General features: G+C 40.5%; 3 protein-coding genes across 3 annotated transcripts; 2 read left to right on the top strand and 1 right to left on the bottom strand.

Moving 5' to 3' along the window:
- Positions 1-91,112: 91,112 nt before the first annotated feature.
- Positions 91,113-224,241, bottom strand: Oxct1 (3-oxoacid CoA-transferase 1). Its single transcript, XM_036207073.1, has 17 exons — positions 223,820-224,241; positions 214,792-214,900; positions 213,484-213,574; positions 201,951-202,086; positions 198,191-198,340; positions 193,939-194,045; positions 191,706-191,766; positions 160,844-160,951; positions 159,586-159,700; positions 156,893-156,987; positions 154,683-154,731; positions 144,180-144,252; positions 143,505-143,580; positions 114,806-114,895; positions 104,070-104,150; positions 97,466-97,567; positions 91,113-92,832 (listed from the first exon to the last, which is right to left on the bottom strand). Exons 1-17 carry the CDS (start codon positions 223,895-223,897, stop codon positions 92,791-92,793), a joined length of 1,563 nt encoding a protein of 520 aa, XP_036062966.1. The 5' UTR covers positions 223,898-224,241; the 3' UTR covers positions 91,113-92,790.
- Positions 224,242-254,593: 30,352 nt separating this feature from the next.
- C15H5orf51 (chromosome 15 C5orf51 homolog) lies at positions 254,594-269,724 on the top strand. Its single transcript, XM_036207104.1, has 6 exons — positions 254,594-254,867; positions 258,114-258,220; positions 260,461-260,607; positions 262,293-262,424; positions 263,336-263,450; positions 265,699-269,724. Exons 1-6 carry the CDS (start codon positions 254,768-254,770, stop codon positions 265,980-265,982), a joined length of 885 nt encoding a protein of 294 aa, XP_036062997.1. The 5' UTR covers positions 254,594-254,767; the 3' UTR covers positions 265,983-269,724.
- A 3,250-nt stretch (positions 269,725-272,974) lies between these two features.
- Fbxo4 (F-box protein 4) lies at positions 272,975-287,468 on the top strand. Its single transcript, XM_036207491.1, has 7 exons — positions 272,975-273,309; positions 274,291-274,526; positions 276,353-276,573; positions 279,968-280,043; positions 280,156-280,331; positions 283,131-283,306; positions 287,132-287,468. The coding sequence occupies exons 1-7, from the start codon at positions 273,127-273,129 to the stop codon at positions 287,219-287,221; spliced, it is 1,158 nt and encodes a 385-aa protein (XP_036063384.1). The 5' UTR covers positions 272,975-273,126; the 3' UTR covers positions 287,222-287,468.
- The last annotated feature ends 890 nt before the right edge of the window (positions 287,469-288,358 follow it).

Raw genomic sequence — 288,358 nt, 5'->3', positions numbered from 1 at the left:
TGTTCACGTATGGCTTCCTTTAGCTGGATATCCATATTCCTGATGTCAGCAACTCTCCCTTTGTCACTTTGTTTAGTCTTTCATGTCATTCTGCTCAGCTCTCCCCATCTTTGGCTCTCCTATATAACAGATACCTATTGAGGGCTCGGTGACAACTTTTCTAATATCACCTATTGTCACCTAAAATACTACATACATGACGTTTATGTTAATATATAACCTGTGCCTATTTTCCAGTAGGAGATCTAAGTTCCATGATGACACAGAACTTCTTTAATCTGCTTCTGTATCTCAAACCCAGACGGATGAGGATATTCAATAAATAATTGTGGAATAAATAAACAAATGACACAAGTATATTTAGAATTATAACTTACAAGTCACTCAGTTCAGTGGTCCTTAAGAATATATGGACATCATATTGATGTATATGAAAAATGTAATGTCCTACTGCAAATCTCAACTATTCTCTTTAGTTCTCTGAGCTTCTTATTAACACACACACACACACACACACACACACACACACACACACACACTACAACCCACAATTACCTCCTCACAGTAGACCACCTTGCTAACTATTTTTAAAACATGGTATTTACAGAAAAGAAATGGGTGTATCATATTATAAAACCTTCATCCAGACTTTTCTAATTCCTCAATTTAAAAAGAAAGGTTTTCAATTCAATTCCATTGGTCCACATGTTGGTTTTTATGCCAGTACCAAGTTGTTTTTATTACAGTAGCTCTATAGTAGAGCTTGAGGTCGGGAATTGTGATGCCTCCAGAGGTTGTTTTATTGTACAGGATTCTTTTGGCTATCCTGGGTTTTTTGTTTTTCCATATAAAGTTGAGTATTATTCTTTCCAGATCTGTGAAGAATTGTGTTGGTAATTTGATGGGAATTGCGTTGAATCTGTAGATTGCTTTTGGTAAGATCGCCATTTTTACTATGTTAATCCTGCCTATCCATGAGCATGGGAGATCTTTCCATTTTCTGACATCTTCTTCAACTTCTTTTTTCAGGGACTTAAAGTGACATTAACCCCTATGAACATATAATTTTTGACAAAGAAGCCAAAAATGTACAATGGAAAAAAGAGAGCATCTTCAACAAATGGTGCTGGCATAACTGATGTCAATGTGTAGAAGGCTGCAAATAGATCCATATCTGTCACTGTGCACAAAACTTAAATCCAAGTGGATCAAAGACCTCAACATAAATCCAGCTACTCTGAACCTGATAGAAGAGAAAGTAGGAAGTACTCTTGAACGCATTGGCACCAGAGATCACTTTCTAAATATAACACCAGTAGCACAGACACTGAGAGAAACAATCAATCAATGGGACCTGTTGAAACTGAGAAGCTTTTGTAGAGCAAAGGACATGGTCAACGAGACAAAGTGACAGCCTACAGAATGGGAAAAGGTCTTCACCAACCCCACATCTGACAGAGGGCTGATATCCAGAATATATAAAGAACTCAAGAAATTAGACATCAAAATGCCCAACAGTCCAATTAAGAAATGGGTTATAGAACTAAACAGAGAATTCTCCACAGAGGAAGTTCAAATGGCTGAAATACATTTAAGGAATTGCTCAACATCCCTAATTATCTAGGGAATGCAAATCAAAAAGACTCTGAGATACCACCTTATACCTGTCAGAGTGGCTAAGATCAAAAACATAGAATACAGCTTATGCTGGAGAGGATGTGGAGCAAGGGGCACTCTCCTCCACTGCTGGTGAGAATGCAAGCTTGTACAGCCACTTTGGAAATCAATATGCTGCTTCCTTAGAAAATTGGGAATCCATCTCCCCCAAGACCCAGATATAGCACTCTTGGGCATATACCCAAGGAATGTTCAATCATACCACAAGTGATATAGATATGATAGGATGAAAGGGTAGATTAATGAACTTACTTCTAAAGAGCAACAACTCATTTAAAATGTTTTACATTGGTATAGATTTTAGTCTATTGATACAAACTTAAAGTTAATTTTGTTATACTGTGTGTATATTTCTAATCGTGTTTAAGGTATTATGTTTGTATAGCTCATTTTAAATTGAAATGGATAATTAAAAATAAATTAATAATTAGTCATCTATGATAATCATACTCGTAGCCATGTTAGTTAAGTCTTCTAGGTATACATAGAGATATTTCAGATAGATAGGTAATCTTCAAATACATCAAAGACCTCAGAAGGATATAATATTACCTGAGAACCGGGAGAAGGATGCAAGCATTTTTCGGGAGTCTTGCAAGAGTAGACAGAGACAGCTGGCAGCCTGGACAGTCACCTAATGTTCCTTTGTAAAGTTGGGGCATTTGTCTTCAGCCCACAGGGATAGAGTCTCTCGGTCACTTCTCTCAGTGTCTTGTAGAATGTCTGGCAGTTTCCTCTGCGAAGCAGGAACCTGAAGGACCATTTTGTCAAGCAAAGTTCAGTGGTCACCTTTCTATGGGTCCTGCATGTCCAGTTGATGGAGCAGTCCAGGCAAGAACAGTTTCTTGCCCAAATGGCTATTTTTGCAAAGGTGAAGATAAACTCCATATGAAGTGTTTTCAATGCCCATCCTCCTCTCTGAAGTAAATCGGTGCTGCCAGGAGCAGACATGTCTCACTGTCCAGAAAGTCTAAATTTTAAAAGTATTTTAAATGCCATATTCTGTAGATCTTTGAAGTATTTGAAGATTACCTATCTATCTGAAATATGTCTATGTATATCTAGAAGACTTAACTAACATGGCTACGAGTATGATTATCATAGATGACTAATTATTAATTTATTTTTAATTATCCATTTCAATTTAAAATGAGCTATACAAACATAATACCTTAAACACGATTAGAAATATACACACAGTATAACAAAATTAACTTTAGGTTTGTATCAATAGACTAAAATCTATACCAATGTAAAACATTTTAAATGAGTTGTTGCTCTTTAGAAGTAAGTTCATTAATCTACCCTTTCATCCTATCATATATATATCATATCCCCTTTTTATTTTTAGAAAGAGATTGCATTATAATCAACCTGTTTTAAATAAAATAGTGGTTTTTCTCTGTCCCACACCAGAGGGCTCTTCTGATTTGGGACACAAGAATCTCTTAACCTTTTCTTTTAGCAATATGTCTGGGTTTAGAGAAGGAGTGAGCCAATTCCATCTCCAAAGCCAGCTGGGAATTTGGGCGTAGTTTCTCTTACTACTTCCTGCTGGAGGGAGGCGCTGTATCTTATGGGAACACAAAGAAAATTTTAGGATTATGGAGTAGTCCATTAGGGTGAACCTCTGAGCCAGTTGCCTTGATACCATTTTGGATGTCGGATCATCTGGGCCATGGTGTCACTGGAGACCTTTCAGGTGGTCTTGGCTGATCAAACCTGATGTATCTTAACCTGGAACAAATCCACAGCCTCTGGCTTTCTGTGGAAACAAAAGCAGAGACTCTTTTCCAAAGCAACATATCCTTATATCCAAATTTTGAAGTCAAGGTACCTTTAAAATTTACATATTTGTTTAACTCAACAGCTTTTACGATCAAATCGTTTTCTGCAGTTAAAAATCCCAAAGACAACATAAACCAGATTCTCTGTGTAATATCCATCTTTGTAAGACTGAAACACCACTGTGGCTGCTGGCTCCACCCACCTCAGCTTCCCCACCTCAGCTATGTTCGTATCTGCTTTGTTTGTAATAGCCAGAACCTGGAAACAACCTAGATGCCCTTCAACTGAAGAATGGATAAAAAAAAATATGGTACATATACACAATGGAGTACTACTCAGCAGAGAAAAACAATGACATCATGAGGTTTGCAGGCAAATGGATAGATCTAGAAAAAATCATCCTGAGTGAGGTAACCCAGACTCAGAAGAACAAACATGGTATGTACTCACTTATAGGAGGATACTAGATGTAAAACAAAGATGACTAGACTGCTACACAACTCCAGGGAGGCTACCTAGAAAACAGGACCTTAGGAAAGACCCAAGGATCACCCAATGACAGAGAAATGGATGAGATCTACATGAACAACCTGGACGACAGTGGGAGTAATGAAGGGCAAGATTTGAGGGAAAGAAAGCTTAGGGGAGCAGGAGATCCCAGCTGGATCAAGAACAGAAAGGGAGTATGAAGAATAACAGACCATGATAAATGAAGACCACATGAGAACAGGAATAGGCAGAGTACTGGAGAGGTCCCCAGAAATCCACAATGATATATCCACTGTAGACTGCTGGCAATGGTCGAGAGAAAGCCTGATCTGACCTAGTCTGGTGATCAGATGGCCAAACACCCTAATAGTCGTCTTGGAACTCTCATCCAATAACTGATGGAAGTGGATGCAGAGACCCTCAGCCAGGCCCCAGGTGGAGCTCCAGGTGTCCAACTGTCGAGAAAGAGGAGGGTCTACAAGAGCGTGAATTGTTGGATCCAAGATTGCAAAAAGCACAGGAACAAATAGCCAAATGAATGGAAGCACATTAATTATGAACCAAAGGCTGTGGAGCCCCCCACTGAATCAGGCCCTCTGGATAAGTGAGACCATTGAATAGCTTGATCTGTTTTGGAGGCACCCAGGCTGTGGGACCAGGATCTGTCCTTAGTGCATGAGCTGGCTGTTTGGAACCTTGGGCTTACACAGGGACACTTTGCTCAGCCTGGGAGAAGGGGACTGGACCTGCCTGTACTGAATCCACCAGGTTTAAATGAATCCCCAAGGGAGTCTTGGCCCTGGAGGACATGGGAATGAAGGGGAGGGACTGGGGGGAAGGTGGGGTGGGGGCAGGAGGGGGGAGGACAGGGGAACCCATGGATGATGTATAAAATTTAAAACACATAATAATAAAGAAAAAATATTTAAAAAAAAATAAAAATAAATAAAAATAAAGGTTTATTTCCTCTTCTTGGAGGCAATCCTTCATTTTCTTTTAGACTCTATTTCCTTCTCCCATCTAAGGACCTTTTTCTCCTTCTCAATCTTCAAAGTGTTCATGTCCATCCACCCTTAAAACAAAATGAAAATACAGCAGTATAGTCCTACAGCATAAATATTTCTAATTGAATAAGTCTGAGTAGATCTGGAGGTTAAGGTTATTTTTTTCAATGTTCCTCAGTTGGTTCTGATGTCTGACTATGTTTAGGAAGCATTGCAGAAGATGGTGCTTGCTGTCTATGTACTTTGGACCAGTTGAGTACTACTACAGTGACTGTGCCAACGTACATAAGTACAGGTGATGTGGCTTTCCAAAACAAAGTCTCTGTCAGCTAACAGCTCTGTATAGCATGTGGCAGAGCACCTGGCAATCACAGGCTTGTGGTGATGAATGCATCTAAGTAGGAAATCATTTGGGGAAATGACTCAAAGTGCATCCTTTCTGCCTACTGGCTTGGGAATGTGACTTGCTTCTGAAAGACATTACACAGATGCTCAGCCAAGGCAGCAGTGCTGTCTCTCCAATCAAGGCTTCAGCCAGCGCTGTCACTGATGAATCAGGGCCACAGACACTCTCATCCTGCAACAAGGTCAAGAATCCAGCTCTCAACCCAAAATAGCTGAGTTTTAATCCTGGCTCTGTCACTTCCTCAGTTTGTGAACTGGATCAGTCCTCTGAGTTTCTGAAGACTTGGTCTCTAGTTTTAATTCCATAGGAAAGACAAACAGATAATAAAGATGTTAGTCATAACCATTTCAAAGTTTAAGTTAGAAGGTCAGATGAAATTATGCAACTAGAGCATTGAGCACATTTGCTTGGCCCAAAGTAAGCATGAATATATATCAGTTACTATGAATTTCTCAGGTGAAAGCTGGAAATTCCACCAAAGGATGGGAACATTTTTATCTATCCTGTAAAGCTAATTTGTAAGTCAGGGAAATCAAAACTGAAATTGAAGAATGAAATAATGTCAACAAGAATTGTGCCTCTGTCTTCTAGGAGATTCTAAATCCAGATAACTTGAAATGAAGATTAATCATCACACAAAGTAACAGAAACTAGTTTAAAAAAAAAAAAAAAAAAAGCTAGGGCATACTAGGATGAAAGGCTTCCACCAATGGATTAAGTGGAAAATCATAGAATTAATTAATAAATCCAATATCAAGTTCTTAAAAATAAAAGATAAATAGAATCTTAGAAGCTGTGAGAGCATAAGAAGCAAAAAGCAAGAACTTTAGACATGGGGAGTTACTTTATATTAACATTTACTTTTTGATTATTTTAAGTTTTATATCATTGGCATAGTTTGAATAGGTAGTTTGCATTCTGTAAGTGGTCCATCTATTTTACTTTTGTTCTCAATAGTCCATTAGTGATTTGGGGCAAGCAATAGTAGCTCTTGGCATCTTTAAGTCTCTTGCAGAAAGCTGACTTGGAGGGGTTTAATTTCTGGTGCTTTGTGAACTAGTTGTTAAAGCAACCAGTGAATTATTAATTGCAGTGTTTTTGCAGCAGGTTGTAATTTAAATGAATAAGTTCATCTCTTAGTGTCTGTTACTGAGGAAATCTGCATGCCACCATCTGTAAGCATAAGCACAAATCTCTAGAGAGGCCAGATGAACTAAAGCCCACAGGGAGAAATATAATTGAAAGGCATCTTTATTGTGATGGCAGAGCCATGGAAGGCTGGAGTTCAAATCGCAGTAGGCTTAAAATACCAACAGTTAGTTAAACCACTGGGACTGGAGCCTAGAGAGAAACTTTGAGAGCACATTTCTTAGTTGAGAGTTATTACTATTAACATTTTTTTTTTTTTTATGTTAGGAAAACTTTCCATCCCCTTAAAGAGCAGGGCCTTGTTTTTTGTGGGATTAAATTCCTCAGTGGGATCTATAACTAGCCTAGGAAAGAGTGTGATGTCTTACAACTGCTCCTGTGCAGACTGGTATTATAAATATTTAGTTTCACAACATAGTCCCAGCAATAGTTGTACTACCCACCAAGAACACTGAGTTCAGGGACCTATAATGTTTAGAGAAGAGTTGAGTATTCAGAATATAGAAGTTTTACATTTTCATGCAATATGTACGTATATTCTTTATAGAATCCAGTTGAACTTTGGCTTATGCTCCTGAGTTCAGTTTTCTGATTTTTTTCTGTACTTTTAAAATCTTTATTTATTTATAAGTATTATTTTATGACAAACTGGAGACCCTGCAACCAATCACACTACTTCCCAGGACTTCATACAGACTCTGATATGCACACACAAAAACACATTTATCTGGGACTCAGTGAATTGGCTGGTAAAGCATGTCTACAGGGGTGAGGAAATCCCTGGTTTAATTTTTTCCCATGATTCAAATTTATCCAAACTGCTGACCCTGGGGCTGTATGCACCATAGCAAAATTGTGAATGCAGCTCAAAACAAGTTTGTAAACAGGCTTAAAATACCAAACAATTTATTTGTGTGTATGATTTGGCTTTTGTAACTCAATTGTGAAGTTCTTAAATGCAAACTTTGTAAATGACAAAGGCTTGTCACAAGACCAAAGGGATGGATGTGACAGAATGTGGCTGGTATTAAGGTAATAATTATAATCCACTCTTATCAAGGTCATGTTCAGAAAACCCTTTTCTGTGCCAGTAAGTTTAAATGTGTCCCCTACATTCTCCTCTACCAGATAAAGCATCTCAAGTATTATGCTGAGGTTCTTGATCCATTTGGAATTGAGTTTGTGTGGTGGGAGATAAGGATCAAACATAATTCTTTTGCCTGTAGCCATCTGGGTTTACCAGCACAATTTCTTGAAGATGCTGTCTTTTTTTCAATGTGTGTTGTTGGCCTCTTTTTTTCAAAAATCAGGTGGCTATAGAAGTGTGGATTCATATGTGGGTCCTCAGTTCTATTCCATTGATCAGTGGGTCTGTTTTGATGGCAGTCCATGCTGTTTTTATTACTGTACCTGTGTAGTAGAATTTGAAATTTGGGATAGTGTTGCCTCTAGCAATTTTTATTTTATTGTCCAGGATAGTTTTGGCTGTCCTGGCTTGTTTATATTTTCATATGAAATTTAATTTTTTTTCCAATTTATGTAAATAATTGTATTGAAATTTTGGTCAGTGCTGCATTAAATCTATAGATTGGTTTTGGTAGAATGGCCGTTTTCACATTATTAATCCTACCAATCCAAGAGCCTGGGAGGCCTGTTTATGTTCTGGTATCTTCTCCACTTTCTTTTTTCAGTGTCTTAAAATTTTCATTATGTAAATCTTTCACTTCCTTGGTTAGATTTATTCCAAGTTTCTTCTGAGGCTACCGTGAATGGTATTGCTTCCCTGTTGTCTTTCTCGGTGTGTTCATCCTTCGTATATAGGAAGCCTACTGTTATTTATGTGTTAATTTTGTACCCCACTGTTTGCTGGATGTGTTTGTCAGTGCAGAAGCTCTCAGGTGGAGTCCTTAGGGTCTTTTATGTATGCAATCGTATCATCTACAAATAAAGATACTTTAAATTCTTACTTTACTATTTTTATCCTTTTTAAAAATCTTTTACTTGTCTCATCACGTCTGGTAAAGCTATGATCCAAGCTATTCTGGAAGCTTGTGGGAACCCCTGCAAGGTCTATGGCAGACAGAGAAACAAACTTCAGGAGGCAAGAAGGAAAACTTGGTTCAGCACGGCTTAGATGATGTTAGTCAAAACTTCTGGAGTCTGACCCCAGGCCAGTTTATTTGAGACATATTTAAAGGCAGTACAGTTTGTGGGGGCAAAGCTTCCTGGTAACAATTATTCCAACCCCATGTGTACAATAGAGCTTAAGGCATGACTGTGTCAAAACTCTTTTAAAAGGATATGTGACCATGAAGATGGGTTCTATAGCTTAAGGGATCTTAACACAGTAGAATCTGGTGTGTTCTCTGACTGAGATAGCATGAAGGTCAGCAGGCTTTAAAGGACGTGTGACACCTTCCCCTAAGGATCAGTTCTATGGACTAAGAAACAAACCTAAGGGTCTAGGAAGGGAGAATCTGGGATCATCGTTCTCCGGGATTTGGGTGAAGTCTGGCTCTGCAGATAACAAAGGTCACCAGGTCATTAACAACATCCACTCCCAGTCTTCTGGGTGGAAAACAGATATTTAATTTTCTCCACTGAGGAAACAATCCTACCTAATTAACATCCCTGCTTTCCCTAATGTTTATCTGTAAGCGCTCTGTGCCTCCTACATAGGCTAATGCAGGAGGATCACAATAGAAAGATTTGCTTAGGCTACAAAACACGATCAAGGGCATCTGGGTAATTTAGTGAGATCCTTGCTCAAAATAAGTAAAACAAAAGCAAATATTCATATATATATATATATATATATATATATATATATATATATATATGTATGTATGAAGTGAGGCAGGTCTGTAGCAGGATTTTTAAAGAGTATTATTAAATAAAATAAACTCAGGGCCTGGTATTGGGGTGAATGCTGGAAGATCAGAGAAGCAGAACAAGCCACAGCTACCTCACCTCGCCAGTTCCTCAGCTAATCCTCTTTCCTCAGACTGGAAGCCTCTGTGTCCTCATCCCAATGGCTCTCAGCTGAACTGCTGCTCTGAAGCCTAAAAGCTTAACCAGCCAAATGCTGCTAGTTTCTGGTCCTCATGCCTTATATACCTTTCTGGTTTCTACCATCACTCTTTGGGATTAAAGGTGTGAGTCACCATGCTTGGCTGTTTCCTTGAACAGATGGATTTCTGCCTCTGGAATGCTAGGATTAAAGGCAAGTGCTACCACTGCCTATCTTCATGTTTAATATTGTGGCTGTTCTGTTTCTGAGCCCAGGTAAGTTTATTAGGATGCACAATATTTTGGGGAACACAATACCACCACACAGGTCTGAGAAAACAGCCCAACATCCCAGTAGGTAATTTGCTTGCTGCTCAAACATGAGAACTGAGTTTTAGTTAAGTCCTCAGTGCCCACATAAAAAAACTCAGTATGGCAGGCAGCACATACCTATAATCCCTGTGCTAGGAAGAAGAGACAAAAGGATGCCAAGGTCTTGCTAAGCAGCCTGTTTGACCAATCATTATACAGGTTCATTGGGAGAGCTTGTACCAAAAATTAAAATAGAAAGCAATAGAGGAAGACACTGATGTCAACCTCTGGATTTCACATGTGAACACACACAGGAAACAATATTTTTAAAGGAGGCTGAAAATAAATCTTATACACATATGGCCCTGGCTTCAAGTTGCCAGTACCATACACACACAGCCCAACCATACTAATTTAAAAATAATAGGCTAAAATGTAACAATATAATAAAACAGCTCTGGTGAGCCAGTATGATTGACTATGTCTTTTTCATGTTCTGATTCCCCACGCAACAACACTTAATGGCCAGCACTATATGAACTGAAAACATACACACACACATACACACACACACACACACACACACACACACACACACACACACACACACACACATACACACACACACACAATTATTCTGGGGCATCTATGCATGTGATACCATCACCTTGCTATCATATTGTTTGGTGTGGAGTTGGGATGGGGGTCCATTCAAATGGGAAATCTCATATTGGAAGCTATCCATGCCTGCCTGTTCCAGCAAGATGTGGAATAACAAAGAAGTTTAGCCGTACTACCATATTGCCTGACAAGACAGCTTTAATCTGTGAAAATCTAGGCAATACAAGCTTTCTCAGAGGTTCTGAAAACATATGGCCTCATGAAGAGCTAAAGGGTTATTAAACAGACTATATGAGCTTTCATTGGAATTGTTACATATCTCAAAAGTATAATTCACATGAGACACAGAAACGAAGAGTCAACTGTGGGCATACAGGTTGCTTTGAGTGCCCCAGAAACTTCTGGTGTCTGAAAATATCAGCAATCAATCTAATCTATAAATGGGAAGTAGGTGGCAGTTCCTAAGCAAGACAGATATAGAGGAGCTTGTTTTAGTTACAGCACTAGTGATGTCTGCAATCAAGTTGCCTGGGTCTTAGTGCATGTTCATCATGCCTCACTATGTAGTATGAGACATAATCAGCCCCATGTTAAACAAGAAGGCGAAGAGTAAGCAAAGGGTTGTAAGGCCATGTCTCTGGAACCATGTGGCTCTATTTGAGCTTTTACAGACTTCTTAATCCACAAAATACAGAGACCAACATTTGTTCCTTAATTTCCATGTTTGCTATCATGGTTCTACTATCTGACTTCCTAGTCATGCATTACTTTTAGACCTTTACAGGAGCATCACATATGACTCTAAAACTATTCCAGCTACAGCTTATCCTCTGCTATTCAAGCCTAGACATTCTTGCTTCTTTGATATAAACAACTTTCTTTGATGTTATACTCTGTGAGAGAATCTGTCAACAGAATTTCTTAAACACCAAAATGCTACAGAGTTCCAGTATGTGTGAGAGATGAATTTTCATTTTGAGCATATCCACCTACAGAATATCTGGCTAGATGGGTTAATAGCTACACCTTCTACCTAGAACCTATACACTGCCTCATTCTGAAGTTCACTTGCTAAGAATCTCTCCTCATAGAAGCCTTCCTTCCATGCAGGTGGCAGAAGGCTGGCTTTTATTATCAAACTGTCTCCCTATATAACAGTTCAGTCATATTTTTCACCTTTGAATTCTGGAAAAGCTCATGCCTAGGAGCTTTGTTGACTCCCATGGATATCAATGCATGTGAATAGATACTTGGAAAGGAATGGGTTAAAGGTCTGTTATTTTCCACATTAGACTGATTCAATCAAATCTCCACTGACTGTAGCATGTCCATTGTACACAGAAATACATACAGCTTGGTTTGGGCATTATTTTTAAATTTTCTTATTTGTTTGTTGGTTGGTTGGTTTTATGTGTATGGGTATTTTGTTTGCATACATGTATGTATGTATGTATGTATGTATGTATGTATGTATGTATGTATGTCCACTGTGTGTGCCCGGTACCTGTGGAGGTCAGAAGAAGATATTGGATCAACCTGGAACAGGAGTAAAGGATAGTTTTGAATTCCTATGTGTGTACTAGGAACCAAACTCAGGTTCTCTACAAGAACACCAAGTATTCTTAAACACAGAGTCATTGCTTTTTAATATTTTTACAGAAGCTTCTGCTGAGATAGGATTTGCCCCAACCTTGGGGTACCTAAGTAGGCATAAAAAATAAAGCTTATTCTTCACAGAGAAAAGTTTTTTTAAATCTTTCTGTGGTACAGCAGACAGATAAGCATAACAACTGAGTACATTGTACATCCCTGATGAGTGGATCCTTGGTGGTCAGCCTCTTGGCATCTCAGGCAAGTAAGTCATGCACACTCAAAACAAGAAGTATTTGTAACTAGAGCTTACAGAACAACAGCTATACAGAGGAGATGAGCTTTCTTGTCCTGAGAAACCAGGAATCAGGCTTTCTGGAGTAATTTTAAGGATCAATAGATGTTTTGCAAACTTACTGCTTGGCATATTAGTTCCTACTCTTTGCATATATTGTTTGAGGATTGGAATTCAAGGAAAGTGAATAGCGACCTTTTTCTTTAATATATATCACACAATGCAATATACATGGAGGGCATCTATGGGAAAACTGAAGAAAACTAAATGGATAATTTATGCGGGTCTATGTTCTTAATTGGATCTCATATGTCACCCTACCTGCCATTTCATTCTCTTCTACTCATTGACCTATCCACCAGCTTTGTCACACTCAGGATGAGTTTCTGTATCAAACAAGTACATACTGGATGATTCATACTTTATTGTTTCAAAACATATAGGAAAGCTTCAGTCACCAAATATGTGGTGCTAGTAGACAGACAAATAGACCAATGATAATAGAAATAAGATGTCAGAAGGCATCTCACATGTCGAGTGGATTGATCTTCCACGAAGGCAAAAATAACATTTAATGTGAAAGGAGCCGCCATCTCTTCCACAAATAACACCGGACAAACTAAATAGGGAGGAAGAATATTCTTCCTCTACCACAAATAATATTAGAAAAACTAGACATACACGTGAGATAGAATGAAGTTGGATGTATATGCTGCGCATCAAAATCAACTGAAAACAAATTAAAAACCCAAATATAAGACTTAAAATTATGAAAATCCTAGAAGAAAAGTGGAAATCTTGGTGACAGTGTTGGCAGTGATTTCTTGGTATGAAAGTAAAAGCAAAAGCAATAAAAGCAAAAATCAAACAGGTGGTAATTGTAGTATCTTTGTACGTCAAAGACACTGCTGACATCTTTTTCCAACAAAAATCTTTAGAATGAGAGAAAACCTGCTGATCAGAAACTTGATCAGGGTTAATACTGAGAGTCTATAACACTTTTAAGCACAACAACAAATCAAATGTGAGCAGATAATTAAATCCATATTTCTTCAAAGGTGATCTAAAAATTGACAAGAAATATATTCTACTCTCTAACATCACAAATAATTGGAAAAATACAAACCAAAGCCATGAGTTATATATCAACTCATTCTCATTAGAAACAGCAATGCATGTGCATCTAGGGGTGTAGGCAACCGACAACCTTTGTGCATACGCATGGAATAATATAATGACTATGGAAACGAGCATGAAGATTCTTCATATCATTGAAACTAGAACTGCTATATGGTTCTGAAAAACCATTTCTGCACGTATGTTTTTAAAAATTAAAAGCAGGATCTCAAAAATATTTGCATAGTGCATTTATATAGCATTATAATTCACAATGGTCACCAAATAGAGGAAACATAACATCCATTATGAGATGAGTAAATAAATAAAACTGTGTGTGCTGTGTACAGATAGTAAAAAAATATTCAGTCTTGCAGAAAGGGTACACATAGTACCCTTCCTGTCACATGGTACACATGAATGACCCTTGATGGTAATATGCCAAGTGAAACAAGCCAATCAGAAAAGACAGTCTGCAGGGTCCCACTTATAGGAGGTACCTGGAGTTATCAAGTTTAGGGAAATATGAGTAAAATGGTAGTTGTAAGTGTCTATTAAAGAGGAACTTGGGTTTAATGGGTACAGATTTTCAGATTTGCAAGATAAAATTTTTTTGGCAATTTCAGTTTCACAGTGTGAATATACTTAACATCCAAAATGGGAACTTAAAATAGTTAATGTGGTAAGTTTTATGTTATGACTTTTTAGCCACAATTAATCGATCAACAAAATATGAACATACTAAGAAAATGAGCAGAGGTAAGTAAGAATGGTCTCCAGACAGGTCATGGGCAACATAAAACCCCACAGAGGCACTATGAGCCTGGAAGAATTAAGAAGGTCTCTCAAGTGTCTGTAAAGGATTTGTTTTTGTTGTGTGAGAAAAAAAAAAAAAACCCTCCAATTTTCTAGTTTTGCCTCTGGCAAGCCCCAAGCCTTGTTTTGCTGCTTTGGGGAGAATCCAATACTCTTTTGTAGCGGCTTCATATATTTACAGTGCCCTCATCCATTCAGCAAACATTCCCTGAGGCTTTACTACAGCCAATATCTCCAGCCTGGAGATACAGAGACAACAAGGCCCAGATCTTACGAAGAGATACTTGGGATTAGAGATTCCCTGAGAAGTTTGTGAAATACATCTCTAGCTAAGACATGATATTGGTAACCTGAACAGCTGAGGGACTAAACAAAGGTCCCGCTCCAATATTAAAGTGATGGATACCTTGAAATTCCCAGATGCCATCCCCTCCCTTCAAATCCAAGTCTGAATGAACAAGAGTTTCTGTGTCTGTAAACTTCTCTGTAACCCTAAAAAGTTATTCCCCAGCAGAACAGGAGTCCTGTGAGCTGGCTCCAGGGTTGTGTTGCTTCACTACAAAGCCCTGGGAAATTTACAATTGAGGCAACTGGGTAAGCTGGAGTTCTTGCTGTGGCAGTGAGTCCTGTCTCTCTCCTAGGGCCTCCTGTCATCTTCTCACTGCAGGGACACCAACATTCACCTCACAAGCTATCTATCAAGCATGTTAATGCTTGTCAAAGTAAGCAAAGATCTCTGACTGTAGATTCTGCAAAGCATGTTTATCAGAAAACACTGTTTGAAAAACATTATACAGTCAGCTTTGCCCCTGACTAAGTCATCAACATACCACTAAAAAAAAATCTGTATCTACTCGCTTCTTTTAGAATTTTCATTTGTTTTTTGTTTTGTTTTGTTTTAAGTATTTTTTTTAACTGTTTGAGGATTTTATATGAATTTACGTATTATGCATTTACAACACTTCAAAGCCTTCCTCTCCCCTATCCAACTCCTTCTACGACCCCTACTCTCTTTCAGTTCCATGACTTCTGCTATTATTGTTGCACACACATAGCAAGCACGCTCATCCCATTTAGTGTACCTCTTATTTGCATGTGTTTAGGGCTGGCCAGTTGGGGCTGGATAACCTATCAAGGCAATAGATCTTCCCAGAAAAGATTGGTTCTAGGCTTAGGAAACACTCCAGAAGAGCAGAAAAAAACAATTTTAAGAGCCAAAGGAGAAGGATGCCTAATGCTAGATGGCAAATTCTAGACATGACAGTGATGCTGCATCCATGAAATCTCAACGGCACCATTGTCTACATAAGAACTGCATGATGACACCAGTCAGCATCTAAACATGCATGGGGAAATTTCACAAAGTCTCTCCCTAGAACTTTTTATTTTTCTTTTATCTATGCCATTCTTAGATTCTGTGCAAGTCCCTGGGGAAATGATCCAAGGGATCATCTTGATGACTTGGTGATTTTAAGGATTCTTTATGCTTCTAGACTACTGTTTCTTGAAGTACAGGCCATGTATCCACACTGTCTGAGAGTTTACAGATGTGGGAGCCAAAGAACCTACATTTCATCAAGCCTCTGTGGCGACTCTCTGACATCTGAATTGCACAGCCTAAAGCATGATGTCGCTGATGAGATGGCACAGTGGGATAGGATACTTGTGTGCAAGTCATAGGACCTGCATTCAATCCCAAAACCATATAAAGGCAAAAGGAGAGAACTCTCTCTACAACAATGTCCTCTAATCTCCACACATACCATGTCACACATGTCCACACACATGGATCGTGTACAAACACACACACATAATGATACATTTCTTGAAAATTAGAACAGGATAGATGGATTAATTCAAAGCATCTGCATGGATTTTAAAACTGGTGGATTTGTATTTCAAAGACACAACTTATTTCCTATATAAAGTTTTTAACGAGATAGAATTGACCAGGTCTGTCCTCATATTTACCTTGCTGTGCTGGATAGTCTTATATCAACTTGACATACAAGCTAGAGTTATCTGAAAAGAGGGAGCCACAATTGAGAAAAATGTCTCTAAAAGATCTAGCTGTGAGGTATTTCTTAGTTAGTGATTGATGTTCAGCCTATTGTGGGTGGAGCTATCCCTGGGTTGGTGGTCCAGGGTTCTCTAAGAAAGCAGGCAGAGCAAGGCAGAAGAAGCAAGCCAGTAAGCAGCACTCCTCTATGGCCTTTATATCAGCTCCTGCCTCCAGGATTCTGTCCTATTGAATCTCTCTTCTGACTGCCTTCATTGATGCTGTGGAAGTGTAAGCTAATAAACCCTTTCCTCCCCAACTTGCTTTTGGTCATGGTATTTCATCGTAACAATAGAAACCCTAACTAAGGGACTTACTATTTCCTGTATATGTATCTTAACACAATCTAGTTTTATTTTTAATAACTTATTAAATGATATTTCAATCTCCAATAGAAAGTAAGACCCTAGAAATCCAAGATTAAATATTTTTCAATTTTGTAGCTTTAAGATCTAGAATAGCCATGTGGTGGTGGCGCACGCCTTTAATCCCAGCACTCGGGAGGCAGAGGCAAGCAGATCTCTGTGAGTTCAAGGCCAGCCTGGTCTACAAAGCAAGTTCCAGGAAAGGAGCAAAGCTACACAGAGAAACCCTGTCTCTAAAAACCAAAAAAAAAAAAAAAAAAATCTAGAGTAATACCTGCAATTATTTTGTTGAAAATCGACATCTGGATGTATACATGGATACATGCGTGATTGGATACATGTATTATGTAATGATGTTGTGGAATATTAGTTTAGGATGTGTTACATTCATTGATACTGTGGAATATTTGTTAAATGATGCAAAGATGTGTTGCATTCTTTTATGTTGCATTAGTTTAACTCTGTAAAGCTGTGTTACTTTGCTTGCCTAAAACACTTGATCTAATAAAGAAATGAAAGGCCAAGAGCTAGAGAGGAGAAAGAAAGAGGTGGGACTTCTAGAGAGAGAGAATAAATAGGAGGAGAAATCTAGGCTCCAGAAGAGAAAGGGGAGGGGCAAGAAAAGGAGGAGGAGCAGAGGATGCTAGGGACCAGCTACCCAGCCACACAGAAAGCCACGGAGTAAGAAGAAAGATATATAAAATAAAGAAAGGTTAAAAAAGCCCAGAGGTAAAATGTAGTTAAAGAGAAAGGAGATAATTTAAGTTAAAAAAAAAAAAAAAGCTGGACAGAAACAAGCTAAGTTAAAGCCCCGCATTCATGAGTAAGAATAAGTCTCTGTGACCCCATCAATTTGAATGTTAGTATTGTAAGCCTGTTCTTGCTGTTCATGAGCCCAAATGTTTTTTTTTTCAACTTAAAAAAAAAAATCAGTACTGTTGAAAGTGCTGATTCTGGGCAAACAACTGAGATTTGAGCTTGAATCTTCCCCGGAAGATTGGGAAACATCAGGCGGACTTGCAGTTCTCTCACATGAGCAAGGCAGATAATGACCACCTGCCCTGTGCCTGAGTCTACTGACTAATAATGGCAATGAATTGCTTTGGAGGTTCTGGAATAAGGCTTCTATATAGACTTAGGAAATATAAATAAAAAGATCAAACACACTAGTATTTAAAATATGTCTCACCAACTTTGCCAAGGTCAGGAAGAACAGAGAGATAATCTTCTGCTGAAATAGGGACCCAAAATGATTCACATTCTCTGCCTGCTTCTTCATGTGTGCGGCTCTTAGGCGTCCTCTTTTACAAATAGAAATAGGAATATAGCATTGAGAACCTTGGAGGAATAAGAGGAAAAATTAAAAATAAACTAAATTATCAGAATGGCCTCTTCCTTTTTCTAGAATATATAATAGAGGGAAAAAATCAATTCAGATATCTCCAAATATATTGAGGGGAATCTTCAAAGATGATAACATAGAATCAATCTTAACTTATGTGTTTGCTTCCTGGTCTAAAATCTAAATAAATTTCCCAATTATGTCAGGAAGATTAAATGGTACAGAGGATTCCCTCAGTGCTGTTGCATTTGTTGACATTTTACTGTGGTGAGAAACCCCTAACCATCATACCACTGGCTCCTTGAACATGGAGAATATGAGTTTATCTAAATGATGGGAAGATAGATAGACAGATGATAACTGGAGAGATGCATGTACACATAGATATCAGAGTCTACTGAGACCTTTTTTTTCTTTTTTTCAATTTTTGTTTTTATTTTTAAATTTTTTTTATAATTTAATTTGATTTTACATATCAGCCATGGGTTCCCCCTGTCCTCCCCCATCCTGACCCCAACCCCCGCTTTACCCCCAGCCCCTCCCCTCCATTCCCATCTCTTCCAGGGCAAAGACTCCTCTGGGGATTCAGCTCAACATGTTAGATTCAGTCCAGGCAAGTCCAGTCCCCTACTCCAGGCTGAGCAAAGTGTCCCTGTATAAGCCCCATGTTCCAAACAGCCAGCTCATGCACTAAGGACAGGTCTGGGTCCCACTGCCTGGGTGCCTCCCAAAAAGTTCAAGCTATTCAACTGTCTCACTTGTCCAGAGGACCTGATCCAGTTGGGGGCTCCACAGCTTTTGGTTCATAGTTCATGTGTTTCCTTTAGTGTGGCTATTTGTCCCTGTGCTTTTTCCAATCTTGGTCTCAACAATTCTTGCTCATACAATCCCTCCTCTTTCTCGACAGTTGGACACCTGGAGCTCCACCTGGGGCCAGGCTGAGGAGCTCTGCATCCACTTCCATCAGTTATTGGACGAGAGTTCTAGCACGCTAGTTAGGGTGTTTGGCCATCTGATCACCAGACTAGGTCAGTTTGGGCTTTCTCTCAACCATTGCCAGTAATCTACAGTGAAGGTATCTTTGTGGATTTCTGGGGACCTCTCTAGTACTTTGCTTCTTCCTGTTCTCATGTGGTCTTCATTTATCATGGTCTGTTATTCCTTGTTCTCCCTCTCTGTTCTTGATCCAGCTGAGATTTCCCACTCCCCTAAGCTCTCTTTCCCTCGAACCTTGCCCTTCATTCAGTACCCTTACTTACGTCCAGGTTGTTCATGTAGATCTCATGCATTTCTCTGTCATTGGGTGATCCTTGGGTCTTTCCTAGGGTCCCATTTTCTAGGTAGCCTCCCTGGCATGTGTAGCAGTCTAGTCATCTTTGTTTTACATCTAGTATCCTCCTATAAGTGAGTACATACCATGTTTGTTCTTCTGAGTCTGGGTTACCTCATTCAGGATGATTTTTTCTAGATCTATCCATTTGCCTGCAAACCTCATGATGTCATTGTTTTTCTCTGCTGAGTAGTACTCCATTGTGTATATGTACCATATTTTCTTTATCCATTCTTCAGTTGAAGGGCATCTAGGTTGTTTCTAGGTTCTGGCTATTACAGACAGTTACAATGATAGGAACATAGCTGAGCAAATGCCCTTGTGGTATGATTGAAAATGACAATTCTGGTTAGTCTATCTAATAATCTTGAAAGGAGATGTTATCGTTTCCATTATATATAAAAAAGAGAATGTAAAGAAAAAATGTATTTACTAGCTCAGGGTCATGTGAGTGGCAAAGCTAGGATCTCCCTCAGGACTTCAGCCGCTAAAGGAACTGCTTTCCCGACTAGTAAAAAGGAGTGAGGGTGAAGAAGACAGATTGCTTAAACCTCACAAAAATATATTCACCTAGAATAATATTTTCAGATTTTTAAATGGTGCTGCTCTAAATAAAGATTGAAAATCATTTAAGTCCCTTATCTTCACCTTTGGAATAATTCAGAAGAAAAATTTTAAATAATCTTATTTTGTTAACCAAGTAACCTTACACAAAACCTTACAGAGGTTTGTTGTGGAATATTATTTTAAGGTGTGTTACTTTTGCTTATTTTGTATTATGTTGTCCCTCTGTGAAGCTGTGTTACTATGCCTGTCTAAAACACCTGATGGTCTAATAAAGAACTGAATGGCCAATAGCAAGGCAGGAGAAAGGATAGGTGGGGCTGGCAGGCAGAGAGAAGCTATAGAAGGAGAAATCTGGGAGGAGAAAGAGAAGAAGGCACAAGAGAAGGAGGAGGCCTCCAGGGACCAGCCACCCAGCTACACAGTAATTCACAGAGTAAGAGTAAGATTTACTGAAGTAAGAGAACAGAAAAACCCAAAGTCAAAAAGTAGACAGGATAATTTAAGAAAATCTGGCTAGAAACTAAGCCAAGCTAAGGACAGGCATTCATAATTAAGAATATGAATGTTCATATTAAGTATGTGATTTATTTGGGAGCTGGGTGGCAGAACCCCCAAAAGAGTAGTAAAACAACCAATAATAGAGGTTTACATGGAATCCTGACATCTGATAATTATAAATTATTTTGATAATCAACATGTCTAATTTCCTCATTTTGTAACTGCAGAGAGTGAAGTTAAACTACACCAGATATTTTGTTGTCGATTGAATGGAAAATGTCTGCCATAGGCTCATGTGTTTGGACACTTGGGCCCCAGTTGGTGAGTTTGGGAAGTCTGTAGACCCTTCTGGAGGTGGTGCCTTGCTAGAAGTGGGCCATTTGTTTTGACCCTTGAGAGAATAACACTTCCCATTCACCTTTTGCTTTCTGACTGCAGATGCACTGTGACCAGCTGGCCCCTTTCCTGCTATGATGAAATGTGTCCCCTTGTACTGTTAAACCAGAATAAATCTTCCTTAAGTTGCTTTTTGTCTATTTTGTTATAGCAATAAGAAAGGCAAGTAATATACAGTTTTTCTTAAAAGCTGTTTCAGTCCTTTGCTCAATTTCTATTCTTTTGGGTTTTGACAGAAAAAAAAAATAGATATCTCTGGGAAAGATCTGCTAAAACTAGTACCAACAAATATCCATGGTAGACCATGCTTCTGTCTCCTGCAGTACAGTTACCAATATTTATATCTACCTATGCATGGTAAGAATGGGGAGGACCATGAAAGAAATGTAACTGTAAGTGGTCCCAGAACATCAGAATCTGTGTCATATTCACAAAATGTGGTCTCTTTGAGTGAAACAAGGAAAGATTCCTCTTCCTCAGTATCTGCTGGAAATGTTTCAAACAAAATTTTTCCAAATATATAATGTATATTGCACAATAGGAAAGACATGCCCTAGAATTTATGGAATGCACTGTGCATGCAACCACACACAGAGAGAAGTGCATTTGTTCTGTTTAAAAAGTGATCTATGATGCTTTTGAGGTCATCTTGGTCAGAAGCACCTACTCATAACAGTAACACTAAATGCTCTGGTATGAATGTTTGTAGACTCACTGAAGTTCATGTAATAGAAATTAACATCCAGGGTATTAAGAAGTATGAATTCTGGGGGTTAACTATGTTATAAGGTCTCCACATAACTGCCACCCAGCTCCCAAATAAATCACATACTTTATGGATTAAACAACCATAAAGAAGTCCTGGAAGAGCTGGTTAGGCCATGTTTAAGAGGACACATTGAAATCACCATCTACGAGACTCTATAGACTTCAGAAGTGTGAAAAATAAATTACTACTGTTTATATATTACTCATCTGACTGCATCTTTTTATACAGTAACCCAAATTCAGTATAAAACAGGAAGAAATTATTGTGGTTTTGAGCTAAACAACAATTACTTGAAAACTATGCTGTGGTGGTCTGAATGAAAATGGCCCCCATAGGTTCACAGGGAGTGGCACTATCAGGAGGTGTGGCCTTGTACAAGTAGGTGTGGCCTTGTACAAGTAGGTGTGGCCTTGTTGGAGGAAGTGAGTCACTGAGGGTGGGCTTTGAGGTTTCAGAAGCTCAAGCCAGGTCCAGTAGCTCTCTCTCTCTCTTGCTACTGCATGTAGATCTAGATGTAGAAATCTCAGCTACCTCTCCAGCACCATGTCTGTCTGCATGCCACCATGCTTCTTGCTATGACAGACTAAACTTCTAAACTGTAAGCCAGCCACAATTAAATAATTTCCTAATGAGAGTTGCTGTGGTCATAGTGTCTCTTTACAGCAATAGAAACCCTATGCCAAGCATACAAACCGTAGCGGGGAACAAGATTGGTAAGTCAGACTTCAAGAATTCATGCCAGATACTATTGAGAATTAAAAAAAAATGAGACCCCAAGTTATAGAAATTGATTGTAAGTCATTCATAGACAGACCTCATATATACACGATATGAAAAGTTCTCAAAGTACAGTAATTAAAGAAAAAACAAATGCCCTTATTTTACAGAGGATCTGAACAGGTAAGAGATGATGAGATGGAGTAATCAGGAACCACATATGTTGCCAATGGGACTATAACATGGCACTATTATAGAAACATTTGAAAGAGTAAGAAAAATTTGAGTATGAAAATTCCATGACCCAGATATTTACTACCACACTTATACAGTAGGTATGAAATGAAATAATATACACATGCAAAGACTTGCTTATAAAAGTTTACAGTAGCATTAATTGTAATAGTCAGAAAATTGAAAGCATTCATCAGTAGGCAAATGGGCAAGTGAATCATGCCATATCCATGTTTTGGATGCTATTCAGCAGCAAGAGGGAAAGGAACTTGTTATGAGTCTAAATCTTTATCCTAATTAAAGAATCCAGATATAAAGGAGTACAAACTATGTGATTCCCTTATAGGAACTTTGAAAAGTAAAAAGCAAATTCATATGGCAAGTAACAGCTCCACAGTTGACACAGATGGCTTAGAGGTATTTATCTTAATTTTGATGATGGTTAACAAGTGTATGTCAAAACTTACCATATCACACAATTTAAATATATGAGTCTTATTACATGCAAATTATACCTCTAAAGTCATTAAAACTAAATGCAGACTGTATCCGTGTGCAGCTGTGCTATTGATAGCAGTGGAAGAGCTATGTTAAGATGGAGCAATGATGGGATCTAATCCTTCTAAGGTACAATGCTGGCTAGTTTTATGTCAACTTGACACACAGACCAGACATCTGAAAGGAGGGAACTTCAATATACCTCTGTAAGATCCAGCTGTAGGGCATTTTTTAGATTAATGATTGACAAGGGAGGACCCAGATAGGTAGTGCTATCCTTGGGCTGGTGGTCCTGGGTTCTATAAAAAAGCAGGCTGAGCAAGCCATTGGGGAGCAAGCCAGTAAGCAGTAACCCCCATAGTCTCTGCATCAGCTCCCACCTTCAGGTTCTTGCCCTGTTTGAGTTCCTGTCCTAACTTCCTTTGATGATGAGCAATACTGTGGAAGTGTAAGCTAAATAAATAAACCCTTTCCTCCCCAACTTGCTTTTTGGTCATGGCATTTTGCTGCAGCAATAGAAATCCTAACTAAGACAGGCACTGATCATCTCTCTTTCAAATGACCCAGTTCTCCAAGTAACCTTGTGAACAGAAGTGGTTAATTTTCAGTTATCAAGATTTGCTGCTGGATGCTGTTGGAATCGACTTATACATTAGTCAAATTAGAGAATAAATGAGCCTGATAAGATGAGAACTTCTGGTCTTCTTGCTCCAAATCATGTCACTTATCCTCTGAAATGTGTGAATCAGCACTTAGAAAGGGGAAGACCATAGGTGTCTAAGTTATGTCTGGCATCAAATCTCGATGGGCTCCTTGCCATCTTCATGGCTTCAAACAAGTACATTAAACTCCAATTTTTTTTTTCAGCATAAAGTAAGGATAATAACATTTGCCTGGTCAGGTTTTGATGAGCAGTCAAGACAGCAGACATTTGACATTTAGTACATGGTGAGCCTTCTGCCTTCCTCTCCACTCCTGTAAGATCTACCTCAATCCTTGCACTCCAGAGAAGCCAGGTTTGTTTTGTCTTTTCCCCTCACAACTGTGATTATTTGTATGCACTTTGTCTAATGGACCACAGCACACATAGCCAAAATTATACATCAGCCAAAGTAGGGAATAATGGCTTGTTCCCAAATGAGTGTTCCCTTTACCAAGAAAACCAGTTCCCAGTTTTTTCAAGATACCTAGATTCCTCAGGGTATTTGAAATGCACTTGAAAGTAAACTTTCATTTATATGTGCAGTTACGGTGGCTACTCATTATGTGGATTCTAACAATCTCTCAATTTCTCAACAAAAATAATTTCCAAAAATAAACCTAATCTCAAATATTGAAAGCAACTAACAATTTTGCATTCAAAGTATCCTTGAAAATTAACTCATCCGTGAGCCTCATTTATCAAAGATAAAATGCTGCCCAATGGGAACAACATTATAGTTGTTCTCCATCACTGAATTACAATAAGAGAGAAAAATGTACAGAGACAAAGGCTCAGACTCAAATACAGTAACAATAAAACAGTGGCACGATTCCCTGGCATTCTACATCTAGCTTGTTTTTGTTTTTAATTCTAAAGTAGAAAACAATGAAGCTGAAAAAAAAAAAAAAAAACAACCATACATCATTGTTCACCCACCACACTTAAACAGCAAAGGATAGAATGGTGCTCCCAGGCTGTGAGCAAAGGTCCTTGCAGTAAAACATCCTAGGTTTCTGGATTTAGCCCACATCTCTTGATGGTAAGTCCTGATATTTGAGAATTTTTATCAAATATTCTGTTGTTCTTCAAATTGGAAATTAAAATAACTGATGTACATTGAGGTGGGTGGACAATGGATAGTAAAGAAGAAGAAAGATTTTAAGGCATGTTCCTATTTCTGGTCAAAAGAAAACTGAAGATGTAGCCGTATGAAGGACCCTGTTATTGGGACCTGGAAAAACTGTATGCTGAGACCACTAAAAACAAGGCTATGAAACTGTCTTTATAGAAACACTCCGTCAGTACAATCTATCAAGTCTGTATATTGTTATTGTATGTGTGTTTTCAGGGCTGATTGCTTGGTATTGGATAACCAATGATGTATTCCTCTCTAAAGCAGACTATTGTTCCTGCTCTTACCTGGTTGCCAAGTAATGAAAAACAGAGGTTTTGAATTTGAAAGAGAGCATGAAGGGATATATAGGAGGGTTGGGGGCGGGGAGGAAGGGAGAAATGATATATTATAATCTCAAAAAAAAGATAAAATATTACAAGTTAAAGTCACTTTTGTTTTTGTGTTCCTTTCATTGGAAGTAGATTTTTGTTTTCACATAATATATCCTGATTATGGTTTCCCCTCCATCTACTCCTCCCAGATCCTCCCTACTTCTCCCATCCAGATCCACCCACTTTCTATCTCTCGTTAAAATTAGTCAAGCTTCTAAGAGATTATTATATTATAATATAATATCAAAAACTAACATATCAGAATAAAACAAACAAACAAAAAGAAAAGATGTGAAGAAACAGATATAGATGCAGAAATACTCGTTTGCATACTCAGGAATCTCATAAAAATATTAAACTTAAAGCCGTAATAAATACACAAAGGATCTATAGGGTTAAAAAGATAGAAAAATATATAAGTAAAAAAAGTTAAAAAAAATTTAGAGCCCTGATACAACATTAAGAGACAAGAAACAAAGATGCCGTTAAATTTGTTTTCTGCTGGCCATCTACTGCTGGGCGTGTAACCTACAAGCTTAAGAGTAGTTTGTCTCTCCGATTCCCTTGAAGAAAACCAACTTTTCATTTTAAAGTGATTATCAATTTCAGATAACTTCTAGGTTAGGGATGGGGGAAAGTATTCACTTTTCCTTTCAGCTCTAGGACCCCAACTGGTGCAGACTCATGCAGGCCTTGTGCACACTGCCTCAGTCTCTGTCAGTAAATATGTGTGACAATCCTGTCAATATAGAGGGTCTTGTTTTCTTGGTGTCCTCCATTCCCTCTGGCGCGTAGACCTTTTCTGCCTCCTCTTCTACAGGGTTCCCCATGGAGAAAAACTTGATAGAGGCCACACTGAGGGCTGAGAATTCCAAGAAGTCTCACTCTGCATAATGTCTTGATGTAAGTCCCTGTCTTTCTCCCTTCTATTGTATGAAGAAGCTGTTGTAGAATGTTATTTTGAGATGTGTTGCATTTGTTTATGCTGTGGAACATCTTTTTCATGATGCAAAGTTGTGTTGTGTTCTCATGTCACATTTGTTTAACTCTTTGAAGCTGTGTTTCTTTGCCTGCCTAAAATACCTGATTTTGAAAAATAAAGAGCTAAATGGCCAATAGCAAGGCAGGAGAAAGGATAGGAGGTGCTGGCAGGCAGAGAGAATAAATAGGAGAAAAAGAGAGGATGGAGGAGTGAGAAAAAAGGGGGGCCAGCCAGCCAGCCATGGAGTAAGAGTGAAAGTTAGATTACAGAGGTAAGAAAAGGAAAAAGCCCAGAGACAAAAGGTAGATGGGATAATTTAAGAAAAGCTGGCTAGAAATAATCCAAGCTAAGGCTGGGCAATTATAAGAAAGAATAAGCCTCTGTGTGATTTTTGGGGGAGCTGGGTGGCAGGCCCCCCAAAGAGTAAAGAGTAAAAAGCAACAACAACAGGAAGCCTCTCTGATGATGGCTGCACAAGGCACTGATCAACAAGTATAGCAGAATGTCATTTGGAATCATTGTGTTCTTACAGAAGAACAGCAGTATTTGGTTTTACCCCAGGTCCCTGGGCTATCTAGTCTTGGGTTCTCAGTCATCCAAGCAGTGTTCAGTATGGGTTCAATCTTGTGGAGTAGGCCTCAAGTCTAGTCAGATATTGGTTGGTTATTCCCACAACCTTTGTGCCACTATCACACTACCCTATCTTGCAGGTAGGACACCAGTGTGAATCAAAGAGTTTATAACTGGGTTGGCATTTATATTTTTCCTTTGGTAGCACACAGAGTACCTTCCTATATCAAAGGCAACAGCACATAGGGGTGAAAGGACAATGTAGGCACAAGCTCTATTTCTCTATGTTCAATAAGTTTGTGGGCCCTGTCTTGAGCAATGGGGTCTTGTAGTCAGTTTATGGAGAACAACCTATAGTCTTGGCAACAGCCTGGCTTTTGGGGGAGAGTTCCTATTGGGACCCTTTTGGTCAACAATTCAATTAAATGTAATCTATTCCCACCAGTACTGGAAGCTTAATGGTAACAAGAGATGTCCAGTTGGGGCTCTGTTTCCCCCATTATTTGGCAATTTCTTTTAGATCACCATGGTATTTTGAATGTAATTGGCCCTCATAATTTCATAGGGAGTGGCACTATTAGGAGGTGTGGCCTTGTTGGAGGAAGTGTGTCACTGTGGGGGTAGGCTTTGAGGTTTCCTATGCTCAGGATGCCACCCAGTGTCTCAGTCAACTTCCTGTTGCCTGCAAGATTTAGGACTCTTGGCTATTTTTCCAGCAGAATGTCAGCCTGCATGCCAACCTGTTCTCTGCCATGATGATAATGGACTGAACCTCTGAAACTGTAAGTAAGCCCCCTCAATTAAATGCTTTTCTTATGAGTTACCATAGTCATGGTGTCTCTTCACAGCAAGAGAAACCCTAACAAAGATTATCATCTTCATATATATATATATATATACGTATATATATATGAGAAACTTCTACTGTATTTAGTTTCCATATTACCCTTAAATGTCCCTTGATTTTAACTGTCCCTTCCCACATCCCCTCCTCTTCCCCACTTGATGTTTCAGAGTCTTCTTCACAGCTTTGAATACTCTGTTGTTGGATAATGAATCTACACAAGACTTAGTGTTTAATATTCTTCTGCAGAAGTAAGCCATTCGTAGGAACAGTGGAGAGGCTGGGTAAATGGGCACCTTCGTAGAGGGATTCCAGAGGATGTTGTATCCAGGCCTTCTGAATGGGATGATGAGGATGAGGGTGAGAAAAGAAATACTGCAAACTAACATACAGGCAAGCAATAATTTTCTAGATGCATGATTATCAGGAAAGGCTATAGTAATAACATAGCCATATTCCTATGTCCTAGACAGCTGGTTTTTTTTTTCTTATTAATCATTACTACCTGTTTACATCTATGAATTCTGCTGTAAGAGACCTAAATGGGAGAAGGACACATAGACACTAGAGATCAGAAGACCCTCCCACTAGACACCCCAAATGTTGTCAGCTAAAAAAAAAAATGTTTCCTCAAATCTCCAGAATTTAAATGAGCTATCTCGCTGTTCCCTTTGTCTCCTGCGCACTGTGTCTGGGTTGAGTACCCCAGGCAACTACAAGCTGGGGCATCTCTTCATGGATACCAGCCATCTACTTAGTTGATGAAGCATGAGGCAACTTTGGAGAGATAGTCCCACCACATACAGTGAGTCTGATAAATGCAAATTCCCTTATAACTCATTTCCTTCTTACCATTTGAAAGAGTGAAGATATAAGGGAGGCACATTTTAACAAATGCCTGTTTTTGTTAAAAATGCTTCCTCTGTGTGGGCAGTACTGGCGACTGGTAATTTATTCTGGAATGCCTACTGTTATGATGGTAGGAGAGGAAAAGGCAACTAAAAACTGCCTGATCGTGTGAGATGATCAGGTCTGAACATGAAGGCCTTCTCTGGGAACTAGATCACAGATGGCAAGTGATGTCCCAGTCACTGTTATGTTGCTGTGCAGAGACACTATGACCAAGGCAACTCTTTTTTTTTTTTTAAGCATCTAATCAGGGGCTTGCTTCCAGTATCAGAGATGAGTTCATTACCATCGTGGCAGGAATCATGGCAGCCTGAAGGCATGGTGCTGCAGAAGTAACCAAGAGCTATTTCTGATCCACATGTAGCAGGCAGAAAGAGACTGGGCCTATCATGGACTTTTGAAACCTCAAAGTCCCAATGACATGCTTCCTCCAACAAGGCCACACCTTCTGATCCTAATCCTTCTAATCCTTTCAAAGAGTTCCACTCCCTGGTGACTAAGCATTCAACTCTGTGAGCCTATGAGGACATTCGTACTTAAATTACCTCCCTGGAGAGGCTGGCTCAAAGAGTTCTTCCTCCTTTGTCCTGATTCATCCTCTCCCCAGTGTCAACAACATCACTAACCTAGAAAGTGCTGGAAGCATGGTCATTGTAGAACCTTCAGATTCTCTTGTGGAATGTAAATTTCAGTCTTAGATATATCCAAAAGTAGGATGACTAGATCATTTCATAGTTCCAATTTTAGCTTTTTGAGGCACCTCCTTACTGATTTTCACAGTAGCTACACTAATTTATATTCCCCCAAGCCCAACAGGAAATAAAGGTTCCTTTTCCTCACATCCTTGTCATCATTTGGGCTGTTTATTCTGGGTTGCTGTGACATCTCTCTTTCTCCTGACTTCCTTCTCACCTTCAGTCTTGTGAAGACGGAGTGAAGTCTGAGAGAAAGCAAGGAATGCTTCTACTGCTTAGCCAACCTACCCAGTTAATTCTTAATACACGGTTCCTAATTGGCTGTGTTAAACTGAGACTGTTCCTCAGTTTAGCATTGTGATTAGTCTCTAGGACTCTTGTAGACAACACTCCTAGGAACTGTCCTGTTAATGTTCCTTTGGTGAGGATATTGATCTTCATAGAAACACTACTTGCATCTCGATGCATGCAAAATTGATGGCTTTTGTTTTTATTTCTACCTTTTGATTTCAAGCCAATCAACCATTATTGCACAAACAGGACTAATACATTTCAGGCCAATGCAGAAAGCATTTTTCTTTTGTGCCTTTGTGAAGTTTTCTAGGTAACTAGTACTAATTTTCTATCCCTTAAACATGTGCCTAGATCTCAAAAAATGATAGGCACTTCTTTCACCTCCTCTGCGTTGAGAAGATTTTTAGATACTTGAAAATTCTTAACTGAGCATGCATGGAGGTCTCTAGTGCACTGAGGTGAATTCCAGAGAAGCATGAAGCCCCCTAGACAGCCATATTTACAAAAGACCACATCCATTTTTGTTTCAGTCAATGCAGGAATGGAAGAAGATAGTAACATTTTTAAAAAGTCAATTCTGACAGTTTAAACTCAAGGGGCAAGTGAAAACCTAGACTTTATTATAAATGCATAATAAAATGGCACAATTGATTTATGTAAACATTACCTATCTGGCAGTAACAAATATTCAGATATTAAAAACATTAACCTGAAGAATAGCAATAAATTACCTTCAGAGGGACATGTTGTGTTGTCTTAAAGCATTGGGAAAACCATGCCATCCGCTATCTAATCTAATAACATGCACACAGACTCTGCCCCACATACATTTAAACTAATTTTGGAGGGTATGAGAAGCTGTTCTTCCAAACAATCAGTCGATAAGATTCCACTCTGAGAATCATCAACATCCATAAAGAGCTGCTCACTTTTTTTTTTTTTTTTGACTCAAGTTCTAGATATTTATAGAGCAAAGCAAGGGCTCATTGCTTAACTAGAGAGCTGTTCTTAAATCCTGTTTTTCCTTTCTCTTTTAACTCTTTCAAGTAAAAATCAACCACCCAATCAGGATATGTTCACACATATGCATTAGGTGCTTAGATTTATGTTTATTTATCAAATACAAAAATTAAGAGCCAAGTTTTTTATGTCATCACATTATTTAATTAGCCAAGATTAAAAAAAAAAGAGGATTCAGAGCTCTGCAGAATAACACAAAGAGAGTGGCTTGTGGGTGCCTATGAAGTTCAGATGTGTTAAAAGAGTATTGGGATATGGCAAAGGGGACCACTGCAAGTGACTGACTATCTGGAACAAGTCTATGGGTGCATGGTATAGCAGGGTTAGCAAGGGGTTTTAGAAGAAAACAAGAAAGAAAAGTAAACTGGGAAACTAAAATTAACAAATAAACTAAGCATACCAAGGACAGCAACTGTGTGGGCACAGTGGTCACAAAGCAGACAAAATAAAAAGAGAGTAAATGGTTAAGATTAATACTGAAATGCTTTTGACAAAATATTTAAAGAGTTGAATAAATGAAATCTATTTGTTTTCAGTTTAACAAAATATGAAGCTTCCTTTAGTGTCTTGTTAGAGCTCAATGTTACTCTAAAAGATTCTATCCTTTGTTAAGAAGAGTCTATAGTAGCAAAATTGATCCAATAAAATATTACCAGTAAAACCCTGGGTTAGTTACTTTCCTCATACCTGAGAAAAGCGACTTAAGGAAGAGTCAGTTTTGACTCACAATTTGAGAGGAGACAGTTTATCATGGTGAAGAAGGCAGAGCACTGGGAATAGGAGGAAACAAGTCACACTGTGTCTGCTGGCAGGAAGCAGAGACATCAATGCTGGTCCTCAGCTGGCTTCTTTTTTAACCCTTTTTATTCAGTCTGGCACTGGCCTATGAACTGGTGCTGCACACAGTCAGAGTGGGCCTTTCCTCCTGGCTTAAACCTCTGTAGAAATGCACTTACCAGTGTGAATGCTGATGTTCAGCTGAATTATTTGATTAGCCCCACCCACCCTTTTTTAATTCAGCCTGGGACTTGCATAATATGATGCTACCCACATTTACAGAGTGTCTTCCTTTCTTGGTCAAACCTCTCTGGAAAAACCCTCACAGACATGGCCAAAGGTTCCTAGTTGATTCTAAGTCCAGTCAAGCTGATGGTAAAGATTAACCACCATAAACCCAACTGAACACTGCATGGATGGCGAAAGCAGACCAGAGTCTATGGTTGGAAAACATGAGACTCAATGTGTTTGTAAGAATTCATGCTCTGCTTATTAAACATGCTGGAAAAATAAAATCTAAATATGACCAAGATTTTACAAATCAATCAGTTCTGCAGAAACATCTTATGGAGGAGAGAAACATTGTTTCAGCGAGGATTTTTGTGGACTAAAAATGTAAATCTCAGGAAGATGAGAGGATGTTCTCAGATTTGCTAAAGCAATCAGGATTCTCCAGCAATAAGTGGATGACTGAAAATTATTCCAAAATCTTAGTCTAAAAGTTCATATGCTTTAATAGTGTGTAATTTCAGCATGAGTGTTTTCATAAAGCATTCTATAGTAGGGACGGTACTTCTAATATAGGCATGGCTCTGACATATAATGACATCTGGTGGCCATATACCTAAATTGAAGGTTCTATATTTTGGAGAACTGATTACATTGTTTCACAAATTTAAATAATACTAAAAACTAAAATAAAAATTTAAATAGCAGTATATTAAAATCCTAAAGACAAATTTCCCATACACGGTCCCTCAAAAGAAAAAAGTTTCCTTAAAGTCCTTTTTTGAGTGGCCTAGTTCAGAAGTAATCGAAAATCTTACTCATTATTCAGTAGGATTCCATATTAGTCAATCCAACCTTCAGAAAATGGTGTTGGCTCAAGCTGTGAGAACTAGAAAAGGAAATTTGCGCTTGGAATATGTCTTGATCACAGTGAGTCACATGGCCTTTTCAGGGAGGAAGTATGTTTTAGTCAATATGTCTTTTAGTCGGTCTTTCCATAAATGCCGTCATGTTGAAGACAGCCTTGGCTTTGCTATTGGGCAAATAGTAGTAGCAGTGTCTTGATCCGACCTGTTGAGTAAATGCCTTTGTCCTGATCCTAGTGATAACATCATTACCTTCTACCATGATAAACCTGCACAGAGTCTCTGAAAGGTTGTTTGGTGTCTCCTGAGTGACTAATGTTCTCTTGTTTGAGATAGAAAGATAGGAAGATAGGAAGGTCTTTATCCTTCATTTCTCACTCCCATGAGTCTAGCTATAGCTCCTGTCTGACTGACTTGTCCTCAATCTTCCTGACACTGTGTTTTGGGCCCTATTCAACTAGACAAGCCACTGGCACTTCTCACTTCATATGAAATAAGTCGTCTGAAGTTTTGCTCACTATCATCATTTCCCTGCTTAACAGATCTTAAGACATCCCCTGTAGTCCGCCATTTTCAGTTTTTGTCTACATACCAAGTCACTCATCGATAATCCAGGCCTGGTCTTTGCGCCTTCCTTTATTATTGCCTTCTTTTTAATGGATACTACTTGTGGTCATAGATGTGAACTAACAATAGGCATGGTAAAGTGAACAGTGGAAAGCTCACGAGGCCTCAACCCTGCACAAAGAACTATAGCAACCAAGTAGTGCTCAGAGTGGGAGAAATAGTCTTCCCCAGGGAAGAGCGCACCAACTGGTTATCCAGTACCAAACAGTCAGCCCGGAAAACACATGTACAAGTAACATTATGCAGACTGGCCAGGACGTATTTATATTTAGGAATATGTGTGTGTGTGTGTGTGTGTGTGTGTGTGTGTGTGTGTGTGTGTGTAACAACAATTAATGAAAGATGAGATCATGAATTTGAAAGAAAGCAAGAAGGGATATATAGGAAAGTTTGTTGGGGTGATATAAATAGAAAGGGGGAAATGATGTAATTATATTATAATCTCAAAAATAAAAAAAACCCTTTTTTAAAAAAAGAAGACTGGAATTAGAAGGGTTAAGTTCCTTATATTTTAGGGGTGTCACCAATTTCTACCCTTCCTTCTGAAAGATAATAGTTCTTTTTTTTACTAATTTTCAGATGGTTAAAGTGGAGGTCTACTTAGGTTTTCTCAATGTAATAATTCTTGCTATATAGGCCAAGGAATTAATGGATAATTGAGCCAACTAATAAAAATATGAAAACAAAGCACACACCAGTCAATACCTCAACCCAATCAACACACTTTGAACCAGACCTTGGCTAAGTGCCGATTTATTAAATATATTACCTGCCCTCCATATGGCTCTCCTCTAATAGGAATAGCACTATGCCACAGTTAACACAATTAGCAAAATCAACTTTAACAATGTGGATTAAAATCCAAAAGTTCTCAAAATATTTTAAGTGCTTCTTTTCCTTAGACTCTTTAAAAGTGGCTATAGGTCCCTTTGGGCACGAACTAAAAAGCTCACCTCTCTCTCTCTCTCTCTCTCTCTCTCTCTCTCTCTCTCTCTCTCTCTCTCTCGTGTGTGTGTGTGTGTGTGTGTGTGTGTGTGTGTGTGTGTGTGTGTGTGTGTCCATCCCAGTGGTGAAGGGTCTAGTCACCCAAAGAGCCTAATTCTTGCTGTCTTTGTTTCTTTGCTCTGTTTATCTTTACACAGACTAAGGTGCCCATGCCCATCTTGAACACTAAGGTTCAAATGATTCTACTACCTTAACTTCTCAAGCTCTGGACTACAGAGGAGCACCATACAACTAGTTAGTCAGCAGGTTTTGCATTTCCTTCCATCATTGTCAGCTATCTGAGATCCAAAAGCTGGACAAGGGGTCATGGCATTTTATTTGGGCAGCTGCCATCAGTTTCTTAATCACCTGTCCCTGGTTTACTGGAATTCAGTGGAAAGAATAGGTAGCTAAATACCCTTCCTTACGTGGTGCCATGCTTCATAAACAAATTCCAGGGCTCACTCTTGCCATTCATCACAATTACTTTTTCCACCTTGAATCTCATACCTAAGGGCCTAGTCCAAGCCGAGTGTCTTGGAACCTTAACACTTTTATTGGTATCATCAAACCCAGTTTGGCATCATCGTCTCTTACTGTTAACATGACAGAAAAGGGAAGCTATGTTCCTCAGTGGGGCTAATAACCATGTCAGCAACATAGCTCTCCTTGTGTTAGTAAACAGAGAATTCAACAGACCTTGCTTTGTTTATTAACTCGGTTATCAGGAGTCAGTCTGGTCACTGTTCTTCAGAGAAACAGAATCAGCAGAATACACAGACACACAGAGAGAGAGAGAGAGAGAGAGAGAGAGAGAGAGAGACAGAGAGAGAGAGAGACAGAGAGAGACAGAGAGAGACAGAGAGAGAGACAGAGAGAGAGAGAGAGACAGAGAGAGAGAGAGAGGGAGACCCTAAGCCTTATTCAAGGAAGCTAGCAAGCTCAAAACTTACAAGGTAAATCAGCAAGCAAACAACTTAGATTTGCAGTTCAAGTTCACAAACAGTTTGCTGGTAAAATTTCCCCCGGCTCAAGAAATACTAGCCGCTTCTCTCTTAAGACCTTCAATTGATGGGATGGGCACATTCTAACGCATTATGGTTATAAATCCACTCAAGTGCTTATTTCATTGAAAACAGCCATTGTAGCTACATCTAGATTTGGTACAATTAACCATTAAACAGTCTACTGTAGCATGCCATTTCTCTGAGTCCATGGATCTCATTTCCCATTATCTACCAAAGCAATTTCAACAAACCACATGGTATAGACTATAGTTTTCCATGAGCTTCTAAGTTTTATCATAGCTGTATCTCAGTACCATATCTCTTACAAGTGTATTAAATCTACTCCTTGAAGACTATTTCCATAGCAACCCTCTCTTCATTTTCTAATGTGTCCTGTCACTTTTTAAACATCACCCCTGTATGTATCCTTCTGGTTTCTTCAAGTACATTCTAGCTAGGTGTTACAGCTCTTTCTGGGTTTATTTCTTTTCCTCCCCTAACAGAACTCTAGCATAACACTGGCAAGGTCATGTTGTGTTCTAATCCTTGCTGTTTGTTTTAGAGCCACAAGGAGTTTAAAAGGTGTTTCTGCAAGTTCACAATGTGCAGAAAAATCTGGGAGTATATGTCCAAACTTCATGATTTTGGAGATTATCAACACTGGTGTCCTTATTCCACAAACCAGTATTCCATTACTTCTCAGTCAGAGTCCTGATTTTAGCTGAGCAAATGATCAACATTGAAAATATGACTTTATTATTTTTTTTGAGCTAGCCTGTTCTTCTGCTTTAATACTTGGTCTGAGTTTCATGTCTATTTTGGAGGTTCTATTTTATTTGTTTGCTAGTTATTTTTGTTTTATACTTAGTAGAAGAAATGGAAGTTCTTTTATTTGCTACCAAGGAGACCTTCTGGTTTTCACACTTAAACTTTGATGTTAATTAGTCAGTCTCTCTTTTCTCATTTTTTCCAGAACATCAGCCTCCCCAGCAGTAGCCTCCAACTCCACAGTGTTTATAATTACTCAAAAGCTTAATTCACTGTATTCAACAAAGTTCTTTCTTTTTACCTGCTTACTCTCTTGGCTCAGCGTTGATATAGGTTTCAGCACCTATACTTCCTTCTTATACTAAGAGCAACCAGTATTTACTAATACTAGGGAGTTCTCATTGCTAGGTGGCTGTAGTATCCAGTTCCAAAAATCCCATCAGACTGTGTACTTTCCTAGAATACTAATACCACTGTGGTGGTTTGAATATCTCAATGACAGAATCTGAGCTAACATGTGGGGAAGAATCTTGAGGTCAACCCCAATAATAGAAAAGAATCAAAATCAGCAAAGAGAAACTGAAACTCAATGCTGACCAGAAAAAGGCCTCAGCTATCTAGCTATCTCTACATAGCTGTTATGAACTTTCAGAATGATCCTAAGATTGGGAAAGGTGAATGGGGGTGCTTCCCCCTGACTTAGGTAAGAACAGAAAGAAGATTTACACTTATAAGTGATGGTTTCAGCCAAATCAATGGATTTTCAACTGAACCAATAGGGGAATGAACTCTTCCTTTTTTTTGTTTTGTTTTGTTTTGTTTTTTGTTTTTTTTCAAGACAGGGTTTCTCTGTGTAGCTTTGCGCCTATCCTGGAACTGACTCTAGTCCAGGCTGGCCTCAAACTCACAGAGATCCATTTGCCTCTGCCTCCTGTGTGCTGGGATTAAAGGCGTGCGCCACCACCGCCCGGCTACTCTTACTCTTAAATGGGTGTCTTAGTTAGGGTTCTATTGCTGTGAAGAGACACCATGACCATGACAACTCTTATAAGGAAAAATGAGATTGGTTTTGGCTTATTTTACAGCAGAAGGATACTGTGTGTCATACTAGGCCTAGCTTGAGCATATATGACCCACCTTCACAGTGGCACACTTCCTCTAATGAGGCCACACTTACTCTAACAAGGTCACACCTCCTAATAGTGCCACTCCCCTATGAGCTAAGCATTAAAACACCCAAATCTATGGGGTCCATATCTATTCAAACCACCACAATGGGAATCAGGACAACACATGATGGGGTCAAACACAAATAATCATGTTTACCAATAGCCTTTAGGATTTACATATCTTGACTATATTCTCCCTCCATTCTGGTGTTCTTCTACTTCAACCCAACTGAATATTAAAAGCTTCTTATATATAAGGTACTGTGTTAGAAGCCAATATAGTGTTAGAGCCTATTATCTATAAGCATAACATGAATCTGAAAATTAAAGACTACCAGAGAATTAAGTGAAGCCTCATAAAAAAGATACCATTTGATTGCGTTAAACATTTCTGACTTTTGATATTAGAATAAAATATTTCATAAATGCAGTATCGAGGAGCTAGGAGAATGGCAATGAATATTAACAGTTATTACCTGGGAACACAACTAAGTTGGGGGAATGTTTGCCTAACCTATATGAAGCCCTAGGATTGATCTCCAGCACTACATAAAACACATAATTACTATGCTTGGAAAGTTCAAGGTCATCTTCTGCTTGGCTCTCACAACATGTTCCAAGAATGGAGTCCTGTGTGGAGACTTCTGAGTAAACTCCAAGAAACCAAGACAGGAGTCTTGTGGCCTCAATTCCTTCAAAAACATAGAATTGTTGTTAGATTATGCTTTTGTGCCACTTCCAGGCATAGCATATAGAAGTGAGTTTACTTCAGACTATTCATTACACTTGGCTATTGTTATTTATTTATATGCATCTATGAAATATACATGTTTTTGCCACGCACAGCTTGGCTGAAGTGTGTGGCTTGCCCTGGTAATTGGACACTTTGTTCATCTGACTCCTCTTAACCCTCAGAGTATAAATTGTCTGATGCTTGGAGTAAAGTTGACTATTACATGAAACTTCAGTCTGTCTCATTTATCAGCTTCATTCTCCCAGGTCCCACCACCTCTAGACTGGTGACACTTGACTGCAAAGTTAGGGTCACCCTAGAAACATGCAACCCTGTCCCAAACACACAGACTCAGAAAAAGAGAAAGAGAGAGAGAGAGAGAGAGAGAGAGAGAGAGAGAGAGAACAAATGATTAGTCCTAGATTTGTTAAGTTAACCTGTATATGGCTCACTCTAAAGTTAAACTGGAAAACATATACTATAATATCTTAAGGACAGAAAATGTCACTTATTTTAATTCAAGCAACTAGCTCAAATAAGCACTTAGTAAATGCTAATGAATGCGGAGGATAGGGCTCCAGGTGATTGGGTAAGATGGCCATAGTCTCATACTTAGCAAATGTCTACCACAATTTTAATCTGTGTCTATCTGCCTCCCAAACCTTTATGAGTGCCTTAGCACCATGGTGAGTGAAAGAAGACAGCTGTTCTTTGCTTGGATGCCCTGTATGACTCACAGACAATGTACATCTCTTCTTGGAGCTCCAGGAAGCCCAGCTGCATGATGTATGTCTTTGTGGAACTGAAGTCCTTGAAATCCATAAAGATGCCTATGTCCTCCTTAACTCTCAAAAATAAAAAATAAAAAGGAAGAAATACTCCAGGGGCAAATTAAGATGGAAGCTTACCTATTCATAGTCTAGAGCAGTGGTTCTCAACCTGTGGCTCGTCACCCCTTTGGGGGTCTAATGACCCTTTCATGGGGGTTAGCTAAGACTGTCTGAATATCAGATATTTACATTATGATTCATAGTAGTAGCAAAATTCCAGTTATGAAGTAGCAACAAGAATAATTTTATGGTTGGGGGATGCCAAAACATAAGGTGTCAGAGAATTAGGAAGGTTGAAAACCACTGTTCTAGAGCTACAAATCAAATGACTATATTGGGCTTTCTGATGGTGTAGCTGGAGTTTTCTCCAGTCCTGTTTGGGCCCGCAGCTGCTCAGGCCCAAGTAAGCACACAGAGACTTATATTACTTATAAATTGTATGGCTGTGGTAGGCTTCTTGCTAGCTAGTTCTTACATCTTAAATTAACCCATTTCTACTCATCTATAAGTTGCCATGTGGCTTGTGGCTTACTGGTACTTTACATCTTACTTCTCATGGTGGCAGTGGCTGGCAGCATCTCCTGACTCAGCCTTCCACTCCCCAGAATTCTCTTCTCTGCTTATCCCGCCTATACTATACTTCCTGCCTGGCTACTGGCAAATCAGCATTTTATTTATCAATCAATCAGAGCAACACATTCACAGCCTACAGAAAGACATCCCCAGCATAATGGGACCCTTCTATAGTCATGATTTTGTTTCTCATTGAATATCAATATTTCTGACAATATCACACTTGCACCTTTGGTTCTATGTGAGCCTATACCTGAGGTATGAATTCTAGAGTAAAAGCTCTACATATAAGTTATAATCCTTGGATCTGATGCTAAGAAAGCTTGTTAATTGTATTCCAAATATCTCCGCAACATTATAATCTATACTCAGCCTCCAAATATTCTACTAAATTTTCTCTTTTTAACTTTTTAATTTTTATACTTCAGTTGTGAATACTCAGCATGCTTTGATTATTGCATGTATTGTAGTATTGAAAGGGCACATTAATTATCACTTTTTTGAGACAATGTATCATTATGTACTATTGATTTTTGTGAAAGTTTCTATGTAGACCAGGCTGGTTTCAAATGCACAGAGAAATGCCTTCCTCTGTCTCCTAAGTGCTGATATTAAAGACGTATACCACCACACCTAGTCTAAGGCATATTTTTTAATTAATTAAAAAACCATTTTATATGTATGAGTGTTTTGCCTGCATGTGTGTATGTTCACTCTGTGTGTGTGTGTGTGTGTGTGTGTGTGTGTGTGTGTGTGTGTGTGTGTATAGTGAGATCTCCTAGAACTGGAGTTACAGATGAACCACCACATGGATGCTAGAATCCCAGGTTCTCTGGAAAAGTTCTCTCAACTTTAGCAAGTTCTCTCAACTACCTAGCCATTTTCCAGTCTCAATGCATGTTCATTTAAATAAACATTTATTAATCTCTTCCTTACACCTTTTTGTTCAGGGTAATAATTCTCAGCATACATAGCCTATCTACTTCTGAGAAAATAAATCTGTGTTAACTCCAGCCAGCACCACTGGGGTTGCAGTACCTAGAACCAGATGGAATCCTGGTAGATAAGAGGAACAAAGTCAAATACCTGGAAGATAGGCTTCTGTCTGGATTTAGGATGGGTGCTGAACACACACTTCTAGGGAAGGAGAATTATAATAAGAAGATGGGAAAGAGTTATTGCAAACAAAGCTTGTGGTCTATGTTCATCTGTGTCCCAAGGCTCAGGCATGACCTTGGAAAGCCTGAGGACAGGCTGTATAGCATGGAGCAGCTCTGCATTGCTCCCTTATCTGTAGGAAGACTTCATGTTTCTCTAATGAGAAGCATTGTTTGCTACCATTTCTCTACTTGATGAACTACAAGCTCACTCCATAACTCTTTAAATTACTTTTGGGCCACTTTTCATGCCTGTGATTCAAAAGAACTTTTCTGTTGCCAAGCAAATGGAGGATGATGAAAGTGGCTAGATTCATCTGAATCCTGAAGCAAGGGGTTCTCAGTTGTCTTCAGTTCTAAATTGAAACACGGCTGGACTTAACTTCTACTTCTAAAAATGAAATTATGACAATTTTAACTAAGCATCATGTGTGAAAATACTCACAAGGCCCAGAGCTCAGTGGGAATCCATGGAAGTTTGCTGGTTTCTTAACATGTCTCCAAGATGCTAGTGGACACATATCTCATCCTCATGATCTGCAGGTAAAATCCCCTAAATTCCACAAGCGTTGAAACATCATCAGTCTATGCTGCTGCTGCTGAAGCCATCTAAAATGACACAGGAAGGACACTCACCCCAGGCACAAAATTTAAAGCTGATTCTAAAAGTTCAGTAATAAAAATTATGGTTTTGTGGAAAATCTTTGAAAGAACAATGCCACAAGTCCATGACAAAGAAAATGGAAAAAAAAAAAAACACCCTGTAATTAAATACAGCTCTAATCCCACCTGAGATTCATCTCGCCCACCCTCCATCCCAGCTGTAATACTAATAGAGGTTGGAAGAACACCTCTTGTCAATTTTAATGCTGTCCTGGCTGTATAGGATGGGTATTTGCAGAATAAAACCACATGCAGACACAGACAAAGCAACAGCCATTGACAAGAAAGTTTGGGAAGGATATTAACTGGCCTGGGGCTTCTCCAGCCCCACAGGGGATTTTTTGCTAATGGGTTCTTCAGAAGAATGCCTTTTCTCATCATGATCTCATCTCCAGAGCCATGTTGATGATGCCCACTCGTCTTCTGGGTGTGTAAGCATAACTTGGGGGGGGGGATTTCTGCACTGATAGGTCTTCATTTCAAATAAGACATCTCTTCTTCAGCTCCTCTAAGGCTCCTATAATGTTGGGCCTGAATGACAGTGGGCCCCTTGGAACCCACTCTTTCCCTAGGTCCTACCATGAGTTGTCTTGACCTTTTGCAGTTCTAACAAACCAAAAACGTATTTGAAAGTCAGGAGGAAACAGTGAGACGATTTTTCTTTCGTTGCATTTTGAAAAACAGCAAAGATCATGGGTTTTTCTCCTTTGAAAGAAATAAGCCAATGACTTTCTGATAATAGAGACCCTGTTTTCCTTTAGGTGTGGCTAGTCACCCAGGCTGAATTTGTGTTCTTTGTAAAGCTCTCATTAGTGCAAATGGCACAAGAGGTAAAAATGGAACTCCACATGCAGGCCTGTTTTAAACACATAACCATCTGTGCTCGTGAGTCATGCATTATGCTTTTAGGTAATCCTGTCAGCAACAATGCTGGATTTAGGGAGGTGTCTGACCTCCAGCATTAACTGGAAAAATACCTTATTCTTTCACTTCTGTCCCAGCAGAGTATTGCCTTTTAAAACATGGGGGAAAAGAGAAAGAATGAATGAAAAGCATCAGGTACTGTTACAGAAGCATGTTTCCTCTAAACACCCAGAGCACAGGTGGGAACAGCCCTTGTGGTCGTCCACTGTTACTTTAAATTACATAACTTGAACACCGCTACTGCCAGTGATTTAGGCAAATACAACCACCAATGATTTAGGCAAAGCCCTAAATCCTCAAACCCAAAGAGATTTCTCAGGTTGCTATTCTTTGGAATCTAAATGTTCTATCCTAACCTGAATCTGAGATGACCCTTCGCCTGTTGTTTTCTTCTCCGCCGTCATTCTGTGGAAAGTTTTAGTCTAACTCGATCACTGTCATAATTATGGGGATTTTGAACATTTTTATTCACAGAAATAAATAGTTCCAGTGCTATTAATTCCTTACCTTTTATGTGAGTGATACAATGCTTATCCATTTCTCTCATACTCTAGTCTGGTTCTGAATAATTGGGCCAATTAGAAATAAGGAGTTGCATCTAATTTAGGCTGCTCCTTTTTCTCCAGTGGTATGGATCATTACCATTCCATCATTCTGCCTCAGAGGAAGGCTGGTTCTGTATACAGTGTCCTTGTCATGCACTAGTTTGTTAGCAAAACAAACTGAGATTGTTTGTGAAAGGGTGATTCCAAACCTATCTGAAATTGGAACACTGAACCTACAGAGAAGTATCTGATCAAACAGATTTTCAACATCCTCTTGGACTGATGGAAGACTGAGAGGAAGGTACACAAGTTAAAGATGAATTTGAAAATGTACCTTGATATAACCTAATATAGCTTGAAATTCATTTTATATCACTACACAATGAGTTTCACGGTACCTTTTGTTTTAAGAATCATCATTCTATTACTTCTTGGCCTTTGGGCCAAAGAACCATCGTTTTTGTTTGTTTGTTTGTTTGTTTGTTTAATATAAGTAACAGTAGAAACAGTGGTTTGTTGTCCTGAGAAGAACTAGTTACTTTCTCATTGTCTAAGGGAGAGCAAATGAGCTATGTGGGAGTGTTGTTCTGTTTCAGAAAGAATACAAGGATGCCAATAAAGATAGAAAGTCGTTTGAAGAAGCAAAAGGATGATCATCTGAGGAAAGCCAAAAAGATGAACGATGCTAAAATAGACCTTGTCTTAAACAACATGGTGTTTAACACCTGTCATCTCAGCACTTGAGAGAGAGAAGCAGGAGGTCCAGAAGTTCAAGATTTTCCTTAGATATACAGCAAGTTTAAAGACGAGCATAACAATTAAACATCTTAAATCATTCTAATATGTAGCCAGAGTTTAGAACTTGTGTTTCAAGTAGAGAGTGATGCATCACAAAAGTATCTCCAAGTCTATACAAATAACATAAGGAGTAGAGTAAAACATGACAGAGAAGTGGCCAAAAGCAATAACTACTTGGGCCTTCAAATATGTTAGTCTATCTATTATGTCTGACAAAATCCCTATAATAAGCTAAAGGCCGTGAATTGTGATTTCACCATAGAAAATAATAGATTAGTTTAACCTAGAATAGCATGAAGGAAAGAGGAGCTCCTTCCAAGTCCTCCGTCTATGACCTTTGCTGTCAAAGGGCACTCCTCATTGTCAGCTGGCCCGTATTTTGTTTCACCAGTTTTGTTTGTTAGGAGCCTTTTATTGCTCCAGAAATGCTGTCTGGACTTGTTTGAGGGTAAGAGTCTGTGAAGCCTTGCTTTATTCTTATTCCAAATCCTAAAGAGACTCCAAAATAACCATACACTGGTGTCAGTGTGTATACATTGTCCACCGAAAGCCTGAAAAACTGTAAATGTTTCTTCACATAAAATCAACCAGAGGAAAATTCTACAAAATGCATAAGGAAAATCCGGGGGGGGGGAGGGGACTCCCATATACTAACCTCTGACGTCACACTCCTCAAGGGAACACATCGGTGAGACCTTCAGTACAGGCTATACTGCCATAAGGACTGTGCCAGAGGAAGGTTGGCTGTCGAGGGCTGAACATAGAAAAGACCTTGTTTTAATCTGGAGTTTTTGTTGGGTTGGCTGATGGGCTGGTTTCATGCTGGTTTCTCCTTTCTTCCCCTAAGTGTACGAGCCATTTCAAAGTGTGCCTCAGTTTCCATTCTTTCTGTCCCACTCTCCTCCTTTCTTCATCATCCTCCATCTTCATCTCTCTCCCCCCAGTTAAAACAAACAAGAGGACAGAAAACTATGGGTGTAATTATTAAGGCCCCTCCACGTAGTTAAAAGGGAGGTTTATTTTGTGGGGAGACTTACAAGTGAAGGAATAGGCAACAGGGTCTGGGAAAGGTGTGGTGCAGTCGGGCGGCGTTCTCTGGAGAACTCTTCTCGGTGAGACTTGCCGATCAAAGCTGGAATGGCTACCCACGACAGAAAACAGTCACCTTAGAACCTAAGTGAGAAGAAGAGGTGGGGATAAGAATGGCAGCGCTTGAGACACTCCTGTAGCTCTGTCCCCTGACTCGGACTCCGGGCTCTGTTAGGCAAGACCTTTTATTTATTTATTTTTAATAACACTCTCATCAGGAAGACTAGGTGCAGAAACTAAGCAAACATCCTGCTTCTGATAGAAGACCTGGCATAATGGCTGTCTGGAATCTCCAGCTCGGTGAATATGCTTATTGCTGATATACAGCTACTCATCCAGGTTTAGCAGAGGAAATTCTTGCACCTGGCTGCAGTTAGCCTGGCAGGGACTGATGTCTCTTAGTTAATAGGAGACTGTTTGTCCTCGTAGGGATCTGCTCCCTCCGTGACCTAGCTCAGAGATCAAGTAGTCCCTGGAGCCAGCTTCTCATTCTGTTCTCACATTCAGCCCTATTATTCCCACCAATATCAAAGGATATTCCCACAGGGCAATATGAAAAAGGTCAGGCTGGCCCCTCTAATTGAGCAAGCAGGACCACAGGAGGGTGGAAGTTCTGATCCCTTTGAAATGTGCTTGTAACACGTGTGAGCAAGGAGGCCAGAGTCCTGGGAACATTCCGTCTTCTACTCCTTGCCTTTGCCTGTTTCATTGCATACTTTCTGTTCAAAAGGAGAGACTCATTTCATAGGATTTAAAACCAAAAAGGGCACGCAGTTTACTTGCAGTGGAGTATAAAACATATCTGTCGGCATTTCCTGAGTTTCTTTGCCCTTTAATGAAAGCAGTTTAATCTATTTATTACATATGACTGTTCTCTCCATTAGATAGAACCTGATATGAATCAGATCAAAGATGTCATTGCCAGAAGGAGCATTTAGTTTGTCTCATTCTAAAGCTTCACCGCTCATGAATTCCAAACAACTTGAAAATCCAGGCACTTACATGAGAAACAAGAAGATATACAGCTTTGCACCAACCTCTTATAGGGCCTATATTCTCTCCTTCACATACCAGAGTCAATATTGATTTGTTGTTATATCTAAGCATCATAGGCCGTCTGCCATAGACAAGAAACACAATAGCCAGAAGAAAGATTCAGAGCCCTCAATCCATTGTTCTTCTGCCCATCTCTGGATGTAGAATTCAATAGGTCACTCCCCTCCTATCTTTTCTATAAAGTAAAAGTGATCAAACTTATATTACTTTCCATACAAGGTTGTTTTGAAGTTCATAAGAGGTCCTGAGCATAAAAGTGTCACAGAGTCCTCTCTGCTGTCATTGCTATTCTGCATGTTGAACTATAATCTCATATCAGTTAAGGATATAAAACCTTCTTTGTGGGATGGCAATATGGCTCAGTGGATAAAGGAAGGTGGTCTGATGATGTGGATTTGATTCCCAGAATTCACTTGAGAACTCTGAAGTACTGTCCTCTTGCATATCATGGCACATGTGTAACCACACACACACATAGACACACACACAGACACACATACACACACACCAGGGGGGGCAGAAACACACATGTACCCATGCACACTCAATAACAATAATAGTAGTGATGATAACACGTGGAAGTAAATGTGAAAAGTAAACCATTGGGGAAAACTTGAGTTAGCACACAGTCCTTCAAGTCAATGTGAAAGTCATACACTCATGGGCCTAAAGAAAGGAAAAAGCAGCCCCTCACATTATCAAGAGCTACAAGAAGACTGGAGTTCAAGAACATACTTCCTCCCAAGATGTTGAAAATAGGAAAATAACAGAACATAGAGGATCTGAGAGGAGCAACAGAAAAAGTCAATACAGAGAACTAAGGAAGAGAGACAAATAATGCCAATGTTGGTTGATCAAACCTCAGGAAATCATATTGTTTTATATTCACCTAAAACTATGAACAATATATATAAATGGATGCATGCACATACACACACACACACACACACACACACACACACACACACACACACAGAAAGAGAGAGAGAGAGAGAGAAAGAGAGAGCGCGCGCTTAAACAAATTATGCTACTTATCTCTTTATCTCTTGGGCTGGCAATGCACCCCACAAAATAACCATAGACTAACAAAACCACAATGCTACTCACAAGAATTCTGAGTGGTTGGTCAGGATAGTCCAAAGGATTCCACCAAACAACACAGGCAATTGCTGTTGTCCTTGGACGTTTCTCACAGGTAAAAAGTTAGCTCCTATTGCTGAAGACTCTTCACACTTAGGACACAGGACTTATATTGTTCAAGCTATACCTAAACTGAAAGCCTCCTCCTATGGTTTAACTTCCATATACCAGAAAGTCCTATGCAAGCTGCCAAGGAGGAGAAGCAATTAAGAGTCCTAACTAGCTGTGACATCAATGAATCAGAACAATGACTGGCACAGCAAGATATCCATAAAGATCCAATAGTGGTAGGTATTGATATATTGGTGATAACCAACAGCTGTCTAAGTAGACTTAAGGCCCACCCAACAGGAAGGAAACACGGCTGGTACCAGAAACCTGGGCACCTACTGCAGCTAGGGAAGTCATGGAACTTAGAAAAGAACCTACTACTGACACTTTGCTAGACCAGCATAACTCCTTAACTCCACATTGAATCTTATGCTTATACTCACTGCCATCCCTCTTCTGCAGAGAAAAGTTTCTCTCTACAGAAAACAGAAACTGTTAAAAAAAAAAAAAAGCCACAACTGGACACAATGCAAAGATAAATGAATTGTGAAATGCCCAGCCACAGTGGATACATCCACAACACAGGTCCTGATTCTATGGCTCGGGGAACATGGTAGAAGAGCAGGGTGGGAAGATGGTAAGAACTAGAATAGCAGGAAGCCTGCTGTGGAACTGCCTGTTTTAGAAGGAGATGCAGAAACATAACCTGAACAATGGCAATATCAATAGACATGTGAATGTAGAAGCGGAGAATCTCACAGGGATCCTGCCCCAAGGTGAAAATATAATATATTTTCCATCCGTGTGTGTGTGTGTGTGTGTGTATGTGTGTGTGTGTGTGTGTGTGTGTGTGTGTGTGTGTGTGTGTAACAATAATAATCAAAGGGCAGACGCTGTGGATTTGAGAGGGAAGGAGGACATGGGGGAGGCTAAAGGGGGAGAACATGGAGGGGACTGAAGTGGGGGGAAGGTGTCTTAGGGTTTTTATGACTGTAACAAAAACACCATGAACAAAAACGATTTGAGTGGAAAAAGTTTATTTTATCTAGGGCTTCAGCTAATTCTTTATTACTGAGGGAAGCCAGGTCAAGAACTCAAGCAGGGCCAGGAGATGGTGGCACATGCCTTTAATCCCAGCACTTGGCAGAGGCAGGCAGATCTCTGTGAGTTCGAGATATAGAGTGAGCTCCAGGACAGGCTCCAAAGCTACACAGAGAAACCCTGTCTCGAAAAACTCAAGCAGGGCATGAACTTAAAGGTAGTAATTCAAGCAGAAGCCATGACGGAATGCTGCTTACTGGCTTGCTTCCTTATACTACCCAGGACCACCTGCCCAGGGTGGCACTGCAGATATTGCTAGGCTCTTCTGCTTCAATAATTGATCAAGAAAATACACCATAGACTTGCCTACAGGCCAATCTTATGAAGGCATTTTCTCAATTAAGCTTTTGTCTTCCCATCTGTGTCCAGATTTGTGTTGAAGTTGACGAAAAACAACCAGCACAAAAGGGATGGAGAAGGATGATGTAGTTATACTCTAAATATGTTGCAAAGTGAAATGTAATTTAAAATTATCCATAAATAATAGTAAATAAATAATAAAAAGCAAACAAATAGGATTTAAGAATAAAATGATAAAAAAAAAAGGCCTCCCTCAATGAAGTCAGACTTAGAAAGAAATATTTAGAAAGAGAATTTTCCCAGATGACACCTGGCCCTCAGAATAACTGAATTAGTGTCAGGAAGATATGCAGAACATTCAGGACTAAGACAGAAAGTTATGGGCTGAGACATTTCTGAGGGAGAATATTTCACTTCCAACAGTAAGTCATTGTCACAGCACTCCTGAGGATTTCTTTGAGTGGTATTGACAGCCATGGCTGGCTGTCACGTTTACCGTAACTATAGATACATACTGCCAAGACTTTAGAAAATGTTGTCAATGACTGGGATCTCATGGTTCTTAAGAGCTTTCTATAACTCCCTCAAATTGTGATAGATGGGACACTACATGTGCTCCAACCAGTACTTCATAGCCTCTGTCATGGGATTCAAGACAGACAGGAACCTCTAAACAGTCTATGGAAAGACAGCAAGGGTCCCTTACAGGAGATTCTCAGGTGGTATCTGGGAAGCAGAGACTCTTGAGAATTTCTGACTTTACCTAAGAAAAAGTTTGCTTTGAGGATCTTTAAGCCATGGTGCTAATCCCAAGCATCTAAAGGGAATGTTTAATTTGCCAAGGTTCATTGGGTATTACAACTTTACATATAATAATTTTTACATCTTTTTACCATGATACTTGAAAACAAAACCATTATTCTGCTTTTCTTTGGGCAGTTTCAAAGCATTTATCTCCTAGAGTTCTCCAAAAGGCAGACAGACCGATAATAGGAACAAACGAAGAAATAATCCGAGTGTCTCCTGCAAAGAAGTCAGGTAAATCTGAGCAAACACATGCATCTGATTCCCTCTCTGCCTGCCAAACACAGCTCAGAGAGATGGAGAGCCGGCCTTCTCGGGACACTGAGTAAGATTTTCTTCCCTTGATTTTGGCTGATATTCCTCTGTTCTACTGAAAACATTTGCTAACTGAACTGTTTCAATCTGTTGTTGATCAGACTGCAGTTTACACAGACTGGAGAACTCATCTTCCCAAGGGGAACTACTCAGGTGGAAACATTTTATACACAAGCTAGCACTCATATTTATCATGTGAATTCCCATCCCCTCTCCCTGACCCCAGAAACATTAAAATACAGCCACAATATAGTTCTGTTACTTTTATTTGAGAAGCATCTCTTGAATATTTCAGCACATCAATGAAATCAAGATTGTATTATCTACACTCTGTAGCCACTACCATATAACACACCACTATAAAATGTTTCAAGTAAATGAGAAACTGTGATTTATCTATTAGACTGAGTCTTGCAATGTGTTTTGTTTAAACTATTTCATTTGAAAGTGTTTTGAGATACACTGAAGAATTCTCTGCCTCTTAAACAGAGGTTACTGGCCATACTTTTCTCCACTTACGTTGTTTGATATTCATGGTCAATACTTCGAACATCTTATTCCTTACCTTGCAGAGTAGTTATACAGAAATTCTTTGTAACTGAAGAGGGCCAGTTGTCCATGCACGAAAGGAACACAGGCTACTTGCTACAATGTGTATCTTGAGTCCACAACCTGTATCATAAGGTGACCATCATTTGCACCATTTTTTTTTCTAATACGCTATTGCTACCAGGAAGCATGGGATCCCTTTGACGGTTTCTTAGCCTTGTAGATAAAAGAATATAAAAGCGGAAAGTGAATGGGGAAATGATATAATTAGATGTTAATCTAAAAAATAGAAATAATTTAAAACAATATAAAACTTAGAATGGAGTGAAAGATGACATTTAAATTAATCTATTTAGAGAAAAAAGATCAGAAAGAAACCAGCCAAATGGAGATGTCAATGGCTGCCAAAAGTATAGATAAACAAAAGAGAGAACATTATACCTTGTGATTTATAGGCAATGTAGATAGGCCCAGCAATGAAAGTCTGTAAGAAGCTTGTGTATGGAGGAGAGAGAAAGGTAGAGATAGAGATAGAGATAGAGATAGAGATAGAGATAGAGATAGAGATAGAAATAGAAATAGAGACAGATAGATACATAGGTAGATGATAGATAGATAGATGATAGATTGATATATAGATAGATAGATGATAGATAGATAGATAGATAGATAGATAGATAGATAGATAGATGGTAGATAGATAGATGGATAGATAGATAGATGATAGATAGATAGATAGATAGATAGATAGATGGAGAGAAAGAGAGAGAGAGAGACCAGAAGAAGAAAAAGGCCAGAGAGATACAAAGTGAGACAGAGAACAGAGAGAGACAGAGACAGAGAGACGGAGCCCAAAGTGTTAAGCCCAAAGTATTTGCTTAGGATTTTGGCCAGAATTTTAAAAAGGAAAGTATAGGGGAGGCAGTTACTTTCTGAATAAGAACGCAGAAAGCAGGCAGATTTGGTAGTGAGGTACTATAAGCAACTGCATCCAAGGAAGGGTTTTTGAGGTTCAGTAAGGGAATAGTTACTTCTACTTTCTCATTGTGGGGCTGAAGTTTCTAGAACAGACAGCTTTCTCAAGGGAGATTTTCTTTCCAGGTGTTTGACAGGGCCCATTTACATTAACTCTTAGTAGGAAGGGACAATAGTATTTCTTCAGGATTTTATGTTCTTTGGAGACAGTTTAGAATGCCATTTCTCTACTAATGACCAGAGATATAATTTAGGTCCCATTTACTATAACCGAAACTTTACAACAGAGTAAAATTTAAAATGTAAATAAAAAATTAAAATCTACTAAATAGCTTTGCTTTGCTATTTATTTGCAGTAGGAAAGTGCCTTCCCTTGATAGGTCCATGCTGTCTCCACCTTCCTCCTTTCCACGTGGCATTTTAAGCCCACAGAAAGGACAGTTATGGCATGTTCTCATTCCTTTCGGAGGGTATTTCAAATTCTAAAAGGGACAAGGATGTTTCCCTTTTCTTAAAATTGGTGTGTTGTCAGGGTAGCAAGAAGTAGTGTCTGAAGCTATCATGAGGGAGGTTCAATCCTCATTATAATCTGGGATATCGTGAGCTGAAGTTCATAAAAAAAAAATTGTACTAAGCAAGATTATCCAAAGTGAAGATCGGAGTGTGATAGAGTAACGTTCATGATCCAACAAATCTGTTCTGTTGACTCTGGGCTTTAAAGAGTATTTTCTTCTCACTGTTTCCAGCTAGTCTCAGACACAAGAGACCAGGACAACGTCCCAGTGCTGAACTATGTGGAGTGGCTTGGAATAATCCTTGCTCAAGACATAGTTCTTGTAACACCAGAGTTCTTCAGCTAGATTGTGATTTTGAAAGTAAGGCAGATCTGGGAAGGGATTTCTGATTAGTAAAGGCCCCTTGACATTGTCAATTTGGGGCTTTTTTTTTTTTTTAACACTCAACCATTGAATGATGAATTTGACCACTTTTAGTTTGGGTACCCAAAGACTTTCATTAAGAAATCCTCATTGCTATATCATGGACCTAACAGACACCACAAACATTTCAAAGGAGACAGTCACTTTAGCCACATCAAATCTCTGATCTTCATGATCTGAGTGGGATACCATAATCTCTGGAAGCAGATGGAGGTGCCAGAGTCCTCAGTGTCTGAGCATAACTGTCACACTGTCATTAGAACGACAGAAACTCATCTAGAAATAGACCAGAAGATCTTTTCAAAGGCATCACAATGGAGTTTTCTAACTTCCTGCTAAGTGGCTGTCTCTAAAAACGGGAGCTCACATTTTTTTCTGCCAAACATCTGACACCACAGGAAACTAGAAATCAGGACAGCTAAGTATACAGGATTCTGGAGAACCTGACACAAAAGGAAGAAGCATCTTGGTTTAGTTTCCTCACTTCCAAAGTAGCTAAGATATCCATATATCTATAAATGCATTTAACTTTCAATATTGGAAATGCCTGTAGTCAATTTGAGATGTAATTCATTCTCTTCATAACATTAAGCCAAGCCTTAAACTAACAGTAAGATCTTTAGCCCACTGCAGGCTCACTTTCAGGAGTCTGAATGACTAGCTGGACCACACACTCAAGCTTTCATTTAACTGTTCCACCTCCTCCACCCACCTGATTTGGTCAAAGAACCCTGAGCTCCTTCCATCTTATATTTCTATAAGTAAGAAACAGGTTGAGGTTCTAAAGAGGGATGTAACAGGGCAGATGCCCCGGGAGAGCAGTAACTAGTCTTTTGATGCGATCTGTGGTCTGTCCCTTCCTCAGACCTCTAAATAAAAAATTAATTAATTAATTAATTGGTACATTGAAAAGAAAGAAAATAAAGGCAGTGTGTGTTAGGTGTTTTTTCTGTTGCTCTGATAAAATACCTTGACAAAAGCAACTAAAGTGGGAAGGTTTCAACAGGAATGCCTCGATAGTATGAAGAGAAAGTGCACAGAGACCTACCCCAGACAAGAAGGGTCAGGGACTGGACACCATCCCAAGACCCTTACTCCTGCCCTGTGGTGCTACCCAACCTTCTTTGGCGTTCTTCCTTCTTAGCTTCCCCCTTCATGTCCTCTTTTCCGCTTTCCCCCAGCTGGCCCACCCTTGTGTTCCGTCCATCTATCTTATCCCTGCCACCACCTCGGTCTCTGCCAGCTGGTGTGCTGCCCTGTTGCCCCTTGTCTCAGCATTCCACAGAGGACTCTGGAAAGAGGCACACAGAGACAGAACATCGGGCCATCAGGCAGCCCCAGAAGAGAAAGACCCTCAGACAACAGAAGTTTTCTCCTCATTCTTCCTTACAGATCAGGGAAACTTGTTAATCCTCCCTGACAATGATGTCAGGAAAGGCAGAAATGGGAAATTTTCCTTCCTAGTACCCCAAGAATCTGAGCCTTGCTCGTTAAATTTTTCTTAATCAAAATGTGCTTTTATCTTATAAAATCAGCAAATCAAAAACAACGTAGATAGCAACACTGGCTCTGTGAGGCTGGCATCTCTGGTTTGGCGACAGTAGGTAGGCTGGCCATGGGGCATGGAGGGCCGGCAGTCAAAGATATGGATTTCTGCTGTCTTCTGGCCTTCAGCTCCTCAGAGGGGCCTAGGAGATGAGCCAGAGGGAGACCGCAGGAATTGCAGATGGCAGACTAGCTTTGGACAATGAGCCCCTGACCTTGTGGCATTTCTTTACTTCCACGGCCACTAGTCTGTTTGGAATCATGAAGGAGGGGTGTCTTTGGAGATCATAGCTGCTACCCAAGATTTGAGTTTAGGGAGTGGGAGCAACCTTGGTAGATGGGGCATCCATGCCCTGCAGGTGTTGACAAGGCTGACCATCAGTAGTGTCCTCAGGGCAATAAAACCAAGTGTCAATTTCCCTGAAAGAAAAAGAAGGGGGAAGTGTTTTGTTTTGTTTTGTTTTGGCTGAGAGATTGAGTTTCCGATCATGGTGGAGAAGTATTTATAGCTATGAAACAGGGAGTGAGTAATGCTTATGCTCAGTTAGCATTCTCCTTTTTATGCAGTCCTGGACCCAGCCCACCTAATGACGCCATTCACATTAGGGTGGGTCCTCCCACCCCAATTAACCTAATCTAGGTAATCCTTGACAGAAATTCCTAACATCCTGTTTCCTTGGTGATTCTAAATTGATCAGGATGACAATCAAGATCAACCATCACACAGTGTTTGCAAGATATCACTTCCCCAGCAAGGAGAAACACCCTTTTCTATGCAATTAATCAATCATGAAAACATCTACCTACTGCCTACTGAAAGCATGGAAGAATTTCTGATCATGATGAAGACCAAATCAATTTACATTGAGTAATTTCTGTTTTGCATTCCAGGGGACTGCTAAGACTTAACAAAAAATATGCAAATGAATAATTCAAATGTCACTGCAAAAAATCCCTTGAAAGAAAATGTTAAGGAATTCTGTGACTAGGACCTCAAACCAACCTGGAGGTCAGGACATGTTTTCCTTAGAATGACATATTCACACTGAATTCTGAAGCTGAAGAGGGAAGTTTGAGGTGATTTCCAATAGCCAATGATGCCATCCATCATTCATAGGTAATGATGCCTTCACAAAATCACTGCAGGGTTCAGAAAGCTTCTGCACTGCCAAACACCCAGAAGTGCTAGAAAGTACTTTACCACCTAGAAAGAGTGTGGGAGTGCTGTTGAAATCAGGAATTTGATTGTAATCTTGGACAAATAAGACTAGAATTGTGGTGACTAAAATCAGGATTCAGAGAGCTTGAATTAGGTTGGTGTGCTAAAATCAGAAAGAAGGGTGATTTAAAAAGCAACGTGAGGAAGCCCATATGTCAGGGTCAGAGTCTCAAAGAGGAGAGGCCAAAGGCTCTCATCGTTAAAGATCCCTTGAGTATCTGAAACACCTATCACTATCTACCACTGTCTCCACCTCCCTTAACTCAGGTGACATTCATGACAATGACATTTACTCTTCATGTGGAAGTGGAGTACAGATTGATCACAAAGTCAAAACCAGTTTGGGAAATATCAAAAGGATTTATGTAGTCACACATTACCTATCAGGAATGACCTAGATGCTGGGAATAAAAGAGTGAACAAGAGGGACTTCTGTGGTTCCTTCCTTTAGTATATTACATTCAGGGTGGGAAGAGGGGAGTGGGAGACATCCTGGGAAGGAGAATAGAAAAGAGATAACTTAATTTGAAAAATTATATCAAGATGTGATAAATGATACCAACAAATCAAACTAGGCCAGACTGAGAATATAGATTCCGGTATTTTGGATGGCAAAAGCATGAGATGGCTTACCTCTCTAGGGTGATGGCATTTGAGCAAAAGTCTGAATAAAGGGGGAATTGGGATATAAAAGAAACCACATTTATTTTAAAATATTTGCCTATAAAGGACAACCATATGTAGATTGTTTCAGAAATGCCAGCTTTGCTCATTCACCAATCTCTCTTCCGAGGTGATAATTATCTGTAATAAATAACGAAGGACCAGGCCCCTAAGAAATTGACAAGCCCTCCAGGGAAGCAGCTTCAAGCTCCTTCTTTCTCTGAATGGCTGTGAGACCCAGGCAGGATAAAGGGGCTGTCTGGGCTATCAATCAGTCCAGTCTAGACAGTGCGGAGTTATGCAAGGCAGGGATGCTGCAGGCACCAGGTCACTCCTGCTCTCATAAACTCTTTCTCTCCTTCCCTCTAACTCATTATTACACAGTTTTCTCCTGGTGAGCCTGGCTACAGCATTGTGACAGTAATTTTTCTGCCCCAGCCTTCTTATTACACCCTTGGGTTTCCAAAAGAACCTAACCAGACTGAAGAAAGACATGAGCCTGCTTCTATTAAGGGGTCAGTCTTTTACATCTATCGATTCCATTGCAAATGTTTCTCTACCCAAAGAACCAGACCTAAAAAATTAATTTGGAAATTTCCTCAGGGAAACAATTTTCTTGGCTGTTAGTTTTGAGCACACCTGGAGCTCCCTTGGAGATTAGGCTACTAAGTTAGTTGTTTCTTCCCATCAGGCCCCAGTGAAATTCTATCACAAGAAAATTTATTCCTATTTTGTGGACTCTGAGGCCCAGGAAGGGAGTTTGATTTTCTAAATTATATACTTTTATGTTGGCTTTTTGAAAGCTATTCTTTTCCTAAATTACAGCTAATTTTGTACAAGTAACCTTCTTTATTCAGTTTATTATAAATTAGCCTCAAATTGATGCCCTTCTTAGGCATAGCTGTCTACCTTTGTACAGTAGAATTTCTGGAGGTAGATTTTTCCCCCTCTCAAACAACACCATTTTTCTGCAAAATGAAACACATTTATTCCACATTTCCTATTTAAGCAGGTAGATATTTGTCATGATGTGATACGTTGTACATTTCCTTATTGTATATCAAGATCATCTGAAAAATACATTATTTCAATTAAGTATGCCAAACCACCTCGCATCAGAAAACTCAGAGTGCCCTCTCTGGAACCTGCTGGTGGATGGCTTGTTCAGAAGGTAGCTGGAAAGTTGGCAGAGGCTCAGCTCTTCATGGAGGGGGAAGTTGCCCTAATGAGGCACGAAAACAATAACCTCACTTATGAAAACAGGGGGACGGCTAAAGGCCGTGGGAGAGAGAATGCAGCAGATGCCCTTCTTAAATTAGTTTAGTTTCCAGCGGATTGCAACTCCAGGTTGTCTTAATGTGAATGAATCTTGACATGATCCCTAGAACTTGGAAACTAATCAGTTACTGAGCAATTGCTCTGCCACAACATCTGCATATTTTGGACACAGACAATGCACAGCTCCCACAAGCTCCTCATTAGAAGTTGACCCCCCCAAAAAGGTGTCTCTGTGTATTATCTGCAGCCCTCTCTGGATGTTTGGGGTGGCAGTAGATGGGACTATGATGGGAATATGAGATCATGTCAGTTAATTGTTCTGGATTATCTCTTTTCTTAGCGCATTATCAAAAAAAAAGTAGGAGAGTGAACATTAAGTGCTTTATTTTAGAAAGTCAGTAATGAAATATGAGCAATATTAATGTAGTTCAGGAAGAGAAGGGAGATCTTGGTATTCTCAGAGCAGGAACTCTATGAATCATACTTTGGCATCATTAAATCTGACTTTTTAAAACACAGATCTGATCCAAGCTTGTGGTTCAGTCCCCATTCATCCTGCCAGCTGTTTAGCTCAAAGGCAGTTTGCTGAACCTTGAAGCTATTGACATCTTTTTCCTGATATTTTCTGGTAAGGGGAGGCTGTTCTGTGCATTTTAGCTTGTTTAGAATCATCCTTGGCCTCTAAATACTTGATACCAGTAACACTTCCCCTATCATGACATTAAAAATGTCTCGAGACATTTCCAGGTGTCTTCTGGAATTGGAAAGCTAATGGCACCTGGTGAAGAACCACTCATAAGAATTTTGGAAAAGTCTACTGTTTCTCATGGTAAGTTACACAATGAGTCCCAAACCTTTGAATCCCATTGATACCATCCAGATTATAGCTGTCTTAATCACGAAGAAACAGTATGCAGGTTTTCTTCCTGGTACTAGTGGCACTTCTAGTGAAACACAATTCTTGTCCATAAACAATATGTGACTATAATGTCATGAAAACCTTGCTTATTATTGATGTGACAGAGATAAGTATGCTATGGGCATGAGCTGAATTAAACTATCTAAAGTGATGAGACATCTCACAGTCCTTCCAACGAAGACAGGGCACATCATGAAGCCAGGACCTCCACTTCCCATTACTTAGTCAACCATAGCAAAAGCAAAGCATTGCATGGGCAAAGGACAAGGGATAATAGCTCAAGCTTCAGTTCCAAAGCCTACCTGGGGAGTAGGGAAACAATGAGATGCGTGAAAAAAAAAAAAAAAACAAGAGATAGAAAAGCTATAACACTCAAGAGAATAAGAAAGTCTGATGACCAAGTGATGTTGTAAACTGACTCAAAAAAAATGCTTTATGGCCAAACAATAGTTGTGAGCTGCATATATCTGAATTGGATTTTGGCAATATTTCTTTCTTTCTTCCCCTTTTGTTTGCATATATATACATATACACACATGTACGTGTGGTGGTATTGTGTCCCCCAAAATATTGTGCACACTAATAAACTGATCTGGGGTCAGAGAACAGAAAAGCCACAATATTAAACATAGAGGATAGGTAGTGGTAGCATACACCTTTAATCCTAGCATTCCAGAGGCAGAAATCCCTCTGGATCTCTGTGAGTTCAAGGCCACATTGGAAACAGCCAGGCCTGGTGACTCATGCCTTTAATCCCAAGAAGTGAGCCTTTCATCCCAGGGAGTGATGGCAGAAAGCAGAAAGATATATAAGGCATGAAGACCAGAAACTAGAAGCATTTGGGTGGTTAAGCTTTCAGGCTTTGTTGCAGCAGTTCAGCTGAGATTCATTTGGAGAAGGACTCAGAGATATCCAATCTGAGGAAACGGGATCAGCTAAGGAACTGGTGAGGTGAGGAAGCTGTGGCTTGTTTTGCTTCTCTGATCTTCCAGCATTCACCCCAATAACTAGCCTCAGGTTTGATATTATTAATAAGTACCTTTAAGATTCCTGCTACATGTATGCCCAACAGTTACTAGGTGACATATTTTAACTGAAATTTGGATTCCATTTTGCCCTTTGAAGATTATGACCCTAGGCCCTCATCAGTGAAGTCCATCTTCTAAAAGCCTCTTCTTTTTCATTGTGTATAAAATTGATTTAAAATGTTTTAATGTATCAGGAGATCTTTTTTTTAAATTCTGCTTTAGACTCATGAAGTATACAACCAATTTCTCTAGTAGAGAGGAGTTTCTCTCTTACATCATGCTATGACCTGGATATGGTTTGCCTTTAGTGATCGTGTCAGAGATGTGTTACTCAGCATTGCAGTGTGGGGATGATAAGGCCTCTAAGAGGTAGAGCTTGGTGGGACATCCTTAGGTAACTGTAGCTTCGGAAAAGAATACAGGTTTTCTGAAGTTGAGTTCATTTGTAAGCACTGTCATACGATTTTGAGCCTGGCCACAAAATCTTTCTCTCCTGCTTCCTATCTAGAAATGTATTTGCTTCTCCAACATACTCTCACTGTGTAACAATCCACCATGAGGTAATGCAGATAAAGGGCTGCTGTTTGGACTTTTAGCATCCAAATTTTTATAGTTACCCTCCCTCTAATATAATAACAATAAAATGCCAACTAAGACAGAGAGGCCTAAAAGATTCCCCAGTATATAGCAGCACTGCCGGATAATAACACCAAGAGCCTGCTTTTTTATAGGACTTCTCTGTCTAGGACTTTGCAGTGCATCATATCAAATGATTCTCACAGGTACAAATGTCCTCATCGAACAACTGGAAACTAAAGCTGAATTTGTTTTCAGGGCCATCTGGGAAGAAGATTAAACACGTCTCCTGATTTCCATCAGAAAACACTTCAACCACCTGCAGATCTGGGGGAATATAAAAGACATATTGGTTGCTAAAACTTTTCAGTGGTGTCAGTTTGGATGTTTGGTCTGAATGGTAGGTAGAAGCTGAGAGTTTAAATGGAACAAACTATATGTCATTGGGCACTGATGGTTTTTCTTGAAAACTTCAAGTGTTTGGTAAAGGATACCCTTTAAGAATAGTAGTATCATGGTCCACAGACTCAGAGGGGCTACGTAACAAGAGGGGCTTCAGAAGGGATGCAAGGATCTCCCTGGGAAGGGGAAATAGAATAGATTTCATGGTAGACTGGAGGCTGGTGGGGCTGGGAATAAGAGGAATCAACTGTTGGGGGAGGGAGGTAATACTGGGAGAAAAGACTGGGATTGGGGGCTTTTGGGGGGTGAGGTGAGAACATAGAGCAATGTAAACTCCATGGAATCTACAAGAGTGACACTAACAAAGGCTTCTAGTAATAGGGGCACTGAGCCTGAACCAGCCATCTTCTGTAAGCAGGGAAGGCCTCAAGTTGAAGGATTGGAATACCAACCCAGTCACAAAGCCTTTGACCTACAATGTTCTGAACCAGAGCCTAGAAGAATTGTCATCAAAGAAAAGAGTTGGAGCCAGGGACACCACAAGAACACGGCCCACAAACTCATCTGATGGGCATACATCATGTTCCCAGCAACCCATTTATCCCAAGACATATATTTAGTGCTCAGTGATATAGGAAAATTGAGACTCACAGTGTAAGCCATATTCCCTCAGGTAATGTGGATAGGTCATAACAAAACAATTTTAACTCATCCAATGATCAGCACGTGATCAAAACAGAAGACCTGGGTGACAGACACCGTAAACCTAAAACCAAATAGATTTAGGAATTAAAGCATGCAGAATCTATCAACTATCCTCCTGCACTAATATGTGGTCTGACCAAATAGAATTGCCACGGCTTGTCACACTTTTATAGTCACTGTGCACCAATTACCTCTGCATATTATCTCTTTGATCTCTGATTATAATAACAAGAATCCTGACTTTTCTGTAGTCTCAAATTAACTCCTAGAGCTGAAGAAGGAACATGAATTCTTTTGTGTCTTTAGGGTATCGTTAAACATATAGCAACAATAACACACTAAGCAACTCTCATGCCAGGAGAAAATTAATCTACCTCTTTAAGTGTCTGGCATAAAACCATGGGTTCAAAATAGACAACAACAGAGCCTAATAGTAATGATGCTACATAAAATGGTGACAGAAAAAAATGTTATCCTGGTCTATGCAGTGGGTTATAGTGAAAACAACCTTAATGTTCATGGCTTGCAGCTAAGATTTCGTTTCTATCATGAAGTTTTTGCAGCACCTAGTCAAGCTGGTGTACAGACTTGGTTTGGTATCTGCTTCTCTGTCTCTGTGAAGTTAAAAAAAAAAAAAAAAAAAAAAAAAAGACCTGAATGTCATAGAGCACATTTTTTTTTTTTTTTAAATCTTGTTGACTACTAAAACACTCTTTAAAGACTTTGGGGCTTTCAAGAAATCAACCAAAGAAAGAATAGGTATTAGAATTTAGACACCATTTAGAGAGTGCAGGAGGTCTTGCTAAAGATGGTTTCTTAGCAAAATGTTAAATAAAAACAAATGTGGAAACATATCTGCCTTCCATGGGGACCACTAGTCTTTTCTATGCAGTCCAGATTAATTCTCAGTAGCCAAGTCTACCCAAACTTACTGTATCCAAATGTTTTTCATTGTGCCCAACCTGTTAAACATAGGTGATAACATTTTCAATCTGCCTAGAAAATCCCTTTGAAGACTATTGGTTCATTGTTCTAATGTTTGTAAGTCTTCCCTGTTTGAATGGATATCACGAAGCCAGCCATACAACTATCTAGAATAAGAATGTCTATTAATTTTCTCCCAGACTAGATACCTATATATCAGATGAACAATTGAGAGATTTTTTTTTTCAATTTAGTTTCTGACCATACTATTAATGCAGAGAATTGCCAGTCATGTTTGGTTCTATCCTAAGTCTCTGGGTTATAAAATGATTCCTAATGATATTCTGCTATACTCATAGACCAGAGCCTAGCATAATTGTCATCAGAGAGACTTCATCTAGCAACTGATGGGAGCAGATGTAGAGACGCACAACCAAACATTAGGCAGAGTTCAGAGAATCCTGTGGAAAAGGACAAGGAAGGATTATAGGAGCCGGAGGGGTCAAGGACACCACAAGAAAACCTATATAATCAAATAACCAAGGTTCATAGGGGCTCACAGAGACTGATATGGGTCTGGAAGCCCCGTATGGGTCTGATCTAGGTCCTCTGCATATATGTTATGGTTGTATAGGTTGGCATTCTTGTTGGATTCCTAACAGTGGGAGTGGGGGGCTGTCTGAGTCTGACTCTTTTGCCTGTTTGGGGGGATCCTTTTCCTCTTACTGGGCTGCCTCATCCAGCCTTAATATGAGGTTATGTGCTTGGTCTTATTATAACTTGGTATACAATGTTGGGTTGATATCCCTGGGAGGCCAGCCCTTTTCTGAAGGGAAAGGAGGAGAAGTGAATCTGGAGGAGAGAGGAAGTTGAGAGGGAGACTGGAAGGAGAGGAGGGAGGGGAAACGTATTAGGAAAGAGTAAAAACAAAATGAAACAGATAATTGTATTCTTTTTTTTTTAAGTAAATAGAACATAAAGTAATATCCTCCTTACTTAGGTTTGCAATTATTATTGCAGCAATCTAAATTTATACTTCTCAGAGACTACCTATTTCAAGATGAAATGTTTACCAATCACATGTAAACAGGACAATCTCTAAGGCAACTTTAATTTTTGTACTATCTTGTTTTAAATGTCTTGTTTATATAAATGACAAGCCAAGAAAATAAAATTCATTGGAAATGTGCATTACATTGTGGTTCCTCTCTAAAAAACAAAGGAATGCTTAATGAATGCCTGGTGCTTCATTATCGTGCCGCTTTGTTCCAGTCCTCTTCAGTTTTAACCTCTGCACTCTTGACACACACGGAAAACAGGAACCAGAAGAGAAGAGATCACAGAACAAATGCTCTAAAACCTGAGCCTGTCGTCAAGGCTCTTGGATTCCATCTCTTTTATCTTACTTTATTATGGCAACTGAAGTGGCACTCTGGGGAACTTTATACACCTGACGCTGCTTCTTAACAGGTTTTTTTTTGGGGGGGGGGTCACAGGGTTATTTGAAGAATCTTTGACGGATTTCTATGGAGAAGAAAAGACTCCATGATATCTTTCATAGGACTTTGAATCTAGACATCCATGTAACAGTTACAATTTCTAGTCCAAGGTTTGCTTATGTGGAAACTTCAAGAAACAGTGCCTTCAAAGCATTTCCCCCATCCTTGCTGCCACTCATGCCTCCTGCTTGCACCCTCCACACCCTCCTGCATCCAAGCCATGAGGCAGCACACACTCTCCCAATGCTCTTGTGATGCACTTGTTCCTGTCTTCATAGGTTATCTGTGAAATTCCCATGGCCTTCTACAAGTATGGTGCAATGGCTGGAATTCATTACCCCCTTTAAAATAGCAAATCCTCTCCTGAGTGTGCACAAGAAGATTTCCTATACATGGCTTGGTGAGAGCCAAAACCACAAACACATGTGAATACAAAAAAATTAATAAAATTATATTTCTAACAGTGATAATAAATTGTATGTATGTACATGACAAACATGCATAGAGATAAAAGTTAAAAGCACATCTGTTTTACTGTACCTTCAGATCCCATGCTCAGTTGAGGTAAAGAGCATACAGGCTTCAATTCCCTTGCCTGAAACAAAGACTAATCAGGACCTAAGGTTTCTTCTCATCCCCTCCCTTTGCCCAAGTTTGGGGGGGGGGGTGTGTGTGTAGCTATGCAGCATTTAGTGTAAGCCTCTGTTGAAACACAAATGAGGCAAAATGCAGGCAGTAGATGTATAAGAAACAGAGGCAGTGGAGAAGGAAGGAATGACTATCAAATCTTCCCCTTCAAACTTGATGCATTCAATACTCTTATATAGCAAGTCTTCTGCTAGTTCTAAATATTTTTATTATGTTCTTTGTTATGGAAATTAATAAATTCTAGAGATCTTCATGAATTAGTATGATTTTCATAACAATTGTGCTTGGTTGAAAAATCTTTCCAATGGTAAACAATTCACCCTCAAGTGTATATGTCTAGGTCTGATATTCTTCTGTACATGGCTAACCAGCTGGAAAGCCCAAAACTGTAACTAATAAGACCTTTTAATAAAATTGGACTATGCTTTAAAATATTTTAAACTTCAGCTTACTTAAATGAATTTATTTATATGTTATTCATTACTTACCATTTTATTATTCTTTTAATATTAATTAGCAAGTATAACCATTATTATATAAATCTATCATATAAAAATAATTGTCTTCCACAATTTTTAAATTAGTTGTTATGGATGTAAAATCAAAGGCAGGGGATAAAATAGTTTATAAACTGACATCGTTTATGTCAGGAGCAGGCCTGTTCTTTGTCTTTAGTCAAGAAGTCTCAGTATCGGATTCAACTCTCCAGTCCAGATGAGAAATCTCAACAACTCTACTCTCCATATTACTAATTTATCATTTCCTTGGATTCAAAACAAGAACATGAATCAAGATTCTTCTTTTTGTCCAAGCTCTCACAGACAATCAAAGGCATAAGAAAATAAAAGTTAGGATTCTCACCAGTATGTTCATAAAACACTATTAAAATCTATACCAGGATATGTGTCCAAATAATAAAAGAAAATCCTTTCTTGCTCTTATGTAAATACTTTTGATCCAGTTGAAAACTCTGAAAGGTTACTCACATTGTATCATATAATGTACATTTTATAAGTTATGTAATACTGTAGTGGATAGCCATCCCAGCATTGGCCTGGAAGTTCCAACCCCCATTGAGGCTTCAGTAATGGTCACGCCCACTCGGCCGGGTGGAGGAGGAAGCTGAAGACCCAGGATCGAGAGGAGAGGTCTCTCTTGGTTCTGGGACTGCTGGACGAGGAGGTAGACAGAGCAGAGTTCTCCAGAGAACACCGCCAGACTGCGCCATATCTTTGCCAGACCCTACAACCTATCCCTTCATTTGTAACTTACCCCACAAAATAAACCTCCCTTTTAACTATGTGGAGTGGCCTTAATAATTTCACCAATATCATACTTAATGTACAATAAGTCATTTGATCCAATGGAAAAAGAATAAGGAAGAAAAGGAAAAATAAAATTTACTCACTTGGACAAAAATAACTTCTTGAAAGTTTCTGGAACGTTACTTTTTAAAAAGTATTAATTATTTGAGCATTTTATAAAATGTACATTGATTATATTTCAACTCCTTCCCTTAACTCTACCCCCACCTCCATACTGCACTCAACTTCATGCCTTTGTTTTTAATTAACACTCTATCTGCCCCATTTTTGTATTGTCAATAAACTTCTGGGTATGGGGCCATCCACTGAAGTATGGTTAACCCACTAAGAGCGACACCATTAAATGAAACTGATTTTTTCCTTCATTGGAAGCAAACAACTGTGCACAGCTCCTCAATTATGGATAGGGACTTTTGAATCCCTTCCCATTGCATGCTAGAATCTTGATTGGCTTTATCTTGACCTTTTAATATTCATGTTTTTATATCTTTGCTTCCTGGACTAAATCTACAAAGCTAAAGAGAACTTTGAACATTGTTTGAAATAAATACTGTTTTACATCACTGTTTTAAGATTCTCTGGTTTAAGCTAATGGAGAAGAAGACTCATCAATCATGTTTTATGTCTGCAAAGATCTTAATATTTACAATATATATGTAAGCTACTGCATAGTTAACATTGTCCACTTGATACAATCTAGAGTCTGAGAGAAAGGACCCTGAGAATGCTTATGGAGGGATTATCTTAATTACATTAATAGATATGAGAAGACCCACCCACTATGACATCACCATTTCCTAAGCTTGGAGTTTTGTACTAAATAAACAGGAGAAAGCAAGCTGAACATGTATGTATTAGTTCATTGCTCTCTGCTCATAACTGTGGATGTGGCTTCTTCAATTTCATGCCACCTTGATTTTCCTACAATGTGGGACTGTAACCTGGAATTATGAGCCAAATAAACCAATTCTCCCTATGTTGCTTTTGTTAGGCTATTTTACCACAGCAATGAGAAAAGAAACTAAGACATCTGCTATTAATAATAATTTGTCATGATTAAAGAAAAAATTAGATAGTCCTTTGACTGTCAGGTTGTTATCCTAATGAAAAGCTGTCAAGATAATTTTATTTTACTCTGAAGTGTCTCCATCAATTAACTTTAGCTGATTACTAGAACATTAACCTTGGTTGCCTTTCAAATCTGCTATTCCCAGCATGGCATGTAAATACAAATATGGTATCAAATATATTACTGTTTAAAGTTGATCTAGTGGTTTTTTTTCTCTCTTTTATGCCATACATATAAATAAAAGTGAATGTCTCAATCATGAAAAATGCATTAAATATTTTCTGTGATCAAATAGGTATATCAGAAAATGACCAAATAAGTCTTAAATCTTATGAAATATATAGACTATTCGAATTTTTTAACATTGCTGGATTTACTATATGATCATGTGAAACTGTAAAATAACTGATTCAAGAAAATTATAACCTTTTTGTTTGGTTTGGTTTTGACTTATTACATCATTTATGATGGAATCCACAGCTTTGTGAATATTGATGTGTGTTCTACCATTGAACTACATTTCTACCCACACCTATTGTTATTTAGTGCTAGGAATAGATAACTACAATATTGCCTCAGGAAGGTGAGCTAGACCAACATAATTCCTTCTTATATTCTCTTACTCTTATAACCACAGATAAATGTAGCTACCAGTCTTCATCCAAGAAACCTCTCGTTATAGCAAATGAAGACCATCTGAGAAAACTGCAACTGGACACAATGTAGAGATCAACAGAATATGGGTGTCCTAGCACCAACAGATACCTCTACATTACAGCTCTTGCACCTGAGGCTCAAGGAACAATGTGGAAGAGGGGACAGAAAGATCGTGAGAGCCAGAAGATCAGGAAGTCTGCAGTGAGAGGATCTCTCCTAGAAATTATTGCATGAATAAGAATGGAACAGTGGTAATAACAACTGATATGTTAACTGAGAAGAGAGAAAATCTCATGGGGTCCCACATCTAGACAAAGAACTACAGGCAACCAATGACTGCTGGGAGAAGGAGAATTAGCATCTCCTAGGGATGAGCCCCCTTATTGGCTGTTCAATGCAGAGTCATCAGCCCTGAAACCATATACACATAAACAACAAAAAATAGACTCAACATATTATTGAACACATGTACATACACATATGTAACAATAAATATCAAAGAAAGAAAGAGGCTATCTACTTGACAATGGAAGGAGCATGGGAAGGGTCCAAGGGAGTATGGTTGGGAGAGGATAGAGAGAGGAGAAGAAGGGAAATTGATGCAATTCTATTTTAATTAAAAGCATATTAATTTTTTTATAGAAGAGTATCTCTGTATGGAAATATAGAGGCAGCAGAAACCTGAAAATAAAAGAATGGGATGAGTCTTTATGGATGTTTGGCAGAAAAACAGCAAGTCTTAGGTCAAGTTACCATAGTAATATCAATGGTTGTGTTAATATAGCAGGGAAAATTTTTCATGATGACCTACCACTAGACAAAAAACTAACGACTGCTGGGAGCAGGAGAATTAGCATCTCCTAGAGATAAACAATTGTCGTTTCTGGGTTGTTGGGCTTAGGAAGGATGCAATGGCATCTATGGGGCCATGATGAGACTTTGTTATTTATTCTTTCATTGTTTTTGGTGTGACTGTTAAGTAATTAACCTCCTCCATCTCTCTTCTCCACCCTCCGGTCCTTGTAATTAAATATAAAACCCTTCAGAATTTTTCACTTTTTAATGAGAAACAAGAAGGGAGGTAAGAAAGTAACTTTGATAATCTCTAGGGATGAAGGGACTTGATGATGAGGACACTCAGAACTCATCATTTAATGAGCTAATAATCATTATATTGTTGCTTATACTTCGGGGTGTTTGCTTTATAGTCATGTTTTAAGTCACTGCTTGATGACACATGACTATAATCCTAGTGCTTAGGAAGCTAAGGCAGAAGATTTGCTGCCAATGGAAGGCCAGCCTGTGCTACATAGCAAGACCCTACCTCAAAAATAAAATAAAGCTTAATAAAATCACCATGTACACCTTATATACTGCCTTGTGGATTTCATAATGAAGAAAATAGAAAGAAGAAAGGAATAAAAGAAGAAAGAATTAATGATTGCTGGTGGTAGTTGCCTTTTTCACTGAGTTCTTTATTTAGGCTTCATGGCAGTGTTGCTTACATTTTAGAAAGTTATTTAAACTATTATCTGTCTAGTGTCTCTCTTCGAAATTTCTCAGAGACCATGTTTCTTAAACGAAAAGAAGAACTGTCATTTAAAATACAATAGCCATTCCTGGAAACTCATCCAAATACCTTTTAAACAATCACCTGCTCTTTTGAAAAACTTATCTTCAAAGTCCCCTCTGAAGCTGTGGATTTTGTTTCCCTTCTGTTTGCAAAGCTGGGTGATCTGCATAGCAACCGTCCTTTACTTGAAATATCTGCCCTTGCAGTTGCTAGAAGCTGCTTGCCCACTGTGTGTGCACGGTGTGAGTGCAGCTGAGGATTAGCTAATTGAGGTGTTAGCTTTAATTATTAAGTCTTCAATTAATGCCTATTCTTTTCTCTAGTTTATAAACAGGCTGTGGGATTAACATGAGTGTGGCCAAATTCTATTTGTCATCATACCAGTTACACAACCTTAAGCAAGTCTATTTACTTCTCCAAAATTTAACTTCACCTTGTGAAGCTGATGGAAAAATATAAAAAGACTAGTGTCTTTGCTTCTTTGCCTGTGGCTGTGAAAAATACTCTAACAAAAAGTCATTTAAGGGAGAGAAGGTTTATTTGGCTCACAGTACCAAGAACGGCCTATCATGGCAGGAGATGGAGGAAGAAAGGGGGACCAGGGAAATTATGCAATTATATTTTAATTAAAAAAGAAACAAAGATATTTAATCACTGAATAGAGGTTCTTCTATGTAAGAAAATTAAGTTTATCTATTTACAGTTTTTTTAATGACAGGAAAACAGGGAGACACGGGAGCACTCTATTGAATGGAAAAGGAGAGCACCAATTTTGTGACATATAAGAGAGCATTAAAGACAAATGTGATGAAGTAAGGAGGGCTCTAGCTTTGGGTAACCTTAACGCCAGATATGAATGCCTGATCAAATTCATGTATTTCAGAGTATTATGGGGACAATAAGATAGGCTATAGGGAAAATGGACCTGAAGCTTGGCTCTGCCCATAGCAAGGTGGATGACTTCATACAAGAGGCGAAATCTGTCCCAAGTCTTTTCTTCATTCATGCAAAGAGGTTGGTCCTACTTATTGCAGAAGCTTTAGTAGAGTCAATTAAATAATGCATGCAAAGTGTTTGCTATGCGGCCTTTGTGGTATCAAGCAATAGTACCACTAACAGTTACTGCTGCAGAGCTATCTTGACAGTAGAAGGAACAATGATTGCCAGGGTAAGCAGAGAGAAAGGGGATAAATCTATAGAACCCAGATGTTTTAGAGAAGAGAAACTATTCTATGTGACACTACGGTTGTGCATATGTGACATTAGTAAAATAAAATATAAGGTACATGAAAAACTAAAATATTTTAGGGCTAAATAGATGGCTAAGCAGTTAAGGGCACTTGTTGCTCTTCCTGACAACCCAGATTGGATTCCCAGCACCCACAAGGTACTTCACAACCATTCATGATTCCAGTTCCAGAGGATCTGAGGCCCTCTTCTGACTTCAGAACACACACATGGTACATGTATATGCACATGAACAAAACGGTCATCAATTAAAATAACTAAAGACAAAAAACTAAATGCAGCTTTGTCTTAAAGTTACCATCCTTAATACTCAGTTGCATAGTTGACTGAGACAGTTGGCAGCATCCAACTGTCATATAATGTCATCAGCAGAGATGATCATATGTACTCAAAAAGTGTTTTCCAGAGGGACAGTGCGTTTTACTTTCATTTCCAGGAATGACTTCATAATTGTCCAGTTTGGTTTTTAGTTGTACTGTAACTATTAAAATGCCTCTCCTAACTTATTTATGAAACAATATAAATTAACACAATTGAATTCTAATTTGATCACTGCCCCAATTAGATTTCACAGAAAAGAAGCCCCTGTAAAGATTTCAAGAAGTGATTTTCTCCCCACATCCTATCCATCCTCTATACCAAAGTATTATTTTTTTAATACTAGTGAAAAGCGATATGATGTATTTCAGTCTCATAGGGACCTTATCTTAACTATTTTTGGATTGATGTCATCTCCCTGAAACTCCTCCAGATCAGACTTCTATATCAGCATAGATTAGTTTAAGACTATATTATTCTGAATAAAAGAAGAGTGTCACTCAGTAAAAAAAGGGACAACGTTATACATATCTGTGAAATATTAAGAAAATTTCAACTGTTACTGGAATAAGGAATTAATACCAGTGAGGACTCGGCAGAGGGAAGTATAAAGTTCTACCTCAATGCAGCATCATCTTTCTGCTGTATCATAAGGGACAGGAATATATTCCAAATTAAATTAACAGAGAGCTCTTTCATGGGAAAGGCAATGGTCACTCCAGTGAGAAGTTAAGGACCCTGCTATCTCAGTATCTCTGCAGCAAGCAGGAACATAATGTGTTCTTCTGGAAGACTTACTTAAAATGTCCAACTCAGTACACTTGGAAATTGCATTGGTGAAAATAACAAATACTTTCTCTTCTTCAAAGAACTGAAAGAATGGCTTTTGGTTTGGGTTTTTTGTTTGTTTGTTTGTTTGTTTGTTTAGTTTTCTGGTTTTTGTTATTATTTCAACCTATTTGATCCACTACTGTTTACTCTACCTTCCTGGATGAAATGGTGAAGCAGCTTCAGTTTTCTGTGCCAGGTATTTCCAATTATCTGAGTGTTCCAGTGATTGAGACTACCAGTGCTAGCCAAGCATAGCATCCTGTCCACTGTACTTAGGAACTGGGAATGCACACAGAGGGAGGCTGCACTATTGTTTGTGACAGGGAGGTCTCAACTGTTAAGAAAATTACCAGCTTTCAGTGATTCTCAACCTTCCTAATGCTGCGACCCCTTAATACAGTTGCTCATGTTGTGGTGGCCCCCAACCATAAAATTATTTCATTGTTACTTCATAACTATAATTTTGCTACTGTTATGAGTCATAATGTAAACACCTCATATTCAGGATATCTGGTATGCGACCCTGTGGAGATCGAGACTCACAGGTTGAGAACTGCTGACTTAGAGGCCATTGAAGGTGGTCTCTCTCTCATTATCTGCTTTGGACCATATATCACAAGTGCGTTATTTTGGATTTAAGATACATAATAGAAGATGGAGGCTATCAGGACTTTTTGAGTCCCATTAAGGGAATGTTCCTTCCTCCTGATCAAATGGATAGAATCTAAGTTCTAGCTCTTGTGCTGGGTGGAGACATGGCATTCTGCAGTACCCTAGAGATTATATTAGTGGATACTAGTGTCTCCTTTAAGAATTAATCCAGCTGGGCCTGTCAATCACCTGGCAAAGACACCCTAACCCACGAAAGCTGATTGACCTGAATACATGCCAAGGAGACAGGAGAATAATTATCCCACTAATGAAACAACTCAGTGTGCATCCCTAAAGGGCCACCCCAACGCAGCTGTTGACCACGCTTTGCCATGCAGCTCCTAAGCCCGCCTGCTTTTCTGAGTTCTAACTGAAAAATGTAACTTGTCCTTTTCCTTATTTCAGTCTTATTTTTGGATACTGGCCAAAAGCCTAAATAGGCTTTCCCTGACACTCTGTAATGCATCATTCTTTTTCTGAAGCTCCTCTCCCCTCTACCATGCAGCTGTTTCCCACCCTCCACAGCTGACCGTGCCCACTTTCTTGGACCATGACTCAAAAGCATGTCTCTTTCCCTCCTTCTTCTTCATCTCCCTCTGACAGATGCCAAGATCACAATTTGCAGATTTTCTTTCAAACTGTAATAAAAATTGTCCTCAAGCTTCTTTCCAATGTTTAAAATTACTTTATTAATGAAATTAAGAACCCTAAATGGGGTGCTAGGGAGATAGCTTGAGGCATAAGAGAGCATGCTGCTCTCCCAGAGGACTAGAGTTTGGTTCCCAGACCTACATTAGGTGGCTCAAAATAGGTAACTCTAGCTCTAGGGAATCCAATACCCTGTTCTGGCCTCTGTAGGCACACACACACACACACACACACACACACACACACACACACACACAGGCATACATACCCAAACCCACACAGAAACACAAAAATAAATAATAAAATAAATCTTAAAGATAAAATAAGCCTCAAGAGAACCTAGATTTCTTGATAACACTATGTGCATGGATACTTTCTTTGGTCCAGCCCAGCAGCAGCTCCATGACACCAGGGACCAAGTTTTGCCTATTGGTTAGCTAATTTAAGTCTGATTCTTAGCACACTATCTGCTAGATTTCCTGAATACACAAATGTTTACCAGGCTGTCTCTTTCATTTCTGATCTCTATACATAGCATACAGAAACATGAAGATAATGGTAGGTATGGCTTCTCTTAATATTCTTCTAATATCATACTTTTTTCAAAGAGAGGGAGCTCGTGTGCATTATCCCACGTATACAGTGATTGCTGTGGATATCGCTCTGTATAAATACAATGCTGTTTGGCCAGTGGCCAGGCAGGAAGTATAGGCGGGACAAGAGAGAAGAGAATTCTGGGAAGTGGAAGGCTGGGTAGAGAGATACTGCCAGCCGCCGCCATGAAAAGGGAGATGTAAGGTAATGGTAAGCCACAAGCCATGTGGCAAAGTATATATTAATAGAAATGGGCTAAATATAAGAGTAAGAGCTAGACATTGGTAGGCCTGGGCTAATGGCCAAGCAGTTTAAATAAAATAAATGTCTGTGTGTTTATTTTACAAATGGGTTGTTGGACTAACAGGGCTTGGTGGCACCTGGAGAGAAGCTCTCCAACTACAAATGGCGCCCAACATGGGGCAAGAGTTTCCACCTAAAACCTGAGAAAAAAGATTCTAAAATGGAGCTAAAAACAGCTTCCTAGTTATCTCTCTCAAGTTAGCTAGTGTGTGCATCTGACCTGCAGTGTGGCGGGAATGAGGAGTCTACAAGCGGCACTTTACTCTGCTGAATTTAGTCTTTGCTAGTTAAAAAAAAAAAGTTTCTGGCCTATGCGCTGCTTTGATAGAACTGCTTCTGATAGTTGGTGGTACACATGGCTCCAGACCCAGAGCTGGTGGTAAACTGTACCACCACCATGTTGGGAAGCTGAGGTGGGTGGAGCCAGCAGCCACATCTTACAAAGATGAATATTACACAGAGAATCTGGTTTATGTTGTCTTTGGGATTTTTAGCTACAGAAAAAGATTTGATCATAAAAGCTGTTGAGTTAAACAAATATGTAAATTTTAAAGGTACCTTGACTTCAAAATTTGGATATAAGGATATGTTGCTTTGGAAAAGAGTCTCTTCTTTTGTTTCCACAGAAAAGCAGAGGCTGTGGATTTGTTCCAGATTAAGATACATCAGGTTTGATCAGCTAAGACCACCTGAAAGGTCTCCAATGACACCATGGCCCAGATGATCCAACATCCAGAATGGTTTCAAGGCAACTGGCTCAGAGGTTTACCCTCACGGACTACTCCATAATCCTAAAATTTTCTTTATGTCCCCATAAGATACAGCACCCCCCTCCAGCAGGAAGTAGTAAGAGAAACTATGCCCAATTTCCCAAAATTTTCAAGCTGGCTTTGGAGACGGAATAGGCTCACTCCTTCTCTAAACCCAGACATATTGCTCAAAGAAAAGGTTAAGAGATTTTTATGTCCCAAATCAGAAGGCTGGGTAGAGAGATACTGCCAGCCACCGCCATGACAAGGAAGATGTAAGGTAATGGTAAGCCACAGCCATGTGGCAAAGTATACATTAATAGAAATGGGCTAAATATAAGAGTAAGAGCTAGACAATGGTAGGCCTGAGCTAATGGCCAAGCAATTTAAATAATATAAATGTCTGTGTGTTTATTTTACAAATGGGTTGTTGGACTAAAAGGGCTTTGTGGCACCTGGAGAGAAGCTCTCCAACTACAAGTGATCTAACTTTTTAATTAAATACTGCAAATCTGAAAATTCATACATAAAATTCACTAGAAAAAGAAAAAGATATGGCAACACTGTGCCACACAGTCTGTCAGTCTGGAGCTTTAGCTGGCTTAGTGAAGTGGATTCTGTTCTCTCCAAAGTGTTACATTCCCTATTGCTTCCTTTTACTTTACCCATTTCTTCTAGTTTCTAAAACTCTTTGAATCTTAAAGACATTTGATTTCATGATTTCATGTATCTTCCATGAAACATAATATACTTCCTATTTAATGAGATAATTGTAAAAAAAAAAAAAAACTTAAATGTGCATCTATAGTCAAATGCCTTAAATTTTCTATTGTTGTGATAAACACCATAACCCAAATAGCTTAGGGAAGAAAGGGTTTATTTAAGTTTACAACTATGTCTCAGGACACACTCCATCCCTGAGGGAAGTCAGGGCAGTAACTCATATTGGTCAGGAACCTGGGGGCAGAGCTGATACAGAAGCCATAGATGTACTATTTACTTGCTCAGCCAGCTTTCTATATCATCTAGGACCACCTGCCCAGGGATGACATTTCTCCAGTGAGTTATACTCATCTGTCAATCATCAGTCACAAAAATACAGCATAGGCCTGCCTTTAGGTAAATCTTATGGAGGCATTTTTCTCAGTCGAGAGTTCCTCTTCCCTAATGACTCTAGCTTGCATCAAGTTGATATAGAAATAGCCCTCACATCAAGTTTTCATTAAATATCGGAACTTGAAAATAGCAGTTAAATATAGCGATAGTCATAATATACAAGCCATTATTTCCTATCACTGAATTTCTTTTCACCACCAAAGCACAGATATTTCTCATTGCCTTCTCAATGATGAGGGGTATATGTATGCATATGTCGTTGAACAACTCATTGAAATAGCACAATAATCAAAGAGCTTGAGAAATTATGGATATTTTAAAGCAAATAAAGGTGAAAATACCCTTATCAAAATATGTGTGGCATAATGAAAGCAGAGGGATATTTAGTTTTGAGTAGATATACTGGAAAATAAGAGAGACGTAAAATCAGTTATCAAAGCTTCCCCTTTAATAAATTACTAAAACAACCACAAATTAAATCCAAAGTGAACTGAAAAGAAGTAAAAATTACAACAGAAATCAAATAAATAATAAACCACCCGAGAAACAGGAACAAAACCAAAAACTGGCTCTTTGTGAAGGTGATAAAATTGATATGCTTTTAGGGCATCAGTTCTCAACCTATGGGTTGTGACCCTTTTGGGAGGTCACATATCAGATATCCTGTATATCAGATATTTACTTTATGACTCATAACAGTAGCAAAATTACAGTTATGAGGTAGCAACAAAAATAATTTTACAGTTGGGAGTCACTAAATCATGACTAACATCATGTATTAACAGGTCACAGCATTAGGAAGGTTGAGAACCTCTGCTTTAGGGTAATGAAAGACCTGGATGACACAATTACTAATATAAAAATGAGAGAAGGGACCTAACAGACCCATAAAATCTATTACCCCTAGGTTATAGAGAACTTTATCATCTTTCTTGTGTTTGTGAAGCACTATCCTTGAAATTGTATTTTATTATGGTCTTTTAATGCAGTCTTTATATTATACTTTTTAAGTCTTTTTCTGTAGTTGCCTTGGAGTTTTAAGAATACTTTCAAATAGTGTGCGTTCTTATGAAACAAAGATCTTCTTACCCCCTTCCACTCCTACATCATTTATACATAAACATGCATAAATTTTGATACATAGGTAAGAAAATTGTCTTAGTGTTCTATTGCTTTGAAGAGATACCGTGACTACAGAAACTTACTTTAAAAAAAAATTTATTGGGGCTTGCTTACAGTTTTAGAGGTTTAGTTAATCATAGTCTTGGTGGGGAGCATGGCAACACAGGGGCAGAGTAGCTGAGAGTTCTACATATGGATCTTCAGACAGCAGGAGGAGAAAGACTCTGGACTTGGAATAGGATGTTTGGAAACTCAAAGCCCACCCCTAGTGACACATTTCCACCAACAAGGTCACACCTCCAAATTTTTTCAAACAGTGCCACTCCAGGTGACCAAGGATTCAAATCTATGAGCCTATGGGGACCATTCTCATATAAACCACCATAGTCTACTCCCTGGCCCCCATAGGCTTATAGCCATATCATAATACAAAATGCATTTAGTCCAATTTCAAAAGTCCCCATATTCTATCACAGTCTCAACATTGTTTAAAAGTTTGAAGTATCATCTGAGGCTAATGCAGTCTCTTAACTGGAATGCTCTATAAAACCAAAATCAAAAAACAGATCACATACTTTCAACATACAATATCCCAGAATATATATTGCCATTCCAAAAGAGAGGAAAGAGAGCATGGGGAGGAAATACTGGACCAAAGCAAGACTGAAAACCAACTCTGCATCTCCATGTCTGATATCAAAGCACTCTTCAGATCTCCAACTCCTTTCAGCTTTGAATATAGCACACTTCTTTCTATTGGGCTGGTTCCCAGTCTGTATCTCTTTTCTTTTTTTTTTTTTTTTTTTTTTTTTTTTTAGTTTTTTGAGACAGGATTTCTCTGTGTAGCTTTGCACCTTTCCTGGAACTAACTCTGTAGCCCAGGCTGGCCTTGAACTCATAGAGATCTCGCCTGCCTCTGCCTACCAAGTGCTGGGATTAAAGGCATACACTACTGCCTGGAGGCATCTCTAACATCTTGGGGTCTCCAGTACAATCCAGGCTTCACCTTCACAGCCTTATGCAATGACCTTTCTGGGCCTCCATGCAGAAATGCCTGAAAATCCTGGCCTCAGCAGCAGCTCTCCTCAGCCATGAAGAAAAATCTCACAACCCTTTTCTTGTATCCTTGACTCTAAACCCAGAACCATGTGGCCAAACACACCAAGTTTTTTTGCTTGCTGGGGCTGGAACTTGGTCCTCTTGTTCAAATACATTTTCACCAGTTTCCTTCACTGCCTAAGCTTCTCTTTAATTTGTTTTTAAAATTTGGAAGCTTCAACAATTCACATTCTAATAGTCCCTCCTCTTTCTTGACAATTGGACTCCTGGAGCTCCACCTGGGGCCAGGCTGAGGATCTCTGCATCCACTTCCATCAGTTATTGGATGAGAGTTCCCAGCACAACAGTTAGGGTGTTTGGCCATCTGATCACCAGACTAGGTCAGATCAGGCTTTCTCTTAAGCAGTCTACAGAGGATGTATCATTGTGGATTTCTGGGAACCTCTCTAGCACTTTGCTTCTTCCTGTTCTCATGTGGTCTTCATTTATCATGGTCTGTTATTCCTTGTTTCTCCCTTTCTGTTCTTGATCCAGCTGGGATCTCCTGTTCCCCTAAGCTCTCTTTCCCTTCATTACTCCCACTGTCATCCAGATTGTTCATGTAGATCTCACCCATTTCTCTGTCATTGGGCGATCCCTGTGTCTTTTCTAGGGTCCTGTTTTGGAAAAGCACAGGGACAAATAGCCAAACTAATGGAAACACATGAATTATGAACCAAAAGCTGTGGATCCCCCCAACTGGATCAGGTCCTTTGGATAAGTGAGACAACTGAATAGCTTGAACTGTTTGGGAGGCACCCAGGCAGTGGGACCCGGACCTGTCCTTAGTGCATGAGCTGGCTGTTTGGAACCTTGAGCTTACACAGGGACACTTTGCTCAGCCTGGAAGGAGGGGACTGGACCTGCCTGTACTAAATCCACCACATTGAATTGAATCTCCAGGGGAGTCTTGGCTCTGGAGGAGATAGAAATGGAGGGAAGGGGCTGGGGGGGGGGGGGGCAGGGGTGGGAGGAGAGAGGGCAGGGCAATCCATGGCTGATGTGTAAAATTAAAACACAAATATAGTAAATTTAAAAAGGAGGAAAAAAGTTGGAAGCTTAGCCAGATGGGGTCTTTCCCTGAGGTAACCACTCCCTTTATTCCATTTAGCATCAGGCTTTTCTTTAAACTTTGTCTCTTGGAGCATTGGAATTGGCTCCCTTAAACTTTCTGGTCCTCTTTTTCTCCTCAAACTGAACATTTTATGCTTTTCCTTGCTCAGCTTCTTCTTTTTCATTACAGATCTGCATGAGTGGTCACCAAAAACCACACACAACACAGTCTCTATTAATCTCGCTGCCTGTTAGCCTCGCCTATTCTTTCTCCTGCCTTGCTATTGGCTATTCATTTCTTTATTAGACCATGAGGTATTTTAGACAGGGAAAGTAACACAGCTTCACAGAGTTAAACAAATGTAACATAAAAGAATGCAGCACATCTTTGTATCATTAAATAAATGTTCCACAGCATAAACAAAAGTAACACATCTTAAAATAATATTCTACCACAATCTTGTTTTATCTATGCTACCATTACTAGAGGTAGCAAATCCCTTGCTTGCTTTTCAAGAGTACATCTTCCCATTTTACCTTTAAAAAAGCTACACTATGCTTTATAAAAGTAATGGACCTGAGTATAGACATAATTACTGATGGCCCAATGCAGTTTTAAAAATAACATTTCATTAAAAGGCCAGAAAAAGCTTTTTGTGAGTATTATTAAATTTTAAATCCACAAGTATTCTTGATGATTAATGAAGACAAATAGGAGACCACCATGAGTATTTACATACACAGACTCTCTCTCTCTCTCTCTCTCTCTCTCTCTCTCTCTCTCTCTCTCTCTCTCATACACACACACACACACACACACACACACACACACACACACACACTGGTATTTTATTCTAAATGTTTTCCCTTAACTATGGTGATATTTTATTTGTGCTGAAATGTGATTTTATTTGTATGTTAATAAATAAAGTTGCCTGGGCATCAGAGCTAATAGCAAGCCATTTAGCAGAATTCTGGCAGTGGTAGCACATGCCTTTAATCCCGATCACATGACAGGCAGATCTCTGTGTGTTCAAGGACACAGCCAGCATGGAGACACACACCTTTAATCTCAATACCAACCATTGAGACCTGGAGGTCTGTATAGACAGGCAATGATTATTTTTCTTTTTCTTTTTCTTTTCTTTTTTTTGTTTATTATATTTGTGTTTTAATTCCATACATCAGCCATGGGTTCCCCCGTCCTCCCCCATCCTGCCCCTGCCCCCGCCCCCACCCTCCCCCCAGCCCCTCCCTCCACTGCCACCTCCCCTCCAGGGCCAAGACCCGCCTGGGGATTCATTTAAACCTGGTGGATTCAGTACACACAGCTCCAGTCCCCCAACTTCCAGGCTGAGCAAAATGTCCCTGTGTAAGCCCAAGGTTCCAAACAGCCAACTCATGCACCAAGGACAGGTCTGGGTCCCACAAAGCGACAGCCTACAGAATGGGAAAAGGTCATCACTAACCCCACATCTGTCAGAGGGCTGATATCCAGAATATATAAAGAACTCAAGAAATTAGACATCAAAATGCCCAACAGTCCAATTAAGAAATGGGCTATAGAACTAAACAGAGAATTCTCCACAGAGGAAGTTCAAATGGCTGAAAGACATTTAAGGAATTGTTCAACATCCCTAATTATCCGGGAAATGCAAATCAAAATGACTCTGAGATACCACCTTACACCTGTCAGAATGGCTAAGATCAAAAACACAGAAGACAGCTTATGCTGGAGAGGATGTGGAGCAAGGGGAACTCTCCTCCACTGCTGGTGGGAATGCAAGCTTGTACAGCCACTTTGGAAATCAATATGGCGCTTCCTTAGAAAATTGGGAATCCATCTCCCCCAAGACTCAGCTGTAGCACTCTTGGGCATATACCCAAGGGATGCTCAATAATACCACAAGGGCATTTGCTCAGCTATGTTCGTATCAGCATTGTCTGTAATAGCCAGAACCTGGAAACAACCTAGATGCCCTTCAACTGAAGAATGGATAAAGAAAATATGGTACATATACACAATGGAGTACTACTCAGCAGAGAAAAACAATGACATTATGAGGTTTGCAGGCAAATGGATGGATCTAGAAAAAATCATCCTGAGTGAGGTAACCCAGACTCAGAAGGACGAACATGGTATGTACTCACTTGTAGTAGGATACTATATATAAAACAGGCAGTGATTTTAATAAAAACCACTCAGAATAACATCTACACTTAACTATAGACTTTATTGTACCTAAACATTTACAATCATGTGGCAAAATTCCAAAGACAAAGGTAAAACAAAGGAGGAAATTCAGAGGCCCTAAAGATACCACAAAAGGGAAACACACACACACACACACACACACACACACACACACACACACACACAGAGAGAGAGAGAGAGAGAGAGAGAGAGAGAGAGAGAGAGAGAGAGAGAGAGAACACCCTGATTTCTAGTGTAAAGGGAAATCTTTAAATGGCTACTGTGTGTCATGGATATAAAATATATTTTCAGTTCTTACAGCAGCCCTCTGAGTAAGGTATCAGGTCCCTTTCCATTTCAGCAAGACTACCCAGGGGGAAATCTATTAGGAAATAGGAAATATCCAGTTAGTGGGTAGCTTCCTAGAATAACTATTTCTTTTCTTTTTCTAATTTTTTAAAAAACTTTTTCTTTCTTTTTCTTTTTTTCTTTTTTTTTCATTTCGGTTTTTCAAGACAGGGTTTCTCTGTGTAGTTTTGCCTGTCCTGGATCTTGCTCTTTAGAGATCAAACTCACAGAGATCCACCTGGCTCTGCCTCCCCAGTGCTGGGATTAAAGGTGTGTGCCACCACCACCCGGCATTTTAAAAACTTTTTATTGATTCTTTGTGGGTTTCACATCATGCATCTCAATCCCATTCTTCCCCTAATCCCTTCACACGAACTCTCTTCCCTTGCAACAGACCCCCAAAATGGAACAAAATAAGATTTAAAAGAAAAGAAAAAGAAAAATCTAATTGTGGAAGCTATAGTGTGACACAGTGAGTCACACAGTCCTTTCGTCCATCCATCTTTCCTTGCAACTGTTCATTGTAATGAGTCATTGGTCTGGTTCGAGGTCTCTGGCTTCTGCTACACTATTGACATTTAGCCCTCACTGGGACTCCTCTTGGATATCCTACTGTTGTCCTGTGTCATGTCCTTTATGTGCTCCAGCAGATCATAGATGAGGTGAATTGTAATGAGTCATTGGTCTGGTTCGAGGTCTCTGGCTTCTGCTACACTATTGACATTTAGCCTTCACTGGGACTCCTCTTGGATATCCTACCGTTGTCCTGTGTCATGTCCTTTATGTGCTCCAGCAGATCATAGAGGAGGTGAATGTTGGGATAAGCCAACTCATAGTTCTGGGCCTGGGTGGTTGCTGGGTTCATCAGCTCTCTGACTCTCCTTCATCTTCAATACTAGAACAACTATTTCTTATCATTCTTCAGAAAATTGGAAATATTTCCCTTTTATGTAAAAAGAAAAGTAAAGCAAAATAATATTTTAAAAAATCCCAAAGCATAGCCACCAAAGTTTTGAAAAAGCTCAAAAGGCAAGTTTTAGATTGTGGTTGTGGTCCATATTAGAGTGTTGGCCCAGCATACTGAAAACCATGCCTCCATCCTCAGTACTGGAAAAGAAAAGGCCAGTCACTGCATACCAAGTTGCTTTTAAACTTTACATTTGTTAGTAGCTTTGTTGAGAACATGCTCTGCCCATGTGTAGTTGTAAGATAAAACAGCAGAGATCCCTTGGGTCTCTCTATTTTTCTCCAAGGTTATCATTTTAAAAAACTATAATTCAATCTTGCAAGTGTGCTAAAGGTAGCTCACCACTTTGACTCCTACTTCTCAGTTCTACCATCGCCACCATCTTCAACGTGTGTGTGTGTGTGTGTGTGTGTGTGTGTGTGTGTGTGTGTGTGTGGTGTGTTTAGCAGTGTGTACTTCTGTTACCCATATACCACACCAACTTAGATGTCATAACAGCTAAGTTAAAATAACAGAGCAGTTCCATCACAAGGACCTCTTATGTGACTGTCAAAATCACACCCACCTCTTCCCTCTCTTGCTCAGATCCCTAACCCCTGAAAATCACTAATTTGTTCTCTGCTCCTAAAATGTTATCATTCTAAAAATGTTATGAATGAAATAACATGTAGATAGCCTTTAGGATTGTCCTTTTTTAACTCTGTAAATTCCTTATGATTCGTCCTGGTTGTTGCGTATATTAGCAGGATATTATTTTTTACTGTGGAGTAACACTCCATATATGGATTTACTAATTTGATTGAACATTCACACAGCGAAGGACATATGGAATTCTTCTGGTTTGGGGTAATGCTGACATTTGCTTATAAGGTTTTACATGGATACAAGCTTTGATTTTTGAAATGAAATATTGCATTTGCAGGGCTGTTTACTAAGTTACTTGTTAAGTTTGATTAGAAGCTGCCAAAGTGTTTTTTGAGCTGCAACACACTTTTCATTTTTGACAGCAATGCATGGGTGGGTTAGTGTCTTCACACCCTCAGCAGCATTTGGCTGTCACTGTTTCATCTGAGTCATTATTGACTGTATCATGATCTCTCATTGGGTTTCATGTTACTTATTTATGTATTTTTGCAGTATGCTTGTTGCTCTTGCAGAAAACCTGAGTTGGGTTCCCAGCACCCACATGTGGCTTACAACCTTCTAAGCTCCTCTTCCAGGGTATCTGGCACCCTCCTTCTGCCCTCTGGGGTCACTTCATGCAGGTGGGGCAGGTCAAACACTCATATACGTAAAATCAAAGTAAATAAATCCTTTAAAAAAAAACAAAAAAACAAAAAATACTCCTAGCAAAATACGATGCCTTTGACAACCTCTTGGAATACTTTAATGGATATGCTTTGACATAACTGTTCTTCATTTGGAATAGACAAAGAAGTATGGGTAATTTGATCTTCTGTGATATGGTCTTGATATAATAGAAAATTATTTCCTTATTACTTTATGGCCATGTGAAATATACATGGGCCTACTCCCTATACAAGAGGGTTAATTATTTTGCTATCTGAAATTTCTTTTCTACCAACAGGCATTTCTTTTCAGTTTATGACTTAGCTTACTTCTGTAGATATGCTCAGCTCTACCACCAGCTCAGATGTCCTTGGAACATTTCTGCTTCTCCTTGACATTACAGATAACAATGAGGTCATTTCACAATTGCTTCATTTCTACAAAGCACAGCTGGTTCCGTTTGGCTAGTGGCATTCTCGTCACTGCATTTCCTGAGTCACCAGAATATTTCAATTGACCCCTTCAGAACAGATTGTATCTATGCGATCTCCTTCAACAATAAAACATCCATAATCAAATGACTACAATAGCCATTGAATAGTGTGCTCCCCTATTCCGGGCCAGAATTTTATTTCATTTTATTTCATGTGCTTTCAACAGCCCTATTATTTCTCTGAAACTCTGAAGTTTAAATTTTCTAAAATCAAGCATATGGATATTTGATTTTTGTTCTCCAACCATTTCTTCCTCATGGGTTACCATTGTGGCAGAGTTTCTTCTGTAACTTTGAATAAATCATGAGTCACAAATTACTTGATCTCCTTATTGTTTGTAGGGTTTTTGTCTATTTAGTCACTTTTCTGCTTTTTAAATATGCTTACAAACAATTTTGTTGAAAAGAAACTATGATATATTTATGGATGTAATAACATGCATATAAAATATAATTTCAAGGCTGCTCAAATAATATTTATGGTGTTCATACCCTCCCTTCAATAAACAGGAAATTCAATCCTCCCATGTCAATGTTTGGACTGAGTTATTTCTCTCCACCAGAAGTTTAAGCTCTTAAAGGTGAAACCATATATTTTTTTTAGTACAGTATCTCTAGCATATTACACAATGTTGGTTAATAAGGTACTTATGGATGCCGGGCGGTGGTGGCTCACGCCTTTAATCCCAGCACTTGGGAGGCACTGTCCTCACTTGTATACCCCAGGTTAGCCCAGCAGACTCCAAGTGATAGTTTGAAACTTTTGGCCACACAGATGGCCCAAGTTAAACTCAGTGGGTCATCAGAGAATATACAAGGACATGGCTGTGAGAAAGGAACTTGTAAAGATCAAAAGAGTTGGCATTAGTGGGAGAGAGGCAGGAAAGAGTGGGGGTGAGAGTGGCTAGAATTATTATATATACATAGGAACTTGTCAAAGAATAAAAAAATGTAAGTTTGGCGCTGGTGGTGCACGCCTTTAATCCCAGCACTAGGGAGGCAGAGGCAGGAGGATCTCTGTGAGTTCAAGGCCAGCCTGGGCTACAGAGTGAGTTCCAGGACAGCCAGGGCTGTTACACAGAGCCTAGATAGATAGATAGATAGATAGATAGATAGATAGATAGATAGATAGATAGATAGAGACACAGAGAGAGACAGACAGACAGACAGAGACATGGAAGATAGGGAGAACGGTGGCCACCACCACCACAAACTCATAGCAGCTGCTATTACTTGCGCTGGAGCTATGCAAGATAGGCTCTCTCAACAGCCCTGGATGGAAAACAAACAGAAGGATCATGGGAATATACCCATTATTGCTGAACTCTGGGAGTCATTACTGATGGGCGAAGCCACCATCTTCAGTTGTATATTCACTAGTGTACCCACCAGACTGCAGTGGATAGTTCCATTTCCAAGACTTCAGAGATGGCTTCGGTCAAACCTAGAGGGGCACAAACATAACAGTGAAAGAGACTAGAAAAGAGATGGTCAGGGAAGAGGGGAATGGGCATACAGGAGAGAAAAGAAGGTGAGGGTGTGTTGGGGAGAGCAATCAGAATGCATTATGCACATGGATGAAATTCATCAAAGAACCAATTCACTTAAGAACAATGAAAAGAGACAGAAAGTTCTGTTCCTTAAAATCTACTTGCCAGGGAATTTCCTTAATTTCTCACCCTCTTCAATATGGGACACACTTCATGAGTTAGTCCTGGAATTCCTTAAGTTCTTTTTGCTTTTCTGAGAAATTTAAAGTTTACCTTTAGAATTTATTTTTAATTTCATTATTTCCCCCTCCTCTTCTTCCTCCGACCCCTTCCATATTTCCCTGCCCTGCTCCCAAACAAATCCACAGCCTTTTTAAAAAACGTGTGTGTGTGTGTGTTGTGTGTGTGTGTGTGTGTGAGAGAGAGAGAGGGGGGGGGAGGGAGAGAGAGCGCTGTGTGTGGAAATATGACTACAGCTGCTGAGTACATTTAGTGTTAGTTTTATTTGAATGTTTGTAGAGTTGCCCCTTAGGTGGTACTAGATAGCTGCTTAGGGGATCATCCCAAGGAAGAATAATTTTCCTTTTCTCAACAGTCGTTAACTGCCTGTAGCTCTTCATATATGGGTGGGTCCTGTTGAGATTTCCCCTACCCATGATGGCATGCCAGCAGGTACCATCATTGTTCAGATTTTGTTTAGGCAGCCATAGTGTTGAAATTTCTTAAGTGTATCTCATCCTCTTCCAGGAAGCTTGACTGGTCTTTGTTTCTTAGGCTGTTTTGTTTGTCTCTGCTTCTCCCAGGCTGCCAGCAGGCCTGAGCCTCTTCTAGGCAGCTCAGCTGGTCTGAGAGTTTCTCTCAGCAGTTCTTACTGCTTATACATACTTGGGGAGGGAGGGACCTAGCAAATATGGTCAGTTTCAGGGACTTCCTGAAGCTATTTTGAATCCTGTACTTTCTGAGTTTAAGGAGGTTCTGTGCAGGGTGGAGAGTTTCATGTCCCTTTAGAATAAAATCCTGTTGCTTCACTTCCCTGTAAACATTCATTCTTAAACTATCCTTTCCTTTCAACTCTACTTAAAATGTACCATGCCTTAATAAGCTTCCCTTCGAGATAGAAGGATTTAACTCCGGGGAAACAGCTACACAAGCTTCCCCATCATTGTAGAAGATACAATCTCATAGTCCATTCTGGGTCTTACAGTTTTTCCACCTTCTCTTCTAGGATATACCCGAACCTTTGGGGTTTAGTTTGTGTTGTAAATGGATCAACTAGAGCTGAGCACTCCACAGTCAATTGTTCTCTGCATTTTGATCAGTGTGTCTTTCTGTGATGGTCTCCATCTACTGATAAAAATGAGAGCTACACTTGTCTACCAGTCCAAGGACAAGTATTTGAAGTTAGGAATGCATTGGTTTAGGAAAGTTGCAGTTATGGGTTCACCTCTAAGATCTATGACGTCACCAGCCACGAGTATTCGGCTAGGTTTACTCACTCACCTTCTCTTCTGTAAATAAAGTATTTTACTACATTTTCACCTTCCCTCTCATTTCCTTTTGATTCTCTGTCTCTTGGGATTCCTCTACTTATCCAACAGGGCATCACTTAGTCTTTAGCAATCATGTAGGGCCTTTGACACTACTGATTCCGTGAGAGTATCTTTTTAAAATATGGTTTAACTTTGTTGTTTTTATTATTATTGTATATGTGCATGATCTGTGTTTATGAACCTGTACTCATGCCATAGTGTGCCTATAGAAATCTAAGGACAACTTTTTGTGGAGTAGGCTCTTTCCGTCCTTCTTTGTGTGGGTTCCAAAGATCAAATTCAGACAAATGCCTTTACCCTCTAAGGCAGTGGTCCTCAACCTATGGGTTGCAATCCCTTTGCATATCCTGCATATCAGATATTTACATTACAATTCCTAACAGTAGCAAAATTACAGCTGTGAAGTACTAATGAAATAATTTTATGGTTTGGGGTCACCACAACATGTGCAACTGTATTAAAGGGTCATAGCATTGGGAAGGTTGAGAACCACTGTTCTAAGGGATCTTGTTAGCCCTCTTTTAAACATTATTGTTGTTTTTGTTGTGTTGTTTGTGATTTCTGCAGTGCATATATAATGACATTCATGTAGAAGTCAGAGGACAACTTTTGGGAGTCAATTCTAGGGAACAAACTTGGGTGATACAGGTTGCAACACATGTACTTTTACCTGCTGAGGCATTTTATAAGCCCAAGGATATCCCTTCCAATGTTTTGGCTTTTCATGCTTGGTTGGTGTACTTGAGTCTATGTAATAGAGCAAACATCTTTAATGGCAATATCTAAAAAGTTTCAACTTATGTATGCTTGAGATATGTAGAAAAGATGGCATTGATGGGTTAAAGACAAGAGGACTGTGCAGTACACACTAGGAAAAGCATGATGGGAGGATGGATGAACCATTGGACTGGTGAATGGATTGGCAACTGTTTCCTAACACTTATTTACATATATATGATTAAAACTGCCAACTCTTTCTTTCCCCTTAAAGTCGATCTTAAGGACATTTTCTCGGCGGTTAGTATGGTGTAGATACATGAAAGCAGCATTTTTCTTCAAGTTATTTTTAATCTGATGTCATTCAGCAGGGCCTTAGAGGACTAACTCCAATTCATTACTTCCCCACAATTAATGTATCTGAAAATAAGATGAATCACACAACTGATGGCATCTTATAGTAGAGAGATCTCAGCTTCGTGCTGCCCCATACCCTCAGAGAAGCTGAGATGTGCATCAACAGCCACCAATATGACCTTGACCTTTTTAACTCCTTATCTCTGATCACAAAGAAGCCCCCGGGATTCCAAAGGCACAGACTTTAGATAGGCAATTTCCATGGTTCATTAACTGCCTGGGTTTCCTATCAGTCACACCAAGCATTCCTCAATGGCCCTTTTGTCAGTGAGGAAGGAATACTTGGTGAATCCATCTGGGCTGGCAAGACATTTAAAAATTCTTACTATGTACACAATACAACTTCTCACCGATTAAGAAAAGATAAACAAAAGCATGTTGTATTTTACACATGCCAATTCCTTATATTCCAAGAAATGTGACAGTAATGCTTAAATTGACATGTGCCTTGCTGAGCAGGCCTCCTTATGCATCTCAGTCTCCTATGTGTCTAGCCTTCTTCTCTACACAGGTCCTTTCTCTCTTAAAACAAGGAATGGTTGACCTCATTAGGTCAAGCCTTCTCTCAGGGAATTCATCTGAATCAGTCTGATGTATAACATTTCAGACATGAGGAATGGACAGCACCCAAGAAGTAGAATTTCAGAAATAGGTTCAGCCTGCCGGTCCTTCCTGCTGCTGTCACGTGGGCTTTTCTTACCCCTGGTTGCCCCATGAAAGCCTTTCACATGGATAGATCTGGGTGATTAGATATCAACCACAGAAACATTTTCCTGGGGGGGGGGGACATTATCAGTTTTGTCTTAAGAACTATCCATTTCACCATAAATGAGGTTATACACAAGAGTAGTGTAAACAAAGGGGACAAAATCAGAATATTTGTCCCATTAGGTTTGAAGGGCGTGGACTTGATTTTATGGCTTAACCAGAGAGCAACAAGTCTAGTTCTAGTCAGGGAATTTAATTTGCATCTCATTAACTGCCTTGGTGAAATTCAACATTAGCCTAGAAAGGCTCATTTGATTAAAGAACTAGTGGACATTACTTCTCACAGGCTAATCAAGTTCATTTTAATGGCAGTAATAATGTCTCCCTGGCAAATTACTGTGAAAATCAGATAAGCTACCTCACATATTCTACATGATTATAAATTTTAAAGTGTTTAAACAAATATAGGCATTTCAGGATGGTTTATTCCTTTGTGACAGTCCCTAGGTTCCATTTTTTCCCCTGTACATATTCCTAAGAGATATCACTATTTAACCAAGAGGAAACCAAGCCTTTTAACAATGCTTTCAACTGGTAGGTTAATTAAATACGTATATTTAGAAAACTATCACAGGCCAGCGATGGCCAGTCACAGAGTTGTTAAACAGGCATACACATTGAGAACACAGTGGGTGTGCATGCACATGTACATATACATACACACACTGACTTTGGCAGATCTGCCTGAAAAGCAGCACAACTCTAACTCCTTACCACTATTGTGTGCAAAGGTTGGGAGCTGCAGACCACATCTTGAGAGGGTACAAGGCATTCCAATTCCAGGTAAATGAAGTGGGAGATGCTACTTCTTCTCCCTCTAAATCAAAAGCAAGGGTCCACGGGAAACAGGATTTAGATGTGTTTCTGGAGTCACATTCCTCCTAAACTGAATAAGGGGTAACAAATGGAATGCATTACTGCAAAGCAGTGAGCCAGGCACAAAAAGGGCTATGTTGACCCCAGGATCCCAGTTTGTTAACGGAGATACTTCAAGTCATGCTACAGAAGAGCCAAGATACAGTAGCCTGAGGCCCTTTCCAAGAGGGTTGTCTTAGTTGGGGTTTCTATTGCTGTGAAGAGACACCATGACCATAGCAATTGGGGTGGCTCTCTTATATTTCAGAGGTTCAGTCTATTAAATTATCACCATGGTTGGGAGCATGGTGACGTGCAGACAGACATGGTGCTGGTGAAGTAGCTGAGAAACCTACATCTTGTAGGCAACAGGAAATGGTCCTGTGACACTGGGTGGTATCTTGAGCATTGGAAATCTCAAGGCCCGGCCACACAGTGACGTACTTCCTCTGACAAGGCCACACCTCCTAATAGTGCCATTCCCTATGAGCTTATGGGGGCTAATTACATCCAAACTACCACAAGGGTACTCCATTAAAGATCACAATGACCACGATCAAGCCTACTTAGCCTCCACAATAAAACATGATTGCAGAAAGGACTCATCTGTCTAGTTTTCCAGATATCTCAAAATATCTCCAGAAGATTCCACAGATAGACATGTCTAACATTTTAGATGGAAGAGACTTCAAGGATGTCACACAGATATATACCTGAAGAAATTACCATTATTGGTATTTATGCTTATCCCGATACTTGATATTAATATGGCCCCCAAAAGCCAGGCAGGGTAGACACTGAAAACTAAGAATAGGACCAATTAATTCCACACTAAGCTAATATAGTGTTTTTGAAAGATCTGTAAGACTTAATTTCCATTGGTATATAGCAGGCCTTTAGAGTGTACAACCATAAGAGGAAAGTCAACTTAAACGTACTACTCACTGGCAGCCCCCCCCCCACACACACACACGCTTGTGTCTTCTGGACTCAGTGTACAGCCTGTTCTTCCCATATTATGCACACCTGTCAGAGGCCAGGTCCCACACAGAACTCAAGAACCGCAAAAGCTGAATATATATTGTGGTGGCAGGTGACAAACAAAATGGAAGGCTTGGAAGCTGGTTTATAGATATGCTGGAAGGAAACTGCCTCGGGGCCAGGGTACAATCAGAATGTTCCCTCCACAGTTCCTGTGTGTCAGCTTTCTTTGCATTTACAAAGCAGTAGCATGCGTTCATATATATGTGTTTAGCTAATGCCAGATCACATTCTTCCGGCTTCTGGAAAGAAGAGGAAGACAACTCTTTCTCTCACTGTGTTTGAACATGGGAGAAATAAAGTGATTGGTACAACTCCTTGACATAGAATGGACAGACAGGAGCTATCGGGGTTGGGGATTTAGCTCAGTGGTAGAGCACTTGCCTAGCAAATGCAAGGCTCTGGGTTCGGTCCTCAGCTCTGGAAAAAACAAAACAAAACTATTTTAACCTATTTTAGAAACCTGTCCCCTTGCTGGGTGGTGGTATAGCATACCTTTAATCCCAGCACTTAGGAGGCAGAGGAAGGTGGATCTCTCAGGAGGCCAGCCTGGTCTACAGAGTGAGTTCCAGGAAAGGCACAAAGCTACACAGAGAAACCTTGTCTTGAAAAAACAAATCAGAAAAAACAAACAAACAAACAAAAAAAACCCATCCCCAATTCTAGGATTTGGGCCAGGAAGAAAAGACTGTTAGGAGAGAGGCAATGGATTATAAGACATTTAAAACTGCAGTAAAACTCAAAATGCCACTTGATTAATGGGAATATACCATAAAGGAAAATGTCAGATAAAGCTAAATAAAAAAAAATAAACAACATATGAAAGTTTGTGTCGGCCTAAGTTTTCTCAGATCTCTCCTGGTCCTGTGGTCCCAAGTTCCTCTGGTTCTGCCCAGCCCCAAGGTCCCTCAGCCACTTACAAAATAATCATCCAGAGGCTTAATATTAATATTACCAACTGTATGGCCTATGGCAGGCTTCTTGCTAGCTAGTTCTTTCATCTTAAATTAACCCATTTCTATTAATCTATGTTTTGCCATGTGGCTGTGGCGTTACCGGTCTGCTGGTATTTTGCTGCTCTTGGCTGGCTGGCATCTCTTCTGCCTCTGCATTTCTTCCCCTCTCTGTGTCTTGGATTTTCCCATCTGCCTCTAAGCTGCCTTGCCATACACCAATGCAGCTTTATTTATAGCCAATGGGAGCAACACATATTCACAGTATACAGAAATACATCCCACAGCAGGTTTGATAATTAATTTTCACAGACATGACTATGATAGGAAGCAAGGTACAGCAGAGTTCATTTAGGTAATATTTCTTTTGCTCTTCCTAGAATATAAATTTATCTATTTGGTAAGGCAAAAAGAAAAGTTAATGCCAGGCATGGTGGTACATGCCTTTAATCCCAGCATTCAGGAAACAGAGGCTGGTAGATCTCTCTGAGTTCAAGGCCAGCCTGTCTGCATAGTGAGTTCCAGGACTACATAGAGAGACCTTGTTTCACCAACCCCCACCTCTTGTAAAAAAAAAAAAAAATGTGTGTGTGGGGGAGAGAAACAGTAATGACTTGATGAGAAGTTAAAGCATGCTGACCTAATGTTTGGCCGTTCTACCAACCTTTCTTGTGTTTCCCTGTGTGGAACCACACCATTCCCAAGTGAAAAAAAGAAAACAAACACATTGATCTCTGTCAATTTGCAATTTTTTATTGTATCACTTAACAGATTTTTAAAAATATCATGGCACTCTGGGCAAGAATCTCAAGTCATCTATTCATGCGCTGACAATGTTTGAAACATTCTTAGAATCCCCTTGTCTTAAAGTAACAGACTGGAATGATAAGCAAGTGCATCTGAAGACATATCAATATCAACAATAATAATATTTTCAAGTGTTTACTCTAACATAGACATATTTACTCTCATGGATCTTGTGCCTTCTAAGAAGGGTTCTTCTTATCAGTACTGGCAGTGGATGCTTTCAACCATGCAGCCAGCCAGAAAAGCAGTACTACACAGAGAGTAGTCTGGGGGGAAAGCCCATCTTCTCCTCTACAAACTGTACAGGTTAGCTGTGGCTATACTTGAGGAGAAGTCACCACCTAAAACATTCATACATTCCTATAACTAGTAGCAGAAGAACAGTATATTTCACTGAGCAGACACCAGCTGTCCAGCCTGGCTTCAGGGTGCCTAGACTTTCACACATCTGATACTGAGGGAGCTTCTGAGTTGACACTTCCTGGAAGCTGTCTAGCATTGAAGCTACTTATCAGGAAGCATCCCTTATAAACCCAAGCCACCATGTTCATTCCCCAGCATAAAGAGTTTGCTAACTACTCGGATCTGAGACTCTCCCATCATTTTCCTACTCACATGAGGCTAAATAAAGTCAGCACTCTGTTAAGAGAAGAAGCTTAAGTAGAGGACATACCATTGTCCTGTAGAAAAAGTCATTCATGGTTTAGAATCTGTGCTGAGCAGAATGGAGAGTCTAAAAGAGAAATATCTTAGAAGAACATTTTTTTTGTAAGTACTGCTGCCATTGTGATTTAGGACTCGTGATAAATTGCCCACAGTTCTTCTATGCTTAGGAGATGTTGTGTAAGTAAATACCGAGCTCAATAACAGAAATAGAGTCTTCTGAATACAAAGGCATAGCATGGTACTTAAAATAGAAGAACTAGGTTAAGTATGTCAGTATGTTTCTAGGCCTCTTCCCATAGTTAGCCTCAGCTGTTAGTGCACATAGGTAGACAGTTGGTTATCTATAAAGGCAACATCTGGTGGGATAACAGCACTGGTAAATCCTGTGCCTTGTCCTTTCTTCTGCTTACTTTCCCAAAGACATCCCTGTTGGCCTTCTTGGGTATCTATTTAGATATATTTACCTATAAGAAATGTGGAGGTAATGAGGATGTTCCAAAGAGGCAAGCACAATCACCAAATCAGATGTTTCTCTCAAAAAAAGAGGAAAGTAAAAGATATATAATCATCAAAAAGTATTCTGCCTAATCACAGATTCACATGAAAATTTTCTTTCAGGACTGCTAAGTCACGGTCTAGTATATACAGCATAAAAGATGAACATACATCCAATGTGAGCACCAATAGTGAAGACAACCTTTTTAGCACTTATGAAACAAGACCACGATGAAATGTTTTCCTTTTCTTTTTCATGGAAACGTTAGGACACACTCAAGAGAACAGTCTATGGCTGCACAAATCCAGAAATACTAGAAAAAAAAAACTAGTCAAAACTTCTTATTAAATGTATAATTTTGATTAGGACATCCTTTCCATTAAATCCTATGTGTTCAAAGTGACATCTTAGCATTTTGGGACAAATGTCTACTCCGCATTTCAAGTTGAGATCTGCTGCATTGGCATGAGTTTTGGTGAAACCTGGTGAAAGAAAGAGAGAAAAAATTAAAGTTTACTCTCTATCACAGGATGTTCAAATATGGCTTCAATTTATTTATTTATTTTAAACAATAAAGACTGAATGAAGTATTAAAAGTTTCAAAAGTGATCAATAGATATAAAGAAATTCTATTTTGCATAACTTAAGTGTTCATTCAGGAAATAAGTAAGTGAATAACCAATTTAACTTAATATGCACTGCAAATAACATTTCAGAGATAATAGACTTTAAGTGGTAAGAAATCACTCCCCCCCTTCCCACTTTGGCCCATCAAGCACACAATGACTAATACAAGTATAGACAAAATTAAAAATATCAGTGCACTAGGTCAAGTCAGGCACATTTCCACATGGTTGGGAGAGAAACTCATGAAACTGTACACCTAGCTGAAAAACTACTGGCAATCGATGGCTGTTGGGGAAGGGAAGACATTTTTCTTTGGGGGTGTGGCCCTTGGTGAGTAGCCCAGGTTAATTACTATTTGATAAATATTTAGGAAAAGCCTTCTTTCAAAATGTGGGCATAAGCAGAAAAAAGTAAACATGACTCTTTAGTTAGGAAAATAATGGGTTATGGTGTCACAAAAATAAGTCTCTTATAAACTTATCCAACTTACAAACTTCTACATGCCAAAGAAAATAATCAATTAAGTCATGTATCTGAAAAGGGGTTTAATGCTCGGAATATATAAGGATAGCTTACAAGTCAGCAAAGAAAAATAACTTGATTTAAAAGTAGGCAGTTGAACAGATGATTCTTCAAAAAAGATACTCAGATGGCCAATATACAAATGATTCTGTAAGCCAGTGATTGTAAAAGAAATGCAATTGAAAGCCCTTGAAAAGGGTGGTTAGAATATAGCCTTGTGGAGAGGGCATGGAAGTTCCTCACAGAATTAAAAATGGAGTTTGCATACAACCCAGTAATCCTTCCTACTCCTGGGGACATGTCCAAAACATTTCAGAACAGGATCTCAAAGAAATACTGTATACCAGTGTCTATAACAACAATATTCACAGTAGTGAAGAGGTAGATGTAATTCAAATGTCCAAGCAGAGAAGAACACTATAATGCCCTAAAGAAACTGAATATGGTAAAAAGAAATGGGAGACTAGCTCATGCTCATGGACTGGAAGAACAAATATGGTTAAAAATGTATACACTATTGAATGTAATACATAGAGCCAAAGGGATGCTTTATAAAAAAATATGTATGAATGTTTTGCCTGCATGTATGTACATGCACCATGTATAATGCCTGTGGAGGCCAGAAGAGGGTAGTGGATCCCCTGGAATTGGAGTTGAAGCCACCATGTATATGGGTGCTAAGACTGAAGTTGTCTTTCTCAAGAGCAGCAAGTGTTCTTAACCACTGAGCCACCACTCCAGCTATGAAGTTCTTTTTCAAAATAACAGTCACTTTCTTTACAGAACCAGAAGCAACATTGTAATTTAAGTGGAACCACAAAAATCCTTGAATAGTCAAGGTCGGTTTGAACTACAGGGACAAAGTAGGAAGCATTTCAATATTTGAATTTAAAATATGCTCTAAATCTATGACAACTAAAATAGTGTGGTGTTTTTAGAAAGCAAACATAGACCTGTGCAAAAGGACAAAGCCTCGAGTACTAAGTCCAATCATCATCTAAAGTCACCTGCTTTTGACAAAGGCACTAACAATAATGGCAAACTGAAAACACTGAGGAAAGCCAGGCCTCTCAATACATGGAGCTGTGAGAGCTGGATATCCATGTGCAAAATTGAATTAGATGCCCCCTCTTCCAGTCTGTCAATTACCAATTACAAAATAAAGACTCTCAAACTATAAAGCTACCAGAAGAAAGCAAGGCAAAAGCTTCAGGACTTTGAAATTAGCAAGGATATCTTTTTTAATTGAGGAGAAACCAAGGCACAGGAGGAAAAAAAAAAAAAGCAAGACCAAATGAGATTGTAAAGTGCTCTACAGAGCAGAGGGAATAAGCCACAGAGTAATGCAGTATGCTCTCACAAAGGATTAACAGGTAACACACATACAACAAAAAGTTAATGTCCAGAATGCATATATGGAATCTGAACAACAGCAAAAGCATCTCTCAAATAATCCAATTAAAAGTGGGCAACACGGCTGGGTGTGGGGGCGACATGTCTTTAATCCTAGCACTCAGGAGGCAGAGGCAGGAGGATCACTGAATTGCAGACCAGCCTGATCTATAGAATAAATTTCAGGATAGCCAGGGCTACACAGAGAAACCCTGTCTCAAAACAAACGCATGTACAAACAAACAAACAAAAAAATGAATATCTACATAGACATGAAAAAGAAACAGAAAAAGCGAACAGGTAATATAAAAATTCTCAAAATCATTGATCATGAAAGAAATGAAAATCAAAGCCATGATGAGATGCCAGCTCATCCCAGGTAGATTAGCTATTATCAGAGACAAATATGCTGCTCTGGGTCTTTCTGCTAAGACCAAGCATAACATCGTGAAGGAACAAGTGCCGGCAAGGATATGTCAGGGGCACTTGGTAGGAACAGAATGGCAAAAACATTGGGAACATCACTATAAGATTTCCTCAAAAATTAAAAGTGGAATCTCCATATGACCTAGCCTAGCAATCTCACTATGAAGGAGCTAAGACCATTACACCCATGATACAACTACATTCCCTAGTCATAAGAACCAAGAAATCGAAACAACCTGAACGCCTACCACCTAATGAATGGATATAGAAAATGGTATTCATACACAACAGAATGCTATCTAGTAATAAAAAAAGAATCACTGAATTTTGGGGCAACATCCATGAAACTGGCAGTCAATGTTTTAAGCAAAATAAACAAGCAAGCATGTTAAAATGAGTTTTGCATGTAGAATAGAAATAAGTGTGAAGTTAGAGAAGGTGTCAGTAGAATGGTGGTTCCCAGACCTTAGGAGGAGAACAGAGAGAGGCATCAGCTGGATCAACACTGAGTACTGAGCTATTGTTAGGAGTGAGAATGTGGTGTGACTGTATATAATTATAACAGCAATGTGCTATGTACGTTCTAACATTGGAAGAAAGGATTTTAAATGTTTCTATCACAAAGACATGCCTGGGAGCAGGAATGTTTGTCCTGACTTGTATACAATGCATACACATATTAAAATGTCCAAATATACCTCTTAAAGAAGTCAACTTTCATATCAGTGTAGTAATAGTTAAAAAGAAGGGATGATACTGGAGGACAAGAAGACCATGGAGACATTTTCCTATCTATAAAGACAGGAAAACCAGCCGAGTGTGCACACTCGTCCCTCCTCCCTCACTTGTGTTGAACAGAAACAGCAACATTTTCCTTCCGATTTACCCACATGAAAAACAAATCGCTAGTTAATGAAGGTCTTGTGCTGTATATGCCTTTGAAGCAGAAACAAATTTCTGCGGATCTCTGAAGATGTTACCTGACAGAGGGTTCCTATTCCACACAGAATGAAAAAAAGAAAGAATAGCTGATTAAGAACTGTTGGCTTGTTTCACTGGAGTAAGAAATCTTAAACAGTTCAAGTATAAATAAATCCCCTTTCTTCTCCCTGAGGTTATAAGAAAGCTAATTAAAATTTGCTTTTGAAGCAAGGTATTGCTGGGAGACTGCTTCTTTTTTTTTTCCTAAGGGAAATTCAGAAAAGGTTCGTAAACAAAAGACCTTGGTACAGTACCAGGAGTGGTTACTATGTACATAATGAATTATACAACGAAGTCCTTTCAGAGAAATTTGTTATGCACTTGTAGATACAAGCCAAGCTTGTGTGCACAGGAAGTTAAGTATAAAATCTATGGCTAGCATATCAAATAATTTTTGTAAAGCATGGGCTTTCCTAACCTCATCTCATTATATTTCATTGTAATTAAAAATGGGTTCTGTCCTTCACTGTTTTAGAGACATATCTATTCCTTTTACCTTCGATTAACTTTAGGTTAACTGCATCCAGCTGTCAACCCCAACAGGAAGGTGACTGGTGATCTGCAATAAGCACTTTTATACATGCAATAAATAAATAAATAGAATTTTAAAGTATAAATAAGTAAGTGTAAGTACAAAAATTTTAACAGGAACCCTCCCTATATATTTACTGGGTTTCCAACTCTGAGTTTTCTGTGCACTATTATCTTCCTACAAGTAGAATACAACGAGTTTGCACTTCTTACATTCTAATATCTCTAACGGATGGACTATAAGGCACAGAAGTGACTCAGTCTAGGAGGATGTCATCATCAGATGAGTGCAAGTATGTACGACTTTTCCACAAGTGACTGACAGCGAGATTCGCCACACCTGACAGAGAACAGATGGCCTCCAGGACTTCACACAAGGCAGATGGGCAGGAGCTTGTCCTCCGTCCCCTGTAGTCCCTGGTGTGTCCTCCTGCTCCCATCTCACAGCTGACAGCCCCGGCCTGAGTCACACACGTACTCATCTACCAGCTCTCATAGGAGGCGCCCTTTCCTGGGCCTGCTCAGATCAGCGCCTTACACTCTCAGAAGCGAACGGTTTGCGTCCGGGAACCATTTATTCACCCAGCCTGTGGTTCGGCGCCAGGCTGGCTCTGTCCACAGCAAAGCAACACTTACCGCAAAGTCACAGCCGGTGCTCTTCTTTATGTCATCAATGGTCAGGCCTTCCCAGAGCTCGATCAGTGTCAGCCCGTTCTTCTTATCCACGTCAAACACACCCTGTGGGAAGTCAAGAAAAGGACAAGGACCATTTCCACCGTGAAAACTGTCACACACACACACACACAAAGAGACGGACTTTCAAGTTCCTAGAAGAGAGGTAAGTTCAAGTGTCAAAGACTGAAAAGCAACAATGAAAAACGCCCACTATAACTATTATAAATAATACCAACTCCTTAACCAGCCATTATAGCTGGTGCTACAGTTGGCATCTTCTAGCACTGTAATCAGTTTGTTTCTTTGTTTTTTCTCTTTCGAGACAGGGTTTCTCTGTATAGTTTTGGTTCCTATCCTGGAGCTCACTCTGTAGACCAGGGTGGCCTGGAACTCACAGAGATCCACCTGGCTCTGCCTCCCGAGTGCTGGGATTAGAGGTGTGCGCCACCACCGCCACAACTGTTTGTTTGTTTTTAAGCTGTCTTCCATCTGTTAACACACACATGGGGTGAAAGGCCAGAGAGGTGACCAATGATCTGAAGAGGGGAAGGATTAAACAAAGTGGGAACGGGGCAGGGTGGAGTTGGAAAGAGAAAGGATGGAGATGGGGAAAGGCTGCTGTGTAAACGACTGTAGGAAACAAAAGAAGATACTATAGTACCCAGGAACAATTATGAAATAAAAGTTGCCCGGGCCCTGAAAGCCCAGCCACTAAGTAGCTATTCAAATTCTCGGTGGTAAAGCGCTTTTTCAACTTCTAAATTCCCAAGAAGACACATGGGTCCCAAGAAGAGGGCATGAGAATCCACAGCCTTTTGGTGAGCAAATCAAATAGTGGTGGTAGTGTCTAAGGCAGACAGGAATGCTCACCCCTGCCTGAACAATCCATCCCAATGTCATGGCCACAGTACCAACTCATCATGGTACCACCATAGCATCACTTGACTTCAGTGGAAGGAGTCTACAAAGCATTCAATATAGCTTCCTACTTGAGAATTCTTCAGAAGTCTTCTCAGATGATTTCTAGGACCTGCTTAGTTCTGGGGTACTTACTTCTTGGGGAAGATTGTCTGCTGGTAAAAAAAAGCTTTAATTGTGAGATCCAACTGCTTCTCTAGGGCTTCAAACCCTGCTCTACAGGTCTCTGTGCAGTAACATGGTCCTCTGCCAGCTCTCGTAGCGAGTTTCCTTTCTCAGACTTAAACGTTATGGTTCCCAAGTTTTCTTCTATGGATTGAACTTAAATTTACCTATCATTTGTAGTCTTTGATCTTTATTTTTCAACTACCTTTAAAGTCTAACCCTAAACTGTCGTGTTTAAATACACTGTGAGCAAGTAGGCTGTGGGAGCCCGTTTTCGGGTTCCTCCTGGCTTTACCCAGCAGATCCACATAGAAGATGATTGGGGCCACAGACCTGATTGCAGGTGTCTGAAATGGTCTGCACTTGGCTGTGCTGGGGGAGGAGGTCTTTTGCTCTACTCCTTGGAGACTCTATAAATACCCTGGGGCAGAGACAGTCAGGGCCTGTTGGAATAGGTTCCAGGCCCTCTTGGAGGCTATCCTTTATTTTCTATCTGTTTATCTCCACAATCTAAATCCTTCTATCTAATATATCCTGCTGCTCACACTCAAGAAAACTCTGGGGAGCTGTGGGGTTGGGTGGGTAAACGCCCCGCAGTAGGCGACGTGCAGAGAAAGAGCATTGGCTTTTGAGCTGGCCTGTCACACACCTCTGCTGCGTAACAGCTAAGCAACCCGAGGATCCTGTCTTTGCAACTGTGGTCAGAGAGCACAAGAATGCCTCCCTGAGGCTGTGGTACCAGATACATACAGAAATATAATACATTCTCGGGGCCATGTCGGGGCCACAATATAGACATGTTATTATCCCTCAGCATACTACCTAAGCTAAGTCAAAGACCTAAGAGAATTACTGTCTCCAGTCGGTTTATAGTTTTCTTCCAACAGGAACATCACAGGACACAGGGATGCTTACTTTCCATGTTTGTTTGATAACATGGTTGATGTTACTGAAACGATGACTGAAATTAAGAGGAATTAGGATTCATTTGGTAGTCTAAGGGGCAAACAAAAATTTAATATAGAGTAAAGCCTAAAAGTTAAATTGTTAACTGCTAATCAAAACTGGTACTGAAACTACCTTGTCTTGCAGATAAGTAAGTTAATTACTTTATTACCACCATAAAGGCTACATTATGGATCCGACAGTTAATTATTGCCAGGTGCTGATGGGGAAGCTATCTTTTATAGCCTGAGCCATACAACAGGAAACAATTCTAATTACTTTCAAAGGGCAACCTTAATGGAATTCTCCTTGGTGCTGATTATGGAATTCTAGTTCCTTAACTGCCATTGCTTTTAATGGCACTGCATCCTCATCCCCTCATCCAGTGGCAGCATCTATGGAGCACTGCACCATCATCCTCTCATCCAGCATCATTATCTATGGAGCACTGCATCCTCATCCCCTCACCTAGCAGCAGCATCTATGGAGCACTGCATCCTCATCCCCTCATCCAGCAGCAGCATCTATGGAGGACTGCATCCTCATCCCCCCATGCAGCAGCAGCATCTATGGAGGACTGCATCCTCATCCCCTCATGCAGCAGCATCTATGGAGCACTGCATCCTCATCCCCTCATCCAACAGCAGCATCTATGGAGCACTGCATCCTCATCCTCTCATCCAGCAGCATCTATGGAGCACTGCATCCTCATCCCCTCATCCAACAGCAGCATCTATGGAGCACTGCACCCTCATCCCCTCATCCAACAGCAGCATCTATGGAGCACTGCATCCTCATCCTCTCATCCAGCAGCAGCATCTATGGAGCACTGCACCCTCATCCTCTCATCCAGCAGCAGAATCTATGGAGCACTGCACCCTCATCCCCTCATCCAACAGCAGCATCTATGGAGCACTGCACCCTCATCCCCTCATCCAACAGCAGCATCTATGGAGCACTGCATCCTCATCCTCTCATCCAGCAGCAGCATCTATGGAGCACTGCACCCTCATCCTCTCATCCAGCAGCAGAATCTATGGAGCACTGCACCCTCATCCCCTCATCCAACAGCAGCATCTATGGAGCACTGCACCCTCATCCTCTCACCTAGCAGCAGCATCTATGGAGCACTGCATCCTCATCCCCTCACCTAGCAGCAGCATCTATGGAGCACTGCACCCACTCATCCAGTATCTACAGAGCACCTGCTCTGCATGACTCACAGAGATAAACATGCACCTTCCTTCCCTGACATGCCAAAGATTCAGATTAGCTGCCTTGACTTTCCTTTCTCACTGTGTCACAAGTTCATGTTCTGATTGTGGCCACATGCTAAGGATTCTCACTAGCTTATTCCAGTACTGACTTCTCTTTTGAACCCTAGATCCAAATCTCCCGTTGTCTCTTTTCAAAAACTCAGGAATGTAAAATTAAAGGTGTCAAACTAAACCTCTTTTTCCCCTGCCTCCCACTGCTCTTCCTCCTCCTGCGTTCTCCAGCTTTGCCAAGACACAGCAGCTCAGACATTCTCTCTTGCTAGAAAATGTAGGTCTCTCCTGTCTTACCAGCTGTGCCCTACTCATCAACTTAGGCTGAGTCCCATCTCCTAAATCTCTCTAGACAATCTCTCTGGTTTGTGATTTGGGATCTTTTGTGTTTCTTACCTAGACCATTGATGGGCTCTTTTAGATTTGTCTCTTCTTCTCCTTTGTCTTTTAGAAAAAACAAAACTTATAGCACTCTGACTAATGCAAAATGGTTTTCTAATTAATAAAAATTGCTGAAGAGCTCCCCATACCCTCCTGATAAGAATAATATTTTTAGGAGAGCATCCACATCCTCCTTGACCTGATCCCTCACTGTATTTTCTGCTTGTACTCGCTCTAAGCTGTGTCCCGTTTGCAGGCTCTTGAACAGGCTGGGCTTTCCTGACCCCTCTGAGACTTTGCATGGGTTTCTCCTTTGCCTGCGATGTCTTCTTTGATTTTCTTTTCAATCATAAAACTCCCATTTGTCTTTCAAGCCTCGCTGTTCCACTTATCAGTTTTCTCAGTGGGGTAGGTATGACACCTCTACTTAGTGAGATGACTGAGTCCAGATTAGCTACCACGTGAAGTGTTGTAGGAGCAGCATTGAGGGGAACAGGCAGAGGTTTGAGGTCATTGCCATACAGCTGTCAGTGCTAAGTTAGGCTAAGCACAGGATTCAGGGAAGCACTGACAAGACATGCAGGGAGGGAGAAGAGATACTTGTCAGAGAAACAGAAGAACGCATGCCTAAGACAAAAGACAAACAGGAAGCTGGGATGGAGGGATGGAGGGATGGAGGGATGGAGGGATGGATGGATGGATGGATGGATGGATGGATGGATGGATGGGTGGGTGGGTGGGTGGATGGGTGGGTGGGTGGATGGATGGATGGGTGGATGGATGGATGGATGGATGGATGGATGGATGGATGGATGGATGGGTGGGTGGATGGGTGGATGGGTGGATGGATGGATGGGTGGATGGATGGGTGGGTGGATGGAGGGAGGGATGGATGGATGGATGGATGGATGGGTGGATGGATGGATGGGTGGATGGATGGATGGGTGGGTGGATGGATGGATGGATGGATGGATGGATGGATGGATGGACGGATGGATGGATGGATGGACGGATGGACAGACAGATGGATAGATAGAACATTCCAGGGAGGGGGAGAGGATGTGCAGGCCCAGAAGCACATGGTCCAAGGGAGAATGCAATCGAGTTCCTGGCATTTTAATACTGCTAAGGCAGGAGAGTCTTAGTCAGAGAGACTTGACTATAAAAGATGGCACTTGGGAAATGAATGCTGTGTATGATGCCATCCAAAAGCAGCCCTTAGTTACTGCTGGGTTACCATATGAGTTCCTAACATGGCATCCGGTGTGTGCCACACTGTGACTTCTCTGGAGTTTGTTATTCTGGCTGCTGGAGATGCTGGATGCCTGCCGTCTCATCCTATGGAATGGGTCTTCTGATGAGTGACTGCAACCTCTCTCTCCTTTTCGTAAGCAGTTGTTAGAAACAGTCTGGTTCAGAGAAGGTCCTCCAAAGGAAAGTTTATTGAATGAATGAAGCAACGTGCAAGAACAGAGAAAGTAAGTAGAGAAGGGGCTTACAATGTCATTCAGTTATATCACCCATAAAGGTTATATCATAGGTGTCAACATGCTAGAGTGAATGGTAGGGACAGTGGTCCACTATGAGGATGCGATCACTGCGCACTAAGAGGATGAGAAGCCCCTTTGTGATGCAGGTGGAAACTGTAGCTAGGCTTTAAGGATGGGTGGAATGCAAGAGAGGAGAATGAGGAGTAGGAGACTCTGTAGGTAGGAGACCTGGAAAGCCAAGGGCAGGGCAGCAGGGAGAGGCTTACTGGGGTGGGGGAAGATGAGGGGTGGGGATTGGGCTGGAAAACAACAGTGCTAGAAGACTCCTGGTTAGGACTAGCATTGTACGAAAGAAATCAGGATTGAGGATGACTCTGCTTAACCGCAAAGCAATGGTTCTTCTCAACAGGCCCTGACCGTAGTGTAGAGGAGACTCAAGAAATAACAATGACTTTGGTGCACTTGTTCTCCATACAGCACATCTATGGAATTCCACAGTCTCAGGAATGCCCGACCAGATGGAACCTGCCTTGAAAATGCAGCTCCTGGGAGTGTTGTGTACTTAAACTACCATAGAGCATGCTTTAGGGTGTTTCTTCCCATCCTGTAAAGAAGGCTAGTGAGACAGACACTGTGAGATACTGCTGCCATACAACTCTGGTCAAAAAAAGAAAGGCATCACTGAGAAAGGGAAAAACTCAAACAGGCAATTCTGTCCTGTGGCTTCACCATGAAAAACACCTTCCCCGATCACTTGCGGGAATCATGCCATTCCCACTTCCTAAGTTCAAATCTGGGATAGGAATTTGGCTGTGGACAGCATTCCCCAATACTTCTCTGATACCAGCAGCTTTTAACTGTATAGTTGGCTAGAGTTTTCCATTTATGAAACAAAATACAGAGGCATAGAGGCGGTGAGGGTGTTCTTCAGTCCAATTCATAAAAAGATCAGAAACAGAATGTAAGAAGCAGAGTGTTTGTAGGTCTATACTGTACCTCATACCCAAGTAACTCAAACTCAATGGTGTGTGAATTTCCTAAAATCAAAACCCAAGAGTGTATTTGTGCGATTTTGGCAGACAAGAAAGAGAAGAAAGAGAAGTACACTCTGAACTTTGTATAGACCGTATCCATCTTGACATCTGAAGAGTCCAAATTTAGGGCTCAATAAAGCTCTTCTCTGACTAAAGCAAACTGTGAAAGCTACCCAGGATAAGAGTTCCCATTTGTGTGTGTAATTCCAGAGAGTTGTACATGGGCAAGTCTACACTTAGATACATTAATTTTACCATTCCATAATTTTAGAAGATAATTTTCAAAGAGCCTCAAATGTGTCTCTAAATAAAATAAGGAAGGCAGCAGTTGATGTGAGCAGAATGAAAAGAGGAGGTACTTTACCTTTTCCGTAATAATGCGGTTGACACACTGCTTTCCCGTCAGTGGTAACGTACACTTCTCCATGATTTTATGTGCATTGCCCTGTTTTAAAGAACAACAAGGAAACATCAACAACAGTGTTTAGGGCACAGTTCTTACTTAGAATTGGTGACTACAGGAAAACCAGGAACTATCAGAGGCATCCACTTTTAAGCATAGACTGTTTCCAAACCTTTGCACAGTCAAGCTCTCCTCTTTTTCAAGGCAGCTTCCATGCCTGGAACAACTTAGGAAGGACCCCTACAACTAACCAAATGTGTAAGAGATTTATTGGGAAGCCCTGTTCCACATGTGTGTACTCTCAAGCCTCAATTCCTGAACTACCTAATGTACAGTGCCAAGTCTCATATCCTCGTTTTTTTTTTCTCTTCCAAAGAATGGCCCTCTTAAAAACATCTGTTCTTATTTGCCAAGAGTAGGAAGTATGCATAGAACATGAACCTGCAACCCAGCGTCCCTCTTCTAAAACAGACTTAATATTTGTTTAAAAAAATAGTAACAGATGCACAGAAAATAGCAATGCCTTGCTTCCCTTTTCAATAGGAAAACACCTCAATTTTCTTCTATATTTTCATGCATTTTCTCCTACATTTAAAGCATTATATTTAACATGCCATTTATTCCTTGCTGTCAATTTTAGAGATTATCTCCTGGTCTATTTTTGTGGTTCATGAGCACCTAATTCTCTTACAAGTTCCATTTGCAGCCCCCAAAGTCCCCATCATCATGTTCAGGCCTCCCAGTCACAATTTGTTGTTGATTTCAACCCCCGGAACTAATTTTATTCTTACCTAGTGCCCATGCAAAACAGACTGCCGCTCAGCCAGCTGGACTGAGCATACTACGTTCACTCTCTCTTGTGACTTTTTTCCCCAAGATTGAGCTCTAGTTTGCTCATTAATAAAACATGTGACCTGGCTTCAATGAACTTTTTCTTTTTAAGATTTCTTTTAGCCACCGTTCTCTTTCCTCAAACATAAAACAAAGGAGGGATTGTGAACAAAAACCAGGTTTTACCCATTAACTCCCTTCCCCAGCCCCAACATGACCCCAAATGTAGAAGTGGCTTCCCAGGTGCTTCTGTGGGGCCCAGCTGTAATATCAGCTCTGACCTCTCCCAGTTATGATTCAGCAGCTCCCTTTTAGCTACGGAGCACTAGGAGCATAAATGAATGGGTCGAAGGCTGGCCTAGCACACTGAGGGTCTTTTCTTAAAAACATTAAAAATATTTCAGCTTTCTTTTGGACCTAAACACAGCAAATACAATGATGTCACCACCATCCTCAGCCATCTGCCTGTTTTGCCTGCTTAAAAACATCCATGTATGAGTTAGTTTAGATATCTCCCCAGACTGGTATCAAACCAACCACATGTTAAGAGGCAATGAATTTCAGACATCAGGGTCTAATTATGATTTTACTCTTTGTAGTAACTTGTCAACTTTGCAATGCACCTGTAATTAAGAAGGCTTCAGTACATGCAAGTCAGTGCAAGGCATAGAAGGTATTCTAAAGTTTCTGAATGGATGAACATATGATTGAATGAATGAACGAACGAACGAATGAACGAACGGGGATGGACAACTTTTCTAAATCTTGAATGGGTTATTTTTTAAAAGACAAACTCTATAAGCCTAACTTAGTCAAAACTAGTGTTGACTACAGATTAAGTAACTAGATATTACACCTTCAAAACCAAGTTGTTTCTAGATCTTGCGATGTAAGAAAATTTACAGATGTAGACCAAGAACCTTGTCCTCACTTCTAATATTGCCTCCCTTGTGAGAGTTCACATTCTGCATGTCACGGAAGCTAAATTTAACAGCTGAAATTAATGCTGAACATTGAACTTCTATAGTTGTCAGGTTTTCTTACATTTAATATAGCTCAAATAAGACATGTCACAATGAATCCCAAGCCTGACTTCAAACGAGGTGAATAGTTTGTAGGCCTCTGAGGAACACGTCCTGCAGAGAGCTCTCACTTTGTTTTGAGAAAGAGCTGCATTTGGTGTGAAGGCCGCCTCGTGGATGTAATAAACAAGCAACCTTATTTTAGGGGAAATGATGAATTTTAACTGACAACATTAATGGTACCCTACCAACAGAGACCTTTTATAAACTATTTTCTGCATAAATAATATAGTGTAGATAGGAAAGGTGTGGACTTCTCACCAAAGAACTTTTGTACAAAACCTGGACCTTCTCACATTATCTGTGTGAGATCAGTGTGCCCATACTTTCTTGCCCACCTTACTGCACAGTATTATTAGATTTAAAATAAACATAGCCATCCAACAGTTAGTAAGAATAAATGTTAACTGCAATTGCTTATACAACTTGAAAATTAAAATTCATATAATCTACCAATAAATTATTTATGAGCTTCTAAGTCCCTACATGAAGTCTGACATAGAAATAAGCCCCCAACATGGCCTAAATTAATTTCCTGAGACCCACAGGAAAAACAGTACATATGTGGAGACAAACCATAAGGCTCGCCTAGGAAACCAGCCCCTGGTGTATTTGTGCAGTTAGAACAACATTAGCTCCAAGACATAGCAGAGATCAAGGAGAGAGCAAAAACAAAATGCAGAAAGATGAAAAAATGTCACAGTTGCAATGCAACAATAGGTTAGCTCTCCAGCCCAACTACGGCTGACTCCCACGTTAGCACTCTCTCCTAAGCTTGCTGGGCTGTGCATCAGTACAGCATGACACCCGCATACATTACTGATTCGCAGAGCAGAACGACTGCTGACTTTGAACGTTTAAAAGTAAGTTCTAATAAAGACTGTCAGTATAGTGTGGCAGCATCCACAACACCAGAGAAGTCTGAAGACCAGGACTCTCATTTAATAGGGACCTGAAGGCATTTATTTGGACCTTTAACCTCTCTGGGTTGTTAATCTCCTATTGCCTTGATCTGCTTTCTCGATCATGACAAGAATTAACTGAAATGTTGAAGGTGTACTGAACGAGGAGGGGTTAAATTGATGCTTAAAAATAAAAACAGGGTTTGGGCATGCATCCTCATCATTCTGCTTCTTTTTCACGTTCTCCAAAAGGCAGTTCAGAAAAGCCAGAAGCATGGATACGAAGTCTGAGAGTTAAAATGTTTTGAGCTAGATGAGTGGTCCACGCGTGCAGACCCAATGTCTCAGGAGGCTGAAGCAAGAGGGTCACTGGAGCAAGGAATTCAGCACTGACCTGAACAACTCAGCAGGCCTCCAAAAAATGGTTTTGACTAATCCTGAGGGCTCCTGATTTCACGATACTTCTTTACTAATTCCCAAACCTTATTGCTTCCAATTATTTCCCTGACAGCTTTCTCCTCTTCCATACCTTAGGTATGAAACAATGTTGTTTTTCAATGACTTGGGCCTCAGAACTTTCCAGTACTTTCCAGTACCCTGTGAGCTCTGCAGTTCTTTAGATCTCTATATGAAACCCGAGAACTACATTTTGCAGTAATGAACAACTCTGGTTAAACGATAATATCTCCTGCTATCATAACAGTACATTTCAGGGCATCAAAATGCACTTAATCTCATGGAACCAGCTCTTTTGGAATACAGCAGAATGTTCTAGGAACTGGTCATTCCCATGCCACCAGCGACCAGGAAAATGAACCAAATTACAGCCCATCACCTCAGATTCAAATGACCATAGCCTTTCTAGTTTTAAGAGCATCTTCTCCAATATCCCTTCTATAGTGTCCACTTCAGTGTCCCGGGGCATCCCCAGTACGATGGCCCACTTTGATGCTCTGTGCCTCCTTCTCCCTACTACCCATGTATGTTGTTCATCTCTTACCAATTCCTAATAACTTCTCAGTGTGCTCAAAGCTAAAACCATTCATCTCTGCATTTACAGGAATGAGAAGAACACTAAGTAAACCACAGTGACCAATATACAGTGTCTGGCTATTACAATCTGACTCAGAGAACTTGGACTGAATTGGAGCTATAAAATATCATGTGGCTCAGTACCTGGGAACTGCCTGGGGGGACTGCCTGGGGTGTCTTTCTGGCTCTCAGAAGTACACTTGCATGCACAGTCCCAGTATCTCTGAGCTCAACAGAAGTTCATCTAACAGAAGCACTTGAAAGGGGATCATAAGATTTGGGGAGAGGAGGGCAAAGGGGGAGGGGCAAAGGCACATCGGGCCTGTAGCTTGAAAGAGAACTTCAAAAGGAGAAATGGAACTAGTCTCTGTGCCTTCCACTTGCTCCTTTCTAGCCGCCAAAGCTTGTCATAATCTACCACGATACTGAACTCTGCATTCAATATTTAATATTAGAAATTAAATATCCTCCGATATTTAATTTTTAGTACACAGTATCACAGAGGCCTGTTTTCAGCATGCAGTGCCTTCTCTCTGGTCACCCCTCACCATAATGATGAAAGCAAGTAAATAATCTTCTACATGCACCTCCTTGGTCACTAGGATGAGTGATGTGGGGCATGATAAAAATGGATTGCTAAACAAGGAAAATCAGGTACACAGAGTACCACGCCAGGATGAACTTGCTCTCACCGAGTTTATCCTCATGGAGCCTTTTGGCCTTTCCCTGTACCTACTCGGTGGGTCCCAACAGTTTGCAGGGCAATGGTGGAGACTCTCTGCTGCTATGATTCCTCCTTATATACAGATGCAGTGACAGTTTGTGGCCACAGGGATACTCTCAAAGGAGAGGGTAGCCAATTGAGACAATGGATATGGCAAACCATTTCCCTATGAAGAAGTGTCAGGGTTTTGAGGTCTTGGGATAAAAGGCCCTTTTTCTTCAACCAGATCATCATTGTGGCCAGGCTTTCCTAACTCTGTAAAAGCCGGAAAAAAAAAAAAAAAAAAAAAAAACATCTGGATAGTGGAATCCAGGAATAAGTAGGAAAATTTTTCCCACTCACAAATAGGAGTGGTAATTTAGTTTTTCTTAGTATTACTTTTAGTTTCCTTAAAAAAAAAAAAATACAAGGTTTCATTGACAAACTCAAACTTATATAGTTTAATTACTAGCTTAATTAAATTCCCTAAGACATATTTTAAAGATATACTGGATGTCGGATTGTGTTGTTTTTTCCACATAAAGTTTTTTGTAAGTTTGTTTTTTTTTTCAAGGAACTCTGTCACAAGGGAGAAATAAAAGGGCAGAACAATGTAAGCATGTCTATGTTCTTAGTTTTATTTTTGATGGTACCAGGACCTTGTGGATGCTAAGTGTACATTTCACTACTGTGAGCCCCTTAGAATTTGTTTTTACGGTAGACTATTTTTCTTCCAAATTATATAGACAGTTTAGAAAAAAATGATAGAAACACAAACTATCATTAATTATGAATTAATCAAATAAAGGGGTACTTTATTTAATTGGGAGTGCTTTTCAGTGTTGCCAAAAATCACCTCAGAAATCTTTCACATTTGTTGCTTTTAGTAACACATTTGGTCTAAAATAAATGAGATTAATAAACTTCAGGGGGGAAAAAAAGTAAGGAGAAGATAAAATAGGCATCCAAATCTCTACACAAGACCTTGCTACCAGATAGATTAGACTAAATAGGAAAAATCATTCCCGAAGATTTAGTCTCAACTTCATAACAACATATTCTGATTCTTCATCATTCAGAATCCAAATATCTCACTGCAATAAAGTAAAAATATAAGCCTTCCTTAGAAGCAGAGCTCTTTTGTGTTCTAAAAAAGAAAAGAAAGAAAGAAAAGATGCTCTGTCTTTACATGTTTACAGTAAGTGTTAAGTGCGATTGAAGTATTTTGTCCCATCCCCTGCCCCCAGTAACACCCCTGGGAATAGATTTCAGCAAGCAGTACTGAGAATGGAGCACTTGGTACACGCTGCTAGCTGTGATGGCATTATCAGAAAAGTTTCTCTCAAGGGCGAAGCAGGTTTAGGAGGAGGCTACACGGATTCTGGGCTTGGTCTCATGCTCTAGCTCCATTTGACTTTTACTGACATATTCCGTGTCTATGGAATATGGTTTGTCTATCTGTGGAAGTGAAAGAATAAGGTCTTCAGTAATGAAATGGAAACAATAAACATCAGCAACAGGGAAGGCTTAAGGGAGCTCTAGGTGCTCCAAGTATCATGATCTGAAGCACCGATCCAGCAAGAATTTGTCAAGCTTGACCAATATTCTTTACATTCTAACAGAATGGCGTCATTGTGTCCCGTGCTCGTACCACACAGAGTCCTTGCTTTTATGGAGCCTCTCACCTTCTACTGCAGAGGTGCAGGAAGGTCTGTAGACAGGCGTCGAGAAAAAGCCTGGCTGGTACTTGAGCCGGAATGAAGTGTGGGAGTGAATAATGAAGGTTATCTAGGGGCAAGCATTCAAAGCACAGAGAATGCCGAGTGCAAAGACCTTGAGGCAGGATTCTGCTTGAAATGTTCCAAACTTTCCAGAAGGGAGTACAGTTGGAGTTAAGAGAGAGAGAGAAAATGGTAGCAGTGGGGGAGGGGGGTGGAGTCAAAGCATATACCGTGTACGCTCTAAGAGACCACAGTAAGAAACGGAAGTCTTGAGTCTAAGTGAGATGGAAAGTTACTGGAGGGTTTCTGGACTGAGAAAGAGGTGGCATGGCTGTGTGTGTGTGTGTGTGTGTGTGTGTGTGTGTGTGTGTTATATCACGTATATTAGATATATATCATAATATAATGTATATTTAAAGCCACTGCATGCCTGCTCCCACCTTTGCTCTCTGACAAGGACATATTTAATCCCTTGACAAACATCGTCCTAGTCTCACACTGTCCTACTAATGCTCCTTCTATTATAACACCGAGGTCCCTGTCAGACACTGCCACAGCCATCAGATGTCCCTGGGAATCTCCATGCGAATGCTCCATGGGAAGCTTATTGTTGCCTCTCAAAATGAACTTTCCACTCAGCTGTGCAACCCATCTTCTAGCCTTCTATCATAAATACGTAAGCACACTAAGCTTTCTGAAGGGAGAACCACATCTCTTCATTTTTATTTCCTCAGTCCCTATCACTAGTACCCACCACGTAGCAGTCTCTGATCAACATTTGATGCCTGCATAAACAAGTGACCCAACACATCCACATAAGGCTTTCCTACCAAATTTCAAAGCAAAACATCCTTTGGTCATTCATAGAAAATGGTAGACACTCTACCTGCAGACCCATCAAGTATTATCCCATCCACCTAGCACTCTGTACAGGCGGTTGTAAGCCAAAAGTAAGACCAAATGGGTGAGGGAGGAGAGTAGGCTCACTCAAGGACAGGAGCCACACCATGGAGCAGAACTGAAATCCTAGAAACAAGGATGAGCCAAAAAACTTCCCACTTCCCTTTCCAGTTGTAAGAAGCAGAGGAAGAACTAGGTGAAAAGGTGAAAAGAAGAAAGGTGTGCATGTAAGGAATTCTCCACAAGCTAATCTTTTAAAAATATACTTTCAAAAATGAAGAAAGATGGACGGACAACACAAAGGCACTATCTATACAATGAGATGCCATTATGTCTCAGCCTCAACTAAAACCACTTTCCAGTCTGGTGCTTGCACCCGCTGTTGGCTCCAGAAATTGCCAGAGGGCAAGGAGCCACTTGGGAGCAGCACCAGCAAGCAGCCAGTTTCGAAACGTTTCCTTTGTTCTTATGAAAACAATAGAAACATGCTTTGGAGGTCAGCCGATGCACCTGTAATCCTACAGGTGAGTAAGTAAGAGAAAAGATGAAAATCTGGTGGGCAGGTCCAGATACTTGTGGAAACACAAGTACCACTCAGGAGTACGAGATTACGTTTCTCTCTTGTGTTGGAATCCCTTTGTGAGCTCTGCACCCTGAATCGATAAACCCGTGCGTGGGGCTTAGTTCACTTGGCTGCCTGTGTGTTATGTAATACAAGTGCCAGGCAGGCCTGAAAGGACAGGTGGCTAACTGGAGGGGCTATCAGGGATGGGAAACCATTGTAGAACATTATTTTAAAGTGTGTTACTTTTGTTTATGTTGCATTTGTTTAACTTGGTGAAGCTGTGTTACTGTGCCTGTCTAAAACACTTGATGGTCTAATAACACTGAATGGCCAATAGCATGGCAGGAGAAAAAATAGGTAGATCCGGCAGGCAGAGAGAATATACAGAGGGAGAAATCTGGGAGGGAGGGAAGGAAGCAGTCAGAGGAGGAGGAGGACTCCAGGGGCCAGCCACCCAGCTCACAGCCAACCACAGAGTGAGAGTAAGATTTACAGAAGTAAGAGAATAGGAAAAGCTCAGAGGCCAAAGGTAGCCAGGATAATTTAGGGAAAGCTTGCAAGAAACAAGCCAAGCTAAGGCTGGACATTTATAATTAAGAATAAGCCTCTGTGAGTGATTTATTTGGGAGCTGGGTGGCAGGCCCCCCCAAAAGAGCAAAAACAACCAACAACAAGAAACCCTCACCTGTCCCTTTTCAGCCTTTTACCCAAGTAAAGGATTCAGGGAGAAAGTGGTGAGGTTCACATAGTGCCATTCACAGTGAGTTCAGAGTAGCAGCCCCAGTAGAATCATACACCCTAGTACCACAGGTGAAATGTGAGGACAGGTGTTCTATTGATTAGTATTTGGAAGTTGTCTAAGTGTTGGGTGTGAAGAGTCCCTTATACTTATTTTAATCACACCTGTGTATGGTGGCTCATGCCTGTAGTCCCAATACTCTGAGGCAGGAGGAACTCCACGAGTCTGAAGTTAATTTTGGCTACAGGGTGAGTTCCAGGCAAGCCTGGACTACAGAATGAAACTAACAAATCACCCCCTTCCTCCAACTGATTAGGGAAAAAAATTAATCACAAATAGATTTTTCTGTTGCTTTGTGCAAATGAAAGTATCTGTGGCAAACACTCCAATTCGAGTGTGAAATAAGCCGATGTCTCACTGAGAACAGAAGAAAGGAGGAAGGGAGAGCTTGTGATCTTCCATTTGCAGCAAGCTTTAACAGGGATTCAGTCAGCCACAAGTTTGAAGTACCATTTATTCTCTTCTCCCAGAAATCCCAGCTGAGGAGAAAAGACTTTGGTAAAGAACAAAGAGAGAGAGAGTGAATTTGTTAAACACAGGCCTAATGTTTTGAAAATGAATACACAAAAATATTCCAAAACAAGCCAGACTCCATTGCCTATGCGTCAACATGAAAGTAACAACCAAAGGGAAGCTGGGTGGAATTTCCTCCAAGCAGACATTATGTTCCAGAGGAGACTTAGAAGCTCGGTGTTCTTCCTCCTCTGGAATGAACATTTTGGATGCTGTGCAAAGGCATCTCACAGCAGTCACCTGTGTTGGCTCCATTCCTATTATAGCACATTCACGCCCCACTGCTCACTTCCCACTGTTTACCCAAACAACCTATGCAAATCCATTCTTAGGGCAGTTTCCACAAGGACAACATTCTCAGCAGCACACAGCACCAACAGAACTCCCCCGGCCAGCAAGTGAAGTGCAAATCTGGCCCCAAGCTCTTACATAGGAGTGCATCACTAAATGAAGCCAGGCATGCACGCCACCATTTCACTCAGATTAGTGAGCCTCACAGGATGAATAAAGCAAAATCTAAGGCCATCCCAAGTGAGGAACAGACTACCCGATGCTGCCTTCACAAATCATCAGAGATCAGTGGGTTCTGGACAGCAAAGACATTAAGAAGTAAGCAAGTTATAATAATGGCTCCATTTGTTAGAAGACTGGGCTCTGTGGTGAAGGACTTCAAGCAAGTGACTTTACTACTCCAAAGCTCTGTTTCCAGAACCAAAACACAAACAGGAGGGAGGGAGGGAGGGAGGGAAAAACTATTATTAGAGGTCAGTGAGATGGCTCAGTGGGTAACGATGCTTGATTTCAAGGCACTTGGCTCTCAAGGCTCACAGCCTGAACGGAATCACCAGAACCAACTCCTGCAAGTTGTCCTCTGACACATGTTGTGGCAAGTGGATGCAGGTGTGCATGCATGTATACACAGACACACAACGGATAAGAAAATAAATAAATGTAATTTAAAAAAAAAGAGCCCTTTTATCAACTTCATGGGCATGCACACACAAACACACCAAAATGGCTGGCATGCAGTGAAAGCTCAATAAATGTTAGCTGCTTTTATTATAGGATCAAAAGGGGTGGAAGATTGAAAATGAACTCCCTCAGGTCGGTGGGTTTTGCTTACTGGGGACCATTGCCAAATCCAAGCTGTGATCACCTAGCATCTAGGAGGCACTCCATAACTATGTGGCAATTTGTCAAAAATGATGCTGTTCAGAACGAGAACATTTGCTATCACCGCCTTGGTAAGGCCATCCTGTCCACTTGGAAAGAACTGCTGTTAAAAAGCGACATTCTGTTGAGCTTTTCATTTAAACACCGTGAGCCAAAAACTATAATCACCTTAAATCAGGAACCAATACATCTGCCCCAACATCTTTTCACTGACTTCGAAGACAGTAAAGCCTTTACTTCAGATGCGCATGAGACACAAATGTTCGAAAAACACCCTGATACCTGGAGTTCCTCAAAGTTGAACAAGCATCTGGCCAGGTAATAAATCACTACCTTGCTGTGTTCCTTCCCACTAAAACCTAAGTGCCGTCACCCTCAGTAAGCCAAAGAAAACTAAAAACCACAGCCAAACAACAGGGCACAGCGGGGCTCAATGGCCTGCGAGTTTTCAGAACGGTGAGGAAAGAACACGTTACCTTTGCAGAATGCTCCATGGTGACCACCACTTTGGTCTTGGAACTGGACACTAAATCCATGGCTCCTCCCATCCCTTTCACCATTTTCCCCTGTAAAATGGAAACAGAAAATGAGTAGTCACGGAACCGTTCACTTCCGTCACAAGAGGAAGTATACCGTCAACTTGCCGGAATAAGCCACTGTGGCAAGTATTTCCTGACCATCACTACTCAGGCCTTGACGCTTTGGAACCTAAAATCTGTAATTCTGTTAGCCTGTAGTTGAAGGATAAAGTTCAGAATACTTTTCAAAATATCTTTACTATTGTTGTTGAGGTTGTTATTATCGTGTGCATGTGTGTGAATGACGCAGAGGTATAAACGTGACATGGCTTGCACACTCAAGTTAAAGAACAACTCTGTTAAGCGTGTTCTCTCCCTTCCACCTTTTGCTGGGTCCTCAGGATCAAACTCAGCCCACCAGGCTTGTGCGGCAGGCACTTAACCAACTGGGCCACCTCACGAGGCCCCAGGATGGATATTATAACCTCATTTAACTACTAAGTGCTACTAATACAATTTTGTTGACAATTTATTAGTAATAAGACAATCAGTAAATGAGAAATCAATGTAAGAACCTTTGTAGAATTCTTGCAAAAATATTTGATTGAAGCCTGACACCTATGACCTCCATTTCTTTCTTTTAAACAAGCAGTTGCTATTACTGATTTTTTTCATTACAGACACTTTCTAAAGCACATCTGGGTTTCCCACAGATTCACATGAAGCACTAAAGACATTCTCTAGTAGTGACTAATCACGAAGGTGGTTCTGTCTATCTTTCTAGCTCCAGGCTTTCATCTTGAGCTTGGAAAAGAGAGAGAGAAAACAAAAGGAAAAATGCATTTCCAGTCAAGCAAAAGCAGGAACTAGAAGCTGCATTCAGAACCATCCTGCCATGGCCCATCTATCCCTCCCCGCCCCTTCAGCTCCATTCATTATTCATTTATCAACCGCCTTCTCTATGCCATGCACAGGCAAAGATTCCCCACTGCTCTGTCTCCTGGATACAGAGTTTTGGAAAACACAGGTGTTTCCAAAGATGATGAAATAAATCCTCCCACGGCTCGGTGAAGATATGACTTCTAATGTGGAAACGTTTTATTTATTTATTTTTAAGCTCAGTCTGGTTGCTCATTTGTCAGTAAATACTCTCCAATCATCTCAGAACTCTAAGGAGATTAAGAGGGACACCTGGATTTAAAATAGGACCTCAAATCCAGGACTCACATCTCCGAGGTAAACAGCACAATGCCAGCATGAGTTAGCTGAACAGCGTGTAGGAAAGAAGGAAGTGGCTGGGCGCTTTGTGGCTTAGAGCCTGCCACCAAGAGATGGGGAGCAGCTGGCAACAGTAGAGGAGCGAGGTGTGTGGAAGGTGCAGGCTCAGGTGGCTTCAGACAGGGAAGTTGGAAACAACGCAAAATAGCCATGTGGAAATGTGCAATTTTAACTTCTCCAATCAATGCTGTGACCCTTAGGCAGGTGGAACTTTAACAGACTGGCCATCAGGTCATCACGTTTCCACAGAAAACACCAATGTCCTCACAGCTCAATAAATATGGAGAAGTCACAGACAGAAAACAGGAAACCAGACATCAAGTGAATATGCTACAAATTCCTTGAATTTAAAAAAAAAAAAAAAAATCCTGGCTTAGAGTACACCACAGGCAAATTTTGAGACACGATGACTACAAAGATTTAAAAACTTATGACAGCCTCTAACAGGAAGCTTGCCCAATTTAACTAAATCTAAATGTACATATTTGAAATCACCTCAGTTAGTTAAAGACTTACAGAGAACCTCCTGAGTACAAAATACAGAGCTGGCAGACACAGCATTTTAAACGATTCTAGGAAAGCCACCCATTGGCTTCTATTAAAAAGAGCCCTTCAGGTCAGGACCCTCCCCCTGCCTCAATGCTGTGCAGCGTATCCCATCATAGGTAGTGGGCTCCAAAAAGCCCCTTCATGCACCAGGGATGGATTCTGATCCTACCACCAGGGGCCCCCCAGAGCAGATTAAGCTACACAACTGCCTCTCCATGCAGAGGGCCTAGGCCAGTCCCAGGCAGGCTCCACTGGTGCTACTGTATTGGCTTAACAAAACTTCAGTGAATTTTCATAAAAATAGCATTGTTTTTATTTTTCTAATGATTTAATGCACTTTTACGTGGAGAAGTCAAATAAACACCGTTAAAGTACCTTATAAATGTCTGAAAATATTGATGCTACAAATTTTATTTCTATTTTCCTTTAAACCAAATTAAATCATTGTCCTTTAAGCCAAATTAAATCATTATTCTGTTAATATGAAGAGAAAAAAAAAAAAGAGCCCCCTCTCTCTCTACTCACTCACTGTATATGAAGTCCTGTATCACTCAGCTAAGTGATCTGATGTTCTCCAGCCCCCAAAGCACAGGCTAGAAATTTCACAGCACCATTCATTTTTTTTTAATTAAGAAACTTTTTATTCATTTTACTTACCAATCATAAATTCCCCCTCTTCCCTCCTTCCCCCCCTCCAGCCGCCCCCCCCCCCCCAATCCACCTCCTCATTCCCTTCTATAAGAAGGTAAGGCCTCCTCCCATGAGGAGTCAGCAGATCCTGGTACACACAGCACCATTCTTAACATTGAAATGCCTACTTCCAAAAGTGAAAAAAAATGCACAAGATTGAAACAGAACACCTGCATCTATTCTGTTAACCTCTGTGTGACACTGGCAAAATATCAGACTTCTTGGAATTTCAATTAAATACTTAGATGCCTAAAATAAGACTGTTTATGTCTACCATAGAGCTGTGGTAAACCCTGCATAAGACAATGTATGGTAAATAAAATTTACAAAGGTACTCATGTAGATCTTCAGTCAAGTCAATTCAACTAGTTGAGTACCTAGTGTAAGCTCAATACTGCTCTAGAAATCTTCAAAAACAGGATTCTTTTCTTTGAAGTGCTCATTGTCTAGTTAGAGAAGAGTAACCATGAGTCATTTAAAAAAAAAAAAAAAAGCTTTAGATGGAGAGCAAGCTTTCTTTTTGTGAAAGTGGCATTCCCCACGTCTTCTTCATCTCCAAGACGCAGCTAAGTGGCCTTTCGCTTTGTCTTGTCCATGTGTGATTCTATTATTACAGAGATTTCCAGCTTTGTCCTTCCTTCCCTACTGGCTCCTTTCCGCCCAAACCATAAATAACTGGATGAGGGAACTAAATGAGCACAGACACGTTCGAGTCACCACAGAACATGGACGATGCACCTGGTAAGTGTGCCTGGAGAAGGGATGGAAAGAGGGGCAACAACATTCTTACCAAGAGGAGATTTCAGCACACGTATTCACCAGTTCAGGAAAGTGATACTGAAAATTAGCAGAGCAGTGCTCTCAAATCAAAGTGTTTCCAGTAGTAACAGTTAAGATGTTCGGGTATCTCGTTTTCTTCCCTTTTAGTATGCTCAACACATTGTAAAAAGAAAATAGAATGTTTCCTACCATCTAAACTAAGATTTCTGAAACAGAACCAATTATGGAAGGAAGACAAGCGATTCCATCTCGATTGGCATGACAGAAAGAAAAACAGTTATCTCAGGCATCCTCGTCATTCCCTTTTAACCCGGCTTATCAGCCTTCATTTAAGACCCAACCACTTGCATTTCCCAGCTCTGCTGTAGTTAAGAGTAGCAGTGAGCCTGCATTCCAGACAAAAAAAGGTGATATCGGTGACTTCTAGGTGCTGGCCCATAACAATCCCAGTATGCATTCTTCTTGATCTTTCCCCTTCTGCGGTATGGACATGGAAAGGCAACGTGACAGAATATGGATGAGCTCTCTTCATCCTGGGCCCTTGCATGACTGTGTACAACAAAGCCCACTTACTCAGAACCCCATTCCACTATTCAACAGTAATGGAAAAGCAGGTGTTTTAGGTGGCAAATCACTGGAACTTGAAGACTTATTTGACACAGCAGCTAGTTAGAATAACTAATTCAATGAAGTGGTGACCAAGTACGTTGAATGGATAGCAAAGAACTCAGGGCAGATTGAGAGTTAATTATATAATGGGGCAAATGCAAGGGGATTAGCAAGGCTCTTCCGAGGCAAGAGGAAGATGACTCTTCCAGACACTATGCTGGGTACCATAATTCACTGTCCAAAAGTCCGGCACATATTCTTAAGAAGGCACAATATTATTTCTCTGTGAATGAGGAGTGAGTGAATGAGTGAGTGAATAAGTGAACAGAATGGATTTGTTAAGAGAACAGCTGAAGTGGAATACAGGTTCCATTCCACATTCGTCTTCCTCCACCAACTCAATATCCTATTCAACATGCAAAACAAAAAGCTAAAAGAAAAAAAACCAAGGGAATTAAGGCACTAAAAATATAGCTTTAAATAACTCATGAGAAAAAGTTGGCACTTGCAGAAAAATAGGCCTGTAATGAAGAAGAGGTTTGGGGCATGAGTTGAGCACTGGGCAGAGTGACACCAAGCACAGCCTCTTTAAACTCTCATCAGCAAACGCCTGTTTCTTGAATGGTGAACTGCAGATCTGTAATGATCCCATCTAGCATAATGGGCAGATGATTGCTGGATGTTCAGCTTATAGCCATCTCATCATTTTTTCATTTAAAGGCTGACCCTGATATCAAGCATGAAAAGAATGCAATAAAATGAGCTAGAAATGTGGTATTCTCCATTATGACAGAGTCACACAACACTTCTAAAATGATAATGTTCCCACTATGATCCTTAATCCCTAACTGTTCACCCAGGGTCTGTTATACAAGTACCATGGCAGAAATCAGAAATAAAAGACCATTAGTTGCCTCTGTGTGTTTACTTTGGTCTGAGTGGCTGCAGACGGGGTGGGACACAGGAAAACTTTCAGCTATGATTATTATTTTCAATAAAAATTCAGGAGATAGACTTTAATTATAAATCAGTATTTTCAATGTATTTCATCTGCTTTGTTTCTATTTACTAATTCCAGAATTTTTTTAAAAAGTAAAACTATAAAGGTATTAACATTAAAAATGTTAATTCATCAAACTACAAATACTCAGCTATACACAAAAAGAAAAATAATGAACCAAGCTCTAAACATGATCATATAAATTTTGAATTTTAAAAGGAGTTTGAATATTTTGGAGAGTACTGCAAAATATGCTTTAAATAAAATTATTAAAAAACATGCTGAAAATTATTCATGACACCATCTTTTTCATTAGGCCATAAATAGCAACGGATGAGTTCTAGATTTGTTACTTTTCAGTATTCTGGTCTGAAGTGAGAAACCATTGAATCATATATAGAAACAATTTATAGCATTTTTAAGTGGTGGCATGTGCCGCAGTAGGAAATGTGAACTCTCTGAAAAGTGCAAGGGAAGGATGGCTGTGGGGTGATTTATTAATAAAACTGGCACTTGCTGCTCAGTATTAAGCACCAGAACATGAAGTACCCACCTCAATCCAAATATAAGCCTCTTTATTTAGGTCTTCCCCATTATTCAATAATGCTCAAGGGAAGAAAAGTTCTCCTTAGCATGCTCCCAGCTAAAGAGTAGGAGAGAGGCAAACTAAGATGATTAAATGATAACATTTGTTGAAACACCAAGAAAACAGGCTCTAACTGCTTTTCTTTATGGACGATGAGGATTTTCAGTTTGCCTTAGTTTACAACAAAGTTATGCAGAGTGCTTTCCTCCTTGCATCAGAGTTTTTAAAACCTGAGAAAGACAGCAACTCTCCTTTCAGAGATTTCATTCTATTTCCCAGGACAGGTGAATTGATCATGTAAATGAACTAGTGTGGGACTGGAAATATAATTATATTCTCTATTGCTAGGTAGGTAAAATTGCTTATGTACCATAAATATCAGTTATCCATCATAAAATGGCCTTTCCAAAAGCAAAATGTAATAAACTTGACATTTCATTTTAATAAGCACTTTTATTCTTGTTCTTGCAACGACCTGTTTCATCAGTTACAACCCACCCTGGGGCTCCTCTGGATTTTACTCCTCAGAGTTGAAACTTGGGTCCTTTCTGGCCTGTGCCTTTACAAGTGAGAACTGGACTCACTGAGCTCTCTGGCAGTTGTCCGATTTGGGAGGCAGCTTTGGAGTTTACATCCCCCAGGCATTTTATAGTGTATTCCACCAACTGCTTGAAACTATTCACTCAAAAGTTCCCATGGCACAAGCCTGGCCTGGTTCTTCAGGCCCCTTTGGGAGCTCCGAGGTTCCTTAGCATTCTTTCCCCAAACCATCTCAGTAGGATGGTCAGATTTAAGAGTTCTTTCCTTGGCCAATAGCTCTTGCCTCTACTTTTTCTCCAAGAGTGACTTCATAAGCTCTCCCGAACTAAATTGCCTTTGCCTCTGCTGCCATTTCCAGTTCAGGTCCTCTGAGCTTCAGACTTCAGTGTCTAAAATGCTTCAGAGGTCTCTGTGGCAGCCTGATGGCTGATCCTCCAGTTTTCTCCCTAATTTCTTGGCTCACGTGATAGATTTTTCCAGCCTTCATTAAAGTCATACAAATAAGTTCTGGCCAATGAAAGTGATGTACAATATTTCAGGGTTGGACAATAAGATTTCCCAAGAATGAGCCATGTTCCTGAACCTTCCACAGAGTACAAGTTGGAAATGGCCAAACCTGAATAGAGGGAATCCCAATCCTTGAATCACTGTGCATATGCCAGTAGTTGCAAGTCACAGATACTCATTTTAATTCTACATGCATGAGAACTAGAACATGATTTTTTTATAGTGTGTGAATTAATATATGCCTCAGCTCAGTGTGTTCCTAATGAAATTAGGTGTTTTGGTTGAGGCAAATCTTGTTTACCTATTAACTTCCTAGGTCATTGACCTCAGGATCCAAATCAGAAATGTTTTTATCTCCTGCCTCTCCTTTATATCCCAACCAAATCAGTCACTCAGTCACTAAGAACTCAAGCTTCTCCAACACTTCTTGAACTTGTCCTTTTCTTGTCCAAGCCAATCTTCTCACAATTTCTCCCTGTCATCTGTGTCCAGCCTTGTGCCTCCCAAACATCTCTAGCCAGTGAAAATGGGAACTGCTCTTAGTAGCTGATTACACTCACTCTCTACTTTAACCCTCTAAGTGGTCCTTCAGTATACCTGTGTGAAGTATAAGCAACTCGACCTGGAATGCAAGCCAATGAAATCCTGACCCATGCCCTCCTCACTTCCTGATTTCCACATTCTTATCACCATGGCAGGAACCGTAAAGTGATCAGACATTACATATGGCTGTTCAGTGTACTTTCACAGTCAATCCTCAGGCAAGTGAACTCCAGCATGTCTTATATAGTCAGCCATGATTATTCCTCCAGAAAGTCTTCTCCAATTCCCATCTTACCTTACTAACAAGAAGAGATGAGGGACTGACCATTCATGAGTACCCTTGCAGAATCCATGAATACTGACATTTTAGAATTTATCACATTATCTGTAATAATATGGAGCTGGTAGTCCCTGGTGGGTAGTGACAAGGCCATAGAGACACTTAAAATTTAAGTCTTTCTTATGAGAGGGGCACTGTCTGGTCAGTAATCATACTCTTACAATTCAGCCACCTAAATGGAAAGCCTCCAAGTCCCCATTCAGCTAATATTATATGCTAACTGCATCAGGGGTCCTGACACCTCAGATAGAGAGGGTATCATCAGCCACAGATGGAAAGCCTTATCTTGTTAGCTGGAACATAAGCCCCTCATCTTCTTGTTCAGCTCCAGCCCAACAGTGACTGATACATAATGGGTTTCATAGTCCGTGTTTAAGTAAAATTGCATTTGTATTTTAAAGTAAGCTCTGTTTATAAAATACAGAATTTGAGAAGGAAAGCCAAAGTATAACAAATTAAAATTTGGGGTTTTACCTACAGAGAAAAGAACAGCAAGGAGAAAAAACAAAATCCAGAAGCAAGATATGATAGCTTATGCCTGTAATCCCGGCAATTGTGAGGCTGGGGCAGGAGGATCATTGTAGTTCAAGGACAGCCTCAAACATATAGTGAGCTCTAGACTAGCATGGACTACAGTAAGAGATCCTATCTCAAAGAAACAAAACCAGCTAATAAAAAGCCCAAAGTATTAAAGATATGATAGGAGCCAGAGGAAGGACAGAGAAAGACAGGTACAGGAAAGGTAGAGCACCCACAGCTAGCTCAGTACCTAGCTGTTGGACTCCTCCTGCTTCCTACTCAGAACAACCACAACAGCAAAGAGGAAAGGGAAATACATGCCCAGGGATAGGTAAAAACAATAACACCTCAGGATATGTGCTCCTTAATGCATTACAGAGGTGATTCAAATTAAACACACACACACACACACACACACACACACACACACACACACACACACACACACACACCAAGCCATCTGACCACCTGAATTCCCATCACTGTTATCTTACAGGTTTTAGTTTTCCTCAGACACAGCCACATTGGCTGGATCTGATGAAGACATCCAGGGTGTTTCTCATTGCTCCCTAGAGCATGGAGAGTAATAGGTAAAAACATGGATTAAGGGAAAAAACTGGACCCACAGAAGGTGATGAAAACAAGATGTGAAACTGACCTCTCACTTCAGGCACAACAAAGTTGATGTTCAACAGATCCTTCGGTGAAAATGGAGGCAGAGACCAAGGCATATCAGAGAATATGGTACTCTGAAATTGATCCCAATAAGGGACCATAACTCTTTTATATAATAACTCTTATATCCTCCTCAGAGTGAAGTGCTAAGTAAATGTTATTTCATAAACATATATATATATATATATATATATATATATATATATATATATATATATATATATATATATATATACTGAATTTGTTGTTTATGTTTCAAAGGGGAAAAATGTCATTTATAAGTTAACCACAGAAAAAGAACTTAAGAAACTTGATAACCCAAGCCATGGTCATGAATTCAGTCTCTACTTCACATTTATTGGGCACTCTCTCCTATGTCTGGCCATACAGAATTCTTTGCTTTGAATGCCCCAGAGTTCCTAAATGTCCTCCTTTGTTCCTGGGGTGGATTAAGACCAAAAATGTAAATTCTAAAGCCTTAACACTCATTATTTCCTTTCAAATATTCACAAAGAATAACCTTTATGTCCCCTCAAAGTACAAGGAATAAATTCTGCTATAATTGATAGAATTATAGAACAAGTACCATGTATCAACATTAAAGCATTCTTGATACTTACACAGAAAATTTTCAGCCACATGTATTTTCTAGTTCTGGTCCAAATTTCTGAAAATGTATTCTCTATAGAAACTGTTTATGTCACTTTAAAACAGAAACCATGGCGGTAAAACTACATGCTTAAGATACTGTTTATGTCAAGTGAACCTGAATAAACAATTCCTACTGTAAATGAAAGATGTCTTTTAAAACCATGATCAGAATCTTCATTGATTTACTATGGGGGTAATCCATAACAACCAGTTATGTAGGCTAGAACATGTCCAAAATGTAATAGGCTTGATTCCTAAAGAAATCAATTCACTTCATGTATGAAAAGTGAGTTTTTCTCCTGCTATTAACCACAATGAATCTCTCACATCATAAAAGAGTAAATACCATTCAAGAGTGCTTCTAGAGAGTCCTCATGAAACATCACTCCCACAAACAAAATCCCAAAACATCTAACATTGACGGTCATCAATTATATCAAGGCCATTAAACATACCTGGCTATAGGGAGTTAATAAGTACTTCTTAAGTGAACTAAGAAACAACATATCGTCCTTTCCTAGGGTACAAGGGATGTGAGACCATGTCCCTTTGGTTGATGCCATTACAAAGAAAGCGCATTGTAGAGGTTAACTTCTTAGTCACGAAGTCAAAGATGAGTTGTCTGATCTGTTTTCTGGAACAATAAAATGGGCAGCAGAGAAAAGCCTATTCCTCCTGGCTACGCTCAAAGCTGGACCTTCAGTTTTCACTGAGTCTAATTACAACATGGCAGAGATGAAAGCACACGTCACTGGAGCTGCCTTATGTTCACCGTCTTTGCCTGGCCACCTTCAAAGGCATTGGTGGGAGGAATCTGAGCAAGTGTTTCAGAACAGATGTATGAGGTGTTTCTATTTAGAATGATTACGTGCTGGGATAATAGTCTTCATTAAACAGAAACAAAAAATAGGTGCCAGCACCACATTCAAAATCTCAGGGATTAATTTTTCTTTCCATTGGATCACCAAGGAGGAATGTGCTAGAATCATGGGAAATCATCCATACATGACCAAGTATGACGTACAAACACACAGATTCTGTGTGTTGGGTTCAACTATACATTCCAATAGTTTGAGGGTATAGGAGTTAAAAGGCCTCATTCACCACCATACAGCTATTTCAAAGCTTATGTCACTTTTAGGAAGTTCCTGGATAATCCATATGAAATAAGAGCTAAAACAAAAACATTTCTATGGATATGCGTGTATGAGGATACACCAACTTTAACAATCCATTGCCATGGAATATTAAATCATTGCTGTCTTTGCCATCTGAAATAGCCAGTCTCGGAAATTGTCTTTTCTGATCCCTCAAAGAGGATGTCAGAGCCTGAACCATGGCAGAGGCACACTTGCCTCACCATCACCTCCCACCATCTGCAGAGCTCTGAAGAGCACATTACAGAATTATTGTAATTACACTGCCATTTCTGACAGCTGGATGGGGCTTTTACAGCGAGAGGCATGGTGACTGAAAGAACATTACCGGGGAATACAGTGACGCTAGCAACAGCGGTTTTATCCACAGCAGAAAGGATAAAACATAGGGTAGAAGATAATTTACAAGCTTTTTTTTTTTAAAGCCCACTAAGAGAAATTATGAAAGAGCATTTGTAGACTCTAAATGGCGTTTCTCTACTTAAGCAAGTAAAAGTTTGGATGAAAGAGGACAACATTATTTTGAATCTATTTTAATTATAAGTACTCTGTTTGCACCTCAACTAATGCCCAGTCTGAGGATGGTGAAGCAAGAGCTGGGAGTGAGTGGTTGGTTATGAACATTAGTGGCAAAGTGGTCTCACTCTGGCTTAGTTAGAAAGCCTTGTTTTTGTTTTATATTTCAGGTGCAACTCTTATTCTGTGAAGAGCACCTCTGACATGAGAGGCGGGTCTAACTCTGGGGACTGAGAAAGCCCCATTTTTGACACATGGGGATCCACGGGCTTCCTATGTACCACTGCGAACAGACTCACAGTGTGAAGCCTGAGCTCCTGGAGCTCCACAGAAGAACCATGACCCTGTCTGGAATACTAGGAATATGAGAGACCTGAGTTGATGTAGGAAGAGCCAGGGATCCTGACATCACAGGCAATGGCCACTTTCAGAAATCAAGGGTTCACGTTCTCGTTTGTAGACTTTGGCACCAAGAGTGCTGCTATAAACTAAAAACGGCTCTTCTTCAAACCACACAGAACCAGGCGGCAATAAGGATCTCTTCAAATACCAAGACTGATTCAAGGGATTGCTTTGAAATTAGAGACAAGAACCTTCAAGAAGGAGCTGTGTCTTGTTTTTCTTTTCCTTTTTTATTTCCTCAGTGACTAACTAGGTGGAAAATGGAAAGATGTTTCCATTCTTGAAAACTCTTTAAGTGACGCAGTGGGGACCCATCCAGGTCTGCGACCTGAGGGGCCAGGAACAGTGACAACCTAATAGCAACAGGCACAGCCAGCACCCACGTCTTGGTATCCAAATGCCACCATTTCAATAGGAGAAACCAGACCCCCTGAAGGAAGAATTACTCTGCAGTGAGATGAGCACCTTTTGTAAGGCCAGCTCCTGAGGAAGCACTCGATGAAAACTGATAAACCTGGGAGTGTCCCAACGAGAGTGTGAGCCAGCCAAAGATCTCCCAGTGAAGATAGGTAGACCATTTAGAGCAAGATAATAAGTAGCACCATGTTGTACCAAAGGAATCAAACCATGAATACATAGGAAAGAAGAAACATTTTCTCCCTAGAACAACTGTATATATATATATATATATATATATACACACACACACAATGTATACACACACACACACACACACACACACACACACACACATATATATATACACAGCACCTCCTGTTTACTCTCAATACTTCTGACAATTGTGTAAAAATTTTCCTCACAGGAAAAACCCCTCAATTCTCCTAACACCTGCTGTGTGCTTACCAATTCAATACAGTTCTGACTTTAAACATCTGGTGTTCCTGTAGACCCACAGGGAAAGGACTTCGTCCCACAAGAATGACCTTATCATACCTCAAAAGACAATTGTAAATGTTACCACTCAACATTTCTGATCATCTATCTATGAAGTCAGCAGCTCCCACAACTCCCTTTTGGGTTTAGCAATTGGCTAAAGCAGGTCACTGAATCCCTGGAAGGCATCTGACTTCCCCCTATTTGTTTTACAAAGGACACACCCAAAGACCAATCAAGTCAAAGACAGCTAGAGCAAGGCACTGTGGACACATGGAGTGCAGACCCTCTGTGTTGGCTATATCACCTTTGTGACTGTATTCTATATCCGTAAGCCTCAGACCCCATCACCTAGGGCTTTTGTAAAAGTCTCACTATGTAGGCATTGATTAAATCATCAGCATTGGTAACTGAACTGGATCTCCAGCCCTAGCCTTCTCTCTACAGGGAATATAATGACAGTTCCATTGAACTGGTGTCCATCTAATCATGGCTCTGGAGACTCTGAGTCACCTAACTCCGGCATAGATAGAAAGGACTTGCCATCCACAAGTGATGCTCCCATCAGGAAATTTCAAGCAATTTAGAGAGTCAGGGTAGATGCGTGCTTTTCTTACTGTTACAGCTTCCCTTCCAAAGGCAGCAACTCATTTCCCGACTTTTGTAGGGGGCTAACTGCACTGTACTACCTTCAGTGAATAAGGTAGTATTCTAAGGAAAAGGGAAAAGGAAAATTAATATTTAATTGTGAACAAACCTGGGAAACCAAGTGACAAGGAATAGATTGTGCCATGTGATGCCATTCGCTTCTAAGTCCAAGAAGGACACTGTTACCTATCCAGTATTGTCTCTTCTACCAGTTAAACTTATTTTTAGCTAGTTAAAACCATCCAATATGGGCGTGGTGGCACATGACTATAGTGTCAGCACTTGGGAGACAGGCAGCACATGACTACAAGTCTGAGGTCAGCCTCGTCTATAGACTGAGTTCCAGACAAGCGAGGACTGTGTAGCAGGACCCTGTCACCAAACAAAACTTGTTGGAGAACATTATTTTAAGGTGTGTTACTTTAGTTTATGTTGTATTTGTTGAACTCTGTGAGGCTGCGTTACTGTGCCTGTCTAAAACACCTGACGATCTAATAAAGAACTGAACAGCCAATAGCAAGGCAGGAGAGAGGAGAGGTGGGGCTGGCAGGCAGAGAGAAGATTCAGAAGGAGAAATCTGGGTGGAAGGAGTAGCCAGATGAGGAGGAGACCATCAGGGGTCAGATACCCAGCTCCACAGCAAGCCACGGAATAAGAAATAATGAAAGGTATAGAGAAACAAAGGAAGGGAAACGCCAGAAGGCAAAAGTTAGACAGAATAATTTTAAGTTAAGTAAAGCTGGCTAGCAACAAACCAAGCAAAGGCTGGACATTCATAATTAAGAATAAGCCTGTGTGTGTAATTTATCTGGGAGCTGGGTGGTGGGCCCCCCAAAAGAGCAGAAACAAACAACAACAAAACTAAACACAATAAAGTTATACATATCAATGGAGGAACACAATATTTTAAAACATGTACATATCATACAATGTTTAAGCCAGTTTGTGGTAGAATATTGTTTGTAATCTAGGAAATAAAGCTTGCCTGAAGATCAGATGACAGAGCAAGCCACAGAGTTAGCCATAGAGATCAGGCAGTGGTGGCACACACCTTTAATCCTAACACTCAGAGGCAGAGATTTGTCTGGATTTCTGTAAGTTCAAGGCCACACTAGGTTACATGAGATTAATCCAGTAGAAAAAAGAAACAGAGCCAGGCAGTGGTGGCACACACCAGCATTTGGAAGCTTAAAACAGGAAGTGATGTGGCTGGGCAGAGAAAAGAATATAAGGCTGTAGAAGACAAAATTCGTGCTCTTTCAGGCTGAGGAGTTGATGAGGTAAGAGGTAGTGGCCATGGCTCGCTCTGCATCTCTGATCTTTCAGCTTTCACCCTGACATCTGGCTCCTGATTTTTATTGTAAGACCAATTAGGATTCATGCAACACCAGCTTAAGCATATCTGTCTCCTCAAACATGTATCTTTTTTGGACAAAACCTTTAAAAATCCTTTCTGTGTACATCGTATAATACTGCTGTACAGAGTGGTGGTTCCATGAATAGCATAAGAACTTCTCACTCCAATCTAACTATAATTTAGCACTCATTAATCAAACTTTCCCTATCCCACCCCCTAAGAGAAAATCATCAGACAAAGCCTTACTGGGGGACATTCTACAGGCACCGGGTCAATACTTCTCAAGACAGGCAAAGTCATGAAAAATGAGGAATGACAGGAACTGTCACAAATCAGATAACACTCGAGAATAATCAATGAAAATTCTGGGGCATTTACGCTCCTAATTAGTCTATTAAAATTGTATAAGAAAAAATATGACATACAACCCTGAACTGGATTTTGAACAGAAAGAAGACATTAATGGAGAGGGAAAACATGGACTCCACACATAGATTACATTTATGTAACAGAAATGTGTCCATGTGTATTTCTCAGTGCTGACAAATATGGCACAAGCCATGGTAGCACAGGACTATAATAGTGGGAGAAACTCAACTCTGTCTCTGATACTTCCCTGTAAATCTAGAGCTATTCTAATTTTTTTAATTTCTTAAAAAATAAAGTTCCACTCATTTTTTGCTCCTGTGGCTGTTTGTTTTTCCGTCAAACTGAAAATAAAAACTGAGATTGGATGCTCAAATTTCCCCCTCTGGGAGGCTGTTTGTTTTTTCCATCAAACTGAAAATAAAACAGAGATTCCCACTCAAAGTTCCCACTCTGATGACTCCTCTGATGGCTTTAGAAAATCTGACTGCAAGAATAAGTAAATTTATGACCATCTATGCTTTCTATTAAGATACAGTTTGTTCTCTGCCAATAATTAGACTTTATTCCTTTGCAGAACCCAACATTTAACAATAGAGTGGCTACCACTATTTAAAAATAAACAGATAATTATGAGAACTGCATATATGGGCTCTAGGTTTGGGTTTTTTTTTTTCTTTTCATTTTTTTAAAAATAAATTTTGCCATCTAAACATTCTCCTTTTGATCAGCCTATCCCAATGCTAGGCATTTTCAATTTCTAAGAAAGCCTTTGTGGAACCAAACATAGAAAGTAATCAAGACCTTCTAACAAAAACCACAATAGGATCAGTATTAAAAAATTATGAATTGGACATTTGCTGTACAATGAACTGTAGCTGGAAGTTTTCCTGCTTCTCTCTTTTGTTATGATTTCTTTTTACTGTTGTGATTTATTTTGTTTGTATTGTCCATCATTCAATAAACTTCATTTTATGAAGGTAATTCCTTATTAGAGGAGGAAATGTTGTAATTATATTATAATCATAAAAATAATAAATAATAGAACTTGTGGTACTTACATCCTTTATTAAAAACAAAACATGGAAAAGTTAACTAAATTACCTAAAGTTATAAAACAAGTCAGAGAAAAAAGAATGGGATGAAACCTCTTTCCATTTCCAGGGAGAAGTAATTGACTCCCCACAGAAGATGTTTCCTATCTTAAAGCACCCATTTGGTTGAACTTACTGCATTATTCTTCTTTCTTACTGTTTCTAATCTGTTGGACGGTGTTAATTAATTTAGTTAGGAGGCAGACAGTGAGCCTGGACATGTCCTATATAGCTTCAGTTTAGACAACTTCTAAAAATACAGATTCTTTGGGATGCAAATTATAAAACTTTCCAATATCCTTATAAACAAACCAACCTGAAATCTGTGACTTAAGGAAATTAAGTTTCCTCTGAAACAATCCTCATGAGCAGCAGTTATGTTCAGGGTGGTAACCTGTTAGTTGACAACACCTGTCAGCCCCCGAGTCCACTTCCAATAAAGTTTTGTTGAAAAGGAGAAAAAAAAAAAAAAGACAAATGTTGTCTTTTTCAAGGTAGCTCCTTCTGTTTTATTTATGGATTCAGTTTTCAGTTTCTGATACTTAGAAATGTTCTACATTGCAATAAGCCAAATGGACAAAGGAGAGTTAACTAAACTAGTATGGCTCCTATGCTCTATGTAGACACAATTGTAAAAAAATTAAGAATCAGGTATTTCACCCAAAACCTTCTTTGGAAATTGGTGCTCAGAATTTCCCTTAGTCACTAATTTGGATAATCTAATATACATGATCTTATTCACTAATAGTTCCCAATAGTTGAAGGGTTGTTAAAATATTTTGAAGACTGGTTTGAGTCAAGTGATAATATGATCAATACTGACATTATTGGACACAACAGTATTTTTAAAAAAAACTGTATGCAGAAAATCCCTGCCACACTGGCATAGTGTCTAAGGGAGACAAATAGAGAAAGATATGTTAAAAAAAAATGGTTATTTTGCAGCCTATAAAAGGTCTGAGAGAGGATGAATGAGAGATGCTTTAAAAACTCCTGCTCACTCTGCTTGTCTTACACACTTAATGTAATGTCAAAGGGAAATCTTGATGCTTTAAATTTTTTATGTCATCATAGCATATGCTCAAATGAAGCAAGTGCTATCTCCAATCCTGAAAAATAGCTGTGATCTGACCCAGCACTGCTCCTGGGGCCCATGCAGTGATCTGTGACCCAGCACTGCTCCTGGGGGCTAGGATCTGACCCAGCACTGCTCCTGGGGGCCATGCAGTGATCTGACCCAGCACTGCTCCTGGGGCCCATGCAGTGATCTGACCCAGCACTGCTCCTGGGGGCTGTGATCTGACCCAGCACTGCTCCTGGGGCCCATGCAGTGATATGACCCAGCACTGCTCCTGGGGGCCTACTCATCACATTGCAGTGTGTGTATGACTATGTGCTAGAAGCCCTTTAACAGCGATTTGAACACAGCAGTATAAAATGATAAGCACAAACATGTTGGAAGCAACCAATGAACCCTTTCTATAAATAATGCCTCATCTTTTCTGGTGTGTAATCTTTATTGTATTCCACAAATTTGAATGTGAAGCTATTTTCATGAGTTTTAGGTAATTTGCAATTTTAGTTTGTTAACAAAATGACTGTTTGTTAACCAAAAGCGCATGAGGAAGGAATGTGTGATAGATGTTAGTGTTTTCCTAACCTTTGATAGAAAAGAAAACAATAATTATAACATGAAGAGTGTGATTTTCACCTCTGGGTTTACTTTTAGAGACCGGCTTATATCAAAATGATTCCATATTGCCAAATCCTTGAATTACCTTAGGTTCAGCTATGGAATTTGAATAATGTCTGATTCTCAAAATATTAGAAGTTTGAGCAGAACACCAAGGTTCTGTGTAGCTGGAGAGTTTTCTCTGGGTCCCACGAAGCCCTGTCAGTCCGACAGCCCACGTATAAAATAAACACACAGACGCTTATATTATTTAAACTGCTTGGCCATTAGCTCAGGCCTACCATTGTCCAGCTCTTACTCTTATATTCAGCCCATTTCCAGCAGTTCTGACATTTTACCACATCTTAATGATGGTTTCTCCTATCCATTCTGATTTTCTATTATATCAGAACCCCTTCAACTTAAATATATAAACAGGTTGATAAAGTTAAGATTTTAGAGTTAAGGTCTCTTAGGATTTATGAAATCTGAGACTTAATTTCACAGATCAGATTTGCCTATCTGATTGGGTACAATTGCCATTTGTAGTTGTATAAATCTGGATTATATAATACTAAAAATTCAGTTCTTCAGGTACATAGTCAAATTGCAAGTGCTCAGCAGCCCTGTTGCTAGTAACTACCATATTGGACAAAGTGCATGATGCATTCTCTCCACCACAGTTAGGGGTTTGCACCATGCCACACTGGTATAAAGTCACAGTTTGTTTGCAGCAGGTCATAATTTCAGTCATAAATTTCTATTTTGATCTGCTCTATACTAAGCCACAGTCTATGAGAACTAATGAGGGATCTGAAATGTAGAAAAGGTCAGGCTAAGTCAAATGTGAGCTTATCTAACTTTCCTGCAGTTATTTTTAAAATTCTAGTCATGGATTTGACTATAAAGGCAATATACTAAATTCCAAGAGATGATAAGAATAAGTCCCCAAATATTTGAAATTAGGAAGAAAACTTTTCTAAAAGAAAGCAAAACACATTAAAAATCACCCAGAAAGTAACCAAAATGGAAAGTTTATGTCAAGGCTTATGGAATATACTTAGTCAACAAAAGAACCTTAAATGTATTTATAATTTATAATTAAAAACATGATAGATAAAACAAAATTCAGTTTCCAAATCTAGAGCTAGTAAGTTTCACACGAGAGGCGGGAATTAACAATAATAAAAAACAAATTAACAATTCAGGTATTTCCTAGTTTAAAAGACAGAAGAGTTATACAATCTAAAGAAAAACCAAAGTATAATTATGAGTTATAAACAATTTTACAAGCTTAATTAAAAGAGATACGATGAAAAACTAAAAGATAAAGAATGACAGATATAATTGTTTTTGAGAAAGTTAAATTATGCAAGAATACCACATACTCTTTCAGAAAACTGAAAATCCAAAAGAAGTGGATGATTTCTGAAACATGCTTTAAGAAAATTATCCCAACAGAGGTATTAAAATGTGAGGTCATCAAGCATAAAAGTACCTTATATAGTTTGAAAATCTGACTGTTGGAAGAGAAAAAAATGCTTTAACATTGATCAACTTAAATTATATTATCAAATCAAAGGTGAAAAAGTATGATCAAAAGATTAAAATGCAGGATAAAATCCAACTGCTATGCAGTTTTTAAACTGTCCGACAAAAAGACTAGACATAAACTTTTAAAATAGTATGAAAGATATTTGCTTCAAAAATTAGGAATAAGCCGGGTGGTGGTGGTGGCGGCGGCGCACGCCTTTAATCCCAGCACCTGGGAGGCAGAGGCAGGCGGATCTCTGTGAATTCAAGGCTAGCCTGGGCTACCAAGTGAGTTCCAGGAAAGCACAAAGCTACACAGAGAAACCCTGTCTTGAAAAAAAAAATTAGGAACAAGACAAGGATATCCACTCTCTCCACACTTATTCAATATAGTACTTGAAATCTTAGCTAGAGCAATAAGACAACTGAAGGAGATCAAGGAGATACAAACAGGAAAGGAAAAAGACAGTGTTCTTATTTGCAGATGATAGGATTTTATATATAAAAGACCCTAGACATGCCAGCATGGAACTTCACACAGCTGATAAACACTTTCAGCAAAGTAGCTGGATATAAAATTAAAACACAAAAATCAGTAGCCTTCCTATACACAAATGAAAAAGGGACTGAGAACGAAGTCATGGAAACAGTACCTTGCACAATAGCCTCAAATATATATATAGGAATAACTCTAACCAAGCAAGTAAAAGACTTGTATAATAAAAAATTTAAGACATGGAAGAAAGAAATTCAAGAAGACATGGTAGAAAGATCTCCTGTGCTCATAGATTGGTAGGATTAATATTGTGAAAATGGCCAGCCCACTGAAACGAGTCTACAGCCTCGATGCACAGAAACTGAAAAATCAATCATTAATTTCACATGGAAACACACACACCCACACTAACAAACAAACAAATAAAAACTAAGCAAACAAAACAAAATAGAATAACTTAAGAAAACCCTGAATAGGGGCTGGAGAGATGGCTCAGAGGTTAAGAGCACCATTTGTTCTTCCAAAGGCCCTGAGTTCAATTCCCAGCAACCACATGGTGGCTCACAACCATCTGTAATGAGATCTGGTGCCCTCTTCTGGCCTGCAGGGATATGTGCAGACAGAACACTGTGTATATAATAAATAAATCTTTAAAAAAAAAAGAAAAGAAAAGAAAACCCTGAATAATAAAAGAACTGCTGGAGGTCCTGCCATCCCAGATTTTAAGTTGTTTTATAGAGACATTGTAATAAAAATAACACAGTATTAACACAAAAACAGACATGCTGACCAATGGAATCAAATTGAAGACCCAGCATATGTCCATACAGCTATGGACACTTGATGTTTGTGAAGCCAAAAGTATACAGTGGAGAAAAGATGGCATTTTCAACAGATGGTGCTGGTCAAACAGAATAGAAGAATCAATCACCCTGCACAAAACTCAACTTCAAATGGATCAAGAACCTCAATGTAAGTGAAGGCATTAAGACCAACGATTAATAAATGAGACTTCATGAAGCTATAAAGGCCTCTCTATACAGCAAAGAACACTATCATTCTTTGAGCAAACTATCAGCCTACAGAAGGGAAAAAGAACTTTATCAATTATACACCTGATAAAGGGCTAGTGACTAGAATACATGAACTAAAAGAAAAACCCCGAAAATCAAGGAAAGAAATAACCCAATTAAAACTTGGGTATAGAATTAAACTAAGAATTCCCAAAAGACAAAACACAAATGACTGAGAAATACTTTTTAAAATTCTCAACATGCTTAGCCATCATGGAATTGCTGTGGGATGTCTTTCTGTATACTGTGAATATGTGTTGCTCAGATTGGATGATACATCAAGCTGCTTTGGCCTATGAAAAGGCAGCTTAGAGGCAGGTAGGAAATCCAAGGAGAGAAAAAGAGGAAAGAGAAAGGGGAAGTCTAGGAAGTCTAGAGGGAAACACTAGCCACCACCAAAGGAGAAGCAAGATGCCAGCACACTGGTAATGCCATGGAACACATGGCAAAACATAGATTAATAGAAATGGGTTAAGTTATAAGAGCTAGATAGCAAGAAGCTTGAGCCATAGGCCATGGCCATACAGTTCGTAATTAATATAAGCCTCTGTGTGTGTACTTGTGGCCAAGCAGCTGCAGGACCAGGGGTGGGTGAGATTTGTCCTGATTGCAAGGCAGCTACAAGAAACTTCCAGCTACAAACCCTGCAACGTACAATATCCACCTGCCTACAAGATACACCAGGACGATAGTGGCCCAAATGTTATGGAAGTATAACCAGCCACTCTGACATTGGATTTAAGGCCCATACCATGAGACAGAACCCATATCTGACACTGCTAAAGTGGTCAGGAGCCTGAGACCAGATAGGTCATGGGCCCTAAAGGAAAACCTACTACTATTATTCCACCAAAGGAACAAAGCTCCTAATACATATTGCTACACCTAAAAATCAGAGCATTACTCAGCCATCATAAAAGCTTATTCTTATATTAGAGAGTACTTAACACAGAGATACTATACCACAATGAGACATTAGAACAGAGAGTGAGGCAATTAGGAGCACTCAGTCTTAAACAGAACGTGTTTACCAAACTCCTTCTCTAAGAGGATTGGAAAAATTGTAAGTGCCAGATGCCGTAGATGACATCAAGGAAACAGCATCTTCCGGACACAAGAGAACTGATACATATATGAACTCAGAGGGACAAGGATGGCACCCAGATCTGCACAGGTTCAAAGCAGACAAAATTCCAGCACAGATAGAGGAAATGAACACAAAGTCCTACTGCTAACATAGAAGTTATTTCCCATCCATAACCTGCTGGGAAAGGGAAAATCGGTATTCTCCAATGGAGCAACACTGGGTACATCAACCACACTCAGGGCAGCCTCCATGCCCAGGAGGAGTTTTTTGTCTACTTTCTGTTTTGTTTTTAGTATTTTTTGTCTTATTGGAATTTTTGTTTGATTTTGTTTTGTTTTGTTTTTTGTTTGTTTGGTTTTTTTTTGGTGAAAGAAAGAGAGAAAGATTGAAGTTAGGTGAGTAAGGGGATGAGGAGGATCTGAGAGGAGTTGGGGGAGGGGAAAGACTATGATCAAAATACATTGCATGAAAAAAATCTTTTAAAAATTATTTTTTAAAATATTAAAAAGAAAAATATCAATTATAATACTAAAAGTTAAAATTCTGAATTATTTCATTAAAATAAAATCTTTAAACATTATGAATCACTCATAATATCTTAGAAATTATATGAAGTAAAGACAAGAAAATAACTGGCATGAGAAAATTCTACTTGAAGACTACATTGTAGACGAGTACAAAAAATGTGCATTTTAAGTGAAGTGTAAGATCAATGGTAAATAATTTCCTTCCATATTATCAAACCATTTTGAAATTTAAATGCAATAACTGGCTCAGAATATTGACAAAATCTACAAAATAATGCAATGCCATGAAATGAAAGTGTAATGAAAATGAAAGAATACATGAATAGATTGAACAGCCCTAGGTAATCTCTTATATGTGACAATGGGGCCAGGCTCTGGTCAAGGAGACTATCACAAACTGTTCCTAGTGAACACGTGTAATACTTAGTGCTCTGGAGGCACATGGACAGCGCTATCCACCCCCCCTTTCTTATCTTCATCCTAGAAACAACACTCTGTAAGGTAGAAGGCCATATTGGTGCTGCTCACCACTCTCTCATTACTACTACTAGAATGCATAATTCAAAGAGGGAACTGTTCCAGGCCTGGAGATGGCTCAGAGGTTAAGAGCACTGGCTGCCTTTGAGTGGATCCAGATTTGATTTCCAGCACCTACGTGGCTACTAGCAACTCCCTATAACCACAGTTAGAGGGGACCTGATGCTCTCTTTTGCCTCTGCCAGCACCAGACACACACATGGTGCAGAGACAACATCCAGGACCATACTCATAAAATAAATATAAGATAATTTTTTTTTAGAATGCTCTAATGAAATCTACTGGATAAATGTTATTCTTTGCATCACACGTTAAAAATCAGAGTTACAGTCTAGAAAGGTTAAGTGACCTCAGAGATGGAAAGATACTTCCCAAATGCTTAAAAGAAGATGGAGGCTTCTGTGCAGAGGGAGAACACATTGAATTCTCCCTCCCATAATGCTAAGTGCACCAGCATCAGACTCAGTCTGGAGAATGCGCTCAGGTACTAGAATAGCTAAGAAGTAGCTTTCCAATGTGAGTTCAGACACTTCATTTCTCTACATTCAGGTTTTTCTGTTGTTCTGCAACTGCATATTAGAGAATTAATCTCTTAATTCCTTACTGGCAGGTGGGATAATAGGACTGTGATCTATAAAACAATCCTTCCATTAAAAAAAGAAATCTAAAAGGATTATTTCAGAGACAATGTGGAAATTTTATAGCTATGTGTTTCCACATATAAATACCACTGTATCTAAACTTAAAAGTGTTAATCAAAATGGTCTCTAAACCAAAAGAATAAAGTAGGAAGTGACAATTTCCTGAAGTGGAAATGTCAAATCCAGTGATTTAACAAAATTTCGTGTTCACCAATCGCTAGCCTTTAGCTGCAGGGTCGCACTGCCATCAGCCCTGTGGTTTCATTCCCGAAGTCATCTCAGCTGCACCATTAGTTGTCATATTACAAATACTGGGCGTCTAGAAGGTCTCATCTATCATTTCTAATGTTTCTTCTCTTTTTAAGTGGGTTGTTTAATGAGAAGGGGCTGCTGCAGTCATGGAGATGCATCATTACCCAAACATATTATTGCAAACATCACATCCATTGCTCAGCTTCTCTACATACAAAGAAGAGGGAGAGGGAGAAGGCAAGTGAATGTAAGAGAGAGATGGAGGGAGGGAGGAGAGAGAACAGACTTCCCCCTATGCAAGGAGTCTGCCTTCTAACACCAGAAGAGACACAAAGTATTTGAACAAATTCTTAAAAGTCCTTCTAGAAGGGCTTTAACCTGAATAATATTGACTATAAGTAAGGAACATTTTTTTCAACATCATATTTTTCAGACACACATGGATAAAAATTATTTTTGTATAAACAAGAATGCTATCCAAGTAAAGAGCTGTAAGAAGTAACTTAAAGGTCTGGCATGATGGCTTGATAGATAAAGTACTAATCATACAAATGTCAGGATCAGAGTTCAGACCCTCAACATCCACTCAGGGCCATGTGAGTGTGATAGTCTGTCTGTAATCCCAGCCCTGGTGAGACAGAGACAGGATATCCAAGGCATGCTGGCTAGCTAGACCAGTGGGAATGTCAAGCTCTGGTTTCATTGAGAGACCCTGCCTCAGAAAGTAGAGTATGATCAAGGAAGAAACCCACCATCAGCCTTGGGCTGCTATACTCACACACTGTGTTGTGCGTGCTCTTGAAAATAACGCAAACACCAAGTTTCTAATTGGCACACAAAGTGCATATATATGTACAGTATTAATTTAGGTCTACGCTTCTCAAATGCTGAAAACAGGAGTGGAAAACTAGCATCCAAATGCCCTTTTTTCCTCTGCCTTAATAATGTTCATGTCTCCACATGCATCACAGGGGCCCCTCTGTCTCGAGTACCGCTCACGTTAGGCAGCCCTGCACTTGGGCAGCTATTTTATGCTTTCAACAACCAGCTCTCTTAGATGATCGTCCACATCTGTGTTCCTTCCTAAGTCAATAATCTATGCCAGCTGTTTTCCAAAAATAACCATTAGGAAGGCACCGGAGCAGACCCAAATGTAGATTCCATCAGCTGCACATCTTTCCATGTTGTCTTTGCTCATTTGGGGTTCCACCATCATCATGCTGATCAGGGAATAGGAAGGAGTAAACTACTGTGTTGTCAAATTTCCCCTTTTTGGATACTCAGAGCACAACTGTTCAAAATCTGTGTACATGAGAACAATGCTGCATGCTAAGATATATTAAAGGATGAGACAAATAGCATCCACACCATTTTCTTGTCTTGAGGTCTCAGCATTTATTATATTCTGACACAGTAATGATTGATGCAGATGCCTTGGTACTGAGAGCTCAAGACTTATACAGCCAATGAAAGATTATTACACTTAGTGGAAAGATAAAGTCAATGAAAAATGATATAATAAAGTTCAACTTTCTAGCTTCTTGACTGTCAGATTTTGTAATAAAAATGTATCTAAACTTTGTAAATCAACATAAATCTTTGGGACAAACAGAAATAGATTGCTTACTAAAACTACACAGAGAGGCAGAATACATCTTATCTAAACCAACAAAAGGCAGAAATGACCTGAAAGCATTTAAAGTTTGGTTCTTGAATATAAACTGAGGCAAAACAGGTTCTACTGGGTTCCTGTGGCCATGTCTTGGATAAGTCAGTTCAGTGTTAAGCAGATAATCTCTATTTGGTATTGTGTGGCACAGCATTAATGAAGATGGAAGTAACAGCCTCATTCATGGAAGGCATTAGTGCTTTCAAAATTTCCCATCACTCATTTCTAATGAAAACATGTGTTCCAAATCATATCACTTGTAAAGGGGACATCTGAAACTCAAACTGATCTCAAAAGTAAACGTTATAGTCTCGACTACCATGAGTCACAGAGGATAACAATACGGACTGTGTGTCACATTCGAAGAGGTCAAGAAGTGATTGTCAGTTCCCAAAACAAACAAACAAAAATGTCAAGTACAAATGATGCTGCCAACTTCCATTACCAAAACCATGGGACCAGACCAAAGAACACTTTCTATGCTTTAGTTCCTCAGACCACCCAATGTCATTTCATGATGATGCAGAGTTCCCCATCAACATCCCAACAGGCCCTTTCCTTTGGAACTCATGAACTCCAAAACTGTCGGAAGAAAATTATAAAGCAACATATTAAAAGTGACGTTTCAATCACTCATAGCAATCTGAGGAAGACATAAAAATATGACATATGTTGGAAAGTTCTTTAAAATGGGAATCTATAATGTACAGTTTGCAGTTAAAGAAAAAACAAAACCAAAAAACTTCCAGTCTCACTACATGCTAAAGCATAATGAAAACAAACAGCACATGTCTTGACTCTGCTTACAGATGCCCAAGCTCTCCTAAAGGAGTCTTCTGCTGAACAGGCCCCACCCAGAAGTGCTGTGCATACCATTTTTCAAGCCACAGTGTGGATAAACAATCAGGAAGGCTCCCTGCTCCTCCTTACCAGAGCCAATGCTGTTATTCCTTCGGTCAGGATCCCAACTTCTCTGCTAGGATCATCTTCTTAGCCTGTCAAACTAACAGCCCATTTACTTGCCATGTACTATGAGTCAAGCTCTATGAAATTTACTCCACATTTTCTTTTTCCTTTACATATATAGGCCTATATAACAGGTATCATCATGTCATTCCTATTTTACAGAAAAACAAAAGCAGGAAATTGATCAAGTTATAGTGCTCCAATGTGGCAACAGATTTCAACTAAGATTTACCTCACCACGTTTTGTTTTGTTTTGTTTTGTTTTCCCTTAACTACTAAATTAGGAGATCCAGACTCTAGTCTCAAACTCCCATTTTTGGATCAAAATGAAAATGCCTTAATGCAAAAATTTTAAGCTCAGGGTCGTACCTTGACTAATGAAATTATCAGTACGAAGCCCAAGGCTTGCTTTTCTAAGTTCCTTCTCTTACTTCACATTGTCTTTTTATAAAATTTGAAGACAGACAGACATTCTCATTTCCTACATGTGGTAGTCCAGCTCCAACCTTCTCCCACCTTTCAAAGGGTTCTTGGGTGGAAGAGAGAGGAATGAAAAAATATTAGGTAGAAAGACCCAGACAATGAGGAGAAAGACAAAGACACAGGATAGCTCCTGGAGAATCCTGGCTCTATACCCAGCCACCCAGTCTTTATTTCAAAAGGGCTTTTTATCATATGCCAAGAGGAGCAGCAAAAGACTTTCCCCTTGTAAGATCAAAGCACACCATACAGCCAAGAACAGACCTGGTAAATACGTCCATGGCCAAATCATCCCCTTATGCAGCCCTGCTGGGTAAAGCAAGCTCAGATTCTCTGACCATGAGTAAAGTCTCACTAAGAAGCCTCTGTAGGCCACCACACCTACACAAATACATACCTTGTTACTTGCCAATGTAAGTCATGGGATGATAGTGGGGACACCAAAAGCTGCCATCACTATTCCTACACCTGACTTAGAATAACTGATCTTTTACAACTCAAGTAACAATATAACCCACCATCTGCTAAGAATTCTTACTAAAGATGGACCCACAGTATTTTCCTATACAGTTTAATGATGAATGGTGATAATTATTTAATGTGCTTATTTCCTAACTTACTTATATCCTAGAATCACTTAGATTGCTTTAAACCACCCCATTCCCAGGCTACGTCACAGATTAATTAAATTGAAAAGATTGGCTGGAGGTAAATTGGCCTCAAAATTTTAAAGATTATTTTTATTTATGTGAAGTCTGTGTGCATGTATGCCAGGTGTGTACATGTAACTGTGGCGGCCAGAGAGGGTGTTAGATCCACTGGGGCAAGAATTACGGGCGCCGTGAACCTGACCTAGGTGCTGGGAACCAAACTCAGGTCCTCTGGGAAAGCAACAAGTGCTCTTAACCATAGAGCCATCTCTCCAGCCCAAACCTCAGTATGTTTTAACTTTTAAGATGATTCCAATAGGCATTAAATTTGATAACCAGAGCTTTAATTCTTATTAAACTTTAATGTTTCAGGTAGGAGTAGATCAACAAGGCTAACCTAACACAATTGCTAACATAACTATCAATTATGCAAATTGATCTTGTTCAAATTTTTCCTTCAATTAAAACAAAGAGATATCAAAATAAACTATCATAGAACACCAACATCACTTAACAAGACTCCTTTTAGCTGGTGCTACAGAGAAACACACAGAAATCCTTACACACACACACACACACACACACACACACCCCTGAGTCAGCAGCCACGGTGCACTCACACCCAGGGACATATGTCCACTGCTGTTCCCCTTAATGTAATCCCACAGATACAGCCTTATCATGGCCAAAACCAAAGGAAGGAAATCCTGTAAGCCTTTTCCAAAGCTAACCCTGAGATTTCTTCCTTGGTTTGCATCACTAAAGGAAAACCAAGCAGCTGCCTTTTACAAGCATATTTAACAACCACAGGTTTGCAATTCCCTAACAGACAACAATGTGATTAAGGAGCCATATTGAGAAAGGATTTTTAATCACTGTATGTAAGAAAAAATAGAATTAACATACAATAACTGAAATTGTTCCTTGTACTCTTGAGTTATAAATCTTGCTTGTAATAAATGTTTGTCAGTTCTTATATTCACAAGATTTTATAACCGGCCCAGTTTCTTAATCTTCTAACTCCATTTCTCCAAGGAAAAGCCTTGTGTGACATTCTGGTCACTAGTCCCAAAGACATAGTAGACACTAGGCACTTCTCAGGACTACTAAACTAAATTTGGGCTAAGTATAGTGGCTCATATCTGCAGTCTCAGTACTTAGGAGGCTAGAGCCATGCTATGGATTCAGAGGCAGCCTGGGCTAAGAGTAAGATCTTGTCTCAAAAAAAAAATATCAATTCTACCAAGAAGAGAATATATTTATTCGTTTCTGATAATTATATTATACTTTTATAGCAATTCAAGGGTTTTTCTTAATGTTTTGAAAGTTTTCTAACCCAACATAATTCAGAAGAAGGAAAAATGTCTACTTACAGGTATCATCCAGTTGGCCAGGTCACCATATTTAGAAACCTGCATTGCTCCCAACATTGTTAGATTGACATGTCCCCTGGTAAAGAAAAAAAAAGTATAAAGCAAACTTCACAGGCTTTATATCCCCTTTGCTTTAAAGCATAAGCAATTAAAATAATCTTATGCCCCAAAATGCATCTATTTTCCCACTCCCTGCAATTGATTTCTAAATAGATCAGCTCCATGCTGGTACAAAGAAGTAACCATTAAGAGTCCTTTTAAAAAAATTATAGCTTATATTGTCTCCCAAAAACAAACTAAACACAGGTGTGCACAGTGAAGTTTGTTTCCTTCAGTGAGAGAGAATGTGACTTGTTTTGAAGACAAACCATGGCTGGCAAGTGAGCCCACAGTTTGAAGGAAATGTTGGGAATACCTTATAATGTTATTTCCATCAAGCTGGCACAAAGATGCAGACTCCATGTAGGGGGAGTCTTTGCAAAGTAGTAGGGTGGGTATTTCCATGCCCGACCCTCGGTGGGAATAATTTCACAGCTTTCTGCAGCTGAACAAACCGTGATCATTTAATGGGACTGTGGGAAATGGGACGGTGCCTCAGAGTCCTGCTCACAGGCTCAGGAGATGACTCAGCCCACTCTACACCATGTGACTATGAGGGGCTCTGTTATTACATACCCTCTAATCATTGCAAATGATTCATCGCTGGAGAAGAAAGAGGCTCCTGGCAGAACAGTAACCGTTTCCTTTCCTAAAGGCACACACAAAAGAAAGAAGACAAGGGATGGGGTGAAAACTATCAGATCTCTGAGGTCATCGTGATGGACCAAGAGGCCTGCACCATCTGTGCTTCTGAAAGACTGTACGGCCCAATCAAAACGCAGCTGTCCACCCTGAGAAGTGGTGCGTTTTGTCACTAACACTGTTTCGTTTTTTGTCCCTGCAAAGTAGGAACAACCAGCATGTATGGGAGTACTGCCTGGAAATTCTCTACAGGCAAAGCAGCCTCTAACGTTTATACAATGCCCTTCAGCTTTGCAGCTTTAGATGCTGACAATCTGCAGTTAAAGACTAGAGCTTGCCAAGGCTGTAACACACAACACAGTGGCTACAGGCGACAATACCACACTGCACATCTGGACCTCAGACAGCAGCTGGGAAGGGATGAATGGTCATTAACTTGATTATGTCCGTCGTTTTGCTATGTACACACACATCAAATCAACACACCAAACGTGAAACGTTGACTATACACTTCTTTCTTTTGCCAACTGCGTGGGCTAGTTCTACGTCAACTTGACACCAGCTAGAATCACTAGAAAGGAAGGCGCCTCCATTGAGAAAAAGCCTCCATAAGATCTGGCTGTAGGCAAACCTGTGGGGCATTTTCTTAATTAGTGATTGGTGGGTGGTGCCACACCAGGGCTGGTGGTCCTGGATTCTATAAGAAAGCCGGCTGAGCAAGCCATGAGGAGCGAGCAAGTAAGCAGCACTCTTCCATGGCCTCCGCATCAGCTGCTGCCTCCAGGTTCCTGCCCTGCTTGAGTTCCTGTCCTGGCTTCCTTTGATGATGAACTGTGATGGACATGCATAAGCCAGACAAACCCTTTCCTCCCCAAGTTGCTTTGGTCATGGTGTTTAATGACAGCAATAGCAACCCTAACTAAGACACCAACCGTAATAACTGTGGGGAGAAGATCTAAAATAAAAATAAATTAATATAAAAAGACCCACCTCACCATGCAAGTACAGAACACATCCATCTTTATTCTCTGGCCCCTGTAAGCTGTGAGCTCCCATCAGATCACACTTGAAATCAGAGAATACTTCTGAACACATTTAATACTTATTTCTAAGAGATTCTCTTGTTAGGACTTCTAAAAATGACACATTGTTATAAAAGTTCAGAGCTGGGAAAAAAAAACAACTTCATATTAAGCTGGGTGTGGCACCCACCAATCCCACCACTTGGGAGCCTGAGGCAGGATACACAATCTATATAGGGAATTCCACCTAACCAGGATTACAGACTGACTGAGACCCTGTTTCAAAAATTAAAGACAGCTATAAAATCTCCATGTTTATCCAGTTAGCACTCTAGCTAACAACTACCAGTACCTTGGTCAGACCCAAGCTGCCTGTCTTGTGGGATCTATGTTCCGTGTGTTCCAAAGCTCAGAACATCATATTAACCCCCCCCCCCCCCCCAGCCCGCAAAGTGCTTAAATGCCATCTGTCAACTGTCCCAGAATACTCCATCCTCTGCTCCGATGCAGAAGGTGGCTAAGAAGAGGAAGAAAAGCTATGGCTGAGAGATCAGAATGCAGGAAAAGCTCTCAGATGCCTCAGGACCAGAAGAGGTCTGTCCGTCCCAAGCTATGCACCACAACTACATGGGCTGACTTCTCAAGGACTGCTGAAAGCTAACTCTTTCATCAATATCCCCTACTTCAGCTCAAGTATAGGGGGAAAGTAAGCCTATTTATATCATACTGAAATATTTATTGCCTGAGGGAGTTTGATTCTAAATAATGGAAACATTTTCTCATCTTCCAAAGTACCATAAACCTGAAACGCTTTGGGAAACACTTTCTAGTGTGGTTAGAAGTAGCTTTTAGACAGCACGAAAGACTTAGAGGATTAAGTGAGATAATGCATGTGAAGTCCTCCGTCAGGGCTGGGCACAGAGCAGAAGCTCCATGACAGCAGCTGTAATTATTATCATTATTACTATTCTCTCCAAACCACTCAGAATAAGAGGCAGAGCTGCTTTCCCTCCAGGGATAACCGCATCACTGCACAGGACCACAAACTGGCTGGCTTCTACAGTGTGGCTCCCGGCCAGTCTGCATGAGCCTTAAGCTTCAGAACATGCCCATGACAGCTAGACCTCGTCCACACACTTCTCCGTCTGACACATCAGATCCTCGCCACTTTTGTGAGGTGGAAAGTCATGGAGAAAAACTGTAGAGAACATGAAAGAGACATAAACATACCAAGTCTTCTTCTGTTTTCTGAGTGTTAAATCACAATGACTTCCAAAAGACAGTCTTCATTGGTGATATTTGGGAGGTGGTTTTTTAAATTAATAATAATAATAATAATAATTCATTATAGTCATTATTACTGTTATTATTGACATTTTGTAGGCAATGCTGAGACCAATGGGGAACATTCTGGCTCTCTATGAGCTACACAAAGCATAACTGTATTTAAATCCCTGAGAGCAATCCTCATGGGAAAGTATCCAGGCTTCTTCCCAGGCAGTCTTACAAATTTCATTCTTCTGAAGCAGAGTCAACTGCTCATGTTTTTATTTATTTACACTGCTTATTTCAAGTGTGTATATGTGTGTCTTCTAAGGCAGTATTATATTCTTTTGAAGTAGTTACCTACCCACAATTTTATTTATTTATGTTACTTCTTTTGAGTGTAAATATGTGTATGTGTGTGAGGTCAGAGTATAATTCTCAGGATTCACTTCTCTCCTGCCACTTTGTGGGATCCAGGCATTGAACTCAGGTCAGGCCTGTACCTAAGAACCTCTCTACCCATGAGCCACCTGCTAGCCTGACTTTTCCTCATTCATAATTGCGTAAGTATTCCAACTGGCTATCCAATCCTAAGGTCAGTCCTGAAAACATACATATGAGCAGCATTATTCAGACTAAGCAGATTGTATTTATATGCTTAGGAATACACACACATGCACACACACACACACACCAATTGAAAGGTTTGAAGGAAGGAAAGAGAAGGGGTAAGTGATGATTACTGTCTCAAAAAAAAAATTAAAGCATGCATGTTTATGGGTTTATACATATGGCAGCTTTTCAAATCAGAAGAAACATTTCTGCTTTTTGCTGTGGATATGGCTCTGTGTAAATAAAATTCTGATTGGCCAGTGGCCAGGCAGGAAGTATAGGTGGGACAAGAGAGAAGAGAATTCTGGGAAGTAGAAGACTGGAGAGAGACACCGCCAGCCGCCGCCATGAGAAGCAACATGTAAAGACACTGGTAAGCCACAAGCCATGTGGCAAAGTATAGATAAGCAGAAATGGGTTAATTTAAGATAGAAGAAGTAGATAACAAAAAGCCTGCCACGGCCATACAGTTTCTAAACAAATATAAGTCTCTATGTGCTTTCTTGGTTGGGTCTGAGTGACTGTGGGACTGGCGGGTGAGAGAGATTTGTCCTGATTGGGCCAGGCAGGAAAACTCTAACTACAAATGGCGCCCAACGAGGGGCAAGAGTTTCTACCTAAAACCTGACAAAAAAGATTCTAAGACGGAGCTAAAAACAGCTTCCTAATTGTCTCTCTCAAGTTAATGGCAGCTGCCGGTTTGAGCTACTATGGCGGGTTCCTGGTGTGTGCGTCTGACCTGCAATGTGGCGGGAATGAGGAGTCTACAAGCGGCACTTTACTCTGCTACATGGTGGATTTAGCCTTTGCTAGTTAAAAAAAAAAAAAAAAAAGTTTCTGGGCTATGCGCTGCTTTAATAGAACTGCTTCTGATAGTTGATGGTACACATGGCTCCAGACCCAGAGCTGGTGGTAAACTGTACCACCGCCATGTTGGGAAGCTGAGGTGGGCGGAGCCAGCAGCCACAGCAGCGTTTCAGTCTTACAAAGATGGATATTACACAGAGAATCTGGTTTATGTTGTCTTTGGGATTTTTAACTACAGAAAAAGATTTGTTTGTAAAAGCTGTTGAGTTAAACAAGTATGTAAATTTTAATGGTACCTTGACTTCAAAATTTGGATATAAGGATATGTTGCTTTGAAAAAGAGTCTCTGCTTTTGTTTCCACAGAAAGCCAGAGGCTGTGGATTTGTTCCAGATTAAGATACATCAGGTTTGATCAGCCAAGACCACCTGAAAGGTCTCAGATGACACCATGGCCCAGATGATCCAACATCCAGAATGGTTTCAAGGCAACTGGCTCAGAGGTTTACCCTCATGGACTACTTCATAATCCTAAAATTTTCTTTATGTCCCCATAAGATACAGCGCCCCCCTCCAGCAGGAAGTAGTAAGAAAAACTACGCCCACATTCCCAAAATTATCAAGTTGGCTTTGGAGATGGAATTGGCTCACTCCTTCTCTAAACCCAGACATATTGCTAAAAGAAAGGGTTAAGAGATTCTTGTGTCCCAAATCAGAAGAGCCCTCTGGTGTGGGACAGAGAAAAACCAATATTTTTCTTTAAAGCAGGTTGATTATAAATGTGATCTCTTTCTAAAGAAGAAAAGGGGATATGATACAGATATAATAGGATGAAAGGATAGATTAAGGAACTTACTTCTAAAGAGCAACAACTTGTTTAAAATGTTTTACATTGGTATAGATTTTAGTCTATTGATACAAACTTAAAGTTAATTTTGTTATACTGTGTGTATATTTCTAATCATATTTAAGGTATTATGTTTGTATAGCTCATTTAAATTGTAATGGATAATTAAAAATAGATTAATAACTGGTCATCTATGATAATCATACTCATAGCCATGTTAGTTAAGTCTTCTAGGTATACACAGAGATATTTCAGATAGACAGGTAATCTTCAAACCCTTCAGAGATCTACAGAATATGGCATTTAAAATGTTTTAATAACTTAAGAATTTTTCTTTTTTGCTATGACTATGAGACATGACGGCTCCTGGCAGTACCAATCTACTTCAGAGAAAATATGGGCATTGAAGAAACTGCATATGGAGCTAACTTTCATTGTGACAAAAGTCAGCCACTGGACAACAAAGTATCCTCGAATCAACTGCTGACAAACAGGACAGACAGGACATGAAACCAAGGACTACCAATTCTTGCCAAAACAAGTGTGGTTGTGGCTTTAACAAAAGGCATCTTCTAAAGCCAGGACAATATGGCACCATCCCTGAAGTGAGTGACCTTTGCAATCTGTAAAAGGTACCGTGCCCTTTTCTTCGAAGGCAGCTGAACAGGGAGTGGGCCAATGGCTTCTGATATGCAATGGTACAACAGATGAAACAGTTATTCTTGAAGAATAACTAAGCTCACCTCTCTCAATAGTAGAATGGCGTTTAATAGAGAGATGTGGAGAAGAACAGGATGCCAAGATAAAGCCACATATACACAGCCAAGAAAAATGGACAGCTGAATTGAAAAGACATCAATAATTTCCAGAATTTAAAATCCTGAATCATGACATGACACTAATGGAATTCAGGTGTTTCTGGTACATGGACTGCTCTCACCAAATGTGAGGTCAAACTGTTGACCTTGTATACATCTTAGTTCACAAAAGAGTCTGTCAGACACGCTAAGCCTGTAGGCTGAAGATGATGCCCCAACACTGTGGAGAAACCTTAAGTGACTGTCCAGGCTGCCAGCTGTCTCTGTCTACTCTTACAAGACTCCCGAAAAATGCTTGCATCCTTCTCCCGGTTCTCAGGTAATATTATATCCTTCTGAGGTCTTTGATGTGGTTGAAGACTAGATAGTTATAATTTCCTCAGTTATGACACAAGATAAGTTAGATATAAAACCTTAGACTCACAAATATAAGATAGATAGGATATCTTCTTTAATATTGTAACTGTAATTCTTGCTAGATAATTGTTTTGTTATATGTAATTGTACTATGTAAAAGTTAAAACCTTCCTTAAAAAAAAAAAAGAAAAGGGGAAGTGCTGTGGATATGGCTCTGTGTAAATAAAATTCTGATTGGCCAGTGGCCAGGCAGGAAGTATAGGTGGGACAAGAGAGAAGAGAATTCTGGGAAGTAGAAGACTGGAGAGAGACACCGCCAGCCGCCGCCATGAGAAGCAACATGTAAAGACACTGGTAAGCCACAAGCCATGTGGCAAAGTATAGATAAGCAGAAATGGGTTAATTTAAGATAGAAGAAGTAGATAACAAGCAGCCTGCCACGGCCATACAGTTTCTAAACAAATATAAGTCTCTGTGTGCTTTCTTGGTTGGGTCTGAGTGACTGTGGGACTGGCGGGTGAGAGAGATTTGTCCTGACTGGGCCAGGCAGGAAAACTCTAACTACAGCTTTTCCTCTAAAGCTGACCTTTTCTCAGCTATGAAAACATGAACCCCCTTTTAGCTTTTTGGAACACACACTAGATCATTGATAACTATGATTACCCTACTGTGCAATAGTACATCAGAACTCCTAACTATTATCTAATCATAACTTACTACCCACTGGTCAGCCTTTCCTCGACCCTGCCTTCTGCCTGCTATGGTAACCACTGTTCTAGTCTCAACTTCCATGAGACTGATTTTTTTTTTGTTTCAACATATGACTAACAATATACATGACTTGTCTTCCTGTGCCTGATCCATTTTACTCAGCATAGTCCACATTGTCTCAAATGCCAAAATATCATCTTTTTAAACCATTTAATAGTATTCCACTATGTGTCTTATTTACCCATTGATTAGTTTAAAAAAAACTAATGAACACATTTTATTAGCTGTGGTAAACAGTATTGCAATAAACACAGTATAGACAGATGTCTCTGTGATTTGCTGATTTTATTTCTTTTGGCAATATACCCCAAAATAGAATGACTAGATTATATGATGGTTATTTTAGGTGCCATCATTTTTAAACATCCAATATCTACATGAATCCAGTATCTAAATATACTATATTGAACCCAAAATTTTCTAATGCAACATCGAAGATTTGGTCAGTAACTATAACAATAAATCATGTAAAGAATAATAGCCTTGCCACCAATCCAAAATACTGTCCAGGCTCCAGCCCACATAGCAATGATAGCAGGCACCAGGTCAAGCTTCCTGCTTCAGCTCTGTCCTTCTCCATTCTGGGACCCTCTCCAAACAACCACCCCACACAATAGACGGAACCCAAGGAATGCTACTCTAAGCTTCTCTCCAGTGAATGGCAGTAAATACAGAGACTCCTAGCTTCACACAGTGCTGAGAGTAAGTGACAGCTGAGTGCTGAGCCCTAAACAAGCCATTTTTAATATCCCTTCTAAGGTTCCAATAATACTGCAGAAGAGGGGGCAGAAAGAATGTAAAAGCTTGATGATAGTAAGAAGGGCTGTGATAAAATATCCTATAGATAAGACACAGCCATTGTGATCATGAACTCATGGTAACTGCAGGTTCCCATACTAATTCTGAACAAGGATGGCCCTGATAACAGTCAGGTATGAATGGAGGAGGGGCTCAGCAAGGCCAACCCTCATTACTGAGCTATTTGCTACTAATAGATTGAGAGAGAGAGTCCTTGCCTTCAGTCGTATATCTACTGTTGACCTCAACAGGCTCCAATAGCTAGTCCCAATCCAATCATCACACACACATGGCCCTGGTTAAATTAAATAGATCATGAAGCAAAAGTCAGGAATATGAGGTTGAGGGGAGCAGGCAATGAAGGGGTAATAAGAATGAAAGAGATAAAAGAGGTGTGAGAATAAAGACATCAGAATGCACTAATACATTTTTGACAATATCAAACAAATAACTCTTTTCTGTGTGTACATCTAAATCTTTTCATACTATTTTCTCAAGAGAGTGCATTAATTTTATCCTTACCTACTTGTCCTTTGGTTCATAATTCAATAGTGAGTAAGTAATTTTTATGAGCACTGAGCAAAGCTACAAACAAAATCCAACTACCCTATACTATTGGTTCTCAAGCATGAATTCCCATCAGACTCACATGGAGAGCTTCTACATATGCAGGCTGCTACTGCCTCCAACTCTCCCAGTTTCTAATTCAGTACATGGGTAGTAGGGGCTGAGATCTAAAAGTCACTGGTCATTCTAACACTAAGGACATGGAGACTTAAAGAACCAATATCCTAAGAAAAAAAATAAGGAGCTTATAATTCAGCAAGAAAGAGAAATAGTCACAAGACAAAATGATGGGTGCTTAGGAGAAAGACACTCAATATGTTGTAGGTTCCGGGGAGGGGACATTCTTGTCCTGTAGAAGGATTGGAAGTGGCCAAATGGGCCAAAATGTGAAGGACTGTTCTAATACATTCTGATGGTAAATTATGAGCTTAGAGATGGAGATATAAATAAAGAGGAGAATCTGAGCACACAGTAAGCACAAAGGCAACCAGAATGAAGGGATGATCCTAAACAGAAAGAACCTGCATAGAGCTGCCTTACTTCAGTGTGCAGGCCGGTGGTTCTCCAGAAGTGGTAGAGCCCTCAAAAGCAGGGTGACCTTTGGGGAGGCTGTTCTAGTCACAGGATGTTTGGCAATGTCTTGGCCTCTACGTACTAGACACCAGTAGTACTCGCTCCCAAAAGTAACAGTCAAAAAATGTCTTCAGACACTGTCAGAGGTTCTTAAGAGTCTGTTGAGAACTGCCAGTGTGGAAGTTAGGAGGGGCTTTTACAGGATGCACAAAATGATTCTTTCTAAAGCAATTTCCACGAGAGGTAAGTCATTAAAAGCATGACTTGTATATTAAAAGAAGAAAACAGCACTGATAGGGAAGCATGTATAGCTCACATTGGATGAAAACGCAAACACATGGGAATTATTAGAAACTTCACAGTTACTCCAGGTTTGCACCCAGCTTTCCATCACCCCTACCTGCTGCCATCTGCATCTCTCTAGAGCTGGCTTTTCAGCAGGTATAATTCAGTGCATGGACAGAAAACCATATCACAGGAACAAGAGACGGTGGGAGCTCAGATGCTAATGATTTTATCTTGGGCGAGTACAATGGGATTTCAGAACCTGAAAATTGGTAGCTCCATGGGGACTGAGTTGCTTTGAAGCTCCACGGAGTAGGAAACCCCTCCCATCCAACACTGTGAGTAAAAAGATTAGCTATTCTTCCAAGGAAAATAGGTCTTATAAACTCAAAGCCTGAGAGCTGGGAAGTCGAATTATTCATTTTGCAAATAACCAACTAACATAATAAATTAATTAAAGCAAGCAGCGAATATTTTCATAGGCCAGTGAGCTATTGCTAAAGGCTACAGTACAATTCAAGTACAGTGTTGGTTAAATGTCACTGTGTTACCATGCTGGGATTTTCAAAAGAGTTGAGTTATGTTAGCTAATTCAAATATTCAACCTGAATGTGTATCACTTCCCCAAACTCCAAGTACCAGACATCATTCTACTTGACAGCTGGACTTTATGTTCAGCTCGTATTACTTCTGAGAGCTACACATACTATTTTTGAATGCAAAGTAAGAACAATACTTCTGTGGAGGCAGAATGAATAGAGAAAGGCACTGAAAAATCCTCCTAGGACATAAATTATCTTAAGAACAGCTCCACTCCAAGGATGAGCCAAAAGCCAACAGAACAGCAATGTTACCTCAAGCATCATGACAGTTGCCAAAAGGCCTGACCTGTTCATTCTCTTGGTTGCTAATATGTTTGATGTCCCTGTCAATCAGCAGGCTGATAATAAAAGGCAAAGCACGTGACTCCAGGAACAGAGGAAACTACAACGTGAGTCCCAAACTCAAACTCTCTACTTATGTTCAGTTCACATCCTCGGCATGAAGTCGGTGGCCTAGTACAGACTTAACTCCACCTTTAGAGGATGCCGGCTCATGCTAGGAAGATCTACATTACAGAATGATCAGCATTACCTACAATCAAAACCCCAGTGCACCAGCCTGATACTATGCATCCACTCCCCCCTCCTCGATCCACAAAACCCTGACACATTTCCTCTGGAGGTTGGCCAATAGAAGGCCTAAGCAGGAGACCCAGGTAGATATCTTAGCCCACCAAGGTCACTGTAATTTGGTGATGATCTTTTACCAAAACGTCATAGTTTCTCTTGGGTGGCTCTCTCCTGCCACCAGCCTTTAAGAATAAGGTAGAATAGCTCTCTGTAGGACTTCCTCATCGTTGGTGAGTTTCCTTCATGCTTTCCCATGCCTTGTCTTTGAACTCTTCTCAATACACCATGCAAGGGTGTGCCCTCTATTTACAGGCAGGACCCTGCCTAACCCATAATGGCCTCCATCTGCATTTCTTCCATTATCTCAGCTGAGACTGAATGAGAGATCTCAAAGACTAGACAGGTCATTTCCCTCCTTTGTCATAAATAGAGTAAATTCTCTCCAGGAGAAGACAAAGAATTAGGTTCAAATTGTTGCTGATATTTGATGTTGAAGTAAACTAGTAGCAATAGAAAAGGCTGAAAAAGCATGCAGTGAGCTTACCTGCATTGATGAGGTCAGCATCAGCTTCATGCTGTAGTGGGTATGGCCCCTGTCAAACACAGCACACATCCAGCGAGTTAACAGAATCACATTGCCCCCAGTCACATCCCAAAACTGTCAATAGCTCCCCTGAAGATCTAGAGAGCTAACATCCAAAGACTGAGGCAAACTTTTCAAAGGTAACTCCTGAGTTTCCACAACTCTTTCTCATATTGATTAAGACTGGGCAGGTGAGAAATGGCTCCTAAAATTACCAGTCTGTTTTAAGAAAAGTAATTCTTCAGTGCCTGCTATGTAGGTATCAAGCATGGTCAGTCTTTTGACATTGTACCATGACAATGTTGTCTACAAACTTTATGCAAGAATCACACAAACTAGGTGTGAGCATGCCTCTGTGTGTGTGTGTGTGTGCGCGCGCGCACGTGCATTCCTAGTACTTTTTCTTTGTGCTCATTTCATTTTATTATTATTATTATTTGGTGGTGGTGGTGGTTTTTTTTCCCTGTTGTTTTCTAAAGGAAGGGAGAAAGGTGGTGTGGAGTTGGAATGGTAGGGAAGATCTGGAAGGAAAAGGGGGAGGGAGATCACAATATGTTGCATGAAAGCCCCCATCCCAACCCAGAAGCTATCTCCAATTGACAACTGTTCACAAAGGAAAAAATTAGCTTCTCTCCAACTGAGTCTAACCAGGTCTACAAACAATTCTTAAGTAAAGGGCCCATGCCCAGCAGTAGATGGTCAAAAGAAAATGAACTCAATGGTATTTTTGGAGGGTTTTCAACTCATAACTCTTGTTCTGGGCTTGTTTGTATATTATGGTTTCTGATTTTGTGTTTTCACGGGATCTCTGTGTGAGTGTGTGTGTGTGTGTGTGTGTCTACATCTGTATGTTTCTTTGCTTTTTCTTTGACTCTTTTTCTATTTGTTTGGTCCTATTCTGGTTTGGGGGGTTTTGTTTGTTTTCTTTTCTTAGTTGCCTGTTTGTTCTCTAATGAAAAAAGGAGAGGGGGGTGAATTTGTATGGGTGGGGAGATAGGGAGAATCTAGGAAGATTTGGGGGAAGGGAAATCAAAATCTGAATACATTGTATAAAAATGTATTCAATAAAAATTAAAATTACTTTTAAGTATATGTTGCATGAAAAATATATTCTCAATAATAAAAAAGAAAAACAATAACAAAATAATCTATTTTAGGTTTGTAATCTTTGTTGGGTTGAATACCTAGTTTGGTCCACATGGAGCCTATAGGCTCCAATTAAACCTACCTGCAACCCTTTCTGGTAGGACAGCAAATGCCACCTACACTTGTGTTATTTGGCTACAAAGACTTAGAACAGCAGTTCTTTTGTTCCGGTAGACAACACTTTGGAGGTCTGAATTTGAGATTCTAATTTTACCTCTCCCTGTATCTACACATGGGTATCCTTATGTTCCCTTCACTCCATTCTTCTCAGTAAGATACTTTAAAAATATAATTGTGTATATTTGTGTGTGTGTGTGTGTGCATTAATAGACGAACGTGTATATATGCGTAGGTTTTGGTGGAGATCAAAATGAGGACTTCACAGGCTATGCACATGTTTTCTACTACATTTGAGGTATACCCTTGAGCTAATTTTATATTTGTTTTTACAAAGTGAAATGAGTGGAGCCAAGCACTTTTATATAAAGATGTATACTAACAGAAAGGGAGACAGGGGGAAAGAAAGGATGTACAAGTTAAGAATGGGTGAATACTGGCTATGCATTTTTAATATACTCCCCGAAGAAGGATTGAAAGCTATGCTATCCTATATATAAACTGAGCTGATGCCTCATGTTTTAGGCCTCTGACTGTTTCCCTTGCAATGCTCAATGTGGATAATTCACATAAACTTACTTATTCTGTCTTCAAAATGAAAAGCTGACCACTCTAGACAACCTCAAAGGTTCCTCTAAAGTGCGAGTCTTTGACTTCACTAGGAATCTGCCTCTATCAGACAGACACACAGTATCCCTGAAAATAGCCAGGAGATGACTCAGCCAATCAGTAGCTACTGTGTACCTGTGATCATCACACATATTAACCATACAGGAGATATATATATATATAAAACTTTATCACAGTCATAGTAGAAGTCTACTGAGAAGCAATACAACACTGGAAAATTATACTGAGTAAACTACAGATGTCACTTGCGTTAAAGAAAAGTTGGATTGTCATCTTACCAAACCCAAGACTCCGTTCTCACTTTGAAGATGAACAGTCATATTTGGACTGATGAAGTTGCTGGCCAGAAGAGGAATTCCTATACCCAAGTTAGCTGGGAGAAAGATGTTAAGGCACAACACAGTAAAAGCAGAGATGGTGCTGTAAGTCTTTACACGTATAAATCAAAACAAGAATCTTCTTTAGAGGTAAATGGTTACGAATATAATAACTGAATGTATTCTCTGGGCACTCATTGATAATCCTCCAGAAAGAAAAATCTCTAATTAGTCCCCTGTCTTCTCAATAACATTAATATGCTTTATCATAAAGATCAAAGGAGTAGCTTCAGAAGATAACCAAGGTCACTTGAACATTTTTTTTTTTTACAACATACTTTATTTTTACTAATGTGTTCGGCAAGCTTGGATTAATACATTTAGGTCTGACATTATTAAGAATGGTTTGGCCTTTGTTGAAAAACTATTTTCACTATACAAAACCCTCACTAAAAAAAAAGATGATCTAAAATTCCAAAAAGACGGCATCATTTTTTAAATTTAAAGAAAAGAATTCTGATCAGACCAAATTGTCATTTAAAGACCATCTGTTCTGATGGCTGTAGTGACGCTTACTGGTAAGTATATCTGAGACAAAAATCAGGAAAGTGGACAGGATGCATTTCAGCAAACACTCTGAGGGCATAGGTACCATGAAGGTCCAAGAACAAGAGGGTCCCTTGTCCCTTATATGGTCTCAGCAGGTCAATGCTGGTTTGTTCTCCATGGTGTGAGCCTAATCCTGTTCTCAATGTGGGCAGAAGAAGCAGATCAGAGATCTTTTCTCCATTTTTCTACATGATCACTTCTCAGAAAAGAACTCACCAGAACTAACTTAAAAGAAAAAAAAATGGTACTCTGAATCACAGCCAGAGAGAGAGAGAGAGAGAGAGAGAGAGAGAACATTTACATAGTTTACATATAACATCAAATTACCAAGTACCAAGGCCAAAAGTATAATGCAATGGCCCAGGTCACTTCTTGTGGATACAGGAAGTCTGTGAAACTTCACTGACAGCACCTTGGTTCACAGTCTAACCAACCACAGTCAAAAGTCAGTGTAATTTGTACTTCATTCCTCAGTCATGATAGAACATATATTGAACTAATTCTGTTATGGACAACTATTTTCGGGTAAGAACAACCCTAGTTGCAAACCCTGACCTTAAGCTCTATCAGCATATCCAATTATTACATTACTTTTTAAATACTTTAGTGAGAAGCAGGGTGTGGTGATGCACTCATTTAATCCAGCACTCAGGAAGCAGAGGCCGATGGATCTCTGTGAGTTTGAGGCTAGCCTGGTCTACATAGTGACTTCCAGGACAGCCAAGGCTATTTAGGGAGACCCTGTCTCAAAAAAAAAAAAAAAAAAAAAAAGTAAATAAACAAACACAAAATACTTCAGTAAGACAGATACCAGGAAACAAATGGCTATGCACAATTAGTGTTAACGAAGGCAGGGGACAGAGAAAGACCATTAAGATGAAATGAGTTACAAACATTTGTCGTAGGCAATACAGCAACAGTGAATAAAGAACTGCACCTAGGAGCCATCATCATATGGAATGAGTATTGTAGTCTGTGCCTATATATCAATGGTGGGTCAGCTGAGAAAAGCCTGGTGGTTGATACCCACTCGGTCCAGGCTGACTCCCTCCCTGGCCCATGCAGAAGACAGACAATGAATTCTCACCCCAGCGCAAGTGCAAATTGAAAAAAAAAAAAAAAATCAAGAAATCAAGAGGGGTAAAGGTGAAAATAAAAGAGGAATGGAAAATTCTCTCAGCCAAGAGACAGTGGGAATGACTACAACTCCTAGGAAAGGGGAAGTCATAGAACGGACAGTTTCTAGAAAGTTCTGTTTGCCTCAGGTCTATACATACAGCTTCCCGGGAGTCAAAAGTCCATAAATATTTACCTTGTTATTCACTATGTGCAATACAGTTCAACATCTAGTACATTGGAAATTATCAAAATGGTGAACACATACTGAAAATAAGCAAAATGGTAAATAAGGAACCTGTTATTTGAGTGCGTTCAAACTTAAGGCACTAGTTGTACAGAACCATATATCCGCTCTGGTATTTTTTTCTTTTGCCAAAGATAAAAGGTGGGAAGCACAGAATCTGAATCATTCATTGAGTACCTTGACAAAGTACCAGACCAAAGAGTGCATTCATAGGATCTTTTTCAAAGGAAGCAGCGCAGCGCCTTGCTAGGCAGTGGGGTTTTATGGCTCGCTGAGTAATCAAATGTCAGGACACCAAGAAAATAGATAGCACCAATGACAACAGTCATTCTAAGATTTAAAGCCCTCCTCTTGAGTAGTGACTGGCTCCTCCTCAAACTTCTGGCTAAATGCCAAACTGTACACACACACACACACACACACACACACACACACACACACACACAAAGGTAGTGTACATTCGACAGTTTAAGTGTATTTTTAGTTGCCATCAAGAAGGCAAACAGATCACAAACATTGACTTCCCCTATCTTGCTACCACTGATTACATATCCCATTGTGTAAAGTCTGATGACACTTAAAGTGAACTAGACAAGAATCGTCACTCACAGGCCTAGCGGCCTGTTGCTCATAGAGACTCAAGGCCTGCATATTTGGTGGAGCTCAGGCTGATAAAGGATACCGTACATGCCGTCCTCAAACTCAAGGGCAGCTCTCTTGATGATCCTCTCCCTGACATCTTCTCCAGGCTTACCAGATTTGGCTTTTCCAGCTCCCTCCTTTCGGAGTGATAAACGCTTCCAAGTAAGTAGAAACAAATTATTCACATTTAAGATCTGCTTTCAAATGTCTCATTGCTTCAAGATAAAAATTTGCAGAGAAAAAAAATAGCACTTATTCCCAGTAGGAGGTAAGTCTACAATATAATGGAACATATTTTTAAAAAAGAATGCACAAATGATATTTCATGACAGAGATCATTCTTCAGGAAGTAAATAAAGCAGGTCAGATTTCTCTGAAAGGGAAGACAAACCTGCTCATACTGCAAAGCAACAACCCCCTGTCATTGCCGTTTTGACTAGCGCACAGTTCTACCTACGACTTGACAGTTGAATTCTCCTTAGGTGTTCAGAAATGGTGCCTGAATAAAAGAAAAGACACAGGCCCTGGACATCTGTTTCCTGGGGCTGTCAGAATGTGTTTACCAGGTGGTGCTGAGGCCAATTGCCTATTTCCACCTGCAGAGTCTAGATGGATTCTGCTACGTGTGCATCACAGGATAATGGAAACAGCCAGAAAACGGTTTCCATCACTAAATCTCCTTCAAACAGACTGGTTTGTTTGTCAATATCCTATCCTAGCACCTGATAGCAGGCTGAGACTGCACATCGCCTTTTGCTCTGATTCCTAATATCCCCTACTATATACCGATTGTGGTACTATTCCCTAGAAACTTTCAAATTTTGATATCAACTGAGACCTGGTAGTTCAGTCATTGTGGAAAAGCCCCAGCATGCCTAGTACCTAACCCCTGGACACCTTCATACCCACCATCTGCTCATAGCTCAAAGCTAGTTAAAAATTCTTTCTTTATTCCAGGAAAGTATAGAACTATTCCAAAACAGATACTTCTGAGCAAGCATTAAGACTTCAGACCTAATTATTCACCTCTACCCTCTAGGATAGCTGTCCAAAATCAGGGATCGTAAACTGCAACCATTAAAGAATCCTGGCAGATACGACAGCCTTCAAAAATCACAAGATGTAGAGACACTATTATGCTGGACTGAAGCATCATTGGTACCCAGTGTCTACTTGAGACCCAGAGTAACACTGTTCTGCTCTAACCTTCTATCACTTGGAATGGCCTGAGAGACATGTGTCTCTGGTAACTAGATCCAAATATACTGGCAAAAAAAAAAAAAAGCTCTGCAAATTACCTCAATTCTTTTCTCATATTTTTCTCCCTTTATAAGGCGGTGTACATAAATCTTCGGAATGTGGATATCTTCTGGGGCAAATGATCCAATGTCTACAATTTCTTCAACCTAGAGAAAAAGAAAAAAAATGTTAAGACAGAGTCATAGCTTAAAATGAACATGCTTATGTTTTTAAAAGTAAAACATATACAAATTCATGTCTCACTTGTGAATACAGCATAAATAACATGCACATGTATCTATATAAAGGCATGCAATATATACCATACCTTTTAAAACCACAACTGATGAGAACCCCAAATCCATATGTATGAATGCAAAATTCAGGATAATAAAGTGACAGATCTTCACCTTTTCCAAAAGAATTTTGGTTACAAATTTGTGGGGCATTTCCCCACCAACCCTACAGTTCCCCAGAGTTGTCTTGAGTGTGAGCAGCAGGAAATAGTAGATAGAAGGATTTATAGCACGAAAATAAACAGAAAATAAAGAATAGCCTCAGAAGGGCCTGGAACCTTTTCCAACGGACCCCAACTGTCTCTGCCCCAGGGTATTTATACAGCCGCCAAGGGGGTGGAGCAAAAGACTCCTCCCTCAGCACAGCCAAGTGCAGACCATCTCAGACACCTGCAATCAGGCCGGTGGCCCTAATCATCCTCTATGCGGACCTGCTGGGTAAAGCCACAAGGAACCCGAAAATGGGCTCCCACACAAATTCATCAAATTTATCAGGGCAGCTGCTTGGACTTTCATAAATTGCAGCTCTGCAATGCAGAGCTCAAAAGCACACTCCTTAAAATTAGTGAGAGATTTATCACATCAAAGACAGAAATCTGTAACAACATCTGTGTGGTCAATTGAGGAGGTTTTCAAATATAGATGCAAATGCCATTCATGGCCACTCTTCACTTTTCCTGTTGTTCAGTTCAGAATCGTGACAGAACTGTCATCATTGAAATAATTTTACTCAAAGATGGATAATTGATTTTAATATGGAAATCTCAAGAAGGAATTATTAAGTAATAACTAGAAATAGTCAAATTAATTCTAATCGGAGTCATTCACAGGCATTTTTGCAATAATATAAAATGTCCCCAAATTAATCTGCTATTTTAGGATTCCTTTTTTTTTTTTTAAACTGAAAGTAAATGAACTAAGAATGACAAGGAGTCAAGGAAAAACTAATCTCAACATTGAATTCTGGTTAAAGCTAATTTTGGTTAAAGAATTAGCTTTCTCATGACAAATGCATAATCAGTTTAATGGATTTTGCACTTGCTATGGCTCGACTCTTGGATGCTCCCCATGGTCTATGTGAAAAGATTTGGAGCATCCTCAGGTCGCTTAGGGGAGGTTAACTCTTATGGGACTATATCCCCTTCATCTGTGCATGATGCTGTCTGACCACAGTGAGGTAAGCAGGTTGTTCCATCACACATCCCCCCACCCCATGACTACTATCTATCATCCACCAGAGAGGCTCAAAGGCAATGGGCCTGTCTGACCATGAAAAAGCCATTCAAAGCCATAGGCCTAAAACAATCCTTTCCTCTTTATGAGATAATTACCAAATTTTATTATAGTGACATAAATCTAATATAATGCCTAAGGCAAATAATTATTTGCTTTAAATAAGCTGACTTATTTAAAGGAGCATTACTTTGAACTTGACATCTAAAATATGAAAGAAACTATCCAGAAGTCTGTGGAGTTCAGTCCTCACTACTTTATTCTGCCGTGCTCTCTCTCACCAGGTTCCTGCCACAGAGAAGGAAGAGATGACAGGGGATGTTCAGTTATTACTCAATGCCCCCAGGCAGCTGAAGAAGACCAGGACACTAGGTGAGAACTATTTTTCTGATAAGAAAGATCTGGGCAAAAACTACGATGTCAGGTTAGAATCATTTGGCATCCACATTGAGTTAGTGTGTGGAGATGAACTTGGGAACAAGCAAGAAGGAGAGAGGACGGGAGGGGCGTGTCCTTCTATAGGGCAAGACAGGAGGAAGGACTTCCTGCCCTATACTCTTGTCTTCCCCACTGAACCATTCTGATAATCCCACAGCATATTCATATTCATTATCATTCATAATCTCCCTCTCTCTTCCCCCTTCTCTCTTCTTCTCTGTGTATGTGGGATATGTACAGGTTTGTAAGGGTGTATGCATGTACATGTGCAGGTGTACATACATGCATATGTATGTAGAGGCCAGAGACGGACAATCTTCCCCTTTTATTTGTTTTAGACAAGATTCTTCACTGAACCTGTAACTCATCACTTTGGCTAGGCCCATTGGCCCATGAGCTCCAGGGGCCCAGGCGGTACACATGTGGGCTGCCACGCTTGACTTTATTACGTAGTTCCTGGGGATTCAAACTTAGGCCCTCGTGTTATACAGCGAGCCCTTGACTGGCTTAGCCATCTGCCCAGTCCCTATTTTTTCTATAGCGTGGGGATTGGGTTAAAAAGACCTGGAAGTAGTTCTGAGCAGTTAAGCATTGCTGCTATGTCTGAACCAGATTCCAACCTTGAGCCTTTACTGCTCATTTATAACTTTACATTGTTCTATTTAAGCTTTCAATGAAGTTCTTGACTTTAAAAATGTGTTTCCATTATACTGAGGATATATATGAAGGCTTATTATTCAAGAAACTATTGACCACGGAATTCATTATAAAGTCAGAAACAACATCAATGTTCAACAGTAGGGAATTGATAGAAATGAATACCATGTGTCCTAACACAATGAACCAATATTATGCTTTTGTAACACTGGATAGCATCTCACAATGTAACATTTCATAAAAATACAAGACTTTTTTTTTACAAGCAAATATATATACATCAGTGCAACTACATTATTTTCCTTTTTGCTTTCTTGATAAACATATTAATTACAAAAATGGTAGATATTTGGACACTTGCATATTGTACTAATCAATCCAGGGTGACTAGCATTTCCTCTCAGCATAATTATATTTAGACCTAGGAAAAGCAGAAGCACAATGAAATGCTAATAACACCTCTCTGGGTAGCTGTACCAGTTATTTCTATGGGAGGGGCTGCTTGCAGAGGCCAGAGGACAACCTGGGTGCCATTCCTCAGGCACCTCCCACCTTGTTTTTTGAAACAGTCTCTCCCTTTTTGAAAGGTGGTAGAAGACACCCCCTAACAGTACCAGATCCTTGGAGAAGCTCAAGATTGAAGAACAGGAGCTATGAACAACCTGGCCTTCTCGCTGGCACTATGAATAGTTCGCACCCAGCACCATCTGGTACAGCTCAGAATCCAGAACTGACCAGGTAGCTAAACTAGCTGACCAACAGCTCCAGGAACTGGCTTGTCTTTGCCTCCCAGGGCTGGGATTACAAACATTCATCTTGCCTGGGGGGTTCTAAATATGGGTTGTGAGTTGTGGGAACTGAGCTCAGGTCCTCACACTTACAAGCAGGCACTTTCCTGACTGACACGTGTCTCCAGCTCTGTGAAAGATAATTTTGTTTCCTTTAAAGAGAAAACCTAAAAAAGTTGGGGGATTTGAGTAGAGTGCCCAGGGCCTCACAAATGCTAAACACACACTCTGCCATCAAATTCCACCCCCAGATGCTCATAAATGCCATGTATTCAAAAGGCACAAGAGATACTGAATAGATGCTTCCCAACCCAGGAAATATAAAGAATGGAGCATGTGAGAGAATTCACAGACCTAACGAACAGGGCATGGTAAGAAGAAAGGAGAAAAGCTGTAAAAAATCAATTACAACAGTAGGAAATAAATACAGAGCCCTTTTTCCTATTATCTTGATGACCATAACGTAAATTCTTTCCCATGCCTAACATTACTCCAGTGGGTCTGGCCTTCAGAGCTCTTGCTGGAATTACAATAGCGGCTTCCTAATGTGGCTGCCCGAAGTCCTCTTTAGTAAGGTCAAGGAAAACGATGATAAGGGGAAAAAGAGAGAGTGGTCCTTACTCAAACTGGAAATCTCAAGAGTAAACAAAAAACTACTGACTTTCCTGTTTCCTCCAATTAATTTCTTCAAAACTTATGAAATCAAGACAAAGTTTCATGACTAAGGGCAATTACAACTTTCACAACAAAACACAATAAATGCGCCCTAGTTTAAAAATTTTAAAAAGCAAAAATTCGGTTAAACATAATCAGCTTCACACTTTGTAGTGCAAATTTCTGTATTGTAGAAAATGCATGCGCAGTGTTTGTCAAAACAATACCAACACACAACTGTGCTGGGCGCTTCTAGACAAACAAACAAGGCTTTCAGAGTGTTGGCTAGCAGAGCTGGTAGCAAATATTTGAAGTACAAACCAAGGGGAGAAAATCTGTTTTCGACAATCTATGAGGAGTCCACGACAACAAAGCAGCAGAGGCCGAGATGTCCGTTTGGTGTCTGTGCACAGGGCTGAAGACCATCCCCATCTTCTGTGATCTTGAGACACACCCAGAAAGAGCCAACAAGGTGATTAAAAGTCCAACGTGATCAAGTTATAACAGGGGCAAGAAAGGACATCCAACAACAATGACGTGAGCTCCACCTAGGCCCTCAGTAAAGGTGGCAGAAGATGCCCCCTAACAGGGAGACGGGCAGATGTAAGCATCCTTGGAGGAGCTCAAGATTGAAGAACAGGAGCTAAGAACAACCCGGCCTTCTCACTGGCACTATGAATAGTTCACACCCAGCACCATCTGGTACAGCACAGAATCCAGACACTTGAGGTTGCTCTAATTAGTACCTGTCTTCTTTCAGTCATTAGCAGGAAACTCGAGGCTAAGAAATGCTTATCATTATTGATCCCAACTTTGTTTTTAAAGGTTTACTCTCTCTGCCTTGCACTGCCCCTACTTTTTAAGTCTGAAATTGTATTTTAAAGCCCTGGGGGGGGGGGGGGCAGTAGTCATCCCTGGCGACAACATATTTCTATTCACTTGGACAACATCTCAGGGAGAACAGAGCAGCTGTGAGGAAACACTTTAAGTGGTAACCTCAGTTTCCTACATCCACAAATACGGGCCTGATCCTAGACTCTGTTAGTGAAAATGGCTGCAGGGCGGTGGTCGGCTGTGGTGCAAAGTGAGGGTCCTGAGGAGGCAAGGAAAAGGCTCTGGACCGCACTTCCACTATCACAGAAGGTTAGCAAGAGCACTCTTCATGTGCCAGGAAAATGGTCCAAGTCTGAAGGAGAGGTGCTTTGGATGACAGTTCCACCCAGAGAAGGAGATGAGGAAGAGGAAGTAAGGAGAAATGTTTATCATTTGGAAAAAGCGCAAAGAGGCAAAAGAAATCCAACAGAGGATGACTCCCTGCTTAAGCCTCAGGCTAAGATAGAATATGGCCAGTTAAAACATATGGGAAAATAACATGGAGCTTAAAAGACCAAGAACAAAACTGCACAAGGACATCTAAACAAAACCAAAGGTCATGAATCTAGGAAAGGGACTGGTAGGAATAGAGGTGGGGGTCGGTGGGAATGAGAGAGAGGTAAGAGACAGGAGTGGGAGGAGGGGGAGAAATTAGAATACTATATATGCACATGTACATATATATGTATAATTATCAGAAAACAAAATCAATCATTAAAAACAAACATGAGGAACAATGGATTTCAGGGCCCTTCCTGCATATCTCCCTAGTCTGACCTCATGCCAGTCCCTCTACCTCTGTTCCTCAGTGTCCTCACTTCAATGTGGACTTCCCAAAGACAGGGTACAGTGCAGAATCACGGACAGCCTCTGCTGTCACTGAGGGGCCACTGCACCCCAGCAGGCTGCTGTATTTTTGAGTCTTACCCAGAGATGCTGGTGCATTTTCAAAAAGCGTAAGGTGGGAAGAAAAAGGGGTGCCTAGGAAAATTCCACCCGGATTCAGTAGCAATGATAGTTGTGCTTCGCTTAATCGTTGCATTTTCTTTTAGATCCTAGGTACTATTAGCGCTAATGGCAAGTGCTTGGATTTTTATTTAACATCTCATAGTTCAGTCATGTTTGTCCTTATAGCATCTTTCTCTACTCACACCCTACCTCCACTGTACAGCTTTTCCTTCTTGTAGCCTACTAGGAACTGGTGCTACCTCACACACTCTCTAGGTATTGTAAGCTGTATCACTTCACATCTGGAACCAAATAAGTAAAAATAAATGAGGGTATGCTTATCACATTGGAGAATGATACAAAGATAGAAAGAAAAGATAATAAAAATGGCGTCTACTGGTTTAGAAAATGAGAATAAGAATAAGGTCAGGCCCTCTGGATAAGCGAGACAGTTGTTTGGCTTGAACTATCTGGGGAGCCCCCAGGCAGTGGGACTGGAACCTGTCCCTGGTACATGAGCTGACTTTTTGGAACCTAGTGCCTATGGTAAGACACTTTGTGTAGCCTTGGTGCAGGGAGGAGGGGCTTGGACCTGCCTCAACGGAGTCTACAGGGCTCTGCTGCCTCCCCAGGGGAGACCCTTGCCTTGGAGAAGGTGGGAATGGGGGGGTAGTTTGGGTGGGAAGGCTGGGGGGTGGGAGGAGAGAGGACAGGGGAATCTGCGGTTGATATGTAAAATGAATAGAAAATCTCTTAATGAAAAAAAAAGAATAAGGTTAAAGAATGAAGTTCAGCAGGAATTAAAGCTAATACCATAAAATGATGCCTATATTCCTATTCTGAAAATAATAACAGCGTTTGTTGAAAACATAACAAAAAGGCCTTAGTAAACCACCAGCATAACGACCGCAAAGACATCACCATCCAAAGGTGCAGATGCTTTCTCTCCACTTGCTAGCCAACCTCAGAGTTTGGGTGGACCTTCAGCCTAATGTTTCTCATTACTGAGCAAAAGCAAACCTTCCTCCCACTTATGGGTTGTTTCAGAATGTGGGCTGTGCGTGAAAATGACTGGAGCTGTTGGAGCCCCTTTTTAGAATTTTGCTTAAAATAATTCAATCGGCAACAACTGTGCTGTACAGCATAATCAGTGGGACATATTAACCCAAAAAGGTAGGAATATGAACATGAAACATCCCCAATAGCTTTTTTTGTCATTTGGAATTACTGGGTTTTTTTAATGCAAAAATAGTTTATAAACATTCTTTTTCATCTTTGCCATGTCTAATAACAAGTCCAAACAGCCTAGCGTGGCCTATTCTGGTATTCTGGTTATAATTTGTCTAACAAAAACAAATGCCTGTCTTCACTGAATGTGTAATTTTATAATGTATGCTTTCATAACATGTAAACCACATTCCCAATGTCCAACTTTTACTTGCCATTTTTTTTTCTAAATGAAAACTTCATTAAGTCTTTAACAAATCCAGAGAAATAATTAAATGGAATACATCTAACCAAAAGAATAAAATATTTCTAACGTTTTTGTTCAGAGCACTCGTTGATAATAGTAAGAAGAAATTACACCATTATCACATACTCCAGGAAAATCAGGAAGACACAGTATAATTAATAGAATGAAAATAAGAAGTTCTCTGTGTGGAGGGTTACAGAAAACGGGAAGATTAAAACCTGTGGAGATTTACGGCCCCAACCTCGTGGTGTTGACAAATTAAACTTTAAAGGTTAACGCCAAACCTTTCCAAGGTTATTCTCCAAGATGTTCCCTTTCATTTGGGGCTGTTAATCATCCTTGGAGCTCTTTATAACCTAAGAACACAAAGGGACACATAAACTATTCTGTGGAATTAGGTTAAATGCTAACATTTCCAGGACACAGCTAACATTCGGACACTCTCTAAAGGGAACTGTGACTGGAATTCTGTTTGTCAATGTCTCGATAGTCCCCGAACTGGACATCATTTAGCGCTCTCAGGACAGCAGAGCTTTCATCATTGCCTTCCTCTTTCAAATAGTCTCCACTCTGGTTCTGGAGCGGAAAATAGTACAGTTCTGTTCATTTCAGTTGGAAAATTAAAATGTTGTATTTGGTTTTCCTGACTAAGTATGAGGGAGGCCACAAAATGCAAAAGTCAACATACCTCAGAACAAAATGCCCCTTTCTTCCCTGTAGGTCGGTTTCTAAAACTCTATCATTGAGCTCCAGAGAAATCGAAACACATCCATCACATTCTCCTCTACAATGTGAGCATCAAGATCAAAATGTCTAGCCAGTAGTATAAACAGAAGAGCTGAACAATGAGCTTTTCCAGCAAACATCGTTTGGGGCCAGATTTTCACAATAAGCAATCACAGCACACAGACATCACCAGAGAAAGCAAGGTCTACTCAGCGTCTACTTGACATGTGCAGCTCATCCCTGAAACTCGGTGGATAGGTGTTGTGGATATCTCTCTGTACAAATAAAATGCTGTTTGGCCAGTGGCTAGGCAGGAAGTATAGGCGGGACAAGAGAAAAGAGAATTCTGGGAAGTAGAAGGCTGGGGGGACACCGCCAGCCGCCGCCATGAGAAGCAACATGTAAAGACACTGGTAAGCCACGAGCCATGTGGCAAAGTATAGACTAACAGAAATGGGTTAATTTAAGATAGAAAAAGCAGATAACAAGCAGCCTGCCATGGCCATACAGTTTCTAAACAAATGTAAGTCTCTGTATGCTTTCTTGGTTGGGTCTGAGTGACTGTGGGACTGGCGGGTGAGAGAGATTTGTCCTGACTGGGCCAGGCAGGAAAACTCTAACTACAAATGGCGCCCAACGTGTTGGCAAGAATTTCCACCTAAAACCTGAAAAAAAAGATTCTAAGACGGAGCTAAAAACAGCTTCCTAATTGTCTCTCTCAAGTTAGCGGCAGCCTGCCGGTTTGAGCTACTATGGCGGGTTCCTGGCACGTGCGTCTGACCTACAGTGTGGTGGGAATGAGGAGTCTACAAGCGACGCTTTACTCTGCTACATGGTGGATTTAGCCTTTGCTAGTTAAAAAAAAAAAAAAAAAAAAAAAAGGGTTTCTGGGCTATGTGCTGCTTTGATAGAACTGCTTCTGATAGTTGATAGTACACATGGCTCCAGACCCAGAGCTGGCTGTAAACTGCACCACCGCCATGTTGGGAAGCTGAGGTGGGCGGAGCCGGCAGCCACAGTGGCATTTCAGTCTTACAAAGATGGATATTACACAGAGAATCTGGTTTGTCTTGTCATTGGGATTTTTAACTACAAAAAAAGATTTCATCATAAAAGCGGTTGAGTTAAACAAATATGTTAATTTTAAAGGTACCTTGACTTCAAAATTTGGATATAAGGATATGTTGCTTTGGAAAGGAGTCTCTGCTTTTGTTTCCACAGAAAGCCAGAGGCTGTGGATTTGTTCCAGATTAAGATACATCAGGTTTGATCAGCCAAGACCACCTGAAAGGTCTCAGATGACACCATGGCCCAGATGATCCAACATCCAGAATGGTTTCAAGGCAACTGGCTCAGAGGTTTACCCTCATGGACTACTTCATAATCCTAAAATTTTCTTTGTGTCCCCATAAGATACAGCGCCCCCCTCCAGCAGGAAGTAATAAGAGAAACTACGCCCACATTCCCAAAATTATCAAGTTGGCTTTGGAGATGGAATTGGCTCACTCCTTCTCTAAACCCAGACATATTGCTAAAAGAAAGGGTTAAGAGATTCTTGTGTCCCAAATCAGAAGAGCCCTCTGGTGTGGGACAGAGAAAAACCACTATTTTATTTTAATTGGGTTGATTATAAATGAGATCTCTTTCTAAAGAAGAAAAGGGGATGGGATATAGATATAATAGGATGAAAGGGTAGATTAAGGAACTTACTTCTAAAGAGCAACAACTTGTTTAAAATGTTTTACATTGGTGTAGATTTTAGTCTATTGATACAAACTTAAAGTTAATTTTGTTATACTGTGTGTATATTTCTAATCGTGTTTAAGGTATTATGTTTGTATAGCTCATTTTAAATTGAAATGGATAATTAATAATAGATTAATAGTCATCTATGATATCATACTCGTAGCCATGTTAGTTAAGTCTTCTAGATATACATAGACATATTTCAGATAGATAGGTAATCTTCAAATACTTCAAAGACCTACAGAATATGACATTTAAAATACTTTTAAAATTTAGACTTTCTGGACAGTGAGGCATGTCTGCTCCTGGCAGCACCGATTTACTTCAGAGAGGAGGATGGGCATTAAAGACACTTCATATGGAGTTTATCTTCACCTTGGCAAAAATAGCCATCTTGGCAAGAAACTCTTCTTGCCTGGACTGCTTGATTGACTGTACGCGCAGGACCCATAAAAAGTTGACCACTGAACTTTACTTGACAAAATGGTCCTTCAGGTTCCTGCTTCACAGAGGAAACTGCCAGACATTCTACAGGACACTGAGAGAAGTGACCAAGAGACTCTAGCCCTTGTGGGCTAAAGACACATGCCCCAACTTTACAAAGGAACATTAGGTGACTGTCCAGGCTGCCAGCTGTCTCTGTCTACCCTACAAGACTCCTGAAAAATGCTTACATCCTTCTCCCGGTTCTCAGGTAATATTATATCCTTCTGAGGTCTTTGATATGGTTAAAGACTAGATAGTTATAATTTCCTCAGTTATGATACAAGATAAGTTAGATATAAAACTTTAGACTCACAAATATAAGATAGATAGGATATCTTCTTTAATATTGTAACTGTAATTCTTGCTTGATAATTGTTTTGTTATATGTAATTGTACTATGTAAAAGTTAAAACCTTCCTTAAAAAAAAAAAGAAAAGGGGAAGTGCTGTGGATATCTCTCTGTACAAATAAAATGCTGTTTGGCCAGTGGCTAGGCAGGAAGTATAGGCGGGACAAGAGAAAAGAGAATTCTGGGAAGTAGAAGGCTGGGGGGACACCGCCAGCCGCCGCCATGAGAAGCAACATGTAAAGACACTGGTAAGCCACGAGCCATGTGGCAAAGTATAGACTAACAGAAATGGGTTAATTTAAGATAGAAAAAGCAGATAACAAGCAGCCTGCCATGGCCATACAGTTTCTAAACAAATGTAAGTCTCTGTATGCTTTCTTGGTTGGGTCTGAGTGACTGTGGGACTGGCGGGTGAGAGAGATTTGTCCTGACTGGGCCAGGCAGGAAAACTCTAACTACAGATAGGTAAGCTAACTCATGCTCTTTTTAGAAAAGAATTTAGATTATAATATAGAATTACAACATTCCTCCCTTCCTTTCTTCCCTCCAGTTCCCCCACTAGAGAAAAGTAGATGTGGCTGGCTGAACATAAGTAAATCCGATGTGTTGGGACCCACATATAATCCCAGCACTTGAGAGGCTGAGATAAAAGAATTGACAGATGTTGAGTCAAATGTTAAATTCCTGCCTTGAGACCATCTAAGACTGTGTTCTTATGTAACTCACTGAAGGCCAATTTCTAAAATGTGAAAGTCAACGTGTAAATGATGCCCAATAATCTTTCCAACCCTCCCAGGTTGTACGTTTGCCTCATTTCTGGAATATTCTATAAACAAGTCCATAAAGGATACACATTATTGGACAGTGTCTTTTTTATTATTCTGGGTCATTGATATGCTGGATCAATCTGTTCCCTATTACTGGGCACATGCTGATAACTGCCACATATGATTTTAATTCTGTGTCACACAGTTTATCACCCTCCCACTCTGAGTACTTGGCACACCAACTTTCTCCTGACTAACAAACAAGGCTGTTGCACTCACAAGAGCAGCTTACATGCCACCAATCTTTGACGCTTTACGTATCTCATTAACTAACATTATGGCTTGCTCTATTTTAGCTGAAAAAAGGTCTCCTAAGCGAGATACACTATCTCTTCCAGCCAGCATTAAAAAGCACACTTGAAGATAAAATAATCCCAGAAAAGTCAGAGGAAGCTGGTCACAGTAATAAGAAGGGAATTTCAGAACAACTGGGAGCATGTTATTACTTATCAGCTCAGGACCTGGCAATGGCCTGAAACATAAAGCCACCAGAGAGAATCCCTGCGAAAAACACATTTTTCCTTTCTTACACTACGGCATGATAATGATGTCAATGAAGCAGAATGGGCAGAGTATTTCTAAGCTTGGGAAGTGATGCTTATATTGCAAAATGCCTGGCTCAGAGACTCAAACATCACTTAATGAGCACCTATTATGTGCCACGCATCACGCCCATGCTGGCAACACAGAGGTAAGTCATGACAAGGTCATAGGAGATACTCAAGATTTTCATGGAGAAGACCAACAGGCAGATAATCATAGCAATAAACGGCAATAACTGCTATGGTAGAGGAGAGTCCCATGGAGAGGACAAGGAAGGGCGCCATGAAAAGGACAGAGAAGACATCTGGGCAGCAGGACTGTCAGGGTGAAGGCATGGAGGTCAAAACAGCTGGAAGCCATTTGTGAAGTGTGGGAAGATATTATTTGAGAAAGCTCGGGATACATAGGAATGGGAGGGGGTCAGAAGAAAAAGGTTCAGAATGTTTAATCATATGCAATAATGAGCCTAATTTTAGAAGGAGTATCAAACGTAACAACTGCTCACTTGAACAACAACAACAAAAAAAGTACTTTTCTTCATTCTTGAAAAAAACTCACGAGTTCCCTTAGTTAATGCCACTAGAGCAGCTTCTTTTGATTATTGTGGCTTCTCTCCAAGAAGAAATTTTTTAAATTGTAGCAATTAACTTCCCTTACTCTTATCGCTTTGGGGCTCTACACCTGGACTCCTCTAGACTAACTAGTAACAGGCAACTGGTATATCTGAATACATTCTAATTTTAGGCATGGCAGCCTGCTCAAACTACAAGAGTGATGTATGCAAACGGCCTCCTAAGACTTACAACCACGAGCACTGAAGAGCTCCATGAGGAAAGGGTTCTTTGTTTTTTCTCTCACATATTTCATGCTAAAATCATTTATGAAAGTCAAGACTGTAAACCCTTTCTTCATTCAGAGACATTCATGAACAATAACAACACACCCTGGAGATGAGCCCCCTTTAAAAGAAAAAAAAAAGCAGTTAATTTAAAATACTAAACCATGTTGCATAAGCCCTGATTATTGCTTCAGGATTTGTAGAGTCAATCTATATTTGAAGTGAGAAAAAAAAAATAACATTTTTGACAAGGTCTCTGGAAGGAGTGAGGAAAGCCAGTATTATTTTTTAGTGGGAGTGACTTTAAAATCCCAAGGTAAAGTCTTCACACAAACATGGGATGGATTGATAAGTAGGCCAGAAGTTGTTAGTTAACTAAAAGAGGAAATGGAATTTTTATCCCTTTGGCAGCAAGACGGTTTTGTAAGAGCCTACTTGGTTGATGTCAGTCACACTACACTTACCTAATAACCATTTCAGAGGATGTAATAGGTACAGATTCCAAAACCATTATGTCATGTTAAAAATAACACCCTCTTTTCTTTGTGTGAACAGAATCTACGTTCTCACTTACAACCAGATGATTGTGTGAGAAATTATGACTATGAGATTTCAAGAGCTGGCTCAAAATAAGGACTCAAGAAAGCATTTGGCTGGTGTTTTATTTAGGGAACAGGCTCTGTAGGAACAGCTGCTGACCATGGCCACCTTTCTCCACATTTACTTCAGTAACTGTGGGCACTGCTGTAGGTTCACAATGCTCTTCCTCCTCCAATATGCTACCTACCTGCATGCAGCAAAGTTCTTGTGAGGGGTCAAGGTTGCTAAGTTCAAACTCCAAGTGTCTTAGACTATGGTAGTCCATAAAGGTTTCCTAGTGAGATCTGAGCTTGCTTTACACAGCAGGGCTGCATTAGGGGATGGCTTGACTACATGCAACGTCACCAGGTGTTTGGGATGGTCTGCACCTGGCTACGCTGAAGGGCGGTCTTTTGCTCCACCCCTTGGCATTTCTTTAAAAAGCCCTTTAGTTGAGACAGAAAGCCCAATGGATTAGGATCAAGGCCCTCCCGATCCTACATTGTCTGACTGTATCTCTCTATATACGTCTATATACAAATTTCCCACTTCTCCCTCCTCAAGAGTACCCTGGGGGAAAAAGAAGGAGCATGTCTCCCTCATTGGACATATGTGCCAACCACACTCCAGAACCTTATCATTCTCCCTCTGAAACAATTCCTCATCTAAGTGGGATACTCAAAAACATTTGGTCCTAGTTACAGAGATTTCATAGTGATATAAGCTGATATAAATGCTACTAGGAGTAGGAAGAGACATGAAGACTCTTACCCAGGCTGGATCCAGAGTACTACAGTACTGTACTGCCAAGGGGCAATAGCGGTATGACTGTTGTTGCAGGAGGAATGGAGATAACCAACCGCTTTCTCATTGGGGCATGCTCTACAGGAGGGAATTCACAGTACAGAATAAACCTGGACAAAAGCCCATGGCCAGGGAGGTCATGGGCAATAGGAGGAACCTACTGTTCTGCCAACTGGTTGTATTATTAAAATTCCTTCTAAATCTTTATGCTTAGACCATACATTATGCAGCTCTTGGCATTGGTCAGAGAAGCTTGTTCCAGTGGACAATGCAAGACTCTTAGCTAAGCAATGCACTAGGGACAAGTAATGGGGAATGCTTGGCAATAGAGGGGACATTTGTATGTCCCTTTGCCCACAAAGGTTCAAGGAAGATCACAGAAAAAAAGAAAACCAGAAAGGAAGAGGATGGGAAGGAGAGCTGTGAAATACAGTCTTCCAGACCTGACATGGCTGGGGTTGCCTGCACAAGAGCAAGCCAGATAGTAGTCCTCTAGACATAAATTCACAAAAGACATAAAAAACAAGCAAGCACACAAGCATGACTAACCATCACCTTTGCTTGTCATCAAAATTAAAGCTACAAGACAAGTGTTTTTACCTAGCAATTTATCAAAAGCACGTTTAAAGTATTATATTCATGTTGTCAAGAAGAGCTCAAATTATACTTTTACATGTCACTGAGGGTATTACTTTGATAGATAAGAATTAGCAGCATATATTTGCCAGAACTTTTAAAACTGTACACACACACACACACACACACACACACACACACACACACACACACAACATGGTGGAGGAGAGGAATGACCAAAGAAGGGGGGTATGATCAAAGAAATGTATCTAATAAAGCATCAGAAAAAAACAGTGATGAAAATATGAAAATGAAACAATAAATTTGTTAATATAAAGTTTCCTATAACACTATATTTTTCTTTGGGGAAATTTTTGGAAACACTGCAAAACACATTTAATGTTTTATATGCTGAAATATATATACAAAAGTATTAATTTTATGAAAAAGAAAAGATGTGTCTAAATAGGAACTAACAAAATTCAGCCGAGACACAGCTGACCTCACTTTCCCCTAAGGTTCCTTGGCTTTAGGCAGTAAGATTCTCCACACTAATTCTGTTCTATCCTCATCCAGTGTCTTTGGACCCTTGAGACATGAGAAATTGTGTAAAATATCCAGTGAACTACCTTAACTTCCACCATGTGCAAACACTTACAACAAATAGACAAAACACAAAGAGGGCCCCTGTACCCTAACTCAGCCCAGAACAGCTATTGATCCTATGGCAGGTGCTATCATTAGCATGTCTTAAGCTCAGCCTACTTTCTTTCCCCCGCCCCCCCCCTTTTTTTATTGGATTTGTGTTTTAATTTTACACATCAGCCACGGGTTCCCCTGTCCTCCCCCCTCCCGCCCCCACCCCCACCTTCTCCCCATCTCCTCCCCTCCATTCCCATCTCCTCCAGGGCCAAGGCTCCCCTGGGGATTCATTTAAACCTGGTAGATTCAGTACAGGCAGGTCCTGTCCCCTCCTTCCATCAGCCTACTTTCTTACAGAACCCAGGCTCACCAGCCCAGGGATAGCACCACGCACAATGGGCTAGGCCCTCCTCCATCAATCATAGGCCTGCCTACAACCCAATCTTATGGAGGCATTTCTTGAGTTCCCCTGCTCTCAGATGACTTTAGCTTGTGTCAAGTTGATATAAAAAACTATCTAGCACACTATCCAATTACTACCTTCAAGTTTTTAGGTCAGTCTTATCTTCTACTGTAATGGCCTATGGTCTAAGACAGTGAATATGTCTCTTTTAGAGACGGCAATCAATGCCTTAAAACAGAATGTTTACACTTCTTCCCACCCCTTACAGGTCACATGGAAGCAGGCCTGATTATGAAGAGAATAATGGACATGTATCAAAATAGTTACTTTTCCCTCTCTTCACAGAGGCACAAGGAGGGATCCAAGAGTTCAAACTATAGAAAGGTATGGTCTCTTCTAAGAATGGAGCACCCTGGTGTTTGCAGCTCTTGACTTCTTGACATGACCCTCCAACATCACTGCAAGCTGACTTCTCCCATCCCAAGGGTGGTTTCCATGAAGGCTTCTGTTCAGGACTCTGGTACTGTTCGTCACCTCATTTGAGAGCACTGGTTTGTCCTATGAGTTCAACTCTCTGAAGGATTTACAATGAATTATTGATTTTTTTTTCCCAACTGTTTCTTCTAGTGACTATGGGGAATGTTCACATCCAAGTTCTTTGGATGCTGGACTTTAAAGTTGAAGTGCTTGTTTTTAAAGAGCAATCATAACCAAAAGTTGCTACACAGAGTGCTGAAACTTCCATCTTGAATGTAAACGACTGTTTAAATGTTATATACTTCATTTTCTATGGGAGGGAAAAAAATCTAGCTTCCCAAGCAAGAAGGCTTTTATCTCACAGCTTTTAGGAGATTATATTACTTTATATGTTTTAAAAGTTAACATAACTGGGTAACTTTTAATTTTGTGTTTATGAAAGCATCAACACTGTCCTGGAGGTTCATTTAGTTAACTAAAAAATTCATTTAGGAAAATCTCTATGACTCTGCTAATAAGGAAGGAAATGATACAAATGTGTTAAAACCATGAAGTGTAATGAGGTAAAATCATCATCAGAAAACACGCTCACCATCCCATCCTCTGCTTGTGCTTAACAACAGAAGCTTTGGGAAAAAGCAAAATAAAACAAAAAAGAAAAAAATATGAAATACAAAAGCGTGTGTAAATATGAACACCCCCTCTCAGTGGCTTATATTTTTCTTATTTTAAAGCCTTTCTTTATCCCCATTTCTTCCTTTTATAAAATAAGAGTTAATAAAATGTACCTGGGTAGGTTATTTTAAAAAATGACTTCAAGTGCACGGTATAACTAGTCTTATTGGTACTACGTTTGCGGTTGGCACTTGCATTGCTATTGGGCTATAACTCCTTAACTTGCTATCGCCACTGTTGAAAATTCTTCAGTTACAGTGTCTACCACACTGTGCAGAGCAGGATACACGTTAGCTGAATACACTATGCTTCCAGCTTTACTGACCTCCCTGCACTACTGAGATAAAGTTCACAATGAAAAATATTCCATTCCATTATTCTACCTCCTTTAAAAACCTAGTCTCTATCAATTATTACATAAAATGTTACCCTGTACATTAAAAGTATGAACCGACAAAGAAGAAAAAAAAAACAGCTTTGAATACAAACATTTAGATGTCGAAAGCACCGTGATTAAAAAAAAAAATCATCAATAAGTTGTTAGCCAATGGGATCCAATAGGCCCCTACCCCACCCCACCCAAAATTGTGCAGGCTACTACCACGGCTTTTCATAACTCTCCAGAGCTTGATGACAAGGTCCTATTGCTATAGACACCACATACTTGAGTCACAGAACATGAAGAAAACAGGCTGATACTGACCCGGAAGCTTCATCCCTACTTGCTAGCGTTCACAGTGCTCAAAGGTGTTAATATGCATGCCAACCAGCCAAAAAGAAATCAATGGTCTCACCCAGCTGTGACCTCTGCAAGCTACAGTAACACTGACTGAGAAGACAGGCCCACTGGTGTAATGATAGATGTCAGAGGAGTAATCATCTAGTCTCTGACTCGATTTGAGGCCTGCTCCACAATATGAAACTCATGCCTGATAGAGTTAACTGGGCCAAAAACCCATTGGCTGGCTAGGTCCAGGGACCCTAGGGGAGAACCTAATCTATTATTCTGCCAAAGGAACATAGTTGTAAACCATTCCCTAAGTTCTTATTTTTATTCCCATAAGTGAAGCTTTCAACCCCCACCAGAAAAGCTTAAACTGGTCAGCTCTGAGAGAATAAGAAGCTGTAGTGTGATCCACACTCTGAATGAGACGTCTACGGCACAGCCTTCTCCCCAAGGCTCATGGATCATTAAGGAAGAGGTGTGGGGAAGGCTGTGGGGCAGAAGTAATAGATGTCCACAGTAAAACAGTATTTGCTAGACCTGACAAGCCTGTTGCACACACATGAACTCACAGTGACTGTGACTGCATGTATGAGATCTACACAAGATCAAGCCTCCATGGTAAAGCAATATTTGCTAGACCTAGACCTGACAAGCCTGTTGCACACACATGAACTCACAGTGGCTATGACTGCATGTATGAGACCTGTACAAGACCAAGTCAGCCAAAATTCCAACATGGATGGGAAGTGACTTTTGATGGCTGCTGGGGGACAAAGAGTCAGTTTTCTTCAGTGATGTGGGCCAAGAAATTCCACATTGTCTGGTAGGTACCCCTACACCCATGCACTTACAGGCAGCAATAGGTAGATTCAGTGAATTGAAAAAATTACATGACGCTGGGAAGGAAAAGCCATGGGGTGGATAGGGAAGGAATTAAAATAGAGGAATTAGGGGATACTTTTGATCAAAACTCACAATGTGCATGTATGAAATACTCAATAAAATGGTTTTTTAAACCTATAAATGGCTTAGCAGTTAAGAATGCTATCTTCCAGAGGACCTAGGTTCAACACCCCAGCACTTATATGGCAGTTCACAAACATCTCTAACTCCAGTTCCTGGGGAATGGATGTACTCTTCTGGCCTCGGTAGGCACTGAACACATGTGAGGCACAGACATACATGAAGGCAAAACATCCATACTTATAAAATAAAAATAAAAGTTAAAATATTTTTAAAACCCTGGCCAGGCAAGGTGATACATGCCTTTAATCCCTATACTCAGGAGATAGAGGCAGGAATATCTCTGTGAGTTTAAGATCTGCTTGATCAACAAGGTGGGTTACAGGACAGCCAGGGCTATAGATAGAGACCCTGTCTCCAATAAAAAAACAAACAAACCTAAACTTAAAAAATGTAAAACTCTATAAAAAAAAAAAGCACCTAAAATATTCCTTTGTGTAGTAGTGCCTGAAGTTACAGAATTCCCTTGAGGCTTTTATTTAATGCTTCCTTTACTTTGAAAGACTTTAATTAAACTTCTGAAAACCCAGTTCTCAAAATGGATGAGTTTCATAAATTCAAGTTGGGAGAAATTTGCATTAAACTCAAATCTTTCAAGATCTTCAAACAGACTTAATCCTACAGCTCTTTAGACAACCTCTGAATTTGGTAATGGTGAACATTTCTTCCTCAGCTTTTGGTTGGGCCAGCAAAACTTTTCCAAAATATAAAGTGCAATTATAAACCGAATGGAATATTTTCTACACTGAACAGGATATTTTCATACTGCTAACCAAACTTGCATGCCTTTCCCCACATATTAAAGGAACTAAAGCAGACACTTAGATGACCCAGTCTATTTTCAAAGAAAACACAATGCAAGTTAGGGGTTCATCACATTCCCATCTCTCTTCTTTCTTACATGATATAGATTTAGGATGGGCTTAGTTGCCATGTGATCACTGAAGTTCAAAACCTTCAGAATGCCCCCCTTTGGCCTTGGTTTCTTTATGGGAGGAACCACAGAGCAGGAAGCCATTAATTCTAACAGTTAATCATTCTTGATTTCTAACCTTTCATGATTTCTTTCAAATGTTGGACTATTTCATTAAAACAAAACAAACAAACTACTGTGTCACAGATCTGTGAAAATCCAACAAGGCAAGGCTTTCACAAGGAGTTAGGTACAGAGGGTAAAGCTGCTTCCTTGCTGGTAACAGCTATCTGCAACAATGGGCTCCATCCCAAGGAAATAAATCATTAGTTCTGAACCTTTGGTCCCTCCAATGTGTGCAGGCGGTTGCGTCCCATCATTGAACATGAGACACTGTGGTGGTATTGTGTTCCCCACAATATTGTGCACCCTAGTAAATTTATCTGGGGTCAGAGAACAGACAGCCACTAGAACAGAGCCAAAAATGGTGGCTAGAAAATGGGTCAGAGCAAGCCATAGCAGAAGCCAGGTGGTGGTGGTGCACACTTTTAATCCCAGCACTTGGGAGGCAGAGCCAGGTGGATCTCTGAGTGTTCAAGGATACAGCCATCATGGAGACACATGCCTTTAATCCCAGGGAGTGATGGCAGAAAGAGAAAGATATATAAGGCGTGAAGACCAGACCTAGTTAAGCATTTTGGCTAGTTAAGCATTTGGCTGGTTAAGCATTCAGGCTTTGGAGCAACATAGTTCAGCTGAGATTCATTTTGGATGAGGACTCAGAGGTATCCAGTCTGAGGAAACAAGACCAGCTGAGGAACTGGCAAGGTGAGGTAGCTGTGGCTTGTTCTGTGTCTCTGATCTTCCAGCATTCACCCCAATAACTGGCCTCAGGTTTGTTTTTATTAATAAAACCTTCTAAGATTCATGCTACAAGACACTAGTGAGTATATGAGGCCTTCTTCATGCATTTGGTTCTCTGGCCCCAAAAGGGATAGCAGATGTTATTTTCTTTCAAAAATTAAGGTGTATACTCAATAAGTTTTATCAGAGAATAATCTTCCAATTTCATGCCAAACAAGATCTAAATCTTCTAAACCATGGTGCACACAGTTGACTACAGCCTCACATTCTTCAAGATGCCAGAAACATTCCTCATAAAGACATCCTAGATTTGCCTGATGCAAGGTATAACTATATTTGGGTTGATGGTGGTAAGCTTTAAATATTAACTGTGTTACTGGAGATAATTTAGGATAGAGTTTTGACCATGTTCTAAGACTTTAGAAATCAGAGGCAATGTGGGAATTTTATTCCCCCAAACCAAACTTGGAAGACAGGGAAAAGATGCAGAAGGAATGCCCTGTCAGCAACTACCCATAAGACCGTTCAATAGTGGTAATCACCAGTCAGTAAGAACGGCAATCATAGGAAGGACCAAGTTGGGGGGAAATGTTAATACATGAATACCCAAACAATCAATGAGTAGGACCCAACTCCAGTTAGACAGCTATAGGTTACCCCAGAAACAAAAGTGTCACTATTCCAACATTGTGGTTTCTTTGCCAGGCCAGTCATTTTGAAGGGTTTTAGGCAACTGAGTCGAAGTAGTAATTGCTCTCTCCCTTGGTAGCTTACATAGCAACTCAGACACTATGAGAGCCCGTCCTCAGGGAGGAGGCTTCCAAGTCAGTTCCAGCTAACTTCCTTGAAGCCCTGTTGTCTTCATTATGTGTCTTCAGAAGGGGTCTTACCTTCAAGTTCTAGAAGGCAACAAGGGATAATAGCAACAGCCTATATGGTTTGGGGACTCTCCTGGATACCAATAACCTGAAAGGAAGTTTCCTAGGCCTGGCACTGAGGTTCTTCTCACATAGTCTCTGGCTCTTGGAAGGAGTATCATTATCCTGTGCGGCATAACTACACAACATACACATGCATGCAAACACGTACATACACACATACACACACACACACACACACACACACACACACACACACACACAGAGTTAGAGGGTTGGAAATGATATAAATACTGTACTCATTTATGAAATTCTCAAAAAAAATTAAAAATTAAAAATGTGAATGCTATGGCAAAGAGGAGGAACTAAGTGAATCCAGCTATAAACTAGCTGATTTTTGTCAACAGAATCGGTCCAAGCCTTTTCTATTATTTAAGAGGGAAGCATGTTACTGTACCCTGGTTAACTTCCTGATAAGAGGCTTTCCTATGCCACCAAATAAGAAGGAATACCCAAATACATTTTATAGGCATGTTCCTAACGAAAAGGAAAATGGGCATCCAAATGTCACAGTTTGAAAACCACAGTCCAAGGTCTCACTACACCATCCATCGCTCTTCCCTCTGACTAGGATGTCAGGTGAAAACTTGTCCGTGGGGGCCTTTGAAAACTGTAGACACACAAGAAGATGGCAATCCTGAATGGCTGACACAGTTCCTGAGAATGCCGCAACCGTAAGTCGCTGCAGCGTCATGTGGAGCCTGTCAAGGTGGGAAAGTCCTCAGCCCGAATCCCAGGGTTGCTATTCTTGTAGTTATCCGTCTGTGTGCATAAGAACTGGCTTACAAATATGAAGTCAGCCAAGCAGAAAAAAAGATAGACACTTCTAGGAGAATGGGTCTATCAGCATCTAATTTAATCTCAGTTAAGTCAGATTTAATGACAGAGGTATTAAGAATATAAAGAGACTGTGTCAACCAGAGCTGGATAAGCAAGGTACTGTGCACAACCATCCTCTCCTGAGAGGTGCCCCCAGACAAGCCTACAAATCTTGCAGTCAATCACATACTGGTTTCTCTTCAAATTGGCTACCATTATTTTTTCTATTCTAAGTTCATCAGCTTTGAAAGGCATAATACTAACTGATGTTTAATATATTCAGATTGCAAAATGGACAGTAAGCTGTAAATAAGAGTCTTCAAACAGTTTGCTCTCAACAGTTACTGCCTTTTGTAATCCCCTGTGTGCTACACAATACTATCGTGTCCATGTCGCTTTCTTTCTCTTTCTCAAATAACTCTCTAAAACTGAAGAAGCACTTTTGGATCTTAAGTAGTACAAAAATAGGCCACACGTTACATAAGGTTGTTTTAAATCATAATAATTACACCATATAGAAAATAGTACAGAGAAAAATATAGCTATATATAATATGATTCAGCCATTCCTTTAAAGCAAATCACAGCTCAACAAGCTTTGTTCCTCTGATCCACTGAAGTAGTTACTAAAATAGGAACACTGTATACTTAAGAAAGGTAAGGGCTACATTCTGACCACTGCTCATAAGATAAAGAATTCTGCCCCCCTTCTCCACATGGTCAAAGACAAGAGATACTTGTTAAGAACCAATGAAGCAGTATATTTATATTAATAACATTTAAATACCTAGATTTATATGTACAAGCCCCTAAAAGAGAAATTTGTAAAGCCTAGAAAATTATAAATAGTTACAAAGTAAAAAGCTGAAAATAGCTAAAATAACTTCACCAATCCATCAAAAAACAATATATTATTAAAATGACTTTGTCTTTCAGGAAGTCAGAACTAACAAAAAGAAACTGAACCAAACTTTTGTGAGGATAATGGCACACAAATCACTTGCTGTAATGGGTGTTTTTACCCCACAATGCAACCACGTCCATTGTGCCTGAGATAATGGAACTCTCTCACAAAGTTACTGCATTGTTACCAAGCAACAAGAAATAAAATGTCAAGATTAGCACTTTGTTTAATATATCTTTATCATCAATGAAACTCATTTCTGTTCTGCTATTCTCCATGCAAATGGACATTAGGCTAAGACTTATATTTAGTAATCTAACGAGTCACTAAAAAAGAAAAGAAGGAACTAGCAGGCATCCACCAAGTCTATATTTTACATTTATTAATATTACAGTAATTTTATTATTAAGGTTATTTTAACAAGCAGATAACTAAAATATGTCTTCATTAAATACATCTCCATTAGTCTCCAAAATCCTTTTAAAGCAAGCCAACACATCACGAAAATTCAAGGAAATGAAGTCTTTAAATATTTCAATACCCTAAAACAAACAGCTCATTTAGTGTCGTTATGTTAGGATATCAGCAGGCTTTCTGTCGAAGCATTCTACACCTGGCCAAATCTGAAGCACAGAATTTATAGCTACTTCTTTTAGAGTGGTTTTGTAAGTGAAAATGAAAATAAAACATAAATAACTGAAAAAATATGGAGAAAATAAATGCGAGTTGAAGACGTTATATAATTTAATGGGTCTAAAAGCAAAACAAACTCTGTGCATGATTTCCATCACCCCCACATCCATGCCAAAAGCACCAAGGATGCCAACGACATCCTGCCTTCAGAGTGAAGGTTGTCAAGGAGCACGAGGTTCTTTAATGACAGAAAAGGTCCTTTTCTTGTTTTAGTCACAGTAAACAGCTCTCTGTTTTCCTCTTGTGTTTGTTCAACACAGCCAGTCCAAAAAAAAAAAAAAAAAAAAAAAAAGTGGATTCAAGAGGATCAGGATCTATTATTTCAGTCCTTTCTTTCGTTTTGAAACAGGGTCTTGCTGTGTCATCCAGGCTAGCCCTGAATTCACTGTGTGGTCCAGGCTGGCCTCAAACTGGCAATACTCCTACTTCCACCTCTTGCGTGCCGGGATTACAACTGTGTGCCACCATGTCTGGAAGTGTAAACTGTTTCTTTATTGGCCTCACTCTTCTCACTGACTCACTGCAACAGAGAGCTCTGTTGGGTCAATACTAAAGTGCACTGGAGGGCATTTGCATACTGAATGTCAAGTTTGGCACTTCAGCCAGGTTCTCACAAATACTTCGGTCTCCACATGTAAGTCATAGATGTTTGTGTGAGTGAATTCTGCACAGGTGTGAGCAACTGTTGCCTGTGTGTAGTATGAATATTTGAAAGTGCATCTGTCTGGAAAAGTTCCTCAACATGGTTGAAAGTATTTGTCCTACGGAGATCGAAGCTTTACTTTTTGTTGTCATTGGTCTATTTATGCCATTTTTGTCTTTTTCTGGTCCACTAAAGGCAGTCTGAATCCCACTGCTTTTGTAACCCCTGTATCAAAGCCTTAGTAATCTTCAAGACCTAAAGTAAAAGACATTTGGATGGAGAGATAGCTCAGCAGTCAAGAACACTGCCTCCTCTTCCAGAGGAGATGGGTTCAAAGCCCAGCACCCACATGGCAGCTTACAGCCATCTATAACTCCAGTTCCAAGGGATCAGATTCCTCTTTGGCCTCTGAAGATACCAGGCACACAAATATAAGCATAGGCAAAGCACCCACGTGCATAAAATTGAAAAGAAATAAATAAGAAGGAATTTGAGAGAAAAGGAAAAATGTTTGCCACTGAGGCATTTCCCTTTTCTCTAAAGCAGGCGGGAACATGGTCAGTCTCTAAATGCTGACTCATTAATTGGTATGCTTCGTGAAGATTACAAATCCACACTACCCACTGAAGTCTTTCAGCCACCTGGTTAAAAGCCACCGTGTTCCCACATTCTATCATAAAGAGGGATAATAACCAGTTTGATCCCTTCTGTTAAGACAGTTCATGAGACTTTATTAACAAAGTTCTCTAAACAGAGCAAGAAAGGAGTCACAAAGCCTAAGATGTTCCTGTCTCAAAAATCACATTCTTCACTCACCTCGGTCTCACTGTCAGTCTTAGGCAGTATTCTGCTGTCTATTATTATAACAAAGGACTGGGACCATGTACCTCACAGACAAAAACAACGTGTTCAGTTCATCACTTTAGAGACTGGAAGTCAAGACCGGGCAGCCCCTTCAGGACTGCTTCAGCTGAGGGTTCTCACGACTATAATGAACATAGAGTTTAGAAAACAAGATGGCGGCCTTGAACAATCCACACTCTAGAGACTAGCTCACTCCAGAAGACTGGTGTTAATCCCTCTTAAGGGAAATGCCCTCATTACCAAATTACCTTCCATTAACTTCCAAATCTTAAAGGTTCTACTAGCCCTTAGTGAACCTTATAATGAGGAGCAGCTTTCAGAATAGGAGTCTAGGTGGGCCAAATCACATCCAAACCATAGGAAGTCCTAATCATTTCATGGAACTATTATAAAATGTGCTAGAAATAAAAATTGCATTTCACCTAGCTCTGAAGGAGATACCACCACTAGCCTCTCATAAAAGTTATGCTCACAGAGTATTGTAGCCTAACACCATGCTCAGAAGAGAAGAGAATCTGCATCCTCATGTTACAAACCCACAAAGCACTCACCCTCCTCACAGCACTGTACATGCTACTCTTCTCATGCTCCCTAAGAAGCTGCCCGCCTCGGTGAACTGAAAATCCAGCTTCCTTAATTTCTTGAAGTGTTTACTAAGGGATCATTGCAGCAAGGCTTTTCACTGAACACCTTGATGACAAGTTCTGTTTCTCTCCTTAACATTTCCTACTCCTTTCCTCATGAGTATTTAACATGATTATATGCTATCCATTTCACTTTATTATTCTACCTATTGTCCATCTGGATCAGAAGGAAAGTCCCCCAAAAGCAGAGAGTGCCCCCCTCTCGTGTTCTTCCCTGGAAGAATTTGCAGCACCCAGAGAAGTGCCAGCAAGGTTAGAACTTCTGTGCATGAGAGAACTCATGTTCAGACATCACTGAGTCAGAATATTCTGCCCTTGTTTCAAGGTAAAGTGGGTGAGAAAAGGATGGGGATGCAGATGGGGCAGGAAGGATGATGGGCAGTGCAGTGTTGGGCTGGGAAGGTGCATCACACCCTCTGCATTCAGAGCGCTTTGTGAAACTACACCTCTTGGGTAGAACCTTGCAATGTCATTTACACTGCAATCTTCATCTTCCCATACTCGGTACCCAGACACAACACATGCCAGCCTGGTGCGTGGCAGATGTCCTCCTAATCTTTTCCGCAAGTCCTCAAGTCACCCCCCCAAAAAAAGATGGCATTGCCTGTCACTGGTACAGAACATGAAGTCACAGTTTCCACAGCTTTGCTCCTGCAGATATAACAAAGAGAAACCCTATGTTTTCATTTTAGAAAACAGATTTTTATGCCTCCTTATGACACAGATTTTAAGAGGGGGACTAAAACCACAAAATTATCATGATAATGGTTGGAGGGAAGGAAGCAGGCTCTTACTTTCAAATAGACAATTTGCAGGTCTTCAATCTTGGTAAGCCAAGCGGGTGGCTCGTCCATATTTATGTGCATCTATTATCTTGTTATGCAAACCATTTTTTTCATATTCAATTATGTCAATATATCATAACATAAATACTATGTGATAGAAATAAGTTCAAGTTTGTGAAAATGAATAGACTTACTGTAACAAAAACTCGAAATTAACCAAAATAGTTGAAAGGACATCATGTAAATCTTTGCTTTATAAAATCAAACACACTGACACATATACACGCATGCACACACACACACACACACACACACACACACACACACACACACACACCAAAATAAATAGATAAAGAAAGACCAAAACCAGCCAGGTTATTTCAGTCCCAGGCAGCACTGGCAGCCTTGGGTGGCTGAGTCAGACGACCTTTATGACAACATGTGCACGCAGCTGCATTATCAACAGTCTCCTGAGTGATGCATTCTCAGCTCTCCTCCAGATTTATGTTAAAGCATGAAGAAAAAAAGAGAGAGAGAGAGAGAGAGAAGGCCAGTATTGAGCGTGCTATGCACACAGGAGACTGGGAGAAGGTGTTGCAGGGAGTTGGGAGGTTGACAAGAGTCCTCCTGAGACACACCCAAATGAGCCGGCCTAGGAGCCTAGACAGCCCTCGCTGCTCCTCATTACACACATGTGCAACACCCAGGAGTTACTCTGGGCTGGTTTTGCTCAGCAACTTGTGAAGATCATCATCGAAGACTTCTCCCCCTCAGAGAGAGGGAAGTCCAGAAATAACAGTCTGGGCTAAAAAGAGAAACATCTTTCTGGCTTGTGTGCCAACAAGTGTGCCCACTTTTACTGTTTCTCCCACATAATCACCCAGTTCCTCACAGGGGCAGCCAGACACTAACTGAGGGGGCTACAGCTTCACAGGGAAATACTCAAGTGGCTTCTCTCTTTCAGAAAGATAAGTGTGATGATACCCACACATCACTGCTCACCTCTTTGTTTTTATAGTCATCAGTTTATATAGAATACATCAGAAGGAGGAAACATATGCCCCCAATGCAACACTGTTATTTGTACATGGTAGAAATAATTAATATCAAAGGCGATTTCATTTTCTTTTTCATATACAGGCTGGTTTATTTCTTGACATAAAATATGTATCATAAAAGAGTGGCTATAAAATTGAACAACATGTGTTGGTGCATGATCTACAGAATGCAAACACTTGGTAGATGGCAGCAGGAAGGTCATGTGTTCAAACATGGTTTAGTCTGGAAACACAGCTAAGACAAAATTACCCTTGTCTTTGCTATCTGAAAGACAGGGTCCACCATGGCAGTACTTCCCACTGTGTAAGATACTGTTTGCAGTACTAAAGTGACCTCTAATCACCAGATTTGGGGAAAAGGTGGAAAAAAAAAATAGAATGAGCAGAACCCAAGAGAAACACTGAGTGAGTTCAGAGTGAATTCCTACGACTCACTGGATGACAGTTTTCTCGAAGTCATCTTTAAGGTAGATGGTATAGGTAGCAAAGAAAGCTACAGACTGGACAACAAAACAAACAAACAAACAAACAAACAAAAACAAACACTATATTCAGTGCTTGATTCTGATGGCACTGAAAGGATCTACACTCCTGGAGGTTCAGCATCATTCAAGAGTCTGACGCCATCCATTTAGGGGGACTTGATGTATTTACATCACAGCAAAGAGCAAATGCTGCCGTTCTATTGTGGCTCCACTTAGTGGCATAATGAAAAATAACAACTCACAGAAAGAGTGTGCAGTGACTGGCGCTTAATAAATTTCTAATTATCATCGTGGTCAACATTCAACGTCCCAAATAACGTGCAGAATTTAATGATCTTTCAAGTTTCTTTTACACGCCACACTTTTGATGAATTCATGAGCATCCCTCCCATGCACACTGCTGCAAAGCACAGTCACACAGGGCTGGAAGAAAGAGATACAGTCTGAAGGGCAAGGAGGTAGATAATGGACTTAGAACACAGAAAGGAATGAGAAAGCCCAGCAACAGGGTTCTCGCTAGACATGGAGCAAAACAAACATCAGAAAGTTACAATAAAATTTCACATCCAAAATGTGAAGATTTCAAACTAAAATAGTTCAAGTCCAAATTGTTTTCTACTTTTGAGAACACAGTTATAGGTTAATCTAAGTGTATGTGGACCCTTTATATAGAGCATACAGAGGAGGTAGGCTTAAAATACTCCTATTGCCTCAAGATGTTCTGCTTAAATGCCGAAGACAGAATGACATATGAATTGAATCATGATTCCTTTTATTAAAAGATTGATTGATTGATTTACTTATTTATATACATGGTTTTGTTTGCACATATGCACACCAGAAGAAGGCACTGAATCCCATGGGGCTATGGTTATAGATAGACATCAGTTAAGGACAGTTGTGAACCACCATATGGGTGCTGGGAATTAAACTCAGGACCTCCGAAAGAGTAGTTAGTGCTCTGAGCCACTGAAACACCTCTCCAACACCACATCTTGATTGAGCTTTTAATTCAGCTTTCTTTAAGAAACCTTCCCATGATGACCATAATATAGATAAACACAGGAGTGGCCAGACACAGAAGCTTTTATATGGCCTTTATATGGTGACTAGCATAGCCTAAAAATGGAATTTATACTGCATTTAGTTTTCGGTTTATTTTTTTGGTGGTTTTGGTTTCTTTGTTGTTTGTTTGGTTGGTTGGTTTTTGGTTTTTCGAGACAAGGTCTCTCTGTGTAGTCCTGGCTGTCCTGAAACTCACTCTATAGATCAGGCTGTCCGCGAACTCACAGAGATCTGCCTGCCTCTGCCAAGCGCTAGGATTAAAAGCATGAACCACTGCCTGGCTACTTTCTGCATTTAGTTTTACTTAATGCAAATATAAAAGCCACATAGAGCTGGTGGCCAGCCCACCACATAGTGCCATCAGTTGGGAGTGGCTACCCCACATCACTAACATCATCAGGATCCTAACTCAGTTCTGGGTCAGCCAGCATAGACTGCTCTGACAGAGTGGAGATTTCTGTTCTGGATCAGGGAGGGACAGACTATCTGCAGGCTCAGTTCAACAACTTTCTCTCTTCTTACAACCAAAGAGACCCTCTCCTGCTACCTACATTGTCTCTTGGACATCAGAAAGTTCCTTTTTGCTCCTATAAGAAAAAAGTATAGCTGAAAAAAAAAAACAGATCATAGTAGGATAAAAATTAAAAGAGAATTCCACCCAAGATAGTGCCAGCTTCTCATAGCTCTGCAGAAGTGGGTGAAGCCCAATGTTAAGCTCTTCGTTATGTTAAGCTATGTTGGTAGGCCTCTGTGCTGGCTAGTTTTTGTCAACTTGACACTATTTCAATTCCAGATCCTTAGTCTAAAAAGGCTCTGGAATGGTCCAAGCCTCTTTCAAATGCTACAACACCCAAAGATGTCAGTCAATGCCAGGATCCAACTGTTCTGAGTGAATATATTTCTATAGCCCTCCTTGCTAAAGAATTCCCATCATCCAACTCAGTAAGCCTATCAGTTCAAGTGATGTGATTTCCTACTTTACCAGAATGTCATACACAGTCGTGCATCACATATGACTACACATGGAACTACAGTGGTCCTGTAAGATCACACAGCTAAGAGATATTGTACCTACCTTGGTTGACATAAGTCATTCCATGATATTTGTAAAGCAGCAGAATTCTTTCTCAGTGTATTTCTCAGACCATTTCTTGTCCTTAAGCAGTACTACATGGTTATCCACCAATTCATCTTGGGATTTTCATCTTATTTTGTTCAAAGACTAAATGGCTTTTATAAGCCAGGTAAATTTCCAAAGACAACGGAGCATTCTAGTCAGCACAGATGACCAGAAAGTTGCCAACTATCACATATCTAAATTATATATAGTTAAAGAGAATCTCTCCATATGTAAAACAAAACAAAATAAATCTCCTTGTTTGTCATCCTAAAAACTAATGCCAAAAAAAAAGAAAGAAAAGAAAAGAAAAATTAACACCATGAATTCACAAGCCTTTTTTCTTACCTCCACCACAGTGGTTCCTGCAGCTTTGCACATTGGCAAGTTGAAGTTTCTTGCACTTTTCCTATATCAGACAAGGAAGAGAGAAGAAGGAGAAAGATCAAAGACAACTTGAAAATGCAGACCAAAAGAGTTTCTCCCATGGATCTATGGATCTAAGAGTGCATGACTTCTGTCTTTAAACTTAGAAGCTCTTGTGGTCATTTCATTTGATTTATGTGGTTTTTAGAGTAGGTGGAAGGAAAGGCTAGTTTTCATGTTCAATCAATAGCTTTTATACACAGAAAAACAAAGTAGGTATTCATAAATATGAAATTAAATTCTCCTAATCTTTTAACCAAGACTAAACTTTGCTACCATAGTTACATATTTCACTGAGAAACTTCTACAAAGTAGGAAGAGAAAGATTTAGGGATGCAGCTCGGTGGTAAAGAACTTACTCAGTGTGCACCAGGCCCTGGGCTCCAACTCCAGCACCACAAAAGAAGAGAGAAAGAAGTAAAGCACAAAGTGCTTTATGGGAGAAGGTACAGTCTTTCCTACTAAATAAAGGGAATCCTCTGCTAGCTGACAGGTTACACAATACTCACAGGTGTGAGTCCTTCTAATGGTTATTTGGGAGAACAATTATGTGATGTGTCCCAGTGAGTGTGAATGAAATCTGTATTCTGAGAATCTAGGCCACTTGACCACTGGGCAGAGAGCCTTCCCTTCAGACTACCATTGAATGACCATCAGCACCTACATACGGTCAGAGCTTACAGGCCCAAGGAAAGTCTTCAGAAACCATAGCCAGGCATTGGAGCACAGGAAGAAATTCTACAAATATTTTAAGTAACTGATACTTGTTATATAAATTCATTCCTCTTTTTTATAAAGCATCGGAACTTTACAAACATCACATCAATGGTCAAAGAAAGCAGGTAGCATATTAGTCTGCCTAGAATTTTCAGAAGTAGTTAGTTATGTGTCAAAAGCCTACAATTCAAGAAATCTGAGCATTATTATCACATTGCCCTTCAAAAATAAATAAAAACAATGCAAGTGCTGCTGAGAACTGAGGCCAAACTACATTTGTTAAGAAAAATATTTTTTAAATCCTTCATTAAAAGCAGCAAATAAAAAAAAGATGAAGAAAATTATTTTTATATCCAATTAGGTATGTAGCTTACCTCTTATATATAGCCCAAATGGCCCAACTTTTAAAACACAGCTATCTAATGCTCAAATCCAAGACATTAAATACTTATAATTACTTAGAGCTTAGTATGCAGAGGTTACTCAAAAGACAGGAAAATCGTGTAGGCCTGTGGCTACTCATATAATGAAAACAGGAAGAGCTCAGCATTTGTGAAGATAATTAGCTCTTCAGATAGAACATTTAGAAGACTTTCCTGGGAGACATTAGCCGCACAAGAAAAGAACTCACCTAAACTATTATTAGCAATTTTCCCCAAAATATGAGAGCAATTTTGACATGTTAAGACACTGTATAAAATATAACAACATTAAGACAAAAAAAAAAAAAAAATACATGTTGGCTGCTGTCATGTTTACCAAGAAAATAACCACGCTTGGCAATGAAAATACAGATGGAAAAAAATAATTATATGTATCTGTAAACAAGAGTATATAAATCCACTTCTTTTTAAATGGGGTCTCATATAATCCAAGCCTCACACTCATTATGTGGTGAGGATGACTTTGAACTTCTGTTCCACCTACCTCTACCTCCCAAGTGCTGGGAATGCCATACCATAGAATCAAACCCAAGGCTTGAGGCATGCTAGGCAAGCACTCTACCAATTCAGCTACATCCCAGCCATGGACCCAATTATTTAGCAAGCCATTGGCCAATAGGAACAGACCTACACACATACAGCATATCGGCAGGACCACTGGGACTGCACACACTTCTGGACACAAGTCCATACACAGGTGTGCAAGACGCTAAGCCCTTTGAAAAGGGTCAGAATATCACAGCAACTCACTGTGGTATTCACTTCTGCTGTCCTGATTTAGAAAACACAGAGCTGGTGACATACACTGCATTCATTTTGTTTAAGTGCTAAGGATGGAACACAGGACCTTAAGCAAGCACATCGCCCGAGGTATAGCTTTCTTTTTACCCAAAGCAGGAGGTGAGGGTGGGAACTCAACATGTAAGACATAGGCTAGAATGCCTCAGTAGTATCTTTTGTTTTGTTTTGTTTTGTTTTGTTTACTCTCACAATACCTGAAAATCACGTTTCCTGCCCGGTCTGCTTTCCAGGCTTTCACCAAAGCAAAATCTCCCGTGATGGCTTCCTCCAAAATAAAGTGCTGACCGTTAAACTCCCTCACCTGCAGGAGACAAAGACTGGCTGTCAGATATTTGTGCAGGGCTCGTATGATTGTACTATGCACTGTGCTCCGAAGAGGCACACAATAGGAACATAAGTCTAGCAAGGGAGGCTTTCTTGGGGGAGAGGAACCTCAAGAGACTTCCTCAGTAGCATAGGGCTTTCTCAAAATAGTCCAGCGAGGCTTCAAGAAGAGAGTGTGCACAGGTCCCATGTCGAGTGCAAATTTAGCACATTCGAGAAACTAAAATCTCTACACATCTAAATGGTCAAGTGTGTCACTATCCACTTGGCTGTGTGCCTTGGTTACATTTGGGGCAAAGAATATAGCCTCTCTTTCCTTCTACCCCCAAAATAAAAATATGCACGTTACACAAAATGGCTTACCTATTGTTTCTCATTCATCTGTGATCTATAATTACTGTTGAGATAATCGATGATCATAGGAAAGAAGGAAATAAATTGAAAAAGAGCTGGCATTCTCCCATCTGTATGGGCACGATGCAGGCTTCCTTCTATTAACATCTTTATTTAACTTCTTTGATAGATTTTCTTCACATAAAATCTCGGTGGTTTTTGCATTTACTCATAGGGACATCTTCCTTTATTTTGCTACTATGAATGTTGGTTTTAATGTTTTGCACATCTTCAGCCATTACTGATATAACACAATGCTTTTGACTTGTTTTAAACGTTTACTGCATTTTGGGAGAGAACATAAAATAAAAACTCTCCTTTGCCATTATGTTCTTCCTATCTTTTCCCCCTTGGAGATTTGCCTCTGGGAATTAAACAGAGAATTGAAACAACCCCACTGAGGGCTGGATCCTCCTACACAACAGAACTCCAATGGCATTCCCACTGCGCCCTCTAGTGGAAAAAAAGGCTGGATGCATTTTCTAGAAGGTTCCAACAAAGTTGGGGTTCAGTCACTTTCTGCTCTGTTTTGTTTGGGGAGGAGATGCTGGGAACTGAACCTGAGGTCTCATGCACATTACCATGTGCTCAGTCACTGGGCAATGTTCCGATCTTAATTTTTTTAGTTCCCAAGACAGAGTTTCTCTGTGTAGCCCTGGCTGTCCTGGAACTCACTCTGTAGACCAGCCTGGCCTCAAACTCAGAGATCCAACTGCCTCTGCCTCCCGAGTGCTGGGATTAAAGGGATGTGCCACCACAACCATCTCCAACCTTACTTTTAAAGTTAAGAGTTTCCAACAGAGAAACCCTGTCTCAAAAAAAGAAAGAAGGAAGGAAGGAAGGAAGGAAGGAAGGAAGGAAACGAAACAAAGAAAATATGAGCTAGGAAAACCACTGATGAAGACTGGGACTAAGACGAAATCATATGAGATGAGCTGCACATCAACATCCAAAGTTCTTTTAAAGGTTTCTGTCTTTCCAAAGTCATCACTATGAACATCAATGATGAGGCAAGTAGTGGCACATGCCTGTAATCCCAGCACTTGACAGGCAGGGGCAAGAGGGCTGCTGGGAGATCAAGAGAAGCCTGGCCTAGAGAGCTTCAAAAACTCCAGAACAAAACGTTCACAAAAGAAACCAGACCAAAAAAATCCACCGGTGATGATGGCTGAGACATAAAAAACACAAGTATTTTCTAAATATGTTGCTTAGTGTGGCCTGTTCTAAACTTCAAAGAGGGAAACAACCAGCTTTGCCGGGCTTACTACTGTGCTCACTTCACATGGGGCATTTGGCTTCCACTTCGTCTTTAGGTTCTTCTTGAATCCACTCCAATCAGACTTTGCCAGTGACCTCCCTTTCTGCACACTACTGTCCAGTTCTAGTCCTTACCTTTCCTTTGGCCTGGCTGCCCCCTCTTTTACCTTTCGGATCACCAGGCTCCCCTGGGTTTCCTCTGGACCTCCCTATTCTCCACTGCAGCTCTTCTTCCTCTTCTGCCTGGCCATTAACTGTTACAGAGGGGCTCGCCATCTGCACAGTGGCCCAGAACACTGTCTAGTCCTAAGGGTTTGAATGGCCGCATACCATGCCTTCTGTTCTGTAAATTCTCTGACCAGAGTCACCAAGCACTTCCTCTTGAGACTCCTGAACTTCTTAAGGACACCTCTTCCCCAACAGACAGAGCTCTTTGATTGCTGCATGTCGCAAGTCTTGCCCATCTCAATAAGCAGCAGTCTTGATCCCTGTCCTGTCTATGTCACATGCGGTGGCGGCTCCATCGCCAGCTTCTGACCTGATGCTAATCACTTGGCACACACTCCACTTTACCACTTATCTAGCCAGTGTCTGCTTCCACCAGGATCAAAGCATGGCCTCCTACCCTCTTGTAGTAGGACAGGCCCAGAGGGTCGAGGAAAGTGGCTCAGACCAGTTGCTGAGGCATGCACACAATGTACTTCTTTGTAAGTCAACCTGGAGTCTGCCTGATGGCCTAGCCACAGGCGCTGTCAGAGTTCCTGATCGCTTTCAGAGTTCCTGATCATGCCCAGGCAATGAGGGACAACCATGCAATGCCACCAGATCGGGACACAGCTTGGGTGCTGGGAGGAGGGTATATATAAAGCCTTTCCTGTTATTAAATACTAAATAAAGGAGTTTGTTGTTTGCCTTCAACTGACTCCAGGTGTCAGTGTGGCTGTCGCTGTGCCTTCTCACCCTCTCCCCCGAGGAAGCAGTTAGGATCCAGCAACATCCTCTCTAACGTGGGCCCCAATAAAACAACAAAACCATAAAACTTACCACCCAACAGTTAGAGTGATCTTTATAAGACGTGACTTAGAACACATCACACTTATACTCCTGCTCAAATTCTCCATTCACTGCTTACCACACTGAGTGAACTCTAAGCTATGTGAGCAAACAGTGGCGGACGAGAAACAGATGACAGAGACTGAGGGAGGCAGGGACGGAGGGAGAAAGACAGACAGACAGATACAGAGAAGGAGAGAGATCAGAGAGAGACTGAATTTTATGTACAGGTACGAGATTCACGCACCAGGATCCAGGCATAAATGAAAAGTCAGAAAAGAGTCTAGCCTTCCATATTCTCTTGGGGCATGTTAAAGTTACATTTTATGTGTAACTTTCAAAATGTGAACCCAATTTTTCGGGGTACTTTTATCATATGCTCCTAAGACTCATTTTCGTTAGGTTCCTGGTTATCAAGAAACTTTTTAACCTACTTAGGCAATGGAAAAGCAAGACCAAATATAAAAAAATACTAGAATAAAAGTGACCTGAGGCAATACAAGTCACTCCCAGCAAAGGGGCAAGGCTCCAGATGGTCAGACATGGGCATGATCACTGATCCCTTGTCTCCCCAGAACAGCAACAGAACCAGCAGTACTCCATTCCCAATACTGGTGGGGCATCCCTTCCTCCACTAGTTCAGGTGCAGCCCAGCATTGCTACAACCACCACTAGCAACTATGTATCTTCCTTGAGCCAGAAGGACAATGAGAATGGGAAGACATTTTTAAGGTCAGAAGATGTATTGGCCTGTCTGTCTTTTCAAATTACTTCAAATCTAACTATGTCAAACACTCTATCTAGAGGTCTACTCTTGTCTGATATGAGTGAAGTTGCTCGCTCTAAAGTACCCCCTCCTCCTCCGCAGTTTAAATAAGCACAGGCCAGTCAGTGAAAAGCTTAACCTATGTCTCAGATACAAAATAAGAAAGCGATTGCTTGAACTCTCTCTTCCACTACAGAATTATAACTATGCCCCATTCTCTAAGATTTCAGATAAACTCAAGATTTCCTTTGTCACTGTATTTTCCTTCCATCATGTTAGGAAGAACCTGAGCACAAGAGGGTAATACAAAACACCGTAAACAACTTCCGTGGGGCTTTTGTTTTGTTTTGTTTTGAATGGAAGCATAACCATCAATGGTAGATGTTCTCACTTTTGTTAGAACCCTTTCAGAAAGTCAGTTAACTAACCCTTGTTATCGTATAATGTATAATAATTATGGCTTATTTTATTCCAATTTATTCTAATTTCCCTCTGTGATTTTTAAGTATGAACAGATCCCCAGGTTTAGCTACAAGTCTTGCCTTTTTTAAAATGAATGACCGTGTATCTCGCTGGGGTAACTATCAGATAAGTCCATACAGAATCATGAGGAAAGTGGTCTCCCGGCGGCACGTGGGTGAGGAGTTTCTTACCTCTCGCGGCTTGCTTGCAATGGCAACACTGCCGTCCTTGTTGTATTTTATGGGTGAGCCTCCTTCTTGTACCAGGGTCCCATACCCCGTGCTGGTGTAGAAGGCAGGGACTCCAGCCCCGCCTGCACGGATCCTCTCTGCAAGTGTGCCCTACGAAGAAGCAACCAGCATCCATGAGAATCCACAAAGTGCACTTGGGATGGGGAATACAGACACCGTTAGATATGGTTCCCATTTTCTAGAGGCTCACCGTCCTGCAAAGCGCGTGGCGATGTATGCGCTCGTAAATGCCCAAGCTGAGGCATCAAATGAAAGACGATAACCATTCCCCATTCCATTCTCAGTCCACACTCAAATATAACTGTCCATTTGTCTAGCCACTCTTTCAGTTTCTAGACTCCACCCCCACTGGTCTCTTGACATCATATTCTACAAATGTCTACTTTAATATTTTGAAATCAAATTTACAATTTAATTACGTAAATGTAGCTGGTCGTATATTTTTAAATGTTAAATTGTGTTTCGCCGTGTATCATGTGTAATGGTCAACTAAATACTTTTCTCATTAACAGCAACGGGTATGCCAGACAGGGTGAAAAATGTTTGTAATTTTAACACCTGGGAGGCTTGAGGCAAGAAGACTGCTATGAATTTGAGGTCCGCATGAGCTACATAACAGGCACTAGGCCAAACAGGGCTATGTAACGGGACCCCGTCTCAAAAAAACCTCAAATTTACTTTAGAATTTATTTTAAATCACTTTCATACATGTTTTATTTAAGCAAGGAAAATTCAAGTGAAACCTGGCATATGGGGAAACTGGCCTTTTAAAAGCTGGGAATGAAACAGCAGGGTGGCTTGCCAGGTAAACAAGTTTGCTACATGTGGTAGTTTAAATGAGAATGCCCCCCCCCCCATAGATTCATATACTTGAATTCGTTGGTGGAACTATTTGGGAAGGACTAGGAGGTGTGGCCTTGTTGGAGGAGGTGTGTTATTGGGGTCAGGCACTGAGGTTTCAAAGGGCCAGCCATTCCCAGTAAGCTCTCTCTGCCTCCTACTTGAGGATAAGGATGTAAGCTCTCAGGTACTGCTCTGGCTCCGTGCCTTCCTGTCTGCCTGCTGTCATGCTCCCAGCCACGACGGACTCTGACCCTCTGCAACCATGCAACCCAAATTAAATTTCTGCAAGTTGCCTTGGTCCCAGCATTTTGTCACAGCATTAGAAAAGTAACTAAGACACCACAGGAGGCTAACAACCTGAGTTCAATCCCTGGAACCCACGATAGAAGGCGGGAAACAACTCTTGAAAGTGTCCTCTGACCTCCACTGGTGCACCATGGCATGCATGTGCCTACACACATACAAACACACACACACACACACACACACACACACACACACACACATACACACACACATACACACACACACATTCACACACACATACACACACACACACACACACACACACACACATACAATGATGATGAGGATACTGATGATGCTAATGATGCTAATGATAATAATAATGACAAATATAACTATATATTTAAAAACCTGTAAAAATCTAGGGGTACTTCAAGTTTGGTATAGGTGAAGGCTCTCTGTGTCTCCTTCAGATGGGCTCCCTTCCCTCTCCCAGAGACAGACGATTTCAAACTTCAGTTCGCTAGGTCTCTCCCATCCCCAGCTGACTTTCTACCTAGGTTTCCCCTCAGACACTAATTCTGGCTTTAAATGTGTCCTGACTCCCTCTCTCCCACACTGAAACCATTTCTGGGGTGCTACTACACCATGCTTACTAGACAGTCAATTAGCTAATCAGAAGCCAGAATCAACATAGTTATCAATGACACGGTTTACACTACCCCAGCCTGAGAACTCTGTACTTATGGAGGCCTTTAAATGCAGAACAAAGAGACTAACAGTCAGGATCTCAGACACTGGGCCACCTGAGTATCTGGGATATTCTGAAGAAAAGGTGGCATGAGCTACATGAGCCGAATTCCTCAGCTAACTGCTCTCTGACCCACCTAATAGACAAAATACTTTGCACTGTATTTTAAGTCAATAACATTTAAAAAATGGAATCATTACAACAGTCACAACAACACCCCCTCATTTTAAAATATTTTTTGTTCACCCTTCCCAAACACTCTTCTCCATTTCTCTGCCCACTGTCCAAAAGCCTGAAAGGAGAATATTTATGAAGAGCAGAGCCCTTCAGGTATCACCTGCCCTACCCAAAAGGAGTGTCAGTCTCTGCCACTTATCATTGGTCCTCCCATCCCAGCTCTGAAGCTGCACAGGAAGATGCGAGAAGAATGGGGTGCCATGTGGTTGAGGAAAGAAACACTAACTTCTTTAATTTAAAGGGAAAAAAATCAGCAACTGTTAAGGAAGTTCCTCTCCCATGTATATGTCCTCTGGCAAAACAGAGACAATGCATAAGAGTAAAGATTCATCTTCAATAACTGTACAATGGGGCTAACTAACAATGTGAAAGCTGTACGGGATGGTCCGGACTGTGTGTCCCTTAAATACTGAAGTTGACACACTAACCTCCAATGTGACAGGGGTACAAGGGAATATTTAAGATGGAAACAGCCCGTAAATATAGGTCCTGCTCTAGTAGGATCAGTGAAAAGACACCAGAGAGCTCACTTTGCTCATCTCCATGCCCCAAGAGGACAGAGCAGGACATCAGCCTCAAAAGCCAGGAAAAGACTCACTAGGAACTAGACTGGCTGGCTCCTAATCTTGGACTTTCCAACTATTTTTCACTGTGAGAAACAAATTTCTGTTGTTTGAGCTACCCAGTCTACAGAGGGATTTTAGTTCGTTGTTTGTTTTATGGAGACTAGAAATGTATATATTTGGTCATTCACAAAACCTTAAATGAAAGTTGAGTCATACTGAACACAGCGCAGTGCTTTAACAAGTAGAGGTGACAATGGTCTGGGTGGCCAGGTATGACTAAGATACTGTAAAGCCTCAGTTAGAAAGGACAGTCCCTTGGGCACGCCTTCTCTAGACTAGCGCAGACCTGATCATTCTTTTTTTAAAATAAAATAAAATCTGGCTACATTCCACCCTTATCAACTTGGCAAAATTCTAAAGTAGCATTCCCCTGAGGCAGAATGGTGCGCTCAGTTCCAGAGCAAAGGCGGGGTGTGTCAAAGCAGAACCAACCCTGCCACACTGGGCATGCAGAGCCTTGCTTTCCCTGAAGGGCTTCAAAGGCTGCCTTCGATGGATTAGGAGAGGCGGAAGACAAGCATAAACTTGCTGTGGGAACTGCACAAATGGCTGGCCCTGCTACACTCCAGTCCCCTAAAACCCTGGGCTCTGAGCCCAGCCTTCCTCTGTGAAGCACGTTCACCCTCCAACAGGCTTCACTCTCCAGACATGAGGCAGCAAGACTTGACCATTCAGAAATTCCCAGGCCTGAGATCCATACAAGCTGACTTTTAGGACCATCTCAGACACTTCAGCAAGTCCTTTTGTTGCTTCTGGCACTATGTACATTGTAGTGTCGTATTAAAAACTATCCAGTAGCGCAGGTATTTTCGACTTAGATCTTCCACAGTCAAAAACATTAATCCTCTAGAATCAACAGGAGCAACCCGAACACGAAATCCCTTGGTTTGATGAAATAGCATCTCTCTGTCTGAACGACAACAGAATTTTAGGAAGGAGAGAAAGGGAACTTTCCTACACACTGGTCCTGTCAGACAAAACAGAGGAATCTCCTCACCTGGGGTGTCAGCTCCACTTCTAATTCACCAGATAAGTACAATCGCTCAAATTCTGCATTTTCTCCCACGTAGGAAGAAATCATGCGTTTTATTTGCTTGGATCGAAGTAAAAGGCCCAGGCCAAAGTTGTCAACCCTAGAGGGAAAGGAAGGGGAGTTGGTAATCATGAGACCATCTACAGAACACTGTTAGCACACATTTTTTTTTTAAAAAAGAGGTGAAACTTGAATAATTTAGAGGGAAAGAAATCTCTTCTTCTAAAGAATTTCTATCCACATTTCCCTTCTATCCGGCATCACTCCAAGAACTGACAAGGTGGCCTGTCTTTTATTTTACAGGTAGGGAAGGTAAAGCTTAAAAGGTTGACAGGAATCCCAGCACCTGGGAGGCAGAGGCAGGTGGAGCTCTGGGCTTGAGACCAGCCCGGTCTACAGAGTGCATTCCAGGGTAGCCAGGGATACACAGTGAGATCTATCTCAAATCCCCCAAGATCTCAGAGAGTAAGGGACACAGCTAGTAAAGTTCCAGTCCACACTCATCCTGTCGTTCTAGTCCACGCATTTTTTGTTCGTTTTACGACTGCAAAGTGATCTTGGGATAGATTCTAAGCACAGGGGGCCTGGTTCCTGCACTGTGGTTTGGAGCACCCCCAAACACTCCAATGCAGAGGCTCTCTGTGTTCAAATAGAAAAGAACATTCCTGTATTGAGACAAAGGTAAGCACACTCATTGAAATATGAACCCAAATTATACCTAACATTGTTCCTGTGTCATAGACATTTCACTTATTTAGATAGTTGAGTATTCTTAAATAAAATGACTGCAGGTAGCAAAATGAATCTATATTTGTTACAATACATATATTTTGGTTTAATAATTCCTCTATTTTAAAATGAGGACTCAGTTTATTCTTGGATATGATGCAAGAACTATCAACTTTTTCTAGATAAAAATCTCCAGGTGTATACACTTCTTCTTTATTTCTATCATATTTTCAAAGAAAAATGCACCTCTATTTTTAAGCACTATTCATAGATTAACTACTGAATGGAAACTTATCCCTTGTCCATCGGCTTATCCCTCCCTGCTCAAAGGTTTTGGAAGTTCTTTACCCAACTAGAGGAAAAAAACAAACTTTCTTTGTAGGTTCGTTTGTCTGTCTGGGGCAGTCTCATTTTGTAATCTAAGTTGGTTTGCAATTCAAGATGCCCCTGCCTCAGCTTTCCAAGTGATGGGATACATACAGGCTTGGCTTTATAAAACTACTTTCTTGTTGTTTTGTTGTTGCTTCTAGATAAAATAAACTTGGGGTGGTTGGGTATTGATCCAGGGCCCTCCTAAAGCTATCCTGTGTCTCTGTCTTTCTCATCATCATTGTCTCCTTCTATATTTCTATCTTAATATACTTCTTTATTCCTCTCTCCTCCCTCCAAGACCCCTTCTACAGGTCAGAGCTGGCCTCTATCAGAAGCATTGTGAAGGTAACTTTCTGGAGATCTGGTCCTGTCCCATGTCTTTTCAAGGGTGTTGGCTACATGGCTGTGCAGCTTGTAAAATCCTATCTGTACATCTGTGTATCAGTTTTCTACATCTTGCTAATATTATGTATCAATAGGTTTTTAAAAGATAAAACTGCAGTAAGAACCCTGAAATCCTCTTAAATAGAGGAGACTGTATTTCCTCCCTACTGATCACTCTCGTGTTCTGAGGGCCCCTCCCATACACAGCTTGTGCATGGCTCATTCATCCAGCAATCCCATACTGAATGCTTACTCTACCCTAGAGATGGGATGTCAGCTTCCGGGGTTACAGCCGTGAGAAGGTGGTGTGTGTGTAATATGTGATGAGAACACAGAAGATCAAGGACCTGACTGTTGACAGAGAAAGACGGAAGAGGGAGTCCAGGTGAGGGGAAAAGGTCGCACAGAAGGTGAAAAATAGATGGAAGCAAAAGAAAACAGCATCTGAGAACACAGTAGGAGATGGAGATCCTGAGGCTAGAAGCATCATCCTCAGTGCCCAGTGTGAACGGGATGTGCAGGGGAGGCTGAAGTGGGAGGTGGGCCTTGAAGGACTTCATCCTGAAGGACAGGTGAAAGGTGAAGTCAGGAAGGGACATCAATGAAAAGACTTGGCATAGTCCAAACCATGGTGAGCATCTGAACCAACGTGGAGGCCACAGGAATGGAGAAGAGGGGGTACATCAAGAGGCACTTGGGAGATGGTTCATCCGTAAGACATGTTGCCTTGGTGTAGACCTGGACCCACTGTAGAATTCTAGCTTTGACAATGGAACCTAATGGAAGAGTGAGCTGGGAGAAATGAATCTAATAGTCAGTAGAGACATCCCACGTGTTTTGACAAGTAAAGGTGTTAGGTATGGCAGCCTGTGTGACAAACCACTAACATTTCTTGCAACAACCACCTGCCTCCACTCTCTGTTACCAAGCTAACGGGTGCCCATTCCGGCTCACATGGTTTCATCCTAATTTAAAGCCTCTAACCTCCCCTTCCCACCACATCCTGCACACCATATCCCTCAAGGTATATAAATAACAAGGAATTGTTCATCATTCAGTAATCTTTGCTTCCTACCCACCAGAGACATAAAAATACCTATCTGTATCATTTATATTTAGTATCTGTGGTGGTTTGAAGGAAAATTGTGCCCCCAAAAGGAGTGGCACTATTAGGAGGTGTGTTTTTTGTTAAAGTAGGTGTGTGGAGGAAGTGTGTCACTGTGGGGGCAGGCTTTGAGATCTCTTTTGCTCAAGCTTCCCTCAGTGTGACACTCAACTTCCTGTTTGTTGCCTGTAAGATGTCACACTATCAGCTCTGGCACACAATCTGCCTGCACACCTCCATGTCCCACCATGATGATAATGAACTGAACCTCTGAAACTGGAAGCTGCCACCTCAATTAAATGTTTTCCTTTGTAAGAGTTGCCATGGTTGACTCCACTATAGACTACTGGCAATGGTCAAGAGAGTGCCTGAGCTGACCTACTCTGGTGATCGGATGGCCGAACACCCTAATTGTCATGATAGAACCCTCATCCAGTGAGTGATGGAAGTAGATGCAGAGATCCAAGGCCAAGCCCCATGTGGAGCTCCAGGAGTCTAATCAACGAGAGAGAGGAAGGATTATATGAGCAAGAGTTATTGAGACCATGATTGGAAAAAGTACAGACAACTAGCCAAACTACTGGAAACACGTGAACTGTGAACCAATAGCTGAGGAGCCCCCATGGAACTGGACCAGGCCCTCTGGATAAGTGGAACTGGACCAGGCCCTCTGGATAAGTGAGACAGTTGTTTAGCTTGAACTGATTAGGGGGCCCCCAAGCAGTGATACCGGGACCTGTCCTTGGTACATGAGCCAGCTTTTTGGAACCTAGGGCCTAGCTGAGACACTTTGCTCAGCCTTGATGCAGGGAGGAGGGGATTGGTCCTGCCTCAACTGAATGTATCAGGCTCTGCTGACTCCCCAGGGGAGACCTTGCCTTGGAGGAGGTGGGAATGAGGGGTGGGCTTGGGGTGAAGGCTGGGGGGTGGGATGAGGGAGGACAGGGGAATCTGTGGTTGATATGTAAAACAAACAGAAAATCTCTTAAAAAGAAAGAAAATTAAAACCAAACAAAAAAGCATAAACAAGGCCAAGGCCTGACAGATTTGACCAATAAAGAAACATGAATCCTTTTGAAAATCAGAAGATTGAGCAAATGGATATTAAAAGGAAGAAGAGCCCCCCCCCCCAAAAAAAAAAAGAGTTGGAGTTGCCATGGTCATGTGGTCATGGTGTCTCTTCAGAGCAATAGAAACCCTAACTAACACAGTATCTTTTTTTTTTCCCCAAAAGAAAATTAAAGGCTAAGTAACATGTACTTTTTCTGCCTGGTGCAGTTTCCAACTAATGGGCTCCAGTGAAGTTTGTGAGTGAGATCACACACAAGATCGATTTCTCCTAGCTCAGGACAAAGATGGAAGTCAGCGGGTCTGTGGCTTCTCATCTGTCCAGTCTTCAGCTAAGTATGGAACACAGTAAGTGTACCACTGCCCAGATGGTATCCTTCTTTGAAAACTAAAGGTATAGGGGAAACAGCCTCACAGGTTAATAACAGAGTTGTCCACTAGAGGTCTCCAGATTACCAAGGATGCTGCCTTTCTAGTGAGAAACGCTTTCTAGTCTTTTTCTCCCTCCTGGTTTCCTCCTCCTCCTCCTCCTCCTCCTCCTCCTCCTCCTCCTCCTCCTCCTCCTCCTCCTCTTCCTCCTCCTCCTCCTCCTCCTCCTCCTCCTCCTCCTCCTCCTCCTCCTCCTCCTCCTCCTCCTCCTCTTTCATTTTTCCCCACACTCTTCCTCATTGGTTTGTTGCTAACCTGCCCCTAAGGCCCAGGACCCACTACAGGATAGCAATTCTCCTCCAAACTCAGCATCTCTTTTAGCCTGCCCCAGCATGCCTGAGAGCAGCTCCCTCCTGAGAGATGCACAGGACAGAAACTAGGAACATGACCTTTCACTCTCTCCCCACCTAGCCTACCAAGACATGCTGACTCCACAACCTGTTTAAGAATCAAATCATTCCCCACTCCCTCCTCTGCCCTGAACCATTGTTACCTGGGCACCAGAGGACCCTCATCTGCTTCTGCTTCTGTCCCTACGTTGCACCTTAAACGCGGCAGCCAAATAACACCTTGTAAAACACGGAAGTGGAACAGCGCCCTGCTCTGCCGGAAGCCCTGCAGAGGTATTATTTATTGAAAATAAAGCAAAGAGCTCTAGAGCAGCCTGCAAGGCCCACTACTTGCATGCCTTTTATGTCTCTGGGCTCCTTCCTTCTAGGCTCTTTGCTCCCTTCTCTAGCTCTCCAGTGCCCTCTTGGCTACCCTAAGGGCCTTTGCACTGGCTTTCAGCTGTCTTTGAGGCTCTTCTCTGCATGAATCCGCCCAGCCCACTTCCTTCATGTGGACTCAGATGTTACCTCTGTACCGCCCTGACCACCCCATTGATTACTGACAGCCGCCTCTCTACTGGGGGCAGAGGGGGAGGGGTCCAAATCCTCTTGCTTGCTCTTTTTCTTTTTCCCATGTTACAAAACTTCCTAATGTGTCAGAAAATATACCCATGTTTTGCTGTGGAACAATCTTTTTCTATACCATGAATATGTATTACTCTCATTGGCTAATAAAAAGCTGATTGGCTGATGGCTGGGCAGAAAGAGATTCAGTGCCATAGTCAGAATAGGAGAATGTTGGGGAGAGGAGGGGTAGAGTAAGGTTTCCCACAAATGCAGAGAAACAAGATGAGAATGTCGTACTGAGAAAAGGTTCCAAGCCATGTGACTAAACATAGATAAGAATTATGGGTTAATTTAACTGTAAAAGTTAGCTAGCAAAAAGCCTGAGCTAGTGACCAAGCATTTATAAGTAATATTAAGCCTCTGAGTCAGTTATTTGGGTCCAGGCAAAAAAAAGTCCAATTACACATTTTTATGTTTGCCTATTATCTGACTTTCCCAAATAGAACAGAAGGTCGGTGACAAGGGCTTAACCTGCTGTTGTTGTTGTTGGTGGTGGTGGTGGTGGTGGTGGTGGTGGTAGTGGTGGTGGTTGTTTGGGGATGGGGGTTCTTTGTTGTTGTTTTTTTCTTTCACTTCTGCATCCCAAGCACCTGTCAGCTATATAGCACATAAAGGGGACTGCAGAAAAACTTGGTGAGCACTTGCTAAAAGAACTTCCTGCTGAATTCCATTTGCCCCTCCCAGCCAGAACTTCTCCAACAGGAATGAACTCTTCTAGGTTCATTTCTATTCCTGTAATTAAACAGCCCTACAAAAAGCAACTGGGGGGGGGGGGGAGAAAGCATTCATTTAGTTTATAACTCCAGGTTATGGTCCATTACTGCAGGAAAGACAAGACAGGAAACTGAAGCATCATATCCACAAATCCACAGCTAAGAAAAGATGGGAATAAACACACAGAACCTTGCTCCCCCTCAGCTAGCTTTCTTCTAATACACTTCAGGACCCCTTGCCTAGGAAATGGTACCACCACCATGGGCTGTGTCTTCATCTGATCAAAACAATACCTCAAAGATATATGCCCATAAGCCAAACTGATCTAGATAATCCCTCATTAACATTCTCTCCCCAGGCTGAGCAGTGGTGGCGCACACCTTTAATCCCAGCATTGGGGAGGCAAAGGCAAGCAGATCTGAGTTTGAGGCCAGCCTGAGTTCCAGGGCAGCCAGGACTATATAGAGAAACCCTGTCTCTAGGAAAAAATAAAAAATAAGAGATTCTCTCCCCAGGTAATTCTAGGTGGTGTCAGGTTGACAGTGACAGTGAAAGCTGACCAGCACAATCATTCATTAGTTCCTCCTTGTCCCTCTGGACCACTGCTAGATTCCAGTCTGTTTGGTATCCAGCCTACGCCTTGAACCAAAGAGCTCTCCTGCCACTGCCTTCTGCTTGGGCTGAGCCATGGGGGAGGTATGGTCAGGGAGCATATCCAAAGAACAGTGATGTCAGGATCTGCAGTCCTCAGGCTCTCTCCCCTTCTATATACAACACTTCTAAATACTGTTTTGTTCTCTTAAGGCTTCCCATGTGAGGGCCCGTGACAATAGCACCCCTCTGTTTTTCATCTCCAGGGTTATTTAACAGTCATGTTGCTTTCTTTCGACTATAATCAGTCCTTTTAAAGGAGTCCCTTAGATAAAGTCCTCAATCACCAGTGATAATATCCACAGCTAAGACTAAGAGAACCATAATCATAAAATAAGCCATGAAGGTGGATACAGCCCATTTGTTTTGTGTAGTTTTGAATGTCTGAAGCTACCTCCAAGCCTTCCGAGTCCTTCTCTGTTTATTTTTGCCACACATTACACGTTTTAAAGTGGCCCTATTTAAAGATGACCTTCTGTAATTTGTTGATCTTGGCTCTGCGGCTGACTCTGTATTGGGGCTTTGTTTTAGACTAGTCATCTCCTGGCAGAGCAACCAGGCAATATCTAAGGTTCTCAACAACTGGGCCAGCCAAAGAGCTAGTTCTTAGGCCTTGAAAAATCTACTAGATAGACAGTTTACCGTAAGAGTGTGTCTTTCTATAATGTCTCTAATTCACAAACTCATTGAATATGTTTGCTGATATAATAGTATCATCACTGATGATAAAAGATGAGGTCACAACATCCCTAACATCAAAGAGCTCACAAAACAAAGACTGAAGATGTGTACCCATTGGCAAATGGGGAACATGCCATTTCTAATTGAGAAGTGAGTATGAAGGACCCTCCGTGCTCCTAGACATTGAAGGTGACGATGGCGGACTTTCCACCAGATGGCACTGCTTACTGTCAGAAGCCAACATTTCTCTAGAATACCCGAAGAAAGAAAAGTCTGGGTTTCATAGGCTGTCAGACATTTTAGTGGTTAAAGAACTCTAAAGCCAAAAATCTATAGAGATGTGTTAATGTAAACAAAAATGGATATTACACAAAGGGCATCCATCTTCTGAAAATACTTCATTTCTGAATCTGAAATTTAAATTCTTGAAGGTAGGAGTGGTGGCGCATGCCTTGGATCCCAGCACTCGGGAGGCAGAGGCAAGTGGATCTCTGTGAGTTCAAGGCCAGCCTGGTCGACAGAGTGCATTCTAAGACAGTCAGGACTACATGGAGAAACCCTGTCTCAAACAGAAGAGAAAAAAAACTTGCAAATTTTTGGTTATGAGCCTAGCCTTTAACAGCTGAGCCATCTCTCCCCCTTACCAGCCTTAGCACTCAGGAAAGCAGGCCATGCTCCTCACCTGGGCAGCACAGCAGAACTGACCCTATTGACAAGGGTACAGGTGAACTGGCCCGAGAATGTGAGTATGGGAAATTTGGCCCACCCCTCATCTGCTACATGGTGGTGTGAGCAGGGGAGAGATGTCCCCACACCCCTCACTGCCTGTGACTGGTTGGGGAGCTGACACTGAGGTCATGAGAACAGGAGAGCTGTCCCTGCCTCTCATCAACTGCATGACTCCAGCCTGTGGCTCCTGTGTCTCACCTGGGCAACACAGTAGAACTGGCCCTGAAGGTCCAGGTGTGGGAGTGCCGACTCTGAGGGCATGGAAGCAGAACTAGCCCCACTCCTTGCTCTTTGCTGCAAGGAGTGAACTGGGGGGTGACAGGGGAGGGTAATACTAGAGAGCTCACCCTGGTGAAGAGGACAGGGGACAGCTGGCGGAAGGTGCAACCCTGCAACTACTCAGCCCAGAACCAGGGTTATGTGTTGGCCCACCCCAACATCCTCCCTATCCGTGATCTGCTGGAGCATGTGAAGGGACCAGTCCTGCAGACCCGAAGCTGCAGGATCTTCATGATACAGGGCAACAACAGGACATCCAAGAGGAGGAGTCCCAGTGAGGGCCCAGCATCGATAGTGTAGCAGAAACCAGAGGCCTTGAACCAGACCAATGACTGTCTGCAATGAACACTTGCAAGACAAGAAGTATGGACAAAAGGACACACTGTGTGACCACTGTGTCACACTACAGCTTCCATGAGATTTTTTTTTCCTTTTTTTTTTTTTTTTGTCAAATTTTATTTTATTTGGGGAGGGGTTGCAAGGGCAGAGGGCAGCTACTAAGGGACAGGGAAGTGAATGGGCTCAAGATGGGAAAGACACAAAGAATAAATAAGAAAGTTAAAAAAAAAAAAACTTAATCAAAAAGGAGCCAACAGCAACAACAAAAAACTCTTGAATATTTTCTAAAATCTCACTAATCGACAATAATTATTTTAAAAAACCTAAGTATTGGGGAAACTTTATTTCCTTTGCTTTCATTTAGGAACATGTTTTAATCTCAATCATACAATTTATAATTACTCTGGTAATAGCAAAAGTACAAAAATAAAAGAAAATGCTGTATTTGGATGTAAGGTTCAGTCACCCCACGGTACAAAGAAAACCTTTCATGAACTAAGCACATGAATGTAAGTACACATCTCAGGACATCATTAGCCCTTTCCAAACAAAATAACCAAACCCTACAGAATGCTCACAGTCAAGACAACGGGGCCAGTATCTGCTCAGTAAGGTCACCAGAGCTGTGGCTGTAGAAGTATAAAAGGAAAAGGACATAGCACACAGTCCACTTGCATTTACCTCCAGGTCTGAAGACACTGGCACACAACTAGAATTTTTATTTCAAGTGAGGGACTACTTACTTCACCCTTAAAATTATCCTGTACCTGATTGGTATGATGTACAAGAAATCAGAAGTACACATGCTTAAGTATCATCTAATAGTATTGAACCTTCCACATATAAGCAGGAAGTTATTTATATCCCATTCATTTACATCTACAACCCAAAATAATTCTGTCAGGAAGAAAGTAGCATGCATATCACAATGCATCCATTTTTCTATTAGCTCTGTAGTTAAATGGTTGGCATACAGTTCATTGTGAAACTTTTGGTTTGCACCAGTTTATAACTTAAAGTTCATCAAAAATCAATGAATTCTCAGCTTTTTCAATCTTTTAATCAACAATATCAAATATTCAGAAGTGTGGTCCTAAAACAGTATTTATCTCATCAAGGCTAACAGTTAATACCTCATACAAAAGTGTTATGTAGCAATTTTCTCTGAACTGAAATACTCCATGCTGGAAGGAAGCTCATTATAAAATGCAGGAAGTTTTAAAGAGAGACTGTTAAGACTCAGGAAACAAACAAACAAACAAACAAGACAAAAACTCACAAGTCTCTGGGAGTTCCTGAAACTTACCAGATTCACAAGGCCCCTCCCACCCTAAGGTTACATAAGTAGTAAGGACTATTGAGAAGTCTCTCCAACCAGTCAGGCTCCAGGGCTTCAATTTTCATGCTGGCACGGGCTTTTGTTGATACAGCTGCCTTTGAATGGTCTCTCTATGCTCTGGTAAGTAACCCCTTCCCATATTCCTGGAGATAACTCCAATAAATTCACTGGTTCATGATATCAGTGGTATCAATACTTTGGTCTACCTTCAGTTCCCTATCCAACGTGAAGAGGCATTTTTTCACGCCTCCCCAAGAAAAGTATCACACAACACAAGGTAAGTGTTCTGAGAGACATCAACAGATCCTTACATAAAATGTGCTCTTGCCATCACTCACTTTCAAGATAATCTGCACTGTTTATTCCCAAAACCTTTATAATAATAAGCCAGCCTGCTAATTCAAAACATCTTATGATTGCTAAAGTCTTTCATCCATTTGTGGAAAGGGTGCCAATGACTTACTATTTTGCATACAAACAGCTTTTCCTGACATCACTAAATGTACCAACATGTGCATGCCTTTTTAAAAGCATAGATTATTATGACCATTTTGATTGACAATCCTACAGCTAAGTTGACAACATGTCCTTCACATCCCATCAAGACCAGCAACATTTTTTACAATCAACTTATTTCTTTATATATCATCTAGAGTCATGATATAACCAAAAGAAAGAACTTGAAACAGATTTCAAATTGATGTCTGCCTTGCTTGATACATAATGGCCTATAATAACAAAGAGCATGAGGGACCACCTTTAAATTTTTTTTTTATTCTGACTTTTTTACATTTATTTTATATATATTTTACATTTTTTAAATGAAAGTATATTAGATGAAGATATAAGCCATTAGTTTACATATTTATTTAAGGTAAAGCAAAGCTTATTTACTTATGATTATGAAACATAGCATCAAAGTGTAACTTCGTTGGGCCTGATAGCACAAGCCTGCAACTCCACCTACTTGAGAGGTTGAGTCAGGAAACTCATTAATTCAAGAGCTCCCTCGGCTACAGAGAAAGCCCAGGGATAGGCTGGGCGATTTAGTAAGATCTTGTACCAAAATCAAAAGGGGAAAAAAGGAGTTGGAGATGTAGCCCAGAGTTAGACCACCTGCCTAGCATGCCCAGAGTTCTAAGTTCAATCACACTGCTACAAGTTAAGAAACAAAAACATTAACTTCCATTCTTGGCCTTACTATCCACTTTTCTGTTCTGTGAGAGGAGTCTCACTGCTTGGCAACAGATCACGCTAGTACTGAATTTATTATCCTCTCCAGTCTACTTAGTGATGGGATTACAATTACGTACCACCATATCTAGCTGGCCGCTATCTTTTGATGACTGGATTTATATTACCCTTATAAGTGGAGGCAAATTTAGTTTCATTGATAGACTTTGTTATATGAATGCACTATTTACATTATTTCTACCACCACCCCCATTCAGTTCCTCCCTTCCCCTCCCCTTACTCCCTCCTGGATTTATGACTGTTTCTTCTGTAACTGTTACAGAGACAGAGAGAGACAGACAGAGAGACAGACAGAGAGAGAAATCCAGAGTTCATTTGGTGTTTCTTGGGTATACATGTGTTTAGGGCTGACCATTTGACATTGAATAATATATCAGGCGTCTCATCCCTGATTGCCGATAAACTTCTCAGGTAACATTTTAAAAGCTGGCATTTCTTTCTAGTGATTGGTTTCAGAAATCTACTCACCCTGCATTGTTGCTGACTGCAGTTAGATCTTTCACTCCAGTCTTTAATAAAGCTCCTATAAGATTTTCTGGAATTCCACACAGCCCAAAACCTACAAAACCCAAAAGGGAAACAATCTGTGCAGAGGTAATGTTCTTTCAAGAAACATATGTGATTATTCTCAATAGAACAGAAAAGGCACAAAGCATTTTGTTAAACGTAATAAGCAAAATACACAACTATACCTTATCTACTCAATACACAGCCATCAGTCAGATTACTGTATCTCTGTGTTTCAAACCATTATATATCACCAGACACCACTGTCAAGGCTTTGAGTAAGTTGAGGCCAAATGTAATTGCTTAGATCTGACATGTGTACTATTGCCCCTCTTCATAATACACACCATATCCAGCTGTTTATTTTGATATACATTTGTATACATCTAGGTAGTATGTTTTACAGAACTAGAACCCTAAGCTAGTAACTTTCATTCCTTACGTCTTTAAAATTCTTCCAAGAGTGTAGGATTTAAGATGGACACTCAGTAACTCCCCAATTTGAATGAATGAATGAAGAACAGCCCCCTAATAAGTCTTGATTCCATATATAAGAATCAGGAAGTTAAGCGTAATTAAATCTGAGGCAGAGATTAAAAAAGACATCCCAAAGAAGTAGCAGAAACAGAATGTGGGGACTTAACAACAGAAAGACCCTGTGCTCTTCAGCTCAACAAATAAGGAGCAATAAGGACTGGTTAGAGCGGCAGTTCTCAGCCTTCCTAATGCTGAGACCCTTTAACACAATGCCTCATGTTGTGCTGACCCCCAAGCATGAAGTTACTTCATTGCTCCTTCATAACTGTAATTTTGCTACTGCTATGAACCATAATGTCGTTATCTGTGTTTTCCAGAATGAAAGGGTCATTCAACCCCACAAAGGGGTCACAACCCACAGGTTGAAAGCCACTGAGCTAGGGTATCTCCCAAGATGAGGCACGTGTTTCAAGTTCACCAGCATTCCCAAGGATTTGGGGATCCATGACAGCTCCTGATAAGACACTAGCACATTAAACCTCTGGCTTTTCAATTATATTTCTTCAATTCAGAAGAAAGCAGAAAGGAAAAGTACAGTAGTAAAGTGCTAATCTTCCAGGGAGAGACTGTCACAGAGTTGCGGGTGGCATGGCGTGTTGTAAGTAAGACAGTAAATGAGAAAGAGCTAAATGATAGGATGATTGGCATTTAGAATCTACATAGCTTTGTCAGATGATTTTCCTAGAAACCTAAGAACATCACCATCGAAAGGAAAACAGTTCCTTTACTTACCACCAACCAGCAAGGTTGCGCCATTAGGGATATCTTTTACAGCTTCCACTGGATCTGTGTAAAATTTGGTGTGGTGACGAGTACTGACAGAAAAGTAGCGGACACACCCCTGGAACATTAAAAACATTTCCAGTGAACAAGCATTTGCAGCTTCACTTTACACAAATAGCAAATGATTCCATATATACGTAGATATGTTTGTGCATATACATAATGGTAAGTTCGTTGTTCCTTTTAACATTTGGTTTTTGTTGTTGTTGTTTTGGTTTGGTTTGGTTTTGGGTTTTTTTTTTGGGGGGGGGGGTTCAAGACAGGGTTTCTCTGTGTAGCTTTGCGCCTTTCCTGGAACTCGCTTTGTAGACCAGGCTGGCCTCGAACTCACAGAGATCTGCCTAGTTCTGCCTCCCGAGTGCTGGGATTAAACGCGTGTGCCACCACAGCCCGGCAACATTTGGTATTTTTAATTGACAAAAACAGTGTGTTTACAGTATATAACATCACATTCTGAAACATATATGCATTGCAAAATGCCTAACTGGAGTTAACATAGAGTCACATTGCACATCACTTTTTTTATGGTAAGAACAATTCACAACTACTCAGAGTTTTCAAGTATAGTTACTGCTCAAGTATAGTTTCAATATAGACATCTATTCCTAAGTTTATTTCTCCTGTCTAGCTGAAATGTTGTGTCCTTGGCCCAATATCTTCCCAACTCCTTCAACTTCTCACATCTATAATGTCATTTGACTCTGTCTCTCTGGTACAATGGTTTATCTTTGCCAGGGTGGACATGCTCTACCCAGAATGGACAGGTTCTCACCAGGGTCCCTTGTGATTTACATCTTCTATTACAGGGAAGGGAGCTGTGTCACTTGCAACCACCACCCAAAAGAATGAAAGTAGATCACTCACATCATATACTGGGATGCAAATTTACGACATTAGTGTCATGAGTCTCACCCATTTCTCGTAGTAACCTAGCTTTCCAGTCAGTGGACAAGCACAGAGAACCTACCTGCGCCAAGTTCTATGCCATTTATCGAATCCCTATTACGGTCTGCCTACCGCTCTCTGGGGAATTACGTTCAGTTCCAAGTGCTAGGAGAACTCTAGAGACATGTGAGGAGCAGCACACGGGAGGAGGACTCACTTCCCTGTGCCACTACCACAGAAGCTGAAGGCAAAGCAGCAGACTATGACCACTAGAGGAAGGTCTTGATGGAAGAACTACCAGGGCACACTCCATCTGGAGACCGGTCTGTCACCTCCACAGTCCACATCAGAACTGGGTCCCCGGGTCAACGGCGTTGAGAAGCAGTAGAACTTTCATGAGGTGTGGGAGCCTGCACAAAGGTATGAAGGCTACAGGGCTCGTTCTCGTAGGAGCGAGCAAGTACCTGCTCTGGCTGCACTCACTGAATTGCTGACTGCCAAAGCCAGGCTTTTCCTAAAGTGAGGCTGCCTGTCCCTCACACCCGCTGGTCCCTCGGCTCCTCTGCTGTGTCATAGAGCAATGCGATGCTCTCACCAGATGCAGTCACCAAATCGTGGGCTTTTTTGGGTCTCCATCTGACTATGGGTCTCCATCTGACTACGAGCTACATAAACAAACCTCTTTTATAACTACCCAGTGTTCGTTGTAGCAAGTGAGATGGGCCTAAATGAGTCATCCAGCGAGCATTCATCAATCCAGTTGTAAGTTATTGCCCTGTCTATTCCCTCCACAATGTGGGCAGGCGAAAAGGAGGAAAACGATTTTATGGTAACTAATGACCCATATTAACAATCCTTCACTTTACTTCCATTATATATTTAACCTGAAGAAAGAGGAAGTGGAAGGAATAACAGCTGGACGCTGATATACTGCCATTTTAACAAGCCCTGCTATCAAGCCACACCCGGGCGACTACCCAACAGAACATCAGACAGCCACAACCTGAGGTGGTCAAGAACTATATCACTCTTTCCTTCCTCTGAAAACTGTTTTGTTTTTTGTTTTTTTAAGTACCTGTCAATGAGCACAAGGGGAGACACTGAGGGAGTCAAGTGAGTGATGAAAAGGTCGAGGTTACTCACATGATCACAGGACTTTTGTCCTCTTTAAGTTTCTATTTTGGTCAAGGTCAGGTCAGGAGTTTGCACACCGCCCAAAGTCTGGGACGGAAGTAGAGGGAGGGGCAGGGACTCTGAAAGGGCTTAACCAAAAAGAAGCTCCTTCTCTTCCTGTCCTCCACTAGTAAGGATTCATTTGCTTCTTTTTTTAAACACACACACACACACACACACACACACACACACACACACAATCAAGTGACAAGAAGAGTTAGTGTTTTGGTCTCAGAAATAAACAAATATAATAGATTGAATACAGACATGCTGGTCCTGTAATTCCAGCCAGCACCAGGGAGGCTGAGACAGAATGATTGCTAGCCTGAGCTACAGAGAAAGTTCCAGGTTAGCCTGGGAAACAGCATGAGATTCAGTCTCAAAACAACAAGACCAGAGGGCTGGAGAGATGGCTTAATGGGTAAGGGCATCTACTGCTCTTGCCAAGAACCAATGTGGGGCAGCTCACAATTGCCTGGAACTCCAGCTGCAGAGGATCTGATGCTTCTAGCCTATGTGGGCACAAACGCCACACACTCACACACACACACAAACACACACACACACACACCCCACATAAATCTTCATAGATTTATGAAGCTTCTCAGACTGAATAAGCAGGACATAAAAGTATGCCACCGTAAACTTCTGGACACAATACGCTCAAAACTGTAATGAAGAAAAGAGTGACTGGTCTCGGGTTTGGGCCTCCTGTCACACAGTCCTTCCATCACAGTGTGCTCTTGCATGTTTTCTGAAAGTCCTCTATTGTTCTATCTGTCATTTACACACAACAAACCTTTATGAGAGTCCTGCTTTGTAATGTGTAACTCTGCTGTCATTACCTCTGCCTTGGAATAAAGAGTCCAGGCCTCAGCAGGATACATACAGAAGAAAAGGAAAGAATACATCTACACCCAGACAGTCTGAAAGTTGAGGTCACCTTGAACTGCTTCTCTGTGGAATTCCACAGAGAGTATGCTGGAAGCAGAATCAGTTCCCCCATGGACCCAGAGAGCCTTCGAAGGTTCAGAAGCAGCCCAGAGCCACACACTTAGCAAGAATCCCACCCCTTTGGAGTTGCTGATAATTAGCATCGTCCTAGCACTAATTAGCAGTCAGCACTAATTACCCTGCAGCTTGTCCCACTTTGAACTCCCCCCCCCTTCTTGAAAATAAAAAAGAAAGGGAAAAGAAAGGAAAAGAAACCCCTCAGAAATATTTCAGAAAAGGTGGAAATTGTGCTGGAGATGTAGTTCAGTAGCAGAATGACTGCCTCGTAGGCAAAGGGCCCTCGGTTCAAACCGACGTGGGAGGTTGTTATAAATGTACCCATACAACCAAAATTCAAAACCAGCAAGGTAGGCTGGAAAGAAGGCTTGCAGAGTAGCAAGCTCAGTTCCCAGCACCCACATCAGGCCATCAGGTGGCACTCACAACTGTCTGCAACTGCAGTTTTGAGGATCCAAGGCCTGCAAATGTAGTTCCACAGGGATGCAGTGACGTCAAGCCTCAGCAGGCACACATGCATGCGAGTGGTGCATATACACTCATGAGGTCATACACACACAGACAGAAATAATAACAGTACAGTGACATATTCCCAGGGAATGTAATATGAGCTTAAGATAATGAAGAACTGCATAGCCCTTGATTTATTTCATTATTCAAACATGTTAATATTTGTTAATGTATGCTTTATTGGCAATTGATATTTATTATGTACTATGTACTGAGAAACAAACTTTTAATGAAACATTTTTCAGTATCCGAAAATTAGCCACCTACTTTGGGAGATAATGATGTAACAACACACCTTATACTCCTAGGGTCCAAAGTACCCTCATGTCAAATCCCAGCTCAGCCAGGACTGAACGGATGTGCCAGTATTTAACCACTGACTATGTCTTTGTAGAGAGGTGCTATTTTGGTCAAAGCCCGGTGAGGAGCTTGCACAATGCCGAAAGATGACCGTTGTGGACTGTCTCCCAAAGATAGTTAGAAAAGAAGCCCTATGCCAGACGACAGAGAAATTCCTAGGGGATGTCACCCTCCTTTGTTTACCATTCCCAGCTAAGACAGTCAAAGCTGCCATTTATTGGAGTCTAATTTGTAACCTCACCTCTCCCTGCCTGCCCTCCCCCACCATCCATGATTTCAGACAGAAAATTTGTAACATGACCCTCACCACTGCAGATTCATCCATCTGATACTTCATTACGATTTCCAAAGCCTAGGTCTTAGCTTTAGGATTACTTCTTCCCTCCTTCATTTGTCCAGTCCTGTCGTTGTTCTTTCTTCTTGACAAGATCTCACTATGTGGGGTCTGGCTAGTCTCAAAGTCCTGGCCTTGAGCAATCCTCCTGCCTCAATTCCAAGCAGCGGGGACTACAAACACACACACCACTATCCAGCCATATGGGCATGCCATTTGCCATCCAGTTTGCCTGTCTGCAAAATCCGAGGTCGTTGACGAGCCAGGAATTGAGTGCAGACGGTGTGGGCAATGAGGAAGCCCGATGCCCGTGGCTAACTGTCCACAGAGGGTCTTCAAAACCCAAAGCCCAGGAAGCACCTTAGGGGCCGCTCAGGAAGCTTTGCCTTTGCTCGCTTAACCAGCTTCTCCCCTGCTCCTCTACTCACACTGTGTCTCTGCGAGTCAAGATAACCCCATGTCACTGGCAGTAATTCCTAAGATGAGGCAACTGGGGGAAAGTGTATCTCTGCTAACATCTACCTCTTTTCCTCAGACAGGCAAGTTTAAAGACACTCTATTTTAAACTACTCCCAATTAGCCTTCTCCTTCCAAACTATTCTATACATTAAATGGTGTTTTGAAAAAACAAACTTGTTGGTGGAGGGTTTGCTCAGCGAGAACAAAGCCCCCGTGGGCCCCGGCAAGCCAGCAGCAATCCCAGTACCAGAAACAAAAGGATCAGAAATTGAAGGTCAGCCTTGGCTACATAGCATGTTTGAAGCTAGCCTGGGCTTCATGAGATCATTCCTGGAAAAAAAAAGTTCATGTACCAGCTGCTGCCAAATGGATAAATACATAAATAACTTTCACATTTGCACAGAGTACCTAAAAGAATGTGGGGCGCTTACTCTGGGGATAGCTTTTTGTCACAACATATCATTGTCTACTCTCCTACCTTCAGCAGAACCCCATTTTATTGCCGGTACTCATTTCTGATATCAAAACGGAGTGAGGAGAGTTGAAGAGATGTCTCAGAGGTTAAGAGCACTGGCTCCTCTTCCAGAGGTCCTGAGTTCAATTCCCAGCAACCACAGGGTGACTCACAGCCATCTATAATGAAATCTGGCGCTCTCTTCTGGCCTGCAGGCATACAGGCAGGCAGAACACCGTACACAAAATAAATCATTCTTTTAAAAAAAAATGGAATGAGGTTACATAATGATTAAGTACTTTAATGAAAGAAACAAAGTTCTCAAGAGTGGAAACTATTTTTCTGTTTAATGCTTCTCCCTTTGGCATCATCTCCATTTTGACCTTCAAGCTCTTCGACTTGACCTCTGAAGTCTTACTCCATGGTGGAACCTGAACTTCATCTCAGGACTCCTTCCTGAGATTCACCGCCACTGTCAGCTCTTTCCCTTCCAACTCTTTCCGCCGCCATTCAACACTCGAGAACTCGGGGGGAAATGTACTTTGGGGTGAAAATACACCAAACACATGTTTAAAATACATTCGGGATTTTGACTATGTTTTTTGTTTTTTTGGTTTTTTGTTTTTGTGTGTGTGTGTGTGTGCGCGCGCGTGCGCGCGCGTGTGTTTGTGCCTGGGTCGGGAAGGGATGTGCCACAGTGCACCTGTGGAAGTTAGAGAACAACTTGCCGCTGTCGGTTCTCTCTTTCTACCACGGAAGGCATACAGCTCAAACCTGGGTCACCAGACTTGGTGAAGGGCCATTATCCCCTGCTGTGGGGTGACGTCCTTCTGCACGCTGTGAGTATGCGTCACTCTGATTGGTTGATAAGTAAAGTTGCAAACGGCCTATGGCAAGGCAGCCTATTTCCCAGGCAGGCGGGAAATCCAAGCAGACAGGCAGAGAGAAGAAAGGAGAGGAGAGGGAGAGGCCAGCTGCAGCCAAAGGAGAAGCAAGATGCCAGCAGACCGGCAATGCCACGGCCACGTGGCAAAACACAGGTTAATAGAAATGGGGCTAATTTAAGAAGAGCTAGCTAGCAAGAAGCCTGCCCTAGGCCATACAGTTTATAAATAATATTAAGCCTCTGAATGATAATTTTATAAGTGGCTGTGGGGCTGTAGGGCCTGGCGAGACCGGACAAACCTTCAGGCTATAATCCATGATCCATCTCATTGGCCCAAAACACATTTAAATATATATATATATATATGTGTGTGTGTGTGTGTGTGTGTGTGTGTGTGTGTGTATTACCTTAATGATAGAGAACTACACACCCAAGTGATAATGTTGTCACCTCGCTACTGTTACTAAAGAAATCATGACATAGAAAGGCTGATTTTGCCTGCCTTAGTATCAAAGTTTGGGAAACAGAATTGGGGAACAGAAGTCATGGAAAGAGACCTAGTTAGGAGGAAAAGGTAGCAATACTCGGGTGAATAGGCGCATACAAGTTTGCCAGGAAGTATGGCACCTCTGCCAAGAGGAGTCAATCCACGTTCATTGTGAATGAGTCCACTTAAGGCCCACCAAATTAGAAACCTTGGAGGTGGCACAGCCATCGGATTTAAAAGCCTCCAGCTAAACCTGAGTCATGCTAAAGTTTCAGACAATGAACTTGCTCACCATGGAAACAAACCAAGAAACTATTTTTTGGTTTTCTGTTTTTGTTTTTGTTCTTTTTTTTTTTTTTTTTAAGCCAGGCCTGGTAAATTAGCCCACACCTGTACTTCAACACTCTGCAAGCTGAAGCAAAAGGATCATGGGTGCCCGGCCTTCTTGGCCCTCGAAGCAAGATGATGCAAAACAAAAACATAAAAGCATTTTTAATAACTATCTCAGTTTACCTGTTGGCTATATTTAGCTGGAAAATGTTCAAGGTTACTTAAGCTGCACGCTCCTAGCAAAGTCCTCTCGTGCACAGGGTAAATGAGCATTCTTTTTGACTCGGCTTGCCATGTTGAAGGAGAAAAAGAACTGACCTACAACAGGGTCCCAAAGTTCAACAAGTACACAAGTGTTACAACCCAAGAGAGTGCTAAGCAAGCAGTATCAAGACCCATCAATGCGTGAGCCCGGAGAACACTGCAGACAGCAGGAGTTAGGCCTTCTCTTCTCATACCTGAGAAGCCTAACTTTGCACTCTGCCACAAACTTTTAGTAAGAGACAGAAAACCCATAGCTGTAGCTCATCCACCTGGAGGTTTGCTGGCTTGGAAAATGGTTTTAATGATTATATTGAAAGTGGGGTACACTAGGGGTGAATGCATTATACTCAGACAAACATGCACGACCAAAAAAGAATGTTTCGACCTTGGCCCAAGGACATCCCTGTGTCCTGGTTTTGGCATCTGCTCCATCACTTGCTGCAGGCTGACTGATGGTCAAGTTCTCTTTTAATCATGTTTTGTGTAATTACCAAAATGAGGAATTTAGCAATGCAATAATTCAGGTCTGAGGCATTCCCTAGGACATGCGGGAGTAGCTTGATGACTTCTCCAGCAAGGAAATGAGCAGCAGAGAAAGAAAGCAGTTCAGAGTACACATGGTGAGCACATGCCCTGTGCGATGCATTCTTAAACTCAGAACTGCAATCTGGAAACATCACCAAAGAAAACACTTCATTGTCCTGTTCAAAGAAGAGGTTCCTGAGCAAACTGAACCCACCACTGTGAAGTCACCCTCCTGGAGCTGAATTCTTGTCCAGCACTTAGTTCCTTGGACCCACACTGAAATCCAACCCGAATGTGTGCTTACAGGCAAGCCAGTGTGCAAGCAAAAACACCCACGACCCGCTGATCCGCTAGGAGGGCGTCTCTGGATACCAATTTAGTGGAGCTGTGGGAGTGTAGTGGGTCTAGGTATATTTTTAAAGGTCTGAAAATTGCATGTCTCTAATCCGGAAATGGATGGGGGTGGGGGTGGGGGCTGGGGGGGGGAGGGAGCCCCAAGTTAGGGACAGCGGCGTTTGCAGACTGCGGGCAGGGAGGCGTTGCAGCCTGCAGCGGAGCACCGGCAGTCCTCCATCCGCTTCCAACAGCTTGGCAGGCTAGACGCCCCGTGACGAGTGCTCCAGTCCGGGTTCCCCTTTCCACCGCCATATAGGGAAGGGGAGGATGGAGCGGCCGTCCGCCCCCGACGCACCCAGCATCCGCCCACTTGGCGGTGAACTTGAGCCAGCAGCGGTTAACCCGGCGGCGGGGGGTTCTGGGCCTCCGCCGGGGAGGACGCCAACGCCAGAGGCTCCCTCAGGTGGGGCGCAAGCCTCGATGCGCCGCCTTCCCGGCTCTGCTCCTTCAACCCGCCCCTCTCTAGGGCGGCGGCCACGGGGACCCTTTCCCAAGGGCGTAGGCGGGCAGGCGGGTGGGGGACGCGAGCCCCGGGGTCGCGGGCACCCTCCCCCCGCCCCCAAAGTCGCTGCTGCGCTGTGCCCAGAGCCCCGACCGCTTCTCAGCGCTGCACGCACAGCTTAGCTTGTCTTCATCTCGCCCCAGCAGGGAAGCGGATGGAGAAGCAAAGACAGACAAGACAGACGGCCCGTGGCGCGGGCGAGCCTGAAACCCGACCGTCTCCGAGCCCCCGGGCACGGCGCTGCCGATGCCAGGTCCCCGGCTGGAGAGAGATGCGGGTGCGGATGGGCAGGGCAGAGGACGCGCGCGCCGCTCGCGGCTCGTCCGCGCTTTTTTTCTTTTTCTTTTTTTTTTTTTTTTTTTTTTCCCGCGCGTGGCCTTCCTCTTCCCCCTTCGATTTACCTTGTGCCAGGCGCCCCGCGAGCTGCGGGCCGGGGTGCAGAGGCGAAGCCCCGAGGACAGGAGTTTGAGAGCCGCCATCTTCGAACCCGGGTGCGGGAGGTGGTGGTGGTGGAGGAGCGGAGCGAGCGCGCGGGAGTGTGTGCAAGCGCTGGTTGCCCGGGGGCCGCGGCGGCGTCACGGGCTGAGCAGAGAAGGGAAGGCGAGCCGGCGGGGGGCGGGCTGGAGGCTCGACCGCGCGTCCGTGACGTCCTAGGGGACCTCAGGGCGGTGCCGCCCCTTGCAGGCGGCTGGCTTGTCAAGAAGCGAGACAGGGAGGGGCCCACGGCTCCGAGTGGAAGCGAGTCCCGCGGAAGGTCCCCGGGCCGGATGTGCTGGGGTTATCTGCGGGCGCACCCGCAGCCACCGTCGCGCCACCTTAGGCTGGAGGAGGCGCTAGCGTGTGCCTGCCCCCAGCGCAAGGCTTGCCGTGGACCAGGCTTAAAAAGTGGGCTGGAGGGTCCTCTTGCTGAACTTCTTGGTTACTTTTCCAAGTCAGCCTCTGGAATGTGTACAGGCACCAAGGGTCACTGTTAAGGATCTTCTCCCGGGTCTAGACCGCTCATATTTCCAACATTTATCAACCATCATCACCACCACCACCACCACCATACACACACACACACACACACACACACACACACACACACACACACACTCTGAAAGTCTGGCTTTGGCCTTAATTTCCTCAGAAAACCAACTGTGTGCTGACTGACCCTCAGGAGATGTGTCCTGCTTAACCGACAGAGGGACAAAATTAGAACTGGGCCCTTGTTCCCCATCATCCTGGTTGATGTTCCAGGATTTTCCTGGCACCGGAGTCCCAACAATTCCAGAGATTACGCAGCAGGTACAAACAGAAGTGTCTGTCTTGTCCTTAGCCAAGTTGTGTAACCTGCCTCACCTTGTAGTGTCCTGCCTGTCTTTAGTGTTGTACGAGAAAAGCTAGGCAAGGCTTCTGGGACACAGTGAACACGCAAATGTCAGGCACTGAGTTTACTTCAGTTTCGGTGTTGGATTAACTCCTTTTGGAGTTTTGTTTGATTGCTGTTTTTTGTTTTGTCTTGTTTGAGAAAGCATCTCTCTGTATCGCCCTCACTGAAACTCACGGACGTGTGTCTTAGGCTGACCTCCACCTCTGCATCTTCTGCTGCTGCAGCTTATCCAAGTGCGTGTGTGTGCGATCGAATCGTGCCTGGCTCAAGCCTTATCTTTTGACTGGCACCCAGAGGACCTGAACAAATTCGATTTCTTCAGGACCTTCTATGCACATGGCAGGGTGAAAAATAAAACACCTGGAAACCCAGGAACACTTTTTATTGGATTAAAGGCTGCCCACGTCCTGAGGGACTGATTTAATTTTGAGATGATGTAAAACCCATGAGAAAATTAAATGACACTTTAACTTTCTTAGAAAGGACACTAAAGCAGTGAAGAGTGAATAATCCGGTTTAATTAAAATCTACCTATTTTACGTAGTGAGATGGTAAGGGCACTTGCCTCCAGGCATGGTGACCTCAGTTTGACACCCAGGACCCACATGGTGCCAGGGGAGAACCAACTCCTACGAGGACCTCACGTGTGTTGTGGCATGTCCGTGCGCACATGCATTTGCGTATGCACAAAATAAATGGATAAATGCTTCTTAAGTCTATCTATAAAAGCAACTATCTCAGTATTCTTGTAACTCAAAGATCTTCCCTGTGAGTAAATACTATGGTTTTAATATGGGGAACAAAACATCAAGTTAAACGATCCACTCACCTAGGAGAAGTTAACTCAATAATCCTGGATATTTCCAGGCACATTTTTAGTATGCTTCCTGGTTGTGAAGAGTTCACACCGGGGCTCCGTGACTAGCCTCAACACAGTACATGGCAGGCAGCTGTTGTATTGCAGTTTATAGAAGGAACAAAAGCTAGCGTTCCTTTTCCATTTTTTCCCTTCCAGGGTCATGTGAAAGAGGGAGGGGAGGGGGGGGAGCACTGGCAACTTTGTGTGTAGTCATCTGACGCATTCTTCTTGGCTGGCTCATTTTGTTGCTCCTAGATGAGGAAAACAGGTATTTTAAATCTTGCATTCTGGGGAACTACTGCTCCTAGGGGGAAAAAAAAAAAAAAAATCAGGCTTCCTACTGCATACATAGCCAGAAGACAGGGTGTTGTATTGTTGATTCCTCCATCGTGGGCTTCATTTTACACCTGCTCAACAATGTGTAGGCAAGCTATCCATGCAACTTAAAAAGAGTATTTACTTTGTACAAATCTTTTTCCAGGCTCTACAAAGTCATTTTAATTTTAACTTGCATATAAAAATCCTGATTCTTTTAAATTTCTGATTAATAGGAACATTTCCCTCGCCCATCTGTGTAGGGGCATGGGCTCCTGGGACTGAACCTAAGGCCTCCTGCATGAGCACTCAACCACTAAACTATATCCTCTGCTCTATCTTTAAGTTGCCCAGCCGAGCCTTAAATACGTTCTGTAGTCCGGGGCTAGCCTTGAACTCCTGATCCTTTTTCTGCCTCAACCTCCCGAGTAGCTAGGATTATAGGCCTGCACTAGCAGGACCAGCTTTCTCAATAATCTAGACAGGCAGTTTGTGACAAATATTTCACATTCATGAAAGTTTCCTCATAAAATATTATACCACTCGATTTTCACACCCTTGAAGACTGGAAAGACTAAACTCAGAGACGTCACATGACAGGTCCCACACAGCAAACAGGGGAGTTTGTGTTCTGAGGTTGTGGGTTGAGGTGTCTTCCACCAGGTGAATGCAGTCTGTTGGATCGTGACTTAGAGTATAGTCACCATGTTTCTGCTTGAGAGGTTTCATTTTAATTCTTTTGAAATATAGTGCAATAGTTCCTCCTTTTTCTGAAAGATAAAGACACCCTTCCCTAGTTAACAGCATGTTCCTCCAAGATGAAAGTCAGGGGCTGCGAACACTGGCTTTCAAATGTTGTCTGACTGGGTTAACCGGTAGGAGGAGTTTTATCTGTGTGGTGTGAAGCAGTTACAAAAACACATAAATGCCTCGTTTTATAAAATGATCCTTTAAGCCGTAGAGAAAAAAATCTTCCAAACACTTGCGTCTCCCAGTAAGGAAATATACAAAGTCCTCATGTAAATTTGCAAACCTAAGTATTGTTTACCCTGTAAATCATTATGCCTTGGTTTGCCTATTTTGTTAACCTAATATTTTCATAGTTCCCTTGAAGCAATAATTTTTAACTTGATTTTGTTTAATTAATACATGAAATGAACTGGATTCTGCCAGGCGATGGTGACTCGTGCCTTTGATCCCAGCATTCAAGGAGGCAGAGGCAGGCGATTCTCTGTGAGTTAGAGGCCAGCCTGATCTACAGAGTGAGTTCCAGGACACCTAAGGTTACACAAAGAAACCCTGTCTGGTGGGAAAATACAAATAAAGAAAAAGAAAAAAGGGTTGAATGTTTCCCTATTCTGTTTTTCATAGAAGAAAATGAAACTATATGAGATACACAGTCAGAAAGAGCTCACCCCCAGGAATGAAAATGAGAGGTATGATAAGGGGCTAAGAAAACTTCAGGAGGAAAACCCAGCAACCTATTGCACTCAGCTTCATTCTCAGCCTCTCCAGCGAGAGGGAGAGACTGCCATGACTGACTTTTATCCCTCTGGAACTGTGAGCCAAAGTAAGTTATTTATTAAATAAGTTGCTGCTTTGGGTCATGGTTTTTAATCACAGCAACAGATAAGTAATTAATACAGATGCTGGTACCAGAGAGTAGGCTATTGCTGTGAGGCATGTGACCATATTGTTTTAAGGGGCAATGTGCAAGACTGGAAATGTGGATGAGAAAAGCAGTTGAGTACTTTAAGCGGTAATCCTAATAAGACCTGAAAGACATTAATGCTGAGAGCAGTGAGGACTCGGGAGGCCCAGCTCAAGGTTTCAGAGGGAAACAATATTATCAATTGGGCTAGAAGCCATTCTTGTGAAGTTTGGGCAAAAAGAGTCTGACCACCTTCTGCTTTTATCCTAAGAACTTGCCTAAGGCTAAATATAAAAGTGACAGGTTAATTTTTCTGGTGAAGAAAATTTCAGAACTCCATAATGTTGAGTCTGTGGCATGTTTTTTGTTTTTTGTTTTTTGTTTTTTGTTTTTTGTTTTATTGATAATGCTTCTTTGGATCTACAAAGAAAGAGAACAATTTGGATAGAAAGAAAACAAAATATACAGTTTGGCAAAAAAAAGGAGCATTCGGAATGTTACAGCCAAGGCATACACTGGAAGAGAGGCTACAATTATTAAGGAGTTAAACACCATTAAGAGGAGGCCTAATCGGCACTGGAACAGGGTGAGACCACCCAGCTGAGCTTACAGATTCTGAAAAGGACTAAGAGGTTTTTCTGCTCCTGGAAGGCAAGGGCAAACAAAGGCAGCTGCTAATGTGGCTCACTGGGGCAGGATCCATCCCGAGTTGATAGCCAAGCTTTGCAGGTTTCTCAATATGGTGCTGTCTCAGATGCATGAAGGAATCAAGATTGAAGGGGTCATGAATTCTTCTTCAACGCTTCAGAGAGCTATTGAGGCCACGAAAGTTGTGGGGGAGGAGTCCCTGCATGAAGGCTTTGAGGAGGCAAGAGGCTCTGAGAAGTGTTGCACAAAGCTGCGAAAGTGAAGGTTGGATTGCATGCCGCAAAGATGCCAAAGTTTTGGTGATTCCGTAGCCATGGGATCCCTGCTAAGGAAAACTGCATACAGTGGGTGGGATTAGTCCAGGAGAGAGGTGTATATTACAGGCAGCCAAGTTGAGGAGCAGAGACAACTATAAGCCCCTTGACATCAGATGTGGAACTACAGGATTTTGTGCTTGCCCTGTTGAATTCTGTTATTACTTTGTTATAGTATTCCCATTTGGAAGGGTAGTGTGTATTCTGGGGCAATTATACATTAAAGGTAAGTAATTTGTGTTTTGATTTTATAAGGGTTACAATCAAGAGATTGCCTTGAGTCTCCGAGGAGCCTTTGGACTTTTAAACAGTATTGAGGTGGCGGAAGACAATGGGGGAGTTCTGAAATGATATTAAATACATTTTGTGTTACAGTGTCATCATGAGCTTCTGGAGGCCAGGGAGCGGAATGTGGTGGTTTAAATGAAAAAGTGTCCCCCATTAACAAAGGAATTTGAACACTTGGTTCCCCAGTTGGTAGCATTGTTGGGGGAGATTTAGGCATGGTCTTGTTGGAGGAAGTCCGTCGGGGGGGGGGGGGGGGGACACGGACGGACAAGATTTGAGAGTATAGAGCCCCATTTCATGCTGTGATTGAGACGCGATAACTCTGCTTCCATTCCTGCGGCCATGCCTTTCCATGTGATGGACTCTCATACTCCTGGAACCATATGCCAAAATAAATGCTTCCTTCTATAAGTTGCCTTGGTATTTTTTATCACAACAATAAAAGGCAACTAGTACATATGGCCTCCCCCATGCCTTTGAGGACCAAAATTTCATACTTCTTAGAGACATACAAATGAATTACCTTTCCTAATCTTCCTCTTCTACACACATTTTTATTCCAAATTACATGCGCCTTTGGAATTTTATATGATGAACTCACATAGTTTCAGTAACAACTGACAGAAAACAAACCAAGACACATGTGAATTCTGGTAGGTGGACTGAGTCCAACGCAATCTCAGCACTGTTATTCCCTAAACAGGAGCTCCTGTGGTGTAATAGTTAATGATAACTTTGCAAATTGCTGAGATATGTGAGAATATACCAACCAGTATCTGTTTATACTAGAAGGGTGATAAAACCGATACCTTGTGAATTTTTTAATGTCTTAAGTGTTATCTGCCCATTCTTTTGCTACCACAATGTACCTTATACTAGGAAACATAAATAGAAATTTATCTCACACAGTTCTGGATGCCAGAGAGCCTAAGATCTCTTTGACAACTAATTCAGTGCTTTGCATTCCAGTGAAGCAAACTGCAACCTAATTTAAGAATATATTCCTATAACAAATAGCTGAATGGCAGCCAATTTTAGAAGTTATACTTCATCCAGTCATAGGCTGACCAGGCCATTTTCCTATGACTCAAATAACTCGTGATACCATGCACCCAAAAGACAAATGCTGAGCTGTGATTAATCAAGGGATTTCTTTTTGTTTTTCTTAATGTCTGCCCATGTTAATGAGAAAAGCTCTCTGAACTACTAGTGACTTGGGATGCTGCCTCATGAATAAATATTTCTCTGTTTAAATAAACTGCTGGGTTTAATGTTTACCTTTTTTCTTATAACAGGTTTCTTATACAGGCTTGTTTACCCTCTTTATATCCTCTTTATATGGCAGAAAGCTATGTTACAGCTTTTATACTGGCAACAATCCCATTTCATAGAGAGACTCCACCCTCATGACTTAATCACTTTCTAAAAAGCCACACCCCCGCATATTATTACATTTGTGATTAGGAATCAAGTTATAAAGTGAAGAAATGTAGGGAGTACATTTTAACAGCATAGCTGATATTTCATCTTTCCTCACACCCTGGAAAATATCAGGCAGGATTCAAACCCTACTTTATGATATTAATTGTTGCTAGCCTTGCATCTCCCACGTCCTGAGACGTCTTTGGATTTGACCCTAGTTCTCCAGTCTGACTAAACCTACTTCCAGGTTTCTGTTTCTCTTTCATTCAAATTGATTATTGTGAATACCTCCCAAGTAAGCTTCTCTCTTAAATGTAAGCATTCTTACAACTTCCATTTCAAATGCATACCCAGTGTTTTTACAACCTTTCCTAAAATAGTTCAAGAAGTCTTCACGTGTACCATGATGGACCCAAGAGGCAGAAAAAGCCTATGACCAAGGTGGTGGCTCAGTGTCTCAAAGAACACAAGGATAAACTGGTTGCTGATCTTTATCTTCCAAGATGAAGATATTTATTAGAAAATATTAGCTGCGGAGGCTGGAGAGATGGCTCAGAAGTTAAGAAAACTTGTTACTCTTCCAGAGGACCTAGGCTTGGTTCCCATTGCCCACATGGCAGCTTACATTTATCTGTAACTCCATTTCCAGGGAATCTTGTATCTGCTTCTGGCCTCCACAGGTACCAGGCATACACAAAGCACACTTACATACATGTAGGTAAAACATTCATACACATAAAATAAAAATGAAATCTTTTTTTCAAAAAAGAATAAATATAACTGTAAAATTACCAGATTGTAGCCCAATCTAGCAATCTCATAAATATATTATCCTGCTTCTGATTCTGAGGTAGTAGACAGATACCTGTTTCTGTCAGGGCTGCTCACCCCCTTCTCCCCCACTTCTTGAGGAAAAGCTTCCACGGAAGCTTTGTTTCAGTCTTCCTACTATTTGCTTCAGATTTATTTCCAATATCACTGAGTCAGAAGTTCCTGTCAGCAACACAAGGTAAAGTTCAACATCCAGTTATAGCCAGAATTTACAAAGCAGGAAGCTTTAAAAACCCATCTAATCCTAAGGACTCAGAGATACTGCTTGACATTTGAAATGGAAATTTTTTTTTTATATTTTAACTATTATAACAACTGCAACCCAAATCACTTGTATATTCAGTTGTGACATATCTTAACATATTAATGATTAGCAGATTGTACAGTTTGGAAAGAGACGTCAGGATAGTTTTTCTACCGTCTCAGTTTCTATAATTTAAACCTAGAAAACAAATCATTCAAAGTTTCTATACTTTAAACCTAGAAAATAAATCATTTGTATTCCCTGTTTTATCCCTTTGCTCTCTGAGTATTCACTCGTTTAATTAAAATTGTGTATATAATACTTCAATTCTCTGGCCAGCATACATACTGCCTGTGATGGTTAATACTGATGATCAACTTGGTAGGCTTGAGAATCACTCAGTGTACCAGCCTCTGGGCAAGCTATTGAGGGCTTCCTTGACTGTTTTGGGTTTTTGGGTTTTTTTATTTTTATTATTTTTTTATTTTTAATTTTTTGGTTTTTTAAGACAGGGTTTCTCTGTGTAGCTTTGCACCTTTCCTGGAACTCACTTGGTAGCCCAGGCTGGCCTCAAACTCACAGAGATCCGCCTGCCTCTGCCTCCCGAGTGCTGGGATTAAAGGCGTGCGCCACCACCGCCCAGCGTCTGACTGGGTTTATTAAGGGGGAAAGACCTACACTAAATGTAGATGACATCATTACCCGGGGTTGGGTCCTAGACTGCAAATATAAATAAAGAGGAGAAAGCTTAGCTAAGCACGTGCATTCAGAGCACTTTTCTTGCAGACTGCAGAGACCATGTGACCAGCTGCCATAAACTTTCCTGCCATGATGACCTTTACCTGCAAACTGTGAGCCAAAATAAACCCTCTCTCCCTTAAGTGGCTTTAAAAAAAATATTTTATTTTTATTTATTTGTTTATGTAGTAGGGGTGAGGGGGTGTTTTTCTGACATGTGTGTCTGTGTACCATGTGCATGCAGTACCCAAGGAGGCCAGGAGAGGGTGTCAGATCATCTGGGATTGGAGTTGTGAGCTGCCATGTGAGTGCTGGGACTTGAACCTGGGTCCTTTGGAAGAACAATCATTGAGCCATTTCTCCAGCCACTATGCCCTTTACAGTTGCTCTGCTCTGCTCTCACACCTTTAGGACCAGCTCTCCCACCCTGCCTAGGGGAGGGGCGGAACCAGCTCTCCTGAGTGGAGTGCCACAGGCAGTGAGGGACAGGGCAGGCTCTGCCCCCTTCCACCTCTCACCTACTACAGGTGGGAGAGCTGGCCCAGAGGGCAGGAGAGAAAGCTCCACCCCTTGCCAGGTACAGCACCTGGGAAAGCAGGCTCCACACCTCACCAGGACAGCACAGTAGAGCTGGCCCTGGTGGCATGGACACAGGTGAGTCAGCTCTGAGGGCATGAGAGCTAGAGAGCTGGTCCTGCCTCACTGCTGGGCAGTGTGGGAGAGCTGGCCCTGCTGGCTGTAGCACTCCACTCTGGTAGAGCCTGCCTCACCCCTTGCCAGCTGCCCCAGGCAAGAGAGCTGGTCCCACCCCTCACCTGTGCAAAACAGAAAAGCTGACCTTGGTGGCATTGGTGCAGGCGATCAGGCGGGCTGACCAACTCAACTACCACTCAGTGTAGACAAATTTCTAAAATGGTCTTATTTAAAAAACAAAAACAAAAACAAAAAAATCAGGGAGCCAAATATAGGGGTGAAAGCCTTAGATCAGGGAAATAGGGAAAGCCACCAGCCAACCTTACCTCACCAACTGTGCAGCTTCCAAATGCGAGTTACTTCCTGTCTATCTATGCCTTCATTGCCTTGCTGTTCTGCCCTCTCTTAGCCCAGCCACCTCACTTTCTCTTCCTATACAGCCTAGGCCCAGATCCAGGGCTTTGAGTTGGCCACCCCCACATCTACCCCATCCATGAGCTGCTGGAGTGCATGAAGGGGCAGGTCCTGCAGATCTAAAGCTGCAGGATCTCCAGGACACAGGGCAACAACAGGTGATCCCAGAGGAGTCCTGGTGAGGATCCAGTATTGATGGTGTAGCAGAAGCCAGAGGCCTGGAACCAGACCAGTGACTCATTGAAGCGAACATTTGCAAGAAAAACTGCTTGGGCAAAAGGGTATCTGTGTGACACACGGTGACACACAGTGACACACTATGAGATTTTTTTAAAAATCTTTTTCTTTTATTGTTTTGTTTTCTTTGGGGGGTGGTGCAAGGGCAGAGGGTAGACATGTAGAGACGGAGATGAGTGGGATTGTGGTGCATGATGTGAAATTCACAAACAATAAAAAGTTAAAAACATGATTGTGCACTCTATCATTTCAGAGGCTTATTTCAATTTGACTGCTGTTTATTTGACATTTATACATAGCAGCATGAGGCACTGATATAGTACTGGTCAACTATTGAAGGAAATGTTTTCTGCTCCTTGCTTCAAGTTTCTCAGATTCTTTAGTTAAAGCATGCACTGAAAGTCTAGGGCAAGCTGTAGTGTGATCAAAATTTTCTTGATATTGTATAGCCCAATACAAAGACAGTAATAATAAGCCACTGGATGTAAACCAATGGTTGCAACAATGACCAGATTTGTTATTCTCATTAGTTCCATTCACAACAGGACAATGTCCTTCAAATGAAAGAATGTGATATATTTGTACTACAAATTATCTTATATGTTGGGGTTCTATATGAATTTATTTAAAAGGATCACTCTTACTTCACATATTTTTTAACACAGTGGCTTTAACTAAATCAGCCTTTCTGTTTCTTGCTCATAACAGAGACCTTATGACATGGAATCTTTGCTAATGACTTTTTCCTCTATCAACTGAGCAAGCTCCTGCTCGTCTTTGAGGCTCAACATCACATATCATGAACCTTGACAACATGCACCGGAGTCCACTTCCAAATTTCTTTGTCTTTCACTCCATGCTTTCAGGGCCTTTTGTCTCCTGGATTATGATCTGTTCAAGAATGTCATTGTTGATTTTTATATTCATTGTGTCATGGGGTTAATGCTAAGTTCAGAGCAGATGCTCAACATATTTTGGTTTTATTAATTTGAGTTGCTCTTTTCTCTATCCTAACACAAGCCATGAGCCTTAATCTGTGCCTCTCAGGTCACCTCTTTAGATGGAGCATCTCTTCCCTAATCATGATGGGAAAGTACTAATTATTCCCATGTACATTCTCTTTCTTCTGCTGACCACCATGCTCTTGGCCTTTTGTCTGGATCCTCTAACTGCCTTTTCTCCACAGATATCCTGCCATTAGAGAACATGGATTCAATAGTCATTCAATGAGCTAGGTATTATTTTATACTTCTTTATTTTCTTACAAAGTCTTCTGTGCTTTTTTTTTTCATTATTATTTCCTACTCTCATTTGGAAAAAAAAATAATAACTAACCTACTCTTTTTCACAAGGAAGAAAGTAAAACCAAAGGCGAATGTTGGCAATCACTTCCTACTGATTATGTTCCAGAACAACTATTAATGCCTGCAGCAATACATTTCAAAAACTGCTGCCAAGATATTATAACATCCCTTATTTATTTCCATATCCTGTTCCATGTGTATTATCATAGTGGCCCAGTATAGTACAGATCAGAATCACTTATAAATATCTAGCTCCTGAGACCCTATTTTGCCACATGAAAAAGTAAAAATATTAAAGTGTGTGTGTGTATGTGGGGGACATGCCCTCACCTTTTCCCCCAGGGTACTCTTGAGGAGTGAAGGATAAGAGATTTAGCCAAAAACATAGAGGGGAGAGAGACAGATAGAAACACAGGATAGCCTCAGGAGGGCCTGGATCCTAATGTGCTGTGGATATCACTCTGTATAAATAAAATGCTGTTTGGCCAGTGGCCAGGCAGGAAGGATAGGTGGGACAAGAGAGAAGAGAATTCTGGGAGGTGGAAGGCTGGGGGAGAGACACTGTCAGCCACTGCCATGAGAAGCAACATGTAAAGACACCGGTAAGCCACAAGCCATGTGGCAAAGTATAGACTAACAGAAATGGGTTAATTTAAGATAGAAGAAGTAGATAACAAGAAGCCTGCCACGGCCATACACTTTGTAAGCAATATAAGTTTCTGCGTGTTTACTTGGTTGGTTCTGAGCGTCTATGGGCCTGGCGGGTGAGAGAGATTTGTCCTGACTGTGGGCCACGCAGGAAAACTCTAACTACACTAATGCACCAGCCCCTTCTGTCTCTTCTATAGGGCTTTTAAAAGGAATGCCAAGGGGTGGAGCAAAAGACCTCCCCCTAGCACAGCCAAGTGCAGACCCTTCCAAACACCTGGTAACCACATATGTGGGTGTCCATCCCCTTATGCACCCCTGCTGTGTAAAGCAAGCTCAGATCTTGCTAGGAAACCTCTGTGGGCTCCCACATGTATAGAAATGATTAGGATAAACATAACAGGCAGGATTCAAATTCTATTATGTAATTTATAGAATACCTCTGTGTTTTAGAAGTTCTTGCCACCAAGCTTGCTGATCTGAGTCCACTCCCACATGGTAAAAGGAGAAAATCAACTCCAGCAAGTTGTCTTCTGACTGCCACACATTCACTGTGGTGTGTACACACACACACACACACACACACACACACACACACACACACACACAATTTTCAAAAACAATCATAAAAAGATATTTGCAGTCCCATGTTTATTATAGTATTAGATAGCAGTCAAGCTATAAGAACACCCTAAATATCCATCTCTGTATGGGTGGATAAATAAAACATGGTGATGCATAATAGTTAAGTTAGATACTTTTCTACCTTAGAAAATGATACCCTGCCATGTGTGACAGTGTGAGTGAACCTTGAGGCTAAGCTGTATGAAATAGGACAGCTCTAGAAGGTGAGAAACAAAGAATGACCCCCTGTGTCACACAAAGGAACACCAGAACAGAGTGAAGGTAGCCCAGCACAGCCATTTCTTTTGCAAAAAAAAAAATGAGGAACAACCAGAACGAGATTGACAAGGTCAGGGAGCTCACTTGTTCTTTCCAACACAGGCGATGGCTGCTTTTTTCCTCATAGGCTGGAGTCCAACCTCACGGCATTTTGTGATTGGTTAGTTTGAAAAGAATTGCTGCAAAGGAAATGAAGGGAAGTGGGAGAGGCTCAGCAGCTCCAGGCCATCGGGTTCCAGGAAGCGGGGGGAGGGAGGGTAAGGCCTTCGTGGAAACCAAAGTTTTACAAGGGGGGGGGGGGATTTATAATTATTGGCCCTTGGTGAGTTAGCTAGCATGGATAGAAAAAAAAAATATTCCTCAAAGAAGGACAAATGCTTATGATTCCCCTTATATTAGGTTCCAAAATGGTCAGATTCTGAGAAATGCAGCAAATAATGTTTTCCAGGAGTGTGATGGAAGGGAATTGAGGAACCGTAACAGGCCTACAGACCTTAGTGGGAGCCCAGACCTTAGCACAACTGACTCCATCAAGAAAGTACCATTCAGGTCATAAAACTCGGCACGTAGACAACACCACCTGCCAAAATGAAAGCAAAGACCTAATCCTTCAAAGTCCACAGTTCTGGAAAAGTCTTTAATTGTACTAACTTTGCCTTTTTGCTTCTGTAGTTCCATTCTGATTAACTATTCTTGTTAACTGAAGTATGGCAACCCAGAACATGGGTTTTGTCTTTAAAAGCTCACCCTGAGAAAGGCTCAGGGCTACACTGGGATCCCAAACACCTAATGTACTCGCTAGATAGCTAATAAAGACTTTCTATTGGCTTAAACCCATGTCCGTGGTGACTACCCTACAACAGAACTGCTATTCAAAGAGTATGCCTTTTAGGTATACAAAATAAGTCCTAGAGATGTGGTTGGCTTTGGATACCACCTCCTGTTTCCCTTGTAACACTAGAAAGGTAAACACCACAAATGCACCGTCTTAGGATCTAAAATGCTGTCTGAAAAGATTGAGATATCAGGCCTCAATTGAGAGGGCCATTAAGAGAAATGACTTCCTGGTCGAAGGAATGGATTCTATTTCCAGCCCTAGCTTGAGATACGACATTCTGATCTACTCCAAAAGTGAGATCATTATATACTGTTGTCTTCTTCTTTAAGAGTTAATACAGCTAGGCTTGTAAAACCGCCTGGCCAGAAGATGGGAGAAATAATCACCCCTTAATGAGATGATGTGCTTAGCTCTCCCAGAAGCCGCTCCTCAGCTGCAGCTGCTTACACTGCTTACAGAGTGTTCATCTGGCGCCGGCTGCTTAGCCTGCTTGCTTTTCTTAGTTCTAAATAAACAGAAACAACAACAACAAAGTAGCTCACTTTTCCTTCTATCTTCTTCTTTCAGATACCAGCCCAAAGCCTAAACGTGACTTCTTGTCCCACTCAGGACTTTCTCATGCTTGCTCTGAAGCTTCTCTTCCTCTCCATCATGCAGCTGCTTGTGGACTTCCATTGCTGAGCAGGATGGTTCTTTTTTTAAAGCCCAATGCAAAAGGCATGACTTCCTTCTCTTCATTTCGCTCGACCCACCAGCTGCCAAGATTTACAGCTTGCCTGTTATATTGTTTTTATTCAAACTCTAATGAAATGATCCTTTTGGTCTGTTTTTAAATTATTTTATCAATGAGAGTAAGAACCCAAAAGGCAACTTGGATTTCTTCACTAAGAAGGTAGGTATTGTGTGTGTTTCCTGGCCACAGTAATGAAAACACGATTTGGTTATCAACTTTTACCTGCTTTATTCTTAACCTGGTAACCCAGGGATAATTTCAGGAGGTTAGCCATGCTCCATATTTCACATTAATCTTTCCTTTGTCCATCAGTGCATGGGAAGGAACAACAGGATAAGCTTTGTTATGCTTTGGATCTTACGTATCCCTCAAAGGCCGTGTGTTGGAAATTTGGCCACTAGCCTGCCTCGTTACCAGGAATGTTACTGGATGTAGGTCTGGCATTCGGAAAGAAGAGGTGATAAGAGGGAAACAAGTTCTACCGAGGAGCTGGAATGTATGGATGGGGTTACCATTTCCTTCCTGCCCTGACTCCCCGCCCCCAGAGTCTTGGGGAACTCAGATAAATGGCAGGGTTAAGAGGGGGGGAGAAGAAAGAGATCCAGGTACCTGTGTATTGGATGGAGGTGTTCATCCAGCAGATGTGTAACCCTTTTTTATTTCTCTTCTCTGGTCATATAATGGTTTCAATATGATGAGTCACCCAAAACAGATTATGCACTAACAGGTTTGCCCTCAGCTGCAATGCTATTTTGAGAAGGTCTAGAAACATTAGGAGATGGGACAGAGCTCGCTGGAAGAAGTAGGTCATATTCTTGGGATTTGCATCATGACTCAGATCTCTCCCTGTCTTTCTCTCTGCTTCCTGTCTTCCATGATGTGAGCAGGCCCCACACCTCGCTGAAGAGCTACAGGTGCCCGCCCAGTGGCTCATGAGAGAGGAAGAATCAGGTTCCTCCAGGGAAGAGCTCCCTCACAGGTTTTTCAATTTCAGTTGGTAATCCCCAGACACAAGTACATACAAGCAACATTAGACAGATTCACGGGTTGAATATGCGTGTGTGTGTGTGTGTGTGTGTGTGTGTGTGTGTGTGTGTGTGTGTGTAACAATAGTAATTAAAGAGGAGAGCATAAATTTCGGAGGGAGGTGTCAGACACGGAAAGAATAGGAGGACTGGTAGCAAGAGTGATGAAGAGGCATTGCTTATTATGTGTGAAATACACTTGTCTAATAAAAAAAATTACCAAATAGTCCAAAAAAATTAAGTGAAGAAGCCAATCGCAAATAGTCATATATAATATTAATTTTTTTGTAATTTATGAGTACAGGTCGTTTCTATTACCACAGAGATTGTATTAGACAGTGCTTGTCTGTCTAGCAGGAATGTAAAGGCTGAGTAGCCTTTAGACCAGTGGTTCTCAACCCGAGGGTTGCGACCCCTTTGGGGCCAAATGATCTTTTCATAGGAGTCACCTAAGACCATCAGAAAACACAGATGTTTACATTATGACTCACAGCAGTAGGAAAATTACAGTTATAAAGTAGTAGTGAAAATAATTTTGTGGTTGGGGGTCCCCACAACATGAGGAACTATATTAAAGGGTCGCAGCATTAGGAAGGTTGAGAACCACTGGCTTAGACATTAGTAGTTTCTGGCCAATCCTCTTAAGAATTGGCAGAAAGGATTAGAAGTTGGACTATTAGATGAGAATCTAACACTGGAGTATTTGGGGAGTTATGGAGAACTGAACCCAGGACCTGTATGTACTAGGCGAGTACTCTATGACTGAACTAAGTCCCCAGTCTAGCCCTAAGTGACAGTCTAGGATGTAAGTCTTTACTTATAGAGATAGATCTGTAGAGTTCAAAATAAACCAGGGAAAAGAGCTTACTTACTTTTCACTGTGGTGACGAGCAGTTACATTTAATGGCTTACGACAATTAGTGTTCTTGGGGTTCTGTCAGGAATCCGGCAAGGGTGTACTAAGTTGAAAGAACAATTCAGAGCCTTTTCTTTGAGCAGACACCAAAAGCCTACTGACACCAGGGGAGGGAATGGCTCACAGGCATCTGAGTGGCCTGGGATGGAAGGCAGGGTTTGATAAGGTAAAGGGTCAACAGGGAAACTGACACACCTGCTCAAGTGTACAGTCACGTGCCCCAGGCCACATAAAGAAGGACAAAATCCAGGAGGGAACTAGAGGGATAACGATCACTAATCAAGATCAAAATGTAAAGGAAATATGGAATAAAGTCAGAGATTCCCTTTTGGGGTTTAAGACATTTTCTGGTGCACCATGATGTTGTACTGTGTTCCGCTCGTGGCAGAATTTAGAGTGAAGTTGAACGGTTAAGGGCGAGACAGACATTCAGTGTCTTTACTTAGTGTGAGAGTGGGATCCAGAGATTAGCGGGGCGGGCGTGGGGGTGAGGAGCAGCATTACGGAAGCCCGCCCCGAGAAGAGGAACCGCAAAATAATAGTTAAGTTTGCAGTGAAACGGAAAATCCGAGGTTCTGGTAGACACAAGAGCAAGAGCCCACCCCCCACCCCCCCGGGGCGGGGGAGTGTGCAGTGAAAAGCTGCGGGCAGTCCTTAGGAAAGCCTGGGAAAGAAGCTGAGGGTAGAAAGATAAGGGTGTGGATGCAGATTTAAGACTGCGATGGCGATTCCATCCCCAAGGGAGAGCAGCTGGAAATGACAGGCCTGGAACCCCTTAACAGAGCAGGGAGAGTAAATTGCGTCTGTCTGAGCTGATTATGTTACTGGAGGCAGTAAAGGCAAAGGAGAGTGCTTTCTGGATGAAGAAAGGGAAGGCTATCTAGTCAGGCTGCTCTCTGACACTATACTTTATGATATATTCAGTTTCTTGCTGCGCTGATGGCGGAAAAAATAGAAACTTCTGAGACGTGTGCCTGGCCCAAGTATGCTAAAAGGATTTCTGATCTCCAAAACTGACATGAAAATTACACAATAGGGAAGTTTTGTAGATCAAATGATGGATTTTTCTCATTGTCAGAAATGTTTGGGGGTGTTCACTTTATGATATGTTAGTGAGCAATTCTTCCTTATTTTCCCTTTTACGTATTTCCCTGCTCATGCCTACCTTCTCTTCCACACATACTGACATGCTAGTCTTGAGTCTTCTTACCTGCTCACCAGCCTCGCTCTCTCTACCTTACACCTCCAAATCCCCCCTGCTTACTGCCTGTGTGTCTGCCACATTAAGATAAGAGCCATTCCAGATCTCTCCAGGGTCTGTATCTGTCCTCTCCCTGACAGAGGAAGTGTTCCACAATGTCTCCACTGCCAACTTTTCAAAGTTTGTTGTTTCTTTTTCATTCAGGACCCCATTTAAATAAATTCCTCTGTGTGTGTGTGTGTGTGTGTGTGTGTGTGTGTGTGTGTGTGAGTGTGAGAGAGAGAGAGAGAGAGAGAGAGAGAGAGGGAGAGGGAGGGAGGGAGCATTTTCTAAAAATTAATCAATACCCATTTACCACATGTCTGTTCTGTGCTTGACAAATTTTAAGTGTAGCCGCAGAGAAATTGCTCTTGAGTGAAATAGCTCTGACCGCTGAGATATCTGAGGAATTTTATGTGAGAATACATCAGAGCCACAGCCTCTGAATTTGTGATTTATATAACTTAGACATTTAGTAAAAATACAATCATGTAACTTGTCTCTTGTGTCTGGATTCTGTCGCACAGAATAATACATTTTGTTGAGGGTCATTTTCTAGCATGTAGACCAGCATTATTGCTTCTAATGCCTGAGTGATGTTCTATTGTATGCTTAAGCCGGATTTTATTAATCAGTTCAAAAGCAGTCAGGTTATTTCTGATTTTTGTTCATTATAAATAATGCAACAGGTCCAGATTGACGGAGCCGAGTAACCACTAGCTTTCTAATTGAACTTAAGACCTGCTCAGCATAAGGGAAACCTAGCAAACTACCCAGGGATAGTTAATCCATGGATCTTAGAATGCCTGTAACTGCCACTAAACCAGCATAATCCTTAATTTTAGTCTAAATATCTGTCCTTATACCCATAGATAAGTATAATCCTCATTCTTCATCAAGGAAACTTCTCTTTACAACAGACCAAGACCATTACAGAAACGAAGTTGTGGAGCCCAGTTCCAACTGATGCATCAACACAACTCTTGTGCGTGAAGCTCAGGGATCATCATCAAATAGGGGGTGGAAATATTGTAAGAGCCAGAAACAGGGAGTCTGTGCGAGACTGTGTCTCCTAGGAATGTCAGAAGCTACACCCATGAAGTCTTACCAACATGACGTCCTAAACATGACCTGGACAAGGACAACACCATGGTAATGTGGATGCAGGAAAGCCTCCGAGGCCTCACCCTACACAGAAAAACTACTGTCAACTTTGGAACACTGAGAGTGAGACAAACAGTCTTCCCCTGGGAAGAGCACACCAACTGGTTATCCAACACCAAACGGTCGGCCCGGAAAACCTTCACATCCAAGTAACCGAACAGACCGAGCAGATTGGGTTATGTATTCAGAAGTATACATACAACAACAACAACAATTCCTGAAAATGGAGGCCATAAGAAAGCAAAGAGAGGTATATGGAGGGTTTGGAGGGGAGAAAGGGAAGGGAGAAATGATGTGATTATATTATAATCTCAAAATAAATAAGTAATTAAAATAACAAAAATATATGTATGAATGTTTTGCTTACATATATGTATGTGCACTGTATACATGCCTGGTGTCTACATATATGTATGAGCACTGTATACATGCCTGGTGCTTGTGGAGGCTTGAAGAGGATACTGGATTCCCTGGAACTGGAAATACAGATGATTGTGAAGCACCATGTGGGTGCTGGAAACCGAATCTCAGTCCTCCACAATAGCAGAAAGTGCTCTTAATGGCTGACCTACTTAAACAGTATTTACATATGGAAGTAAACAGATAAAACATAGGTGTAATCAAAGAATCTATCAAATATTTGACTATTTAATCAAGAAAATTCAAATATCAAATGATTCAAATATCAATCAAAGGTGATTAAAAAATTAAGAACCAGTTCTCCTACAGCAAACTCCATGGCTAGAAAATGGATCATCTGATTATGTGCTCTGCCTTTTAAAAAATACCTTATCATATACATATATATGGGTGTTTTTCCTGCATGTTTGTACATGCACCATGTGAGTGCCTATAGATAGGATTTTTGCAATATATTCCTGGAATTTTTGCTTTATATCTAGTCTTGTACTTTCTTATCACAAAGTTTAGTGTTTACTTTGGAAAGGTCTGAAAAATATAGCCATACTTATTGCTAGAGGGAAAAAGTGGTTTTGCATGCTATCTGAGAGTCTTGGTGTTCAGCAAATTTGAAAGAGTGCTGATGTCTGGACTCCATGCTCCTTAAGTAGTTTAAATTTAACCAGAGATGACTAGCTCAGCTCATTAGGGCCAGAGGAAATGCAGCATGGTCCTCAGGGACTGAGAGACGTGGCATGGGAGAAGGAAAGGAAGTGAAAATGGCATCAGTAGATGTTGATATTTTCAAGTTTGTGTAAACTGCACTAAGTAAATGTAATGACAATTATGAGGTTCCTACATTGGTCCATACCACCAAGTAAGGAAAGAAAACATGAAGGAAAAAAGAAAAAGGCTAACTAGTGGCTGGAAATACTCTGCATTAAACCTTAATGCCATTTATGGAAGTCAACAGATAAAACATAGGTGTAACCAAAGAATCTATCAAATATTTGACTATCTATTGTATCAAGGAACTCTTCTTTGATTCAAATATCAATCAAAGGTGACTAATAGATCATGAGCAAGTTCTACAGCAAACTCCATGGCTAGAAAATGCATCACCTGATTATGTGCACCCTATTATATCTTCTGGAAGGCTCATAAGTGGAGAATAGTAGAACTCAAGCTGACTTTTTAGTAGAAGGAACCTAGATACCCACAATTTTCCTTTGTCTTTGGGCTACATAGCCAGGCATATTTTTAAGGGTCTTGGAAAATAGGCAATTATACATTTTTAAGGAGACCAAAATTGCTAAGTCAAATGTTTATTATTTTTTAAAAGTTATTCTCTGATCAACTCTTTATATGATTTTAGGTTTTATTGGGTTCTAAACTACTGATGATTCAGAAGGCATCTAGTGTAACCCTGTTCTTTTTGTCTAGTATTAGCTCTGTATCAGCCATCAAAATGTTTCCTTCTGAACTTTTCCTCAGACATGATCTCTCTCATTCCTACCTTCTACACCTGACCCTTTCAACAACTGTTGTGACCACCTTCTCTCACTGCAACTTCTGGTTTATAGTTAACAACCTGTTAGCATGTCAGAACACTGAACAACTGTGTAGTCTCACAAGCCACACTATAACTCCTTGTCATCTAGAACGCTAGGAAGGTTTCCTGTCTAGTGGTTGACTAAACCTTGGGACTTTCAGACATTTGACAGCTGGGAAGATTGTGACAAATGATGTCCTATTAGGGCAGAATGACCCACTGTCTTATCAGATCACCGATCTCAGGAGAATGCTTTTTCCTGTTCTCTGACGCCATCACTGTCTGCTTCACTGGTTTATATTCTTTCCTTGTTCTTCATAGTACTTCCGTATTTGTTTTCTAGATTTCCACTAAGCTCAGTCCCAGGTTTTTCTTTAAATATAATCTTCACTTCACCTCCCTATGTTGTTTTGCTGACTTAAGTTCCTCTTAACACTTCACTTCTGTCTCTGTCGTGACCCATTCCAGATGATGCATTATACTACGAGAGTGTTAATGTTTTGTCATTTTCTGTAGCTAAGCTATTTTTAATAGCTACAGATTCACGTGTGTTTGGAAGAAACATCAGAAAAAAAATCTCATCACATTTATTCCCATGCAAAGAGGGAATAAAATCTTGCAAAACTGTATTACTATATCTCAACAAGGAAATTAACACTGATATTATCCAGGGATATTTGGCAGATTTTTACGAACTTCACGTGACATTGGTTTGCATGTTGTATTTAGTTCTTTGAAACTTGATCAAGTAGTCTCATGCCTATTACCACAGTCAAAAAGGACAGGAAAGTCATAGCACCTGCTGTTCTTCTGTTTCCATACTCACTTGCTTCTCTCCTCCCACACTCCTCTATCCGTAACTCTGATAACCATTAAAATGTTCTTGTTCTGTCACTTTAAGAACAATAAGTGGGCTTATGTAGGCTATAATTTCCAGGCTTTGTAGTTTGTCTCTTACATTCCCTTGAGATTCATCCAAGCCATTGTAAGCATCATGCTAAACCCATGGCATGAAGAAAAAGGACGAAACTGTTAGGTGTGTTTGTGGGCACAAGAAGAACTGGTTAGGGACCTGAAGAGGCATTGCTCACTCCAGTGGGGGTAAAGACCTTAATTGACAGAGAACCCATCTCCTCAGTTGTACTCTTTTGAGAACAGTTTCAGCCATGGAATGTCATAAGAAAAGATATAACCCCATAGATTATGTCTGAAGTTGACCAGCAGTGAATCACCATTCATTCATTCTTACATGATGTTACTATATATTGGGCAATACACTGACACCTTACAAAGACCTGCTACTTTAACCCCCACAGCAACTCAATGAGTAAATAGTTATCTTAACTACCATTCTATTAATGACGAACTTAAGGCCTAGAAATTTTAATTCACTTTAGGGTTGGCATACAGTAAAAGAGCAGAGATAGTACTTGGACTTGGGTTCATATAAATTGATGCCCCTATTGGTCCACTAGGATGATGTGAAAGGTCAACAGTCATTAAATATTGAAATAAAGGGTCAGAGGACTATTAACAGCCATGACTGACTTGGGTTAATGGGTCATCTGTTATAGATGTAACCTCTATGTGTCCTGCCGGTTCTCCTCCACTCTTGTCCTTTACTTGACTTTCTTTCATTCTTCCAAGGCACTAAGCTCTTTCCCAGCTCCAGGCCTCTTGCACGTTATCTTCTGCATCTTGTACATTTTTCCATTCCGTGCCAATCATGGATCTCTGCCTCTCAGCTCCAACGTAACCTCCTGGCCGACTTGTGCAAGCATATCTGTGCCCTCTAAATGTTTTACTTGGTCAGCAGAAACGATATTAAACTTTGATTGTAGAGGGAATTAAGGAGACACTACAGGAGGCAAAAGGTCTTTCCTGGTTTGAGCGCCCTTTTCTTGGCAGTCTCCTGAAGCATAAGTGGCAAGCTGGTACCAGGCTCCTGCCATGTTATCTGGGCCAGGAATTGTTATAAAGCACAGCTGCCAGCTTGATCTCACAGTCACCCAAGAAGTTTAATACTAGAGAGCCTGATGTGAAATACTTCTCCATGAACAGATTTTCGGGAAGCCTTAGAGCAATGGTTCTTAACCTGTCTGGTCATCAAACAACCCTTTCATAGAAATTGTACGTTAGCTACCCTACATATCAGATATTTACATGATGATTCATAACAGTAGCAAAGTTACAGTTATAAAGTAGCAACAAAGTAATTTTATGGTTGGGGGGGCACCATAATATAAGGAACTGTGTTAAAGGGTTGCAGCATTAGGAAGATTGAGAACCCCTGCCTTAGAGGATTTCCTTTTCTTTAAAGTAAGTGTCAGAAAACAGAGTTTCATAACATTTTGCTGAAGTGAACCAATGACTTACTACCCCCCAGTCAACTATGAACATAAGCTCTCCAGCAAGATCTGAATCTTTTCCCCACTACTCCAGCTATTTCCTCTGCCTGTGATTCCTTTACTCTTTAGAGCTTGCTTTCCTTCCTTCCTTCTTCCTTCCTTCCTTCCTTTCCTTCTTTCTCTCTCTCTCTTTCTTGCTTTCCTTCTTTCTTTCTTCCCTTCTTCCTTCCTTTCCTTTCTTCCTTCCTTTGTTCCTTCCTTTCTTCCTTCCTTCCTTCCTTTCTTCCTTCCTTCCTTCCTTTCTTTCCTTTTTTATTTTATATTTTTAATTTTTTTGTTTGTTTTTTCAAGACAGGGTTTCTCTTTGTAGCTTTGTGCCTTTTCTGGAACTCACTCTGTAGCTCAGGCTTGCCTCAAACTCACAGAGATCCGCCTGCCTCTGCCTCCCGAGTGCTGGGATTTAAGACGTGTACCACCACCACCCGGCCTTCTTTCGAGTTTTCTTAATCTTTATTAAACAATACACTGTCATTTGTTACAGGATATTTGTTTACACTGTGTTAAGATGTGTTGTTGTGATTGGTTTAATAAAAAGCTGAATGGCCAATAGCTAGGCAGGAGAGAATAAACAGGACTTCTGGGGAGAGGGAGGAACTCTAGGAAGCAGAGAGGTGGGGAGATACCAGCAAAACACAGAGGAAGTCAGACATACAGAATGAAAGAGAGGTAAAAAGCTGTGTGATAGAACACAGATTAATAAAAGCAGGTTAATTTAAGTTATAAGGGCCAGTTGGGAACAAGGCCTAAGCTAAGGGAAAGCTTTCATAATTAATGTCATTATTAGGGGGTTGGTGGTCCCAAAAGAAAGACTGACTACAGTCAATCTAATTGTAATACTTTATAATTCCTTATGTTGATTTTTCCATGTTCACATTACCATGTGGCCTCACCTCCTCCCCAATCTCCCTTTTCTCAATAAGGCCTTGCTATTCAACTCAAGATTCTAACTCATCTTTTGATCTGGACTAGAGGTGTGTATCGCCATGCCCAACACCATGTGTTTTTGCTCTCTTGATTGGCTTTTGACTGAGCAATTATTGCTCTTCATTGGATGATTTTATCATCATTTAGGAACTCATATTTTTTTCCTGAGGAATACTTTCTTCAGTATCATATCTTCCACACTTCTAAACTTGCACTTTCGTTTGTGTATTGTTATTATATCTATACTACTTTACTAGATAATAAATTGCAAGAGGGCAGGAGTATTAAGCCAGAAGTATTTACTGTTGTACTTCCAGTGCTAACCATAGTTCATGACCCAATAAATATGTAACAGATTGTAGTGGAATATTAAAAGGGCCACTGCACCTGGAATTTACTCTGAAGTGATGGTCCCTTAGGCCTTGAAATAATCAGTGATTGTTATCTGTGACTTATGGGGTTGCTCTTTCTTGGGAATTTCACATAACCTCAGTCATAAGACATTCCTGGCAAACCTGGAATTCTTTTTTTTTATTGTTTTTTTTGTTTTGGTTTTTGTTTTTCGAGACAGGGTTTCCCTGTGTAGCTTTGCATCTTTCCTGGGACTCACTTGGTAGCCCAGGGTGGCCTTGAACTCACAGAGATCTGACTGGCTCTGCCTCCCGAGTGCTGGGATTAAAGGTGTGCGCCACCACCGCCTGGCCAAACCTGGAATTCTTATAGTGACTGTTATCTTAGTTAATGGTTCCTTAAGACAACTTCTAGTTCATATGAGAGATTTTGGTATGAGGGAATCAACTTGATAAAAGGCTAAAAAGAGCTCCTGCAGAGTTCCTACCCAGTCAGCCCATAGAAACTGATTCCCCCTTCTGCTTTTGCTAAGCCTAAACTCATTCTCCAGTATCTCTCTTACCTGGCTCATGTAACTCAGAACACTGACATCTGGCACCCAATGTGGTGGGCTGGAAGAAAAGAGGGGTCAGCACACTCCATGCCTGGAGGTAATGATCACTTAATGGTAAGTGAGACTCCAGGATTGGGCAAAGACATGGGGAATTCCCCATCTCAGAAGCAGCAATATATGCAACTGTCAAAATGCTTCCAAAGAGAAAATGGAATGAAAGTGAAAAACAAAAACAGTCAAAAAACCAGCTTACTGATCTCTTAGTATTGATTAAACATCATTGCTGCTGGTTTCAGGCAACTCTTCATGTTCAGTTAAAATTGTTGGCGCAGAAACTGCTAGGGTCTGTGAGAAGTCCCATAAAAGTCCACCAGTCATGATGCAATCGGTAAGAGTGTTTATTATACCAGCATGCATGTGGGGCCATTCACCTGTACATACAAAATGGCAAGAACCCAAGAGGGACGTGCAAACTCCTTTTAAGCACAGCTAAGGGGAGTTTCGGGGTCAGATAGATAATTTTATCTATGATTGGCTTATGTGAGTGGCAATCATATTAGTAAATTTCTAATTGGTTAGGGCTAGCAGGGGTTGGTTAAGGCTTTCCATTCTTGGGCAAGTCTAGACAAGTTCCAGGCTTTGTCCTTATTTGGTTATTGCCTTGAGGTACCTGGGGTTGTGGAGGAAGTTGGTCCAGGCCTAGTACTGTGCAATTCTCCTCATCCTTACTGTCAGGGGCATTGGTGATTGATTGCCCTTTGTTCATGGCTTCCTCAGAAACTGTCTGTCCAGTTTCAAGAGGCAGGAACTCAAGCCTAGTTCTTAACTGAGTTATTAGGAGCCTGTCATGGTATTTGCCTGGCTATCTCATTTCCCCTTGAGTAGTGGACTATCTCAAATCCTTGAAATGGGTCTGCCCTAGGGGCTGATATTGGGATCTTAGCATCATCAGCTTAGTGGTACCCAGACAGGAATTATCATTTAGTTAAGGCAAAATGATGCGAGAGCCAACAGCAGCTAGCAGAAGCAGAAAGGCCAAAAGCCCTGTGATGGCTGACAGAGTTCCTTATGTAGAAGGAACCTGGAAATGAGAATGGGGGCAGTTATTATTCTATCTCAGGTTCAGGTTTTGTAATGTTTCTTGAGTATAGCTAGATTAGAAATAAATTTGAGATGAGCTTATCAGAGAGGAGAAACTATACCATTAATGATTTGATCTTTATGTTAATTAATTTCCAATGCCTTGAAGCTGCTCTAGAGTGAAAAGTCAGAAAAAGCTTGGTCAGAGGTAGAACAGGGAAGTAAGAAGGAAGAAATACTAGCTTCGAATGCTTGGTTATCAGAGAATGTCATCTCAGAGATAAAAATGATGTTCTGGAAGAAGATGAAAGTGAGGAAGGTCAAGACACTAGTCTACTCCTCTTTTAGATGAAACAGATTTAGAAAAAGGAAAAACTGTAGCATTAGCTGTACAATTGAAAATTTGAAGATACAAATAAAAAGACTCCAGAGATAAAGAATGAAATAAGAAAAATGGTTCTTCTCAGTAAAGAAAATAAATGACTAATCATAATCAAGGACCTATGGAGCCTCCTTATGAAGGAATTGAGGGACTGTTGCCTAGGACTATAAGGATACCACCTCATGTGTTTCTAGTCACTATGTAGCAAATGCCTACAAATAACCAATATCCTCAAGGTTATGTTCAAATTAGTTAGAGACCTACAGAAATAATAGATGTGAAGTGATTTAAAGAGGAAGTAGAGGCATATGGGATGCATTCACCCTATGTAAGACAGATTTTAAATAACTGGGATACTCAGAATAAAATAATCCCATAAGCTTGGAATGGTTTAGTGGCAGCTGTACTAGAAGCTGGTCCTCAATTGCAATGGCTTTACTTGATGGAGAGGGGAAGCAGTGGCCATGGAATGCAGTAATCAGGCTAGAGAAGCAAATAGGCAGAAAGCAAACCTGGAATTCTTATAATGACTGTGTTTGCTTAGGTAACAGTTCCTTAAGACAATTCCTAGCTCAGATAAGGGATTTTGGTATTGAAGAATTGACTTTCTAAAAGGACTGTTGTATATCAATAAAAAGAGCTGCTGCAGAACTCCTACCAGTCAGTCCATGGAGACTTTTATGAGAAAATAAGTCCCCCACAAGTAATTAAAGAAGTTTACAAAAGAATGTTACAAGTTGTTCGTTGGTAAAGGTAATTTAGAGACAAGCAAGATTTCTGTTTAAAAATAATTAAAAACTTTAAATCTTTCATAAATATCTACAGAAATTTATTTCTTCTTTGCCAAATCTTTTTTGTTTGTTTGTTTGTTTGTTTTGTTCTTTGGGTTTTTTTTTTTTTTTTTTGGTTTTTTGAGACAGGGTTTCTCTGTGTAGCTTTGCACCTTTCCTGGGACTCACTTGGTAGCCCAGGGTGGCCTTGAACTCATAGAGATCCACCTGCCTCTGCCTCCTGAGTGCTGGGATTAAAGGCATGAGCCACCACTGCCAAGCTGCCAGATGGTTTTTAATTGTATGTCAGTGGAGAGGGAGATGGTTCAAACGTGATCACTTTGTTTCTGTTATATTTTTGGTACATTGTAATTAATCTGATATTAAAAATAAATCTAGCATTATCTTTTATTTGTTTTATTCATGTGGGTTTCCTAAAGTATAATAACTAACTGTAAGGTGTAGGAGGAAAATGGTTTTTTTTGGTTTTGTTTTTTCCTAGTGCAGAGGTTCCCTGTGTTTAAATAACTTGTTGTGAATTGTTAAGGGCTGTGTGTTGTCTGTGTATCTCCATGGTGAAACCAGCTTTCTATGGGAACTTACGTTGCTATGATCTTGGATAAACAACAAAAATCATGTATTCTATGGTTTGTGGGGTTAACAGTCTTGTCCTTTTCAGCAAATAAAGGACTAGACTGTTAGGTTCAGATCCCTTCCAACTCTCTTTTTCGGAAAATGAACACACCAAAATATAAGTTGAACAATAATTCCCAGTGTTAAGACTTTTTCATTTAGACCACTGTGGTTTAGCTGCATCACCATGATGGTAGTTAATTTTTTTCATTTACTTTTATGTGTATGGGTATAGTGCCTGCATGTATGTCTACATACAATGCTCACAAAGGCCAAAAGAGGTCATCAGACCCCATGGGGCTAAAGGTCTAGATAGTTGTGAGTAGCCATGTGGTTTCCAGGAATCAGGAGTTTAACCCACTTCTCTTAACTGATCATCACTCCAATGAAGCATGATCTTAATTAGTCTTATCAATAAAAACGAGGAGTCAGATGAAAGCTGAATGATCAGAGAAGCAGCCACAGTCACTTTCTACCTCTCAGAATCCTCTGGCCAAAAGGGCCAAGATCCTGTCTCCAACTTGTCTTATCACTTCCTCTCTCTACCCAGCCTTGTCTCCTTTCTGTACAGACCTCCAGACCTCTATGGTTAACTGGTGGCTAGTTCCACCCTCTGACCTCCAGGCGAGCTTTATTTGTTAGAACATACACAAAATATCACCACAAATGTAAATTTCTAGCTCCTGAAAGTTATTATTACAAACTATTAGGACAACAAAGAAATGCAGGATAGTAGTTACCTATTACAATCAAACTTGTAGTTATACTTATACATTATGTTTTCAAGGTCAAACAGAGACATATTTTAGATAGGTAAGTGGTCTTCAAACACTTCAGAGATCAACAGAATATGGAATTTAAGATGTTTTAATAACAAAGTTCTTCTTTTTTTTTTTTTTTAAATAACAATGAGACATGTCAGCTCCTGGCAGCATCAATCTATTATTTCAAAGAAAATGATGAGCATTGAAGGAACTCCATATGGCGTTTACTTTCTTTGTGGCAAAAATTAGCCTCTGGGCAAGAAATTACCCTTGCCTCGATTGCTGACAGTATGCTGTCAAAATGGACAAGCAGGACAGTGAGAAAGTGACTGCAGAACTTTGCCAAGACAAGGTGGGACAGTCCTTCAAAAATCCTGCTTCACAGATGAGTCTGTCAGATATTCTAAGCCTGTAAGTCAAAGATGGATGCCCCAATGTTGCAAAGGAACCTTGGGTGACTACCCAGGCAGCCAGCTGTTTCTGTGTTTTCTTAATTTTGGAGTTATTTGCTCTGCACTTTCTTTTTACTCAGATAATTTTATATCCTTTTGGGCTCTTTGATAGAGTTGAAGACTCAATAGTTATGATTGTATGTGGTGATATTTTGTTGTACCCCAATAAAATTTGCTGAAAGATCAGAGAGACAAAGGTACAAGCCACATCTACTTCTCACCTTACCAACTCTACCAATCCTCTCACTGAATGTCTCTGAGTCCTCAGCTGAAAGGGGTCCAGCCAAAAAGGATCTCAGCTGAAAAGTCTTAGTTCTTGTCTCCTCATGACTTAGATTCTCCGCCCAGCCATATTACTTCTTTCCTAGTGCTGGGATTAAAAGTGTTTGATTCACAAGTACTGGGATTAAAGGCGTGTGCCACCACTGCTTGGCTCTGTTTCTTTCCTAGACCGAGTCAATCTCATGTAGTCCAGGGTGGCTCTGAACTCATAGAGCTCCAGACAGATCTCTGCCTCCTGACTGCTAGGATTAAAGGTGTTTGCCACTACTGCCTAGCATCAATGTTTAATCTAGTGGCTTGTTCTGGTCTCTGATCTTCAGGCAGATTTTATTAGAGTATACAATATATCACCACAATTATAGTTTTTCATAGTTATAATAGAAAGTAAATTAGATACAAAACTTTAGACTCACTAAGATAATTATTTTCTCTAATTTTGCCAAATGTAAATAAGTTAGTGTTACTGTAATTCTTACTGAATTAGTTTTTGTTGTATATAATCTTACTATGTTAAAGTTAAAACCTTACTTTTTAATTAAACAAAAAGGGTAAAATGCCATGTAATAATCCTCTTGTATACTGAAAAGATTTGTCACTGGAATTAGTTTAATAAAAAGCTGATTGGCCAGGAGCCAGGCAGAAAGTATAGGTGGGGCAACCTGACAAGGAGAATTCTGGGAAGAGGAAGGGCAGAGTCAGGAGTCACCAAGCCAGATGCAGAGGAAGCAAGATGTTATACTGAGAAAAGGTACCAAGCCATATGGCTAAACATGGATAGGAATTTTGGGTTTTCAGCCTCTCAAGTGTTGAGATGACAGGAATAATAGCATAGACGTTTGCACTCTTCAGTTCATCTTGCTTATACAATGCAATTTTCCTGGCCTTCAGATTCTTGATTTGAAAGTAACTGGAAGATTTTGTTAATTGTTTTTGATTAAAAAACATTTTCTGAGTACGAATCTATGTGCCAGGTATACAAGCACCAAGGCACAGAACACGGGGTTTTTGTTCTGTTCATTCAGAGTGAATTGACAGGAGGAAGAAACTGAAATTACAAAGGCTAGTTGAAGGAAAGTCCCTGTGATTAATCACCCTTAAAAGATTACAGTAGTACTTTTGTACTTTCAATATATTCTACCAGGCAAGGACAAAAACTTAGAAATAAGATGGAAAGGACAGAGTTATTCAAGACATAGTGTGTCAAACATATATCAGAAAAACTCACAAAGAGCATTAGGTTTCTGTGGCCATAGGCAAGAATTAGCATTCATGGAATGCAAACCGATTTGACCTCTTAAGTGCCTATTAAAATCCAGAAGAACGCTTAACACTTTTAAGGAGAGCCTCAAGGTAAACTAAAACAGTGCTGTAGCTACCACACTTAGGGCGCAAGGTAAGTCAGATACTTTAAATAGCTAAGATGCATTCAAGCTAAAACAAGCTACAGGGCTAATATTTGGAAAAGCGTCATTGCAACTAGCACCTCGCGGACGGTCGAACTGTCCGTCTCTGAGCTTAGATGAACCTCTCCCGTCCGCAGGCTTCCGTTTCTGACCCCGGGACCACAATGATTTTATTTTAGGTAACCTCCCTCCTTCACTACAGCGCCAACTACTGTAATCCTCTTTCCAGACCTTCCAATCGGCCTTTTGCCAGACAGCTGCAGGGGCTGCGCTCTCCGGGCGCGGGCGGAGACAGCCGACGTCCCATTGGCTGAGTCTGGCGCACGGTCGGCTCCCGATTGGTTGAAAGAAGGAGGCGGGAGGGAGGTGTGCCCTTACATCATCCCGGCCCCTGGAAGCAGAGGATTGTGGGAGGGACGGGGCGACTGGGAGGAACTAAATACCCGGAACGACCTTTGCGGGCCAGGACGGTCGTCGCCCGGAGCCTATGTCTCCGCCCACCGGCGGGGTGCGCTCCGCCCTCGCTCCGCCAGCGGGGCCATCAGGTGATCGCAGGCTGGCGTGGTCACGTGGACCGGGCGGGCGCGCCCGAGCTGGCCATGGCGGCCGCGGTGTCCGGTGTGGTGAGGCGGGTGGAAGAGCTCGGGGACCTGGCTCAGGCCCACATACAGCACCTTAGCGAAGCCGCGGGGGAAGACGGTGAGGGAGCGCCGCCGCAGAGGGAGGCGGGCGGACGGTGGTGAGACCCGTGGTGCCGCCGCGCTCGCTGTTCGGAAGGCGCGGCCTGCGGTCCCAGGCGGGGTACCCTGGTCCTGGCCGGCTGAGGGCTGGCGCTTCTGAGCCGGTCGGTCCCCGTGGGGCAGTCATTTACCCTCCCCTCCGAAGTCATGCTGTCGGTGCAGCGTCTTTAAATTATTCCTTGAAGTCCTCTTTGTTTACATCCGACCAGATGTGCAGTGTCGAATCTGCGGAAAGGGTAGACGGAATCCAAGTACACTGGGACGATTCCCCGAATGCTTACACTGTCCACAAATGAACGATGCTTTTCTTTTCTTTTCTTTTTTTGCATTCAGTAAATACAGAGGGGCGTGCATGACAGTTCACTTTCTCATCCCTACCTTGTAAATTTCTCCCTTTGTGTTCAATTCAAAATTCAATCGTAAATAAACAGCATTTTACACAGTTGCACTGATGTAGTTTAAATGGTCTTCCCTCCACACCATCTTAGTTCTTTCAAAGCCATGCATATACTGAGAAATATCTGAGCTGTTTGCTTAAGGAGAGAATAAAAAGGAGTGGGGTGGGGTGGGAAATAGATCGTTCTTCTGACGTCAGAATCAGTTTGCTTTTTATAATTTCTCAACTGTAACTGATTGGACAGTACTTTTTTTTTTTTTTTTTAATGTTGAGCCTTTACCGTACACAAGCTTTAAAATTATTATAACTAAACTCATAGAAAAACCATAGTGAACCATTTTTTTTTCAAGTGATTGAATAGTTGTTATACTTACAGAATTGGTTCTACAATTAAATGAGCCACTTTGAATGAAGAACATTTGCTGGACTGTTTCTTCGAAGGACAGTGTTCCTCAGTGTCCCACATACTACATCGAGGCTATGCCTTTTGTTTTGTGGCAAGTGGAAGATAGGGTTCATTAATGACTGTTACCTGATCTGTATCCAGGTTACTTTTAATTCTAGTTTTATTTGGGTCAGCCCAGAAAGCCTGAATAATCTTTATTACCGAACCCACCAATCATTCATATTTTCTTTTGAAAGGATTCTATAATCCATGTAGAAGAATCCTGGAAAGAGAAGTTCAATGTTACGTGGTCTTGTTTTGGAGGCTTTTATACATCTAAATTTTACTAAAATCACAGAGGTAGCTGTCCACTTTATGAGCTACTAGTCAGTATTGAAGTTAATCTTACTAGAGAATTACTAACAGGACTTACTTAAGTTTAATTAAAACAAGATTATGTGTATTTGAATAAAAACAATACACATTGGAAATTTGTTCTTTAATTTAACAGTTGCATGTTTTTATTAAGTTGTAAGTATTGATAGTCTATTTTACTCAAACTAGATTACATAAGGCACATCTTCATTCTACTTAAGAATGCCCTTTGTATTTACGGCCAATTTTTTTGTTCATCTATTTCTCATTGATAACAGTATGATAGTGTCCTGTGTGGAATTGTACCATAAGAAGGACTTTTTCCAGAGATTATGTGAGTCACTTTTATCTTTTGCCTTGCCAGTTTGCTTTAAATATTTCTAGTTAAAGGGATATATTTTTATGGACTTTTCCAAAATGATAGCTATGCCAGCATCACACCCTTCCTATAGTAATAACTCTACCATCTTTCTTCAGCAATGACTTGGTTCAGTACAAGTCTTGGCATTTACAATCATCTTGGAAGTTAAGGGAAAAATATAAACAGCTTCTAAAGCATGTGGGGAGTGCAGTATTCCATACTATTGGGGTTCACAGGAGAATCATCTGAGTTGTACTGTTGGTACTTTTGGGCCAAGGAGAGATGGGAAGACTGCTAACTCGATAGCATTCAGTCCAGGTGAATAGTGATCTTACAGCAATAAATTTTTTTTTTCTAAAGCTACAGTTTAGTTTTTTACACAGGAAAACTAAAGGTCATTATGTCACTGCCAGCTGACATACCCGATGGTATTTTTATTCTAAAACTAAACAGATTATCTCTTTATGTAACTGCAGAGGCTGGATCAGATGGGACCACACCAACTACTACGTTGTCTGTCCATTGGCAGATGGTTAGGAAAGGTGCTGTATTTCAGAGAAGAGGCTTAGGGACTTTCACGTCTTGCTTATGGCATGCTTGTATAAATTTACTACATGAAGTGATGCAGAGGCAGGACGGGATCTTTGGTACCCACGAAGTCTGGAGTCAGATGTAAAGAAGATACGGTAGCAAAGGGGAGATGGTGAAGGCTGGAAGGTTGGGTAACTTGTGATAAGACAGTGTATAGGAAGTATTGGAATTTTTGTTTGTTTTGTTTTGTTTTTCTGTAGGTTTTGAAGGAATGAGGTAATTTGTTCCATAGCAAAGTTTTAAAGGAATAAGGTAGCCTTTTAAATTGTAATCATAGTTGAAGCAGCTAGAAATACAAATACAATAAAATTAGAGTTGCTTACAGTCTGATGTTTTTACAGATTTGATTTGGTCATTTATTCTTTTAGGAGACATTTGCAGTTATATTTATGAAATTACATGCATTCAGTGGAACTCTTTCCGAAAATGTGTAGATTTTGCATTATTCCGATAAAAGTTCTAAATTTATTAAGTATGTTGAGTATTTCACCATTGTAAAAAACATCATAATACACTGAGAGCTACATAGGTGGGTCAGCAGGTGAGGCATGTGTTGTACAAGCATGATGAACTGTCGCAAAGGCCAAGTTGCCCTAATGGTTCTCATGCAATCCCAAGGCTCCCAGGGCAGGTGGCTAGCCAGACACTGGCAAGCTCCGTGTTCAATGAGTGACCTTGGCTCAGTATATAAGGTGAGGAGTGATTGAGGAAGACATCTTCATGTCAGTCTTTGCCTTCCATATGTACACCCACACCTGTGCCCATGTGTGTGAACATGCATACTTATGCGTAGACACTACATGTACACACCCAAGAAAGAAGTGAGCTGTATACTTAATTCTTTAATAAAGTCTCTTAAGAATGTAGACAGAATTTAAGAAATAGCAACAGTGAATCTAAAAAAGCTTTCACTCCTTTGCTTTTAATAATAAATATACTTTGTTGTGATTGGGTTTTATGTATGAAATACTAAATGTTTTAGGTAAGAGATGGCTATCTTGTCATAGTTTCGATACATCATTTCTGTTATATAGCTTTTTTTGTTTAAAAGTCATTTTGAATTTATGTAAAATAATCATGTTTTTATTACTTACAGATCACTTTTTAATTCGGGCCTCTGCAGCTCTAGAAAAATTGAAACTCTTGTGTGGAGAAGAGAAAGAATGTTCAAATCCATCAAATCTTTTGGAACTGTACACACAGGTACTGAAACAAACGTGAAGTCTGGCTTTTCTGAGGGTATTATATGTGAGGCACACATATATTTATGAGGATGTGGGTGCTTGTGTACTTGAATGTGTTCATCTGGAGATCAGAGGTTGATGTTAGGTCTTTTCTTCAGTCATTCCATCTTGATTTTTGAGACAGGGTCTCTCACTGAACCTGTAGCTTATGGATTCAGCTGGGCCGACAGACGGGCCAGCCAGTGAGGGCCAGAGATGCAGCTGTCTTAGCCTCCCCAGTGCTAGGATTAGAGGTGCTCACTGCCTGGCCCAACTTCTTAAGTGGATGCTGAGGATCTAAACTCACTTCCTTATGCTTGCCTCAAAGACTGCATTGACTGGGCCATTTCCCTCAGTTCCTGAACTCTGGTGTTTTGAGGGCAGATTGATTACTTAAATGGTAGACTCCCAAAGGCTATATATGTAGTAAAATCAAATTAATTTTAAAGCATTGAATTTTATTAATGAGAAAAAGAAACTGCAGTTGCAAAAGAGGAAGATTCATTAGATGTGTAAATAAAAATACTGCTACTAACACTGGTAATGATAACTAATCTGAATACTAGAAACTAAGGCCTAATTTTCTCCCCTGGAATTCACATTTTCCTAGGATTGTAATTATGATTCTTGTGCTGTCATTATACACATTCGTGACATTTTTCTGTTACTTTTTACCTCCTGTCTTAGTTAGGGTTTCTGTTGCTTTGAAGAGACACCAAAACCGTGGCAACTCTTATAAAGGAAAATCATTTAATTGGGGTGGCTTACAGTTTCAGAAGTTTAGTCCATTTTCATCATGGCAGGACAAGGCAGAATGCAGACAGACATGGTGCTGGAGAAGAAGCTGAGAGTCCTATATCTTGACCCCCTGGCAAAAGGAAGTACTCTGAGACACTGGGCGTCTTAAGGATATATGAAACCTCAAAGCCCACCCCCATAGTGAAACATTTCCTCCAACAAGGCCATATGTATTCCAACAAAGCCACACCTCCTGATAGTGTCACTCCCTACCACCACACCTTCCTTGTGAAGGGTGTCTGCTTTCTTGGTCTTCTCAAGACTTCTGAGGAAAGCCGACATCACAGTAATTGCTATTTGAATAGCACATTGTGGTTAGCAAAGTGCTGTCATTTGTCCTTTCTTGATTGCTCAGAGGAAGTAAAGATGAAGTAGTTATGGAAAGTAGAGGACTTGGTTAAGTTTGGCAAGTGCATATTTATAGTGTTGACAGGCCCATCTCTGTGCTTCCTCATAAGGGGTACATGTTAGTATTTCTGCCTCCAAGCATGGCTGAACTAGCCTATAGTAGCTAAACCCCTAAGAACTAACTTGGAAGGTATCTAGCTCTTCAGAATACTTTCCACACTCTTGTCTGCTATGGTGAGGATTATGCTTGTCTTTCACATGAAGATCCTCTAAATATTTGAACTTCCCCTAATACAGCAGAGTATCTAGAGATACAGACTCTGAATCCATAGCTTCCCTCTTTAAGATGCTCTTGGCTTTGAATCAAGCCTGTAAGATGCTGATCTCTCTCCTCTTGAAGATAAGGCTTAGGCCTTATCACTTTGGTATTATTAATTGTGCGTTGTATTGTTTCTCATGTTTTACATATGCATTTTATTCTCAAAGAAAGGAACTTTCAAAGGCATTGGCTTGTCCTTGCTTAGTTTTGTAACCAGTAGAAAAACTACCACTACAACCCAGTTTCCTTAGTATTAATCTAATAGATTAAAGTAAGTTTTAATCTACTAGGCTAAGGAGTTTTAACATCTTATAGACTGTTAAGGACTCAGTGTTGGAATTCATACATGAATAGCATGCTTCCTTTATGTGGTGGTAGGATGTATGCTCTCAAATACTGGCTGTGTATTTGGGAAAACAAATCTCCTAGTGATTTAATATTGAAAAGTAAAAGAAGACCATAATACTTCAGGCATTTATAAACTTTCCAGGGGTTATACAGATATAAACAACAAATAATTTAGTAATTGATTACATTTTCATAATTATGGTAATTGAAACATGAATCTTTATTTACTTCTTGAAACAGTACTATCACTAATCCTGTTTGCCCCTGAACATTTTGCTTACTGTCAAATTTAAATACAGTATTAACATGGTTGAGTGTCTAATAAAGCTTCTATATGTGCAAAGCTAAATTCTTTGTCACTCTTTGAAGTTCTGTCTCTTACAGATACTTTTCTTCTTTGTCTTAAGGCCATATTGGACATGACATATTTTGAGGAGAATAAGCTAGTAGATGAAGATTTTCCTGAAGACTCTTCTCCCCAGAAAGTAAAAGAGCTCCTCAGTTTCCTTTCAGAACCAGAAATGTTAGTTAAAGAAAACAGTCTGCATCCCAAAGTAAGTTCTGTATCCTTGCGAATGATAACAGAACATCGTCACACTGTCTTTCTGCTGTCCTGCTCTTTAGACTATATTTTTGTTGCTTGTGAATATATCTTTGTTTTAAGTGAAGATTAAAAGAAAGAGGTTTGCTGGGCATGGTTTCACATGTTTTAATCCTAGCACTCGAGAGAGACAAGGGTTCTGAGTTTGAAGCCAACCTGATCTAAATAGGGAGTTCTAGGCCAGCCTGGTCTATATAGTAAGTTCCAGGCCAGCCAAAACTGTTTAAGAAGATCCTGTCTCAAGAAGGTAGGGGTTGAGGGAGAGGAGCTTAACACTCCAGGCATGATCAAAAAAGTATATTTTATGAACTCTTTTCAAAATATTATATAATGGAATTTTAATTGTATTGCATACAGAATCCTTTTCTAACACAAGTACCCCCTTGTCCCTTTTACTTTTGCAGGTGCTGTTTCTTGATAGTCATATAATCTAACTTCTACATTTGTCTTTATTGCCTTTTTTTTCCCTTTCGAGTTTTGAGACTCATTTTGTAATGCTGGCTGCCCTTGAACTCTGTAGGTCAGGCTGGCCTTAGATTGACAGAAATCTACCTGCCTCCACCTCCAAGTACTAGAAGGAAAAATCATGTCCCACCACACCCAGTCCTTACCGTCTGTTTAAATCCTGGTCGTGGTGAGCATTTGCTGCCTTCGTTACTGGCACTGCTTGCTCGTCTCCTGTGTGCGCTCGTCTCCTGTGTGCCCCTTTCCCCTTCACCTTCAGAAGCCTTCCCTTGCTCTTTGCTGGAAACTCCTCTTTCATCTTACAGACAGGTGTTGCTCAAGGATGTCTCCTTCATGCTTTGGTAGTCTCTGTTCTGTCTGTAATATCCTGTTTGCATACTTTGTTGGCCTTAATGTATATAGTCCTGGGTATTCTTTTGTTTTCTTTTTAAACATTTATTTGTGGGTGCATTGTGTACATGTGCATGTATGTGCCACAGTGCACATGTGGAGGCCAGGACAGCTCACAGGAGTCACTTCTCTTCTTTCACCATGTGGGTTCTAGAATTGAATTCAGGTTTTAAGGTTTGGCCACAAGCACCATTGCCTGCTGAGCCTCCTTGCTGGCCCTGCTGGATACTATTTCAAGTAAATTATTTCTTGTATTTATGTGTCTGCTGACTGTCTACCTAAATACCTTCTTGGCTCTATATTTATTAGGACAGGCTTGCTGGACAAGCAGATCACCCCAAGATTTAAAGGCCATACCGCTACAAACATTTTGATTTATTAAAATTACTTTTTTCATATATATCTTATTCTAGCAATTTAATTCTTATTCTATTCTCTAGTTCCTATTTCTTTCTAGAAAAATAGATATGATCTTGACACAGTGTATTTCTAAAAGGGTATCATTTTAATGAGATAATGGATTTTTTTCCATTTTCCAAATAATAGTAGGGGGATTTGCTACTATGGTATTTCAAGTTATTTTATGAAACTATTTGTAAATTACAGTTAGTTTGCTGTATATATACCAACAGACAACAATTAAGTCTACTTAAATTCCAACATAAGCCTTTCTCTGTAGCCTACCCTGGACACATTCTGTGAAATGAGAGTGCTTTAATGGCTTAGTTTTCTTTTGTAAATGTATGGCTTTTTTGTGGATATGCATTTTATGTTTCTCTTTAGCTATGTGATTTGCTTGGGGATGAGCTACTGGAATGCCTCTCTTGGAGACGGGGAGCCCTGTTATATATGTATTGTCATTCTCTAACTAAGAGAAGGGAGTGGCTCTTGAGAAAGTCTAACTTGCTTCAGAAGGTAAGAAACAATTTCATTTTTGATTTGGAATGTTAGCATTTACAGGCTTTAAAACATTTTATAATAACAATGAATTCAGAGATTGTGGGCTAGTAGACCTACAGTTTAGGTTCACAGGCTTTAGGTTCTTGGAATTTCTGTAAAAACTAAGATGGCACATGAAAGAATATCATCATTTGGAGACTACTACATGTGTCTCTCATGTTCTTGATTTTTATTTTTTGTTTGAATATAAGATAAAGCTATTAATTTCTAATGTTTTAAAGAAGTTTTGTTATGAGTTTCCCTTTGTAGGCAAGGTAATCCTGAGAAGCTTATAAAACTCTGCTCCTAAGACAGTATGACTCTGTGATTTGTATCTGTTCTAACATTATTCCAAAGACATGAATGTTAGTATTGTGTCACTAAGAATTCCAGTTCAGTCTAAATATACCCATAGTTTACATAGGCTTGGAAACAGAAAGCCATACTTCTGGGTAGAAAAATTTAGTTATACTATACCTGAATCATAAAAAGGGCTGAAAATACAGTTTGGTGTTAGAGCACCTGTCTAGCATAATGGTAACCTAGGTGTAGTTCCCAGTACTGCAGAACAAACCCAACTCCACAAGTAGTTGTAAAGGTTTTTTGAATTCACCTTTACAACATTTATCCTTTGATAATTTTTGTTAATAAACGAATTACTGCAGCATGTGTTTGTGGTTGATATTTTCTCCTTGTTTCATACTCTTATTATTTGGGGGGTTTACTTAGAACAGTTTCAGAGTGGTGAGTTTTATGCCATTGGAATGTAATCGTAATTATATATACCTGTGTATCAGTCCTTTTATTCTTGAGTAAAGATTGAGACAAAAAGTACTTGTTTATAGTTCTGTGTATAATGCTTTTAATTATTTGACTTCCTTATTTAGTACCTTGTTGATGGGATCAATTACTTGCTTCAGATGCTAAATTATCGATGCCCTATCCAGTTAAATGAAGGTGTTTCTTTCCAAGACCTAGACACAGCTAAATTACTGAGTACAGGTAAGGTGATTTCTTATTAAAGTTTCCTAAGTGAAGTTGTTTTTTGTTGTTGTTGTTGTTGTTGTTTTCTTTAAGATTTTAGAAAACTTGCTAACTTTACTCTCATTTGAATGTCATACTAGATTTAAAATGAATTTAAGGACTAAAATCTTTTCATACAATGTAGGAAAACACTTAAAACATATTTAGTTTTGGCAATATGTAGTGGAACAAATCTTTAATCCCAGCATTTAAGAGGCAGAAGCATGAGGAATTGTGAGGTCAAGATCGGCCTGGTCTATGTAGTGAGTCCCAGGACAATCTGAGGTATATAGAGAGATGTGATGTGATGTGATGTGATGTGATGTGTGTACTTTCATTAATGTCTTTGTGTGTGAGTGAATATATGTACATGTATGGTGGTACCCATGGAGGCCAGAAGAGGATGCAGAGATGGAGTTAATTTGGAAGAGTTAATGTATGGTGTCACTTTTGCTTATTTTTGTTTTGACAAGAACTAGAGCTGGCTATTAATATTGTACTGGAAGTAAGTTTTAAATGAGATAGACTAATTGTGTGTGTGATAATTGTCCTTGCTAAGCAGAAATTGCTTTACACATAGACAACATAATGTAGTGTGGTCTCTCATTTTCCGGAATGCACATCCCAGACTCTGCTCTTGGATGGCTACTTTTTATTGATATGTGCTTCAGTGAATCAGCTGTTCTGAGAACTCTTACTTCACTTGCCACTCTTTCTAGGTAGAATTTGAATATGGCAGCTTATAAGAACAAATTTGGTGACTTAGGTACATTCAGAACAGTAGAAACTTGCATTCTGCTAAGTCATACTTGTAGTTTTATTGAATTGTTTTATGTGAGTGTCTCAGTCACTGTTCTATTGCTGTGAAGAGACGTCATGACCAAGGCAAGTCTTATGAGAGAAAGCATTTAATTGAGGGCTTGCTTGCAGTTCAGAGGTTTACCATTATCATCAGGGTGGGAGCATGATGGCAGGCAGGCAGGCCTGGTGCTGGAGAAGTAGCTGAGAGCTACATCCTGATCCTCATATAGCAGGCAGAGACTGGGCCTGGCAGAGAGTGAGACTCGGCTTGGTTGGCATGGGCTTTTGAACCCTCAAAGCCTATCCCTAGTGGCACAACTTCTCTAACCAGGCCTACCTTTAATTCTTTTAAATAATGCAGCTCCCTGGTGACTAAGTATTCGAATATATGGGCTCTGAGGCCATTCTTATTCAAACCAAGATGGTGAGGTTATCTTGACCATTTATTTGATGTAAATTTGCTTATCACACAAGTACTTGTACATTGGAATAAATCACTTGTTTGTGTCTAAGTGACCGTAAGAAGTTGATCATATATTTTAATAATACCATTTTTTGTTTTAATTATTCACTTTTTAATCTTATGGGTTTTTTGTTTTGTTTTGTTTTGTTTTGTTTTTGAGATAAGGTTTTACTATGTAGCCTCGGTTAGCCTGAAACTCTTCTATAGTACAGGAAGCTGGTCTGCAACTATAATTCTACCCACCTCCAACATTTTCGAATTACAAATGTTCCTACTACTCCTGGTGTACTCCATTATTCTAAGTCTAATTTATATTTTTTATAAATTAACATGCTTTTGACCTTAAATATTTAATTACACAATTGCTGGGAATTATGTTAAAGGGCTATTCATCTTTTGATGGAAATGGTCCTGGATGTGCTTTTTTCCTAGTGATATTAAGCGTCTTGCATATCATTAGCATCTGATAATTTAGAATTGTATCAAACACATAATAATACATAAGATTATTAGTAGACTCAAATATAGGACATGTCATAACAATACAGTTATATCACTGATCCTAGAACATCCTTCAAAATAAACTTTGTGTTCATGGATGCAATTTAGGGAATTTATGAGAGTTCTGAAGTTGTATACAGAATTTAGGGTATAATCTAGAAGTGTTCCACTAGTGAAATTAATTTTCAAAAAAAGATCCTAAAGAGGACTCCTAAAAATGTTAAGAACACCTAGATGGTTATTAAAAAGATATTATTTGACAATACTCTGCTTTGTTTGGGGGATGAATTTCTTTTCTGGGTAAAAGACAAAAGTATTGATTGAGTTAGGATTGTGATGGTGATAGTGGGCTTTTCTGAGCATTAATAAATGGTATGAAAATGTTTATTGGTGATGACTTTATTAGCTTTTCAATAGCTGATGTTTCTTTAATTCTAATTTCAAAATGAATGACCTTCCCAGGAATATTTAGTGATATTCATGTGCTGGCTATGATGTACAGTGGAGAAATGTGCTACTGGGGATTAAAGCATTGCCCAGATCCACAGTCAGAAAATCCTGGAGTTGATACTGATGCTTTTGGAGCAAGCTGCATCACACACAAAGAAGCTTTGGATTTCCGAGAAGTAGGAGAAAAAATTCTGCAGAAGTATGTGTCGGTGTGTGAAGGACCTCTGAAAGCGCAGGAGTGGAACACAGCGAATGCAAAGCAGATCCTCAGCTTCTTTCAGCAGCGCTGTAGCTAGGTGTTCATCTCTCCTCCCAACTGAGAGAAGAAAAGATGGGTGAACCAGAGAAGAAGGCTTCAGAAAAGGAGCTCTGCTATACTGATCTTGAGAATACTACACTACGTAAAGATGCCCAGTGTGGCTACCCTTCTTTAATGCTATCACCTTTCATTGTATAGTCTTAAATCTGTGAAAAAAGTATTCTGTAATTTCTACAATGGCATATATGTTATTCTAACTGAACTTGAACTACATACAATCCTGCCACTGATAAGGAGGAGCCCAATGTAGATTAACAGTTGTTTTCTAATACTTTAGGTTATATTTCATTGTAGTAAAATATATGTAACACAAAATCTCCTTATTTTGAAGTAGGCATACTTCAAAGATGAAAATCATTTTTCCTCCTTGTTTCAAATATATACTATGAGTATAAATGTAGGCAATTAAAAGATTATAACTAATATTTAGATTTCATTTCCAGTAAGCTAAATAGCAAAGTATTTTAAAAAATGAATCATTGTATTTATTTTGCCATGTATTACTAATAATACTTAAATTATTGACTTAGCTATTTTATAAATTATTTTCTTATTTTGTTTAAAACAAAAACTGCATGGTGTTTCCAATAATGAAGATAATTATTGGAAACTAATACAAATCAGTGTAGATGATTCTATAATTAGTTCAAATGCCATTAGGGCACATCCCTGCATATAATGAACTTTACATATGTTTTGCCTTTATTAGGATTGAAATGCTGATGGTCAAAGAGCCTAGTTTGCTGTCTTGCTTACCGTCTTTCTGCCTACCTCAACTCCTGTTGTCTTGGGATGGTCTGTATGATGATACCTTCTGATGCGCTAGACTTCTGTCCCAGTGACATCTGTCCATCCAGTCATTTCTGTTACTGCACCTTGAGTATCAGCCATACTCAGTTCCTTTTTCTAAAATCTTAAATTTCAGTAACAGATGACAATTCTTATCTTTTCAGCTTTTAAAATTTCCTTGTTTTTATTGGTTTCTATTTTCATTCTACAGCTTTCATCCTTTTTGCAGGTTCTTGACTGCTCTCCTAACTCTTGAGCAGTGAGCCTTCTTCATGACTTCTTTGCCCTGTACCTCATGGGGCTTCATCGGAACTACTGTCCCTGGTCTATCCTCTTCTCTTTTGTCTTTAGCAGGCTCTCAGCACTCGGTTAGTCCTTCCTCAGCCATTTATTCTTGGGAGCTCAGTTCTATGGAAGGCATGTGGTCCTTCCAAGCGTGTTACTACGTGTATGACTTCACTTAGAAGAACCTTAAGTGCAAGCGACTAAGGTGCCCGTCCGTCCCACTGTGGTAGAGTCCAATTCCGTTAGTCACCTCTACCGTTGTTCTTCAACAGGAAGTTTAGATTCTGAGGGAGTCAACTTATATTTACTCACTTTTCTGTTTTAAAGAAAAAATAGGCTTCCTGTTTTCTGTTGACTCCTCTTTACTATTTCCTTTGTTTCTCTTGTTGTTTCTCATTTTCTGCTTGTCCTCATGAAGGGTCTGTTCTTTCTTCTTTCCTTCCTCCTTCTTTCTTTTTGCTCCAAACGCTCATGGTAAGCAATATCTTTCATGGCCATTTGGCTTGTAATAATGTTTATACCAGGCTGATTTTCATTCCAGGAACTTGAGCTCCATTTTCCTTGCTCTCTGGAGTTTATTCCTAACTGCCTATTAAATGTTTTCACTTTGACAAATACTGACTGCACAGTAATTTTAAGGTCAGTATGAGCAAACATCAAATTTCTAGCCTTTATGAAAATCCTGCTTTGTTTCCCCCGGTTTTGTGTATTTTTCAAGTAGGGAAACAGGACTACCTTCCCATCCTCATTTCTACACTACTCCTCTCACTTGTGTTCTAGACGAACGTTTTTCACACATCAAAACCCCAGGCTCCTTTTGATAAACAAAATTGTGAATGAGCAATGGAAGTCAGGGGAGATTCCTCCACCCCTGCTGCAACTCCTGGCCTATCTTTATACAATCAAGATTTTTATCTAACCTAGCATTTTAGCAAGTTTTATTATGAAAATACCTTAGCTTTCTAAAATTAAGTGATCTTTAATGTGCTTTTTAGAAGCACAGACTTCTTCAGTGGGTCATAATCCATTAATCAAGTGCTTCCAGTACTTTCCCAAATGCACTTACATTTTCCAACCGCACTACCTTTGTAGACATGATTATTTCTAGCCCCTTCTTTGTGGCCAGATAATACTTTACTTGTATGATGTACCTTTAGTAATACTATGTCTAAAGGCTTTTCTTCAGCCCCTTCCAGTAGAGATTAGATGTTCCTTTATTTTTTTTCTATCTTCCTTTCCTGTGTGACCACAGTACAATATGTTGTAATTATTTACCTTACTACTGAGTGAACTCCATATCTTCAAATTTTACCTTTGCACATACTGTTCTTTGCATGGTAGGTAGTAATGTTTTTTGAATTAATGAGGCATGATTTGAAATGCCAAATTTTGCACAAAAGGGTTGCTGCTATTGCATTCCAAACTGCCATGCCCTCTATACCAGCAGTTGATACAGCAAGGAGGAATGTGGATTCCTCAGAGGAGTAAAGTGTTACTCGGATACTAAACCTGAGGAAATAAGACTTCATCTTCAGAAGCTGAGAGCTTCAAGTTTTGCCTTTATGACCTTTGTGGACTCACTGGATGGTACAATTATGAGGGTATTCCTGGGTGCTTTTTGTGTATTTTACTCCCTCTACCCAAACAGTTGGAGAACAATTTGTAGGCCATGATAGTTGCAGTACTTTCTACTGTGGTATTATAAAAGAACAGCACATTTTGTATTCATCTAATCTTGAGGAGTAAATTCTTTATTTAGAATGAAGTAACCTCAGAATACCAAATATTCCACATCTGGACAGTAATTAAGCCTACAATCAATTCTTTCAACAGCTATTGTATGCCTATTACATACCATATCTTGTTCTAGGCACTGAGGATATAGCTTTGGAAGCACCCTCCTAGCATGGGGCTTTCAGTGGAGGAAGAATATATACAGTATGCCAAGTGATAACACTATAAAGCATTAAGCAGGGTGTAAGGGACAAGTGTGACTTGGAGATGGGTGCTGTCTTATTTGGAGTGGTTTGAAAGGCACATCTGAGCACCTGTCTTCAATTTCCATTCTTTTGTTTAGATGCCTTGTATATTCGGTACACTCAAAGATTTTCTTGCCGAAGTCACCACTTAAAATTTTCTCATTTTTGTTGCATTTAATGGATTTCTGATGAGTGGTGTTTCTAATGCATACTGCCTAACTTGGGCTTTTTATTCATTCCAGGTGGTTTTCTTTCTGCTTTCCACTTTCCTTTTCTGCCTTCTATAAGGTTACTGCTTCTGTCCACAGAAGCCAAAACTGTAGTTTCCTTAATATCACTTCCCTTTATATTTTAAACACAATATGAGGTAACATAGTATGGAAATATTACATTAAGAGGTACTTAATACAGTCACGATTAATTTATACATTGTATATTTATGTTAGTGTTGAGCAGTTTTTGTTTTCCTACTTCTAGTGAAAAATCACTATCTTCAGTATGAATTCTCTGCTGTTTATTAAGATGTAAAATGTTGTAAGATTTTCCACAATCCTTAAATGTTTATCATCTTTACTCAGTATGAATTATCTGACGTGGATTAGACTTTAAGACTTGATTGTGAGTTTGAGGCCAGCCTGGTCTATAAAGAGAGTTTCAGAGCAGCCAGAGCTGTTCCACAGAGAAACCCTGTCTTAAAAAAACAAAAACCAAAAGAAAAAAAGGACTTAAGAGACTGCCTCTTGCTGTGTTTATAGGCTTTCTGGCTACTGTGTGTTATCTGATGTTAAGGTACATATCATTGACATTCCCTTATCTTTGCGTACAGTAGAGTGAGCTAAGAGTCATGATTAAAGGCCACCGTGAAGTTATGTTCCTAACTTTGTGGTCTGCAGTCAGTGCTCTGATGGTCATTAAAGTGTGAGTGCTGTGAAGGCGTTCTCAGAGTTATTTTCCTGACGCTTTAAAAACCCACTGCTACTACCATGGTCTACTTTTAGGTTGCTTGTCTCCTTGGTCTGTCTTCTAGGGCCCCTTTTGTAACTCTATGAATACTCCATCTGCCACAGAATCCAGGATCCCATAGTTCTCTAGTATTACTTACCCTGAGTTCTTTTAATATAAAATGAAATACATTATGGAAGTATTATATTAACATAAGCTTAATATAACAGGAATTAAAAGTATTCATTATATACTTAGGCTGGTGTTTAGTAGTTTTGTTACCAACTTTCAGTAACATTTTCCAACTACAGTGTTTTGGAACCTATGATTAATAAAATAAAATCACATTCCCCTACTTGTTTCTTGTTTTCTTTTATATTTTATTCTTGCATCAGAGTAAAAATGTTTCCTCTCAGTATGCTTTCCTAATTTCTGAATGCTTTTTTTCTGTCCTAATAACTCGCAGACTGGTTAGCATAATGATTCAGATTGTGAATTCTGGAGCTAGAAGGTCTTAGTTAAATCACAACCCTGCCATTTCCTAACTGTAACTCTTATGTAAATTAATAAATCTTCCTGAATTTTAATATTCTATTTCTTTTTGTTATTTTTAAGCATGTTTAAATGGTGTGTTTCTGTGCATGTGGCCCATGGAGGCTGGAGGCTTCAGATCCTCTGGAGCTGAAGTTTCAAATTGTAAGTCACCCGAGGTGGGTATTGGAACTCCAACTTCCATCCTCTGCAAGAGCAAGGGAAGCTCTTAACCATGATCAATCTCTCTAGCCCCTTAATCTTATTTTCAACAGGTATTTCCATAATGAATCTGAATTATTCCTCGTTCAATAGATAATTCACATTTCCTTGTAATATAGGAGCAGTGGCGTCTTGTTTCTTCAATTTAACTGACTTAGTTTCTCATGCTAATTTTCTTTCTCCGAATACATAAAATAAAACACAACTTAGGGAGCAGAAATGTCATCTAAGTAATTAATTCATAAGTCTTTTCCTGATAAGCCTGTACTTGACCTCTTCACTACTAGCAATGGCATGTGGAATAATAATCATCTTAAATTAGATTCTCACAGAGCCTCAGTTGCCCCGGCATCAAGCTTTGATGAATTTCTACTTGTCATTTAGATCCTCGGGTACTACTTTTTGAATAAAGGGTCCTATTGAAAAGCATTTAGGGTCTACTACTGAGCAGTAGTGCTGGTACATGCTGGCTTATATTGTTAAGTATCTGTTACTTCACTGTCTATATACTAGCAACTATTTCCTGTAGCCTTGTGTGTTCTTTAAAGATTTAATGTTTATAAAGATGTGGGCCTTGCCTTCTACTTTGAAGTTATAAAATGGGATTAATTTTTAAACACTCTATGAACTAGATGTAGGAGAACATTTTGACAATAGAGGTTAACACAATTGTCTATACAAGATCAAAAATTTAAATATTTTCCAAAAATAATATAGCTTCATGTCTTGGAATGGTAAACAGTTACAGGTTGACAATGATTTTAAACTAAATTATGTGGAATCTACCTATCATGCATGTTATCAAGAATAGGATTTTACTTACACCTTTAGGTTATTTTGATTGGGATGTAATTTGTCTTACTGCGGTGTAACATGTTTTGGTCCTTATTAAATATTCTTAAAAGATCTTAAATAATTTAACATGAGAATATTAAAGTATCCCCTGTAAGTGACAAGTCTAGATTTGGAACAGATTTGGGGATTAGATTAATCTACTTGAAAATGACTGACACATGCCACCACACAGGTGTTTGTGTCTTTCCTAAAGACACTATCCAGCACTGTATAATATTATTTTTGTTCTATAGTCTACCTCTGGTTTCTTAAATTTCTCTTAAATTAAGATTAAAGTGAGCAGAACAGACTTGGCTTTTGAAAGATTAAAAATTCACTAGCTACTTTTAAGAATACCACATTCTGTTTTCCTATCAAATTTTCTTCCATCCTGTCCTTTTATGATAGATCATTGAACAATTTTTTAGTGTACTTAAATTTTTGTAGTGAGCCTAAACTTGCTGTTTTGGTACAAAGTACCTAATGAACTTTTTTGAGGGAAAATAACAACTCTTAAGTAAGCAAGATAAGCGTGACCATGGCCAGAGACTATTCAAGTTACCATGAATGGCACACTGAGTTGTGGAAGCAGTTACCATGAACAAGGACAGCCACAGAAAAAAGGCCATATATCAAATACATTTACCACCTACACTGATGGAGGCATTATGTAGACAACCTAGATGAAATTGGGCTAATCTTTTCTGATTTCAGATGTTACATTATTTATGTTAAGATAGGAAAAGGGGATGGTGAGATGGTGGCTCAGCAGTGAAGAACATGTGCTGTTCTTACAGAGGAAGAACCTGAGTGGGTAGCACACAACTGCCTCATGCACATACCCACATACATACAATTAAATTAAATCTTAAGACATTTGTAAGGGCTAGATGTTTGCTAAGCTTACTAGCCACAAGTTTTACCTAATATTCTTGAAGAGGTTAGTCCAAATACAGAGATTGAAGGTAAAGAGCTATTTAAAGGACTGTGCCTGAGGCAGTTTTGGCTCTCCATCTACAATACTTTCTCCAAAGCAGGATGTGCTAGTCACATATCCTGCACTATCTTTAATACAGATGTAGCTTCTTGGAGAACTCTAACTCCACGGACTCCTGATGGTATCTGTAGGCTCAGTTTTTGCCAAGCTTCAAGAAAGCGGCACATTGGTGATTCCAAAACACAGATGCACACACAGAGCCCACTTACACCTAATTCTTAAGGGGAAGCAAGTGTCACTAGGCCCAAGATGACAGAAAAGGGTGGCTATTCAACAAGCTGTCCCTCCTAGGTCCTTGCAGTGAATGGAGAGCCAGGGACCCGAAAAAAGGTAGAGTCTGGGGTAAGGGGTGGGGCGAGAGGGGATGGTCATTCCAGCCGTCGTAAGAAAGCCAGTGGGTGAGCCATGGTTGGCGCGGACCTCGGCCCGGAACCGCGCCCAGTAGGCCAGCCCGGGTCTGCCCAGCGCGGCGGGCGGAGGCGGAGACGGAGGCCGAGCGGCCAGGAAGCCGGTGCGTCCGGCTGGGTCGCGCGGCCACGGCCATGGCTGGAAGCGAGCCCCGCGGAGCCGGCTCCCCGCCGCCCGCCAGCGACTGGAGCCGCCTGGAGGCCGCCATCCTGAGCGGCTGGAGGACCTTCTGGCATGCGGTGGGCAAGGAGCGGGCGGCGCGGACGGTGCCCCGGGAGGAGGCTGCGGAGGAGACCAGCGCACTGACGCGGCTGCCGGTGAGCCGAGACCGCAGGCCGCGCACAGCCCCCGGGCCTGGGCCGCAGGGCAGCCACTTCCGGGTGTGTGCGGGCCTGGAAGGAGAGTGGCCAGCATCGCCCTGACATGGACTCACGGTGTCCATCCCCCCAGCCAGCCAAGGTCGCCCCACAACCCACACTAGTGACCAGCACGATCACCCATAGACTGTCAGTCGTCCAAATAGGGTACCTGGAAATGTGGCTAAGGAAACGCGTTAGCTTGGGGAAGTATTCCATTTGTCTCTGTTCGGCACATCTTATCTTCAGTCCGAGACTCAGTGTATTCATTCCAGTTAGGGGATCGCCTGGAGCAAGCAAGTCTGATATATCCTAAACAACAAAACGGCCACGTAGTGGAAAATAAACGAAATTGAAAAAAAACCTCAAGTTAGAACAGGTCACAAAGAGAACGCAAGAGTTTCAGAGAAAGGTCAGAAAAGGAAGAGATTAGACATGTTGGTTATCACAGTTCTTTTATCTCAGTTGAATTATTGGTGCGTCCCACTGACATTCATTCCAAATGAAAGCCCTCCAAGTTTCTCTCCTGTGTCCTTTGAAATGGATTAATAGATTATATAGAGAAATTCAGATGACAGATTGACACGCATTCATTTGATCTAGTAGTAAAATCAGAAAAATTTCCACTAGATACACGTTTATTTTGAGGAAAAAAAATTATTGAGTAAGTGGTATATTAAATACAGAAGTGATTATCTTGCTTGAAAAATAGGAAGACAGAGCCTTGAGCTTTCAAGAATTTTTCATATGTGTTAGGAATTAAAATGTTGAGTTTTGATTATTCTCTGAAGGAAAGGAAAGTAAAATAGACTTAAGAGGTATAAAGAGTGACTCGTTCAGTTGACCTTTAGTATAGCAATTCTTTGTGGGTTATCTAAGTTATCACCAGTCTTCCAAGACAAATTATCCCTTTTTCTTCTGTGTCACGTGTCTCTGTTTCAGATCGATGTACAGCTGTATATTTTGTCATTTCTCTCTCCCCATGATCTGTGCCAGTTGGGAAGTACAGATCGGTACTGGAATAAAACCGTAAGAGACCCAATTCTCTGGAGGTATTTTCTGTTGCGGGATCTCCCTGCTTGGTCTTCTGTTGACTGGAAGTCACTTCCAGATCTAGAGATCTTAAAAAAGCCCATATCTGAGGTCACCGACAGCAAGTGTTTTGATTACATGGAGGCGTAAGTATCAATTTCTGTGAATTAACAAGAGATACTAAATTTTACACTAAATAGTCCACATTAGTTCTGACTCTGCTACTAATTTGTTGCATGGAATTTGTCTGAATGGCCCCTTGATAAAATAATGGGTAGAGCTAACTGACTTTTTTTTATAAGACCCTTGCAGCTTTAACCCTTTGTTATTTTCCTGTGGTGACTAACTAGTTTTCAATTCATTATATGTGGTATAGTTGGCCAGAAAGTAGACATTTCTTAACATTCTCATAATCTTTCTAATATGTTCCATTTTGTTAAACTGTAATGCCTTTTCATAATCAGAGAAGCAATGTCCAGAGACCAAAAAACAATTCTTTTTTGGTAGGGAAGCAAACCATTTTTGAGAGTCCAAGAAATAAGGTCTTGTTATTGCCTCAAAGCCTTGATGTTTCTTGAGTATCATGTACATGAGGACATTATTTTCACTGCACAAATGCTGCGTATTGGAGTCTATGGGGATCTGCTCTGTGTATGGTAACACCTGTACCTGTTTAACATAAAGATTTTAATCTTTGTGTTAAGGATGTAGAGGTTCTCAGAAAGGATAGATGATTTGCATATGGCACAGTGTGTAAGGGACTGTTCAATACTATCATGTTCCCTCAGAATGTGTCACTGTATGTAGGTAAAACCCACTTTATTGTGAACCCCACATTTAAAGCATAATAAAAAAAATTAAAAGAACCTTTGACCTTTGGGTAAGAATTGTTGTCCTATGCTAGATTCAGTAGCTACATTTAGAATTTTCCCACCTGCATTTTATTTGTTGCTCAGCCTTTCTAATCCAGATGTTATTATGTCAGGTAATATGGGATGACTAGATCAAAATGTACCATGATCTTTATAGATAATCTCAAATGACATTTCTTTTTTTAATAAAAAAATTACTCTTATTTACTATTTGTTGTATGTATGTATGGGTGGGCACACACATGCCATAGTACATATGGAGGTCAGAGGACAACCTTTTGGAGTCCATTTCCTCCTTCCACCATATGGGTCCCTGGGATCCAACTCACGTCATTAGTCTTGGCCACATTGACCTGCTGAGCCAACATATCTTCTTTCACATGGTTTTTATTTTTCTAATTTTCAATGATGTATATTTGGGCCTCCCTGTGTATTTATTTAATAGTTGGAATAAACTATTGTATTGGAGAGTATTAAAAGAGTATTTAAGAAGTCTGATATTAGTGGCTTTAGTAATATTTGAACTTTTCTGGGATTTAATGCGAAGTATCTGTAGCCGATCTTAATTATGGGGATTCTTAATCTTAACATTATTGACATTTTGGAGCAGTTGTGGGGGACGGTCCTGGAAATTGTAGGCTGTACGGTGACATCTCTGGTTCTACTAAGTTGATGCTGGTAGCACAGCCCCCCTTCCCCAGCTGTGAAAATGAAGTTGTTCAGACGTTGCCACATACTCTAGGATGGTAAAATCTTTCTCAGGAGAGAACAGTTACTAGTGTATGCAGTTAGTTTCAACTGTTCAAACAGATATTGCTGTTTCATGAGAGGAACTAAAAAAAGATATGTATGTAAAAACGTCTTCCCTGGGGAGGTCCCTGCAGCTTCACGATCACTCCCACTCTCTGTCACTTGGTGTTTTCCCTTGTCGTGGCACTCTGCATACATGTGACAGTGGTGTATGTATGACTGCCTGGGAGGGTTGAAACCGTCCATGTTCTTTATAGTACTGTGTTTTGCAACTCCATAAATGATATAGTCTCAGATGAAGAAGTCAAACGTTTTCTATTTTGTTGTCTAATTGTGGCAATTTTATGCAGTTATAAAATGTGCTGTCCATATACAAGAAGAGCCTTGAAAGCCAGCCGTCCTATGTACGGAGCTGTCACCTCTTTTTTACACTCATTGATCATTCAGAATGAACCCCGATTTGCTATGTTTGGACCAGGTTTGGAAGAACTGAATACATCTTTGGTGTTGAGTTTGATGTCTTCTGAGGAACTTTGCCCAACTGCTGGTTTGCCTCATAGACAGATTGATGGTAATTTTCATGCTAATATACAATATGTTTTTCAATTAAATCTTGTAGTGAAATATAGAAATTGGTGGATGGACTCCCTGCTCCCACTAAATGGGAAAAATTAATATAAGAAGTATGTTTTTTCTTAATTTCTCAAAATTGTATAATTTAGAATTTAATATGCTAAAATAAAGTAGTATATTTTAGCAGTGTATATCATGTTTACCATATGAAAAACTTACCAAAGAAAACCACTGAACACCTATTTGCAAATTATTTTATATATGTTGGGATTTTTGAGAAAGAATTATATTATCACATCTCTATAGAAAAAAGAAAAAATGAAAACAATCCACAAAACAGCATGCGTTTTTTTGGAAAGGTGGGAAAGCATCATAAACATGAATACTGATACACAATGAAAGATGTGCCTTACTCGTTATATGGCATAGATACAGAGATGTAGAACAAATCTTGGTCTTCCATGAAGACAATAGCTCTAAGTGAGAACACAGACAAGTATTTAGGTAATTAGAATTTGACCACTTAGTTTCTGAATAGAAAGATAAGAACCAAAGAAGGCTGTTCATTGAAGATGATGTCTGCTAAGACTCTTGAGTATTAGTAGCTGTGTCCTCTTAAAGAGGAAGGATGAAAGCACAGAGTTCTGAAGTGTCTATAAACCTAGCAAGAGTGGAGCTGGGTAAACACCACCACATGGGATGCATGAGTATGTGGGAGCTGTTGAAGAAGCTTCCTCAGAGGGTCGAGAGGATGAAGATTTCATTTTAGAAAGCGTATTCCAGCTCCTGAGTAAAAACTCATTAGAAGAGCCTAAAGAAGGTGCTATAATCTATGATTTAAAAACATGAAAGAGGTCATTGGATGAAAACGAATGAACACTGAGGATGAAAGTTGATACAACGAATAAGGATTTTGTAATAAGGATAACAGATTTCTGCCTTGTGGTTTCTGTTGGGTTTAAAGTTGTTCCCTAGGGTAAGGATTCACCAGAGGAGAATGCTGTTTGTGGTTACTGTTTTTGGTGACAGAAGCTAGGGATCTTGTCAGTTTTATTTTTTGCTAGTATCTGTAATGCCAGACACATCACAGGTTCCACACTACGGTGGCTTGAATGAGGATGTGCCCCATGGTCTCATATAGTCAATTGCTTGGCCCCCAGTTGGTGGAACTGTTTGGTAAGGATTAAGAGGCGCGGCCTTTTTAGAGGAGGTGCATCACTAAGGGAGGGCTTTGAGGTTCCAAAAGGTCACACACCATTCCCAGTTAGCCCTCCCTCTATGAGTTTATGTCTCAACTGTAAGCTCTCAGCTACTGGTACAGCCTGCCTGCTGCCTGTTGCTATGATCATCGCCAGGATGGTCAAGGACTCTAACCCTCTGGAATCATGAGAGTCATGAGGCCCAAATTAAGTGCTGTCTTTTATAAGTTGCCTTGGTCATGGCGTTTTTGACACACACACACACACACACACACACACACACACACACACACACGGTAAATGAATGGCTTACAGATTGTGTGTCCAGGTCAGAAGAACAAGGGCTAGAGAAATGAACATTTGGGAGTCATAAGTGTTTCAGGTCCACATGGACTTGGAAGTTTAGGGGGATGGAGAGAAAGATAGCGAGCTGTATGCTGAAATCTACGTGGGGGAGGGGATGATGATGGGTGACTAAGCTGAGGCAGAGGGATTGCTCTCCAGCTGCTTGGTGTTGTTTCTTGGATGGAACTATTCCAGATGGTTCTTGAGTAATGGTTTAGACAAGTCATTGGGAGTAGAGAGATCAGCCCACTTCTTAACTGTAGGGTATGAGGAAATAAGCAATTCTGATAACTGAGAGTCCATGGCAAGAGAAGTATTACCTAAGGTAGGCCAGTTTCAGACAAGGACTCATAGTAAAGGAAACAATTCAGGACAAGCCAGAAGATATGAGGAAATTTGATAATTATGAAATGGCAATTACATTCTTCTTACAGAGTCTTAAGTGATTGCTGGAAAAAGTCTACAAGGTCAGAGAAGAGTATGGGTTGCATAATAAGTTGGGCTCAGATTAGACATTTGTTGAAAGAATAATTTTTGGAAATTAAACTGATATACACAAACAGCAGAAACAGTTGGTTCTGTTTCCATGTGCTTTCTGTGGACTAACATGACCGAAGGAGCAGAGGATCATGTGGTTTGGGATAGTTACAGTTCTAGTACCCACAAGTCCAAATCTACACATGTGATACTTAGAATGGCGACATAAGATGACATGACACAGCTTATTTAAGTAGAATTCAAGAATTAGGGGTATTAAAGACTGGAGTTGTCTCTAATGAGGTAAGTGGGGTCAGACTATATTGATTTGTTTGTATATCTGGAGGCCCGTGGCTTTGTAGAGAAGAGAAACACTTGGATATGTATCATAAAGCAATGTATCTGCTACTGCAAGAAAGGCTAGTTAAAGCAAGAAGATTTAGAGGACTGGTTAGATTCCAGATTTCCAGCTGGTACTAAGAGGAGAATGGCCATGGAGAGAAGTGGACAGTTCTGAAGGGATATTTATATAGCAAAAACTAGAGTGATGGAGTCAAGGATGTTTCCTGGAGACAAAAAAAAGGCATTGATCATGAATAGAATTACCACCACCACCACCCACCACCACCACCACCAACAACAACAACACCAACACCACCACCACCACCACAACAACAACAACAACAAAACAGAAGAGGCCAAGAAAGGGACAGCAACAGTGTTGGATGACTCGGACACAAAGGAGTAAGAAGCCAATATTAGCAATCTAAGGGTCTCACATATTAGATCCTCAAAGCAACCCCTAAGAGGTATAGATTATTTTTTTGTGTTAAAACAGTCTCACAAATAAGTGAATGTTCTGGCAAGCTTAGGATTCTAATCCACATCACTCTAATTTTCCAAATTTCAGCACCTGCAGTTCTGGCTCCATTTCTAAGGCATTTCTAATGTCGCACCACATGTTTATAAACAGTTTTTCGTAGGGGAAGGAGGGGAGAATATATACTTGGATTATAAGACCAGTGGAGGTTGGAAGCATAAAATATGGAGAGGAGTCAACATGGGGGATACATAGAAGTAGTTACCATTCCCGACTGCTACTGTAATGCTTGCAATGATGACTGAAGACGGACGAGCCAAACTGCACTTAATTCTCTGTGTTTGTGCTGCCGTGTGAGTCGGCGTTCACAAGTTCACACAACCAACTGTTCTGTCTTCATCACAAGCCTTGCATTTGATTCCACAGTTGTGTGTAACTTGCTGTGTTTTTTTCTTTGCCCCCCCTTTTTTTATTTCACTGCATAATTTTTCTGTGGAATTTTTTTATGTTTTTATTATTGGCTTGTTTGTATAACTGATTTTCTCGTGTAGGTATTGGATCTGGAGTCAATTTCCAGCTGAGCAATCAACATAAGTTCAACATCCTTATATTATATTCGACTACCAGGTAAGGCTGTCTGTTCAGTGGGCTGCCTGAAACATCAGCCGTGGAACATTTTGGTGGGATGGGACCTGGTTAATGTCTTTTTCGTATGTTTGCACATTTTTTTTTCTTGCAGAAAGGAAAGAGACAGGGCAAGGGAAGAGCATACAAGTACCGTTAACAAGATGTTCAGCCTACAGAGTGAAGGAGATGAACACCAAGGAAGCCGCTACAGTGTGATTCCACAAATTCAGAAGGTGTGTGAGGTTGTAGATGGGTTCATCTATGTGGCAAATGCCGAAGCTCATAAACGTAAGCATTCTTTCCCTTCTCCTTCAAGGGGCTATGACTTCATTCTTTGCAAAATAAACAATCCTATCGTTACAGAGCCATAGTGATAGGACAGTTAGATTTTACCACTGCGGTTTTTCTGGCCATTACAGCCACTAGTGTTTTCAACCTTTGTACTATGTGGGAACTTCCTAGCTTGCCACGTTGTGATCCGTAGATTTGGCCTGTTATTCTGGACATCCAGTTTTTAATCAACACCATGGAGTCCTGATAGCTATAGCCATATTTTTGTATAGTTCTACATTTTAAAACTACTGATGCTTTCTCTGCCTCTGATATATTTAAGTAATTTATGTAAGTAACTGAAAATGTATTAGTTTATTCTATCCATACTGTAGTGAGGTGTGGGGATAGGATGCTAGTTGAATTGATTAAAGTTAAGTTAATTAAATCAGTGGATTGATAATACTCTCCATATATGCTGAATGATTGTCACTGACAATATTGTTTTGGTATGACATTGCTATATTATTGGACCATGAACCAATATTATAGTTTTCTCTGAATCCTTTGTGTACAAGGTAGAATATAAATATACAACAAATGATTTATTATGCATGTTGCTTATATATAGTATATATGATACATGTATCATAGTTATTTAATGTATTGGTTTTAATTTACAATGAATTTATTTTTCTACCAATCTGTTAAGTCGTGGAGGCAATTAGAAATCCTGGATAAATTGTTCATAAGAAAATAATAAATTATTATATTATAGGACTGTAAAAGGAAAAATTAATAGAGAAATAAAAGATAGATTGATTTGTTCAAACAACTGTTGGTGAGTTAACAATAGTTGCAAAAGTCAGACCCTGTATTTGCTGGCGGACATAAGACTGAGAGCAAAAACTGATAGAGAGCTCACTTTCATCTAGTCTTTCAGGTTGGTCCCAATAGCCCCCTGTAAAATGGGTAGAGCCTCAGACTCAATCCCAAGCATGATGGATACAAATAAATTACTTAATTAAAACATAGGATACAAAAATAATCTATACCTGCTTATAAAATTTTTTCCATGGAACTCTGCTAGATTTTCATTAAAAGTTTAGTGGTAGGACAGGAGCCCTCTAAGTCCTTTGGGAAAGAGGCATGTGTTGATTGGCTGCTATGCAGGTGAGAGGGGCCCTGTTTTCTATATCATTTTCTCAAATGAAGCCATAGCTTTCTGTCAACAGTGATAGGACCAGAAATCCCACTGCCTCTTATTCCACCAGAGACTGACTGCTCCTGAGAGAAAGGTAGAAACCAAAGCTCTTGCCTGAGCACAGAGGTAGGAATCGAGTTTGTAATAAGTACTCATTTGTCTTCTGATTCTGTGGAGGGAAGGATGTTTTTACAGAAGACCTTTCTACCAATACAGGGAAGAATTCAGTAGTCATGCTTGGACACCGAGAATGCTTCCACTATTCATGCTTAGGTGTGGTTGATATATTGTGTATCCTAATAAACCTTATCTGAGGGTCAGAGAAGAGAACAGCTACTAGATTAGACATAGAGACCAGAAAATGGTGGCACACACGCCTGTAATCCTGTCGCTTAGGAGGCAGAGATCTGTCTGGATCACTATGAGTTCAAGGCCACACCAAGAACAGAGTCAGGTGTGGTGGCACATACCTTTAATGCCAGTACTTGAGATCTCATGTCTTTGCTTGGGAAAGACACACACCTTTAATCCCAGGAAGTGATGGCAGGAAGCAGAAAGGTAGATAAGGCCCGAGGACCAGGAACTAGAAGCTTTTTAATCTTTTAGGCTTTTGAGGAGCAGTTCAGCTGAGATCCATTCAGGTGAGGACTAGGATGCTTTCAGTTTGAGGAATTAGCAAGGTGAGACTGGCTGTGGTTTGTTTTATTTCTCTGATTTTTCAGCATTCACCCCAATACCTGGCTCCCCTGAGTTTTTCATTTAATAAGACCATTTAGAAATTTGTGTTACACTTAGGGGCATATCATCCTAAGACTGAAGCTGTTACGTAAAAACAGCCTGCACCTCACTACATAGCCTGGGCTGGCCTTGAACTCATGGCATTTATTTTGCTTCATACTCCTGATTGCTAGTATTACAAGTGTGATCTATCATACCTAACTGCAGAGACAATTTGAATTCTCTGTGTTTGGAGTATTCTGGAGACTACTTTGACCCAACAGTCAAAGGAACATGCCTGCTTCTAATAGTCGGTCCGCTTTACCTCCGTCTCTAACTGCTTTTCTAAGTAAAATGCTTAGCATTAAATCTAAAAGTTCTGAGACAGAAAAAGAAACAGTGGCTTGTATCTGTAGGCCAGGCTTTTTGGGAGACTGATATAGGGGAATGGCTTGGGAATTTTGTTTACCATATGCTGTCAGTGATCTGGACCCCCAAATAAAAAGGCAGAGGTAAAAAATCTGGATGAAAAAAAAATAGAGCCAATTTTATGCTCACATATTGGAAGTAAGGCCTTTGAAAGAAAGAGTAATCTGACAGTTGCTGAATGTGTAAGAGAAAATTATCATGTCATAGAAGTTACTTTAAACGATTGGGATACCTGAATGTTTTTGCGACTGTATTTCTTTATGTCATCATTAAAATTTCTATCTTTGAAAGAAAGTTTAATACAATTTTGTGGCAGAATGATAAATAAATCTTAGCAATAAAGACAGTTTATTGTGTTTAAATCCTGATAAAAATTTTAATTCCTTTGTGTGCTATTTTTTAACTATAATTATTTTTAGAGTAATTATAAGTAATGTAAATTACAAATTTCAACTTTAATTCCTTAGGACATGAATGGCAAGATGAATTTTCTCGTATTATGGCCATGACAGATCCAGCTTTTGGATCATCAGGAAGACCAATGCTGGTTTTATCTTGTATTTCTCAAGCAGATGTAAAAAGAATGCCCTGTTTTTATTTAGCTCATGAGCTGCGTCTCAACCTTCTAAACCACCCATGGATGGTAAGGTCCTAACTGCTCTGGTGACAAAGAATTTATTTTTAGTGAACTTTATATTGTATGTATTTATTTATATATGTTTACATGTATGTTTGCATGTATGTGTGTTTGTGAGCTTTCTTTTATGGTAACAAAATACACAAGATAATAATTTAAAAAGAAAAGGAGGCATATTTTCTCTCAGTTTATGTTTTGGTTCATGATCAGTTGACCCTCTTGATTTTGAGCCTGTGGCAAGGCAGATCATCATACTGTAAATAGTATAGAGGATATAGAGATAGAGGAAACTTCTGTCTTGGAACAAAAGGGGAAGAGAAAGAGGAAGGAGCTGAGATCCCAGGATGACCTTCAAGGAACATCCCAAGTGACCTCCCAGAAGTCACCACTTCTTGAAAATTTCACCACTCCCTAACAGCAGTGTGTGGTAGGGACCAGGCCTGTGACACACAGAACTTTAGGGAACACTAACTGGAACAACAAAATTCATTTTCAAAATGAACTACCACTCTAAAGTGAAATTTAAGGGCTTGGCTGGTGGCTGGGAATAAATTAGGATTGGTCATCTGTTCCCTACTCACCCCTCCTATGGTAGGAACAGTAAGACAGTAACTGGGGGTGGTTTTAAGGACCCCTCTCTTGTGGTTTTCTTAGCACCAGTGTGTATGCTTTAAGAATTTTAGGGGGTTGGGGCTTTAGCTCAGTGGTAGAGCGCTTGTCTAGCAAGTGCAAGGCCCTGGGTTCGATCCTCAGCTTAAAAAAAAAAAAAGAATTTTAGGATGAGTAGCATTTCCCATGTGAAAACACAGGTCGTTGGGGCTAAGGATGTTGCTCAGTGGTGAAGTACCTACCCAATAGGTAGGAGACTCGAGGGTTTGGTTCCCAGCACCCCTGAAAATGTACATCTCATGGGTTAGTGCTTTAAATTTTGTTTGAATAGTGAAACCTTTTTCTCAAATGATAGCTGTCATGAAACTCCATATTGTCTACCTTCCTCTGCCTCCCAAGTGCTAGGGTTAAAGATTTTTCTTTTTTTTCCCTATCTACCTAAAGGTTTGTTGATTTTGTTTAAAATTCAGAAAACCAACTGTTTATCTTTTAAATCACTGTTTTGTTTATTTTTACTGTTTTCTTGGTTGTTTCTTTTCATCTCATAATATGGTGTTTGTTTTGCTCTGATTTCCCTAAACTCCTGAGATACATCATTAGCATGTTTATTTGAAATATTATTTATTTACTGGGGCTTGGGCCAAAAATATGCCCCTATCCCTCTGTGTGTGTGTGTGTGTGTGTGTGTGTGTGTGTGTGTGTGTGTGTGTGTGTGTGTAGCTTAAGTTTTTCTGTGTCCCACCTGGCCCACGGTCAGGACAAATCTTTCCCATTCACATCCCCCAAGTAAACACACAGAGGCTTATACCAATTAAAACTGTTTGGCCATTTGCTCAGGCTTATTACTGACTAGCTCTTATACTTAAATTTATCCATAATTCTTTTTTTTTTTCACCCCATAATTCTTATCTATGTCTAGCCATGTGGCTTGGTACCTTTTTTCAGTACTGCCTTCACATCTTGCTTCCACTGTGTCTAGCTGGCGACTCCTGACTCAGCCTTCCTGTTCCCAGAATTCTCTTCTCTGCTTGTTCCTCCTATACTTCCTGCCTGGCTACTGGCCAATCAGCATTTTATTTATTTACCAATCAGAGCAACACATTTACAGCATACAGAGCGATATCCACAGTGTGTGTGTGTGTGTGTGTTTGTGTGTGTGTGTGTGTTTTACATGTGTGTCTGTGTGTATTTTAATGTACGTACTTGTTGCTCTAATTTGCCTTTTTGTACTGTGTTTGCTATATCCCATATGTTTGGTGTATTGTTTTGTAGGGAGATGTTTCTCTCCATCCCAAATAACACAGAGGCTTACATTGAATATAAGTGTTTGGCTGATAGCTCAGACTTGTTACTAGCTAATATCTCTATTCCATTCCTACTGGCAATCTCCACTTTCCCCATGGCTAGTCCTGTTCACAGGGCCAGTGATAACAACCTATTTTTTCTTGTAACAACCGGTCTTCTCCACTTCCTCAAGAAACAGATCCTTGATGTCTCTAGGATGGCAGTTAACCAAATGCTTCTTTACCCACACCTTCCACTGAGCATGAGCCCACAGACTCCTGACTCCCCCGCCCCCACACACACATTGTTCCATGCCAGCAGGAAGTAACTAGACTTGAACCAGGAAGTAGCTAGACTTGAACCCATGCCCATATATCCAAAAATGTTAGAATGTTTGCTTATCTGAGAACTCTGCTTTGGCTCCACCGCTCTCTCTCCAGACCCTGCCTTCAGAAAGCATGCCAAACTGTGGCTCTTCCCCTCAGAGCTACTCAAGACCATGCCTGTAGGGTGTTTAAACTGCCTCCTGGAGAATGGCCATGTGGTTGTGTCTCCCCCACCTCCCCAATGTTTTTGCCCAATAAGCTTGATCTTTTATTTTTAATTTGGCTTGATTTGGATTACTGCATCGGCAGAGAGACTTAATATCAGGGTACAGAAACCTTTCACTTAAATTAATCCATATTTCTTATCTCTGCTTCGCCACATGGCTCATGGCTTGTTACCTTATTTTCTATGTGTTTTGTTTCCTAGGCAGCTGGCTGGCTTCTCTTCACTCTGCCCTCCTTCTTCCTGGTATTCTCAGTTTGATTGTCCTGCCTAACTTCCTGCCTAGCTACTGGCCTGTCAGCTTTTTATTAGACAATGAGAATGAAAAGTTTTTGCACTCTCCACCAACGTAGCAATCCAAATCAGACAAATTAGAAAATAAAAAAAAAAAAAAAGTTTAATGTGTAAAGCATTCCCAGGTGATTCTCCAGCCCCCAAGAGAGGAGACAGGGAAACCATATGTCTGTTTTCTGGGATGCAGCTTAAATACCCTGTGGGAGTGGTGTTGAGCATCTCTGGGGGAGGAGTCGTGTTTGGCAGGCTTTGAAGGGGCGGGTTTGGGGAAAGAGATGGGAAGGGGAGTTGAGGTGGATCTTCCATTGGAACATTCCAGACTTTGGGGTATATGGATGCCAGAGTGCCTGGGCTGAGGTGAACCTTCCACCAGAGCAGAGAGTAATTCATATTCACAGTGTACAGAACGATTGTCCCACGACATTGTTTCCCATTTTCATTTTTCCTTCTAATTTATCCAATGGCCATTGTTTGTTTAGTAGCATGTTACATCTATGTGTTCGTCCATTCTAGTTTTTTGTTGTTGTTATTTCTAGTTTTATTCTGCCTTTAATCATAAAAATACATGTGATTTTTTTAACTTAATTGTTTTCATTGTTGAAGATTCTGTGCTCTAAAATAATGTCTATTCTAGAGAATGTTCCAACATATGATGAAAACCAAGTGTATATTCTGTAGTTTTTAGATAAAATGTTCTCCATTGTCTCTCAGATCCATGAGTCTCCAGTCAGCTCTGCAGTATGTCACATTTATTAGTTGGCCAGTTAGGTTCATTAAAAAGTGTTTTAGTCTTCAAAGTGGATCCTTTGGAGGAATTGTTTTCCAGGATGTACAAGAAGCTTGTCCCTCCCATTTCCAGAGCTGAGTTCTGAGAAGTAAGACTAACACTAACATGGTTAGAAGACAGAAGAGAAGATCAGTTATGTACATGATTGTGCCCGGTGATAGTGCTTGAAAAACGTACTCAGTCTTTGTTCAGGTCATTTAATTTTAGCTCATATTGTTTAGCTCAAAAACAAAATAATGTCTAGAGAAATGCGTCTCACCCTAAGATTCTGGTTTGAACTGACAGCATCATCTCTCACCTGCTCACAGGTCCAGGATATAGAGGCTGAAACTCTGACTGGTTTCTTGAATGGCATTGAGTGGATTCTTGAGGAAGTGGAATCTAAACATGCAAAATGATGTTCCTTTTGGACCTTCGGAAGCCCCAGGGAGTGATGTGGTGTGTGTTTCCCATCATCCATCCTGTTCCTGCATTTCTGTAGGAGGGCTTTACACAGGACAGCTATTGCTGCCGTGATCCTGACTCTTGACCATAAATCAGTTGCACGTTTCAATCATACTACCTTTCCCCAAAATGAACTCTCTCATTTTTGATAACTTTTATATTTTCTGTCTTTTTGAAAATATTAAATTCTGCAAAACCAAAGTTTGTGATTCTCTCATTCTCATGGCTTCTCTTCTTTCGCCAACACGTTTGCCCTGATGGGAAATAGTCAACCTGCTTAGCTTAGGATATTTCTAGGGGACTCACTAATTGGTTATCAGAAAGAAGTTTTTAATCTGTTCTCAATACTAGTTATACTAGTTATGAAAATTTCAATAGAACTGCATTAATATTATAACCCAAACCTCTGTTCTTTTTTGAGAGACTAGAAAGAATATTATGTTATATCTGATTTTGCTTCAGTGCAAATGACTTTTTCCTGGAAGTTGTTATGTTCAAATAATTTTGAACATGGAAGTGCTAACTTCTGGGTCATGAAGAAAACATCCCAGAGATTTACGTGTGTGATACTACCTCACCAAATGCCCGTGTCTTGCAGAGGAAATAACCTAGCACCCCATTGGAACTGGGGAATTTTTAAGTTATAGTGAGAGGAATATAAATGGTGCTGTCTGGTTCTGTATTTAAAAGTATTTTTGTTTTGTGAAGACAGCTGTACCATACATATGATCATATTCTTTCTTAATAGTCGGTGATTATCTTTGCTATTTTGATCTTTTGGTGAAGGTCTTGATGGTAGAGCTCCCAGCTGTGCTGGACCTCCCATGCCAAGAAAGACCTACGTGGGACTAACTGGGAGAGGATGTTCCTGAGCTAACACATGTACTCATGTATCTGTTAAGCTCATGAATAGCTTCAACCCACTCAAGAAAGCAGCTCCCAAACTGGCATTTAAAGATCCCATTTGTTCCTACCTCTTAATAGTATATATAAGGAATTAAACACAACATGTACTTCAGAAAGAACAAATTGCATACAATCACAGCCACATATTTTTCTTGGTTTTAGTTGAAGCAACAGAGGCACAGAGA

The sequence above is a fragment of the Onychomys torridus genome, chromosome 15 (genome assembly GCF_903995425.1).
Source record: "Onychomys torridus chromosome 15, mOncTor1.1, whole genome shotgun sequence".
Lineage (NCBI taxonomy): Eukaryota > Metazoa > Chordata > Mammalia > Rodentia > Cricetidae > Onychomys > Onychomys torridus.
This window is presented reverse-complemented; position numbering and strand designations above follow the sequence as displayed.

Coding starts and splice junctions, on each gene's coding strand:
- Oxct1 (XM_036207073.1), bottom strand. CDS start 223,897: ATGGCGGCTCTCAAACTCCTGTCCTCGGGGCTTCGCCTCTGCACCCCG. Junction 154,732..156,892: donor AGAACGGAGTCTTGGGTTTG/GTAAGATGACAA, acceptor TGTGTTTGACAG/GGGCCATACCCACTACAGCA. Junction 114,896..143,504: donor TGGCCAACTGGATGATACCT/GTAAGTAGACAT, acceptor TCCATTTTACAG/GGGAAAATGGTGAAAGGGAT.
- Fbxo4 (XM_036207491.1), top strand. CDS start 273,127: ATGGCTGGAAGCGAGCCCCGCGGAGCCGGCTCCCCGCCGCCCGCCAGC. Junction 273,310..274,290: donor GCGCACTGACGCGGCTGCCG/GTGAGCCGAGAC, acceptor TCTCTGTTTCAG/ATCGATGTACAGCTGTATAT. Junction 283,307..287,131: donor TTCTAAACCACCCATGGATG/GTAAGGTCCTAA, acceptor ACCTGCTCACAG/GTCCAGGATATAGAGGCTGA.
- C15H5orf51 (XM_036207104.1), top strand. CDS start 254,768: ATGGCGGCCGCGGTGTCCGGTGTGGTGAGGCGGGTGGAAGAGCTCGGG. Junction 260,608..262,292: donor AAAACAGTCTGCATCCCAAA/GTAAGTTCTGTA, acceptor GTTTCTCTTTAG/CTATGTGATTTGCTTGGGGA. Junction 262,425..263,335: donor AGTCTAACTTGCTTCAGAAG/GTAAGAAACAAT, acceptor TTCCTTATTTAG/TACCTTGTTGATGGGATCAA.